The sequence below is a fragment of the Jaculus jaculus genome, chromosome 9 (genome assembly GCF_020740685.1).
Source record: "Jaculus jaculus isolate mJacJac1 chromosome 9, mJacJac1.mat.Y.cur, whole genome shotgun sequence".
NCBI classification, from domain to species: domain Eukaryota; kingdom Metazoa; phylum Chordata; class Mammalia; order Rodentia; family Dipodidae; genus Jaculus; species Jaculus jaculus.
This window is the reverse complement of record NC_059110.1, coordinates 120,301,199-120,556,218: the sequence shown is the minus strand read 5'-3', so window position 1 is coordinate 120,556,218 and position 255,020 is coordinate 120,301,199. Positions and strand designations below refer to the sequence as shown.

At 50.3% G+C, this 255,020-nt stretch overlaps 4 protein-coding genes across 7 annotated transcripts; all 4 read right to left on the bottom strand.

Moving 5' to 3' along the window:
• Positions 1 to 42,819: 42,819 nt before the first annotated feature.
• On the bottom strand, positions 42,820 to 140,302 carry Cyth1 (cytohesin 1). Of its 3 annotated transcripts, none has more exons than XM_004655239.2 (13): positions 140,193 to 140,302; positions 69,641 to 69,723; positions 66,167 to 66,231; positions 61,210 to 61,276; positions 60,852 to 60,970; positions 60,560 to 60,640; positions 59,432 to 59,544; positions 58,957 to 59,105; positions 58,437 to 58,548; positions 53,382 to 53,458; positions 47,480 to 47,551; positions 46,819 to 46,973; positions 42,820 to 44,710 (listed from the first exon to the last, which is right to left on the bottom strand). In XM_004655239.2, the coding sequence occupies exons 1-13, from the start codon at positions 140,212 to 140,214 to the stop codon at positions 44,632 to 44,634; spliced, it is 1,194 nt and encodes a 397-aa protein (XP_004655296.2). In that variant the 5' UTR covers positions 140,215 to 140,302; the 3' UTR covers positions 42,820 to 44,631. The 3 variants fall into 3 exon arrangements, with proteins under 3 accessions (XP_004655296.2, XP_045014517.1, XP_045014518.1); XM_045158582.1 differs by lacking the exon at positions 140,193 to 140,302 and adding an exon at positions 89,787 to 89,868 and having other exon boundaries at positions 53,382 to 53,460; positions 58,436 to 58,548; XM_045158583.1 differs by lacking the exon at positions 140,193 to 140,302 and adding an exon at positions 80,406 to 80,793 and having other exon boundaries at positions 53,382 to 53,460; positions 58,436 to 58,548.
• Positions 140,303 to 153,303: 13,001 nt separating this feature from the next.
• Positions 153,304 to 191,677, bottom strand: Usp36 (ubiquitin specific peptidase 36). 2 transcript variants are annotated; one of them, XM_045158553.1, is made up of 21 exons: positions 191,577 to 191,677; positions 188,813 to 189,092; positions 185,548 to 185,809; positions 184,947 to 185,168; positions 178,939 to 179,049; positions 178,394 to 178,496; positions 172,049 to 172,116; positions 171,194 to 171,264; positions 170,385 to 170,467; positions 169,396 to 169,507; positions 167,723 to 167,863; positions 166,603 to 166,703; positions 165,826 to 165,964; positions 163,234 to 163,896; positions 162,454 to 162,584; positions 158,032 to 158,598; positions 157,335 to 157,531; positions 156,494 to 156,595; positions 155,894 to 156,009; positions 155,401 to 155,552; positions 153,304 to 155,060 (listed from the first exon to the last, which is right to left on the bottom strand). In XM_045158553.1, the coding sequence occupies exons 3-20, from the start codon at positions 185,798 to 185,800 to the stop codon at positions 155,421 to 155,423; spliced, it is 3,312 nt and encodes a 1,103-aa protein (XP_045014488.1). In that variant the 5' UTR covers positions 185,801 to 185,809; positions 188,813 to 189,092; positions 191,577 to 191,677; the 3' UTR covers positions 153,304 to 155,060; positions 155,401 to 155,420. The 2 variants fall into 2 exon arrangements, with proteins under 2 accessions (XP_045014488.1, XP_045014489.1); XM_045158554.1 differs by having other exon boundaries at positions 188,926 to 189,092.
• Positions 191,678 to 200,002: 8,325 nt separating this feature from the next.
• Positions 200,003 to 254,770, bottom strand: Timp2 (TIMP metallopeptidase inhibitor 2). The gene is made up of 5 exons (XM_045158772.1): positions 254,641 to 254,770; positions 212,325 to 212,425; positions 210,046 to 210,154; positions 204,534 to 204,658; positions 200,003 to 202,929 (listed from the first exon to the last, which is right to left on the bottom strand). The coding sequence occupies exons 1-5, from the start codon at positions 254,768 to 254,770 to the stop codon at positions 202,732 to 202,734; spliced, it is 663 nt and encodes a 220-aa protein (XP_045014707.1). The 3' UTR covers positions 200,003 to 202,731.
• Positions 229,458 to 235,082, bottom strand: Cep295nl (CEP295 N-terminal like). The gene is made up of 2 exons (XM_012948137.2): positions 235,017 to 235,082; positions 229,458 to 231,170 (listed from the first exon to the last, which is right to left on the bottom strand). The coding sequence occupies exons 1-2, from the start codon at positions 235,080 to 235,082 to the stop codon at positions 229,458 to 229,460; spliced, it is 1,779 nt and encodes a 592-aa protein (XP_012803591.2).
• Positions 254,771 to 255,020: the final 250 nt, after the last annotated feature.

Genomic DNA, 255,020 nt, shown 5'->3' with positions numbered 1-255,020 from the left:
GGTGGACGAATGTGGGATGTTCACATGTACGAGTGTGGGAACATGTATGCCATGGCATGCATATGGAGGTCAGAGGACAATTTTGGGTGCCGCTATCCACCTGGTTGGAGGTGAGGTTTCCTGCTGTGTTTGCCGGGCCAGCTGGCTTGAGAGCTTCTGGGCAATGGCGCCGACTCTGCCCCCCTTATCCCCAGGGGAAGCTGAGACCATAGACGGCCACCACCGCCTCTGGCTTTTGGGTGGGTCTTAGGGGTCGTGGCTCGGGTCCTTGCACTTGTGTAGCAAGCTCTTTGTCCATGGAGCCATCTCCGCAGCCCCTAAGCCTCCTTCTGTGGGAGCTCCCCAGCCTTCCCTGCAGACGCTCCATCCACAGCCCAGAAGAAACAGCAGGCGTGAGAAGCGGCCAGAGCTACTTGCACGAAGCGGTACTGCTGCTTACCGAACTGGGGCAGATGCGCAGAGCGATGGTGTCCTTGTGCCAGGGCCACCAACTGAGCGATCGTTTCCTTTGCTTCCGACTGTCATGGCCACATGGGGTGGGGGCAGGATGAGCTGGAAGGGCTCTGCTTGTGGTCTGGTCCTCCCCCTTTGATAATGGACTAGGAAGGAGTTCTCTGTAAAAGACTGACCCACCATTAGTCAAATAATTAATGCTGAGGAAGCTGCAGCCAGCAGGGGCCAGGCCATCTGGGTCTGCCAGGCTCCCCACGTCTCCTCTCTGTGGACCAGGCCACATGTCCTCATGCTGAGGTCTCAGTGGAATGGTGGGAGCCTCGGCCTTTTGTCCTTCCGTCTTTCCTGATCCTGCATGGTGTGAAAGGAAGGGCCAAGCTGTACGCAGCCAGGCCAGTCCGAGCAGGTTGTTCCTTCATGAACAGGGCAGTGTAACCAGAAAGCTGCTTCTAGCCTCTCCAATGCCCAGGATCATGGTGGGCACTGTGGTCCTGGGTACCTTTCCTCACTTGGGGTCTCTGCATGTGAGCCCCAAAGGTAAGACCTCATCCAGCAGGGATGTGTGTGGAACCTGAGTCTTCCGGCTGATGGACAGTTCATCAATGTGAGGACTTTGAGGGGGCCTGCTCAGGAGGATGGCTGTGTCACATGTGGTGGCCCCAGGCAGCTGTGACAGGCACATCTGTGAAGGGAGTCAGAGAAAACTAGAGGTGGACACAGTTCAAACCCACAGGCAGATTTAAGACAGCTGCGGATGCCTAGCTCAGGTGTGGAGTGAGGGGAAACAGTCAAAGGGTTGGCTGGGGCTGGAGGGCATCTTATTAAATTAATACAACAGGATTCCTAGTAGAGCAAACCCAGAACTTAGACGTGAAGGGGAAGGTGCTTGTGTGTGCATGTGTGTGTGTGGGGGGAGGTGTACCTCACTTTTCTTGTTGCTGTGATCACACACCTAACAAAAAGTAACTTAAGGGGCAGCAGGGCTAATCTTGTCTCACGGCTTGAGGGTTGCAGTCCATCCTGGTTGGGAAGATGTGGCAACAGGAGCGTGATGTCGCATTGTGTCAGGAAGCAGAGGGCAGACGGGAAGTGGGGTCACGTTGTGTCAGGAAGCAGAGGGCAGCGGGGAAGTGGGGCTGCACAGAAAACATTATGAAACCCCAAGGCCTGCCCGCAGTGAACCACTTGCTCTAGCTCCTCCTAAAGATTGCACAGCGTCCCCAAGCAGCACGAACCAGCTGAAGTGCAAGGGTCCAAACACATGAGCCTGGTGGGGGTGGGAAGGAACATGCTCCGCCCATGCCCCCTGTGGTGGTTTGATTCAGGTGTCCCCCATAAACTTAGGTGTTCTGAATGCTAGCTCCCCAGCTGATGGAGATTTGGGAATTAATGCCTCCTGGAGGGAGTGTATTGTTGGGGGCGGGCTTAAGGGCTTTATAGCCAGTTTCCCCATGCCAGTGTTTGGCACACCCTCCTGTTGCTGTGGTCCATCTTATATTGGCCAGGGGGTGATGTCCACCCTCTGCTCATGCCATCGTTTTCCCCTGCCATCGTGGAGCTTCCCCTCGAGCCTGTAAGCCAAATAAACCTCTTTTTCCCAGAAGCTGCTCTTGGTTGGGTGATTTCTACCAGCAATGCGAACCGGACTGCAACACCCCCGTTTTCTCCTGCCGTTATGGAGCTCCCCCTCTAGTCTGTAAGCCAAACTAAACCTTTTTTTTGCCCCACAAGCTGCTCTTGGTTGAGTGATTTCTGACAGCAATGCGAACGAACCTGACTTCAATACTAATAAATTAGGAATGCAGGCAGAATTGACCCAAACACAAATGCAACGCAGCCTACCGGTGGAGACATGCCCAAGGACTCTCAGAATTCAGAGCAACTATCACCCTGCCTTTGTGGCCAGGCTCCTGCATGGTGCTCTTAAGGAGGACTGACCTTGTGTGTGGACTGCGGTCCTCCAAGGACAAGTCCTGCTGGGCCTTGCGGTCTCCAGTGCTGGCTACGTGGCCTGGGCTGCTGCAGCTGGAAGGAGACGCTGGCTCCTGCTGCCCTCTTTCACGCCAGCTGCCCATCACACTGCTCTCTCAAGCACACTTAATATCCCTGATGGTCTCTTTTGTGTGTAGAGTATGTGGTGTGCGTGTGTATGTGTGTACAGACGTGTGCACCCCATGGGCACATGTGTGAAGTCCAGAGGAGAACGTCTGGTGGCCTTCTGTTACTACTCATCCTTCAGATTTCCTTGGAACGGGGCTTCTTCCTCAAGCCAGAGCTGCTGTCCGCCAGCAAGCCTCAGCTATTCTCCCGTTCCCATGCTCCACGGACTGGGGTTACAGACCTGTGTGGCCATGCCCAGCTCTTCACGTGGATTCTGGGGAGCTGAACTCAGAGATCCTGGCCTGAGAGGCCCTCTCATGCTTAAGTGTGCCGCGTCCCAGCCCAGGACCTTCCTCCTGCCCCTCCCTCCACTCCCCCCTCCCCTGCTATGCAGCTGATCCCTGGCGCTGCTTCCACACTGAAGTTCTCTCTTGAGGACAAGGAAGAGTGTGAGACCCATGGCCTCTGGCTGCGAGGACCTCTCAGCTTTGCAAAAGTAAACACGCCTTGAATGTAAAGAGACGGAAGTGGGTTTAAGTAAGGTCCGGAAATGAGACACCTGCCTGTCTCCAAACCTACATCAAGGATGACCATTCCCTCAGGTCACTGATAGGTGACACTTTGCAGAGCCCCAGGTGCCTCCAGGATGGGGAGGAGAAGACTACCAATGCAGGCAGAATCTACACACCCTGGCCTTAGGGTGCCTGTGTAGGGAGGGTACCCCAACCCTTAGGCTGTTCTCCCCAGCCCCTCAGGGATGGCGCACAGATTCGGGAACTCATGGCCCAAGGCCTGACTCTGTTCGGCTCAGCCTGCTTCCTCAAGTCAGCCTGGAAACACGGAGCTCTGACCCCAGTAGTCCCAGCTGTGGCAGTTTTCTTTGCTGGTGCTGGAGTAGACTGACTGGGAGCTGTCGCGGTTTGAACCTGAACTGCAACTTGTATTCTGGAGGAATGGGAAACTTGTCCCTTTGTGGTGGTTTGAATCAGATGCCCCCTATAAATTCATGTGTTTTGAATGCTTGGTCCCCAGCATATCCTAGGGTCTAGCTCTAAGATGTGGGACTGGATTTGGAATTCCAGCCTAACGATAAGCAAATTTTGGAGGTGGAGACTTGATGGAGGAAGTGTGTTTCTGGAGACAGGTTTAGGGGTGTTATAGCTAGCTCCCACTTGTTAGATTTTGGCTCACTCTCCAGCTGCTATTGTCCACCTGATGTTGGCAAGGAGTTGATGTCCAGCCTCTTCTCTACCATCCCTCCCCTGCCATCATGCAGCTGTCCTATGGTGGTTTGAATGGATGTCCCCTAATTGATTCGGGAGTTTATTAAAGCTTGTAATTCAGGTCACCAGCTGCCTGGCTGGAGGAGGTGTCACTGTGGGAAGATCCTAGGGTCCAACTCTAAGGTGTGGCTGTGAATTTGTAATTCCAGTCTAGAGATATGCAAAGTTCTGGGGCTCCGCCTGGGGTTCCAAGAGTGTGCTTGCGTGTGGTGGTGATGGTGGTTGTATTTCTTCTGCATGGACCTGTGAGAGGGGGTCCAGCTGCTGCCATTATGGAACTTCCATTCTTTCTGTAAACTTCAATAAATCCCTTCCTTCCATAACTATGTCTGGTCTGGATGTGAAGCTATCTACAATAGAATTTGTGCTGACGAGTGGAGTAGAGTTACTGAGATGAATCTGACCATGTGGATATTGGTCTTTTGCAACTTGTATTCTGGAGGAATGGGAAACTTGGTGCTTGCAACTGAATATGCTTTCTAGAGTGGTAAGCCAAGTATTATTGACTATTCTAATGAGAGTTTGAAAATGCTAAGTCAGAGAGAATTGTACTTGGAGGCTTGGCTTATGAACTTTCTAGGGGAAGGAAAGACAGAAGAAAACTTTGTTGGAACTGGGCTACTGGCAAAAGGGCTGCATTCTACTGCCCGTGCCCAGAGAGTTTGATCAAGGTTACATTTGTAATGGACTGATGTGCTTGGTTAAAGATATGGGACTGAAAAAAATTAAGATTTAAAGTTGGAAAAACTCAAACAAGTTTAAAATTTACTGGGACAGAGACTAGTTCTAGGTTACTAAAGCCGCTTTTGTCAAACACATTAGCAATCTTAAGGAAGATGGCCTGACTGCTTTATATTAAAACAATGAATAGGATGCCTGAAAGAAGACTGAATTATAAGGAGCTCACTGAAAGGAAGGAACTTGCTCTTCAAGTCACCGATTAATTTTGTCCCTGAATGAAGGATGTGGCTGTGTCCTGCACACCTGGTACTGATTTCAGAAGCATGAAAAATGCATGGAATGTGTCATGAAGTATACACGGTTCCAGGACCACTGCACATAGGCGGGGCATGATGATCCTGATAGGCCAGTGGAGCCATTGGAAGATGGACCATGGTTTGCATGGAGACACAATGGTGTTTTGGATATACCAGGACTGTGCAAGTGCTACCATGTAGCATCATTGGCCCAGGATGGAAGTTGTCCCTGGCTATTCAGCCCAGCTGGAGGGACAGGATTGGAAAATCTGGAGACTGTCAGTCACTGATTAAATCAGACTTGAACTGCAGAACTTTGATGTTTGCTTCATGGTTGCTGAGTTTACAGTGTTCCAGTCTCTCCTTGCTATGCCTTATAGCAGCTGGCAATGTTTACTCTGGGCCTTTATATGTTGACAGTATATAACTTGTTTTGATTTTACAGGACTCACAGCTAAGAGACAGTCTTAAGTCTCAGATGAGACTTAGGACTTTGAAACCATCTTGAGTTGGTAAAGACTGTGAGGACCTTTGAATTTGACAATACACAACGTGAGATGGTTATGAAGCTATTGAGGATCAGAAGTGGAATGTGGTAGTTTGAACGGATGTCCCCCGGTTGGTTCAGGAGTTTATTAAAAGCTTGTAATTTAGGGCTGGAGAGATGGCTTAGTGGTTAAGGCACTTGCTTACAAAGCCAAAGGACCCGGTTCAATTCCCCAGGACCCATGTAAGCCAGATGCACAAGATGGAGCATGCATCTGGAATTTTGTTTGCGGTGGCTGGAGACCCTGGTGCACCCATTCTCTCTCTCTCTACCCCCCTTTCCTCGCCTCTTTTTCTCAAATAAATAATAAATAAATAAAATAATTAAAAAAATTTTAAAGCGTGTAGTTTAGATCTCCAGCTGCTTGGCCGGAGGAGGCGTCACTGTGGGTGGATCCTAGGGTTCAACTCTAAGGTGGGTGGATTTAGGATTCCAGTCTAGAGATATGAAAAGGAGCTGTGCCTGGGGTTCCTGGAATGTGCTTGCCTATGGTGCTGGTGGTGGCTGCTTTTCTGTCTGCGTGCACCTGTGGGAGGGGGCCAGCTTCTTCTGCCATTGTGGTACTTCCCCTCTATCCGTAAGCTTCAACGAATCCCTTCCTCCCACAACTGTGCCTGGTTTAGAAGTTCATCCCAGTCCTGTGAAGCAGTCTATGAGACTTCCCCTTGAGGCTATGAGACAGAATAAAGGTCTTTCCTCCCATCAGCTGCTTTTGATCAGGGCCCTTGTCCCAGCGGAGAGAAGGTGGCTGCAACACCTCCACAGGCTCATTGTTTGCACACTTGTTCTCCAGCCGGTGGTGGTATTTGGGGAGAAGGTGTGTGGGGGCGGGCATGGGTGGCTTATGTGTGCAGTAACACACGTGTGGCAGTCGGAGGATAACTTGGGGTACATGTGCTCACCTTCCACCGTGTTTGAGGCTGGGTCTCTGGCTCACTGAAAGCGTCAAGCTGACTGGTCTGCAAGCGTCCAGGAGCGCCTCCTGTTTCTGACTCCCTTTTTGCTAACAGTGTGCTGGTATTACAGATGTACCTGCTGCATCTGGCTTTAAGTGGGCTCTGGGGATCTGAGCTCAGGTGCTCATTCCTTATCCACTAAGCCCTTTCCCCAGCCCCTGGTTGCACTAGTTTGAAAGCTGTGGAAGCTTTAGGAGCTGGGGCTTGGCTGGCAGAAACAGGTCACTGGGGGTGGCCTCTGAAGAGTATAGCCTGAACACTGCTCACTTCCTGGCCTGCTTCCATGTGAACTGTGGCTACCACATGGTCCCCCGGCAGTCCCCATGGTGGGCTGAAGTCCTCAGAAGTCATGAGTCAAAATAATGTCCATCAACCACCTCTCTATCTGGGACTGAGGTGGTCCCAGGACTTGGGATTCTCAGTACTGAGGCCAGGGATGCCCACAACACAAAGGGACCAGTTGCTTGTCTCGTGTAAAGTCCTGGGGGATGAGGGAGGGAGGAAGGACAGAGTCAGTCTGGAGTCAGCCCCGAGGTTTGCAAAGGGAAAGAGCAAGTTCCCATGCAAGTGTGAAAATCCAAGTTTGGACCTCCAGCCAGGTGTGACAATCCTGGGGAGGTGATGACTGGAGCACGCTGGGCCTGGCTGCTTGTGGGCTCTGGCTCAGGGAGAGACTCTGTCTTAAAAAAACAAAGCAAAAAAAAAAAAAAAATTGGAGGGTCTAGAGAAATGACTTAGTGGTCAAGGTGTTTGCCTGAAAAGCTAAAGGATCTGGGTTCGATTCTCCAGGACCCACGTAAGCCAGATGCACAAGGTAGCGCATGCATCTGGAGTTCATTTGCAGTGGCTGGAGGCTCTGGTACACCCATTCTCTCTCTTTCTTTCTCTCTCTGACTCTTTCTCTCTACCAAATAAATAAATAAATAAATATATTAAGACAAATTGGAGAGTAACTGAGGAAGACATCTGTTACTGACCTCTGACCTCCACACATACATGTACACACATGTGCACATACACATATGAACACATACACACACACACATAAGAGGTAGGTTACATCCAACCATGTGAGAGATCATGTTATGCATGCGTCTCCCCACATGGAGCCAGCAGAATGGAGGGGAGAGGTGGGAGTCTCTGCAGAGCAGAGGAAGGGCAGCAGGAATGGGAGAAGCTTCTCTATGGATGACACACTGGATTCTGATTGAGACCTCAGGGCTTGTTTTTTTTTTAATTAATTTTTATTTATTTATTTGAGAGTGACAGAGAGAGAAAGAGTCAGATAAAGAGAGCAAATGGGCACGCCAGAGCCTCCAGCCACTGTAAATGAACTCCAGATGCATGCGCCCCCTTGTGCATCTGGCTAACATGGGTCCTGGAGAATCAAGCCTCAAACCAGGGTTCTTAAGCTTCACAGGTAAGTGCTTAACCGCTAAGCTATCTCTCCAGCCCTCTTTTGTTTTATTGAGGTAGGGTCTCACTCTGGTCCAGGCTGACCTGGATTTCACTATGTAGTCTCAGGGTGGCCTCAAACTCACACTGATCATCCTACCTCTGCCTCCCAAGTGCTGGGACTACAGACAGGAGCTACCATGCTCGGCTGGCTCTTAGGGCTTTTGAGTAGGGAAGAAAGAGACTCCGCCCTGGCGTACCGCTGAGGCAGAAGGGCCCTAGAGAGGAGGCGCAGGCGCACTGAAGTGGGTCACAAGTACATGGGGGGCAGGGGGCTCCTAGCCAGAGTCTTCTTCACAACCAGCCTCCTCTAGCAGGCAAGTCAGAAGGGGTCCACCTGGGCTTGCAAGACAGACAACACCTCGGGGGTTTTCACTCACCACAGCTTCTTCAACACTTGCTCTCAGGCGGCCAGCTTCGTGTGAGGTCCTGGGCTGGCGGCTGCTGGGACTTGTTTCCAGAACTCTGAGCCTAAGTGTGTTTATGAAAAGCATGACCATGTCAGGCGGATGGAGATCGGGAGAGCCCCCCTCAAAGCCATGGTGCTTCCCCCCGCCCCCACGAGGGCCCCTCTGCCCCATGGGCTAGTTCTGATGGTGGGTTTTTTCCTGGAGGAAAACTCTGGGGCAGGAGTACCTTTTCATCTTCAGGGAAAGCTGAGCCTGAGGGTCCAGAGGCATGTGGACCCCCAACCCCACCCCAGCAACATGCACTACCTCTCAGTGGGACTCCAAATGAAGAACAGGGCAGGTACTGCTTGCCCGGTCCTTCCTAGGACAAAGGGGTCTAGGACCCATGGACTGGGTGGGCTGAGGTCTAAGGTCAGGGAAGATTCAGGGTCGGTATCACCAGGGCAAAGGCTGGGCAGGTTTGCCTGAGCATGGTTCTTGGAACAAGCAGTATTGGCGCAGAGCTAGGTGCAGTGACACATGTCTGTAATCCCAGCACTGGGGAGGATGAGGAAGGAGGATCCTGAGTGAAATGCTAACCTGGGCTACTAAGCGTGAACTAAATAGGAAGACTGTCTCAAAAATAAAATAATTTAGGGCTGGAGAAATGGTTGGGCAGTTAAGGCACTTGCTGGCAAAGCCAAAAAACCCAGGTTTGATTCCTTAGTACCCACATAGAGCCAAATGTACAAAGTAGTACATGCATCTGAAGTTCGTTTATAGTGGCTGGGAGCCCTGGCATGCCTATTCTCTCTCTTTCTCTTCTCTCTCTGCTTGCAAATACATAAGTAAAACTACTTAAGCTGGGTGTGGTGGCGCACGCCTTTAATCCCAACACTCGGGAGGCAGAGGTAGGAGAATCACTGTGAGTTCGAGGCCACCCTGAGACTACAGAGTGAATTCCAGGACAGCCTGAGCTAGAGTGAGACCCTACCTCAAAAAAAAAAAAAAAAAACTAATTAAAAGCAATATAAATAAAATAATTAAAAATTGGCTACAAATTAATTATTAATGAACAAAATGGAACTAGAACTCACAATGGAAAGTAACTTACCTTAACACTGCAGGAGGAAGTGTTGGGGGCGGTGGGGACTTCCTGAGCTCAAAGGTGATGCCAGCTAAGAATGTGGGATCCCTGGGGTTCCCATAAAGGCAAGGATGGATGAGGACAGTGCACTGGGGTGCTTGGGTCTTGTTCGTGAAGGCCTGGAAAATTCAGCCCACAGTGGGCACAAGGCTTGGCTATGAAGCAAACCCCTTAGCTCGAGTATCTGAGCCCTGGCCTAATCTGGGGGACAGTCCTGGTTTCTGCTTGTAGTGTGGCACAGGAGACCCATCTGAAGGCAGTGGGCAGAGCCGTGGCTGAGGTGGTGAGTGGGCCCTCTTCCTCTCCATTCTCTAGCTGTGGGAGGTGCAGGTGGCTGTGCAGGGGCTCCCAGGGACAGACACGAGTGGTTTGTCTCATTTATGACCACCTGAAAAATGACCACCATACAGCCCTCTGTCCCCACCTTGGCACCTGCCCTGTCAGAGCACAGCGCCCTGGAACTGCTGGGAGCTGCCAAGAACCAGGTCCTGGAGAGAGCTGAGTCTTAGCAGGAGACACTGAGCATCCAAATAGACTAGGCCAGGCCTTCTTTTTTTAAAAATTTTTGTATTTTTCATTTTTTGGTTTTTTTGAGAGAGAGAATTGATGCACCAGGGCCTCAGCCACTGCAATAGAATGCCAGATGCCTGCGCCACCTAATGGGCACGTGTGACCTTGCACTTGCCTCACCTTTGTGCATCTGACTTACGTTGGATCTGGAGAGTAGAACATGGGTCCTTAGGCTTCGTAGGCAAGCACCTTGACCATTAAGCCATCTCTCCAGCCCTTCATTTTTTTAAAAATATTTATTTATTTATGAGAGAGTGAGGCAGATAGAGAGAGAGAATGGGTGTGCCAGGACCTCTAGCCACTACAAACAAACTCCAAACGCTTGCATCACCTGTGCATCTGACTTTACGTAGGTCCTGGGGAATCAAATCTGGGCCCGTACGCTTTTCAGGCAAGGACCTTAGCCACCAAGCCATCTCTCAGGCCTTCTATGTTGTCATCCTAGTCTCTGTAGTATGGGTGGCCGAGTCATACAATAGCCTCATGCACTCTCCTGGAATGTTTGTACTGAGCGCTCTAAGAGCCACTAATTGAACCACAGCCTTAGACTGTCCTGCCACTCTGTGTAGCCACCGGAACACATGCCTTCTCTCTCACAGACGAACACCCTTCCTGGGCTAAAGCCAAGCCCACACTATTGCTGCTAAACAGTTGCTAATTGCAACAAGATTAATGACTCCTCGGTTCGTAGCACTGTGCCAAGTTTATAGGACTCAGGGGCCCAGTTAACCTGAGAGCCTTCTTTCTCCCTAGCTAAGCATCATGGGAGCTGTCTTGTATGTCATCATTCATCTCTGCCTCTTGTCCTCCCTCCTCCTCTCTGCTTTCTTCTGTGTGGGCATCATTCTCACCCTGGAGACCTTTTTGTTCATCGATAAGGAAGTCTTGCTATGCCAGGTGGGGTGGTGGTGGTGGTGGTGGTGGTGGCACACACCTCTATTTCCAACACTCAGGAGGCAGAGGTAGGAGGATTGCTGTGAGTTTGAGGCCAGCCTGAGACTACAGAGTGAATTCCAGGTCAGCCTGGGCTAGAGTGAGACCCAACCTCAAAAAAAAACAAACAAAAAAAAAACCCTGCCCAAAAGAAAGTCTTGATATAATGAAAACATTAGTGGGTATGTGTGTTCCCATGGCAGAGGGATGTGGGGGAACCCGCTCCCTCAGGCCCTCGACAAGGGACTACCTCCCATCGGCTCGGCCATCACACCAGCAGCTACGATTTACCATGTGAATACCGGAGAACACCTTCAGCCACAGAAATCAGACAGCAGTGGAAGTGTCTGCTCCACGGGAAGGCCTGATGGCAGGGAGGGTCTCCTTGACATGCAAAGCCACCGTCACCTACCCAGCATGGGAACAGGATAGAAGGAGCAAGTGTGGTCATCCCCCCAAACCCAAGAGACACCCAGGGCCACCATTTGTGTCCTGGGATGGAAGGTGCTCGGGCAACCCCAGCCCTTTTCATTGGCTCCAGACCTTGATTCTGAATGGCTCGGGTGGCTGATGGAAACAGTGCCTCCAGTGATGGCACGGTGGGAAGTCAGGTTGTAGGACATGGACTTGGTGGTCGCTTGGTTCCTGAGCGATCGGGACTTTGATGTTCTCCATCCAGTGTGCAACCCAGGGTCACTGGGTTCTTTGGCTTTGTGTCGCTCACAGAAGGTGCCCACCATGGTCTCTTGCATGATGCTCACCATGCTATCTCACACTTCTAAGGCTGAGCTTTGTCTCCCATACCCTCCCATGAATCTGGTACCCGGCTGGAGCCTTTCCTTTGTAACCATTGCTAATCTTCCTTTCAGGGAGGTGTCTGGACCCACTCCAGGTCTTAGAGCAAGTGGCCAAGTGCCATCTAGAGGCTGGCTTCTCTGGTCCAAACCAATTCTCCAAGTGCCTTGCTGCAACACCAATGGTGGATGGCACCCTCAAACTGTGAGCTAGGACCGGAGAGATGGCTTAGTGGTTAAGGCATTTGCTTGCAAAGCCAAAGGACCCCAAGTCGATTCCCCAGGACCCACGTAAGCCAGATGCACAAGGTAGCACATACGTCTGGAGTTTATTTGCAGTGACCGGAGGCCCTTCTCCCTCCCTCCCTCCCTCCCTCCCTCCCTCCCCCCTCTCTCTTTCTCTCAAATAAATAAATTAATAATTTTTTAAAAAAACTAAAAAAATAGTTGTCTTTAAAAAACTGTGAGCTAAAGCAAGCTGTTCTTTGTTTAAGTTGCTTCTGTCTAGTTCTTGTCACAGCTGTGAGAAATAATCTGAGCACATCAGCTCCACACATGCCCACAGGGGATGCTGGAGCAGCTGGGAGCTGGCAAGGTGGCCACCTGGAGAGAGAGCCAATCTTCCATGGCTTGCTGGGAGGGCAGGGATGTTTGGATGGCCCTGATGCCCCAGCCTCCACAGAGGTGTGAGTTTGACAGACTCAGCAGTGAAGTTACAGTCACATGGACACAAGGACATGGTACAAGAATCCCGGATTGAAGGCTCACCCAGCCACCAGGAGAAGCAGACAGGGAGATGACTGCAGGGCAATCAGGCCCCCTGCGGCAGGAAGGTGTTTATTCCCCAGGCCACAGCGATTGTGGGGCTTTCTGTGAGGAGCGCTACAAATACTCACATGATCCTCATGTCAGCTTTACGAGATGCGTGCACATCGCTATTTGATGGACAGAAGACCAAGGCCCACGACAGCAGTCAGCAGCCATTCCTAGATATTCCAGGTACCAGGGCTGTGGGCATAGTTCAGTGGGGAGAGAGTGTGCATCTAGCACGCGTGATTAGGCTCCACCCAGGCGCAGTGGTGTGTGGTGGTGGGAAGTGGAGCTCAGAGGATCGGAAGTTCAAGGAAGGGTTGGAGAGATGGCTTAGTGGTTAAGGCACTTGTCTGCAAAGCCAAAGGACCCAGGCTCAATTCCCCAGGACCCACATAAGCCAGATGCACAAGGGGGTGCATGTGACTGGAGTTCGTTTGCAATGGCTAAAGGCGCTGGCACACCTATTCTCTCTCTAAAATAAATAAATAAAATATTTAAAAAGTGGTTCAAGGTCATCCTCAACTACAGGACAGCCTAGGATGAATGAAATCCTGTCTCCAAAACAAAATCCATTTCTCTTCTTTCTGGGTATGCAGTAAAGATCCCATTCCTGCACTCTCTCTCTCTGTTGTGTGGTCCTGTGACTTGGGCAGATGACATGTGACAGGGTAGCCTGCCATGTTTCCATCCCCTGCCGTGACGGGTGCCACAAATAAGCTGGGTCCCTGCTCACAATCAGTGAGATGGTTTTACGTTTTTACTGGAGCCCAGTTCAGAATATCCCAACTATGTGCTCACTAAGGTGCCACACCGCGCTGAAATGGGCTCCACTCCAGGACCGTGTTTGGCCCAGTCCTGACTGTCACAGCTCAGCGTCCTCTAGCAGTTACCCTGTGCACATCTGCACAGCTGTGTGAGGTCAGCCTGCGAGGCTCCCGGGTAGCTGGGGGCTGGGAGGAGGAAGAAGTCGAAGTCGTGATGAGAAGCAAGCATGGGAAACAAAAATCAGACTGAAAGCTAACATAAACACTAGAAGGCAGAGCACCAAGGGTGAGGGGAGACAGCTGGAGGGGACCCTCTAGAGCACTGGGTGGGCTGTGCACAGAGGGCAGAGGAAGACGGCAGGAAAGGGTTCAGGTGGGCGGCCGATGGTGTGAGCCTCTTTGGGGACTGGAAGTGGGTGTGATGCTGCGGAGGGTACTGAGAGAGCCAGGCTCGGGCAGAGCTCCCACGTCTCCATTGAGGGGAAGCAGTAGATGGGGCAAAGGGGAGAGCAAGAACAGGCCTGGATAGCACCATCAAGAATATGCACACTGGGCTGAAGAGCTGGCTTAGTGGTTAAGGTACTGGCCTGTGAAGCCTAAGCGCCCAGGTTCAATTCCCCAGGACCGACGTAAGGCAGATGCACAAGGTGGCATGCATCTGGAGCTCCTTTTCAGTGGCTAGAGGCCCTGGCCTACCTCTCTCTCTCTCTGTCTCTCCCCCTCTTAAATAAATAAAGTGGTTTCTTTGTTGTTGTTTGTTTCTTTTTTAATATGTTCACCAAAGGCTCTAAACCTTATCATGTCTGAGGAGCAGAAGCAATGTGCACTCCAAGAAGGGACAGGAAGCTGACAATTAAGATAAGATGCCTCAGCAGTGTGGCTTTGCTGTTCCTGCCACCAGGAGATGAGCGTCTTGGGTCCCAGCCCTCGAATGTGGCCCATCCAGGTGACTTGCTCTGAACACAGAATGCAGAGGAAGTGACAAAAGAGACATCTAAGCCTAGGTCCCGTCCTCGAGTTTCCCTCCCCTCTCCTCTCTGAGAACGCAGTTCTCCTCAGCCGAGCCTTCTGTTGTGCGCTAAGGGTTAGAAAGGATGATGTGCTATTTTGTTTACCTGATAAGACTGCGTACTGTGGACCTGGAGATGCCACCTAATTCCATCCAAGGAAACCGTGGACAAGAAGGCTGAACACAGGATACGTGCACAAAAATGAATGGGCTTAGCTTGGTGCGGGGGCACACGCCTGCAATCCCAGCCCTTGGGAGGTAGAGGCGGGAGGATCAGGAGTTCAAGATCGTCATCAGCTACATAACAAGACTGAGCCAGCCTGGGCTACATGAGACCTTGCTTCAAAAACAAAACAAAAACAGAAAACAACCAATGGCCTTCTCCATATGATCAAAAACCCTGTTAGAGGGCTGGAGGGATGGCTTAGCAGATAAGGAGTTTGCCTGCAAAGCCAAAAGATGCAGCTTCGATTCCCCAGGACCCACGTAAGCCAGATGCACAAGGGGGCGCATATATCTGGAGCTCGTTTCTAGTGGCTGAAGGCCCTGGCACGCCCATTTCCTCTCTCTCTCTCTCAAATAAATAAAATAAGTTTTTTCTTTTTTAAAAAAAAAACCCTTTTACAGACTTCCAGTTAAGATGGTGGCGTAGGAACAACGTCAAAGCAGCTTAGGGGAGAAAAAGCCAAAAAAAAAAAAAAAAGATCCTGTTACAAATGGGGAAGAAGAAATAATCCCAGTGTAACTAGCCATGAAAACAGTGTGGCGGGGAAGTAAGTCACGTTGCTCACGGGCGCTGCGTTGTGCAGCTCCACAGAAGCCTGGTTCCATCTTCTCCTGCTGTCCCAGACACAGCTATGCTTCTGCGCTGGACCACAGCTGTGCGGAGCGGGAGATGGGCCTGGTGATTCGCATCTGAGCTGTGTGAGCAGGGCCCGGCTCATCCGGGCTCTGTGGAGACCAGCATTCCCCCCGCCGTCAGAGAAAGAGAAAGAGTGATGTGTGTTGGACACGTTCTACGTGGCTTTCCGGACTCTGATGCTTGGATTCAGCCCCATGGTTAGTAAGAGTTCACATGCAAGTTCTTCTCCAGTGAGTGACGAGAAGAGACTTCCCCGATGGTGTACCAATCCTTGTGTCACAAGAGCAAAGACGTCTTTGAACTTTGTAACATGTGACAAGCATATTTCACAATTTTGTCATATATTCTTTTTTTAAAAAATTATTTTTATTTATTTATTTGAGATACTTGAGAGACAGAGAAAGAAAGAGGCAGAGAAAGAAAGAGGCAGAAAGAGAAAGAGAATGGGTGTGCCAGGGCCTCTAGCCACTGCAAACAAACTCCACACACATGTGCCACCTTGTACATCTGGCTTTATATGAGTCCTGATCAGGGAATCAAACCTAGGTCCTTTGGCTTTGCAGGCAAGTGCCTTAACTGCTAAGCCATTTCTCCAGCCCACCATACATCTTGATATCTTGCCTGATGTTCTGTTTGTTTGTTTTTTATTTTTATTTATTTATTTGAGAGCAACAGGGAGAGAAAGAGGCAGAGAGAGAGAGAGAGAGAGAGAATAGGCACACCAGGGCCTCGAGCCACTGCAAATGAACTCCAGAAACATGCGCCACCTTATGCATCTGGCTAACATGGGTCCTGGGGAATTGAGCCTTGAACTGGGGTCCTTAGGCTTCACAGGCAATCGCTTAACTGCTAAGCCATCTCTCCAGTCCTTGCCTGATGTTCTTATGCAAACTTTTCCTGTGAGTTAAGACGCTGTATAAACTTATGGTTTGTGCATCTGGTGGTCTAGTCGCCTCTGGAAGATTTTGTTTCTCTAAATCATGAGTTGAGCACTTTCTTCCTGGAGTCCAGAGTCAGAGTTGTGTGAGAAACACACAGGGTGACTATTACTGGACACCAAAGGCTGGGCACTTCATTCATATTATTAAATGTTTTACTGACAGCTTCCACCAACCTGCAATAACCCTCCTTTGTCCTCTCTACTGACCCTCTTCTTCTTCCCAACTAGTTCCTCTTCTATATTTTTTTTGTTTATTTTTTATTTATTTATTTGAGAGTGACAGACAGAGAGAAAGACAGATAGAGGGAGAGAGAGAGAATGGGTGCGCCAGGGCTTCCAACCACTGCAAACGAACTCCAGACGCGTGCGCCCCCTTGTGCATCTGGCTAACGTGGGACCTGGGGAACCGAGCCTCAAACTGGGGTCCTTAGGCTTCACAGGCAACCACTTAACCGCTAAGCCATCTCTCCAGCCCTCCTCTTCTATTTTGATGCCACCACTTTCTCTCTTTTTTGCTTTTTGAGGTAGGGTCCCACTCTAGCCCAGGCTGACCTGGAATTCACTATGTAGTTTCAGGGTGGCCTCGAACTCACAGTGAGCCTCCTACCTCTGCTTGCCAAGTGCTGGGATTAAAGGCATGTGTCACCACACCCTGCCATTCTCAATCTCTCTCTCTCTCTCTGTCTTCATCTTAGGCAGGTCTTGTGTAGTTAATGACAACCACTGTGAGGTCATGAGTGCAGCAGGGCATTTTGTGCCTGGAAGAGAGCATTGTAAGCATGCCTCCCATCATTTGGCTCTTACAGTCTTTCTATCATCTTTTCTGCAATGCTCCCTGTGCTTTGGACAGCATGTCTCAGTTGGACTTGGACAGATATGTCTCAGCCTGAACACGCCGTGGTCGCTTCACCTCAGCTCTTTGATGAGTTTTGAGTCTGCCCAGAAGTCATTAACATCTGAAAAGAGAAGCTTCTCTAACCAAAAGTGAAAATAGCATTAATGTGTGGATATAAATATTTAGAGGGCTGCTTGGTGGACACAACATATCCATTTAGCCCAACAACAGTAGTAGCTTTCCCCCAGAGCTTCTGACCTCCCCAGTCATAAGCTTTTGACTAGGTTTTCAGCACCAGATATGAATTCTCTCCTGTGGAGCGGGCCTCAAATCCCATCAGAAAACAGATGGTTACCCCATAACAGGCACCCCACTATTGCACTAGTTGGCACATTGGGCCTGGCTGGCCAGACATAGAGCTTACAGGGTCCACTGCTGGTTAGGACCATTGATGACTTTTCCCCCGCAGCAGGCTGCATAGCACTTGAGAGAACTATGACATTTAGTCAACAGGGAGCGACCTGCAGCCCAGGCATGTGGGACTCTTCACCAACAGGGTCCTACCAGCTAGTTCTCATGGGAAACCCAGAGCCTTGGCAATAGCCTGTGACGTTTGGGGCACATACGGGGCCTTCCTGACCAATAACTCGCTGAAGAGTGGGCACTTCATAAATAAGACTGAAAATCCAGGCAGCATGGCACCACTCTGGCGAGGGCCCTCCCCACAGTGTCACGCCATGGTGGATGGCAGAATGGCGGGGTGCACAGGCGAGAGCAATCACATGGGGAGACAGGAAGCCAGAGTAGGGAGGAGCCTGCCTGACTGTTTTCTCTGGTGAGCTTTGGCTCATGAGTCCCTGAGAACTACCTTAATTTCTTCTGAGGGCAGCACCCCAGTGACCCAATCCATCTCCCATTGGGCTTCATCTCTTGAAGGGTCCACCAACTCAATAATATCACACCAGGGGCCAAGCTTCCAACACGACCCTTGGGGGACTCACCCTTATTTCTTCCTTTGGTAGCACTCTTTAAGATGCAGCGATTAGATCTGAGGGAGGCAGTCCACCAAATAAGACCTATGGGTTGGGAGAAGCATGGTTCGAAGTCTCTTCAACAAGGTGGACCACATACACCTTCAAACCACAGTATACCAGGCTTCCAAGGACTGTTGGACAAGGGTCTGATGTAGTTACCTTTGTGTTGCTGGGACAAAACACCCCACCAAAAGCAGCTGATGGAGGAAAGGGTTTCTTTCAGCTGACAGTCTCAAGGGGACATTTCAGCATGGCAGGGAAAGGATGGACGTCACTTCTTGCCACAGCAGTTGGCAGGAAGCAGCAAGAAAGTAAGCTGAGCTCTGGCAAGGGGGGAAGCTGAGCTATAACCCTTAAGCTCACCCCCAACAACTCCTCCAGCAAGGCTCCACCCCCTAAATTGCTACCGGCTGGGAACCAAGCGTTGATAACACATGAGTCAGTGGGGGGGGGGGGGCATCTGACTCAAACTGCCACACAAGCTGAGTTCTCACTGATGCCAAGAAACTTGAAATGCTGTCAATTCTGCCACCACCTTGAGGGCTCAGATGGGTGGACCAGAGCGAGGAAGGAGTGGGTGTGAACCGAGCCAGGGCTGGACTGTACCAGAAGACATGAGCCTACGTCTGTGGGTCTACACTGCAGTAGTGGGTTTTCTAAGATCACCACCAGGTGCTTGCCTCCTCTGCACCGTGAAGCTCCAAAGTGACACTCCTTTGCTAACATAGCCAGGGACGGCGGTGGGCAGCCACACAGGGCTTGTGCAGGCAGCACTGGCAGGTCAAGGCATCCCTCCCAGCTTGAGGACATGACAAACACCAGTGAGCAATGTCTGGACCCAGCAGGAATGAAGACAGTACGTCAGCCTGGAAGTGTGCCAGAAAAGACCATGAGGCTCAGCTCTGCTGCCCAGAAACTGGGCCTGTTGCTCTTCTCTGGTTTTGGTTGTTTATATTTCTTTCGATTTGCTAGTGTGAAGCCTGCCTAGGAAGATCTGGGGGATAAGAAACTGCTGTCCTGCAAGCCCGTTGAGGAGCTACAGGTGTCAAACTGGCTGTGACTGGGGAAATTAACTTCTTCCCACAGCACTGCTTCCCTTCATGGGCTGTGTGACTGAACATCCCAGGGACTGCCCAAGTCCCAGAAGTCCATCACCAAGGTCCTGGCTCCTCGTGGGTCGTTGCTGCTGCCGACTGTGGCCGGACCAAGGTCTGAAATGAGGACCGGGCCCAAGCCCACCATTTCAGTGGTGGCTCTGGGCCTGAGCCTGCAGAGACCCACCAGTCACCTGACTCTGCCTGGTTCTGAGATGCTAGGAGGTGACACTTGACACCTCTGCCCTGGTCTGACCACCCCTCCACGCTGTGGATGCTGACTTCATATTGTCACCAGGTGCTAGCAGAGCTACCAGGGCCAGGCCACCTCCCCCTGAGTGGTACATTTGATCCACCTTCTCTAACCAACAAGGAAGTTGGGTCCTGCCCACAGACGTCCTGACTGAATGGGTGATGCCAGGAGCCAGGGTTGTAAAAGCTCCTCCAAGGAGTCTAATGTCCAGCCAGGCTTGGATGACTTAGCTTAAGACCTCACCTCACAATGGCCATCAGGAGCCCACCTTCACCCCTGCCACTTTCTTATTCTTGGAGAAAATGACCCTCCCAAATAGCCCTCGGCTGGAACCGCGGAGAAAGATAGGGAGGAGACCCCCATCTTGCACCTCCATCTGCCCCCACGGAGGTGGAGAGCGGAGCGGCCCACGCAGACTCCGCGGGAAGGGGAGAGCCACCGAACTCCCCTCCCCCTCGTAGCTCCCACGTCCCACCGTGAGGGCCACCCTGGGCACGAGATTCCCGAGGAGCCCCCACCTCGCACCGCAGAGGGGAGAGGGAAGGAGATGAGAGGAGGGCCGGAGAGATGTTGAGCACGCTTCCCGCACAAGCATGAGGACCTGAGGGGACCCCGAAAACTCCAGTCTCGCAGAGGGGCGCACAGAACAGGGAATTAGCCAGGCTCGTGAAAAGCAACAAGCTCTGGGGTCTGTAAGAGACTCTGGCTCAAACAACAGCAGATGGAAGAGACTCTCTAAGCTCTGCTCTGGTCACTGCGGGCAAGCACACCCCACAACCCTTCGCTTCACAGGCAAGCGCACGAGGCGCTTCAAGGGTGCACATCTGTGCTTACGCCACACAAGGCCCACCGTGTAACGTACACAAAAGAGGAGGGAAGCAGAGCTTGCCCTCCACGGACTGCCTGCCCACCGCTTTGGAAGCTCAGGTCCTGAGGCCACAGGTCGGCCCATTTCCATGCAGAAAAACAATTGAGTAAAAGGAAGCACATTGTACCCCAAAAGATCCCGGTCGGGAACTCAGACGCCCTGCCACCGTGCTGTTCTTCCCATGTTCCCCAGCAGATCATCAAGTGAGGCAAAAGACAGCGGAGCCCACTGCGTTTGGAGGACTGTGATCAATTAATTGCCTGGAGATAGTGTTCTCAGGGGCTCCCTGTGTAAGAAAGGGCACTTGAAGGTGACATGCATACCTCTCGTGAGTCTCCATTTAAAAAAATGTATTTATTTGCAAGAGACGGGGGTGGGGGTTGGGGGGAGAAACTATAGGTGCACCGGGGCCTCGAGCAGCTGTGGGTGAACTCCAGACACAAGTGCCGCACCGTGCTTCTGGCTTTACATGGGTACTGGGGAATCGAATGCCAGTTGGTAGGATTTGCCAGCAAGTGTCTTTAAAGTTAGCTATCTCCCTAGCCCCATTGTGAGCCCCGTTAGGAATGTGCTCTTGTGGGACAAGCAGCCACGTCTCAGCTGCCCCATGCTGGCCCTGACCACTTGCAGACACCAACTGTTCAAATCTCCTTCAAACGCGGCCCACTCCTAACTGCAGCCGGTGCCGTACCTCGTTTCCCTTCCTGACCCTCACTTGTTTTCTGTCCCTAAATGCTTTCTTACCATGAGCGGGCCAGGGCTCTCTGAACCTGTGTCTCTGAGCCTGTCCTGTTTTGAGGGCAGCGCTATAATGGGTTTGCAAGGAAAAGCCGTGTTAAGTCCCACAGAGCTAGATTTGTTATTGTTGCCTTTTTTGTTTGCTTGTTTGTTTTTGTTTTTTTTTTTGAGGTAGGGTCTCACTCTAGCCCAGGCTGACCTGGAATTCACTATGGAGTCTCAGGGTGGCCTTGAACTCAAGGTGATCCTCCTATCTCTGCTTCCCGAGTGCTGGGATTAAAGGCGTGCGCCACCATGCCTGGCTATTGTTGCCTTTTGGTAAAGTCACCACCTCAACTGTCTGCCAGTCAGTCTGTCTGAGTTCCAAGTTCGGCCCTGGGCTCGGAAAACAGTGTCCCTTGTCCCACACCTGAGCTGGGGGGCAGGAAAGCCTTGGGTGGCTCAGTGAGTGCTCAGGGTAGGCAGGGGCTCCCTCTGCAGGTTCCTGTGGGCAGAGAGGCCACAGAAGGTACCCTCCAGGCCATAGTGGGCTGCTGGGTCTCTTGACCTGGAACATGAGGGGGCAGTGAAGAGCCACGTCCCCAGAGGACCTCCACGCTGGTAAGCTAGGGGACGATGGTGCTCTGAATCCTCCACAGCGCCCTGCCTGGCTGCCGCAGGAGTGTCGGCCACCAGAACAGTCACTAGGGGCTGGATACAAAACTGCCATCCCATCCCTCAACCACAGGTGTGAACCCCACACACACCCAGGTGATGTCCACTGTCCATGTCCCCAGCAACTTGACTGTGTGACAGGCACACGCAGGGAGGGACAGACCCCTACATTTTCCTCCCGTGTAGGGACCCTAGGCTGACACTTGAACAGGCTCCAGAGCATACCTGAGAGGAACGAAGGGTTAAGTAGTTGGTGTTTGAGAGAGAAAAAAAAATGCCTGATGGAACTATTTACAGGTTAAATTAAGTTAAATTTAGTTTTCTTGTTGCCTAGCAGGAGAGAGGCGCTGTCAAAGGAACATCTGAGCAATTGTAAAAATAAACTTCACGTTAGCACACGGCTGACTGAGGGCGGTGATTCACACCGCTCCGCAGCGGGGCTGGGAGACGAACGTGCGCTGGCCTGAGCCGGGGAGCGTCATGGCGACTTACGCCAGGACCAGGGTTAAGAAAGGAGCCAATTAACACACACATCTGTAGATACACTGTTTGCAGGGGAAACAAATTCTGAGTTGTGGCTCAGAAAAAAAAAGCCTGCTGAATCTATGTTGTAAGCATTATTTAACACAGTACAAAGCTGAAAAGACAACAAAAATAACTTCATACTTCCTCATCTCCTCATTGCAACAAATCCTTAACTGGGAAAACCCTACTCCCCTCTCCTCCTTCCTCCTCCACTTCTCACTTATTGTCACCCAGTAATATTCAGAGAGCACTTGGTTTTACAGATCTGAATAGAGACATGTTTTCGGATAATCATTAGCCCACATACCCTGTAACTTATACTCAAGGGATGGAGTTGTAAAGTGCTTTTATAATACAATATTATTGTTAAAAGCAAGGAGTTACTTTTGTTTTATTTTGACACATTATGTCCTGAAATAATATAAATTCAATATGGAAAAAAAAAAAACAGAGAGAGAGAGAAAGAAAAGAGCAAAACTGAAAACCAGGCGTGGTGGTGCACACTGTAATCCCAGCACTCGGGAGGCAGAGGTGGGAGGATCGCTGTGAGTTCAAGGCCACCCTGAGACTACATAGTGAATTCCAGGTCCTGACTGGCCAGCGGGGGGATGGGAGATTTATTCCACATATGAAAGTCAAAGACAGAATGGCTGTTTGAACAGATCTGGACTGTGGGGATGGCTCACTGGATCAAGCACCCACAAACAGCTGGTGGGCACAGCAGCGCTCCTGTGAGCGGTGCTTGGGAGATAGACGCAGGCGATCCTAGGAGCAAGCTGGCTGGCTAGATTAGCCCAACTGGTGAGCTCTGGGCTCAACAGAGAGACTCTGTCTCAGTAAATGAAGTTGAGAGTGATGGAGGAAGGCACCAGATACTAGCCTCTGGCCTCCACACATGTGCACCCACGTGCGCACACACCCCGAGTACACAAAATACACGTGCAAAGAGAAACAAAAGGAGATGGCCGAGCCAGGTGTGGTGGCACCTTGCTGTCATCTCAGCTCTCTGGGAGTGGAGGCTGGAAGATCCTGACTTGGAAAACAGCCTGGGCTCTACGCAGTGAGACCTGGCTCAAAGGAATCAAAAACCAATCAAGGGCTGAAGAGATAGCTTGGCGGTTAAACGCTTGCCTGTGAAGCCTAAGGACCCCGGTTCGAGGCTCGGTTCCCCAGGTCCCACGTTAGCCAGATGCACAAGGGGGCGCACGCGTCTGGAGTTTGTTTGCAGAGCTGGAAGCCCTGGCGCGCCCATTCTCTCTCTCCCTCTATCTGTCTTTCTCTCTGTGTCTGTCGCTCTCAAATAAATAAATAAATAAATTAAAAAAAAAAAAAACAATCAAGAAAAGAAGCAAATGTCTGTAAGAAAACTCACGCAATGAGAGAAGCCACGAGGGCAACTTGGGAATGAGAGTGTAGCTGTAATCAGAAATTGGAAGTTAAACCGGGAGTGGGGGCGCACACCTTTAATCCCAGCACTCGGGAGGCAGAGGTAGGAGGATCGCCATCAGCCTCGGCTAGAGTGAGACCCTACCTCAAAAAACAAAAAACAAAAAAAGAAAGAGGAAGTTAAGAGTGCTTGCTGCTTGAGTATGAGAACCTGGGGGGCCTGAGGACACAAGAGCTCGACACGCCCACTTACACGTCTGTGACCACAGCTTGTGGGAGTGGAGCAGAGACGAGAGAATTGCTGGCGCTCGCCGGCTGGACCAACAACAGCCCTGGGAGATCGAAGGAGAGAGCCTGACTCAGGGAAACACGTGGGAAAGTGATCGCAACGGGTATGCCCGAAGTCATCCTCTGGCCTCCACACACACGTGGATACACACATGTATGCACACATGTGCAAACACCACACGTATACGCACATACACACACACCACACATACATACACACACACCACAAACATACACACATGGACAATGCATTTACCACACACACGCACAGAAAAAAAAACATAGGACTAGAGAGATTCAGTGGTTATTATTATTATTATTCACATGTTCAGTGGTTAAAGGCCCTTACTTGCGAAGTCTGGTAGCTTGGGTACAAGTCCCTAGTATCCATGTAAATGCAAATGTACGACGTGATGCATGCATCTGGAATTTATTTGCAGTGGCACACCCATTCTCTCTCTCTCTCTCTTTCTCTCTCTCTCCCTGCCTCTTTCTGTCTATCTTGACTAAATAAAAACATGAAAAAGAAAAAAACTCAAAGCAAATAGGATTTGAAGAAGTGTGGGAGATCTGCATGTGCCACTTAATGCACTAACTGGAAATTCTAGAAAAATGTCTCCAAAATGTACTTTCCTGTCACCTACTCCAGAGCCTGTTAGGTGTTCTGGAAAGGTGGATTTCCATCTCCTCTCGGGCCCAGCACCCTTTACAAAATCCCCCTGGGGCTCCACGCTCCCTGAAGTAGAGGTCAACTACTCATCTCCAGGAAGTACATGACTAAGAAAACAGACCATGGCCATGCCCAGGAGGAGGCAAGGATGTGACAGCTAGCCGTCCCATGGAAAATGAGATTCCAAGAAATTATGCCCAGTTCAATTGTGTTTCCTCCTTCCCGCATTCCTGGGTGGAAGAAATAACAGCCAGCCAGGGGGCGACCTTATTTGGAAACAGGGTCAGCTCTGAGGTAATTGGTTTAGATGAGGTCATGCTGGAACTGGATGGTGTTTTTACAGAAAAGGGAGGTACGGTGACGCACAGGAGAGGGCCACGTGAATGCACAGCGGTCAGGCGAGGCTTCTGCAAGCTCAGGAATAGTAGTTCCGAAGCCAGAACAGGCCTGGTGTGGCCCCCAAAGATGCCTCACCCTCTGACTTTGGACCCCAAAAACTGTGAGATGAGACACTTCGGTTGTGTAAGGAGAGGGGTGGGGGGGACTTGGAGCAAATTCCAGGGCAATGGACATTCAAGATCCCAGACTCGCCTAGGCTATGGCAGGATTCACCCATTCAAAGGGCAAGGGTGTCTCAGTGGAAGACAGCCCTCTGTGGAATTTGCCCTCTGAGCACGTTCAACATGGGAAGCCATAGGGTCATTTCAGTAGTTACTCAAAGGCATTTGATGAAATTGAATGTTCTCAATAACATATCTCTTAGCAAACCAGGAAGACCATGATATTTACCAAACATCATAAACTGCGTGCATTGAGACCACAGGCCCAAGACACTGTCATTAAATGTTCTCTGGTCAAGATACATCATCGCTGTTGGCAGATGACGTGATCAGTCAGCAGTGATGTAAAGGCATTGTGCTCACGTGAGTACAGTTGTCCCTTAAGACCTATGGATGACTGGTTGCAGAGCCCCAAAGGTACTCGTCTAGGGCGGCTTGGATTCCTTACTTGAAACAAAGTGGTCTCTGTGTGACCTGCGCATGCCCCGCCAGGCTGGCATCTCTACAACCCTTGTGGTATCTGACATGATGTAAACGCTAGGCAAACATTTCACTCTTGCTTTTGAAATAGCGTCCATCTGGTGGTTAGTTAAACCCAAGTATAAAAAGAGCCAGTGTCACTGTGGCTAGAGATATGAAAGGACCAGGGGGGAATGAGCCCAGTGCCACTCGAAGTCCTTGGATTCATGGGAAACCAGGTGGCATGTGAGGCTGCAGTAACAAGGTTCCACCTTGGAAGCAGAGACTGAGTCCTCACTGAATTCCAGTGCTTGAGCTTGACCTTGAACCTTCCAGACTATTTGTACTGTTTTCAAACCATCTAGCCCATGGTATTTTTAAAAAATATTTGGGGGAGCTAGTGGTTAAAGGCACTTTCCCACAAAGCCAAAGGACCCAGATTCGATTCCCTCATATCCATGTAAAGCCAGATGCACAAGGTGGCGCGTGTGTTTGGAGTTTGCAGTGGCTGGAGGCCATGGCAAGCCCAATCTCTCTCTCTCTCTCTCATAAATGAATAAAGAAATAAATATTTGAAAAAAAGACTTAATTTTTTTTGAGGTAGGGTCTCGCTCTAGCTCAGCTGACCTAGAACTCATCATGTAGTCTCAGGCTGGCCTCAAACTCACAATGATTCTCCTACCTCTGCCTCCCCAGTGCTGGGATTAAAGGAGTATGCCACCACGCCCAACTAAAAGAAATTTTTAAAAAAATTTATTTGAGAGAGAATATGGGCCCACCAAAGCTGCAAATGAACTCCAGATGCATGCTCCACTTTGTGTGTCTGGCTTTACATGAGTACTGGGGAATCAAACTGGGCTGGCAGGCTTTGCAAGCAGACATGCTTAACCTCTGAGCTATCTCCCTAGCCCAGCCCCTCACTGCCCCATGCCATTTTTGTTACAGCAGCAGGGATGGGTTAAGGCACATGCATTTCAGAAAACTATATTCCTAAGAGATAATGAACCACAGTAGAGGTCCTATCCTGTGAGCTCTCCAAACGGGCCAGTATCTGAAAGCTGGAAGCAAAGCGCCCCTGGGCAAGGCCACGCTCTCAACAGAGAGGCCTCTCTCCCTCACAGTGGTGGGCAAGGCTTTGGAAACCCGATCCCAGGCTCAGATCTGCTGCTAGCTTGTGGGTTTGACCATAGGTACCCGGTTTACTTGTGAGACAGCTTGCCTCTTCAACCCCCCCAAAGTTTGCAGAAGACCCACTGTATCTGTGTACACACAGGAGTGTTTTATTTAAGTCTTGAACTGTGGCGTCCTCACTGGATGTCTCCAACGACTGGAGACCACCTCACAGGGAGGCGAGAGAGCTTGCTGCTGGCGAGTCCTGTTGGCTGTGGCATGATTTCTCCCAACACTGTCCTGGCCTGTTTCCCAAAGTGCAGCTAAGAAGGAAGCCAAGGGGAGCAAGTCTGAGGCAATCTGGAGAGCGACAGTGACCCTACCCACAGATGAATCCCAGGGAAAGATCATTGGGAAGGGAAGACAAGGGCTGGGATGTGGCTAGCATGCACAGGCTGTGGCTCCATCCCCAGCACACACACACACATACACACACACACACACACACACAGAGAGAGAGAGAGAGAGAGAGAGAGAGAGAAGTCTCAATGAAAAGAAGGGACAAACAAGACTTGGTGACACATGCCTGTCATTCCTGCACTTGGGAGGCAGAGGCAGAAGAACTGTGAGTCCAAGGCTAGCCTGCACCACACAGCAAGACCCTCTCCAAAAACAAAGAAGCAACCAGAACATTTCCACAGGATCCTGCTGCTGCACTGCTCACTAAATTGAGATGTAAGGAGGAAAAACAAAAGCTACTGTAGCAGGAAACCACATGAGTCATTATTTTAGAATAATTTGCTGTTGAAGCAAGGCATCTGAGCCACAAAGTGATCCCACTGACGTGTGCATAAATTCACCTGGTGAAACAAACATTGACGTCAGCGTGCATGGCCCAGCCCAGCTGTTGCCAAACGGCGAGTTTTCGTAGCAGAACCCCCTGGTGCATCACCCTTTGATACCATCTGTGCTCTGGTCTCTGTTAGAAAGGTCTGTTCTGGGGTCACACCAAGGCAAGGCCTCCCCAGTGTGCAAGCAGATTAGGACCCCCACATCAGGGCGGCTGGGAACTCTTCTGGGTTCCAGTGGTATATGCATGACAAGCTCTTCCTAAACCATCTCTTCACCGGCCAAAATCAGGAGAGGATTTCTAAGTGACTTACACAGGGTCCATTTTTAGATTCCGGGGTTCTAACTTCGTGGCCAATTTCATTCTTGTGTGTCACTGTGAAAACAATCTCAGGGAAGCCGGGTGTGGTGGCACACGCCTTTAATCCCAGCACTCGGGAGGCAGAGGTAGGAGGATTGCTGTGAATTCGAGGCCACCCACCCTGAGACTACATAGTGAATTCCAGGTCAGCCTGGGCTAGAGTGAGACCCTACCTCAAAAAACAAAAAAAAAAAAAACAATCTCAGGGAAGAGCTTCTGCGCAGCTGATCTCAAAGCAAAGTTATGGACTGGTGAGATTGCTTCTTGGGGAAAGGTGCTGGCTTGCAAAGCCTGGTGGCCTGGCTCTACTTCCCCTAATGAAAAGCCGGATGCACAGAGTGGCGCATGTGTCTGGAGTTCGTTTGCAGTGACAAGAGGTCCTGGTGTGCCGATTCTCTCTCTGTCTCTCTTTACAAATAAATAAAATATTAATTTAAAAAGTCTTAGCCAGGCATGGTAGCACACACCTTTACTCCCAGTACTCAGGAGGCAGGCATAGGAGGATCACTGTGAGATCGATGCCACAATGAGACTACATAGTGAATTCCAGGGCAGCCTGGGCCAGAGTGAGACCCTACCTCAAAAACAAAAACAAAAACAAAAACAAAAAAAAATCATTCTTGCCAGACCAGACATGTTGGTGCATGCCTTTATTCCCAGCACTCGGAAGGCAGAGAGGTAGGAAAATCACCATGAGTTTGAGGCCAGCCTGAGACTACAGTTAATTCCAGGCCAGCCTGGGCTAGAGTGAGTGAGACTACCTCAAAAAATAAAATAAAATAAAATAAAATAAAATAAAATAAAATAAAATAAAATAAAATAAAATAAAATAAAATAAAATAAAAAGTTGTTCTTCAGTTGGAACACAAATGGTCACATTGATGACCATCATTTCTCAGAGTCACACTAGCCATGCATTATGTCTCTTCAGAACAGAGGTCGCTTGTACAATGTCCTCCCCCTCATGGATCTGGACTAACTCATGAGCACCCAAAGTTGTTGAGGCACTGCTCCCCACTAACGAGCCAACAGCAAGAACCCAAAGCAGTGCCCGCTGTGCAGCGCAAATGTGGGTGTTGGCGGGGCCGTTTGCCCAGCTAGGGGACGAGAGGGTGACCTTGCACTCTTTCCCGACTTTCACTGTCTTCCCACAGCTCTTTGGCAGTTTCCGTGGTTAGGATTTGGGATCAAACAATCCTTGACTATCAGGGAAATGGCTTGTTTCTGCATTTCCCAGATTCAGTCCATCCATTGAATCAAGTCCTTCCCCAGCGGGGCCAACTGCACCAACGCATCTTCCTCTAAGCTCCCACTTGGACTAGACTAACACAATCTGTGAAGGAAGAGAGATCACCAAGTCAACACTCACACTGTAGGCTACAAGGCAAATTTCTCCACTGTGCCATGTTAAAGCATAGGAATGATGCAAGCTGGGCATGGTGGCCCGGGCCCGTGATCCCAGCACTTGGGAGGCTGAAGCGGTTAGAGAACTGTGAGTCTGGAGGCAGCCTGGACTACAGATGACAGCTTGTCACAACCGAAACAAACAGAGTAACGCACATCTGGCACAGCCCTGGCCCACGGCGCTGACCGGTACTTACACTAGGTACTGGAGCTGGGTGCACTTGGATCCGTTCGGAATGAAAGACTTCGTGAGGGTGTGGGCTTCCATGACCCAGCATCCCAGCCCGTGCCAGGAGGATGGGCCTATAGATCTATATCTAGGGCCTAACGAGTCAATATCCACCCTGCGCTCACTTGTCATCACAAGTTCTCAGGTAACGTTTGTTCTCCCCATGTCAACTCCTACCCCAAGTAGGCCTGACTTCCAGGCCAGGTCACTCCCCATTCCTGGTGACGAGTGGGTGGCCTCCCCAAGGTCTGTGACAGAGCCCTGTCAACCCCTCCCTTTAATGCCTTACCGTGGGGCATCCACCCAGAGTCCGCCGTTGTTCCCACTTACCACTTGTCCCTTCCACAGGAGGCTTTCTCACAGAATCGATGCTCAGATAGTGTGCTGTGATATGACTATGTCCTTGACAGCTGCTGTCACCTCTTGACACCTGCCTCTGTCACCTATGTTCTGTTCACCCAGATGTGAAAGTCTTGGGCCACCAAGTCCTTACTTCCCCCACGTGTGACTGTGTCTCCTTATCAAGGATCAGGTCACCTCTGTCCCTCAACCCAAGGCACTGTGTTTTAGCATGTGCCTTGCACAGGCTGCTCTTCCGAGCCAGGAAGAGTAGATGTTTCCTCCACCCTCAGGCCGTAGCAGTATAGATTTTCTTCTGGCTTTACAAGCCATAATTCAGATGTTTCTCATCTGATTTCTTCAATTCAGAGTCTTTAAAAATTATTTTTTAGCTGGCACATGACTTTAATCCCAGCACTTGGGAAGCAGAGGTAGGAGGATTGCTTTATTGCTTATTTGAGTGAGACAAAAAGGTGGAAAGAGAGAGAATGGCTATGCCAGGGCTTTCTGCCACTGCAAATGAACTCCGGACACATGTGCCCCTTTGTATGTCTGGCTTTACATGAGAACTGGGGAATCAAGCCCAAGCCATCAGGCTTTGTAAGCAAGCACCTTTAACCTCTGGGTCATCTCTCCAGCCCAAGTCAGATTTTTTTTTTTTTTTTAGGCAAGGTCTCACTCTAGCTCAGGCTGACCTGGAATTCACTATGTAGCTAGCCTCAGGGTGGCCTCTAACTCATGGCAATCCTCCTACCTCTGCCTCCCAAGGGCTGGGATTAAAAGCATGCGCCACCACACCTGGCTAACCAAGTTAGATTCTTAACTAGCAAAAGACCACTCAAAATAGTTCAGAGGCTGGGAAGATGGCTCAGTGTATAAAGTACTTGCTGCTCATTTTGGAGTACCTGAGTTTGGAGTCCCCAAACCCGCGTAAACCTGGGCCCTGCAGTAGGCATCTTCCACCCCAGTACGCCTATGGCAAAACGGGTGGAGGGGACAGGAGAACCCCTAGATGCTTGTGGGCCAGCTAGCCTGGTGAATGCAGCAGTGAACTTAATCTCAACAAGGTGGAAGGTGTATATGCCTGAGGTTATCCTGTGATCTCCGTACGTGCACTATGGCACATGTACACCCACACTCACATACACACGCACCAAAAAATTTTTAAAAAAAAGAATAAAAAACACAGGAGGGCTGGGGGGATGACTCAGTGGTTAAGGTGCTTGCTTGCAAGGACTGATGGCCTGGGTTTGACTCCCCAGAACTCATGTAAAGCCAGATGCACAAGGTGGCACATGCACCTGAAATGTGTTTGCAGTGGCTACAGGCCCTGGCATGCTCATTCTCTCTGCCTCTTTCTCTAAGTAAATAAATAAAACATTTTTAAAAGCTAAGGCTATGTATGGTGGTGCATCCCTACAATAATCCTAGTACTTGGGAAGTACAGGCAGGAGGATTGTGAATTTGAGATCTGCCTGGTCTACATGGTAAGTTCCAGGCCAGCCAAGGCTACATAATGAAATCCTGTCTAAAAACAAAAAAAAAAGATCAAGGCTGGAGAAATGGCTCAGCAGTTAAGGTGCTTGCTGGCAAAGCCTAATGACCTGAGTTTGATTCCCACATAAAGCCAGATGCATAAAGTGGTGCATGCATCTGGAGTTCATTTTCACCAGCTAGAGACCCTAGCACATGTTTTTTTTTCTCTCTCTCTTATAAATAAATAAATAAACATTTTTTAAAAATCAAAAAGCAGGGCTGGAGAGATGGGTTAGTGGGTAAGCACTTGCCTCTGAAGCCTAAGGACCCCAGTTGGAGGCTTAATTCTCTAGGACCCACGTAAGCCAGATGCACAAGAGGGCACATGTGTCTGGAGTTCATTTGCAGTGACTAGAGGCCCTGATGCACCCATTTTCTCTCTGTCTCTTTCTCTGTCTGCCTGTCACTCTCAAATGAATATAAAAAATTTTTTAAAAATCAAAAAGCAAGCACGATCTAAGGTTGGTGTGGGGGGGGGGGTCATGAGGTCACCTATGGCCAGCACAACACAGGGGGCAGCAGACACCCCTCCTGCTATCCACTCCTTGAAAGCAGTACTTTATGTTCAAGTCACTGTGCGTCCTATTGATACAGACATTTTAGGGCATCTTTGAGAGCCTTATGTGAGCTCTGGGGTGGACAGTATCTCAGGAAGTTAGGGTCCCAGACTGTCATGGTCACACAAAACTTGTGCTGAGGCCTCTGGATTCTTGTTTTATAAGTTCAAAGAATTGAAATCCACAGACCAGAGGACAGGTTCAGAACGGGTTTATTATAGCTTAAAGTTTTAGGAGGACGGACTCTAAGAGGACAGCTTCAGGAAACAACTAGTTCAGAGCTCTCGCCCAGAAATGAAGCAAGAGGAAGGAGGTCCCCAGAGAATGAGAAGTCCCCCAGGTTGGGGTCTTTCACGTGAGCCCCCAGGATGGCGGCTGGACTAGTGAGTCCAGTCCAGTCATCAGGTGTCTGGGGTCAGGTTTTCTGGGAAAGGGGCTAATCCCCTCCTCTCTCGGGGAAGGAAGAGATAAGGATGGAGGCACTTATCCACCTCCTCGGGTGACATGTTAAGAGATAAGAAAAAGGAGCCAGCTTCTCCCTCCCAACATTCCTGACCCGGCAGAGTGGAATGGCCTAGATCTTCCCCTCCAGGCCCAAGGACATTTCTGGTGTTTAGCCAAGAGAAAGCCATCTGCTTTGAGTGTCCTGTGACCCTTCAACACTTCAGCACCGCGTAAGAAACACTGAAAACTGCACGCACAGGTGTTCACGGGCATCCTCTGGTCACCCAAGTGACCTGCTGGCAGGTCTCTGTGGTCAGCTTGGAATGTTCAGGAAGAGAAGTCAGGAGCCTCAAGCCCTTCCCCAGTCCAGCTGCCCTGGCTGTGCAGCCTTGTGCGTCCCTCCCTCCCCCACCTCCCAGTCGCTGCCTGGCCCTCAGGCTGCCCCATTTCTGCCAGGGGGCACCTCAGCAGAAGCTTGGGAGAAGAGCCGCCAGCGGCCTGTGGATTCAAGCCTTGGGCGCGGTACTTGGCTTCGGATCTAGCCAACCCCAAGCAACATGAATGAGGAAACTGGGCCAGGAGTGCTCAGAGCAACTGGGTTCAATCTACTGTGAGAAGAGAACGCAGACTCGGGCAGAAACAGAGCGTTTCAGACCTGCCTCCAAATCGTCCAGGAGGCAGAAAAGAGCCACCATTCAGCCCTCGCACCAATTAACTCTCCTCAGACAAATATTTGGAGACACAGCTAGCATGGGAAATTCAAGTCTAAAACTAGAAATGATAAACGAGATGGGAGCGGGGAGGGGAAAGCTGTTAATGGGGAAAGGTAAATGGGAAATCTCCATCCTGTTCCCGAAACGTGCTGCGAGGGAAAACGTGTTGACAACTGGCCGTGGTGGGGTGCGCTTCCTTGTCATCCCAGCGCTCAGAAGGCAGAGGCAGGAGGATTGCAGCTAGCTCCAGAGTAGTCTTGTCTACGTCATGTGTTCTCGGTTAACCGAGGCTATGTAGTAACACACTGCTAGGAAGGGAGGGAGAAAGGGAGAAATACCTTAAAATGAAAGGCCTTAATAGCACTGAGGATAGTCTTGCGAATGGTGTGGTGGGTGAGTGGAGCTGGGCCACAAACATGAAGCACAGTAAGGCTGGCATGGACAGGGCACCCACGGGCAGGAGCTGGGATGTTCCTAAGGGTGGTCAGTGGGCAGCCACAGGGGACAGCGGCTGGGGTGGAGGCACAAGCCAGAGAAATGGGTACCTACCCTGCAGCCACATGGTTCCAGATGGTATGGCTGGACTACTGCCTCCTCACTGGCTGCTGACTTAAACCAAAACACCTGCGTCTGAGAGCACCCCAAGTTTCCTTACCTACAGAACCCCCACACAAGAACACACACGTAGTAGTCTTTGGCCTCCTTAGGGCGCCGTGCAGGGCCAAGGGGCCCTTAAAGATGACAGTGGGACCCTGGCCCCTCCTCTTCCCCTCTTAGCGTCTGGCAGTCAGGTGAGCGGCGCTGGGCTTTACGCTCTGCTATGATGTGCAGCCTCATAAGAGGCCATGGGGCCAAGCAGCCACAGACTGAAATCTCCGAAGCTATGTGCCAAAACAAACCTTTTCTTCATTTTATTTTATTTTGGTTTTTTGAGGTAGGGATTCACTGTGGTCCAGGCTGACCTGGAATTCACTATGGAGTCTCAGGGTGGCCTCGAACTCACAGCGATACTCCTACCTCTGCCTCCCGAGTGCTGGGATTAAAGGCGTGAGCCACTGTGCCCGGCTCCTGTTCACATTTTCTGAGGAAAGACTTTTCTAAAAATATTTTTATTTATTTGAGAAACAAGAGAGACTATGGCATACCAGGACCACTTGCCGTTGCACACGAACTCAAGATGCAGGCACCACTTTGTGTGTCTGGCTTTATGTGGATACTGTGGAATAGAACCCAGCCAGGCAGGCAAACTTTGCAAGCAAAGGCCTTTAACAGCTGAGCCATGTCCCAAGCCGAGTCCATCTTTTTAAAAAAAAAAAAAATTCATTTATTTATTTGAGAGAGAGAGGAAAAGGCAGAGAAAAAGAGAATGGGTGCACCAGGGTCTCCAGCCACTGCAAATGAACCCCAGACGCATATGCCCCCCTGTGCATCTGGCTTATGTGGGTCTGGAGAATCAAACCAAGGTCCTTTGGCTTTGTAGGCAAGTGCCTTTACCACTAAGCCATTTCCCCAACCCGAGTCCAACTTTTTTTGAGACTGTCTCTCACTGCCCTGGGGCTCACCAAGTCTAGACTGGCTGGCCAGTGAGCTATAGGGATCTGCCTCTCTCTGCCTCCTCATGCTAGAATTACAAGTGAAAACCAGTTTTTTTTGTTTGTTTGTTTGATTGTTTGTTTTAACATGAGTTCTGAGCATTGAACTTAGGTCTTCATACTTGTAAGGCAAGCTCTGCTGACTGAGCCTTCTCCATAGCCCCAGCTTGTAGTTTTTCAAGCCACAAAGTTCATAGTAATTTGTACTAGCAGCCACAGGAAACAGGTATACACCGAGGGAGGGAAAGGGGGCTGTTCTGCCATCTCTGCCTGCAGAGGCCAGACCTAGCCTCTGACTCAGAGCTGAGGGATAATTACAAAGCAGCTCAGCAAGCTTAAGGAGATGCTGGCAGTGTCACGTACCAGAACCCAGCCCGTCTGCCTCCAAGGTGCAGACTAAGCATTCGAGCCCTACAGGATGTGGATAGAGGCCCCAGGAGGGTCACACAGTACCGGGTACCAATGTCTGCAAGTCACACTTAGCTATCGATTTGCAGTTTGTGCTCAGCTCCCTGGGAAGTGGACATATTAAAAAAAATTCTTATTTTATTTTTACTGATTATTATTGAAAAGGAGGGAAAGACAATGGACATGTCAGGGATCTAGCCACTGCAAACCAATTCCAGACAAATGTGCCGCCATGTGCAGCTGGCTTACATAGGTTCTGGGGAACTAAACCTGGGTCCTTAGGCTTCGCAGGCAAGCGTCTTGACTACTAAGCCATCTCTCCGGCCCTGGAAGTGAACTTTAAGCAAGGGACTCTTCCCTTTCAGGAAATACTCCTTAGCCTTCAGGAAGGACCATCTGACTCCCCTGGGGCACCACGTGGACTTCCTATGACAACTCCTCGCATCTGGGTAGATTGTGTGTACATACTGGGTGTCGGAAAGTAATGTTCTAAGGGGCTGGGGTGTTTGCCTGCACCTTGGGGGACAGACGGACGGGCTGGTATGGTATGTGACACAGCCATCACTGACCGGTTCCTCCCGTGTGTGGAGGAGAGGACTTAGTGGAATCCCCGCTCTTCCTGCGGGGTGTGGTAGAGTGCACCACGTGCACATGCACCCCTGAATGAGTAGATATGAGACGGGCGTGCAGTTTAGAAACCAGGGGAACAAGTGTCACTGGAGACTAAAGAGGTTTTGTTTTGTTTTGCTTTTTAATATGGAAGCAAATGACATGAGACTGAGCCAAGTGTGGGGGTACTGAGTACATTGTTTAGGGTCTCCCTTGGTAACAGGACTGAGATGGAGGAGGAGTGCTACAAGACTTCCAGCAGCTAACTGCAAGGCAGGTGCCTCGCGGGGGCAGTGGCTCAGCTTCCTACCAGTGCCTGAGGAAGACTGATGTCACCACGGGGACTCTGGAGAGTCACCGCGATGGAGGAGGCTCGGGAGAGGCGCTGGTGTGTTACTACAGCTGTCTCTCTCCCAACCTCTCTCTGCTGCCCAGCCAACTTAGGCTGGGAATTTCTTGAGGGGGACAAGTAGACTGTGACTCCTTAAGCAATGGCCACTAGACGGTTCCCTGTGAGCTCCTGGGGCCGGGGGCCATCTTTCACCTGTGCAACCACGGGACCAGCGGGCACATGGTGGGATGGTGTCTGGTGACAAAATGAATAAGCGCCCTTGGACTGGGAGCGAATCCCAGGCTGAGGAAAGGGTAGAGGTCTGAAATCCTTGAACTGCTACGGTCCCGTGACTGAGGCATGGGAGGCGATGAAATGAGGCAACTACGAGGAAATCGAGCTGGAGAGGTGCGGTATGGCCCCCTTGAGGAGCCTGGGGGGGCTGCTCCATTGTGAGGGAGCACTGTGAGATGTCTCAAGGAGGTGGCTGGTGGGATACAAGCACATCATCTGCTTTGAGTCCTGGGGTCGCTGCAGACAGTGGCAGGATCCAAAGCATTGCAAAGTAGTCACGTGCCCTTTACCTCCCTGACTCTCTGCCTGTGGACAAGGTGTTCTCGCGGCCCTGCTCCACAAGGCTTTGGATATGGTTCTGGGTCAGACCTTCATCCTCTGGCCTCTCACCATCCATCCATTTCATGAACACTGATCAGCCATTATCTACTGGCCACTGGCTAATCAGAGGGATTCAGTGTGAGGGACAAAGTTCTGTTCCCTCTGGCTTTTCTGGGCAGGAGGGCAGGTGACACAGCCATGAACAGGTCTTGACACAAACATGCAGTCTCACGCACCGCCAGCCCTTGCTGGAACCATGCCCTGGCCCTCTGCCTCTTAGGGTTCGTTGACCTCCTTCCCCGCCTCAGGCCCTGCCTCAGTTTCTTGGGCCGCTCTTTAATTCCCTAACATAGTAGGTTTGGGGAATACAGTGCTACAGCACAGTCCAGTTTCCTATTTTCTTTTTTAAATATTTTATTTTTATTTATTTATTTGATGGAGAAAGAGGGAGGAAGAGAGAGAGAATGAGCACGCCAGGGCCTGTTTCTTACTTTCAAAGGGCTTGGAGAACGGATCCTAGGTTCTTGGCCTCCCGAGATTTGAGAATACACCGTGGCCTGCATCTGTCTGCAAGCCACCACTGCCACTGTTGTCACGGGGTCACGGCAGCAGCAATGAGAGCTGAGGAGACGACGGGAGGGGGGAGATCTTAGGTCCCACAGTCCTAATGCTCTCCCAGGTACATCAGCCCACAGCCCCCAAGGAAACGGCTCCTTCTTCAAGCGACAGGGCTCTGAGACAGAGCCGCTCCCAGCGTAGCCTCTGGGGGCTCAGCGTGCCCACGGGTGCTCTGGAGGACACGGTGCTGTGCCCGTGTCCTGCGTGGCTCTCAGAAGGACTCCCTGAAGGCCCAGGACCATGGAGTGTTACCTGGCCCTGAAAGGGAATATATTGCTAAAACACGTCACTGTGTTGAGCAACATGGCCACAGAAGGCCATGCACCCTGTTGCACAATTCCCTTCATACAAGTCATACCACATTATCTGTTATCTCAAGGTATTTTCAGAAAAGCCCCTCCAGTTGCTTCACAGGCATGGCTGGCACCCCACTTCCAAGAAGAGAGGGCTTGCACAGAGCCTCCTATTTGACCCAGAAGCAGGGCAATCGAGCACACGGCCCAGGAACTGCTGCCTGCCTGCGCGAGGCCTTGACCCAGCCACTGAGCTGCCAGCAGCTGAGTCCACAAGCAGTAACAGATCGCCCACCTTGAAGAGCTTCCAGAAGGAAAGCCTTTAGCCTGGCCTGAGGCAGAGCCCGGCCTGAAGCTGACCTGCAGTCTGCCCGGGCCCCTCCTCTCTGTTAACTGTGATCCATTTATCTGTACACGTGTGTGCATGCACAAGCACGTGCACACACCAGTGTCTTTTGCTGCTGAGAATGCCAGATACTTATACCACTTGAATCTGGCTTTACATGCATGAGCAGGGAATTGAACCCTCGCTGGCAGGCTTTGCAAGGAAGCACCTTTAACCACTGAGCCATCTCCCTAGTCCCCGCTCCCTCAGCTCTTGAGCTCTTCCGGTTTTTACCCATAACCCTCGCTCACAGGCCCTTAGATGAGAAACACTCCCACAGATGCCACCTGGGCAGACACTGCTGCGGAGTTATTCCCCATATTCCATGACACTCAGCCAGCAGCAGCACCTGCAATTAGGAGCATGGTGTGAGGACCAGCCATGGAGAAACAGGGAACAGCAGGAGGGAGGTCTCTGAGCCAGACCAGGAGGTAGAGATGAGATGGGGGCTAAGAAGGCTGAGGGGGGGGGTGCTCAGAAGCTCAAAGAGGTGAGCTGGAGAGGGTGCTGTGGATGGACAGGAAGGGTGGTGTGGCCCAAAACACAAAAGGTGTGCTGGGACTGGAGAGATGGCTCAGTGGTTGAGGCTCTTGCCTACAAACTAATGACACAGGTGCAATTCCCCAGGACCCATGTAAAGCCAGATGTGCAAAGTGGCACATGCATCGGAAGTTCGTCTGCAGTGGCCGGAGGGCACGGTACACCCATTCTCTCTGCCTCTGTCCTATCTCTGCTTGGAAAGAAAGAAAAAAGAAGGAAAGAAAGTAATTGCCAAGGATGCCAGTGTCACAGGGTGTAGGAAATACCACGCCCTCTGCACTCATTCCGGAGTTGGGAAGGCCACAGGAGAGCAAGCGGGATGCGCAGTGAAGCCGGATGTCTCACAAGTGCATGAGGGACACCTACTCACATACAGCACATGCTGGTTTTGGGGGGACAGTTGGAAAAACATACTTGCTCTAATAAAGGGACTCACCTGAAGTTCCCCTTGGGAATGGTGAGAAGCCCCCTACACCACCTGGCAGGAAAAGCAAAAGCAAAATGCAGTCCACCCACTGAACAAAACGCAATCCACCAACTGAGCAAAATGCAGTCCACCAACCCTGGCAACAGGCAGACCCGAGGGAGCTTGGCCACCTGGCATGCCCTGCAAGTCTGGACAAAGGGAACAGACTCCCTTTGATGTCAACACTTGGATTTGAACCTGACCACACACAGGCCCATCTTCAGCCTCATTCTAGCCTCTACCCTCCCCCCCCCCCAACCCAGAGTAACTGTCCTGGCAAGAGGGAAGATATTCTAAAGATTGATCCGTGCGCCCCTCCCGTCCGCTATCAAGTTACTGAAACAAAGCACCCCGGAAGTGGAATTTCCCCAGGAGTCTCATGCTGGGGGCCGGGAAAGGCCAAAACCTGGTACTAGCCAAAGGAAGAACTTGTCTCCCAGGAAGAGATTCACCCGGTTCTAACAACTTACTGCAGCACTTTACAAGAGTCCAGACGATGGGCTGGAGCACAGGCCGGCCAGCCCTGCTCAGCTCTCCATGCACACCTCTTGCCCTCCCTTTAAACCTGAACCTCATGTCAGGACCACAAAGGTGGACTGGTGAGGGGAGGGTCACCCGATCTCTTTTTTATTTATTCCTCTTCCAAAGTGCCCATACTTCACACCTCTCTGCTCTTCGCTAGGCTTATTCAGGATGGGAAGCTGGCCCTAGCTTGTTTGGGCTGTGGAGGTCCACGCTCAGACCCTAACAGCTCCAGTGACTCAGCTGGGGACACTGACAGATTGGCATGTGAGGAGCTGAAGGTTAAGTAAAGACCCTGGATGTAGGAGCTCAGTAAACTGTAACAGTACCCCGCCTTGGATCACAAAGAAATGAGGATGTGCTGCATAATAGCCACCGATGTTACATTGGTCACAAGAGCAGCAAGAACTGGAGTCACCATGGAAAATGACAGCTGAATACGTACAGAGAGCTGACCGGAGAGGAGGTATGTAAACTCCATAAAATGTCACAGCGAGGTGTGCAGAGGCCTGGATTAGAGGAGATAATGCAGGTCCTCGCCGAAACTGTTCTGGTCCATGCTGTTTCCCGTCTGTCAGGACATGTCCCAACCCGGTGCACGGCACCTGCAGTGTGTGACTACCTCGGCCTGAGGTCTTTATGCTGCCTTCCCTGCAGAGAGTCCCCCGGCAGTGGCTTGTTTGCTGAGAACAGAGCTAACTAGTCTGCTGGCTGTCCACAGCTGGCCCCAAATATCTGGAAAACCTAAGGGAAGGGATTAACCATAAATGGCTCATGGCTTCAAGGTTTGGGTCCGCACTCTTGGGCTCTGTCGGCTCCAGGACCGTGTGGGGCGGAGCATCACGCTGGTGGAAGCATGTGGCGGGCAGTGTTCCACTGTGGAGGGCAGGAAGCAGAGAAAGAGGGGTCTGGGCCAAGACACAGGGCCCAAGGACGTGCCCCCAGTGTCCCACTTCCTCCAGCTAGACCTCACTTCCCAGAGTCCCTAGAACCCCCTGGAATGGTGCCATCGGCTAGAGATGAAGCCTCCTGACACATGCATTCTTTTGAGGAAAACTTCATATTTAGCCCATAATACCAGGGCAAAGCAAGCAGGGGTAAAACCCACTCCTCACTCACAGCCAAGGCCTTAAATGCCTTGAGACCCCCATCTCTTCACCCCAAGTATTAGATGCTCACCCACATCTATTCCCTTTGAAGACAAAAGTTTGTCTGGAAGGAGTCAAATGCACAATTTGTCTTTGCTTCTGAGCAACCGGCTGTAAGTTCAGGATGCCATGCCCTGCTCCTGAGCAGCTCACGGAACTCGGGAAACACGTTAGCCATTTTGTCATTAGGATGTTGCACATGACACAGATGAGGTGTGAGGCATTAGGGAGGGGTGCATGGGCCCCGTCTCTGCTCTGGAAGCTCGGCTCCAACCCTGTCGTCAGGGTCGTGATCTTCACTGCATAGTTAATGCGAGTAACTGTGGGGAGACCCAGCAGGGCCTGCCTGTCCGGGTTCTGGGCTACTACGGCGTTTCTCCCACCAGTGTGGTGCAGAGCCCTCTGGAGGGAGGAGAGTCTTAGATTTCCCATCAGACAAGGCAGGGAAGAATTTACAAGCCAGGAACAATGATGAAAAGCCAAAACTAGGGCTAGAGACGTGGCTCACTGGTTAAAGGCACTCGCTTGCAAAGTCTGATGACCTGGGTTCAATCCCCTATTACCCACATAAAGCCAGATGCACAAAGTGGTACATATGTTCGGAATTGGTGTGTGTGTGGGCCACCCCTCCACCTGGCACCAGAAGGGATCCAGGTGAAAGTGGGCAGGGGAAGAGACTGAGTCCACGTTCCTTTGCATGTTCAGAAGTCACATCTAACAATCTCTGACTGTGCCAAAATCATGTTCATTCTTTTGCCCTAGACACTCAGCCAGGACCGTTGAAAAGACAGTTCTTTCCTCCACCAAACTTAGCATCATCTAAAACCAATTGCACCCAAGTCTTTCTGCATTCTAACAATGTCCCATTGGTTTGTCATGCCTGTTACTCTTTGCCACCACTGAGTCTTAAAACTGTAGGCTGGAGAGATGACTTAGCGGCTAAGGCACTTGCCTACAAAGCCTAAGGACCCAGGTTCGACTCCCCAGTACCCACGTAAAGCCAGATGAACAAAATAGCACATGCATCTGGTGTTCATTTGCAGTGGCTGGAGGACCTGACATGCCCATTTTTTCTCTCTTTCCCTCTAATAAAAGACGTATTCCTTCATATAGATAGATAGATAGATAATTATTCCTTTCTAGTACTTTTTTTTTTTCTTCTCCTTCCCTTGTCACTGAATTTCTCCTTCTTTCTAACTAGTCCTTTCTCTATTTTGATATCTTTTTTTTTGGCCCCCTTTCAATGCGGGTTAGACCTAAGTAACTAGATTCTTACCAATGAAATATATGATTGTCTCTTCTGGGCATGATATGTCATTGAATTTATGACTGTATTCATCTTTGTGGCCACTGTCCATTCACGGTTGCTTGGGACCTATTGTTGAAATAAGACCTACTTTGGGGGTTTAAGCACAAACCCCAAGCCCAAGATTATGTCTGCTTTACTTAAAGAATTGAAATAAAATAAGACTGAGAAAAATAAAAAAAAAAAAAAGACGTATTCCTACATACCCTATTCTTTCTGGTGCTACTGTAAATGGAATTGCTGTCTTCATTTCTTTCTCAGGCTGCTCACCAATAACCCATTGAAACCAGCTGAGGTTTTACATGGTAATCTTACATTCTGAATCTGTTTATTGTGTCTAAGAGTGGTTTTGTGGATGTCTTGGGTCTTCTTCCACCTCTCCCACTGGATGGCTCGTTTCCTGTTCTGCCTGCTTGACTGAAGAGGACCTGCGACAGACACATGGTCAGTGGACACTTTCACATGGTCCAGAGCTTGGGGTGGGAGGAGGTCTCTAGAAGAAGACTGGACATTTCTGTAGTGTGAGGGAACAATGCCAGAGATGGAGACCATGTGCAGACATGGATCCTTGACAGCGAGGGATGAGGGAGCAAGAGGGGGGCACCTCACGCAGACAACAAAGGACGCAGGGAAGCCTGGTCTGAGCAGGAAAGCAGCTGTTCTGCCCAGTGAACGTGGTCTCTTCTCAAGGTGGAGGTTACCTAGGGAATGATGGGAGCAGAGGCCCAAGAAAGAGGGGCCTGGTCCTGCTCTGCCATGCCACTGGGTGGCTCCTGCTAGGAGTTCTGCCTCTCAGCCATCTCCACGTTTGTTCCCTCCCTCCCTATGCAGGTACATCTGAGACTGAAATGCCACCGCCCACGGGTGCTATGTTGGGCCTTTCAGATGCTGCTTCCCCCAACGGGAGGGCAAAACTTAAGGCAACTGTCTTGCTATGCTGCGCCCGTAGAAGACGGACCCTCCCCTTTCTAATTCAAGTCAGGACCACACTGAGGACAGGGCTGGCCCTCACTCCCACGGGAGCACACAGGCAGCAGCGGGCAGGCCTGCAGAGGGGCGGCAGCCGCGGCCACACACACAACAAAGGCAACGGGGCGGATTTGGAGTTTATTTGCTGCAGCTCCTGGATGCTAGTTTACAAGGCAAAAACAAACAGAAATAATTGGAATAATAATTATAATTTTTTTAAAAACCCTGTCGACAACTTTCAACCATTTCTTTATATTTTGACAAATCTTTTTTTTAAACAAATACAAAATAATCTAAAAGGAGAAAAACTATACATGGATTATTTACACCTCTGATAAACAGACTAATACTGACCCAGGTGCCCGTCTGTGCAGGAAACATCTGTAAGAACCAGTATGGGGTGGTCTTCTGTAGGCTCCAGTGCCAGCCTGACCACACAGACCCAGGCAAGCGCTGCCTGGCTCTGCCAGGAAGCTCGTTTCCAGCGTGGACCTGCTCTGTCACCAGTACTTCACAAGCTCCAGCACAAAGTGCCTGAGGCCACCGTGGGAGGCTCCGCGCCTCTCAAAGCTATTTCCAGAGATGCCCATCACCTTCTGGGATCAGAGGGGTCCAGATAACCCAGCCCAAAGGGGACCCATGGCTCCTCCACCTGCCTGGAGGCAGTGTTCTGCCACTAAGGCCCTGGCCACATGGAGGGGGCGTGCCAAGACGTCACCTGCCACCTGCTCTGCCTGGACTGGCATGCTGGCCCTGGCGGAAGAGCAGGAGCTGCCTTGAGAGTCCCTGAGAGAACGGCAGGAGAGGGCTGCTTCGCGGCTCCCTTCACAGCGCGAGTCAGGAGCCAGGGCCGACTCACACAGGTCGGTGGCATGCCATGTCACAGGGGCGGGAGGTGGAGGCCACCTCACCCTAGCTGACTCACTGCACCCTGCTGAGCAAGACCCCTGCTCCCTGGAGGCCACCACAGAGTGCACCAGAATAGTCCAGCCAGGTCTGCTTTTGAGACAGAAAAGGCTGAAGCCCCAGGGGGGTCAGATAAAGCTACCCCTTCCTCTAGAACGAGGAGTGGGCTCTAGGGGAGGGAAAGAAAAACCAGATATGAACAGTTAGGTCATCCTGGGACCCGTTGGGATGGCCTCCTCACAGTTTTGGTTATTAGGTATTTAGCTCAAGGAAAATGCTGACTTTCTACTTTAAAGCCCCGTGGGCCCATGTTCTGCACGCCAGGTAGAGAGGTATCCAGTCAGTTCAAGCCTCGCCTGGTCCTGCAGCCATGGAGGCTGAGTGGGAGCTGCCCGCACTGCCCACCCACTGCCTGCCCTAGAGGGCTCCCTGCATCTGCTACACCCTGCCCACTGCCCAGCTTGCTCCTCTTGCCCACACAGGCCATGGGCAGCAGCTCATAGGGCACCAGCAGCCCCAGAGCCTCTCCAAGGGAAGCATCCCACATAGGGCAGGGCAGGGCAGGGCAGGGAGCAGTGCTATGTTCACTTCTTAAAAAACAAAAATAAATCTTTATATACGTGGCTTCTTTTCCTTTCCACCTTTCTCCTCCGTGTGTTGTAACACATCCTCACAGCGATCTATGGAGCAGGACGACAAGCCCTGGCTGGGAAACACTGTGAGGTAAGCAGCCGACTCCTCATGGTGCCACAGCCTTGCCAAGCCAAGGAGTGTGGCTGCGTGGCTGCTTTGCTGTGAGGAGCTCCGTCGCAAGGGGGGCTCGAGAGCCCCAGGTGGCAGGTGGCATCCCCATCCCCAGCCATCACTGCACACCCTTCTCCCCAAGAAAACTGCGACAGCTGAAGCTAGTCTCTAGGAAGGAGCCTGGTCTGGTGGAAGGGCTCTCCGTTCGCTCCGCTCCATGGCACCCCTGGTGGAGGTGGGAGAAGGGCTGCAGCTTCCAGCGGGATGTGCCGGGCGCACCCTCAGTGTCTCTTTGTGGAGGAGACCTTCTTTTTCCGTGCTGCGAGCATCTCATAGAAGGGGTCCCTGCTGATGGCTGCTCTGGAGCACGGGAAGGAGAGAAAACAGAGCTGTGAGGGATGGGATCAGAGACGCAGACCTGGGCTGACCCAGAAGCCCTGTACTGCCCACTGTCAAAGGCCAAGGCAGTGTACGCATAGTGGCTTACGGTGACATTCTAAGAGACACACAGGGGCATGTGACAAGATAACATAGGAGGGTTTGGGATTGTTTCAAACTAATCATCACTCGCCATTTGGGAAGTGAATCATCAGATGGTCTCATAGCTGTAGCCCAATTCTGAAGAGAAAACCCCAGAGCAGGCTTCAGTTGCCTAACATCCGACTGTCCTTTGTAGCCATGAGTACCACATAACCAACACAGCACACAGCACCCACACATGGTGTTCAACAGGCTGGCATGGACTGTGCGGAGACATCCAGGTGCCCGTGTACACAGCAGCTCCATGATGCTGGGTGCCGCTGCTGGGCTCTGCTGAACCAACACTGCAGCGGCTGCGCGTAGAGCCACTTTGAGCCTACACAGGCCATCAGGAAGCCCTAGGGATGATGGACACCGGGAGAAAGCCATGTCCTGCTTGGCTTTCTACAAAACCTTAACAAAACGAAGCAGCCACACCCAACTTCTCCTCTTCATGCACTGCATCTCTGCCGGGTCCACAGGGAGAAGCATTAAGGCTCACGTGGCGCTCCTCACCATGCTGTTGCAAGAGCAGCGTCCTCAGCTGAAGACCAGCAAGCCACTGTGTGGTTTTGGCCTTGCTGTGCCTCTGTTCTCAGCTGTGGGGTGGGAGCACTGTCTCTGGGTCAATCTGCCAGATGTGCAGTGGCAGAGGTGCAGCTGCAGGTGCCTAGGGGTCCACGCATCCTGGGAGGCTGAGCCCACTTGGCTGACAGAGGTGCTCAGCAGCCCCACAGGAGGCCTTGGGACCGCGGACCCGAGTGGGATTCTAAAGAGCACTTCATTTCTCTGACGACACAAGCACAAATGTATATGAACCAACATATACGAAAGTGGTCAAGACATTTTTGGAAGAAGAGTGAGGGGAAGGAGACTGTCCAGTCACACTCTAGTGGTGGAGCAGTGCTGTCTGTGGTCACTCAGAAGAACACCAGTCAGCACGGCCAACCAGAGGCTGCCCAGGCACGTGGCGCACACAAGGGGAGTGCAAGAAAGTGGGGGTCAGGTCTCTTGGCACAGAGTGCTGTGATGACAGACTATTGTCTAAGAGACCAAGGCTACAAGGCTAATGTTAAACCACACCCAACAAACAAAACACTCCTCAAAACTTACTGAGTTAAATATATATGAAAAGGGCACAGGACATGCAGGTGGCATCTACTTCCTGATCTTCCCCAGCCACAGGGCCAGTGTCCAGAGGACCCTGACTGAATATACTGGGTGTGTTGCCATGCTCAGCACACAGCTGCTCTGGCCACAAAGGCTACCCTTAGGGAAGGTATCTAGTCCAGGAGCCATGGCATTTCAGTCCCCCTCAGAGAAGAGCACGGACTCTGTGTGACCTGATCCAGGCACCCTGCCTCTAGTTCCTGTCTCTGTGTGGCAGGACGGTCAGCAGCTTCCTAACGGTCAGCCTCTAGGAATGAACTGTCAGCTCCTCCTCCTCATCACACTTGCCATCTCTAGCCATTCACTTAATATCCAGGGGAGGGAAGTGAGGTGCTCACAGCAGCCTTCCTGGACAGGAGGAGCCCATTTCCAGACACATGCCACATCTCTGTCCTTGTAACAGGCCTCGCACTACGGGACCTGCGTTGGCAACGTGACCCTGACAAGGCCTCCACACCCACTCTCTGGTGCGTCACTCCTGTGGTCACCTTCTGCAACTCCAATGTGCCCTAGTCTTCTTACCTATGACTGACTCTTGGGACGAGTGAGTTATAAAGCATGGGGACTGTCCCCTCCGAGTGACGCCAGAAGAGGTGGGCAGAGGGCACTGTCCCTGCTCTGGGTCGGCAAGTGCAGACTGGCCCATTACACTGTGACAGGCAAGAACCCAAAGGCCCTACTGGAAGCAGGCTGGGGACTTGCTGAAGACCCTTCCAGCAGCTGAAGGACCGGACGGGCGGGGCAGGCGCCTGTCTGCAGGGAGCCTCCGGTGCTCTTACTTGATACACTTGATCCACTCCTCCTTCTCCTCAGGTGTGGGGGCCGAGATCCGGTACACCGTGTGGTTCCCTTCCACCACGCGCCCGTCGGCCTCTGTCTTACAGGCCTTGATCACTTGGTCTTTATTGTCAGGAATATATAGCTCAAAGCAGTTCTGAGACAAAAATAAGAAAGTGTTGCATAGATTTTAGGAAGCTGCTGACCGAGGAAAATATTTCCCATAAGACTCTATTCTAACCTCCCAAAACTGCAGGTGGGATAAATGTTCCCCAGGGAAAAGCGAGGCTCGGGATGGAAGGCTGCAGGATGTCACCTGTCTGTTGTCAGCTCCACTTCTGACAGGCAGGAGCAGGCGCAGGGCTGAGGGCTGTGCTAAGACCACCCAGTGCTATGGTCCCAAGACCACCACAGTAGCAGCCTGGCCGTGGGTGCCCAGTGCTGACCCATCAGGAGGGCTCATTTCTAGAGCTCGTGTGTGGCTAGTAGGCAGCACTGAAGCAGATGGACAGACTGTAGGAGGTTACTGGTCTCATCTTTGGGTTGAACACTAAGGATAAATCCAACACTAGGCTGACCAGAAGGCATGCTCGGGTTTCCATGCTTGTGAAAGCATGGGTGTACCCACCCCTCAGGGCCAAGAACCTCAACAGGAGCTCTCACCGGCTTTTTAGAGTCCTCCACCTCCCGGATGCTCAGGTTCTCCAGAGGGATGATCCCTCGGGGCTCCTTGTCCTGGAACAGGCGCAGCAGCAGGACATCACACTCAGCAGGGACATGTCCCCATTCATTCCTCCCTCAAAGCCCATCCTGACTCTCCTCCCTCTTGTGGGCACAGAGCTCCCAAGTATGCTTCAGGCCCACCCTGGGTTCTGCTACAGGACCGGGATCAGGAGTGACTGGTAAGCACTGTGACCCAAAGCCCTTTGCAGGTAAAGGGCCAACAGGTGCCATCCAAGTGTGCCTGGCAATGACCTGCAGGCCTCAGGCAGGAATGCCTCAATCCTGTCCTCCAGAAGGATTTTCTTTCTCGTCACTTCCTGTTCTGGCTCTCCTCCTTGCCTTCCCAGCCTGGATTTTTTTTTTTTTTTTTTTGCCAGCAATTCCTAGGAGCCTTTCCTAGCTTCAGCCCAGACACCCTGCCCCATGTCTGACACACGGACCACCAGCTATGTTTGAAACTACATCCTGCCCACCCCAGACTAGAATCTGAGACAGGATGACAGCCTTTCCTACTGCTCCACCTGTATCTACAGAGGGGCCTGAGCTCAGGTCCAGAACAGAGCTCCAAATCCACCTCCATGCCAACCAGGCCTCATGGGCACTGGCAAGCCAAGGCCCTTATCCCTACGGTCCCTAAGCTCTGCTGCAGCCCATCACGGGCTTCATGCTGGGTCAGAGCACACATGCACAGAGCGTCAGGGGCCAGCCAGGTCTGGAGCTCCAAGTTCTGTCAAAGCACAGCAGTCCTCCAGTCACCTCCCATCCCCTGGCAGCAGCTGTGACGACTCAAGCTGATCAGTTTGCTGCTATTTACTCTGAATCGCACATCCAGGACATTATGCTTGGGCGGCTGCTCCAAGGCTCCAGCCTTCCAGGCTAGGTAGAGAAGAGGACAGAGGTCCACTTGCCTGTTCCCAGAGCCTTTCAGGGCTTCTGCCAGCACCACTGTGCTCCTGTGCTGTGTGTTTTACTTTTTTCCAGAAAAGCTTCTGTCCTGGGACTCAAAAATTCACCTTCCATCAACTTTTCACCAAAATCAACTACATATACTCCACCTTGTCAAAATCCTTTTTCTCAGACTCATTCATACTCAGTGTTTTTCAAATTCCAACTACTTGGCAAAGTCCCTCTTCCAGCCACTGGAACCTGTCCGCTCTGGTCCAGTGGCCAGAGCTCACAACTCTCCACTCGGTCTGTCCTTTAGCCATCCCATGGGTTTCTCAGTCGTAGTGAGCATCTTCTGTTTTGGCAGAACACATCCTCCACCAGCATCTTTGGAGGGTGCATGGAACAGGGCAGCACTGTCGAGATGGTACTTGGTGGGGCAGTAATAGTTTGGCTGGGCAGAAACAAGCCCTCCAGGACTCTGAAGCCTGGCGTCCTCACCGTCAAGGGACAGTGTGGCTCTGTCCAAGTTAGTCTGGTGGCTGTGCTTGTCTCTTTGTTCTGATGTACCACACCAAGGCTCAGTGAAGACGCACACTTGGTGTGGACCTAGTTTCAGCAGGGCATTTGGTAAGCCTTTACAACACATGTTTTCATTTGGAGGAACTTTAAACTTTATTTTGGTTGGGTATGGTGGTGTACACCTTTAGTCCCAGCACTTGGGAGGCTGAGGTAGGAGTATTTCTGTGAGTTCAAGGCCAGCCTGGGCTAGAGTGAGACCCTGCTAATATAAAAACAAAGAGAGAGAGAGAGAGAGAAACCAAAAGCCTAATGTTTATTTTGTCAAGGATTAAGGACTGCTTTCTACTAATGCCAACGTGTGGTCTGTCTGATTTTTCTTAAGAGAAATTACCATGATCTTTGTAGAAATAAAATTTACCTATTATAAGGAGCTTAAAACTGTTGAAAATTTAAAAACATTCTAAATCCAATCACTGCAACAGGTAACATGATTGAATGTATGTGAAGAAAGGGAGAGAAAGAAACAGGTTTTGTGAAAATAGGCTATTTCACATGGTATTTTCATAAAAAGATAGCCTACTTTAATTATACAGAGTTTCATAAGGGAAAATACTGAGGCAGAAACTTCAAAGTAAAACTTTCTATGACAAATGAGAGATCTTAAAATCACCTCATTTAGGATAGACAGCAGTTAAAGGTGCTTGTTTGCAAAGCCTGCTGGCCTGGATTCAGTTTCTTAGTACCCACAAAAAGCCAGGTGCACAAAGTGGCACATGTATCTGGAGATCGCTTGCAGTGGCAAGAGGCCCTGGCATGCCCATAACTCTCTCCTTTTCTTTCTCTCTACCTGCTTGAAAATAATTTTTTTAAGATCATGGCATTAAAATAAAAGACAGACTGATTGAGAGGGGGAGGGGATATGATGGAGAGTGGAGTTTCAAAGGGGAAAATGGGAGAGGAACAATACCATGGGATAGTGTTTACAATCATGGAAGTTTTTAATTAAAAAATATTTAAAATTTTTTAATAAAATATTTTTTTAAATAACCTCATTCAAATTTAAAAATAGCCTATGGGCCTGGGCATGGTGGCACATGCCTTTACTCCCAGCACTTGCGAGACAGTGGTAAAAGGATGGCTGTGAGTCTGAGGCCAGCCTGGGCTAGAAAACCAAGCAAACAAAAAGCCTATGAAAAACCTTAAGAGTCTTGGTTATTCCTCTTTGGAAAGCACTGTGTTCCATGTCCTTTATCCCTTGTTTTGAAAGACAAGAATGTACTCCACATTCTTCATACCTTTCTTCCTACTGATTGATTTGTTGACTTCACTTCTACAGTGCTTAGCTAACCATCAGTCTAACCTGCGGGCCCAATCCCCAGTGGCTGAGCGTCAGCACTGCAGGGACCTGAGCCCACCCATATTTCAGCAGACTTCAATATCACATCCTCATTCCGGGTACATTTCCGTGTCAGTTTTCTACTCCAAATACTTCAGTGGGCTCCACATCCAAGCACACTTTAGTACTAGCAGCTTCATGTGTGCATGTCCCTTCTCTTTCAGCATGCGCATGATCTCCACACTTGGGCATGTGAAATACGTTCCAGCCTCAGCTCGTGGTGCAGCTCCACTGGGCTGTGATCGGCAGGCCTTAGTTCAGGTTCTCCATTTCCATGTGGCTGGATCGTTCTGCACCTGGTGCACTCTGGCGTCAGCTCTACACGCTAATGCCCTTGGCCTGCGGAGCTGGTCTCAGTTCCACATGTGAGTGAGTGAGTTCAGCGCTCACTGCTAGTCTCTTCTCCTTCCTGAGACCTTTCTGTTGGTCACTGTATTTGGGGCTTTTACTGCTGAGAAAGCTGCTTCAAGAGTCCAGAGTGCGCACCTCACGTTTTCTTCATGTGACACTGCCACTAGCTGGGCCTCACTTCACAAAGGCCCTGGGTCACCTGCCCTTCAGAACTGTGCAGAGCTTGATCCACTAACCTCAGAGCAAGGGCTGCCAAGATGGTGTGCTTTTCTAGCTAGAGGCCAAGGGCTTTGCTGCACTTCTCCACAGGGTCCTGAGCCCTCGGGTGCTCTTCTGAGTCTCAGACATATGTGTGTTTTTGTTTCTCCTCTCATCAAACCTTTGATTGACACACCAATCATGCTGGGATGGTCTCCTGCTCTCGGCCTTCCCTCCAGGACAGTAAGTGCCTCTTCACATACTGTGTCCCATGGGCTTGCCAAAGAAAGAGCCAGAACTCTACAACTGTTCAGCAACGTCAGGAACGTGCCGCTCTGGCGGTCTTTCGGGCTGGCGTTCTGTGCCGCCCTTCCTCCCACGACTGCGGTTGCCTTCAAATACTCTGGACTTTCTCCTCCAAGTCTCTCTCATTCTGTCTTCCTGCTTCCTCACTCACGCTGGCCTGGGGAGGAAGGCCAGGTGCTTTACAATCTAGCACTTTCTATGGAGAAACTGAGATACTCCCTGAATTCTCTGTCCTCTGGGACAATGGTGTCCAAGGAGGGCACAGCTGTTCCACCTATCAGCTCCTAGTAGGCCCTCGGCAAGCAGTTTCCTGAATACATCCTGTGCCTTGGCCTCCAACATGGGAGTGAGTCCTGTCCATCCACTTCCCCACGAATCACCCATTTCTACCCTGGTAGATAGTCCTAGGTCGTGATCAAAGGCAGAGCAACAGCTCTGACTGGGTTGCCCTAAGGTGCGGGCACAGACTGGGCCTAGGCTGTGGCAGGGACTCTGCTCCTCTGGCTGCTGCTTTCTTCTCTCGGCCAGAGTAAGGACAGCGGAGCCTTTCCTGGTCTGGATGCTATTTCCTCCCACTTATTTCACAAGGGTCCTGCTCGCTCGCTCGTTCTCGCTTGTTGCCAGGAGTTCTGTGTGGAAGTTTCGGCCCACCACGCTGACTCTGGTGAACTCTCTCCTGTTTGGCTCTCCTCGCTGCTGCAGCAGACCCGTTCAGCTGAGTGGCGGGGATGACACCACAGCAGCATGGTGGGCCAAAGCTCCTCGCCTCCTCTACACAGGTCAGTCCAGGGCCAAGAGCACATCACCCAGATACCCACACACTCCATGTCCACCCAGAGACCCTGAGAACAGCTTCAAGGATAAAGGCAGAATAAGGGCTGGAAGGGTGAATGAAGCAGAAAATAATTTACCAAGGCTCTTGTTCACAATGTGCCTTGGGGTGAGATGGGAAGCATCTCTTTATTATTTTATACACCTGAAGTATCACTCTAGTATTGGAAAAGATTTTACATACAGAATAGAAGAGCCAGCTGCAGAATTTCAGTAGCATGTGTATGGCCGCCACAGCCCTTGTGCCTAGTCAGAGCACCCTGGGAACAGGTTACTGACAATAGTCCATAGCGCAGTGCCAGCCTGAGCAATTGCGAATCCACCTGAAACCATTTTGTATCTCACTCCCTATGGGAGGGTCTCATTCATATGACATCCAGTGACACACAGAGCACCAAATGTATAGAGACCCACTTCCCAAAACACAAAAGCATGGGCTGCATCCTAACTGAGGCCAGGTTATCTGGGGCGGGTGCCAAGTGCCACTCTGCAGCCCAGGCTGATGCTTGTGGTGTCCTCCTGTTTTAGTTATTACAGAAGAGACTTCAGCCCTTCAACTCTCAATGGGATCCGTGACTTTTACTTAGTGAAGACCTGACAAAAGCCACTGTCCATTCTGCTGCCTTGAACCACTTCTAGACCCAAATCCAGCATGAGGCCATCACCACTGCGCTCACACAGGAGTGCGTATCACTTGTGCGGCTTAACTGTCACTGCCGGGGTCTGAGTGCCACTGCGTGCTGTCCTCACTCTGAAAGTTCTACTGCGTAATTTCCATTCCTACAGGCTCTATTAAGCCTTCTGCCACTAAATAACAACCAACAGATCTCTACGGCTCAAGGAAATTTCAACTTCTTAAGCCTTCAAATAATCTCAAATGACCCTTTGCCACTTCATCTCACCTCCCTTTCCTCCGCCACGGAGCTTCCCACTGGTGTTTCTTCTGAGTCAAGCCCTACAGCATTTCTGCACCCCAGGAAAGCTAATCCTCCAAATCACAACTGTCTTGTGTTTTCACTACGGCCACAAACTTTCTTGTCAGCTGACAAGGTGTATTCTTTCTGGCCCATCCACAGACCTGCTCCTAACACATGTCCTGTTCTCACGCCTCTGCTCGGGGCCTTGTGGCTCCCATCCCACCCGCAGCTGATGCAACCAGTGCTGGCTCTGGGCCACCCCTTCCTGCCAGGCACTGCACTTCCCGCTGAGGCTGGCCTTAGCCCTTCCCTGCCCCGCGAGGAGGTGGACGAACAAATGTAGTTGTCTCCAAGGACCCCTGCGGCTGAGTTTGGTGAGAGCGGTCCCAGAGCAGAGGACTGGCCCACCCCGCCTGGAGGACAAGCAGATGCTCACCGTGGTGTATTCAAAGTAGTAAAGGCAGTTGTCTGTCAGAATGAACCAACGTCTCTTCCAAGTCTTCACCCTGCCACCTGCAGAGCAAAACAGAAATGCACTTTGACATCTGAGACACAGCCAGGCAAGCGCAGGCCGCACCACACACAAAGCTCTCTTCCTGGTGAGGTGGCAGAGGGGGCGGGGCAGGGTGTCAGGAGAACATGTAGACCATGGCAAAATTTACATCAGTGACAAGACACAGCCAAGACAGAAGCATCTTCCACAGAGTGAAAGGCTATGGTACGAGCAGAGCAAGCGCGTCCAGGTGGCATCTTGAGATGAAGTGAGAGAGCAAGATGGGAGTGGGACGAGGTGAAAACCCGGGGTGATGATGCGAAATGCAAGTGTGCCTTGGGCTAGAGGAGCCAGGCAAGGCCTGCATGGAGAGATGGGCAAAGAAAGGAGGTGTGGCCCCTCCCTAGGCTACACAGGCAGCACCTCAGCAGTTCCATGGAAGTGACAGGAGGGAGCAAACAAAGTGAGGCACTGAGCCCTTCACAGCCAAACTGTTTCCCTGGACACAGATCAAATTCTCGCAGCTTGCCCTCTACCCTCGGCTCACAGTGAATTTTTACACCAGCTTTAGCCCTCGGGTTACTGCCCTGGAAACAAACCGTCGCCAGAACCAGCAGGATTCCTGTATGGAGAGGCTGGCTCAGACCCTGACTACAGACTCAAGTGACATTTCTGAACCAGAGTAACTGAGAGGTGGACGTAACAGTGAGAAGTGAACACTGGCCATGGGGGCCGGCTGGGACGGCCTCCCTCAGTCTCTCTTCATGCCTTTAAGATTTTGTAAAGATGTCACTCTGAGTGATGTTCTTAACTGTGCCTGCTTTGAAGGAAGCTGTATCCTTTCCCATCGTGGCTAAGGGCCCCTCTTTTCCACACTTACCTCAGTCAAGGGAAGACTGTCTTGACATGAATCATCTAAAGGGACCCTGGGTCTGCCCATGATGAGGCATGCATGCACTCCACACACACCGAACACTGATCCAAGCTTTTTGCTTGGACCCAGCCTACACAAAGCATGGCTTCCTCAGACTCCACAAAGGGCAGACCTGGTGAGAGCCCACCATGCCTATTCTCTTGCCCTCTGTGCCAACAGGCAGAGTACAGGGTAGCACTGATTCCAACTGCCAGCACCTGCCTCAGGCTCATGCCGAGCCCTGGGCGGGGTGTGCGCACCGTGGAGGGGAGGGCAGCGTCGGGACCTGGGCTTTCTGGGCTGTGCGGACTCTGCAGCGCCTGCCTAAGCTCTGGAGAGTCAAGCAGCTATCTTTAACTGCGTGATGCTACCTGACTTAGGCCTGGGTTCCCAGAGGTAGTGTGCTACCCGCTGCCCACCCTGGGCAGTACCCAGCAGTGAGGTCTCTCCCTCACAGTGATCTGGTAAGATTCATGGAAACACCCAAGGTCAAGTGGCATGAGTGAGAAAAACCCTGAGTGGATAATGTGACATGCATATGGACAGGAAAGGCTGGGCAGAATTCAAATGAGAAGGAAGACAGGAATATTTCAGAATGGGAACCAATTTGTTACTCAAAGAGAACCCCTCCTCCCCACTTCCAAGCCTAAGAGCACCCCGATGCTCAGTGGACAAGTTCCCACACAGGGCTCAGCACTCAAGGATGGTCAACCCATGCTGACTTCCCATGCACTCTGTCACAGGACACTAGCCCAGGTGACATGGGGATTTAGGAGATGACAGAAAACGTGGGTCAGACACCAAAAGAAACAAGATGGCAGGAATTCAAGGAGGAAAAAGCGAAGCTGGAGGAAGCTCTGGGCCTGATTGCAAAAGCTTGGTTATGTCCCCTGGACAGTCCGCCACATCACAGAGTCCTCTACCACGAAGCACTGCTGTGGGTCCACGGGGAACGCTTCCACGTGGAAAGAGAAACAGACATGGAGCAAGCAGACAGATCGATGTGCGCTAGGACAGTCCCTGTGGAACTCACAGGACCCCCTCTTCAAGGCTCCTTGGGCCCTCCCTGACCCCCTCAAGGAAGGCCAGATGCTGTCTTCCTGCCAGTCAGACAGCCCGCCTGACCCCCCAGCATGCACAAAGTTACACTGGGGGAGGCTCATTCTTTTCAGAGCAACTCTACTGAAATCATGCTCAGGCACAGATCTGAAGAGTTCTTTGGCAGCCCCAAGTCAACACCTATAGAATTAAGGAGCCAATTTGGGTTTTAAGGAGAGTAAAAACCCAAAGAAAAATTAACAAAAGAGCCTACCATAAGGCCCTTCACTGACATAGGAAACTGAATCAAAAGACTGTTCGTAGGGCTTCCTGGTTTGTTTGGTTTTCTTAAATTTTCACTTGGTATCATTTTGGGTTGGGAAAATAACACTTTGCTTTTTTGTGCAAAGGTAAAAATTCTAAGTGTCATCTAATTTAGTCTTTTCCTAACTTGTCAAGCAGGGTGTCAGAAACTCATGGCTTTGGGAAATCAAGATTCTCTTTTTCTTCTTCCTTTGACCAGGTTGTTACACAGGTGTCAACTGGCTCCAACACCAGCATCCTCTTGGCCAACAATTCCCAGAGCAAGCTGTATCTCCTCAGCCTCTACAAGCACACCGAGTGTGCGCTCTTGCATTCCTATGTGCAGCCAAGTTATTCTGCATCTTAGACCTGGCTGGCTGGTGCACTGCACTCTCCTCCACCACAGGAACACAGGAAAATTGCTCCAAGCCCTGATCCTGGCCAGTTCCCTAGGGACTGTACAGTAAGTTAGAAGCAGCATTAACACTACTACCAGCAATTAAAAACAAAATAACCAAGGATAACAAAGTAAGAGAACGCTGCAGCAATGACAGTGGCCTGGGCAGAGTGAGCAAGCTGGGTGCAGGGTTACATACCTCCTGGAGTTTGGGGCAAGGAAAAGGAGAGCCAAAATCATGGAAACATACAAATGAGGGAGAAAAGAAAATTAAAACAAAGAAATTAAACCCCATTCCTTAATCTTAAGTGCAACGCATCAGTCACATTTACACCTGCCTGAGGAGGGAGGTCAGCCTGAATGCTGAGGGGGAGGCAGTCACCCGTGGCTGTACGGGCACTTGTCTTGTCTGATCAGCCACGTCCATCGGGGAGCCTGGCCCAATGCTGCCACAAATTCCATGTTTGTAAGGCAATGAATGCTGTCAGCCCATCCACAACCCAACACTTCGGGGAAATGAAATGCCTTCTTTAAGATGGCTGTCACGTTTTAGTGCAGTGAAAGAGCACACGTGTACACCCATGAATATACATGTATTTACGTGTGCACACAAGAATACACCTGCATATGGCTATATGCACACAGGAACATATACACATGACTACGGGTAGCAGGAAGCCCTGCCCCATGCATGTGCACACACACACTCAAGAGTGATTTTAAGTGTGCTACAATGATAATACCAGGCTAAGAGTCTAGACGGGTTTGGTGGAGGCTTAGAAAAAGTAATACAATGACCCCAAAATCAGTGATTCCCATACTGGTTAATTTTTTCTCGGGGATGAGGTCTCACTGTACTACCCAAGCTGGCCTCAGGCTCCTGGGCTCCAGGGATCCCATGGCCTCAGCCTCCCGAACATTAGGGACTACAGGAATGCATCACGGCACTTGACTTAAATTTCTTCAACGTTTGATTTTTTTTTTTAATATAGATGCCTCATAAATTTGCATGTCATCCTGGTACAAGAACCAAGATAATCTTTGTTCTAATTTTAGGACCTGGTTGTCAAAGCGAACACTTAGCATTAGCATCTAAACAAATTTCCTTGTACGGGAAGTAAATCTAAAACATCTAAACCTGGACAGTTAAATTTTCCAGTACATATCCTTTTATTTCCATCTGCTTGACAATGAGAGTGCAGAATATAAGGTTGCTAGGGAGTTAAAATTTTTCAGAGCCTTAACTTCAATAATTTCCCTGGCTTCAAGATTTATTCAAGGACTATGTCAGGCTCCAATCTTCAAGTGGTGTTTTAAGGGGAATTCATGAATTAAGTCATTGTGAATAAGCACACAGACTTGGGCTTTTCAAAGGAAATGTGCATCCTGTGCCATTGGGCCTAGGCAGTAAGGAAAGATGCTGGCTCAGCTTTCTCAGATGTTGATAGTAAAGGTCAAGAGAGTAATGACCACTAGTCACCAGGGCAGTAGCTAAAACGGGAGAGGAGGGTCCAGTGAACAGAAAGAACGTGTCCTGCTGAGGAGGGATTTAGCTTATCAAGGGCCAAGGCAGAAGAAAACTGGAAAGTGCTCTCTAGTTAAAAAAAAAAAAAATTGGACATCTCATCTCATGACCAGACAGTGCAGAGATCTGTATGTTGAAACAATAAAACAATCACACGTGGACATGACCGTGCATGAGAACCTAGAGAACTTGTTTTCTGTTTGGTCCCTCTGTCACCTTCCTGGCAAGGCAGGGCCATAAATCTCAGCGACAGAGACTGCTCTGCAGAGGGAAGAAGGATGCACCTTGCACTGCTCTGAATGACAGGCTCGCTACTGTGGCTGGTTCAAACTGGAAGGGGTGAGTGAGAGTGCGGCGGATCGCGCTGCAGCCAAGGGCTCTAGGTTTGCCATGCAACTGCCTGTGGGAGCCAGATGCAAAGGGAGGTGATGATGCACTGGGTAGGGCAGGAGTGCCAGGGACAAATCCGGGGGATGGGAAGGAGAAAGATGGACATGGTTGGTCACCCTCCCAAGGGTACGGGACAGAGATGGGAAATGGACCAAGTCACTGGGAACTGCCTGAAGGAACCTGGCCATCAATTCCACAGTGGCCATGCAGGGCCCAGGCACACGTGGGCAGTGTCATAAGGTCAACATCTGTCCCCAAGAGTTTTTGTGTCCTATGGGGGCATGGGTGGGCAAGCCACTTCCTTTCTAAAGGTGGACCTGTGTTAGAACAGAACCCTGGGCAGAGTCTCTGCAGGGCGCCTGTTTCTACCAGAGCTGGAAGCAGGAGCCCCCACCTGCCCACCCACACAGCGCGGCACAGGGGGTGACTTACCGAGTTTCAGCAGCCAGCCTTCTCGGTCTGGGTTGAAGAAAGTGTGAGTGAGGTCGTTCCCGTCATCTTCGGGGATTTTAAAGGGTTCATTTTTTATGCTCTCGTACAGATTCTGAGATAAAAGATGACACTGCATGTCTCTGATTCTAGAACTACCTTTTCTTCCTCCCTTTCCCCCACTGACTCCATAGGCATCACTGCAGATCTATACTAACACGCCTTTGGGACTCTGAGACTACAGGAAGAGCATGACCACTTCTGCCCTCTGGCAGTTCACAGGGACAAAATTAATGTCTAATGGACAACTAAGGAAGGAAAAGAGCAGCTTTGTTTCTAGTCAAACCTCCAGTTTTAACAGCCACTTTCTCTTTCTGAGTCATAGCTGGCCTCACTGCCAGTTTCCTCATGCTATTCACATAGCTACATGAACTAAGAGCGGCCCCCCCTCAGTAAGTGGGGCGCTCTCCCTCCTGTGCTGAGTTCACTTTCTCGGCTGATGAGCTTCTCTGGCTCTGCTCACCCGGAGCAGCTCCTCGGGCAGGTCTCCCCCATCATTGATGCCACGATTCATGGCAATGAATCTCTCCACAGTGGGTTTGTCTTTGACATTGGGGTTGTGCAGGCTGGTGTTCAACATTATGATGGCAAAGGAGAGGACGTAGCAGGTATCTAGAGAGGAGAGAAAAGCAGAGGGTCTTGGGACTAGAACTCAGGTCCTCACGCCTACAAAGTAAGCACTTCACCCATTTGGCTATCTCCCCAGCTCTTAAGAAACATAATTTTGAATAGCTATCAATTTCATAATTCTGAGGCACCTCAATCTATATTCCTATATTTTTTTCCCTCAGCAATGTTGAGGATGGAACCTTCAAGCTCTAATCTATAATAAAATCTTTTGAACCTTAAAAAACTGTTCTTAGCATGAAGTTGTGCCCTCTAGTTTTAGAAATTACCCAGTGCCAAGACAAAGTCCTACTGGGAGCCTCCTCACTCACCCGTGGACTGGAACACCCCACTATTGCACTGACAGTACCGCTGGGCAAAAGCCTCCATCATCCGGTCGATCTTCTGGGCCTCTCCAGGGAGCCGGAAGCTCCACAGGAACTGCCTGCGTGAAGACAAGGTGGGAGGGGGGTACTGTCGCCTCTGAGCTGCTGTGTGCTGCGGGGGACTTTCACTGTCAGAGGTGAGTAAGGGGAGCCGGTTGCGGGGGGGCTCAGTCTGTTTTTATGGGAACTTAAATAGTATCCATCACTGCGGCCTTAGCTGAAGGTGAGATGCTGAGAATAACTGAGAAATTAAGACTTTCCTATTCCAAAGAACAGCTTTTCTCTTCAGAGTACCTCACTAGACTGAAATGCAGACAATGCTCATCTGAAACAAGTGCTAAGGCTATGTGGCAGCTCAGAGCGTTGACAACTGTAGCCGGTAAGTCACAGGCAGGCACGGTCACGGGCTTAATTCTGTCTGCCTTGTTTCATCTACTGAAATCACAGACACAAGTCGATCGGATGATTTAGACCACAGCCATGGAAATGCAGAGAGAGTGTGTCTCTAAAGACACAAAATAATGGTTGGTAAAAAATTCAAAGTTGATTTTTTTCTTTCTAAAATAAAATGAAACATATAAGTAGCCATTTTGAGGCAAAAAAAAAACAAAGAATTTTCTATACTGAGGACAGGTTTCCACATTTAAGGACTCTGCAGTGTCCCGAGTCTCCTGAGGGAGCATGTCACAGACTCTGCTTTCAAGGTGGGTCACTCTGCCACCCGACTGTCCAGTCCTTCCGGTCACAGATCAGTGCACAGCTTCCTTTCAAAACATATCAAGCTGGGTGTGGTGGCGTACACCTTTAATCCCAGCACTCAGGAGGCAGAGGTAGGAGGATCGCTATGAGTTCGAGGCTACCCTGAGACTACATAGTGAATTACAAGTCAGCCTGAGCCAGAGTGAGACCCTACCTCAAAAAACAAACAAAAATAAATAAATAAATAAAATGAGAATGAAAATGAAAACACAAGATATTCACAATCGGCCCTGAAGACACTTCAGTCAAATGGCACATGGGACAGATGGTCGCAGCCTGCCTCACTCTCCACAGAACTTGGTGGAAAATACGTACCTCAAGGCCTGGACGAGGTTCAGGTCAGTGAACTCATGCAACTCCACAAATGCATGAAGGACCTGGATGTTAAACTCGTCCCTGTCAGGAACAGACAAGAGGCAAGGAGACGTGTAAGTCAGTCCTCCGCTGATCCAGAGCCCAAAACATCCCCCAAACAAAGTCCTAAGTCAGACAAGCCTCCTGGCAAACAAGGTAGGTTACCAGTGTAGTCATGGTAGCCTTAGGACCACAATCTTCCCAAGAGCTTGGGCACATGGGAGCTTCTGCCCACCTTCTCCAAAGGCCTTACCTCTCCCCCAGGTAGTCACCGATAGCTGTTTTGTTGAGCCCTTCCCCTTTGTACAAGAACTGGGCAATATCTTCACAAGTGTTCTTCAGTAGGTCATTCTCTATTAAGAACTGGATCCCCTGGGGAAAGACCACAGAGAAGCAATGACGCTGGCCTGAACAACTGCAATGGGGAACGTGGGCTGAGGAGCAATGCGATGACCACCCACCACTGCACAGGGTCATGGCCTCACAGCCAGGACTAACCGTGGTGCTTGTCCTAGACAATGGCAGCTTGTAAAAAGCACCCTGGGTTCCACCTGAACTCCAAACAGGCCATCTGAAAGACCGTGGTCTCCTGTTGGCTCCTCTTTACTTACCTTTTTAGGGTCCATGTTAAATTTCTTCCTGCCCATGGCTACCTGTTTGTTCCTCTGCATGTTTTTCCTGAAAGACAAAACACAGCCATTAGCGCTCTGGGAGCGGGCAAGTTCTGGGAGGCGGATGCGGTCCCTGTGGGCAGCACTGACAGATGGGGATTTGAGAGACTGGTCTAGGGAAGCAACAGGTGTGATGTGGCACCTCCAACAGAGGCCCGCAGAAACCCTGACCCCGGCTCTGTGCTCACTTGCTCCTTATATATGAGCTCCATGGTGTTTTTTGTTTGTTTTGTTTTAAGGTAGGGTCTCATGATAGCCCAGGATGGTCTGACCTGGAATTCACTATGTAGTTTCAGGCTGGCCTCGAACTCAAAAGTGATCCTTCTACCTCTGCCTCCCCAGTGCTGAGATTAAAGGCATGCACCACTATGCCCAATGGGTTTTTGATATGATTTTTGTTGAAGTTATTATGAAAGCATCACTGGTGTAGTATAGAAAACACCCATTTTAAGTACATATGTGGTCTTTAGTAAGTTTATTACATTTTGCAACCAACACCATAATTCAGATCTAGAACATTTCCAGCCCCCTCCCAACACAGATCCTTACACCCAATTCTAGTTAACCCACATTCCTAACTCTACCCCAGGCAACTGTTTCCACAGACCTGCCTTTCCGGACATTTCACATGAACAGAATCACACACTGTCTGAACTTTGCACCTGGCTTCTTTCACTCAGCACAATGCCTCGAAGTTCATCAGTACAACATTCCTTTCTGCAGCTGACAGCGTCCCACGACGTGTGTACCTCACGAGGCCTGCTGAGCCACGCACCAGACGACGGACGCTGAGACTGCGGCCTGAGGTCGCTGTGGGCATGGCTGCTATCGGTCTGTGTGCACGTCTTTGTGGGGACACGTTTCTTTCTTTTGGGTGGACACCTAGGGCTGGATGCTGTGGGTTAAGTGTTAACTTTTATATGTAAATTTTTAAGAAGCTTCCCAAGTAACAGCAGTTTTCTTGACTGCATATCAGACTGCAAGATGCAGATTTACAGACTGCGCATGTCAAGTGTGGCCCACCCACCCGTGCGGTGGCAGCACCTTAGCTACGCACATTTGCACACTCCACCGGGTCCTGTCAGAGCAGCTATGGTGCACTACATCCGTGCAGAGCGGAGCCTGTGCTTCTGTGTGGTTTTTGTGAACAGAGGTGCAGGCCCTGGCCACTGCTTCACTGGGAAGTTTCAGGGGCAGAGAGGAAGATCAGAAGAGAAGCCCGAGGAGTCTGTACTGCATTCATTCTTCTTCTGTCTTCTTTGACACAGGGTCTCTTGCCACTGCATATGCACTGAAGACTGGCTGCAGCCTCCACCAAGCCCAGACAAGAGCCCAGCCGTCAACGCGTTGCCCCAGATCTCTGTAGGTACAGTGGTGGCAGGACACTCACGGGAAGTGCAGTGAGTCAGCTCCCATCCCTACCTATCCTGCACCGTGCCTACTGGACGATCACTGCAGGTGGCTGTCATGCCTTCGGCCCCCCATGAGTCGCTCCCATCCCTACCCGCCGGCACAAAGACCTGAACTCCAGCTTGGGATCTTAGCGGCAACTCTCCAAGCGGCGTCCCCACGTTCACTGCAGGCTCTAGTACTACTACTGTGTTACCTTGGCTAACTGCCTGTAACCCTCAGGCAAGTTTCAAGCTTGATAAGATGTATGTGGTTTATACCTGATCAAAGAGTGTTTAGGGTCCTCTCTACAAAAGGTTGGTATCAGGACTTTAATTGAAAATATGACAACCTAGCTATGAAAAGCCAGAACCCGTGTGTACTCTCTGCCTGCGTAACAAACCCCATCCTACAGATGCTCAGGGACCTATGGGAGAGCTCTTCTTTCTAAAGTTAATACTGGAAAACCAGTTTAAAACTCCAGATTTTAAACCATAAATAACTGAATTATTGCTACTTGGACCACAGTGCCAGATACAGCTGATAAGAGGTCTTAAGTTCATTAGCTGATGTTTTTGGTGCCTAATCACTGACTTCCCTGGAGTCTTCAGTTCCCTGATGCTCTGTGAGAACCCAGAGAATTAATCAAGAAAATGACACCCTGAATTCTGAATATGTGTGCAGACACCAAAATACAGAAGGAAAAAACCCACATAATACTAATCATGGTTATCTGGATTAGTGATTATGGGAAATTTGTTTTCCCCATACTTTTCTATAGTTAACCAATTTTCTGCATAAACATAAACTCCTTTTATGCTTTAAATTCAGGGATAATTCACATTCAGCACTGTGGTGGTCCGAATCAGCTATCTCTCATAAATCCATGTGCTTTGAATGCTTGGGTCCCCAGCTGGTGGCAATTTGGGAGGTGGAGCCTTGCTGAAGGAGGTGTGTTGTTGCGGGTGGGCTTAGGGGTGTTATAGCAGCTCCCCCTTGCCAGAGCTCAGCTCACTTTCTTGTTGCTATATTCCATCTTCTGTGGCAGAGATGATGTCCAGCCTCTCTGCTCATGCCATGCTTTCCCCTGCCGTCAGGGAGCTCCCCCTTGAGACCGGAAGCCACATTACAATTTCCTCCCACCAGCTGCTTCGGGTGGGATGCTTTGTCCCAGCAACAGGAAGGTAACTGCAGCCAGCACAAGGCACTTGTGCTGCATGCACCGTTCAGTTTTAACAGCTGTTCAATCACTCCCCATGAAACCCACGGCCACTTCTGGTCACTTGTGTTGCACGCACAGGAGCTACTGTCATGGTTTCTGCCATTGCAGGGAGCTTAGTTTCTCCGTCTCAGAGCTTCATGACTTCTTGACAGGAGTGTTCAGGCTGGCGGCCGTGTGCCCAGCCCGCGCTGCCAGGAGCAGCAGCTTCTCTCCGAGGGGCAGCAGTCTAAGGCCCCAGTCTGGCTCTGTACTCGCCTGTTGGTAGGCTCTGGTTATTTCTAGCTTGGCAAAGTTGAGTAAGAATTATAGCCTGGCGCAAGTCTTCCTGTGGACATGATTCCATTTCTCAAGTAAGTTCCTGGGAGTTGAACTGCTTCTTTACCTGTGGCTGTCCCAGGGGAGAAGCAACTCTACAGCAGTCTCACCCTGCACCCACCCTCTCCTCTTCGTGAGTGCAGCACAGCACAGCTCCTCTTACACAGTACCTGTTCAGGACTCTGGCCTGTCACTCACTGGGCTGCCTCTGTGCTCCTGAGCCACGTATGTTCTCCCTCTGGACACAGGTCTCCAATCAAGTGTGCGTGCTGCAACATTCTTTCCTACCCTGTGATTCACCTAGTCCTTTCTTTCAACACGTATCTTTTTACTGTGGTGGTTGTAATGGGGATGTTGACTCTAGACAAGTGCTCTATCACTGAATTAAGACCCCAGCCCAACAGTTACCTTAAAAAGTATAAGGGCTGGGGAGATGACTCAGGGGTTAAAGGTACTTGCTTGTGAGCCTGCCAGGCCAAGTTCCATTCCCCAGCACTATGGAAAGAAGATGCAAAGTGACACAAGCATCTGTAATCACAATGAGCCAACAGCAAGGAGGATGAGCCAGGAGAATCTGGCCAGACAGGACACACAGTGGCAAAAGCAAAGGAGACCCCGGTCTCAAAAAGGAGGTGGAAGGAGAGGACAAACACCCCAATGGTGTCCTTTGCTCTCCACACATGCCATGTCACAGACCAACACACACACAAATTTTTAAAAATCAGGATGGAGGGCTAGAGAGACAGCTAGGTGGTTAAGGCACTTGCCTGCGAAGCCTAAGGACCCATGTTCAACTGTCCAGATCCCACATAAGCCAGATACACAAAGGTGAGATAAGCACAAGGTCACACATGCCCACTAGGTGGCACATGCATCTGGAGTTTGAATGCAGTGGCTGAGGCCCTAATGTACCAATTCTCTCTCTCAAATGAAAAAAAATTTTTTAAATTTAAAACTCAGAATGGAGAGGTGGCTCAGCAGTTAATGATGCTTGCATGCAAAGCCTGATGGCCCAGGTTCAATTTCTGAGGATCCACATAAAGCCAGATGCTTAAAGTGGCACATGTGTCAGAGTTCACTTGCAGTGGCAAGAGACCCTAACACACCCATTCTCTCTCCCCCTTTCTGCTTACAAATAAATAAATAATTTTTAAAAGATCTATAAGAGCAGAAGTTTAACATTTTGAAGAGGTCTAATTTATCAATTTCTTTTCATCTACAACTTTTTAAAAATAGAAAGTAAGAAAACTGTAACCCCAAGCAATAGCCCGAGGCTGAAAGTAATGAGCTGGATGTGCTCTGTGGAACATAACTATCCACTCGAGTTTAAAATCACAAATCACATGGCCTTATGAAGCCAGACAGGGAGGCTTCGACTTAAGAAAAATAGAGACTGGAGGGAACTTAAATGTAGCCCTTATTGCATTAAGCAGTTAGAAATGGTCTGGAAACCCCATTCAAAACCAAACTCTCAAAGTCATTAACATGTCATTAAAAGGAAAAAAAAAAAAAGAACAAATAGTCTTTGTCATTTTACACTGTACTTTCATTTCTACATTATTCTCCCTTAAGTACTGAGGAGGTGCAGATAAACTTGATATCATGCCTGTATGTTACCGGGCCTACCTGCCTTTGAAACTGTATTAGCAGCATTCATTAAACTTTTCCTTTGTACAAAGGACAAAGAGAAACCTTAAAACACAAATGCAGTGGACACCAGAAGGGAAGACACAGTAATTCACAGAACGATATGAGACCACTTTAAGGCATTCTGGAACCTTTGGATTTTCTAGGTCAGTTTTACACATGTAACAAGCTACTGTGTTCAGGAGACAGGAGGAGAGGGCCTGTATGCTGGACTAAGAGGGCAGAAAGCCTGGTTCCTCCTTCCATGTGCCAGGCCAGTGGTGGGGGTGGGGTGCACGGAGGCGCTACGACCTCAAGGCCTACCCAGCATCAGGGTGAGCTCACCTTTCCTCTGTGGATCCCAGGCTTTCAATTTCATTAGCAACTTCTGCTATCTCGTCCTTCAGCCTCTGCAAACAGAAGTGGAGTTAAGGCACAGCCCAAAGTGATACACTTCCCTGTCCCACCCCAACACACAAAACAGGGTAAAATGGAACAAGTAAGGCATGCAAAGAAATCCAAAACGGTGAAGTTGGAGGTCTTTCCTCAACAAATCCGAATGGGCTCCTACCACAGAGTAAACATTTTAGGTCTATGGGATGGGAAAGGCAGCTTCTTGCTGCACATTACCTAGGCTAAGAAGGAAGCACACAGACTATGTAAGCAATGTATACAGGGCCAGGAGAGGCCTGAGTTTGATTCCCCTGATCCATGTAAACATTTGGATTCTGCCATGCATGCCTGCAACCCAAGTCCTGTAAGGGAGCAGAGAGCAGAAATTCTCCAGGGCTCTCAGGAAAAATGCATTAAGACTCTGGCACTTGCTTGCAAAGCCTTTTGGCCTAGTTTTGATTCCCCCATAACCATGTAAAGCCAAATGCACAAAGTGGCAAATGCATGTGGTGTTTGTTTGCAGTGGCAAGAGGCCCTGGTGCATCCATTCTCATTTTCTCTCTCTCTGCTTGCAAGTAAACTTGGCTGTTCTTCTCTCCTGATGCCTGACCCTCCCTGCTCTGTTGGGCCTTCCCCCATGCCAGTTTAGCTGCGCTGGAATGGAGGAGAAGACCCTTACACTGGGATCTCTTCTACCCACACGGGCTCTCTAACCACTGGGATCTCTTCTACCCACATGGGCTCTCTCACCCGTCTACATGGCAGATGCTGTCTATACTTCCTTCTCGCTATTTCTCTCTCTCTTTTTAGTTTTTCGAGGTAGGGTCTCACTAGTCCAGGCTGCCAGCTGGTCTCAAACTCATTATGATCCTCCTACCTCTGCCTCCTGAGTGCTGGGACTAAAGGCATGTGCCACCATGCCCAGCTTCTTTCCTTCTCTTAATTCTCTTAATCTAATAAAGTCTCTCTAACCCTTACCCTCTGACCTGTGGATTTCAATTCTTTGAATTCATAAAATAAGAATCCAAGGACACCCCAAATTTATTGGGAAGATATGGTAGAATAACTTTCATGGTAGAAGGACTGTGAGGGGAAGTCCTGTTCGTATCAATGGAAGACAGGAAACAAAGACATACTGAAACCTGGGATGGCAGTGAAAACCAGGGAGAACCAAGATCCATCAGTATGACAAGAAAAGATAGCTGGCTGCCTAGCATGAGTCTTGTCACCACCTGCATCTCTGCCATGGCCCAGGGGACCTCACAGAAGAGATTTAAACATGGGTGCTGCTCTCATTGCTGTCCTGACAACCAGCTCAAGAATGATGGCCACAGACAGTAAAGATACTCAAAACTCATCAAAGCAGAGATCCAGGAGCTGAAGAGAGTGCTCAGTGGCTAAAGTACTTGCTTGCAAAGCCTAATGGCCCAGGTTCAATTCCCTGGCCCCCATGTAAAGCCAGATGCACAGGGTGGCATATGTGTCTGGTGTTTGTTTGCAGTGGCTAGAGGCCTTGGCCCCATTCTCCCTATTTCTCTCTCTCTCTCTCTCTCAAATAAAATTTAAAACAATATTTTTAAAGCAGAAATCCAGAGGCTGCAGCGTTTGAAACTGAAGTCGACTGACAGCACAGCTGCCAGGGCTCAGAGAAGACTGAGAGAGAGAGAAGGAGAGGCTGCAGGAGGCACAGAGTAGGAAGGAGTATTCTGAGGCATTGCCCCTTTCACACAGACTAACTGCATGAATAGCCCACGATGAAAACCATGGGTTTTCAAACCCCATTGAGGAGGGCACACAGTGGAATGGGGATGGGGAAGAAGGAACATGAGGATGATAGCATGAGAAGAAGAAAGAGACCAACACACGAGTTGTCCAGACAGTAAACTTCCTTATTAATAAAATATATTTTAAAAAAGAGCCAGGCATGGTGCTGCACACCTTTAATCCCAGCACTTAGGAGGCAGAGAGGACGACTGTTCTGGGTTAGAGGCCAGCCTAAGACTACATAGTGAGTTCCAGGTCACCCTGGGCTGGAATGAGACCATAACTCAAAAATATTAGGGTTGGCAAGATGGCTTATAGCAGTTAAGGCACTTGCCTACAAAACCAAAGGACCCAGGTTCAATTCTGCAAGAACCGCATAAGCCAGATGCACAGGGTGGCACATGTATCTGGAGTTGGTGTGCAGTGGCTAGAGGCACTGATGTGCCTATTCTCACTCTCTCTCTCAAATAAATAAATAAATAAAAATAATTTAAAAAATTAAAATAAATAAAAATGTTTTAAGGGCTGGAGAGATGGCTCAGTGGCTAAGGTACTTGCCTGCAAAGCCTAATGTCGCAGGTTTGATTCCCCAGTGCCCACACAGAGCTCAAAGCACAAAGTGGCGCATGCATCTGGAGCTCTTTGCAGTTGCTGAAGGCCCTGGTATGCCCATTCACTCTGTCTCTCTTCTATCTCTTTCTCTTGCAAATAAATATATAAAATTAAAAAAGAAAAAAAGAGGGCTGGAGAGATGGCTTAGCGGTTAAGCACTTGCCTGTGAAGCCTAAGGATCCCGGTTCGAGGCTCGGTTCCCCAGGTCCCACGTTAGCCAGATGCACAAGGGGGCGCACGCGTCTGGAGTTCGTTTGCAGAGGCTGGAAGCCCTGGCGCGCCCATTCTCTCTCTCCCTCTACCTGTCTTTCTCTCTGTGTCTGTCGCTCTCAAATAAATAAATAAATAATTTTTAAAAAATCTTAAAAAAAAAAGAAAAGAAAAAAGAAAGAGACCCTGCCTCAAGGAAATTCCCAAATGAGTGACAGGAGGACACCTGACACTCCTCTGGCCTCCATGTACCTGTGAGTGTACCTGCACATAACACACACGCATGCACGCGCACACACACACACCCTACACAGGAAATAATAAAAGTAAAAGCACATTAGTGAGAGATGGCCACCTTGACCCAGTCTCACAACAAATCTGGAGCTCCCGTACCCAAGTCTGACAGAAGTTCATGGGTACACGGGCACCCACATGCCTGGCAGCTGGGAGGAGAGAGGCTCCACTGGGTTTACACTGCCGCCTGATGGTTGCCAAAAGAATGTCCAACCCAATCGCTGTCCATGCACGCCAGCCTCAAACCCCTGCCCAGCACTGGAAGGAAGGGAGTGTCCCGTGCACAGGGCTGGGTGAGAGCCACTCTGCTTGCCCAGATATCATCAGGGAAACAGGAACCTGGGCAAACTGTTCGAAATCTCAGGCCTCTCCCTCATGTGGCCCGGCAAAATGCCAGGCTCTTTCTCAGCCCTGACATGTCATGAGGGGTTTAGAACACAGCAGTCACTACCTCGGGACCGAAGCAGCACGGCTCAGGGCCCTGCGTGCACTAATGTCACGTGCTGCCTTGGTTTCTCTGTGGTCACCTTCCCAGCTGCCTCCTACCTGAATGTCAGCCAGCAGCTCCTGCTTCCTCCGCCGAATGTTTTCTAGTTCTTGACGTTCCTCTGCAGTAAGGTCGCTGGGAACTGCAAACAGGAGAGAAATGTCACCAAGAAAGCTTTCATCCCACCAAAAATAATGAAAACTCCAAAAATACACAGGGAGAACAAGACCAAGAAAGAAGCCAGAAGCAACTTCAGAGGAGAATGCCCACTAGGAACCCTCTGGCTCCAGTTCTCAGCAGGGTCACAGAGAGAGGCAAGGGCTTCAGCGCCCAGACAAGCCAAGGGCAGCCCGCAGGGAAGGAGACCCTGGCATGGAGAAGCTGGCTGCTGGGGAGGAAGCAGTGGAGGTCAGCTGTCTGCCTGGCCATTCTCACCCCTGCGAGCTGCGGGCCCAGGCCTCAGCTCCTTGACGGCGAAACTCCCGGAAGCTGAGAGCTATCTACGGCAAGCACGAGAGGAGGGACGTGGAGAGGGACGGCGCTGCAGAGTGATAGGAATGGTCTCATATCATTTTGGAGAACAGCACAGCCAGAAGTCTATGCATACAGAGAAGGAGATCCGGCAGACAAGGCCTGACAGACAGCAGCACTTAACTCTTCGGGACAGGACAGCCCTCCTGCTTCATCCCCTTTACGCGGTTTGAATAGTGTTCTATAATGTGCTCCCACCACCCAGACATAGGTAATTCCCAGAGCACAGTTCTCACAGAAAAGCACTTCCACAGTCCTCCAGTGACTATCAACTCATCCAGACAGAACTGTGTGGGGACAGACATCCTCCAGACAGCCCCTCTGTGGGAACCAGGTGACGGCATGGAAGGGCATGCAGTGGAGCCGGGCAGACCCCCTCCTGTCTACCACTTGTGGATCAGGTCACTGTAGACAAGTGACTTGCCCTATTTGAGCTACACTCTGACATACTATCACCCACCTCAAGCGGCCGCTTTCAGAGGAGTGTTCCCTAATCCACAGAGACACATTCCAAGAACCCACTACACCCCCCGGATATCTGATGCTCTCTGTGATTTTAGATATCCAGTAGCCAAATTAATGTTTCTTTTTCTTTTCTCACATTTTTACAGAAGGGCCACAGATTTTAGAAAAGGATGAGGTAGAATGACACAAAATTCATCATGCTACTCAATGACATGCAATTTTTTTTTTCTAGACAGGATCTCACACCGGCCCAGGCTGACCTGGAACTTACTCTAGCCCCAGGCTGACCTCAAACTCATGGCAATCCTCCTACCTCAGCCTCCTGAGTGCTGGGATTAAAGGCATAGGCCTGGCCAATTGGAATTTTAAGTTAAGCCTTGTTTACTACTTGACTTTCCATCTCATATTTGGGTTTGCAGGAGACTGAGATCAATGACTATAACCAAAGTGCCCCAGGCTGGAGAGATGGCTTAGAGGTTAAGCGCTTGCCTGTGAAGCCTAAGGACCACGGTTCGAGGCTCGATTCCCCAGGACCCACATTAGCCAGATGCACAAGGGGGCGCACGTGTCTGGCATTCGTTTGCAGTGGCTGGAAGCCCTGACCGCCCATATCCCCCCCCCCCACTGTTGCTCTCAAATAAATAATTTTTTTTTTAAACTGCCTTGACCCTGGCTGGTGTTCTGTTTAGCGGGCACTCCAAAGTGTGGCTTTTGTTCCTGCACAGCAAGGCGCAGGGCACCAATCTGCAGAAGTGGCATGTTCTCTGTCCTTCAGGTACGGGACAGTGACACCGCACACTTCAGATGTGACTGCAGCTGAGATACAGACCTTCTACAGAAACAGAGTGAAGCGGCTCTTTGCTAACATGTGCAGTGACAACACACTAGGGAGAGCAACTTGACAGATGAGATTCTGAATGGACCCCACAGAGACCATTAAGAAATAAGCTGTTTGTGACCACTTCCCGGCTCTGCCAGACAGGAAGAGCTGGAATGACGCCTCTGCTCTGAGGGCTAGAAGACAAATACTCATTCTGACATAGCACAGTTTTAAGATTTGTAGACAATTTTAAATATCTGCTGGGTGTGGTGGCGCACACCTTTGAATCCCAGCACTCAGAAGGCAGAGGTAGGAGGACTGCTGAGTTCGAGGGCAGCCTGGGACTACAGAGTAAATACCTGGTCAGCCTGGGTTACAGTGAGACCCTACCTCGAGGAATGGGGAGGTGAACAGCTGGGCACAGTGGCGCATACCTTAATCCCAGTACTAGGGAGGCCAAAGTAGGCCAGTCTGGGCTATAGCCTGAGCTGCAGTAAGACCCTGCCTCAAAAAAAATTTTAAAACTAAAATAAAATATCCATTCCATGGGAATATCAATAATTGGGCTTTGCTTAGAAACGTATAGAGCTGGTTAATAGATCATCAATGAGTCTCCATTTGAGCAGAGGCAAGACTGAATTCAAGATCTGCATGAGAAGCTGGTGAAAAGCAGCCACAACACAGAAACCTGCCTATCTCCAAGCTGCTGTGGGCCCTGGAAAGCTGGCTTTAGCACTGTGACTGAGACACTCTCCAGAATCTACACACCGAGCTGTTCAGGGTTACTGCTTCTTACGACAATGATTTTTCTAGAAGGTTGCAATCCATCGTCAGTACTATGCCCTCCAAATCTGCTTCAGGGGCTGGGGAAATGGCCCAGTGGTTAAAGGCATTTACTTGCAAACCTAACAGCCTGAGTTCAGTTCTCCAATATCCCTGTAAAGCCAGACACACAACATGGATCATCCGTCTGGAGTTCATTTGCAATGGCAGGAGGCGCTGGCACATCCAAACTCACACTTGCTCCTTTCTCTCTCCCCCTTTCTCTGTGTGTGTGTCTCTTACTGTCTCTCTCACAAATAAATAAATAAATAAATATCAAAAAGTGCTTCATATCCTCTGACTTTCAGGATTCTACTTTTAAAATTTGAAAAGAAGAAATCCACAAACCCACTCTCTCACAGGGCGCTAGGGGAGTACAGCAGAAGAGAACAGGAAGCAGGCTAATACACCTTCCAGAACATGGGCGGCCTGTGCGCAAGCACACCGTGCTTCTGGTACCCAGCCCATGGCTGTACAGACTGAGGAAATGGAATGAAGTTCATCCCCAAACAACCCAGAGCAACACTGGTGAGGGAGCTACCAGCAGGGAGCTGAACCAGAGGAGAGGTGGAGTCTTACTGACAGCTAAGAATGTGACCAACATGGGACAAAGGAGCCTCCTGCTGCTCACCCCAACCATGAGACAGTCCTCCACGGCAAGCCCACCTGTCCCTGCAGCATCACTCTTACACCTACAGCCCAAGTGAGAAGGAAAAAGGTCAGAAGCAGAAAAGCTCATCATGTACCACACATTGCTATAGCAAAAGAAAACTGAAAGAACAGGAAACTATAAAATCAGACAGTTCCAGAAAAAACACATTCTTTTTTTTTAAATTTATTTATTTATTTATTTGAGAGCGACAGACACAGAGAGAAAGACAGATAGAGGGAGAGAGAGAGAATGGGCGCGCGCCAGGGCCTCCAGCCTCTGCAAACGAACTCCAGACGCGTGCGCCCCCTTGTGCATCTGGCTAACGTGGGACCTGGGGAACCGAGCCTCGAACCGGGGTCCTTAGGCTTCACAGGCAAGCGCTTAACTGCCAAGCCATCTCTCCAGCCCAAAAAACACATTCTTGAAAAATAAACATTTGTTTTTGCCTCTCAATCCTCCCTCAGTAAAAAAGTGAAGAAAGGACTGAAGGACAAAACTGAAACATGCTTGAAGAAGAGTAAGAAGAGAAGACCAAAAATACAAGCAACAAATCAACTCATTCAGTCTAGTTTAAAAAAAAAAAAAAAAGGTCAAGATTACAAAGCATTACCTATTTCACAACAAAAAAATTGCAAGTTCAAGACCTTTATGGGACAGAGGAGACAGTCCACCAGCTCATGAAGAATGACTCTCGTCAGTTCAGAAAGTTGACCCTGTGTAATAAGAGGCTTCAAACCCATAAGAGAAAATGATTTGGCCCTTGAGCTTTCAGCAAAATAGGAGAAAAAGTCAAGTCGTGCCAGACACGGAAGAGCAGAAGCTCACCTCCAGCACACCCTCCCAGAGAAGTGACATCAGGGTGACATCGGACATGGAAGAGCAGAAGCTCACCTCCAGCACACCCTCCCGGAGAAGTGACATCAGGGTGATATCGGACATGGAAGAGCAGAAGCTCACCTCCAGCACACCCTCCCAGAGAAGTGGCAGGTGCAACAGATGCAGTGCAAGGGATGAGGATCATCTTGGGAGCTGGAGGAGACCAAACAGCTCACGTGGGGCAGACAGGTCAGCAGGAAGCCAAGGACTGGGTGGAGGTTATCACCAGGAACAAAACAGATCTAAAACAAAAATGCCAGCAGGAGCTGGACATGGCTCACACTTGAAATCCTGACACTTTTGGGGCTGAGGCAAGAGCAATCTGAGTTTCAGGCCAGCCTGTGCTACTTAGCAAGAACCAGTGTTCAGAGAGAAGGGGAGAGACACACAAAGAAAGACAGAGACAGGGCTACTGGGAAATATTTATAAGGTGATAAGGTGTCATTCAATCCTCTCAACAAAATGAAAAGTACTTGTTAACATAAAAAATCAAAACTAGGGCTGGAGAGATGGCTTAGCAGTTAAGGCACTTGCCTGCAAAGCCAAAGGACTCAGGTTCCATTCCCCAGGACCCACGTAAGCCAGATGCACAAGGTGGCACAAGCATGTGGAGTTCGTTTGCAGCGGCTATATGCCCTGGCATGCCCGTTCTCTCTCTCCCCCCTTCTCTATCCCTCTCTCTGCCCGCCCCTTCTCAAATAAATAAATAAAATTTTAAAAAATCAAAACCAAAGGGAATCCTGGAAGAACGACGCAGGGGTGGGGGGACTTCTCAGTGCTAGGCGCTAGGTGCTAGGAGGTGCTAGGAACAGCTCCACAGTGACAACACTACATTCTTGTCACCGTGCTGCTTGCTGGTTGTCAGCTTTCAGAATTAGCCTGTTGGCAAGGCATGAAAAGCTCATCCAGGTCAAAGAATAAAGACATCTGTTATCAAGGGTGACAATGTTACTATGAAGGAAGAAGCAGATGTCTGACTGGATGGGGTCACCTGAGAGACAGGAAGGATTTCCCACAGGAGGCTTCCAGAAAGTTCAGTAAAGACCAGGGAGGAGAAGTCCACACTCCATGAGTCCATCGTGGACACCCATATGCTTCTGAGTTTTAAAAGTAAAATAAAAAGTAAACATTGTGACAAACCAACCATTCAAAGGAAGAAAATGATGTACACTGTACCCTTTGCCCATCACAGGACACCAGGAGGTGATCTTTGACTCTGACATAACAATTGGCCACAGAACTCAGCAACAACTACCAGATCTAACTAACCACCCCCACAAAAGTTTCTTAGATGTCGGTGCCCTGGAGAGCAGGTCTGGGAATAGAACAAAGAGGCTAAAATAAATATGCACGTGAGAGCGATTTGAAAGTAAAAGACAGAAAAACTAACCTATGGCTACTAAAAAGTCAGCCTCTGTGTCCTTGCAGTCAGGCACAAAAGCTTCTAACCAATTTGCAAACAGAACTAAACAGGACAAACACCAAGACATTTGTTCTCCTTTTCCTTGACCCAGTCTCCTGACTGACCAGTGGTCTCTAAGACTCTTCGTCCTCTAATACTCTATACCTGAACCTCGGTGCTGCTTCTGTTTTGGCTCAACAAATCCTCTGAAACAATGCAGGGCTGGAGAGATGGTTCAGCAGTTTTAAAGCATTTGCCTGAAAATGCCCAACAACTGGGTTCCATTCCCCAGAACCTACATAAAGCCAGACGCACAAAGTGGCACATGCATCTGGAGTTTGTTTTCAGTGGCTACAGGTCATCCTGCTGTGCCCACTCTCTCTCTCTGTCTCTCTTCTGTCTCTCTCTCCCTCTGCTTGCAAATAAGTAAGTTAAAAAAATATTTCTTTAAAAAGAATGTTTTAACACAACCCAGCAAGCTACATCTCATTTTCTTCTCATAGAATTTTGCTCCGAAACAAGGGGACATTTTAACACAGCATTCCCTCTGATGACCTTACCACTGCAACTCCAGATCTTCACCTCACTCTTCATGCCATGAGAAAAAGACACCCTAAAGACAAAATGCTTGGATTCATTTAACACATGAAAATTCAACACTACTGCTGGGTGCTGGGGTGTGGGGGTTCCTAATCTGGGCTGGTGCCTCAGAGAGGCTATGAACAGCTGAATGATGTATGCGGGCAGGACATCAAATGATAGCAGGGAAGACCTCTACGGACCACTAGGGTTAAACTGCACAAAAGCTCTTGCTTGGGCGGGCAGATGGCAGAATGACAAACAACTCCTCCCTCCCCCACTGCCACGTGCTGCAGCCACACTTCTTTGCCAGGGAGGCGGCTAAACGCTTTTTCTAAAAGAATGGCCACTGGGGAGGGCATCAGGTTGTCGTCGCCACCAGCCTGAGTACAATGGAGACAGATCAGAAGGGGAGCTGTCTGGACACACCACCACCCACCCCCTGCCCATGCCAGGGCCAGGAACCCATGCCTAAGGTTAATCTGTGAGGTATCTGGCTGGCAGGCAGGGGGACAGGCCAGCACTGGCTTTCCAAGGTTCCAATTTAATGAAGGGGATTAAAGTGACCATACAACAAGGGGCCATTGTGCCGGCTGTGAATAGAAAAGCCACACAAGAGGAGCTTTCATTTATTTATTTATTTCAATGTTGCTTTGCAGATTTTACCAGTAGGCAGAAACCCAGAACTGGAAAGCGCTCCAGCCAGAGCACACAAAGGAGGCGGTCTTAAAGGGACGGCACCTTCTTTCCAGACCAAGGGGCTGTTGGAAAGCCCTGCGGCCGGCTCTGCTTTGTCCCACAGCTGCCCGCGGGATACCATGAGGTCCTATTATGGGCACAGCTTCTATGACAGCAGGCTCCTCTGAGGACACACTGCAGCCATTGCTCAAATGCATGGCACTAACCCAGATCCTGGTGACGCTTGCCACATCAGAGGGTCTCAGGCATGTCTTGGGCCTGAGACTTTGCTCTTTTCACTCTGTGAAGTCATCCTGCTGCCACCAGACCCTATGCCTGGCTTGAAAGTACACCCTCTGCCCTGTCCCCCTTCATGACTGAACCGCACCTGCACAGCTCCCGCTGCACACGGTGAAAGGGCTCGCTCCTGTGTCACGCAGCCCCGTGGGAGCCTGCGGCTCTCCTGACTAAGTGAGCCCCACACCAAGGCCTTCTCCCACCCGTGAACACACAAAGCACAGCTGCCCAGGCCAGGAGCTCTCCAACTAGGCCTCCCTTTCCTGTGCTTTCCTCAGCACTGAATGTGTGTATTCCCACTGTGGCCCTCCCTGCCTCTGCCTCCCAGAGGCCAAGCATGTGGGGAAATAAAGCCTGAGCTCCCTGTGCCCTCCACAGAACTGGCACCCACGCTGACAGGGCAGCAGCCAGTCACAGGCAGGCTTTCACATTCAAGAGCACATATCCAGGAAGCTGCCTATGAAAGGAAGGTGGGAGGCTTCCAACCTTCCGTGAGGCACCATCCCAAGGTCCATGGGGTAAAGAAGCGTGAATGATGAAGCACCATTTGTAGTGCCAGGCACCAGCCCACTAATCAACTTGTCCTCCAGGGCAGACCTGGCCAGTGAAACTTCAACAACATGACCAGGGCCTGTTCACTTCCAGGTGCCTAAACCACTTCTTCTCCTAAGAAGTTCCACTAACTTATAATGTGAAAGTCTTCAAAGTTCTAGGAAGAACACAAGGCTACACTCACCAGCAGTCCCTACTCACCCACTGTGTGACCCTGGGTGAGCTACCTCACTTACGTGGGCCCGCAGCAAACAGTAGGCCGAAAGGGTACTTCCTGAGGGGACACTCCCAAGTAGACGATAGCTTTTACGTGGCCTTTACATAATAGGGGAACACCCACAGTTCTGAGCTCCATAATTTGTAGGGAGCCAGGAATTGTAGGGTGGTGGGACAGCGCTACCAGACCCCTGGAACTGCAGCAAAGGCTAATGCAAAAAAAAAAGGCACAGACATAAAGACATGACCAGTTCTTACAGCTCAATCAATGCACACTGGCCTGGGAGTCTGGTTTTCCTCACTGAGAACCATAGCTGTCAACTTCCCCCAAACTCTCCCATCACAAATGTATGGGGTGCATATAACAGGGCTAAGGATGCATGGAGAATTCTAAGCATCTCTCAGGTAAAGGCAGTAGAGGGATGAAACAAAAAGCTTGACGAAGCTGGGCTGGTGGTGCATGCCTTTAACCCCAGAGATGGGAGACAGAGGTAGGAGAATCTCTGTGAATCTGAGGCCAGCCTGAGACTACAGAGTGAGTTCCAGGTCAGCCTGAGCTAGAGTGAGGCCCTACCTCGAGGGGAAAAGAAAAAAGCCTGATGATTCAAGGTTAGGCAGAAAGCCGTCAGTATACAGTCTTCGGAACAGTTACCAGGATCAGAGGACAGAGGAAAGTAGACACAGAAATGGGTGTGACCAGAGTCAGAGAATCAGGGACACACTCTCTGGCAGTAATGTGCTGACCAGTCCCCACCACACCTTTACAGAAAGTCTGTTAACTTTGGAAAACCAATTATGATTCCTTGCTACTGAGTCAAAACCTTTGTAATCCTTCCTTAAATGTAAGACCACATCATCAGGGCTTAAAAAGGAAGGGAATTCTGACACACGCTACAGCCCAGACTAAACCCTGAATAAACTCTCTGGAACAACCAGTCACAACAGGACAAGCACTGTGGGTTCCACCATCCCTAAGTTCCCAGTCACACTCAGTCACAGAGGGGAAGCCGGGGGGGGGGGGGGGGGGGGGGCCTGAGGGTAGGGTAAGGAGCTGACAGAGGGGACAGAGTGGCAGTACAGGGTTGAGCAGTTCTGGAGACAGTTACACGATGACACACCCATGCTCAACATCACCATACACCTAAAATGGTTAACATGGTAACTTACATAGTTTTGTCATAATTAAATGCAAACAAACATTTAATGGTAATATCCAAACTTTTTCAATTTGGTGTATGATCCCTTTGCAAAGATTTGATCCTTGTAAAGAACACTTTGTCTCACCACTCTCTGGAACCCTGGAGAGTTTTAAAGAAGTCCACATACAAAACAAGGACCAAAACCACTTAAATGCGCATGCAGCCAGCACAGGTGACATTCATGTGGAGAGGCAAACTGCCAGCAGAGACACTGACACCTTCTAGGGGACAATCTTCCCAGGCAAAAGCCACCCAGTCCTCCACCTGGAAGTGCCCGTCAGACTGCACTGCCCCAGTCGCATTTTTGGGACGACTCTGTCTTGCTCTCGGTCTTAGGGGTAGCTTGTCTAACGACTCCCCGTGCTGATGGGCTCAAGGGTCACTGTCCAGGAACAGGAGGGGGAGGGAGGAGTTCAGACACCAGGCAGGACTTCACTAACTTCTCTATGACCTTGGGCAAAACATGACCTCTCTCCTCCCTAGTTTCCTTTCATGTAGACATGGAATGGGATGTCTTGTTAATGAAAGAGCTTATACTTAAAAAGCTCCAAAAATCTGTCCTATTGGAGTAAGGTATTTTAACTATTGGATACAAAAGGGAATCAACACATTTATGTAATAAATCCTAGAACCCAGGACCAGGCTTGTAAGCTTTGATTTAACCAGTCAACCACAAGGAAATGAGGTCAAATTTCAAAGTAGTAACAGGAACTAAATCATCAAGTTTTATCCTAAAAATGTGGTTTATATAAACATAATTATTGTCTGTTTTCACCAATATCTGAAGCTAGAGCTCCCCATGTGGGGGGCCTTAACCATCCCTAGCACCTTACAGGAACAACGTCACACACAGCTAGGATTTGTAACCTCTCTTCAGCCTGCCTCCACAGCACTTCTGTCCTCAGGGATCCCAGGGACTGAGCACAGTATGGGGCAGTTTACTAGGCCTACTGAGCCCTCTAGAGACAGCCCTCTGTCCTTAGCTTGGGGTAGTCTGGGACTTCCCTATTCCACCAGAAATCCAGGTCATCTTGCTCACCGCTGCTGAGATGAGGGCAGGGGACACTGTCTCCTGCAGGAAGCACAGTCACTCCGGTGCCTGCCAGCTGCAGTCACTGTCACACTGCACAGCTGAGCCACCACACCCCTTCTGTGTCCTAAACAGAGTCAGGGCAGGGGTTTAAGAAGCCTCTAAAACCTATTTGTATGCTGGCCCTTTGTACAGCCCTGAATTTTTCTCCACACTCAAAACAATCTCCTCCTTCTAAGAGCTGGGTAAAGACCCCAGGATTTAAATCAGACACCACCGCTCCTCCTCCCATGTGCACTGCTGGGCCCAGCAAGGCCCAAAGCCCGAGTAAACACGAGCCCCTCAGTGGTAAGAGGCAGGGCTAGCAGGCGATCCTGGCCCTGAATTTGTCCTTTGGCTTTCTGCCACCGGATTTCTAACCTCACCAAAGCCAGACCATGGGAATGGTTACTGGCTTACTCTCAAGTCTCAAACCAAGAGGCAACTGCCTGGATGCCCATCTGAAGATGCCCGGGAAAGCCCTGGCAGGACAGCAGGGGATGGGGGCCCAAGGAGAGACATGCAGTCAAGTCTGCAGGCAGCACGCCAGCTCATTCTGCCGGCTGCGGGGTGCAGGCTGCGGGGTGCGGGGTGGGAGAAGGCCGCAGCAACGCAGAACAGGGGAGCCGCAGACCTGCTCCGTCCGCCATCCACCCGGCCTCTTACCGGTGGCGAATCCCCTCTCCTGCGGCCCGTGTCCTGGCAAGCCCTGGCAGCGACATCAAAGCCTCAGCGGGTGGCAGCTCTCAGCATCAGAGGCCATGGCGGCTCTGCGCCGCGATCCCACAGGCCCAGGCTTCCCGGAGCTCCCCCAGCTCTGGGTACAGGGAGAGCTGGACCAAGGACAGCATGTGTGTGCCAACACACAAGGGCAGGGGAGGAGGCGTCCAGAGGAGACAAAAGCAAGCCGAGCGGCCAAACAGCGGGGCGGGAGTGAGCGGAGCCTGGTGGGGAAGGCTGGCGCAGCCGGGGACGGTGCGTGGAGCTGCAGCTGACACTTCGGTGAGCCTGTGCGCTCCACTCGGCTTCTTGCAGGCTCATTTCCATGAATGCAATCATGCTGCCCCTCCTACTACCCTCTCCCCGCCGGCCTCCTGGGGGAGGGGAGGCACTGCTAGCATCTGCTCATAGGCTGAGCTGCTTTCTGCTCCCGGCAGAAGCAAAGCGTGATGGCTGCTCTCCTGGGGAGAAGTTAGCCCTTACTCAAGATGCCTCTCAAACGCGGGCTGGATAGAGCAGCTGACATCCATCACCTGCTTAGCACACCCCCGGTCCTAGTTCCAGCCCTGGACCAGGACAGCCAGCAGAGTAGCACCAAGTGGCCTGCGCCCACACCTTCATTCTCGAGGGTCTGGAGGCACCGACCCACCCCCGCCGTGGAGGACCCACGCCCTCGGACCCCACGTGGGCCACTGCAGCCTCTGCACTGAGAGGATGCTGCTATGCTGACACGGCTTCCTTCACCACAGGGTGTGCTCTGTGCTTAAGCACCCAGGTTAGCAGAGCTAGACAGGCCGGTCCGGGGAATGACAACATAAGATGGCTGGTGACAAGAAACATGGCTACGGCCCGTGGCTAGCAGAAGCTCTCAGACTTTATGGAATGCAAGAGTCACCAAGGAAAAACATCGAACATGTCAACTGAATCCCAGGTCCCAAGTCATGAATCCCACAGGCCCAGTCCCGTGCTGAAGGGAATACAAGGCGATGGACTACAGACATGGCACTGCCCGGCAGACTGCGAGGGAGGGCAGGAGGTCCTCAAACAAGTGTGGAACAAACAAGGAGAAACTTCACCCCCATGGCTGCACCAGGTGAGGTCTTCAGGCTGAGCCCAGCGCCACGTGGACCCACAGCTCCCTGAGGTGGGGGCTTCATCCTGTGTACTACCGTGCCCAGGACCTCTACCCACTAGATGCCACCAAGAACCACCATCACAGGGGTGACTACCAGGGACAGCCCTGCCCAATCTGTAACAATCTGGGTACAGGGAGACCCCCTTATGGCTCCTCTTCCTGCAGTCTCCTGCCACTAGGAAACCACTAACAGCGGCACTCTCCCTCTCAGGCCCGCCCCCGGGATGGTCTTGGGGTTCAGCCCGGCTGGAGAATGTGGACGGCCAAGCTCATCACCTGGCAGCATCACCAAATCTGACCCGAGACTCTGCTTTGCATTCCAACCAAGCAGCAGCCATGTTATGAACACTTCTGTCAAAATGTAAGTGTGACTGAAAAGAATCATATTGACTCCCAAAAACAAACTCTAAAATCACTTGGAACCAGGCGTGGTGGCTCATGCCTTTAATCCTAGCAGGGAGGCAGAGGTGGGAGGATTGCCGTGAGTTCAAGGGCACCCTGAGACTACATAGTGAATTCCAGGTCAGCCCAGGCTGGAGTGAGTCCCTATCTCAAAAAATAAATAAATAAAACTCACTTGGGAAATTTTTGGCTTACAGTGCAAAAGCCTGTAATTTTTCAATGAAAAAAAAAAATGGGCTGAGAGTCTCACCTAGCCACAAGGAGACTCCAGTCTCCTTGCCTCTGCTTCTACCTTTTGACATTCCCAGGCACCTGCTGTGCTCTGCCAAATCATCTCAGTCCAGGCTTCCTCATTCCTTCTTGCCTGGAGGCACCTCACCACAGTGGGTAGAGCCCATCTTCTAAGGGCAGCCCTTCCTGATCACTCAAGGCCATAGTCCTTGCCCAGCCTGCACGCATCAGTCATCACCTGCAGGCCATCTCAGCTCAATGGTCTTCTTGGGTTTGCCCGCACCATACAAGTGACAGAACGGCTATGCACCACCCTGACCCCAGAGCTCTTGTATGCGTGAAATTAAGCTCCCGCCTTTCAGTGCTACCTTACACTGTGAATATTTCGATAACTCTTTACATAGTCCCTTTTGTTAGTGCAACATCACTGAATTTTATGTAAATACACGTACTCCAGGGGCTAAAGGTCATCCTGCCCTGTCCTTCCCGGGCACCACTCGGCCATCGTGAGCAAGGCTCGCCACGGCTCTGCCTCTCACACAGCCACTTCCTCTCGGCACACAGAGCGAGGAACCATTGCGCAGTTAGCTCACAGCATGTGAACCCAGGGGAGGCGTGAGCTTGAACCCATGCCACAGGCAGCTGATAGCAAATGCCAGTTCTAGGACAGCCAGAGTGACACAGGGAGCCAGCAGATAAGCTGGGGAGGCTGCAAACAAAGGCCCTCCTCATGCCTAAGGAAAGATGCCCAGATTACAGCAGAGCTGAGTGTACGAAATCACAGTGATCAGAGGAAAAAGTGCTCACAGAGTGGGAATCCAACCACGACAGTGGAACGGGGGGGGGGGGCATGTGGGAGGGGACACGTGCGTGCATATGGAGGCCAGAGGGTAACCTTGGATGCTATTCCTCAGTAATACTGTCCACTGTCTCCTTCCTTCCTTTCTTCTTTCTTTCTTAATTTGAGAAAGACAGAGGCAGAGAGAGAGCTGCCCACCGTTTTTTGAGACAAAGTCTCCCATTGGCTGAAGCTCAACCACGCAGGTGGGCCTACGAGCTCCAGAAACCTGCCTCTCTCCACCAGGCTCAGTATGTGATGAGCTCAGGCCCTCCTACCTACAAGGGGAGCGCTTCAGAGAATGAACCATCTCCCCAGCCCCAAAGTAGAGCCTTTGCAAATGAGTTTCTCAGAGTCATAATTCAGCAAGCGTTAACAAACAAACATGCCACACATAAGCCAGGCACCCCATTAGCAGCTGGAAGATGCAAAAGTTCGGTGGTTCGGTGAACTGGGATTTCTCTCTCAAAGAGCTCATCTGCCACTGTTCCTCACAAAGGAACAGATCAAGTAGCATGTAAGTGCCTGCCAAGGTGATGGGCTGGAAGATACAAAAGCATGGCCACCACCCCTAGTCTACCGTGGCACCACACAAGCCACGGCTGGCACTGAGCTCAGGGTTCAACAAGGAGAGTGCATGGGGATGGGAGGGTACAGACAGAAGCGGAAGGGTGGCACAAGTGGGAAAAGTCTGGAAGCCAATCTGGAGTCAGGCTGGGGCCTTTGACTCTTAAACAGACAGCTACTGCTCTGTCACTGAGCTGGGGTTAGAGAGACAGAAACACCACCGGAAGAGCAGGCAGGGCAGAAAGGCGCCTTGCTGGGAAGGGGCCTAGATGCCCTCCAGCGCAGGAGAACACAGGGCACTGGCCTTTGCCCAGCACACTCAAAGCTTCTACAGCACAGCAAAGCGTCTTCCCCTCCATGGGTGCAGCTCTGCTTCCTTCACTGACTCTCCAAATGTGCCCAGTGACTGGCAGCCTCTGCATTCTCTGCCCTGGGTACAGGTCAGTTGGAGCAGAGGTGGTGTTTGGTGAATTGGACATCAAGCACGGATGCCTTCAGTGACTCCTAGTGAGGAAGGCGCACAGTGAGGCCTAACTGGGCAGCCTTTGGCACACAGGTGGGAGCTCGGTGCTACCACACGGTGCTCTCTACACACAAGGTGCCCAGCCGCATGTGCACCGGGAGCCCAGGAACACAGTGAACACAAAGCTTCTAGGTTGGTCCAAGATTCACATGCTCCCTGCTACATTTGAAAATGCCTCGAGGGCTGAAGAGATGGCTTAGTGGTTAAGCGCTTGCCTGTGAAGCCTAAGGACTCCAGTTCGAGGCTTGATTCCCCAGGACCCACGTTAGCCAGATGCACAAGGGGGCGCACGCATCTGGAAATCGTCTGCAGTAGCTGGAAGCCCTGGCACGCCCATTATCTCTCTCTCTCTGCCTCTTTCTCTGTCTGCCACTCTCAAATAAATAAATAAAAATAAACCAAAAAAAAATAAAAGAAAATGCCTCAAGATGCTTTAAACACATATGAGGCCTTTTCAAAGAAGTGACCAACTGGCATCTGCTTTTCCTCCACAGGGGCTTGATGTTCTTGAGAGGGAGTCATCTCGACCCTCATATCAGGCAGCTAAGTCTGCTTCCCATTGCCAGACAGCGACCTTTCCAGATCTGTCCTGGGCCCAGGGACAGTGTCAAGTCTGCAAGGAGCAACTGAGGGCACTGAGTGGGAGCAGCTGCCCGGGTCCTGTGCAAGCCAGACCGCTGGCCTCATTACGGTCACTGCCACTCGGCAGCTGGCCAGGGCTGGAGATCCAGGGAAGAATGTAAAAGGCAGATCACAAGAAGACACAGAAATGGCCAAGAATGAAGAAAAGCTCAGACTTGCTCAACTTTATAAAGTGCAGACTAAAGCACAAACGACCCACAGCTTCAAGTCTGTCAGACGTCAAAGTGCCTGGTGAGGCAACCATTTTCAAGGGCCGTTCCACACCGTCAGCAGTGAGGACTGGCATAACCTTCTGCACTCCCAGCACTTAACACACACAAGCCTAGAGCCAGGTGTGGTGGCGCATGCCTTTAATCCCAGCACTTGGGAGGCAGAGGTAGGAGGATCACCGTAAATTCAAGGCCACCCTGAGACTCCATAGTGAATTCCAGGTCAGGTCAGCCTGGTCTAGAGCAAGACCCTACCTTGAAAAACCACACACACACACACACACACACACACACACACACCAAAAAAAAAAAAAAAAAAGCCTTTTCATCTGGAAAAAAAAAAAACAACCAGTTTTCTTCTTAAATGCTTAACCTAAATTTAAATTTTCAAAATTGTAAGAATTTATCCAATGGATAGATCACACAAGCTGTAAAAGTTAAAAATAGTGTACATCTATAGGGTAGAGCAAAGAACGCTATAGACCCTACTGGTGGGGCAGGACAGTACGAGACACTGAGAACTCCCCCAGGCACCAAGCGTGCTGGGTGGCTGGCTGCTCTGTGGCCCATCCCCACAATCTCTGCCCAGAGCCCTGACTTGGCACAAAGCACAGGGAACGACTCGCCACCACCGACTCGGGAAACTTGCAAGACCTTGCTGGGGCCAAAGGTGAGCTTCCCTGGCTCTCGGTAGTAGAGAAGAACAGAGACAAGGCAGAGCACGACTTCCCTATTCTCCTGAGGAGGCAGGGGCGAGCTGTGGGTCTTCCCACACCAGCCCATCTGCAGGGGAGCAAGACCCGATTTCTCGTCTCCTCCACGCCCCTGGCCCACCATAGAACCCAACCCCTCAAATCAGATGAAACCAAAGGACCTGCACAGACGTGAGGGACCACCCCTCGGCAGTGGCAGTTCAACCCAGGCTCGGTTTTTGGAGTGGCCCACCCTCCCGGAGCCCAGACACCGGCCGGCGTGTTAGAGCCGGAGCACTGCATGGCTCTGGCACTCTGTGCGCACCGGGCTGCTGCCGTGATGTGAAGCCCAGCTCTGCGATGAAGCCGTCTGCCCTCCCAGCGGCTGGGGACCCCGGGAGGTGAGCAGAAGCAGCAGCAATAGTCACTAGGGTCCTTTTATTTTCTCCTGAGGTAGGGTCTCACCCTAAGACAGACTGACCTGGGATTCACTATGTAGTCTCAGGGTGGCCTCAAACTCCCAGTGATCCTCCTACCTCTACCTCTGCCTCCTGAGTGCTGGGATTAATGGTGTGCGCCACCACACCTGGCTCAGGGTCCTTTTTTTTTTAACAAGGAAACCATAGCAGACAGACAGACAGACCCACAACACTGTGTTCAGTGAAGTTGCTTTTGTGTCTCTGGTCTCGGGGGAAAATAGGAAATGGGAATTCCCAGGTATTTCTAGCCCTCCGTTCTGCCGCAGCATACTATAGGTAGGTCTCCTCCACACATTTCAGCAAGTCACTCCTGGGCCACCAGGAGGACTGATGAAGACGAGCACCCAGCTTGCTGGCCACTCCGTCCTCTCTGACTCCACTTGCACCGCAGCTTCCGGCCTCAGCTGAGCATCTGCAAGCCAACAAGGGCTCCTGAGGTCCCAGACCAGTGCTTGCTAAGACGTACAGCACCTGCCTTTTCTTTTCACCCATACGGCATTCTCAGGGTCTAATTCCACCTGCTGCCTCCCATACACCCTCTGTCTAACTGGACTGTGGCTCCTGATCGCCTGCTGCCTGGCCTGCATTTTTATATTCCACAAGGAGAGAGAAAACCAGGAGGTGGCAGAAAGCCCTGGGCCATGGATAAAGGTCAGCTGTTCAGAGGCACAGGATGTGAGCCCTCGCTCCGCCCTCCAGACAGGCAATGGGCATGCTTACTTGTGGCTGTGCTCGACAGGAAGGCCTGTCAAACCTAAACCAGAGCTCTTTCCCTTCAGAACTGTCACAGCAGATGGTGACACGGGTCGCTCGCTCTGATGTGTGTTCTGCACCACGCCAAACATGCTCCTGCTTAGAAATAACAATGGTGCCGCTTCTGATTCGGCAACCTACAAGCTCAATCCACGCGGAAGGGACCAATTTATACAGTAAGCGCCTTCAGTTTCCTGCTAAGACCTCAGACCCAAGCAGCTTGTTCCAAACCAGGCCACACATCTCCAGGGACTGAACAAGAGTACTGAGTGACAGGCTAAGTTAACATCAAGGTGAGCATTTTTTGCCACTTGAAAACTCAGTGTCCTATTCCTATAAATAATAGCTGTTTCATGCCAACATGACATTTTATGGCTTCGGATATTTTCCCATGTCCATTCTTTCACGCTTGGCAACCAAGCTCGAGTATGAACTGTTTACCTCCCAACTGTGAACAAATGAAGCCAGATGCCATGCGCGTAAGCAGTCCGCCTAAGGAGAGCGTCTCACTGTGGCCCAGTTCACACTCCTGGTCCTCAGCCTTGTGTTCTCCTCTGAAACCTCCAGATCCGCCCAGCAAGCATTTGCTTAGCATCTGCCATAGGCACAGCCTGTGCTTGGGGCTGGGACTCAAACAGCTCAAGTCCTGGCCCAGCCAATGTGGACAAGCAAACAAGCTCATGGTGGCAGCAACGCCGCACAGCGACTGTATGTATTAAGGACACGCTGAGATGTTGCAGAGGGGGCCAGCCTCTGAGCCAGGATTTCCAAGTGGAAAAGCAGGGGGAGCGGCAGGTCTCAAGCAAGATGAGGCGGCTAGGGATGCTAATGCCCACTGTGGAGGGCCAAGGGGTTCACCAATGAGTTTGGATTCTACCCCCATGACAAATCAAAGGGAATTAAATATTAAGAAGATAAGTTTAAATAACTACAAGGTGATCTGTAGCAGTTAAGAAAAATAGTGCCTAACTAAGTACACTGGCTAATTCTCACCTAGGCACATACACACAATGCTGGACTGTGTAAGTAGTAGATTTAAAAAAAAAAAAAAAAAAGGAGGCCTGGGCTGGAGAGATGGCTCATGGGTTAAAGGTGCTTGCTTATAAAGTCTGACTACCTGGGTTCAGTTCCCCAGTACCCACATAAAGCTAGACACACAAAGTGGTGCATGTGTCTGGAGTTTGTTTGCAGTGACAAGAGGCCCTGACATGCTCATGTCCCCCCCCCAAACAAATTAATTAGTTAATTAGTTTTAAAGTAGGCTTAGAAAAGAGCATGTCAGTGTAAGGGCTCAGGATCTGAGACAGCAGCAGGAAAGGCTCTGATTTCTCTGAAGAGCATGCCCACACCCCTTCCGCTTGGTTAGGCACTTAGGACAGTGACTCTGAGCGGCGCAGCCCTCCCCCCTTCTTTCCCTTCCCCTCTCCTGGGATCTTAGGGACCAGCCACAGGAAAGTCCACTGTTCCCTGCCTGTTCATGTGTGCCATGCCTTCTGCCTCTCATGGAAGTACCTAAAGCTTCTACATCATCCCTCCTGCCCCAAAGGGACCACAGGAGGGAAACCCCAGGAGGGTCTGGAAACAGACACCGGCGCTGGCTGTGACTCTCTCATCTCAGCACTCCCTGGGATGGTTCAGGCACGCGCAGCAATGGACAGCTGGGGCAGTGGGAGCCAACCACACGACCTCTGACCCATGACGCCACACCTCCTGAGTGAGGGTGAAAGGACCTGACTTCTGGGCTCACCCAAAAGGACCAGGAGAAAGAAACTGTGAAGAAGTGGCATAGTGGCCAGCACTCACTGGCAGCCTCTCCAGACAGGCTCATGATCTTACGATGTCCTCTTCTTCCCTTCTCACAAGGGCCACCTTTGAAGCCCGACACCTTGGCTGGCGCCAACTCCCCTTTCAGAAACAAGCCTCTCAGTGTGCAGCTTGGTTCTGACCCGCCAGTGCCCTCACCACTGCTCCTCAGAAGCCAAAGCGCTGCCACATGCGCTCCATGGGCACTGGCCATGTCCTCTCCTCTCCGCTGAGGAAGGAGACTCAGAACACTGCTAAGTGAACCCGAGGAGAAAAGGCATGAGAGAGCAGCCGCAGTTCTTATAATTTTCATGAAATTCCCTTGAATGCTGTCTTGGCTATTTGAGCCTCACTGCCCGCACCCATCGCTAGTTGGCGCCCAGCACACATTTGCTGTCTTGCCTTAAGGCCCTGGCACAGTGCAGTGGGCAAGCCCACGGCAGCTGCCCAAGATGGCCTCAAGTCTTGTTCCTCACAGCTCCGCTCTTTACAGCATGGGTTGGGGAAGATGAGAAGGGTGACAGTCGCCATGAGGCTTCTGTCTCCACCCAACACAGAAAGGGGAAGGCCAAATTAACCACCTTCTTCCTGGGCCACCCTTCATTAAAGTGGGTACTTGTCGTCACCCCACCCTGCTGCCAACCCGAGAGCCAGCGTCTTCACTTTTTAGTAACTGTTGACCAAGGGCTCCTCAGACACAGGAAGAAAGACAGTCATCAAGCTGAACGCTGTGCGCCACTAACATCCAGCATCCTGTGTAGAGTTCCAGGCAAGGGCTAGGAAGGTCTTGGGTGACAGTCACTGTACTTTCTCTCTCCTCACCCTGCCCCCTCTCTTGCCCCCACGGCCCCCACAGCATCTTACTTAGTACTCTGTAGGGCTTCTAGCGAAAAGCTAAAAAGACAAGACAAACAGTATCTAGGTTGGTCCTGTACTGACCCCCACAACAAGCCCAGGAAAGCCATCCTCACAGTCCACACATGGTCCACAGCAGCCCCCAGCGTTCCCTCCACCCACGGGGCCACCTGGATCCAGCCTGGGACTCAGACTCACCATTGTCTTCGTTAAGGACCATCTTGCTGCCTGGCAGCAGGACAGGAAAGGTTTGTTGGGCTCCAACGCGGAAGGACAGCTGCCACTAACTCTAAGTGGAGCAAAGTTTCCTCTGGGCTGTGGCTGGGTGGGGCCAGGAACACCTGGGGGGTGTGCTGTGTAGCCACTAGGACAGCTCAGGGCTGCTTCCTGGACTGCCAGAGGAAGGGCTGACTGTGCCCTGGCCAATCAGCTTGCAGCGTCCAAGGCCGTCACCACGGCAGCACCCCACCCAGTTCCCGAAGAGGAGCTCAAGCACCTTCCAGGGCGCCTGGCTGGACAGCAGCCCGCACTGTCACACCCGCTCAGCAGGGCACACAGCTCCCCTCGCCTTGGAACAGAACCACTGAAAACCCAGGGTTACCTCACAGCGAAAAGCCAGCATGTTTCCCAAGAGAGTGACTAAGATCACAATCATGTTAGCATGCTAAAAGGTCACAAGCTAAAAGCAGAAGACAGATTTAAGAGGTTAACAAAAAAAACAAGGGCTAGAGAGATCTTAGTGGTTAAGGCATTTGCCTACAAAGCCAAAGGATCTTGGTTTGATTCCCCAGATCCACATAAGAGTTTGTTTACAGTGGATGGAGGACCTGGCACATCCATTCTCTCTCTGCCTCTCTCAATCTCTCTCAAATAAATAAATAAAGTAAAACACACAGACACACACACCAAGATTCCCATCAATCTGATGTCCATTCTGATTTTTGTTTGTTTGTTTTTGTTTTGTTTTTCAAGGTAGGGTCTCACTCTATCCCAGGCTGGCCTGGAATTCACTAGGTAATCTCAGGGTGGCCTCGAACTCATGGCGATCCTCCTACCACTGACTCCCGAGTGCTGGGATTAAAAGCATGTACCACCACACCCAGTTTCATTCTAATTTTTTATTACTAGTTTTAATGGACACATGACAATCATACATGTTTATGTGGTAAGGGATGATAATTCCACATGCAGACTATAACCAAATGAAGGAAACAAATGCATTTCCCTCTCCCTATACAGGTAACATTTCTTATGTCAGGAACCTTCGAACACCCTCTAGCCCTTTATGAATAAATAGACGTTACTGTCAACTACACTACCCGACTGTGTGGTGGGATGCTAAGAATCCTTCCTCCGGCTGCTTGGGTAGAGCGCTTCCAAACTTCCATCCCTTTCCTCCACCCTTTCCCAGCCTCCAGAGACCATTCTTCTAACTGGAGCAGGCTGGGCGGGGTGGCGCACGCCTTTAATTCTAACTTCTGTAGGATAATTTTAACTTCCATGTGTGGCTGAGAACCTAACAGTATTTGCCTGGTTTAGTTCACTGGTTTAGTTCACGCAATTTCATGTATGTTTCCACAAATGACAAAATCATTCCTTCCAATGGCTGAATAATATTCCATGTGTACACATACCCCACTTTCTTTATCTATTTATGGGTCTATGGACACCTGGACTGATGGCATCTCATCACACACTATGAATAGAGCTGCAATAAACGAGGGAGACTGGGATCTCTTCAATATGCTGATTTCATTTCCTTTGGATATGTACCCAGAAGAGGGGCAGCTGGATCATACATACGGTAGGTCTGTTTTCTTAAGGAACCTATAGGCTGTTTCCCCAGTGACTGTACTAGGCCAACAACAGAGCATGAGCTCCTGTCTTGGTAGCCTTGGCAGCATCTTTTTCGTAATACCCGTCCTAAGTGGACAGGTGATATCTCATTGCCTTTCCTTTGCAGTTCCCTGATGACTGACGATGAACATTTTCAAATATTCTTGGCCGCATTTTTGTGGTAGACCTGCCTGGTCTGTACGCAACGGGTTGGGTGTGGAGACAGAGGTCAGTGTCGGTGTCAGCCTCAGTCACTGTCCATCTTATTGAAACGGGTCTCTTGCTCAATCTAGAGCTCGCATACTGGGGTGGCTGCTCTAGCCAGGATGGGATTCACCATTCTCACACCACAGCACAGGGCTAAAGGCACACGCTGCCTTACCTGGCAGTTTCCTGAGTGCTGGGGATCTGAACTCAGGCCCTCATGCTGCGCAGCAGTGCTTTTTCTCACTGAAACACGGCCACTTTTATCACTGAACTGGCTTGCTGTTGCTACTCTTGTGCAGCTGAGACATGGCCTCACTATACAGCCCAGGCTGGCCTTGAACTCAAAACCTCCTGCCTCAGCCTTCAGAACACTGAAATTATAGGCCTGCACACCATGTTCAATTCATCCATGACCATTTGTTTCTTCTTTCAAGAAATGTCTGTTCAGGGCTGGAGAAATGGCTTAGCAGTTAAGGCACCTACCTGCCTACAAAGCCAAAGGACCAAGGCTCACTTCCCCATGACCCCCATAGGCCAGATGCACAAGGTGGCACACGCGTCTGAAGTTTGTTTGCAGTGGCTGAGGCCTATTTAGATCACTTACCCTCGTTTGTAAGAGAACATGTAACCCAGGCTGGCCTTGGACTCTCACGAAATCAGTATGACCCTGAACTTTTGATTTTGCTGCCTCTGCCTCCCAAGTCCTGGGATTTAAAGGAGCAGCACATCCAAACACGTGCTCATCTTTAAGTTAGGTTTCTTGCTGGCAGGGTATTAACCCTGGACAGTTTACACACGCCTCCCCATGGGGAGGACCCGCTCCCGTGTGGGGCACGAAGCAGCTCTGCCGCTTGCGCTGCTTCTCCAAACATCACAAGTGACAACACCTTAGCTGTCGCCTGTGATGTGTTCCCTGCTGCTCTCAAAACTGCAGGTTGTACGTTTAGGTCTTTGACCCATCTTGGGTTGATTTGGTTTTGTTTTGTTTTTGTAGGGGGTTTGAAGTAAGGTCTCCCTCTAGCCCAGGCAGACCTGGAATTCACTATGTAATTCTCAGGATGGCCTCAAACTCACAGCATTCCTCCTACCTCTGCCTCCCTAGTGCTGGGATTAAAAGCATGCGCCACCATGTCTGGTGGCTGGGGTTCATTTAAAAGATAATAATAATAAAGTAGAGAGAGGGAGGAAGGAAAAACGGAGGGAGGGGACACAGAGAGGGAAGGAGAGAAGGAGGGGGGATGCCAGGGCTTCTTGCTGCCATAACCAAACTCCAGATGTATGTGCCGCTTTGTGCATCTGGCTTTACATGGGTACTGGGAAATCAAACCCGAGCCAGCAGGCTTTGCAAGCAAAAGCCTTTAACAGCTTAGCCACCTCTCCAGCCCCTGAATAGGTCTTTGAAAAATACATGTGTGGCTCTTTAAGGAGGAATATCTAAATTCCTGGTCACACAATGCCCCTTGCTCTGGGATGCATGCCAACGTCCTGTCCTCCAGCAGTTTCAGCTACAGAAGCAAACTCCTGAAGCAATCTGGCAAGAAGCCTGAGCCTGTCAGGCTCTGGCCAGGTCCTCACGGTGGAGAAGGAACTCCATGAGTCTACTGCAACGAGTCAACTGAGCTGTCTCCAGACGTGCTCTCACGACGACCACAGGTGCTGACATGCCTCTCAGACAGTGCTTCACACCACCCTCTTCCTTCTTGTGTGTGCGTGCGCGCATGCGTGTGTACATATACACGTTTTTAAAATTTTGTTTGCAGCAGCAACTAACAACCTACCTTTTACTGTATCAAAAACCAGTTGAGGGCTGGGGAGGTGCTTAACAGTTAAGGTGCTTGCCTGCAAAGCCAAAGGACCCAGGTTCAATGCCTTAGGACCCATGTTGTAAGCCAGATGCACAAGGTGGCGCATGTGTCGTTTGCAGTGGCTGGATGCCCTGGAGCAGCCATTCTCTCTCTTCTTCTCTCTGCTTCTTCCTCTCTCTCAAATAAATAAAACCAAAATTAAAAAAAAAAAAATTAAGAGGCTGAAGCGATGGCTTAGCAGTTGAGGAGCTTGCCTGTGAAGGACCCATGTTAAACAGACATACAAAGGTGAGGCAAGTGCAAGGTCACACATGCCCACTAGGTGGTGCAAGCATCTGGAATTCAACATCAGTGGATGAGGACCTGGCACACCAATTCTCTCTCTAAAAAATTAAATTAAATTAAAAGCACTCATTTAAAAAAGTTAAGGGCTAGACAGATGACTTAGCAGTTAAAGCACTTGCCTGCAAAACCCAAGGACTCATGTTCAACTCTCCAGGTCTCACAGACACACAAAGTGACACAAGAATGCAGTCACCACACAAGAGGGCACACATGCCTGGAATTCAACTTCAGTGGCTGGAGGTCCTAGCACTCCAATTCTCTCTCTCATTCTCACCCTCTCACATAAACAAAAGAACCAGGCATGGTGACACACACCTTTAATCCCAGCACTCGGGAGGCAGAGGTAGGAAGATCACCATGAGTATGAGGCCACTCTGAGACTCAGCCCAGGCTAGAGTGAACCCTACCTCAAAAAAACAAAACCAAAAAAACACCAGCCTGGGGTTAGAGAGATGGTTTAGCAGTTAAGGCATTTACCTACAAAGCCAAAGGATCCTGGTTCGATTCTCCAGGACCCACATAAGCCAGATGCATAAGGTGGCACATGCATCTGGAGTTCATCTGCAGTGGCTGGAAGCCCTGGTGTGCCCATTCTCCCTCTCTCTCCTTTTCTTCCTCCCCCTCCCTCTCCCTTTTTCACTCTTTCAAATAAATAAATAAGTAAAATATATTTTTAAAATATATTAAAACATAAAACAAAAAAAAACACCAATCTGATGGGCTTGCCTCAAGAAAAAAAAATTTTTTTAAGTCAAGCTTTGCCCTCTCCAGCCTCTGCCATGATAAATCAAGTGTCACCCCTCCAGCTCCTTTCAAATGCACATTTCTTTTTTTAAATGTTTTATTAACAACTTCCATAATTATAGACAATAAGCCATGATAATTTCCTCCCCTCCCTCACTTTCCTCTTCACAAATCCACTCTCTATCATATCCCCTTCCCCTCTCAATTAGTCTCTAGTTTATTTTTATGTTATCATCTTTTCCTATTATGAGAGTCTTGTGAAGGTAGTACCAAGCATTGTGAGTTCATGGGTATCGAGGCCATTTTGTTTCTGAAAGATTGCATTGTAAGCATTCCTACCCTTCATCTGGCTCTTACATTCTTTCTTCCATCTCTTCCACAATGTACATTGAGTCTAGGAAGATGTGTAAATCCCTATTTCTTTATTACTATTATTAGAGAGAGAGAGGCAGAGAAAGAGAATGGTGCTCCAGGACCTTCAGCCCACTGCGAATGAACTCCAGACGCATGTGCCCCTTGTGCGGTGTGCTTCATTGTGTGTGGGCATCTGGCTACATGGACCTGAAATTTGAACATGAGTTCTTAGGCTTTGCAGGCAAGCACCTTAAGTGCTTAAGTCATCTCTCCAGCTCCACATTTCTTTCTCTTTTTTTCAAATTTATTTATTTGCAAGCATAGAGACAGAGGGAGAGAAAGAAAATGGGTGTGCCAAGGCCTTTTGCCAATGCAAATGAACTTCAGATGCATGTGCCTCTTTGTGTATCTGGATTTGCATGAGTACTGGGGAAGTGGAGCTGGGCCATCCGGCTGTGCCAGCAAGTACCTAGCCCACTCACACCCACGTCGCCATCTTCTGGACTCAGGTCTGATTTCAAGATGATGATTCTGACTTGCAAGGGGACAGGCCACCTCCACTTCCCATCCATCCACTGGCAATTAAAACAGTTCTCTGGCCCAGTGGCATGAGGACTGTCAGGAGCTTCCCAGAGCCTGATCCCTCCCAAAAGGCCCACTTTGAACTTCTGTGCTGACAGCATTACCAGTGATGTGGGCTGTCTTTCCTAAGCTTTTGTGAGCTGCTGCTCGTACCCTATGTTTGTTGTTCTGTTAGTTATCACTGCCCTTTCTGGCTTGTAGGGTGCTCTCACAATGTGCTGCTTGCTTGTAGCCATGGCCGCATCTCCATCAAGTCCATCAGCCCCCCTCCACTTCTGCGGTTTCCCCTGATGAGGGCTCACTGAGCACAGCGGACAGGAGTGCCCATCTCAAGGCACTTTCACCAGTTGGGATGAAGAAGACACAGAAACAAAAAAAGGACAGTGTGCCCCACCCTAGACCTCCTAGACAAGGCCAGGGCAGAGAGAAATCTAAGTGAAGTGAAGTGGAAGATGAGATCAGATGGGCGAGGCAGGCAGGAGCGTTGGAGAGGACCCTGGGCTCTTTTAAAGACTCCAGCTTCCATTTTGGCGTGGGATGTGTGGTGACTACCAGGATTCTGGGCAGAGCAGAGCCCTGACTTCCTATGTGCCGAGACAGGAGCCAGCAGCACACACGACAGCCAGGGCGGACATGGAGTGACCAGAAGTGGGAGGCTGCTACAGGAGAGGGAGACTTAAGCAGCAGAAGAGGCAGAATCTTCTATGCGCTTCAAAGGCAGTGAGGCCTCTCTGGTGAATGGCATGACAGGCCTGGGTGACTCCAGCCTTTCTGGCCTGGGCAGGCAGAAATATGCAGCTGCCAACATCTGAGCAGAAGGCTGCCCACTAGAGCCCACCACTTCTGCCCCACAGCCCACCCAGCACCCCCACCAACAGTCCTTGCATCTTAAGACCTCGCAGCCTTGTCCTGCAGCCCCTGGTTCTTGGGACTGCTCATCCTTTGCCTTCCCCACTGCTCACTGCTTCAGTCTTGGAATACTTCCCAGTTCACGTTCTCACAGAGGGAGTCACAGCAGCTCAAACTGGGGCTGGGAAACGGCCCAGCAGTTAGGAGCACTTACTACTCAAACCCGAGGGCGTCTCGGGCAGGACACCTCCTGACTCCCCAGGACCGACATAAAAAGCTGGGACTGTCCGCTCATGTCTGTAACCCCAGTCTGCTCGGGGTGCAGAGCAGTGACTGGAGAACTGCTGGGGCTTGCTGACTGACTTGGGCTCAGCATGACACAGTGGCCCTCAGGAGAGTCGTGTGTCCCTTCGATAATCCTTGGGCAGTGCAAGCCATGCAGCCTTCCTTAAACTGGAGTGTAGCAGAGCACATCTGCCCATACCACACTGTCCTCTGCTCGGTTTTCGTTTTCCCAAAGCTAACCCAGCATACAACACTCACTAAAGAAAGAAACGGTGAAGAAGCAGGTCTCAGACTCCTCAAAGTAGACACTAAACTGCTGCCTGACTCACCCATGAGAAAAGTGACTGCATAATTGATCATCCATACTGAACAGGGCATGTGTCACCCAGCTATAATCCCAGTGCTCAGGAGGATAAGGCAGGAAGATCATGAATTCAAAACCATCCTTGGCCACATAGCAAAAGACCATCTACCTCAAAATTTCAAAAAATCAGAAAGAGAGCTGGAGGGGTGACTTAATATTTGCCTGCAAAGCCAAAGGACCCAGGTTCGATTCCCCAGGACCCACATTAGCCAGATGCACAAGGGGACACAGTGCCTGGAGTTCATTTGCAGTGGCTGGAGGCCCTGGTGTACCCATTCTCTCCCCCCCCCCCCCCGGTCACTGTCTCTTTCTCTCCCTCTTTCTCTGTCAAATAAATAAATAAATAAATAATAAAATATTTTTTTAAATCAGAAACAAAAAAACATGGATCTAGCAGCATGGGTCTGTAATCCTGTAAATTAGAAGGTTAAAGCACAAATTCAAGGCCAGGCTAGGTAAGTTAGTATGACCCTGACTCTAAGTTAGTAATAAGTAAGTAAGTAAACACACACATACATGCATACATACATGCACATATACACAGAGACATACATATATACATACATGTTACAAAAATGAGTAGCTGGGGAGGCTGCTCTAGCTCAGAGTGGTAAAGCACTTGTCTTACATAAAAGGCTCTAGGTTTTATCACCAGTATTCCAAAAAAAATTTATCCTTCATGTTGGGACATTTTCAAAATTCAAAGTGGGCACTATTAATGGGGCCAGCCAGCATGAGCTACCCACAGCAACTGGGGCACTGAATCACCATACCCACAGACACAGCCACAGCATCACACCAACAGAGAGTCAGAGAAAGATGACTGAGTGTTTATCTGAATGAGCACCATTAGGACATTTCCAAGGACATTACAAAGTAAGTAGAAAATAATGGCAGATTACAAACCCAGGCCAATTATCGAGCCTCAGAGCAGGGTTGTGGCAAATGACGTGGGGACACACGGGTACTGGCCAGCCCTGCAGCGAGCATTACACCAGCAAAGGGGACAGAACACAAGAGTGTGCACACTGACATCATGAGGCACAGAGTTCCAACACACACGTGTGCATTTTGGAAAAAACTTTTGCTGTGCGTATCTAAAGTACACAACACGAAGGAGACACATGCAAGCAATAAAGCAAACCAGCACATCTGTCATCTCAGCTGCCCCTTCTTAACGTCTTTGGTTGTTGTCAAGGGAGGGTCTCCCTCTAGTCCAGGTTAACCAGGCACTTCCTCTGTAGTCCCAGGCTAACCGCAAACTCTTCCTACTGCCTCCTGAGTGCTGGGGTTAAAGCTGTGTGCCACCACACCCGGCTGTCACTTACCCTTCCTGTTCCTATGGCAAGAGCAGCTAAGATGCACTTACCCACAGAAAACACAAACGACACAGCAGCCAGCTGCTGCCCCATGCTGAACTGTGTCCTACATGTTCACGGACGAGTTTGGACTCAAGTCATTCATGGTCTCCGTCAGTAAGTCCCTTAACCAGGTCTAACCCTTCACCCATCCCATAAGGTGAGAAGACATGCACACAGAATGCTGAGAGGTGACAATGGAAGAGAATGCCATGAGTAGTCACATGTCACGCTCCCGTTATCAGTCATGGTCTCAGAGACAGAAACACTACCTACATGGAGGGTTCACATTCGCTGTTAACGTGACCGGATTCGGAATGCCTGGGGCACACGCCCGCACCTCTAGGTGTGTCTGTGAGGGTGTTCCCAGAGGGGCTGAACTGAGGAGGTTAGACCCCTCCTGAACGGGTGCTGTCCCAGCATTCACCGTCCACTGCATGACTGGGTGCGACGTGAGCAGCCACCTCAAGTCCCCGCTGCCCTGCCTGCCCTGTCATAATGGACTGCACATGCAAACGACAGGGCACAATAAACTCTTCCTTCTTGAATTTGCTTTTGTCAGGTAAAAATTTGTTCACAGGCCGGAGAGGTAGCTTAGTGGTTAAGGCATTTGCCTGCGAAGCCTAAGAACTCCTGTTCAAATCTCAAGGTTCCACGTAGCCAGACGCACAGTGACGCAAGCACACAATGTCGCCCACGCACACAAGGGGGCGCACGTGTCTGGAGTTCATTCACAGCAGGCTGAAGGTCCTGGCATGCCTATTTTCTCTTTCTCTCTTTCTCTCTCTCTCTCAAAAAAAAGAATTTGTCACAGCAATGAGAAAAGTAACTAATACACATACTCAAAGAGGGAATCTACGGAGAGTCAAGAAAGCATTAATTCAAAGGTGAACATGGGGCTAGAGAGATGGTTCAGCAGTTAAAGCATTTGCTTGCAAATCCTGACAGCCTAGGTTCAATTCCCCAGTACCCACATAAAGCCAAATCCACAAAGTGGCACATGTGCCTGTAGTTTGTTTGCAGTGGCAAGAGGTCCTCTCTCTCTCTTTCTCTCCCCCCCCATTGCAAATAAATAAATAAAAATATTTAAAGGTGGGGCTAGAAAGATGGCTCAGAGGTCAAAGGTGCTTGTTTGAAAAGCCTGCCAGCCTGGGTTAAATTCCCCAGTTCCAACACAAAGCCAGATATATAAAGTGATGCATGAGGCTGGAGTTAGTTTGCAGAGGCCCTGGCTTACCCATCCTCATTCTCATCCATTCACATTCCCTCCCCCCCCCCCACAACAAATAAATAACTTAATAAAAATGCTTTAAAAAATATTTAAAGAAAGCTGGGAGTGGTGGCACACACCTTTAATCCCAGCACTCGGGAGGCTGAGGTAGGAGGATCGCCATGAGTTCAAGGCCACCCTGAGACTACATAGTGAATTCCAGGTCAGCCCAAGCTAGATAGTGAGACCCTACCTCGAACACACACACACACACACACACACACACACACACACACACACAAGGTAAAGATGGAAGCTAGGTATGGTGGTGCACATCTGTAATCCCAGTACTTGGGAAACAGAGGCAGGAAAATTACCACAAGTTTAAGGCCATATGGGAAGTCCCAGGCCAGACAGGGCTACACAGTGAGACCCTGCCTTCAAAACCACAACCAGCTCCAGAGAGGGCTCAGTGGCCGTGAGTACTTGCTGTGTGTGCATAGAGGCCTAAAGAAGCCTGAGACCACTGGGGTTCAATCCTAGGACCCATGGGGGTTCTCCACAGGGCGGGCCAAGACATAGCTTTATGAGGCAAAATTTTCAGCACTTTTATCACCAAGAGAAAAACTCAGAGCTGGGTGTGGTGGTGCGTGTCTTTGCAGCTAAGATAAGAGGATCTAGCTACAGTTGACTGGGCTTCTGCGTGAGAATGAAAATTCTTAGTAGCAGAGGCCAGTAAGTTTAAAAGGAGACATAAAGGGTAGAGAAAGGAAGAGGGAAGGATATTTAATAGGTTGATATTGTATATATGTAATTACAATGATTGTAATGGGGAGGTAATATGATGGAGAATGGAATTTCAAATGGGAAAGTGTGGGGGTGGGGAGGGAGGGAATTACCATGGGATATATTTTATAATCATGGAAAATGTTAATAAAAATTAAAAAAAAAAGATAAGAGGATCACTGTGAGTTCAAGGCCAGCCTAGGCTACAAAAGGAGTTCCATGTCAGCCTGGGCTAGAGTGGCATGCTGACTCAAAAAACACAAAGGAAACAAACAAAAAGTTAAAGCTGGGACTGGAGAGATGGCTTAGTGGTTAAGGCACTTGCCTGTGAAGCCTAAGGACCCAGGTTCGATTCTCCAGTACCCACATAAGCCAGATGCACAGGGTGGCACATGTATCTGGAGTTTGTTTGCAGTGGCTAGAGGCCCTGGTGTGCCCTTTCTCTGTCTCTCCCTACCTTTCTCAAATAAATAAATAGTAAAATATTTTAAAAGTCAAAGCCAATGAGATGTCAAAACAAACACAAAGCAGGTTGGGAAAATGGCTTAGTGGGCAGATAAACCATTCAAAAGCCACAAGCTGGGTACAGCAGCAAGTATGGTAAACCTGTTCTGGCAAGACGGGAGGCAGAGACGTCCAGTATCTTACAGGACAGTAAGCCGGACATCTGCAACAGTATAAGACAAGGTGGAACATGGCCCAGCTCCCCAAGCATCCTCTGACCTCCACAGACAAACACAGTGACTAAAAAACAAGCAAAACCCACAAACCTAACCCATGCCTTTTGTCTTATGTGATGTTTTTACCAATCCTTCCCTCCCCTCCTTCTTACTCCCCCCTCCCTTTCACACCAGGCTCTTGCAAGTCCAGGCTGGCCTTAAAGTTGCAATCTAGGCTTCCCAAGTACCTGGGATGACAGGTGTGTGTCACCATGGCCAGTTATTTAATTTTTTTTAAATAAGAAAGGCCACTAACATTTACAAGAAAAAGAAACTCCACTATCAGTGCCATGAAGTGCCACAACACGGAACACCAACAGTTCGTGTGTCCCTCTCTGAAATGAGGATGGGCAGTGCTATGAAGATGCACAGGATGGACCCCAGTCCTCCGATGTGTACTTGTGCAGGGCATTGGCTCACAACCCATAGCTAAAGTGGCATGGCTTTCTGGGGGCAGGGGAATCATGTCCCACAGGACCATCTTGGCAAACTCGCCACCAATGGACCACGGTCCAAAGACAGCAGGATCCTCGGGAGAATATGAACTTGACAAGCTCCTGACACTGAAGAAAAGAGGAGCCCCTTCCTCCACCAGCAGAGAAGAAAAGAGGATCACCTTCCTCAATCAGCAGAGAAGAAGTGGGGTGAGCCACGGGCAAGAAAGAGAGCAAGCATCGTCGGAAACAGGCACAAACTACACCCCAAAGTCGCTAGTATGGTAGCTTTAAAATCAAGTGAAAAAACAGGTTAAAAGAGAACTACAGATGGTGAAGATGAGTGTAGGAGGAGAAGCGGTCTGTGCTGCCCTCTGCTGGCTGAATGGAGATGGTTTGCAGGTTGATAGTGACTGGGCCAGCAGAGGTTGATTTTACTAAGATATTTTTGAGTGTATTCAAGAAGAGACAATCTGTGTCTAGCACGAACTGGGGACAGCCGCCAGTCCTTACTTTCTGAAAGGACTTCATTAATGTTAACGCTAGTTTCTCCCTCATCCAATTCCCCTAAGCTGGTCTCTGGAAGCGGGCGGTAGCCAGGGGAACGCACACAGCGCACCCACACGTATGCCCCACTTGCCACAAAGCAGCGTCCACGTTAAGTGAGCAGTCAACACTCGGTGTCTGAGAGAGCTTCCTGCACATGCAGCAGGCGCGGAGACGGCCGCAGAGCAAGTCTCCAGGTTCCAGGTGGAAGAGCTGGTGTGACCGCAGGCACCTGTGTACAGCCCCAGTCCTGTAGGGGAGCGGGGAGCTGAAAATCAGCAGAGCCCCATAAGCTCCAGAGATCAGTCAAAGTAAAGAGACTCTCGCTCAAAAATAAGGGTGATGGGGCAACAGAGCAGGGCACCCAATGTTCCCCTCTGGCCACCGCAGACAAGCAGTCCCTGCCGCAGGCGAGTGCATGAGGCACCACGTGGCACACACATGTGCACACACCACACACAAGCAAGCAAGCGCGGGAGGAGTGTTCAGGTGAAGCAAGCCCAGGAGCCACCCTGCTGGAGGCCCTGCTGTGCACCCCTGAGAGCAGAGACACTTCCATGGGACCCCGTTCCTGCCACAGATGTCACGTAAACGATTTGTTTTTTCTTTCTTATCTTTTCGGTTTTCTTTTCTTTTTCTTTTACTTTTTTTTTTTTTAAGCATAGTCTCACTCTAGCCAGGATGACTTGGAACTCCCAGCAATCCTGTCATAGCCTCCTGAGTTCTGGGATTGAAGTATAAGCCACCACCCAGCAAATAACAGCTGGTGTGTGCTTGCTTTAACTCTGAAATTGCCCAAAGGACAGCTCTCTATCAAAGCTTCACGAACCACAAACGTGAACCAACAAGAAAAGATGCCTAAAGGAAACTCTTGTTTTTTTTTTTTTTTTTTTTATCAAAGTTAGAAGCTTATTATAAATAAAGCACAGATATTAATCCTGAATTGTTTTTAAAAACACAATGGAGATTTTAACACCCCCCCCGCCGAAGAAAAATTACTTCATTGACAATCAAGATCATTCCACACTCGACCTTCATCTTGTGTTGAAGTTCTGTAAGAACTTGTCCAGTGACTACGCTGTCAGGGTGACAGGGCATGGGAGCGCTACGACACAGAAGTAGAAATCCCCTTCCCTGCCAGCTCCTGAGCCCTCTCCTCCACCTGCACTCCGACACATATCCAGACCACTGTCTCTCAATCCAGCAGGTACCCACATGGCTGTATGAGACAAAGACTGAGCAACATGGGCTTCCTCTTCAGTTCTCGGGTGCGTGCGTGCGTGCATGTACGTGTTCATATGTGTGAATGCAGGTGCCTTAGCTAGGCTGGCTGGCCAGAGAGCTTCTGGGGACTCCCCAGTCCCTGCCTTCTATCTCCCACAGGAGCTCTGGGGTTAGACACTTGCTACTGTGACCACACCTGTCACACAGGTTCTGGGGATCTGAAGCAAGCACTTTTACCCACTGAGCCATCTCCTCAGCCCATGACTAAACAATCTTTCTATGGGCTGTCAATTCATGTGTCAGAGCTCTGAGTCCACCTTGGCTGTCCCTGTGAATGTATTCCACAGGCAAGTTTGTGCCAATTCATGTGTCGTCAGAGATGTTCCTGCATCAGAGCTCAATGCACCGGGCTGTCCCTGTGGATGCAGCCCACAGGCAAGTATGGTGGCTTGTTTCAAGTGGCCCCATAAACTCAGGTGTTCTGAATACTAGGTTCCCAGCTGATAGAGATTTGGGAATTAATGCCTCCTGGAGGCAGTGTATTGTTGGGGGCGGGCTTATGGTGTTATAGCCAGCTCCCCCTTGCTAGTGTTTGGCATACTCTCCTGTTGCTATTGTCCACCTGATTTTGGGTAGGGGGTGATGCCCACCCTCTGCTCTTGCCATCATTTTCCCTGCCATTATGGAGCTTTCCCCTTGAGTCTGTAAGCCAAAATAAACCCTTTTTCCCAAAAAGCTGCTCTTTGTAGGGTGACTTCTGCCAGCAATGCGAACCTGACTGCAACGGCAAGTTTGTGCCTCTCTTTGGTTTCCTCGTGGTGAACTTTTCGCTGTGTCCAACATCACCACTCCAGGCCAGATTGCAGCGAACGCCCTCCTCCACCCACCCTGCTGCGCTCAGGGAAGGGATCTGAAGCGCAGGCTCAGCGAGCTGCACGCCAACCAGAAGGGACATTTGGACGTTATTTTAGCTTTCTACACTGAATAACTTCGGAATGACAGAAGAGACCGGGGAGCTTCCATGTACCCACGGCCCAGCCTCCCCAAGGGCAACATCTTACACAAGCACAGCACAGCTGCTGAAACCAGCTAGTCAATCCTGTCCACCACCAACTACAAACCCACTGAGCCTACACAAACCTCACTGCTCTTCTCACACAGGCCCTGTTGGTCAAGCCCCAGCCCCCTCGCCACTGTCTTAATTTGCTTTAGTTTCTATGTGTGTGCATGCGCCTGTGTGTGGCTGTATGTGTGTGATGGCCAGAGGGACAACTTTGGGTATCATTCCTAAGGAACACCACTACCTTCTTTCTTCCTTTTTTTTTTTTTTTTTTTGGTGGAGGGGGTTTCAAGGTAGGGACTCACTCTAGCCCAGGCTGACCTGGAATTCACTATGCAGTCTGAGGGTGCCCTCAAACTCACAACAATCCCATCTCTGCTTCCAGAGTGCTGGGACTAAACGCCCCACTTTTATCTTCTTTTTGAAAATGTCTCATTGGCTTGAAAGTCACTAAGCATGTTAGCCTAGCTGGCCAGTAAGCTTCAAGGACCCACTTGTCTCCACCTCCCCAGTGCTGGAACTGTAAGTGTACCCTGCCATATTTTGCATTTTATATGAGTTCTGGGGAAAGACCTCAGGTCCTCATGCTTACAAAGCGAGAACTTTATCAACTGACCCCTGCTTCTTGAGACAGGGTCCCATATGTCCCAGGAGGCCTTGAACTCGCTAGAGTCCACGATGTCCTTGAACTCTTGATTCTCCTGCCTCTGCCTCTGGAGTGCTGGAATTATAGGTGTGCACCAGCACACCTGGCTCCCCTTGCATTTACTCTGCATATCCTTGGTCCCTTCCACCCACCACAACTCCTCAGCCCTGTCTCATGGACTGGACATGTGCACAGCCCTAACTGGTTATTTTACAGCGTGCTCCTCAACTGAGACTTTTCAGGTTTTCTTTGGGTTACACTGAGGTCATTTAACTTGGGCAAGAACAACACCAAAGAGGAGGCTGGTGGAGTTAGGGGGTGTGATGTCCATAAGCCTTTTTCTCAGAACTTTAGGCTTCCTCACTGTTCTGCACAACCAGTCTCTTCAGACAGCGCCAGTGAGGCACAAATCCTGCTCCTCATTCCGGTGTCAGTGGTGTCCTCAGCCCTTCGCCCGTCCCCATCACCGCTAGTCACTGCTCTTTGAACACCACGGGCTCTTCCAGGCAGGTGGTTCTGCGTTTCTCCTGTTGGGCTCCGGCATCAGCCATCTTGCCAAGGATTCTCAAACCCTTCAAATGGAGGAACTCGCAAACCAAGCTCTGGGTATCGAGTACACCACGTGAAGAGCTTTGACTGTGACAGGCACTACAACCACCTTCAAGAAGGCATGCCAAACGACAACCACACCCCAAGATCTGCCGAAACGACCTGAAATGTCACCAGGACCAACACAAGTCCAGGAGTCAACTATTTGGGTTTGGGTCCTGGCTCCACCACATAATAGCTTTGCTAGCTCTTTGTACACAAGTTACTTGCTCTCTGAGTATCTTAGAGTTCTCTTATAAGTGAAATAAAAGTATCTCCCACTTCAGAACCAGGTACGCTGGGCATGTCTGTGATCCCAGCTGAGGCCAGCCTGGGCTACATAAAAATATTCTATCTCAAAAAAGAAAGAAAAATTCCCCATTTCATAGTCACTGTGCAAGTACTTAAAACAGTCCATACATCAGAGTAACACTTAACACATGTTAACTAAGACTACAGTGACGTCAGTTGGGACTATCCAGTCCAGTACGGTCCGCTCAAAATATAATGTTAGCCAAATACACAATTTAAAGTTTTGAGGCTGGGTCTGGTGGTACAAGCCTATACCCAGCTGCTCAGAAGGCTGAGGTAGGAGAAATACAAGTTCAAGGTCAGCCTGGTGTGCTGGGGACGTAACTCAATGGTATATGTGCCTAGTTTGTATGAGGCTCTGGTTCCAATCCCTAGTAAGAAAAAAGACTGAGTAACTGCATTAAGTAACTAAAGGGGATAGGTTAAAATTAACTGTCATACTATTTTGTGCTTAGCTGAAACATCAATTCAACAGTAACATATACGAATTAAGAAGTTACTTTTGCTTTCTGTCTGTGCGTTACAATGACCATATGTCTCAGGTACTTCTTAATGGAGGGCCCCCAGGGCAGGTGGGGCCAGCCTACTGCAGTGATCCAGGAGCACACTCTCTTGACATGTCATACATGTGCATGTGGAAAATGTATTCAAACAACTGAGAACTGAGCGTCAACTTGTAATTGAGAAACAGGAGGAATTTGCTAGCTTCATGAACAAGATCCACAAGCACGTCACAGAAAATACCACTTCTGTGGGGCACTGGCACAAGCATTTCCTTTCAGATCGGGAACATCAAGGCTGCCCACTACCTGTAGTTCAACTCCTGAGAGAATCAAGCTCTCATGTCCCAGTCAACTCCATGGGGCAGGAAGACAAGTGGAAGGATTGGACAAGGGAGGGAGGAGGATGAAATAATGCGGTTGCTTTAACCATACAAGGGAAAGTAACATTTGGGTAAAGTGCTAGAACCACCTTCACTGGAACACAGCTGCTAGCATCCATCAGCACATGGAGCAACTAAAGGACTGAGGAGGGAATTTATCAGCAATGATTTTTACAGAAAAACCCTCTCAGATGTTATTGAAAGACCTTAAAGAAATGGAGACTGCTCACACATACAAGGGCTTGGCACTGCAAACCAAAAGCCCAGCAGGTGCCACTCCATGGTTTCAGGATTATGTAGCACCACACAAACCAACAAAACACCTCTCCATAGATACAAACTCTTGACACTTGAGTAGGGAATATAGATCAGTGGCAAAAGTATCAATTTTCTCACGCAGGCTTCTGGGGAGCAGTCTTCCCAGGAACACCAGAATGTTTACAGCAGCATTCAAAACTGCACGAAACTAGAAAGTGTTTAAATGTCCATCAAGAGTGCAACACACAGGCTGGAGAGATGGCTTAACAGTTAAGCGCTTGCCTGTGAAGCCTGAGGACCCGGTTTGAGGCTTGATTCCCCAGGACCCACGTTAGCCAGATGTACAAGGGGGCGCACGCATCTGGAGTTCGTTGGCAGTGGCTGGAGGCCCGGGCATGCCCTTTCTTTCCCTCCCTCCCTTCCTCCCCCTCCTCCCTCTCCCTCTCTCTCTCTCTCTCTCTCTCTCTCTCTCTCTCTCTCTCTCTCTACACACATACACACAAACACACACACACACACATATATATGCCTCTTTCTCTCTCTGTCACTCTCAAATAAATAAATAAAAATAAATTTTAAAAAAAGTGCAACACATGTACCTAAGTAGTGGCTTGTTCAGAGAAAGAACCCCATGTTGGCAAAAATGAACGCAGTGTGTAGCTGCCCCATGGATATAGTCGACAGAAAGCCTGAGTCAGGAAGACATTTACACTCAACCCGGCGGCTGTGCAGAGACTCTGTAGGACACTGTCTCATGGGGAACAGCACAGACCTCGCACATGCCCTTTCCTATGAAACTTAGACAAGTACCAAGAACTCCTGGCACACCCAAAACAGGAAAGACAAGGGGCCTTTAGGTGACCCCACCGAGAAGTGTAACATGGGTGGTCTAGAACACCACAGAAGGGAAATCAAAGCAGAGGCCCGCAGAAGAGCCAGGCCTGAGAAGGAAAATGATGGGATCATCCAGGCAAAGAAAAGCCAAAAATTAAAAAAAAAGAAAAAACAGCAAAATACACACTTTCACTAAAAAGTGAGGTGTATAGGAAATTGAAACGGCAGTGGAGAAGTAGGAGAGATCCAGAGCATCCAGAGCCCACACAGGCTAGCAGAAGCGGCTCTGGCAGGTCCACAGCGGTGGCAGCGCATCAGAAAGCTGCCAGGCTCGGCTTGAGCAGCAGGAAAAGCCAGGTGAGGGGATTTTCCACTCACACTGGAGCTCTCTGCAAACTCAAGAAACGTGAAGAGGGAGCAGCAGTGAACAACGGAGGAGAAGATCACAAGGTAGAAGAACACGTGGAACAGCGAGAGAACTAGAGCAGCATCGGCTCCCTCCCCTCTCCCGCCACCAGTGCCCAGCTCCAGAGAACAGAGCAGTGGACCTGGGACCTGGCCATGCCAACTTGAACTGACAGCGGGACCCAAGCAGGAGCAGAATAACTGAGACCAAAATCATCCCAAAAGGTAACTGGGATTACACCAGGTCAGTACCCACCTAATAAACCTGGTATATGGACCTGAACCAGAAGTGCTAATTACACCTTCCGTATCAGGTTAAATTATATGTTAAATCTGATGGAAGGTCAGATTTGACATTCTTAAATAAGCTGTATTTTGGGCTTGTTATTTGTTGCTTCTTGATTTATAGTGACTTTGTTTCCTCTTCTGTTGTACATTACGGAAGGGTCTCACCTGGTCAGAAGCGGACTTGGAACCCTCTACAGACCAGAAATCTTAACCTCCCTGTTGTCAGGATTAAGGGAGTGGGTGAGGCAGCACACAGCCTAAGGGACAGACAGAGGATCTGGTTGTCATAACACCTACTCTTGAATTAAAAAAAAAATAAATAAAACGGCTGGGCATGGTGGCACACGCCTTCAATCCCAGCACTCAGAAGGCAAGTTCGAGGCCACCCGGAACTACATGGTGAATTCCAGGTCAGCCTGAGCTAGAGTGAGACCCTACCTCAAACCCCCCCAAATTTTTTTAATTAAAAAATAAACAGTACTTCAAAGAAAACCAAAAGAAATGACAAGTTGAGGCAATCAGTAGGTCCAGAAAAAAAACTACATAAAAGAAAAACAGCACCACTGTAGACCACTTTCTTAATTTTTTCAGAAGAGGCTGAAACGAATAGTCAGTCCCATTATATGAAAATTTAACAGTATTTTGAAAATGACTTTAATCTGAAAGGGGTATTAACATGTTGAATCTCAAGGCTGAATTTTTTAAATTGAAATGATGGGGAGGTAATATGATGGAGAATGGAATTTCAAAGGGGAAAGTGGGGGGGGAGGAATTACCATGGGATTTTTTATAATCATGGAAAATGTTAATAAAAATTAAAAAATTTAAAAAAAATTGAAATGCACTTTACAAGCCAATCTTCATAAAATTCATTCATTCATAAAAGTCACTCCTTTTTCTTACTTCTTTTGTTTGTTTTGAGACACGGCTCTCTGGTCCAAGCTGGCCTCAAACTGGCCTGAGGATGACCCTGAATATATTTTGAAAGTATGTAATTCAGTGGTTTTCAGTATACTCACAAAGCTATATAACCAGCACAACAATCTGATTCTAGAGCACCTCAGCCCTCTGAAGATCCCACACCCATTCCTGTCACTTCCCCAGCCCCGGGATCCACTCACTGGCCTGTCTGGATGTGTTACGCACGTGCTTCTTTCACTCGTCGCAGCCGTCAAGGCTTGGCCGCTCTGTGGCATTTCCATCCGCTTTGACGAGCGCGCTCTTCGTCGGGGCAGCCGCACTGTCTACGGCCTGCTTGTCGGCCACTGTCAGCAGTGCTGCTACGAGCGTTCACATGCACCTCTATGTGGCCACGATCTTTAACCCACACACATGTTCCACTTTGACCAAAATAGATTACTTTTATTTATTTAATTTTTTTTTTTTTATTTGAGAGCGACAGACACAGAGAGAAAGACAGATAGAGGGAGAGAGAGAGAATGGGCGCGCCAGGGTTTCCAGCCTCTGCAAACGAACTGCAGACGCGTGTGCCCCCCTGTGCATCTGGCTAACGTGGGACCTGGGGAACCGAGCCTCGAACCGGGGTCCTTAGGCTTCACAGGCAAGCGCTTAACCACTAAGCCATCTCTCCAGCCCATATTTAATTTTTTTAAATTTTTTTGAGGCAGGGTCTACACTTTTAACTACTTTCTCCTTTTCTGACTCCTGCTTGTTCTTCAAAGTTCAGCTCCAGAGCCTTCTCTCTGCACTGTCTCTGTCACCCAGGGTAACCACACACAGGAAGCAGAGTGCTGGTCCACGTTTCCAAGCTGCTCCTCTAAGTGTTCTGATTTTATGAGCCGTGTGCCCCATTCTCAACAGTGGAAAAGAGCACCGAGCCACTGGGTGGTCCTGAGGGGCCACTCGGCAGGCAGGTTAGTGTGGGGTTACTGGTCGTCCCACTGGGTGAGGAATGAATGGTTTCCTCGGTGCTGAGTCAAGGGAAAAATCTGAGCTGGAGAGATGGCTCAGTGGTTAAAGGAGCTTGCTTGCAAAGCCTACTGACCCAGGTTCCATTCCCCAGTACCCACGTAAAGCCTGATGCACAGTGTCACAGGCACCTGGAGTTCATGTTCAGAAACAAAAGGCCCTGGCATGCTCACGCTCATGCGCATGCTCTCTCTCTCCCTCTCTCCTCTTTCATAAACAAAAAAATTATTTTTTAAAAAATGGAAAATATTCCAACAACAATGAAGACTGGGTAGTTGTACTGACATTCATGGCTAGACTACCAGGAACTTCTAACTGGGCTAAAGCAATACGCCCCAGCCATTATTTAATAAGTACAGTTTATATTTCCCAAATGACCTTTCTGGTACTTTTACTAGTTGGGAGATTACCAGACAGCCCTATGCACTTCTAAACCAAATTCAATTAGCAGTTTTAAGAAAACGAATCTAACTTTAAAAGAAAGCTGAGCATCGCAGCGTGAAGTTCAGAGCTCATGTACAGCTCAAGGCGAGTGGGGGAGGGCTCTCTGCTGTCTTTCTGATGAGAGAGCAGCGCGTGCCCCCTTCCGGTTTCCTTGCTCTCCTTAGCCTTACTAATTTCACAGCCCCTTCTTTGTAAAACCACAAGACCAAAGTTACAAAATGGGTGCACTCCACCCATCCTCTTACTCAGCTGACAAGCAGCCTGACCAGGGGCGCTGCCCCACCCCCTTGACAAAGGAGCCTGCCGCCCTCAGCAGAGCACTCGCCAGTCCACCAAGGTTGGCTGAGGCAACACCACCTTGACATTGGTCACTGACATTAAACAGACTTATGAGATACCCTTGTTTACTCTAACCTTTGCTTTGGAAGGTGGGTGGGGAGGTCAGGAATTCAAAAAGAAAAACAAGCAAACAAAACAAAACAAAACCCCTCTAAATCTATTCTTTGTTTTTCCTAAGGTAGGGTCTTGCTCTAGCCCAGGCTGACCTGGAATTCACTATGTATTCTCAGGGTGGCCTCAAACTCATAGGGATCCTCCTACCTTTGCCTCCTGAGTGCTGGGATTAAAGGCGTGCGCCACCATGCCTGGCTTTCTTTAATTTTTTAAAAAGTATTTTTTTTATTTATTTAATTTATTTGACAGAGAAAGAGGGAGAGAGAAAGAGAGAGAATGGGCATGCCAGGGGCTCCAGCCACTGCAAACGAATTCTATGCATCCCCTTGTGCATCTGGCTAACGTGCCGTGCGTCTTGGGGAATCAAACCTGGGTCCTTTGGCTTTGTAGGCATATTCCTTAACTGCTAAGCCATCCCTCCAACCCTCCTTAATTTTTTTAATGGCCTTTATTCACAAATTTTCCCAAGCTTTTCCTCAGGCCATTGCTTAAATGCTTGTTTTACAAAAACAAGGAGGAAAAAAAAAAAAAAACAATAACAACGAGAACAACAAAAACATCTTCAGGTTCCAAAAACATCCCACCAGAGTTAGAAGTGAGTTGCAAAAGGGACCCTTAGACCTCTAGAGAAGCGCTCCCACAACAGTGCCACAAAACAGTTCTGACTGTCCCGCTGTTTGTCTGCGAGGGGCTCTAGCCAACGGCTGGAGGAGAGAGGTGCTGCCTTCCAGGCACCCAGATAAAGACAGCATGAGATACGATGCCCTGAGTGACGCCACCAGGACAAGCCACAGTCACGTCCAGGTAAGGCAGCTGCAACCTACACGGAATACAGAGGAAAGCGCTTACTTCACATGTATTGACAATGCTGTGGCTGAACCACTCGGTAGCCATGAGTAGAGGGGACGGAACGGTGGGTCACCTAAGAGACAGACGTGCTCTTTCCTACGGAGACACAAAGGCACAGCACCACCTTGGCTGTGGCTGTTCTGTGTCCTGTATGAAAATCCCAGAGAGTCACGCGAAGACCCCAACAAGCACAGGCTGTTTCTACTTCCTCCTCGTTCATCTGCTGCACGCTGTGCTGCCAGGGAGGAACCAAGCATCCGTCTGGGCTATGCTTCTGAATCAACGTAACGTCAAGCTATTGTAAGGATGGAAAGTGATGTGAAGAAGTCGCCCTTACAGAGGGGGGAGGGAAGCAAAAGAGGTGGTAGGCAGGATTATGCTCAGGGTGCATGGTCTATATGTATGGACGAATAATTAATACTAAAGTCACCCTGCACTGAAGCTGACTCGCTGAGTCACCAAACGCAGATGCTGGTCAGCAGGTGATGTCCAGCCTCTGCTCATGCCACATGCTCCCCTGCCATCATGGAGCTTCCTCTCAAGTGTGTGAGCCAAAACAAGCCTTTTCCTCCCCCAAGCTGCTCTTGGTCGGGTGCTCTCTGCAGCCATGCAAAGGTAAAACCACAACACCGACCCTCTTTCTTTTTCTTTGTAAATTGGGGAGTGGTCTCACTCTGTAATCCAGGCTGCTCTCAAACTCTAGACCCTCCTGCCTCAGCCGCTCAAGTGCTGGGACTAGAGTTGTATGCTACTACCCTGTGCTTCCCAAAATCATAAAGTATGTGTTTGGAATGGGCAACCCTGGAGCCACCACCAACATGAGGGTGGGGCAGACACCAAAAGTGTCACAGGGCTCGTGAACTGACCTCGGAAAATCCAGCAGATCACCGTCATAATTACGCAGTAAAGAGGACCAGGATCCCACAGTACACAATAAAGTGCTGAAGGGACTCAACAGACACTTAGCCACACTGCAACTATGAAAGGACCGGTTTCCGCAAATTTTAAATTAAGTGCAATTACTCAAGTATAATTATTGTCATCCAATTCATCTGGGGACACAATTCACTAATCCTTTGGAATAACTTGTAATTAAAAACCTAGTTCCAGGGGTTGGAGGGATGGCTTAGCGGTTAAGACATTTGCCTACAAAGCCAAAGGACCTAGGTTCTATTCCCTAGTACCCACATTAGCCAGATGCACAAGGGGGCACACGTGTCTGGAGTTCGTTTACAATGGCTGGAGGCCCTGATGCGCCCATTCTCTCCCTCCCTCCCTCTCTCTGTAAAATAGATAAATAAATAAAATAAAAACCTAGTTCCAGGCTGGAGAGATGGCTTAGCAATTAAGATGTTTGTCTCCAAAGCCTAAGGACCCACGTAAGCTAGGTTCCATGTAAGCCAGATGCACAAGGTGGTGCATACGTCTGGAGTTCATTTATAGTGGCCAGAGGCCCTGGTGTGCCCATTCTCACTCACTCTCTATCTCCCCCTCTCTGTCTTAAATAAATAAGTAAATAAATAAATGAATATTAAAATGTCTTTTAAAAAAATGTAGTTCCATCCGGGCATGGTGGCTCACGCCTTCAATCCCAGCACTCGAGAGGCAGAGGTAGGCAGACTGCTGTGAGTTCAAGGCCACCCTGAGACTCCATAGTGAATTCCAGGGCTAGAGTGAGACCCTACCTCAAAAAAAAAAATGTAGTTCCAGGGCTGGAGTGGTGGCAAAGCCAAGGACCACCAAGTTCGATTCCCCAGGATCCATGTAAGCCAGATGTACAAGGTAGCACATGAGTCTGGAGTTCAAGGCCACATTGAGACTACGTAGTGAATTCCAGACAAGCCTGGGCTAGAGTGAAACCCTGCCTCAAAAAACCAAATAAATAAATAAAATAAAACTTAGCTCCAAAGAAGAATATCCTCTCTCAGCTTGGTAAGTCACATGCTAAAACAGGCTAAGAAGTTATTCTCAAATAAGTTAGAAATAATCCCTTTCAGGGCTGGAGAGATGGCTTAATGGTTAAGGCACTTGCCAGCAAAGCCAAAAGACCCAAGTTCAATTCCCCAGTACCCACATAAAGCCAAATGCATAAGGTGGTACATGCATCTGGAGTTTGTTTACAGTGACCAGAGGTCCTGGCACACCCACTCACATTCCCTCCCCCCCCACCAAATAAATAAATAAAATAGTTTTTAAAGAAATAATCCTATTAAAGGGCTATTATACCTGTGTAGCAAAGTACTTCCCTAGCAAGCACAAGGCCCTGGGTTCCATCCACAATACTTCAAAACACACATAACCTTTGTAAAGATTAGCCTCTCTGAGTGCAGACAGTGTAAGCAGTCTGTAGACTGCCAAGGCTGGCTGTTGACAGGAGATCCTGTCCTCCCTGGATACAACTGAAGGATCAAAGTGACTGTACAGGCTATACTGAGTTGTGTCATAAATGTCATTAGCAGCCAGGTGTGGTGGCACACACCTCTAATCTCAGCACTTGAGAGGCAGAGGTAGGAGGATCACTGTGACGTCATGGACACCCTAAGACTAGAGTGAATTCCAGATTAGCTTGAACTAAAGCAAGACCTCTCACCTCAAAAAAAAATAAAAGAAAAAGAAGTGTCATGGGCACATGAAGGCCAGCCATGCCATAGCAAGGCCTCATACATGCTGGGCAGGTACTCCCACACTGACTGCGCCCCACCCCTGAGCTTCTTTTCACTGGCTGTCTCTGAACAAGCAATGCCTTCTCCACACAAACATAAAATAATTAATTGTGTGGATTTATTTTTGAAAGTCTTCATCATTTTATGGGACTTAGTTTTATTTAAAAAAAAAATGGGGCTGGAGAGATGGCTTAGCGGTTAAGCGCTTGCCTGTGAAGCCTAAGGACCCCAGTTCGAGGCTCGCTTCCCCAGGTCCCACGTTAGCCAGATGCACAAGGGGGCGCACGCGTCTGGAGTTCATTTGCAGAGGCTGGAAGCCCTGGCGTGCCCATTCTCTCTCTATCTGCCTCTTTCTCTCTCTCTGTCACTCTCAAATAAATAAATAAATAAAAATGAACCAAAAAATATTAAAAAAAAAATGAACCAGGGGTAGTGGTGTACGCCTTTAATCCCAGCACTCAGGAGGCAGAGGTAGGAGGATCGCCATGAGTTCGAGGCCACCCTGAGACTACATAGTGAATTCCAGGTCAGCCTGGGCTAGAGTGAGGCCCTACCTCAACGTCCTCACCCCCCCCCAAAAAAATGCCTTGCAAATGAAACGGGGATACAGGAATGCTGAAATATGAGGAAAAGTTCAACATTAAGTCTATGCTCAACAAACCCAGTGAAATGAAATGATCACTGACAAGGTGGAAGGGCAGATGGAATGTCACCAGAACCTTAACTGAGCCTCATCCGATGTCAACAGGGAGAAATCAGCAGTGTCACCATGCCCCTAACCATTAACAGACCCTCACCTGACACTAAGAGATACAGCAGGCAGGGAGAACTTGGCTTGCTTTCTTGGTCCAAGGTCAGGATTGCCAGGCACGGTGGCACACGCCTTTCATCCCCACACTCGGGAGGCAGAGGTAGGAGGATCACCGTGAGTTCAAGGCCACCCTGAGAGTACATAGTGAATTCCAGGACAGCCTGGGCTAGAGGGATACCCTACCTCAAAATAAAAAAGGTTAGTGTTCTCTTTTCCATCGAGAATGTACTACCCCTGAGGGCTGTGCCCAGAACTAAATGTCAAAGCCCATGGAGTACATAGCTCATCATAAGTGTTAAAGACTATCTATAGCCAGGCATGATGGTTCATGCCTTTAATGGCAGCCCTCTGGAGGCTGAGGTTGGAGAATCATCATACATTCCAAACTGAGGCCCTCATGCTTATGTGGCAAGCACTTATCCACTAAGCCATCTCCCTAACCCTATACATGAATCTTAATGGGAGAAACACACTGTGTTTTTGTGTTCCAAAAACAAGCAAAAGCAGCCAGGTATGGCGGTGCACACCTTTAACCCCAGCACTTGGGAGGCACAGGTAGGAGGATCGCTGTGAGTTCAAGGCCACCCTGAGACTACATAATGAATTCCAGATCAGGCTGGGCTAAAGTAAGACCCAACCTTGAAAAAACCGGAAAAAAAAAAAGAAAGAAAGAAAGAAAGAGCAAGAGCAAGTGGTAGCCAGCAGGGCATGGTGGTGTGTGCCTTTAGTGCCAGCCCTTGGGAGGCTGAGTTATAAGTTCAGGGCCAGCCTAGGACTACTCAGTGTGTTCCAGGTCATCCAGGGTTAGGGTGAGACCCTACCACAACAAAACAAAACAAAAAAAAAAGGGAAAGCTATAAAACATGTCACACTCCACAATTCCAAGAAGATCTAAAATAGTGACCATTGAGGGATGTGCACATCAAATGTTAATGGAGATGGGCTGTGGAGGCAACACCCTTCCCTCTACTTTTGCTTATGTTTGAGATTTCCCATGGCAATAATTTCCCAAAGTTTGTCCAAGTGCTAAAGCAAGGCGCAGTTATTCAGTTATTGCTAACCCTAGCCCAGCCTGCAGTGACATCAGGAGAGACTAAGTGCGGCTCTGACGACCCTGGGCAAGGGGTTCTGCTTCACTCTACCACAGCTCTTGTGTGCCAGGCAGTGAGATCACAGGGCCAAGCCCCTCCTCTGCCCAAGTGGAAAGAGTGGAGGGGGCCTGGTACCCTTTCCTTTGCTGTACAAACCTGGGCTCTGGGCTGGCACGGCTGGCACAGGTTCAGGGGCTGCCTAACCCCAGCAGTGGCACACAGGGAGAACTTCTCTTCAAAGAAACACCACAGAAAACCGCACAGACACTCAGAAAGCTAAAGTCGACGGGTAAACTTGCTAATTATAATAAGGGAGTAAAAAAACACAACACACAGCTGAGTTTGGTCGTTTTCTGCTACTTTGATCTGCTGAATCTCAAGAACCTCTCAAGGCTTCAGGCCCTCTATGGGGAATTCTGAACGGCCCAGAGAAAAACCACATAAACCAGACTAGCTGCCGGCGCAGCTGTCCCTTCCAAAACAACAAGCCTCCTGCCATGACCTCCTACAAACTACGTGAAAAATGAACAGAGCTGCTCTGGCTGGCCGACCCAAGCCAGTGCTGACCTGTGCTCCAATCTGTGTTGCCTGCTGTGACCTTGAAGAAAGCATCCTGAAGTTCCCAAGGATGGGTGGTCTACCCCTCCAAAAAAAAGTTTGTGCTTGCAAGTGTGCGTGTGACAGGTGTGCGGCGTGCTGTGCACGTGCCCCTCTGCGACGGATGTCCCACGCTCACCCGTGCTGGGGGTGCTAGCATCGAAGGCAGAGCGGAACTTCGGGCAAAATGCTCCGACACTCTTACACCGGGTCTTGTGTGAGCCTGGATTCTCCTTTTACTAAGTCCAGAGACTCCAGGGTCTCTGTTCCCTTGGGACTGCGGCTACAGGCGCTCATAGCCACACCCAGCTATTGTATTTGGGATCTGGTAATTTGAAGTCTGATAGTCTCAGGACCCCTCAGGCCCTCATGCTTGTGCAGGAAACTCACTTACCCGCTGAATCATCTCTTCACCTCATCTCTCCAAAATTTCAAGCCTTAAATGTAGCTCTGGCTAGAGAGATGCTCAGCCATTAAAGGCACTTGCTTGCAAGGTCTACGGGCCTGGGTTTGACGCACTAGTACCCACTGAAAGCCAGCTGCACAAAGTCACATATGCATCTGAAGTTCATCTGTAGTGGCTCCAAATCCTGGCTCACCCATACACGCACACGCGCACATGCACACACACAGACACACACGCACACACACACACACACGCCTTCTCAAATAAACAAAAACATTTAAAGAAAATACGTAGCTCTTAACTGGGTATAGTGGCACATGCCTTTAATCCCAGCACTCAGGAGGCTGAGGCAGTAGAGTCAGAATGAGCCTGAGGCCAACCCAAGGTGACAGAGTTCCAGGTGTGTCAGGGTTAGAGTGAGAACCTACCTCGAAAACATCAACAACAAATGTAGCTCTACACGTGTATGCGTACATACATGAACACACATGTGTATGTATTCATTCCTGAATTGCCACCTGGAGGACCCTAGCTCATTAGACAGGGCTAGACTAAAGGCACATAAACTACTTTATTTATTTATTTATTTATTTATTTATTTATTTATTTATTTATGAGGGGAGAGAACTGGTGCACCAGAACCTCTAGCCACTGCATTCAAACTCCAGACGTATGTGCCACCTTGTGTGCATGTGTCATTTAGTGAGCATACGTCATCTTGTGTGCCTGTGGCACCTTGTGTGTCTGGCTTACATGGGCTCTGGGGAGTTGAACTTGAGTCCTTAGGCTTCGCAGGCAAGCGCCTTAACTGCTGAGCCCTCTCTCTAGCCCAGATAAACTGCTTTTTAAATAAATAATCTAGGGAACTGCCATCCTAATCCAAGATTACCATATCACAAATTTAAGTTAAACACTGTCACAGTAACTGCCTAGGACAGCTGGCCACCCCAACAGCAAAGACCCCCCCCAAACAGAAAATGCTCAGCCATGTCACATGTTTAGACACAAACAAGCCAATGACACTGCAGCTGTGTCTCCTTTCCCAAGAGCTAGGTTCTTACAGACCAACAAAGAAGCCAACTGAATTTCATTAGTTGAAAACGCTGCTTCTTAAAGCAAAGAAACCCTACTGCTGCCGCTGGGTGTGGGGGCACACACATTCTAATACTTGGGAGACAGAGGAAGAAGGATCAAAAGTTCAAGGTTGGCCTGAGCTACACAGTAGCACCCTGTCTCAAAAAGAAAAACAGGGGCCCAGGAGATGGCTCAGCAATTGAAAGTGCTAGCTTGCAAAACCTGCTGGCCCAGGTTTAATTCCCCAGCCCACCACATAAAGCCAGATAGGCATTCATTTACACACACACACACACACACATATACACACACAGTAATTAAAACTCTTACACCACAGAACTGAAGATATTTAACCAGAAGTCAAGTCTTCATAGAGGAAGCATCAATCCCACCTTTGCTAATATATAGATATTAAAGCCTGACAGCATCACTTCTTTTTTATTGTTGCTGTTTTTGTTTTTGTTTTTGTTTTTCAAGGTAGGGTCTCTCTAGTTCAAGCTGACCTGGAATTCACTATGTAGTCTCAGGGTGGCCTTGAACTCACCACAATTCTCCTACCTTTGCCTCCCGAGTGCTGGCATTAAAGGCATGTGCTACCATGCCTGGCTTTAGTTGTTTTGTTGTTGTTGTTGTTTATTTTTTGTTTTTTTTTTTTTGAGGTAGGGTTTCACTCTAGGTAAGGCTCACATGGAATTCACCATGTAGCCTCAAGGTGGCTTCAAACTCATGGTGGTCCTCCTACCTCTGCCTCGCGAGTGCAGGCATTAAAGGCGTGCGCCACCACGCCGGGCTGAGAGCATCACTTCTTGAAATCACAGTGTAACCCTCCATGCAGCTACCATCTTCAAAGAGGCTCTAATACTTATCTTTGCACCTCCAGACTTACTTGTTAGTGGTAAGGGAGGGCAGCCCCATCCCTCCTTGCCCTGCCACTCCCTCCCTTAGCCCAGCTTCTTCTTCTTTTTTTTTTTTTTTCAAGCTCAGGAGCTCACGATCCTCCTGCTCCGCCTACGCTACACAGTGCTGCAAGCGTAGGAGCATGGCCCCACACCCAGCCAGTCTCGTTTTGGTGTCAGTGCTTGATATGGATACTTGCAAAGACAACAGAAATTTTTCTGCACAGATACAAATCTGAGTTGACAAGATACATTTCTTTTTTCAACACAAGGGCAGTTTTATGAGCAACCTGCTCTTCACCCCACATCATATGGTCAGCCCTTGTGTTGGTACAGGCAGCTCTTATCTATCCACGGTAGGCTCAGCTAAGCTAAGCATTCTGCAGCATGAGTTTCAGAGAACACAGTGAGCAGCTTCCTGACCAGAAAGCACTCATGCGCTCCAAATCCTCTCCTGCCATGAACTGCAGCCTGTGGCCTGCTCACCTGCCTCGGCACATGTGTGCAGTTCCCATTCTTTGAGTCCAATGCTCTGAAGATTTTGTTTTCTCCAAGAAACAGGTCTCTACGGGCAATAAATGCTCCCAGGACAGTTCCTTCTTTTTTCTCTGATCTAGGCTGAAACGGAGTGATGCGTGTCCTATTTTGGTGCAGAAATCAAGTGACCTTGAGGATGTGGTAACACAGGGAACTCAAATCACTCTAACTTTTTAAAGCTGATCAAAACCCTTTCAAAATCATGAGAAACTGCCATGGCACATTTGTGCCCACTGTCACGCACGCACGTGCGCGCGCACGCACACACACACACACACACACACACACAATTGTTTTAAAAATAAGCCAAATGGAGCCGGGTGTGATGTCACATGTCTTTAATCCCAGCACTCAGGAGGCAGAGGTAGGAGGACTGCCATGAGTTCGAGGCCACCCTGAGACTACACAGTGAATTCCAGGTCAGCCTAAGCTAGAGTGAGACTCTACCTCAAAGCACCAAAAAAAAAAGAAAAAAGAAAACAGCCAATTACCATGGAATTATTTTTATAATCATGGAAAATGCTAATAAAAATTTAAAAAATAATAATAATAAGTAAAAGGAAAAAGAAAAAAAAAAGAAAACAGCCAAACGAAGCTGGATGTGGTGGTACACTCAGGAGGCAGAGGTAGGAGGATCACCATGAATTCAAGGCCACCCTGACACTATAGAGTGAATTCCAGGTCAGCCTGGGCTACAGCGAAACCCTACCTCAAAAAAAAATTAATATGGGGAGGTAATATGATGGAGAATTGAATTTCAAAGGGGAAAATGTGGGGGTGGGGAGGGAGGGAATTACCATGGCATATTTTTTTATAATCATGGAAAATGTTAATAAAAATTAAAAAATAAATAAATAAACAAAAAAATTAATTAATAAATAAGCCAAATGGCCTGATATCCATGACCTCACAGTGCCTGGTACCTATACAACACCGGTATAATAAGAGGAAAAGATGATTGTTGGGCTCTGAAAGGCCCAGGCGTGAGGTCTAGTGGAACTTCCCAAGTCTAGCTAAAGTTCAGCGACCTTCTCTCTGGCAGCTAGGACTCAGCAAGACGCCTAATGGCTTCTGGCCTGCTACCTCCGCGGCAATTGTAATTACCATTTCAATAGTTAAAGTTTACTATTGGCCCTTACCTCTTCCCCCATCCTAAAATCTTTGTCCCCAACATGATGTAGGCAACTGCTCAGAGTAATAAAGCGAGTTGTTTCTGCGAGTTCCTGCATTGAAAAGACTCCCGACTCAGTGTGGTTTTTCTCTGGTGGCCAGGAGAGGTTTCTGAGTCGTCTAACGTTCATCATCCCCTCAACCCCCAGGGAGGAACCAGCAGGCCTGGTCCTTCCTGCCACTACCTGACTGCGAAGGAGCCCGGCAGATGATGACATCAAAATAAAAGAGAGACTGTTTGAGAGGGAGAGGCGATATAATGGAGAGTACAGTTGTGAAGGGGAAAGTGGTGGTGGGGGGGGGAATTATAATGTTTATTGTCTATAATTATGGAAGTTGTCAATACTAAAAAAACTTTTTAAATATCATGAGAAAGTAATCATGTGCTTTTCTCTGTTAACTGATTGTTGAGGCTATATTGCACAAATTTTACATGTATATATATTTAATATTTTGGGGTTTTTTGTTTGGTTGGTTTTTTTGTTTGTTTTGGTTTTGGTTTTGGTTGTTTTTTTGTTTTTGTTTTTGGTTTTGGTTTTTCGAGGTAGGGTCTCACTCTAGCCCAGGCTGACCTGGAATTTACTATGGAGTCTCAGGGTGGCCTCGAACTCACAGCGATCCTCCTACCTCCGCCTAAAGGCATTAAAGGCATGCGCCACCACGCCCGGCTTGATATTTTGTTTTTATTTATTTATTTGAGACAGACAGACACAGAGAGAGAGAGAGAAAAAATAAGTTGTAGCAGGGCCTCCAGCCACTGCAAATGAACTCCAGATGCATGCACCACCTTGTGCATCTGGCTTACATGAGTCCTAAGGAATTGAACTGGGGTCCTTTGGCTTTGCAGGCAGGCACCTTAACAGTTAAGCCATCTCTCCAGTCCTACATACTTTTTTAGTGCAAGTTTAAATTCATCCTATCAAGATACAACACACATACTAATTTATGGATTTAAGAACATGGGAGATTAAAACAATGGCAAAAAAGGGGAAGAATAGTATTTACACAGAAGCTTCATTCTGTGTCCCTTAAGTCTACTCAGGGTAGAATTAAAGCAACAGAACTTTTAGCATGATCCTGTGGAAGACTCTAACAGCATCTCTTCCCCTTCCTCCACAATATGGTGCTATCACATGACGTTGGAAATGGACAGATATCTGGGGAAACAATCACCAAATCACCCTCCTGATAATTCCTTCTAGAATAATACACTCTCTTCCCCTGGCAAGCCCATCGTGCAGCCCTGTTTCCGTTACCTGAAACAGAAACAATTAGTCTTGACTCTCAAAGAGAGTACAAAAACATCCCCAGGATCTGGGCAGCAACAACTTAGCCGGCTGACCCAGTCAGCTGAGGACCAGCACAGCCACTGAGCCGAGAACACCGGGTGCAAAGGGCAACTAGTTTCATGTGGTACTGGGGAATGGTGCCTTAACTAACTGCTAAACCATCTCTCCAGCCACTGCTCTTCAGTTGTTGTTTTGGTTTGGTTTTTTTGTTTGTTTGTTTGTTTTGTTTCTCAAGGTAGGGTCTCACTCTAGCCCAGGCAGACATGAAATTCACTATAGAGTCTCAAATTGGCCTCAAACTCACAGGGATCCTCCCAATTCTGCCTCCAGGTGCTGGGATCAAAGGCATGTCACCAGGCCCAGCCTCTTCAGGTTTAAAAAAAATAATAATAAAATAAAATAAAATAAATCACATATCCACACACCAAACCACTACAAATTTTTGGTGCTTTTTTGTTGTTGTTTGGGGTTTTTTTTTTTTTCAGATAGGGTCACACTCTAAGCCCAGGCTGACCTGGAATTCACTATGTAGTCTCAGGGTGGCCTCAAACTCATGGCAATCCTCCTACCTCTGCCTCCCTAGTGCTGGGATTAAAGGCGTGCACCATTTGGGAGGCAGAGGTAGGACGGTCACCATATATATATATATATATATATATATATATATATATATATATATACACACACACACACACACACACACACACACACATACATATATATATGTATGTATGTATTTATATATACATATATATGTATGTATTTATATTTATTTAATTAATTATTTATTTGAGAAAGAGAGTGAGTATGGGGCTCACCAGGGCATCTTGCCACTGCAAATCAACTCCAGATACATGAGCCACTGTGTGAATCTGGCCTTACGTGGGTACTGGGGAATCCAACTCAGACCATCAGGATTTGCAAGCAAGTGCCTTTAACTGCTGAGGCATTTCTTCAGACCTGGTTTTGTTTTGTTTGGCTTGATTTTCTTATGTATTGGGTGGGGGAGGGAGGGAGGAAGGACGAGAGAATGGGAGTGCCAGAACCTTCAGCCTGCTACAAACCAACTCCAGTCGCTTGCACCCCCTTGTGTGCATGTGTGACATTGTGTGCTTGTGTCACTGCATCGGGCTGCATGGGACCTGGAGATACAATCATGAGTTCTTAGGCTTTGCAGGCAAGCGCCTTAACCCTAAGCCCTTGTTTGTATTTTTATAAATTGATTTTTCTTTTCATTTTTTTAAATTTTATTGTATTTATTTGAGAGACAGGGAGGGATAAAGAGCAGAAGAGGCAGACAGAGAGAAAGAACAGGTGCACCAGGGCCTCCAGCCACTGAAGACAAACTCCAGATGCATGCACTGCCTTGTGCATCTGGCTTATGTGAGTACTGGGGAATCATATCTGGATCCTTTTAAGCTTCGTAGACAAGTGCCTTAACCACTAAGCCATCTCTCCAGCCCCCAAATACTGGCTCTTCTTAAATAATGTATTAATATATTCATCTCTCCAATGCAAGGGAATCAGATTTTTCAAGCATGTGTTTCTTTTTTGAAGATTTGAACTGAAATTTAATGTCCTAAAGTGTCTCCTCATCCAGAAGCCACAGGATTTTATTAGAAAAATTTCAGTGCCAGAGGCTGGATACCTTCTATGGTGGTTTGATTCAGGTGTCCCCCATAAACTTATGTTATCTGAATGCTAGCTGATGGAGATTTGGGGATTAACGCCTCCTGGAGAGAGTGTATTGTTGGGGCGGGCTTATGGGTGTTATAGCCAGTTTCCCCATGCCAGTGTTTGGCACACTCTCCTGTTGCTGTTGTCCACCTCATGTTGGCCAGGGGGTGATGTCCACCCTCTGCTCATTGTTTCCCCTGCCATCATGGAGCTTCCCCCTTGAGCCTGTAAGCCAAAATAAACCTCTTTTTTTTCCCACAAGCTGCTTTTGGTTGGGTGATTTCTACCAGCAATGCAAACCTGATTGCAACACCTTCCAACGAGTTGTTGGCCAGGGTGGCTCCTGATGCCCCCAAAATATTCATTACAGGCCACTGCCAAGGCTCTCGATTGCCCATCACTACTAGATGGGAACATCCTATTGCTGAAAACTTCACATGCTTGGGCTGCTGAGAACACAAGCTAAAGCTGAGCTAGAAACCTTCTCCCTGTTGACTAGCTGTCAGAAAGCAGGAAAGAGCTGTGTTGCATGCAGCTCTATGGGAAAGAGAAGCCATCAATGGTGTTAAATAGCAGTAGACCCTACAAGTCTTAAGACTGGCTAGCTAGACCAAATGTGCCAACTGGTGCAAAGGTGGAACCTCTATTACAAGTGAAACCAATTTCTCTAACTGGACTTGAAGGCCTAAACCATGGGAGGGAATACATGCCAGGTACTGAAACCCCAGTAAAAACCTATGACAGGGGAGGTTATGAGCCCTAGGGGAGTAACGCCTGCTGTTGTCCAGCTAAATGCCTATTTTAAAACCACCAAATTGCCCTCTAAGCACTTTTTAAAATGCTTATACCGATATATTATGCTACTCTCACTTTTGGTTACAGAAGCTTCTCTTTTCAAATGGCAATGACTACAAGGTTGACTCAGAAGGCACCATGGTTCTGAGAAGAAGTGACAGAGGAGTGCCCAGCACTGAGACATCTCTATCACACCCTCTATGGCTCAGGGTCCATTGTGGAAGAGGTGGCAGAAAGAATTAAGAGTCAAAGGAAGTATGGAAGTTGTCAATTAAAAAAAATAATAACATTTTTTTAAAAGATTTTAAAGAAAGAGTCTGGGATGACTCCAAAGGCACCATGATGCTGGAAAAAAGTGACAGGAGTGCTCAGCACTGAAATATCTCTATCACACCTTCCAAGGCTCAGGGTCTATTGCAGAAGAGGTGGTGGAAAGAATGTAAGAGCCAAAGGAAGGGTAGGACTCTTACAACGTGCTCCTCCAGACACAAAATGATCTGGATACCCATGACCTCACAGTGCCTGATACTACCTACACAAGACCATAATAGGAGGAAAAGATCATGACATCAAAATAAAAGAAAGACTGATTGAAAGGGGGAGGGGATATGATGGAGAGTGGAGTTTCAAAGGGGAAAGTGGGGGGAGGGAGGGCATTACCATGGGATATTGTTTATAATCATGCAAGTTGTTAATAAAAAAAATAAAAAAGAGTCAAAGGAAGGACAGGACTGCCTACAATGAAGTCTTCCAGACACAAGATGGATATCCATGATCTTACCGTGCCTGACACTACCTACACAAGACAATCGTAATAAGAGGAAAAGATAGCGCTGGAGAGATGGCTTAGCGGTTAAGCGCTTGCCTGTGAAGCCTAAGGACCCCGGTTCGAGGCTCGGTTCCCCAGGTCCCACGTTAGCCAGATGCACAAGGGGGCGCACGCGTCTGGAGTTCGTTTGCAGAGGCTGGAAGCCCTGGCGCGCCCAATCTCTCTCTCTCCCTCTATCTGTCTTTCTCTCTGTGTCTGTCACTCTCAAATAAATAAATAAATATTTAAAAAAAAAAGAGGAAAAGATAATGATATCAATATAGAAAAGAGACTAACTTGAAAGGAGATGGATTTGAGAGGGAGATATGAGAGAGGAAAAATAGGAGTGACGGTGGAAATTACTGTGGTTTATTGTCTATACTTATGGAAGCCGTCATTAAAAAGTTTAAAAGCTCAAATGTTTCCCCATTCTCCCAACAAGCTAACAGTACGGAACTTAATGGTTGTCCCCACAGCCTGATACAGCAGGAACCAGGCCTTTAAACAGACTCCAGGCCGACAGAAGGGTGGAGTGAGACAACGTGCACAAGCTAAGAGGGCACCAGAGCTGCCGTGAACAACCCTGGTGACTTGAGCTCACATATCAAGAACAGACGGGGACACAGAGTTCATGATCCAGTCAACAAACACTGGCGCTCTAACACGCCAGGCCGGTAAGCAGGTGGACTGGGTTTCATAACTGAGTGTGTTAACAGGGTCACAGGCTGCAGGGCCTCCCTGAGGCATCCCAGATGCAGAGGAACCTTCCTGGTGCCCCATGGGACACCTCCATGAAGTGCTGGAATTAGACCAGATATGGCCTGAAAGGTTAATGGGATATTATAATCTTATAAAACAATCTTCCAACCTGGCATGGTGGCACATGCCTTTAATCCCAGCACTCGGGAGGCAGAGGTAGGAGGATCGCTGTGAGTTCGAGGCCACCTGAGTGAATTCCAGGTCAGCCTGGGCTACAGTGAGATCCTACCTCAGAAAAAAAAAAAAAAAAAAAAAAAAAAAGATATGAGGTATATAACAGTAAAGTGTATGCAAATGAGATGGGCGTAGGACAACCCGAAGAGAGGAGCTAGCAGTTGGAGAAGTCCAGGGGAAGAGCTGGCCTTGAGGGTGAGAAAGGGAGGTCCTGGTGATGTCAGAGGCAAGAGGAAAGGGGGAGCCACAAAGAGCAGAAAGGGGACAAGGGCTGTGTCACTTTGTAGGCACAATCTTCACCTTTCCATCTCGGCTCCTGTACATGGGCATAGCATTTGTTTCCACTACCCAGAGTAACAGTACAGAATAACGGGGAACTTAGGCCAAGGGCTCAGTACTGAACGCTGCGCACAGCGGCTGGCAGTTAACTACCTGCCGGTGGTCACCTGGCTCTGGAACGCCCTGGCCCCCTGTGATCGCAGCAGTGAGTTGGGGTGCGAGCCGCGCACCTCCTGTAGAGCAGGACGAAGGCAGGTACCTTCTACTCCACCAGCCCTGAACCTGCCACACGCCCCAGTTTTCAGCTCCCCAGCTGCTCTGTCTTAGGAGCTTCTTGAAAGCAGGGCTGTAATCCCAACACAAAGAAGACAGCGGGGATAGAAAGTCTGACTAGGACAAATGGATGGGTAGACAGATGGAAAGCAATTTAGATGACAAAGAGAAAGAAAATCCCACGTTTCCAACCCTGATTATCTGGAGTAGTAAATGAATGGTGACCCCCCCAAAAAATGGGGCTGGAAGATGGCTTAGTGCTGAAGGTTCTTGCCTGTGAGGCCTAAGGACCCAGGTTCAATTCCCCAGTACCCACATAAGCCAGATGTACAAGGTGGCACATGTGTCTGGAGTTTGTTTGCAGTGGCTGGAGGCCCATTCTCTCTCTCTTTCCCTCCCTCCTTCCCTCCCTCTTTCTCTGTCAAATAAATAAATAAAAATAAAATTTTTAAAACTTATGCTTTAGGGAATTAAACACAAGAGAAAGCAACTTAAACTGTGCAGGTTCCTAAACACAAGAGAAAGCAACTTAAACTGCAGGGTTCCTAAACATGTGTTACCAGCAGCTGCTGCCCAGGAGCCAACGCAGAGGAGAGGAAATGTGAGCCCTCAGCCACCCCGCAGGGTCATGGGCACAGCACAGAGCACCACCGAGACTGGAATGCCTTCAGTCCCAGCATCCTGGAGGCTGAGGTGGGAGAACTACAGGGAGCTTCAGACCAGCCTGAGGCAGAGAGACCTACTGGGGGAGAGGACAGAAAACAGTACTGGGTACTGGGCTGGGGGGATGACTCAGCTGTTAAAAGGGCTTGCCGTGCAAGCATGAGGACTGAAATTAAACTCCTCAGAACCCAGATGAAAGCTGGACACAGAGGAACATGCCTGTAACCCCAGTGCTCTGGGAGGCAGACAGGAGAATCCCCTGGTCTTGCTGACCAGCTCCAGGTTTAGCAAGAGATCCTGTCTCAAAAAATAAAGTAGAGGGCTGGAGAGATGGCTTAGTGGTTAAGCACTTGCCTGTTGAGCCTAAGGACCCCAGTTCGAGGCTCAGTTCCCCGGGACTCACGTTAGCCAGATGTACAAGTGGCGCATGTGTCTGGAAGTCCTTTGCAATGGCTAGAGGCCCTGGCATGCCCATTCTCTATCTATCTATCTGCCTCTTTCTCTGTCTGTCTGTCACTCTCAAATAAATAAGTAAAATAAAAAATAACGTAGAAAATAATAAAAATAAATAAATAAAGTGGGATGTGAATGAGAATGAGGAAGATACTCAGTGTGAACTTCTGTCCACACACACATACACACACACACACACACACACGCAATTACACATATCTGAGCATGCATTTACACATACTATATAACCAAACATGCACACCAGAAAAAATGTCTGTTTGAGCTGGGGATGCAGCTTAGTTGGCAGAGCAGCTGCCTGGCATGCACAATGTCCCGGGTTCAATTCCCAACACTGCATAAGCTTGGCATGGTGCCGCATACATGTAATCTTAGCCCTTGGAAGACGGAGGCAAGAGGATTGTAAATTCAGGCCATTTTCAACTACATAGGACATTTGAGGCCAGCCTGGGCCACAAATTAAACACACACAAAAAGCTCTCCAGAGCGCAGCTCCTCTGGCTGCTGAGGGTGCTCCTCCTGTGAGCACTCTCTGCGCCCTTCCCTGGGTGCTCCTCCTGTGAGCACTCTCTGCTCCCTCCCCTGGGTGCTCTTCCTGTGAGCACTCTCTGCTCCCTTCCCTGGGTGCTCCTCCTGTGAGCACTCTCCGCTCCCTCCCCTGCTGTGAGCACTCTCCGCTCCCTCCCCTGGGTGCTCCTCCTGTGAGCACTCTCCGCGCCCTCCCCTGGGTGCTCCTCCTGTGAGCACTCTCCACGCCCTCCCCTGGGTGCTCCTCCTGTGAGCACTCTCCGCTCCCTCCCCTGCTGTGAGCACTCTCTGCGCCCTCCCCTGGGTGCTCCTCCTGTGAGCACTCTCCGCTCCCTCCCCTGGGTGCTCCTCCTGTGAGCACTCTCCGCGCCTCCCCTGGGTGCTCCTCCTGTGAGCACTCTCCGCGCCCTCCCCTGGGTGCTCCTCCTGTGAGCACTCTCCGCGCCCTCCCCTGGGTGCTCCTCCTGTGAGCACTCTCCGCGCCCTCCCCTGGGTGCTCCTCCTGTGAGCACTCTCCGCACCCTCCCCTGGGTGCTCCTCCTGTGAGCACTCTCCGCGCCCTCCCCTGGGTGCCCACGCTCTGTACCTACAGTCTTGTTACTTGCACAACTACACGCCCGCTCTCCTTCAGCCTCCTTCTCACTCTTCGGCCTCTTTAGTGAGGCTGTGTCCAAGATAACACTCTTGGTCCTCTTCTCAGTCAGCTTGTGGCCCCTTCTACTCCCGGGGATCCCCCACTCAAATACTGATAATATCCTGTTTTGCAGGTCCAACTCTGAATGGGTTTAAGTGCATTTTCTATAAAGTGCTGAAAAACTCTTGCCAGATTTCTACCACTGAACTCCTCAGTTCAAATCTAGGTGCTCTTCAAGCAGTCAATCCAGATTGAGAAACCTGGTCCTTGATATCACTTCAATGCCTGTCCTCCCAAGCATGGTAAGCAAATCCTATCAACTTCCTGTCTATCACTGCATTTATTCTCTCCTCCCACTCCCACTGCCCCACTTGGGGCCCTGACCATGTTCCACACAGAAGGTTCTGTCTGAACCAGACTAAACAAATCAGAGCATCTTCCTGAAGTACAGAGCAGCTGTCATGAAAAGTGACTAAAGCTCCCCAAGGAAGTTGGGCCTTGCCTGTGCCCAGAAACCTTCCCAATTCAGCCAGAAGCCCTCACTGGCTCTGCCCCCTTCTCACCTGCTCGGGCTTCCTCCCTCCACCCCTTTTTTCAGGCACTCAGGACCTTCTGTTACCTCACTCCTCCAGACCGTGTTCTTTCTCTGCCTGTAAAGGTTTGCTTGCCACATCCCTACTTAAGCACTTCCTGATCTTTCAAAATCGGCTCAGGTGGCTGTAACCTCATGAACGCTCCTCTGCCTGATCCAGGTCCATCCCATGCCAGTAACAACACCATTCTTCATTTGCTTAAGGGTTTCTCACACACAGGCATGCCTGCCACATCCTCTCTGCCATACTCCTTCACAGCTCGCCTTCATGCCTGCTTCTTTTTGTTTTTCCTTTTTTTTTTGGTTTTTGAGGTAGGGTCTCACTCTAGCTCAGGCTGACCTGGTATTCACTATGCAGTCTCAGGTTGGCCTTGAACTCATAGAGATCCTCCTACTTCTGCCTCCCAAGTGCTGGGATGAAAGGCGTGCGCCACCACACCCAGCTTGAAGAAAGGGGTTTTTTTGTTTTGTTTTGTTTTGTTTTGCTGTTGTTGTTTTAATTCATTTATTTATTTGAGATTGACAGACAGAGAAAGAGGCAGATAGAGGGACAGAATGGGCACGCCAGGGCCTCCAGCCACTGCAAATGAACTCCAGATGCATGCACCCCCTTTGTGCATCTGGCTAATGTGGGTCCTGGGGAATAGAGCCTCGAACCGGGTCCTTAGGCTTCACAGGCAAGCGCTTAACCACTAAGCCATCTCTCCAGCCCCAGGAAAGGTTTCTTAGTAGCCATTCCTCCCATTCATCATTCATATCCAACACTAATGGCAATACAGACGTAACAATGCCAGCTAAACAGAAGCCTTCTTGAAGACCCCTCCACGCCAAGAAAAAAGCTGGGGTGCACATTCTCTAGGCAGGAAGGCATAATCCCAAGCCAAGCTTGCTACAGATCTCAGTGACCACACAGATCACACTACCCGGGAAGCAGGAAGACACGACATCAGCCTCTCCTGAAGGATGATCAAAATCCCCTTCTGCCCTGGTCTCCTGGACTGTAGCCAGTGCAAAGGGAAAAGCTAAACACCATCACCAACAGTCTGGGACGATGTGGGATTTGCTTCTTGAAGGTTTCTAAATGCTCTCGCACCTCCTCCAGGCCTCTATTATTGCAACTGAAACTAAGCAACAATAATTAGAGGCAGCCACGATGTGGCGGGGAGCTGGAGCACCAACAGGTTCAGGCAAGAGCCTTCCTTTGGAAGCCCACTGTGCAGACCTCTCATCTAAGAATGTGGGTGTGGCTGGGTGGCCAGCAAGGGCGGACCCACTGAGGAAAAGACCCTGCCAGTGAGACTCAAGCTCAAGGCTGGCCACAGTTGCCCCACCCCCAGGTGATGGCTACTGAACCCAGAAGGCAAGCTCCTGGCTCTTACTGTAGAATAAATCAACACCCTTCCTGGTCATGGATGCATGAAACAGATAAGAAAAAAAGCCCATAGGGCAAGGACTTCCTTTAAGGTAGAGCACAGTTGGACAGTAGGAGAATATGGTCCCCTAGCTCCCATAGAGAGAGTGCTGATCACTGTGACCCAGGGCCGTATCATTTGTTGAGCTCACAGTTTCTCCTCTAGAAAATAAAATGGCAAACTTGTCAGAGGACAACATCAGGTAGAAAAAGCTTTAATTCTAGGAGGAACAATTAAGGAAAGATAAATAACTACCCACCCTGGCGAAAATCAGATTCAAGCTCCTATCAAGCTTACAATTTCAGAGTAAGAAAAACATGTAAGTCACTTGCTTTGACAGAAGCCACTAAAAAGGGGAAAGCAAGTGAAGAACCAACACCCATGCTCTTCATTGCTAAGTGGTCAGCTCCTCACACACGAACGTGCAAAAATCCATGTTCAATCTAACTAGTTAATAATCAATAGCTTTAATGAGGCACCATTTGATAACCACCAAATTAGCTTTTAAAAAGCTTTTAAAAGCTATTCATCCCTGGTGGCACACGTGCCCTGATGCACAGGCTAGGAACAGGGCACATTGGTACAGCCCTTTTGAAAAGCAAACTAGCACCAGGCATCAAGAATTCTAAAACGTTTACACTCTGCCATGTTAACATCACCCCCAGGAATCTATCTTAAAGAGCAGAAAATGTATAATTAGGGGAAGCTTGTGTTCCTGATTTGCTGGGAGTCTCACGTCACATAATCGTGTTCTTTCTCAATAAAGCCAGGGCATTAAGTGTGTAACTAAATTTGGAAATAGTGGAAGTCCTCCACACCATGGAACAACAAAGAAAACTGGCTCTGCAGAGAGTCAAGCACGTACAAAAGAATGGCGGTCTCTGTTCACCATGGAGCACTCAAGCCAAAACTCACACTCACAGAGCACGAGCTGCCCAGAGGAAGTCCGGGGCCATCTCTGGTTCCTTCTTGGGAGCTGAGCTGCCCCGGGCTGGGCCCGGGTCCTAGGGCAACAGCACCCTGCACACCACCGCCCACACCCTGCCTATCTGCAGAGAGGAAGGTAAGCTGGGGGACCCCTCCCCCCCAGCCTGATTTCCTAAGGGCTTCTCCTTCCTGGTGGAACAGGATAGAGCCAGAAGCCAGTGAGAAGCCAACACTCCAGCAGAAGCCACTGTTCCAGACCTAAGAACACCGGGGAGCTGTCACTGTTGGCGGCTCGGCCATGGCCCTGAGCAGAAGCACCCCACCGGCACCCCCAGGGGCATCTCCGGGCGTCAGCCCCCACCACCACCACTCTGTATCACAGCCAGTCCCAAGAGAGTAGCAAAAGCATACAGCAGCTCCTGAGTCAGTGACCTGGGAGCCTCTCCCTTGGGTAAGCGACCTAAGGGCACACCCAGTGACTGACATACACACTGCCTCCAGCGGGGTCCCACAGGTCAGCCAAATGGCCAACCCCTGAACGCAAGCCCTGGGCGAGGAAATCGGGTTACAAGCCTCAAGATCAGAGCCACCAAGAGGCAACAAAAGCACAAAGTCATGGGGTCTTTTCTTGGGCAGGGTACCCTGTAAAGGTGAAAACACCTCTTCTTCATGCACCTTGGAGCAGTGGGGAAGGGACAGTGAGGAGCAGCAGGACCCTCAAAGGGAAAACAAACACGTGGGAGCCGTGGCCCGAAGACTCTGACTGCTCCTCTCACTGCTGCCCAGGAGGAGGCTCAGGATTCATCGGAGCGCCGAGAAGGCTCGCTCAGAGCTCAGTGATAAACGAGCCAACTTGACCTCACTTCAAGGCTCAGGGAACACTGTGGAAGAGGAGGCAAAAGAATGTAAGGTGGTGACAAGGACCGTGAGACACTGTCCTGCAGCATGAGGGAACTGGTACAGGCCATCAGCTATCCACACTGGCACAATGCTGAACCCATCAACATGTGACGTGGTGATGAAGGAAGGTAAAGGAAGGAGGGAGCCAGGCGTGGTGGCGCACGCCTTTAATCCCAGCACTTGGGAGGCAGAGGTAGGAGGATCGCTGTGAGTTCAAGGCCACCCTGAGACTACAGAGTGAATTCCAGGCCAGCCTGGACTAGAGTGAGACCTTACCTCAACAAACAAACAAACAAACAAAAAAATGAAAGAAAAACAAAGCCAATTATTTCAGTATTTACACAGAGACTAAGAAAACCACCAGCTATGATATATGAGAACACTCTTTCTTATAATGTCAAACTTAGAAAATCCCCAGTCTTGTGTGTGTGTGTGTGTGTGTGTGTGTGTGTGTGCGTGTGTGCGTGTGTGTGTGTGTGTGTGTGTGTGTGTGTGTAGGCCAGAAGACAACCATGGGTGTCATTTCTCAGATACTATCTCCTTTTCTTTGTTTTTTTCCATGGTGGGGTCTCACTCTAGTCCAAACTAATGCGGAATTCAGTATGTAGTCTCAGGCTGGCCTTGAACTCACAGTGATTTTCCTACAAAGTGTTAGGTAAAGGTGTGCACCACCACACCTGGCCTCTACCTTTTTGTAAAAAAAAAATTTATTTTTGTTTATTTATTTGAGAGAGAAAGGGAGTAAGAAAGAGATATAGAGATAATAGGTGCATCAGGGCTTCCAGCTGCTACAAACAAACCCCATATACATGCCCTACCTTGTACATCTGACTTACATGGGTTCTAGGGACTTGAACCTGGGTCCTTTGGGTTTGCTGGTAAAAGCCTTAACCGCTAAGCCATCTCTCCAGCCCCTATCTTTTTTGAAACAAGGTTTTCTCACTGGCTTGGAACTCAACAATTAGACTTGACTGGCTGGCCAGCAAGCCCTAGGGATCCCTACGTCCCTGCCTTGCCAGTGCTGAGATTACACAACCCACACCTGCCTTTTTATTTTTTTCTTTACATGGGTCCTGGTGCTTGAGTTCAGGTTCTCCTATTTGCAAGGAAATCCCAATTGTGCCATCCCCCAGCCCATCTACTTCCCTACGTTTCCCCCAAAGATCAACTGGCTTATACTTTTTAAATATTTTTAAATTTTGTTGGGTTTTTCGAGGTAGGGTCTTGTTCTAGCCCAGGCTGACCTGGAATTCACTATGTCGTCTCAGGCTGGCCTCAAACTCACGGCGATCCTCCGACTTCTGCCTCACAATTGCTGGGATTAAAGGTATGTGCCACCATGCCCGGCTGAAATTTTCTTTGTTAAATCTCCTCACCCATCCACATAGGTCTCCATGGCTCATTCTGTAGCATGATCAGTTCCCCCTTTAATCTGGATAGAAACTATGTTATGGATAAACATAACACAAGAATGTGCCATTGGAGCCAGACTGTGCCGACTGCATAAGTTTTCCACCAAAACCAGACCCCGTTCTCTTTCTGGTCGATTCCCTGAAGCACCTACTCAAGCCACGCGCACAGGAAGTCAGGTTACAACTGCTGAGAGGCCTTACTGCTGCCACCAGGCCACCACTTGCAACCTCACAGCTGCCCTGCACACCCACGCTGTGCCCATGGCACAGGCACTGTGCCCGTGCTAACCACAGGTCAGGAACAGCTCTGTCCAGAGCAGGGCACTTTTCCAAGGCTCCCCGGTGGTTTATGAGCCACACCTAAGGAGGCACAGAAACCAGGCAGACACAGCAGTCTCCAGTCATCAGGGACAGATGGACAGAGCCGCAGATGGAAGGCAATTCAGAAGGCCTCAGGTGCTAGCTGTCTGTTTATTGCTTCTCCTCACCCTGGATGAGCAGCTCTTGGCACTTCCTCGGAAGCCAAAGCCAGAGACAGCAGGTTCATTTCTGTGCAGCTGACTCTCAGGAATCCTGACGTGTTTTATGCAAATCAACTGTTCTCCGGAATGCCTAACCCCACTGCCTCCCTCTACTGAGAAACTGAAACCCAGTTCTTACCAGCCCCTGCTGGAGTACTGATATGCTAACTTCAAATTAGCTGTACACTTTGCCTGCCTCAGATTTGGGAGCTTGATATGAAGATTACATCAAAGGTGGATGGAAAATTAGGGCATTTCATAAACTGCATACCTAAGGACATCTGACAGACTTCTTTGTTAAGAGATAACCTTCCTTTTCATGTAAAAGCTTACCTAAACATTATATGAAATTAATTACCTACTGACAGCCTGCCTAACAAAACTAACTTTCTGAAAGGAGCAAAACCAAGCTATGTAACACGTGTTCACTGTGACAAAAGAGATTGCTAGGCCTCTCAGTCTAAAATGACCGGGCGTGGTAGCGCACACCTTTAATCCCAGCACTCGGGAGGCAGAGGTAGGAGGATTGGCATGAATTTGAGGCCATCCTGAGATTGCATAGTAAATTCCAGGTCAGCCTGGGCCAGAGCGGGACCCTACCTTGAAAAACCAAAAAAATAAAATAAGATAAAATGCAAATTAGAGACATGATCCTTACAAAAACAAACTAAAAAGAGACTGAACAAGATGTGATGGTGCATGCCTATAATCCCAGCACTTGGGACACTGAGGCATAGGTATCAGGAGTTCAAAGTCATTCTCAGCTACAATGAGTTTCAAGCAGGCCTAGGTTATATCCAGTATGTGTGTCATAAAGAAAATGCTGATCACACACACACACACACACACACACACACACACTCATACGCGCATGCATAAGCTACATGTATTGTCTAGTGGGCCTCCGTGATGCCAGCAAAGAGTCAGAGTCTTTCTAGAGCTAGGAGAGGCACACAAGCTCACACAGGCTTAATAACCAAATGAACCCAGTCTAGTAAATACCAGTGAGCGTCTGCAGCCAAGACAGGCCTTATTTGCTTTTGAAAATCCCTTTAATTGAATGGTGAACCTCTAACATTAATGCCCTTTCTTCAGCAAACTATAAATGACTTGTGTTCTAAGGCTTTTTTAAAGAATTTTTTTTTTAATTTTATTTATTTATTTATTTGAGAGCGACAGACACAGAGAGAAAGACAGATAGAGGGAGAGTTAAAGAATATTTTTAAGGCTGGAGAAATGGCTTAGCAGTTAAGGTGCTTGCCTGCAAAGCCTAAGGACCCATGTTCTACTCTCCAGATCCTACATATGCCAGACGCACAAGGCAACTCAAGCACACAAGGTCACACATGCACACAAGGTGACACACATCTGGAGTTCGACCACAGTGGCTGGAGGCCCTGGCGTGCCAATTCTTGCTCTCATAAAAAAAAAAAAAAAATACAAAAAAATTTTTTTAATGCCAGGCATGGTAGTGCATTCCTTTAATCCCAGCATTTGTAAGGTAGAGACCATTTGAGGCCACCCTGAGAGAGAGACAGAAAGAGAATGTAAATGGGCATGCCAGGGCCTCTAGCCACTGCAGAATTCCAGATGGGTGGACCACTTTATGTATCTGGCTGACATGGGTAGTGGGGCATCGAACTTGGGTCATTAGGCTTTGCAGGCAAGAGCCTTAACCACTGAGCCATCTCTCTAGCCCTCTAAAGGCTTTTGAATATCAAAATGGTAGTTCTGAAATCAAATGCACTTCTCTGAAAGACAGTACTTCAATGTGTCCAAGGTTAACTCACCCAGCTGTTACAACTTACAAGCAGGGATAAGGGCAAATGCTAAGAAAATGCAATGTTAGAAAGTGAAAATTTTAAAGCCACATGAAAAAGTTTCTTGTTATTAAAAAAAAAAAAAAGTACTAACCTCAGAAGTTTATATGGAAGCAAACAATGGAGGTTCTGAGAATGGCCTCACACTTTATCAATCTGTACACACGTTTCCTTTCCACATGTGGAAACTGGTCCAGATAGGTCCCCAGCAAAAGCTCTGAGGGGACCTGCCAGTTTTGGAGACGAAAACAAACCAAACTGGCAAACTTAGCTGGGTACAGTAGCAACACACCTGTGGTTCCAGCGACTCAAGAGGCTGAGGAAGGAGAAGCCCCCGAGTTTGACGCTGATCTGAGCATAATACCCCAACTCAAAAAGGAGCCTGGGGAGGTGGTCAGTGGGTAAAGCACTCACCTGTGAAGCCTAAGGACCCGGGTTCTCTACACCAAGGGACACGTAAGGCAGGTTCACAAAGTGGTACATGTGTCTGGAGTCCATTTTCAGTGGCTAGAGGTCCTGGTGCACCCATTTTCTTTCTCTCTCTCATAACTTTTATATATATATATATATATATATATATATATATATATATATATATATATATAATTTATGTGAGAGAGAGAGTGAAATTCCCAGGGCACTGAGGGCATGGCGGCGCACACCTTTAATCCCAGCACTCAGGAGGCAGAAACAGGAGAATCCCTGTAAATTCAAGGCCAGCCTAGGATTACAGAGTGAGTTCCAGGACAACCTGGGATACAGTAAGACTCTACCTTGAAAAAAAAATAAATAAAAATTAGAAAGAAATAAAGGGCCAGACGTGGTGGCACATGCCTTTAATCCCAGCACTCCGGAGGCCAGCCGAGGTAGGAGGAGCCACTGTGAGTTCCCTACTTCGGAAAAAGAAAGGGGAGCAAGGCAGTGCAGGAGAGGAGGAAGGAAGGTGAGGGAGGGAGAGATGGAGAGAAGCTAGTCTTATTCTTCATATGATCATTTTACACCATTTAGTGCTGGGGAAAGGACCTTATATTTCTTCTCTCTGGTTCCTCTCAAATGAAAGATGCAAAGTTATACAAAGGAGACAATGAATTTCCTTTTCCTCACCATGTGATCGGCTGAGCAACAGCTTGCAAAAATGCCCATGTCCCTATCCCAAGAAGCTGTAAATAAGTGCTACCTTGTGAGAGAAAAGGGAGACCGAGGTTGTGGGTGACTACAATCCATATACTGAATTATCCGGGTGAGTGTGACACACTCACAAGAGTCCTGATAAGAGGGAGGTGTGTGGGCAGACCTGAGAGATGAAACCTACTTGGAGATGGAAAGAGCTTGTGGGCCAAGGGAAACAGTGTCCTCTAGAGCTGGAAAAGGCGAGGAAGCAAAACTTTTTCCTGGAGTCTTCTGGGAGAAATACTGTCCAGATGAAACCTTGGTGTTAAAACCCAGTGCGACCTAATTTGGACTGCCGACCTGGGTTGTAAATTTAGGTTGCTTTGAGCCCTTAGCGATAACCGGTTAAAACAGCAACAGGGGACTAACACACGCTGCTCCCATTTGCCCCTTCCAAATAGAAATTCGAATTCTGCGTGGTAGCAGAGCAATCACTACACTCAAGGCGACCAGACCAACAGCTTCCTGCCTCACCAGGGGAGGGCAAGAGGCCTGGGAGCCCCGGGCAGTCAGGGAACGCAAACAGCAGCGGTGAATGAGGTGGTTCCTCAGCAGAGGGCAGCAGCATAGGCATCCGCGGGGGTTGAACAATCTCTTGGGGACAGCCAGAAGTGACGCTTTTCAATCACGGGAGGAAAGCACACCCTGCGTTTACCCGGAAGGTACCAGGTGCACCCGAGATCAGGCACACATCCCTAGCATTCCTGTGAGTGTTTTCGGTCAAGTTGCAAGTCGGAAACCCTCCTTTGTCCCAGCAGTCCGGCAGGGACTTAACTTGTAAATAAGCGCAAAGTGTAACCGCAGGCATGTTACCCCAGGGCCAAGCGTGGCCCCCACGGCGCGAAGGCCGCGACGGCTGCCTGCGGCACGTTAGTGTGAACGAGCCTGGGCTGGGCTCCACGGAGCCTCACTCGGGGCGTTTCAAGTTCTGCACGGTACCGCGCTAGCAAAGCACAAAAGTTCGCCACTCGTTCTGGGTGCCCGGCTTCGCGGAACTCTTCGTGGAAACAGTGTCTGTAGGTAAATCACCCTCCTCCCGACAGCCTCGTGCACCCTGCGGTCTCAGACCGTTCCAAGGACTCCAGGGCCCTGGCTGGCAGCCAGAGGCAAGGTTAGCCAGGAGGACCTGTCTGTCTACCCGGGCAGCCCGCCCGCGTCCCGATCCGGGGTCCACCTGCAGAGACGGGGGGGGGGGGGGAGGCGCGAACTCGGTCCCCTTGGCAACTTCCCAAAGGCCGAAAGGGGGCAGGTTCACCCCCAAAACGCTGTCCTTCGGGAACCCGGCCCACCCCGTACCCGAGGCCCCGGCGATGGTGGGCAGCTCGGGCCGCGTCAGCTCCTGTCATTTCGGAACAAAGCCCCGGACCGGCCGGGCACACAACTTCCAAGCCCGAGGACAGCCGGCCGGAGACTACCGGGGCGGAGGAAGGGGGCTGCGCGGGCCAGGCCGCGGGGTTCCGGTGCGCACAGGGCGAGGGACGGGGCGTCCACCTCCGCCCCGACACACCCGGATCACGCGACCCCGACCCGGCGGCCCCGAGCTCCGCGCCCCGCTCCACCGTCCCGGAGACACCCTGGCCGCAGGGAGGCAGGGCCGGGGCGACGGCGGAAGCGTGTGAAGAAGGGGGCCATCGGCAGGCCGCTCGGGCCTCACTGACCGTAGCTGTCGTCGTCCTCCATGGTGCCTGCGACGGGCTCCGGGCCCTCCCGCTCGCCACACGTCTCCCAGCCCAGCTCGCGCGCCACCCGGCCCGCCGCCTGCCTTCGGGCCCGGCTCCGGAGCCCCGGAGCCCCGCCCCCTGCGCCGCGCCCGCACGGCCCGGCACGCGCCTGCGCACGCGCCGCCCGCCCGAAGACACGCCCCCGGCATAATGACACGCCCACAGCGAGCGTGGGAACGCCTCTCCCGCCCCCCCCACCGGCCCACGTCTACGCATGCGCGCCCACGCTCGGCCCCGCCCACAGCTGCTGCCAAGACTACGCCTTGGATTCTAAGGCCCGCCCCGCACGCCTCTGCTGGGCGGAGCTGAGGGCTTCGGGTTTCGGGTTTCGCAAAGGAAAGCGTAGGCCAAGGTTAGTTGTGGGTGCCCCTGAAGGGCAGGTGGTCCGAGATGACGTTTACCTCGAAAGTGAGGCCCGACCCCAGCTTGCCAAGGAGGCCGAAGTTATCTTAATTCATTTTATTCCTACGGTCTGAACTGCCCTGTAACAAACGCAGTGACTGAGTTCAGGGCTCGCGCTTCCTTTCATCTGTCCAGGGCTCATTTTCAAAGGAAGGCATCTCAACGCCCAGCTTCAGGATCCAGTAAAACTGATGCGTCTCTTCAATTCACAAGCGTCCTGGCTGCATCTTTCATTTGCTTATGTACCGGATGGACCAGTTTAAGTTGCCCTTTGTGGAGTGTTGGCCAGGGCCTCAACATGCGGAGCCTTCAGTACCAGCTCCCCAAGAGGTCTCCGCAGAATTTAATCAGATGTGCCGACAAATGGCCTGGAAAGCCCTTCAGAGAACACCCTGCGCCATGAATTCATAGTCACCTGAGGCAGGGCAGCCGCTCACTGGTAGAGAACTTGTCTAGCATGTAAGAAACCCTGAGTGCCATGCCAGGGACAGTGAAACGGAAAGGGAAGGGCTCACTAGATGGTAGACCATATCTAGGACATCCTCCACTATCCCCTGAAAACCCCTCCGACCCAATTAAGGTCCTATGTGAACTTTAATTCTTTTTAAAATATATATATTTATTTATTTGAGAGCAGAGGGAAAGAGAGAATGGGCATGGCAGGGCCTCCAGCCACTGTAAATGAACTCCAGATGCCTGTGCCCCCTTGTGCATCTGGCTTACGTGGGTCCTGGAGAGTCGGGATCCTCTGGCTTTGCACGCAAATGCCTTAAACGCTAAGCCATCTCTCCAGCCCCGACCTTTTTAGGCCGGGTACAATGCCTCCCATCTGTTGTACCCCTCTAGTCCAGCTTTCCTGGAGACTGAGGGACGAGGATCCATCTCTGGGGCCCAAGAGCTTAAATCAAGCCTGGGCAATGTAGTGAAACTCCATCTCAAAAGAACCTGATCAGGCATGGTGGCCCACACCTCTAAAGCCACGTAAAGTGGTTTATGCATCTGGAGTTTTTGTGGCAGGGAGACACAGGGAAACTTGAGGGCCTTCTCTCTTTGTGACAGGGAAAAATCCCAGTGCAGGAGGGCAGCCCCCAAACTGGCCTCTCTCCTCCTCCAGTGACTCACAGCTTCCTCTTTCCTCCAAAGGGCTGCCTGGAGGATTCCATGGGGATCTTTGAGCTTCTTAGGGGTCGCACAGGCCGCCAAAGGTGGAAGTGGGAGCTTCGGAACTTTCCTGGCCAACTCCCACACAAGCCCGTTATCACTTCTGCAGCAGCCTTCCTTCCTGTGTAGTCTGCACTCACTCAGGCTCTCTGCAGTTTGGGCATCCCCTATCGTGCCCACGTAGGCAGACACCCAGGACATTATCCACGTGTGTTCTGCAATGCACATGCACATGTTTTTTCCTAGAAGGATCACACACACAAAGAGAAGCATAAATAAACTGGGAGAAGAACAAATAGACTCATTTTTGTTCTTTGTTTTTTTTTAATTTATTTATTTATTAGAGAGAGAGGGAGAGAGAGAGAGAGAGAGAGAGACAGAGGTAAAGAGAATGGGCACTCTAGGAACTTCAGCCATGCAAATGAACTCCAGAAGCATGCGCTACCCTTGTGCTTACATGGCTCCTGGGGAATCAAACCTGGGTCCTTTGGTTTTGCAGACTAGCACCTTAACTGCTATGCCATTCCTCCAACCCTAGACTCATTTTTTTCACTGTCTCTGTGTTGTCTGGTTATTATTAGTTGGTTTTTCAAGGTAAGGTCTCTAGCTCAAGCTGACCTGGAATTCACAATGTCTGGTTATTTTAAATCTGGCAAATAGTTTACCTTTTATTAAAAAAAAAAATAAAATGTTACTCCATTGCATTAGCTCTGGATTTGGTGCTTGCCATAAAAATAACAAGAGTTGGGCTGGAGAGATGGCTTAGCGGTTAAGCGCTTGCCTGTGAAGCCTAAGGACCCCTGTTCGAGGCTCGGTTCCCCAGGTCCCACATTAGCCAGATGCACAAGGGGGTGCACGCGTCTGGAGTTCGTTTGCAGTGGCTGGAAGCCCTGGCGCACCCATTCTCTCTCTCTCCCTCTATCTGTCTTTCTGTCTGTCGCTCTCAAATAAATAAATAAAAAATGAACAAAAAAATAATAACAAGAGTTGCCAGGAGTGGTGGCACACACCTTTAATCCCAGCACTCGGGAGGCAGAGGTAGGAGGATTGCTGTGAGTTTGAGGCCGCCCTGAGACTACATAATGAATTCCAGGTCAGCTTGGGCTAGATTGAGACCCTACCTTGGAAAATAACAACAGTTGCAGTTGGAAGGGGCCTGTGAGATTATGTATACACATGAGGGTGGCCCAGGACCTGGGATCCTGATGTGCATACCACACAACACCGTACCCCACCCATGTGGAGCTCAGCCTAAGATTCTTATCAGTGTCCCCAAAGGTCCTAGGCCCTCTCTGGGAGACATATCTCCATGAGGATGACTTCTGCCACCAGCCTGTTTCATTGCTGGTTGGTGACAGTCAGCTCCCTGGGGCAAGCTAACCAGCTAGATGACTTGCTGAGTTGGTGAGTTCCAGGCACTGACAGCCCTTGTCCCAGGAGGATGTGGAGGGGTTCCTGAGGATGGCAACCAAGGCCGTCCTCCGGCCTGCACAATGTGTGAGCACACACACATAAATACACACATGCACACCACACACAAATATACTCACCCCAAAAAGGACTAAGTGACTAGAAGATAGCTTTTACTCCATACCTTTTTTGTTTCTTCAAAAATCACTACAGCCCAGGTTGTCCTCAAATTGGTAGCAATCCTCCTGCCTCATCCTCTCCCAGATGCTGGAATTACAGGCATGTGCCACCATACCCAGCTCCACATTAGCTTTTAATTAGTTCTGTGACCAGGACAAACGGCCAAGCTGGACCTGTTCCTCACCTGCCTGCACCGTGCTGGCCTCCACTCATGCCTGGCCTGTGGAGGGAGCAGTCTGCCACCCTCCTGCTTGAATCTGTCCTGCACCATGATTTCTGCTAGATGAGCCTCCCAGCCTCCCAGCCTGAGGGACCTTGGTTTCAGTTTCCCATGAGGAATGCAACCCTGGCCTACCCTTTCCAGGTTGTTCTTTCACAAACAAAATCCCAAATCCTAGCCGGGCGTGGTAGTGCATGCCTTTAATTCCAGCACTTTGGGAGGCAGAGAGGTAGGAGGATTGCCATGAGCTTGAGGCCACCCTGAAACTACATAGTAAATAGTGAATTCCAGAGCAGCCTGACAATAAGCCATGATAATTCCCTCCCCTCCCCCCACTTTCCCCTTCACACCTCCACTCTCTATCATATCCCCTCCCTCTCTCCGTTAGTCTCTCTTTTCATTTTGATGTCATTCTTTTTCTCCTATTATGAGAGTCTTGTGAAGGTATTGCTAAGCACTGTGAGGTCATGGATATCAAGGCCAATTTCTGTCTGAACAGTTGCATTGTAAGGAGTGGTACCCTTCCTTTGGCTCTTGCATTCTTTCTGCCTCCTCTTCTGCAATGGACCCTGAGCCTTGGAGGGTGCAATAGAGATGTTTCAGTGCTGAGAACTCCTCTGTCACTTCTTCTCAGCACTGTGTTGCCTTCTGGGTCATCTCAGTAGTCACTGCCGTCTGAAAAGAGAAGGTTCTTTAACCAGAAGCAGGAGTAGCATTAATATATGAATATGAATATCAAGTGTAGTGCGAGTCATGACCTCCTCTGCCATAGGCTTTTGAATAGGTTTTCAGTACCAAGCATATATTCCCTCCCATAGAGGGGGCCTCGCCTCCAGTTCAATTAGAGAGCAGCTGGTTTCTCCCAAGGCAGACATGCCACCTGTTCTGTCATTTGGCCTGTCTGGCCAAACTTGAGGGCTTCCAGTGTCTGCTGTTTTCACCACTGATGACTTCTGTCTGTCATAGGGCTGCATGCAATGCAGCTTTTTCCAGCTTTCAATTGTCTGGTCTATAGGGAGGAGGTTTTCAGCTCAGCACCAGATTAAGTTCTTAGTAAAATTTTGAGACCATTTTTTAAATAGTTTTTATTTATTTATTTATTTACTTGCAAGCAGAGAAAGGTAGAGAGAAGAGACAGAGAGAATTGGCATGCCAGGGCCCCTAGTCACTGCAAATGAACTCCAGACACAGACCACTTTGTTCATCTGGTTTACGTGAGTACTGGGAAATTGAGTCCAGGTCATCAGGCTTTTCAGACAAATGCCTTAAGTGCTGAGCCATCCCTCCAGCCCTTGAGATGATCTCTCTGTGTAACTCAACCTGACCTTGAGCTTCTGGTCCTCCTGCCTCTGCCCTGAGGACTGGCATTAGTCTCTGCCACCACGCTTAAGTGCTTGCTCTGTTTGGAGAGAGTCTAGGGCAGTCCTACTTCCTCAGGCACATCTTCTCTGCACCTCTTTCCAACAACTCTGGGATATTAGATGGGTGATGTTACTCTTCCACTAAAAGGTTGATTCTATTGGTTTCATGAGTTTAATCTTCACTGGTGTCACCAGATAATCCAGTTATTCAGGGGACGTTACAGCAGGAATCACATTGTGGCTCCATTGTATCTTTAGGATGAGCATGTGCTTGAGTGGCCTGATTGTATTCTGTTCTTGTTAATTTTTTTTTTCAAGGTACAGTCTCACTCTAACCCAGGCTGACCTAGAATTCACTCTGTAGTCTCAGGGTGGCCTCGAACTCACGGTGTTGCTCCGACCTCTGCCTCCCAAGTGCTGGGATTAAAAGTGTGCGCCACCACGCCTGGCGAGGAGGTATTTCAAAGGCACTATGTTCGGGGCTGGAGAGATGGCTCAGTGGTTAAAGGTGTTTACTTGCAAATCCTTGTATTTAACATCACTGTTCACTATTTGTCTCAGGGTGGCCTCCAACTCATGGCAATCCACCTACTTCTGCCTCCCAAATGCTGGGATTACAGGCATGTGCCACCATGCCTGGCCCATTCTGGCTTTCTCGGTTTGCGCTCCTCAGGCCTCTCACTGTAGTTTGCTGTCCATGGTGGCTGGCCTGCCTGACAACTTTTATTATTATTATTGTTGTTGTTGTTGTTTATTTTGAGAGAGTGACAGAAAGAGGCAGAGAGAGAAAGAATGGGTGCACCAGGGCCTTCAGCAGCTGAGGCTGGGGAGAGAGGCCAGCCCTGTCCACAGCTGCTCTTCACAAGTCTGAAGATAGTCCCATTATTATTATGTTGGGGGGAGGGTTCGAGGTAGGAGTCTTGCTCTGGCCCAGGCTGACCTGGAATTCACTATGTCATCTCAGGATGGACCTGAACTCACAGCGATTCTCCTACCTCTGCCTCCCGAGTGCTGGGATTAAAGGTGTGCACCACCATGCCTAGCTTCCCATTCTTATTTTTTAAATATTTTTTTTGGTTTTTCGAGGTAGGGTCTCACTCTGGCTCAGGCTGACCTGGAATTCACTATGTAGTCTCAGGGTGTTTTTTGGTTTTTTTTTTTAATTTATTTATTTATTTGAGAGTGACAGACATAGAGAGAAAGACAGATAGAGGGAGAGAGAGAATGGGCGCGCCAGGGCTTCCAGCCTCTGCAAATGAACTCCAGACGCATGCGCCCCCTTGTGCATCTGGCTAACGTGGGACCTGGGGAACCAAGCCTCGAACTGGGGTCCTTAGGCTTCACAGGCAAGCGCTTAACCGCTAAGCCATCTCTCCAGCCCTTTTTTTTTTTTTTTTTTTTTTTGAAACAGGGTCTCACTCTATAGCCTAGGCTGATCAAGCTGGCCTGGAACATGCAGTGATCCCCCTGCCTCACCCTCACAAGTGCTAGGATTGCAGGTCTGAGTCATGAAGCTTGGCTGCTTGTCCTACTTTGTTATGGTAGCCTAAGAATCTCATAGCTTTCCAGTTGTTTACCTTATGCCTGTACTACCTAGTGTAACTCAGCATTCATGATGAAAGTTTAGAGGATGTTTACCACATTAGAATCCATGCTAAGAGCTGGGTGTGGTGGCGCACGCCTTTAATCCCAGCATGTAGAAGGCAGAGGTAGGAGGATCACTGAGTTAGAGGCCACCCTGAGACAGCAGTGTGAGACCCTGCCTTGAAACAAACAAGCAAAACACTGTACGGATCTATTCTAAGAGATTTTACCATTACCTTTCAATCCTTCTTAACTTTGCTAGGTATCCTAGTGCCCATTTCCTTTTTGTTTTTTGTTGTTTTGTTTTTTCAAGTTAGGGTCTTGTTCTAGCCCAGGCTGACTTGGAATTCACTCTGTAGTTTCAGGGTGGCCTCAAACTCATGGCGATCCTCCTACCTCTGCCTTCCAAGTGCTGGGATTAAAGGTGTGTCACAACATGCCCAGCTCCTGGTGCCCTTTTCTAAAATGAATAGTTCTCTCTCTGTTGTGATTTGAATGTACGGTGTCCTCCATAGGCTCATGTTTGAAGCCTTGGTTCTCAGCTGGTGGTGCTGTCTGGGAAGGCTGTACAACCCTCAGTAGATAAGGCCTTGCTGGAGGAAGTGGGTCACTGGTGGGCGGGGGGGGGGGGGGTTTGAGGTCCTCCAGCCAGGCTCCACGTCCAGGCTGCCTGCCCTCTGCTTCCTGACCATGCTGCAGTGAGCAGCTCTGACCACCCCCCTGCCTTCCCCGCTCTGAAGCTCCCCTCCAAACTGGAAGCTCCATTCAACCCTTCTCCTTCCAGGCGTTGCTTCTGGTTGGGTATTTATTCATTCACAGCAACAAGAAGTAACTGATGTTTTCCTCGTGTTTCCACCCTCCCATTGTCAGGAGCTAGGCAGCAGGGAGCATATGTGGAGGATATATGAGAAGAGGAACCCTACCCCCCCTCATACGTATTACAAGACTGGATAGAGAAAAAAGGGCCAAGGATAAAATAGGGAGTGATTCACGCCACAGCATAGAAACCCTGGAAGCCGGCACACGGAGAGCAAACCCTGTGACTGGTGTGATCAATTGCTAACCACACTCCCTCTGCCCAGGCAGGTACAGAGAGGGACAGCGAGGGCTGAGAAATGGTTCAGAACACTTGCATCATGGAAAAAAGAAGGGGCACTGGGCCTAACCACACCATGAGTCTTTCGTGTGAACTTCCTGAGGCCAAGGTGAGCTCAGCCGGGACCGGGCTTTCCCAGAAGCTAGCCTCTGACCCCTCCCACCCAGGTGGAGTGTGTGGCCAAGCCTCTTGTCCCGGACTGGAAGCTCAGCCTGAGCCCTTGTGGCCGGCACCTGCCACTTCCGCAGCCTGGACTTAGGGGAGGGGGGCGTGCTAAGGAAGCAGGGCGCTTTATGCATGAAAAGGCTGTAGAGGCTCAGATGGGACATTGTGTTGCTTTGAAAACCCCCAGATTTTATTTTGCTAAGGCTTGCAGTTTCTTCCATGTCTGAACGGCACTTAAACTGTGTTTGTAATGGGACTTGATTATATCCAGCTGTCACTGTTCCCGTGCCACCCAGAAGGCAGCTGGCTATGTGCCACGCTGGGTCATTCGCATCAAACAGAATCCATGCTCTGTTTCCTGTTTGACTTCACCACAGTGTGTTCACGTATGAAATGACCAAGGGACAGGCTGAGCTCAGAGAAGGCACAGGAGAGGCAAACGGAGGGGGATTTCTGGGCTTACGGGCTGGCTGCTTCCTGAGCTGAGTTTAAAATCACAGTCCCAGCCGCACTTCCTGCACCAGCTTTTCCGGTTCACTGGTTCACCCCTTCGGCTACTGTGACTGGGTGGCTGGCAAGTGGGCGCCTTGGCTGAAGACTCCTCCCCCAGTCCCCGCCAACAGGAACTCTGATGACTGTGGCCACTTCTGACAGAAAACAGCACAATAATACACTTGGTGGTGGGGGGAGGGTATGAAAGTTGTTTCTAAGACTGTAAGAGCAAAAATCCACATAAGGTAAATTTTCTTTTCCTTTTTTTGGTTTTTCTCACTCTAGCTCAGGCTGACCTGGAACTCACTATGTAGTCTCAGGCTGGCCTCGAACTCACGGCAGTCCTCCTACTTCTGCTGGGATTAAAGGCACGCACCACCATGCCCGGGTCTGTGTGTGTGTCTTGTTGCTCACCTTTGTATTTCCTTGCGCTGGGTCTCTCCCTCAACCCACAGCTGCTGCCCATCAACAAGCCCCAGTGACTTCCAACCTGGGGTTGTGAACACATCCAGGTTTTTTTTTTTTTTGAGAGAGGATCTCACTCTAGCCCAGGCCAACCTGGAATTCACTGTGTAGTCTCAGGGTGGCCTAGAACTCACAGCAATCCTCCTACCTCTGTGTGTGCTGGTGTTAAAGGTGTGTGCTGCCACACCCCGCCCAGCTAAAAAGTATTTTTATTTATTTGAGCAAGAGAGAGAGAGAGAATGAATATACAGATGTACCAGGGCCTCTTGCCACTGCAAACAAAGTCCAGATGCATGCACCACTGTGTGCATCTGGCTTTATGAGGGTACTGGATAATCCAAGCCAGGCCATCAGCCTTTGCAAGTAAGTGCTTTCAACCACTGAGCCATCTCTTGAGCCCCACATCCAAATTATTATTATTGTATTTTTTTGAGGTAGGATCTCACTCTGGCCCAGGCTGACCTGGAATTCACTATGTAATCTCAGGGTGGCCTCGAGCTCATGGTGATCTTCCTACCTCTGCCTCCCCAGTGCTGGGATTAAAGGCGTGTGCCACCACACCTGGCTCACATTCAATTTTTTTTTTTAACCTGGATTCTGAAAGACTCAAAATCAATGCTCCCTGATTTGAGAGGCACTCATGGTTAAGCTGAAAGTGCACTTCAAAAAACATTTTTATTTATTTATAAGCATAGAGAAAGAAAAAGAGGGAGAGAGGGAGGGAGAGAATGGGCTCAACGGCCACCAGCCATTGCAAATGGAGTTCAGCTGCATGCGCCACCCGCTGAACCATCTCTCCAGCCCAAAAGTGCACTTTTTAAAAAGTTTATTTATTGATTTTTTGAGTCTGGGTCTTGCTCTAGTCTAGGCTGACCTGGACTCCACTATGTAGTCTTAGAGTGGTCTTAAATGCTCCACAATCCTCCTAACTCTACCTCCTGAGTGTTGGGATTAAAGGCATGCGCCACCTCGCCCAGCTAAAATATTTCTTAAATTATTTTTATTTTTTATTTATATTTATTTGACATAGAGAGAGAGAATGGGTGTGGAGGGCCTCCAGCCACTGCAAACAAACTCCAGATGCATGCACCCCCTTGTGCATCTGGCTAATGTGGGTCCTGGGGAATTGAGCCTGGGTCCTTTGGCTTTGCAGGTAAATGCCTTAATGGCTAAGCCATCCCTCCAAGCCTCTAAAAATATTTTTATTTATTTATTAGAGAGAGAGAAATAGTGAGCAAGTGAGAGAGAGAGAGAGAGAGAGAGAGAGAGAGAGAGAGAGAGGGAGAATGGACCTGTCAGGGCTTCCAGCCACTGCAAACATAGTCCAGACTCATGAACCATCTTGTGCATCTGGCTTACATGGGTCTTGGGGAATTGAACCTAGGTCCTTAGGCTTCACAGGCAAGTACCTTAACTGTTAAGTCATTTTTCCAGCCCTTAAAAACTTTTTTTTATTGGGCACATTCTCCTGTTTCTGTTGTCCACTGTATGTAGGTCAGGGGGTGATGTCCACCCTCTGCTCATGCCATCATTTTCCCCTGCCATCATGGAGCTTCCCCCCAAGCCTGTAAGCCAAAATAAACCCCCCCACACAAGTTGCTTTTGGTTGGGTGAATACTACCAGCAATGCGAACCTGCCTACAACAGTGAAGTGGTCCCGAGGAGTGGTGTCATTTGCTGCTAGACACCGGACTGTGTGGCATTGGCCCCTTTAGAGCTGATTTTCAAGAAAAATGTGGGAGGATTTGAAACCTTGGCCTAAGAGACACCTTACAGTGCTATAAGTACAGCTTGATGGACTATTCTGGTCAAACTCAGACCTGAATGCAGTAAGAACTATGGACTGTGAGGTTTGGCTTATGTGGGTGAAAGAGAGCTTAACTTGAACCGGGCTGGAGAAGTTTGTGTGAGAAGCTTGCTGTTGTCCTGAGAAGTCATGCAGGGTTGCTTTGCATAGAAACAGACTTGTGTGAGCAGAGGGATATGGCAGAGAAAAAAAAAAAAATCTTTGGGTGAACGACTGCCTGTTCAGTTGCAATTGAGTGATTACAACCTTTGAAATTGGGCCAGCTGACCTGCACTGGGGCAACAGAAAGAATGTAGACTCTCTTGAAGGGGGCTGAGTGCTCAAGGAGTGTCCTGTCCTTCAAAGTCTGCTTTATCCCCCCCCCCCAAGCCCCCGGATTAACAAATTGGCACCCTACCTGGTATTGTGGAGTATAAGAAATGCGGGAAATAGTCATTGAGTTTTCAACATGGTCTTGTGTTTTGGAAATGGCCATAGGCAGTGTGAAGCAGGTTTGCTGGATGCCTGCATGGAGACCCCAGGGAGCCATGAGGATAAACCGTGGATTGCAGTGGAGATGTCTTAACTACGAATTGGCTGCAAAGGAAAGCTGCCAGACCAGATGAAGTTTTCCAGGACTGTGAGTAGCCTAGCTGGAGGGATGGAGTTGAAATGCCAGAGACTTGTTGCTGGTTAGAATTATCAGACTTGGAGATTTGTCACTGGCTAGAGTTATTGGACTTAAAGTTACAGAGTTTGATGTTTGCCCTGGTTGTTTTAAATCTTGTATTAGTTGAGTATTTCTTTGCTATGTTCCTCACAAAAAAAGTCAACACGCCTGCCCGCGACTGTAAGAAACCACTTCAGTACCTGCACCCTGCCTACAAGATGGCAGTGCGCAACCATGTTTCTCATATACTTCATGGGTACCCAAACTGAAGGAGAGAAGCAGTGGAAGCAAGCATGCAATCAAGACCTGGTGTGAGAATGACAGCCCAGACTCACGATGTCACCAGTGCCTTCCATTTTCGAGAAAAGCACAGATGACATAATCAGGCCAAACTTGCGACGGTGATTCATGGAAGCCCATAGGTCTGGACTTCTGACCTTCCCTTCTTTCTCCATCCATTCATAATTGAAAACCTTACTCCCACTTAACCTCAGTCCTCACAAAGCTGCAGGAGCTAGTCCCAAGAACGCTTCGTACCTAAACACTGTCACAGATCACTCTGCCCGTAAGGAGCAAGCTCTGAGGGTCCCTCATCTCAGGCACCTGTCAGGTGTACCTCTTGTGCACCTCAAGTCACACCCCCAAATCACAAGGGCCTCTGGGGCTGGCACGGATGAGTACGGGGATGTATGAGCTGCCCGTCATCTGACTGGCAGGAGTTCAGCCTTTCAAGATGGATGTGAGGCTATGTGCAGGTAGGAGCAGAGGGGGCGGAGCTCCTGGACGGCACAGCAGGCCTGAGGCTGACTGGAGGGGACAGCTGTCAGAAGCACAGTCCAGCACTGCATTCAGGCTGGCCCCAAGCCTGATGGGCAGGATGTTCATAAAGTGCCAACTGGGATGAACTCCACCCCCTCCACCCAGTGCTCATTGGCTGACATGAATGGCGGACCAAGGGACAATGGTGGAAGAAGCTGGAGGTAAACACCCATCATAGGGGAATGATTCCTGCAGACTCTGACAGCTAATGATGCTAGTAAAATGTAGTGGATTGGGCTGGAGAGATGACTCAGCAGTTAAAGCCCTCGCGGGCAGAGCCTAAAGGCCCAGGTTCAATTCCCCAGGAACCACGTAAAGCCAGATGCAAAATGGTGCACGCATCTGGAGTTCATTTGCAGTGGCGGGAGGCTCTGGTGCGCCCATTCTGTCTCTCTACTATGTTTCTCTCTGCTTGCAAATAAAGAAGTAAAATAGTAAAAGAAGAAAAGACATGGAAGAGAGCAAAGAAAAGAAGGGACCAAGGCCCATCCCTGGGTGAGATTCACGCTGGGGCCCAGCTACGAGGGGAGTGCTTCAGCAGTCTGTAGTGCAGGTGGCAGAGGTTGGAGAACGATGTCCTTGCTTTTACCCACGTGACCCCTGCCCACACCCCACCGCAGCCACTGGCCTTATTGGGGCAACAGCCTGGGAAATTCCTCTCCTCACCATGCCGCCAACCTGTAGCTGGGGGAAAGTACCTGGACTCTGGGCCACAAAAAGATCAGAAGGGACTCTTGTCATTAACAGTATGATCACACCCCGTTCTGCATGTGAGGGACAACCTTGGAAGATCCACATCTGAGTCCTCGGCCTTCTTACCACCTGTGAGGAAATGTCACAGGTGAGCATAACCTCCTTCTCTGCAGAAACCCAGACACCGTCCAGAACAATAGCAAGCTACCCTGGCAGAACGGCACTGATTCTGAGATTTGTTGATACAGGATTCATTGAAAACCACTCAAAAAGTTCCTACTGAGCCATTTTAGAAGATTCTTTATTCTCAAATTCAAATAAATATAGTTATTGAGTATATTTAAATACATCTCTTTAAAAGGGGTCTCACTAGGTTGCCCAAGCTGGCCCTGAACTCCTGGACTCATGCACCCCTCCTCCAGGTGTGGCTGGCCACCTCAAAGTGTACCACAGACAACCACTCCCTTGCCTGGGGAAGCAGTCTGGGAGCTTGCTGGGACGCACCTTTTAAGTCAAAGCCAACGAAACAGACAGACACAGAACGAACGCATGATGAGGCATTGTTTTATTGCACCAGGAGCTTAGCAACAGCTGGGGTTCCCCAGCCCTGGATGAGGCAGTAGCGAGTGTGGGGACCCTAGTACACATAGGAACAGGCAGGTGAGAGAGGACAGGAACACTGGGGGAGGTGGGCTCTCTGCACGGAGGCTTGGATCGTCTCCACTGCCAAGGGCAGAGTTACAGTGGATTTCAACGGACCCAATGATAGCTAGTAGCCAAGCTTCAGTTATTTACACATGTACAAGTCACCCAGAACCTGGGTGATGTGCTGGGCCTTACTCTGCCCTGTTTGATGGTTTCTGAGGAAGGACAGGACTTGGGAAATGCTATCAGAGGTCAGCCAGGGCTCAGGACTGCCCAAAAGACAGCAGATGCATACTCCCCAAGGGAAAGTTTTACAGTGTTTAACCCGGCGAGGAAAGGAAGAGACCAATCTGGAGCAGAGAAGGGAGAGGAAGGCGATTCTGTGCTAGCAGACAATGAAAATTCCCAACTACAGAGCAGCATAGGAAGGAGTGAGACTCGGAGAGCAGTTCACACAGGAGTGCATGTCACCACCCCAGGCGGAAGAGGAAACCCCACACGAAGACCGCTGCCCCCTTCCCACGATGACCAGCCGCTCTGCCGACGCCAGCTCGCACGCGCACCCCGGTGACCCGGAGAAAGCTGCTCTTCTTCCACGGCATCCAACAGGGTCCTGTGCATGGCAGCAGGTTAGAAAACGACGTAATGAGGGCCAGTGGGCAGAGCCGAAGAGGCCGGCTGGGACCGCCCTTGGCCTCGGGAAGATGAGAAGACGCAGCCAGTGAGGGCGAGGCCAGAGCCTCCCACGAGGGTGCGCCTCTCCCTAGATTCCCACCTCCACCGAGGAGTCTAGAGTAGTATAGTCTGATCTACAGGCACAGCTCGAGCAAGATAAAAAAGGACTCTTCTCAAATCATACAATCATTTAGATTCCAAAGCACTCACAAAACTGAGCAAATAAAGCCAGTATTTGCATATCAGGGAAACATACTGCTACTGGAAGCCACAGGTCTGTCAAAAATAAATGCTTTATGTTAAGTAGTAAAATAATGGGAAATTCACCTCCAAAGACCACCACCTCAAGAGAATCCCATAGGACAAGCTCCGACAGTCCGCAGAGCAGAGCAGAGGCACCAGCGCACATCGCAAAGGCTCCCAGCCCCACCCCAAGTAGCTTCAGCTTCCCAGACAGCCCAGAGCTCTTTGGAGAGGATGCCCTGGAGGGGCAGCACTGCGGTCCAATGGGGCTCTTCCTCTCTGCAGCTGGCAGTAAGGCATACATAGGCCCACCAAGGAGACAGTGGGACAAGACATTGCCAGCTGAAGAGAGCAAGGCTGCATGTGTGCCATCCTGAGTTCAGGGCACTAGGAGACGCTGGCCCCATCCTGCTTCAGACCAGATGTAGACCCCAGTGTCCACAGGGCCTTTCCACATGTCCCGTGGTTGCTGCAGTTCTGCCTGACACCACAGGCCAGGGCTTCTCTTATGAGGCTCATGAACGCCACCAGAGGTCCTGAGCTGCAGAAGCCCCAAGGCTTCCACATTGGTTTGGTTGGTGGGCAGTGGTGCCAGGAGCTGCCTGCATGGCAAGCTCTGGTGAGCAGCTTGGACTAACGGGACAGCAGAGTCTGCACAAGGCTCTCAGATCCAGATGGACAGTTCCCAGGACATGATGTGACAATGCTGGGAGCTATGGCACAGGTACACTGGTCCTCCTGGGGAAAAGAAAAATGTTTACAATCTCACCGCATCCTTGGGTGGGTCCCTGACAAGAGCTGGCATATGGCACCTTGAGAGAGCTGGAAGATGCCAGACAGGTATACCACAGACTACACAAACACAAGTCACACCCACACTCCATGGACACAACACACATATTCATACAATACACCACACACTGACACATGTACACACGATGGACAGCTACTAAGAGATGCATACACAGCAGACACACCAGACTAGCACAATACAGACCAACACCCCTCCCCCCGCCACACACACTGGATACACGTACTAGACACACACACAGCAGACAGACACACTTCCCAAACTGACCTATGTCAGGAGCAGTGAACTCAGCGGCGATAGCTGAGACTAGCGACCTTAGCAGGATGAGTCACAGACCAAAAGTTCCGTCTACTCTGAAGCTTCTGGAAGGCATTGAAGTTTCTCCTCTTCTCCTTCTTGAACTTTTTAATCTTCTTTTCCTACATCAAGAGTCACAGCTTTCGTTTCCAGAGAGGACACCCCTGTGCTCCTCACTGCCTAAGCACATGCATCGCAGGTGCATTCATGCCGTGCACAGCACCATCTGCGGGGACCCCTGCCCCAGTCACCCCTACTCCACTGAAGGAGCAGAGGCAACAGAGACCCATGCCCGCTTAGCCCATGAAAAGCCTCCCAGCCAGGAGGGGCCCAGGAGCCTGGCACCTGCCTTGCCTCTACCACTCTGTACCGAGGCTGCACTGGAATCTGCTCTCCAAGCTCAAGCTGAGCCACGGCGGCCAACATGCCACGTCAAGCCCGCAGCCTCGGCCACACACCATACCTTCCCTCGATCAAACTCTTCATCCCAGTCGTCAATCACAGTCTGGGCTTGAGCCAGTTTGCTGTCTCTGATGGCATCCTGGCTGACTGCTGACGGCTCGCCATCCCAGGTCAAAACTGTACAACACACACAGTGTCAGCTGGGCCGTGGACTCCCAGCCATCCTGAGAACTTAATCAAGACTCACCGCCTAGTCCCATCTATTCCCGATTACTCACGGTCTCTGCATGCTGCCTTTGGAGGAAGCAGACATGCAAAGAGGGAGGGGGAGAACGAGTGACCCCACGAGTGCAGCCAAGTGTGAAAGGAGTCACTGCTCTCTAAGCCCACAGCACCTCCCTTCAGAGAAGATGGCTCTCACTCTGACTTCAAGTCTGACTTGTAAACCCTACAACCAGTGGGTCTTGTGCACCCTGCCCCCAACCTTCCCTGGATCTGCCCACATGCCCAGCAGGGAGGGAGAGGCCACAAGTGCATTCAACAAATGCTGGGGCTCCTCTCTGTGGTCTCTCCATGCTGCCTCATAACACTTGGGGAACCCCTCTTTCTACCTCCCAAATGAGCCAGGCCCTGGGAAGGTCAAGCCCTGATCCACAACTACCTTTTCTCCCATAAGCCTTATCAGAAGAGTACTGGAGCAACTCCTGGACCACACTGGATTCTCGTTCTTGGTTCCAGGGCACAAGAGGAGCTTGACCCAGCCCTGTAATCAAGAGTAGCACAGAAACGAGTGTGTGTGTTTAGAAGGCAACAATCCCATCGTGCCCCTTCCTCACAACAATACTGCGCAACTTGTTAGCAGCAAACGCTAACTTCCTGATGAGGCTATTTGTCCCAGTCAATGCCTAAGGAGATTACAGAAACAAAACATGGATGCAGTGCCCAGTCTCGGTCTGATGGAGAAACACCAGCTCTGAATGGTAATCTACCTTGCCAGCCAGAAAGGGGCACAGCAGTTTGGACCTTCAAGTGTGCCAAAGGCTCATGGTCTGGTGCCCTGACCCCCAGGTGTTGCTGGGAGGTGTTCGGGCCCTCCTCACAGGGGATGGGAGGACTGTAGCCATGCCCCTCTTCTTCCTGGCTCTAAGGTGAGCAGCTTTGCTCTACCATGTGCCCTAGCTTGATGTGCTGCCTTACCACAGGCCCAAAGTCATAAGCATGGCAACCTCAAGCCCTTCTTCCTTTCTCATAGCCCAGGATTCACCGTGTAGGACAGGCTAGCCTCAAGAATCAGTCCTTCTGCCTCAGCACCCCAAGCATTACAGGCATGTGCCACCACTGCAACTGACTATCTTAGGTATTCTGTTACAGTGCTGGATCACACCCAGCCACACCTCTTCTCTTTATAAGCTGACTATCGTAAGTACTTGTTACAGCGATGGCACAGCCTGCAATAAGGGACAGTGAAGGCCAATTCCAAGGTCACCATCAGGAGTCCTCACCTAGCCAATCTCCAGGAAGCTGGCCGTTGATGTTCAACTCAGGGATGATGGCAACGCCAGGCCCAGGGCTCCTCTGGCCTTGTGGGTACTCCTTTTCTTCTTCCTTCTCCTGTGAGTAGTGTTTCCTTTTTCTCCTTTTCTTTTTCCTTGGAGACTCTGCCCTGGGCTCGGGCTCGCAGTCTGCTGGGGAGCGGCTTCTAGGAGTCACAGAGGGGGCAGTCAGCTCTCCAGCACACTACAGGCACAGTGGTGCTCACTGGTGGCACCCCGGCCTTTCCATCAGCCTGGCCTAACTGTAGAATGTTCCAACTCAACATGATTGAGGGCTGCTTGTGGTGACGTCATTCCACACTGGGCTTACCGACGAGAAGAGGTTAGGGTGTGAGAGGCCACATGCTCAACACAATGCTAGAGACAAAGTGCCCTCATAATTTACCCGTGACAAGTCCCACACATGGTATGTTCACCTTGCTGCTACAAGCCACCTCCTCCAGCCTGGCCTGGCATCAGATCGTCTGGTTGTGGCTGCCCTCCCCCTCCCCACGTGTAATGATATCCACCAACACAGCAGGACACCTTCTACCCCATGGTGCACTGAGAAGTCCACATCAGCGTGGCACTTAGAGCTGGCACGGCCAGGGAGGCACCGATTTCTGTCTTGAGGGAGGGCCACAGCATGACTCAGCCCTGCCCTTACCTGTGCTCAGGTGGGTCCTGGGAAAGGGTGGCTTCTCCATTCAGTCTCTGTAGGCCCTTCCTCCTCCTCTTCTTCCGGCTGCTCACATGAGGGCTGCACAGAATGTGATCCACTGCATGGCCATTTACCTGTGGCCGAGTGTCCCCTTCCTCCTTCCTGCTCCTGGGACTCCAAGGAAGGTCTTGTGCCTGGCACAGCTGCAGGGTGGGCTTGGCCACATCCTCGGGACACTTCTTTTTCTTCCTCTTCCTCTTCCTTCGAGGCACTGTAGCTGCTTCCTGGAGGCACTGTGGGAGGTGTGTGTCTACATCCAGCCTCGGGGGCTCTCCCGGAAAGGTCTTTCTCCTCTTCTTAGAGGGGCTCTGTGCGGCCTCACTGGCCTCTGGTGGCTGGTGTAAAACGAACTTGATGTCCCCGTTGACCTGAGGCAGGGAAGTCCAGGCAGAGGAGCGTCTCTGTGGCTCTGATGTCCCTGGGGGCTGGGGACTACTACTGGACAGTGATGTGGAACAGGGGCTGACGGAAGGCTTCAGAAGGGTAGATGATCGGGGAGCAGGTGGCACAGCCCTATAGGAAGCATGTGGCAGAGAAGGTCATTCTACAAGACCCATGTGGGCACTTGCCCTACCTAACCTCATCCTATCCCATCCCCATCACCTAAGAAGTTTAAATGTGCCCTCCATAAACCTTAGGCACACATCAATTACATGTTCTTTACAGGCAACTAACAATAAAATTCAGTCTACTTAAGTTCAAAGTTAGTAAGAACTGTCTGTTTCTTGCCACCAAGCAATTCAATGGTTTTTTTCCCCCATTCTTCCTTTTTATACTACTGAGAACTGAACCTACACACTAGCAAGCACCGTATGCTGGATCACACCCAGCACAATGCATTGTTACCAGCTCTGATAGTTTTAGCCAGGTGTGACGGTGCACACAGGTAATCTGGCACTTGGAAGAGGAAGCAGGATAAGGTGTTCAAGGCTGGCCTCAGGTACATAGTGAGTTCAAGGCCAACCTCGGCTACATAAGCCTCTTGTTTCAAAAAACAAAACAAAATAAAAAATTTCACAAAACATTGGCGTAGGAAAGATGGCTCAATGGTTAAAAGTACTTCCAAGCCTGAGGAGCCTAAGGAGGCTGAGAGACCTCTCAAGTTCGATCCATAGGACCCACGTATACAGCTGGGCAAGACCACGTGACCACAACCGTCCGTAACCCCAGTCTTGTAGGGGAGCAGCCACCTAAGACTCAACAAGGCTCAGAAAACGGCAAGCTCTGGGATCGGTAAGAAACTCCAACTCAAACAAGAAGGGGCAGAATAGTGTTGGAGCAGGGTAACTAACAACCACCCCGCCCCAGCTGGCAGAGGCAGGTACATTCTGCTATAGGTGAGCACAGGGCACCATATGGGCACATACAACACAATGCCACACACAGTCAGAAAACTAAAACAAAACTTGAGTGCTTGCTTGGCATATACAAAACTCTGGCATTCTCTCTGTGTGGCGACAAATCACATGACTGTAATCTTGGCATAACGGTAGTAGAGGCAGGAGGATCAAGAGTTCAGCTGGATGTGGTGGTGCACGCCTTTAATTCCTGCACTCGGGAGGCAGAGGTAGGAGGATCGCTGTGAGTTCGAGGCCACCCTGAGATTACATAGTGAATTCCAGGTCAGCCTCGGCTACAGTGAGACCCTACCTCAAAAAAACAAAACAAACCAACCAACCAAAAAAAAAAAAAAAAAAAACCAAGAGTTCAAGGTTACCATGGGCTATGCAGTATGTTTGAGGTCTGGGCTACAAGAAAACCTGTCTTAGGAGGAAGAAGATGATTTAGCAATAAAGGCATTTGCCTGCAAAGCCAAAGGACCCTGGCTCGACTCCCCAGTACCCACATAAGCCAGATGCACAAGGAGGTGCATGCATTGTTTGCAGTGGCTGGAGTCCCTGGAGCACCCATTCTCTCTCTCTTTCAAATAAATAAGTAAAACATTTTATATATATGAAGAAACCCTGTTTCAAAAAGAAAAAAGAGAGAAGCTGGAGAGATGGCTTAGCGGTTAAGGTGCTTGCCTACAGAGCCAAAGGACCTAGGTTTGATTCCCCAGGACCCATGTAAGCCAGATACACAAGGTGGTGCATGCATCTGCAGTTTGTTTGCAGCGACTGAAGGCCTTGGTGTGCCCATTCTTCCTATATGCCTCCTCCTCTTTCTCAAATAAATAAATAAAAGAAACAAAAAACCCCTGTATCTTAAAAAAAAAAAAAAGAAAAAGAAGAGCCGGAGGGATGGTTCAGTGGTTAAGGCACTTGTCTGCACAGCCAAATGACGTGGGTTTGTGTCTCTAGTACCCACAAGGTAGTGCATGCATCTTGAATTCCTTGGCAGTGGCAAGAGGCCCTGGAGTACCCATTCTCTCTGTTGGTCTCTCTCTCCCTCTCTCTGCTTACAAATAAATATATAAAAATATATTTTAAAAGGGGTGGGGGGGGTGCGGCATGGTGGTGCACACCTTTAATCCCAGTACTCAGGAGGCTGAGGTAAGAGGATCACTGTTACTTTGAAACCAACCAGGGCTATATTGGGAGTTCCAGGTTAGCCTGGGCTAGAGTGAGGACCTGCCTCAAAACAAAACAAGAAACACTCCCCTCCAAAATAAAAGCAACACAAACTCTAATGCTTTTAAACATGCAAACCAAAGGTGTTATGAGGGGTCATTAAGTAATAAATGACCAGGAAAAAAGCTCTATCCAGATTTATCTTTCAGCTTTCTTGAGTCATGGGACCTTCCAAGAAAGCCAAGTGCAGTGTGGACCACGCACTGTCCATAGTGATGGTCCTCTGAATTTGGGGCTAGCAGGGGAACAGAGAGAAAAGGACACACCCTAAGGGGCTAGGTAAGGGACCAAAAGCCTCCCCGTGTGTGCACAGCTGTGACCTGCCTCTCGCCCAGGACAGGCGACACCCTTGCTCAGCCAGGCTTCTTGTCCGTACAGGACAACACTGCTGGCCTCAAAAGTGAACAGTGAAGTCAACAGGACTGTCACTGTAGTCACCAAACCAGAGCACACTCACTGCCTAGGCACGGGCATTGGTGTCACGGCTCTCTAGGTGCTTCCGAGGTTTAGAAAATGGCTACAGGAGCTGAGGGTTTAGCTCAGTGGCAGATCAGGCCCAGGTTCAGTCTTCATCCCCAGGAAAGGAGAAAACTAGATTAAAACAAGACAACAAAAACAGGCAGCCAGGTGTGGTGGTGCACGCCTTTAATCCCAGCACTTGGGAGGCAGAGGTAGGAGGATCGCTGTGAGTTCGAGGACAGCCTGAGACTACGTAGTGAATTCCAGGTAGGCCTGGGCTAGAGTGATACTTATCACAGAAAAAGGGGGGGGGGCAGAGAGATGGCTTAGTGGCTAAGACACTTGCCTGTGAAGTCTAAGGACCAGGTTCAACTCTCCAGATCCCACATTAGCCTGACACACAAAGGTAAGGCATGCGCACGATCGCACATGCCACTAGGTGGTGCAAGCACCTGGAATTCGACTGTAATGGCTGAGGCCCTGGTTCGCCAATTCTCTTTCTCAAAAAAAATCCCAAACAATAAAATAATAAAAAAAAAGAACCAATAGCAACCCTAGCCTCACTCCTTAAATGCTTCAATCCCTGCAGACCCAACATTTCAGGACATGACACACTGTTATGCTGGGGACAGGCAGCAGCGGAGTAGGTGTCATGAAGTGGTCCGTGCAGTGAGAAGGGAAGGGAGGTGCTGGGAGCATGGCAATGCCCCTGAGCTCTCCTCAGCTCTTCCTTGCCAAGCTGCCAAGGCTGTTGTGTCCTTTCAGCCACCAGACACCATTTATCAGAAACCTCCTCCACTTTCTGCTGCTCTCGCTGTGTGTCATGGGACCTCATGGGGTGGAAGAACCAGCCTCTGGGGAGGAGCTCAGAGAACAGTTCTGGTGGTGCTCACAGAGCAGAGACTTCCTGCTCTGGAGGCCAGTCCCCAAAGCCCTGCCGCATGCTCTGTAGGACGAGCCATGGCACTGCTGGCGGGAGACCATGCAACCACCACTGGCATGACCCTGGCACAAAATATGGCCCTCTGGCAGTTTTCTCAGGTCTCTGAGCTTATACAAAGCTCTTCCCCCCTGTGGAGGTTGCCCTGGGTCTGGCAAGAGGTTACAGGCCAGTACAGTACGTCCAGATCACACTGGATCACGCGCCTGTGGTAGGCAAGTGGAGACGACAGGATGGGGGACTAAAAAACCGCCTCTGAACAAGTTCTTTTACTAGAGTGGATGGGATGAGAAGACAAGAGGGGCTGGCTTCCTCAGAGCCCCAAAGCTCTTCACCAGCCAAGTACACGTGACCAAAGGAGGGAAGGAGTTGGCAGCCAGGGGCCGGGGCCGAGCTCACCTGGTTTTACTGACAGGCTGGGGAGAGGCGACGACGGAGTGAGTGGCTTTCATGGGGTAGGTGAGGTCGGAGAGTGATGAGGGGGGAGGTGAACGGAGGTCATTGCCGGTCGCCCTCCGCAGGGTGTTGGCCTGCAGTTATTGACATAAATAAAAACTTGGTGGTCTAAAAAAGGTTTCCGTGAGTGAAGAGGGAAAATAAGATTAAAAAAAAAAAAACAACAACAAAACACAAATAAATGAAAATAAAAATAAAGCAAAAGCCCAGAAAGAAGGATGAGGGGAAGAAGAAACAAAGGGGAGGGGAGGGAGGGATGGTAGAAGAAGAACCAGAAGAGTGTTGTTGGTTAGAAACAAAAAGGAAAAAGGAAGGAATTTCAACAAGTTTCTCAACACAATCTCCTCCACATTGCCGCCCCCAGGAGCTCCGAGCAGGAGAACCCACAGGCCAGGCCTGGGATGAACCCCCAGAACCCAGGCCTCCTCTCCTTCTTCCTGCCTCATCTACACAGGTTGTGTTAGGAGACTCCACCTTCAGGCAGCTGGGAGCTGCTCAGCCCAGACTCTATGACCCATGTGAGATACTCAGGAATAGGGGTTCCCTCAAAACTCCACTGACTTCACCCCAGCAGCCCTTTTGTAACTTGCAAATTGCTGGTAACACCAAAAGACTCTCTGCTCCTCTGAAAAAAGTAGCTAGAGTCCTGCGTGACTTCCCATACCCCACCACCCTCAGACCTCCTCAGCCCCAAGGCACTCTGGTGAGGAGCCCCGGATGTACCTTCTTGGCCGACAGGGCCAGTTTTTTAGCTGGTGGGGGAGACATGAGGCTTGTGGGCTCGGCAGTGGTGCTGCCCAGGGCGGGAGACTTCGGCTTTGCCACCTTAGAATCTGCTCCGCTCTGCAGTGCTTTGGAATGACCAGTGGTGGCGGGACAGTTTGTTCCCTGAGAACCACAGAAGCGGGTAGTGCCGTCCTCTGGGGCCTTGGCTGCATTGCTGCTGGCAGAATGTTCGGGGCTAGAGCTGCTGGAAGCATCTTTCTCGAGGTCCGTGCCATTGTCTTCCCCCTTGGGCCTGTGCCCGTTGACAGCGGCCTTGGCCAAGAGCTTTGGTGAGGTAGAGAGGACAGCGTCCCTGCTCTCCCAGGAGCCAGGCCGCGGGACCCCAAGAGCACTGGTCCCGGAGGAGCCCTGAGAAGTATGAGGGGCCGGGGGATGGGGCTGCAGGGGAACTGGCTTCTTCACTTTCTTCCCAGACTCATCCAGGAGGGCTGGCACGTGTGTGGGTGTTGGAGTGAGCCTGGGAGAGGGGGACCCCACGGGCGCCTTTGTAGGCACATATCCATTCTGCGACTTCAGGCCCAGCATGGAGCCAGTCCTGGACACAGGCACACCGACTTCTTCTGGCACCTGTGGCTTCCTCATGGGCATGGAGTCTTGTCGCTAGAGAGCAAGGCAGAAAGCAATGAGCCGGGGGACCCTGCCAGGCCAAAGCAGGTACGGCTTTTGAGAGCAGTCTGCACAGACACCCGGTAAAGACACAGCCAATTCTCTGGACAGCGTAGCTTCAAGGCGTGTGTACACATGGGCATGCATGCTTATAGCTACCTTCACTATGAAAGCACTACTGGAACCTACACGGTCATTTAAAGTGAAATGAAGCCAGCTGTGGTGGCTCATGTCCAAGTTCAAGGCCAGACTGGGCTACTTAGTGAGATCCTGTTTGTGACTTAAGGCACTCCCAGTATATTTGGAAAGTTGTCTTTGTAATTAAAATTTGTAGTAAATGAGAAGCCTTGCCTTTGTGGGTGTGTCTGCCGTGGGGCTCTGGGCACCCATGTCTGCCTCAGACGTCCAAGGGCACTCCTGCAGTAAGGCTTCCTGACGGCCAACTCTGCAGTCACACTACGTGTGTTAATTGCTACATCAATCCCAACGCTTTCACCTTCTGTTTTCTTGAAGGTTGGAAGGGAAATACGAGTTTATGTAAATGACTACAACCCTGCAGACTGGCCAGGCTGATGCCTGTGTGGGCTGCAGCTCGAGTGGGAAAGAAGGAGCTCAGAAAGTCATAAAAATGCTCTGCTGCCGGGCGTGGTGGCGTATGCCTTTAATCCCAGTACTCAGGAGGCAGAGGTAGGAGGATCACTGTGAGTTCAAGGCCACCCTGAATTTCAGGTCAGCCGGGGCTAGAGTGAGACCCTACCTCAAAAAATATAAATAAATAAATAAATAAATAAATAAATAAATGCTCAGCTGGGGAATGGAGATGGCTCAGCAGGCAGGTATGCTTCTTGCGCAAGTTTCAGGGCCTGAAGGGGCCTTGAAACTACCTGAGTTCAAATCTCCAGGGCCCACATAAAACAGCTGGGCGTAGCCACATTTGTCTGTAACCCCAGTCCCACAGGGGAGCAGAGACCAGGGAATGGATAAAGCCTCACAAGCTCTATAAACAGTACAGAGAAACTCCAGCTCAAAAACAAGACCAGGGCTGGGGAGATGGTTCAATGGTTAAAGGTACTTGCTTGGAAACCCTGATGACTTAGGTTTAATTCCCCAGTACCCATGTAAAGCCAGATGTACAAAATGGCACATGCATCTGGAGTTCATTTTCCGTGGCAGTAGGCTCTGGCACACCCATTCTCTCTCTCTCTTTGCATATACATAAGCATATAAAATATTAAAAAACAAAAACAAGAACAGGTGGAACAGAGACAAAGCAGAACACCCGAAATTCTGTTTCACCACAGGGAACCTGGCGTAGGCAGGCAGCTGGGGCACAAGGGCAGCTACACTCGCAGCCCCAGGCACACATGAGCAAAAAGTAAAATAATCAGCTGGCCTATAGTGAGAAAGCAGCTTGTTACCCTGCCAGTAAAATAAGTCAACTCAGCAGACAATCTCAAATGCCCACAAAGACAACTCAGGCATTTCCCAACTGTCTCCACGGTATGTACAGAACATGCACCTGTGTGTGCGTACAGGATCTGCATTTGTCCTAAACACTTAAGTACACCGTGGATGTCACGTCCTTTTGTCTTCAGGAACATCCATGCCTATCTCCAAAGACTCTTACAGAAGCACAAGAACCAACATTGGCAAACTGTTCCCACTCTGTTGGGCACAGAGGTGCTTCCCCAGGTGCCCGGTGTACAAGGCCTGCTGGCAAGCCTGTCTAGCACGGGTGTGCTGGCAGAAGCTGGGCCACAGAGTACCCATGCTCTCAGTTCCATCTTGATCTTCCCAACGGGAACTGAGGACCAACGTAGGAAACATACAGTGACAGCCTGAAAGCCCCTCCCACTGTGGCCGGACAAGGTTCCTGTCAGAGGTTCCCAGTGCACATGCCACCCTTTTATGCTTATCCAGTACCTTTGCAATTAGTGGGGAGGAAGTGACCCCATTGCCCACGGTCTTCTTGCTGTGATCTGGAATGACACAGGGGCGGCTGGGATGGGTGGAGACCGTCCTGGAGATGGGACCCTCAGGACTTTTCTTTGAACCCGGAATTCTGTCAGAGGAAGGAAAGGAGTCAGGGAATTCTCCCACTGAGAGCAGAACGGCAGGAAGCGTCAGAATAGCTTCAAGTGTAGACTTCACTTCTCTCAGGAGAGAGGCCAAGGGGCACTAGTGTTCTAAAGAGACTTCTCCGAACTCTTGCCCTACCCTTCAGCCAAGAGGCTGGGGCAGAGACTGGGACATGTGGGCATGTGAGAGAGCATAGAGCTTAGCATAGTCAGAGCCTTCTGGAACAGTCCTTGAGATAGCACTTAAGTAAGAGCTGTAAGCCAATCCCAGCAGGGCAGCACAAAGCAGCAAACCCACCTCACGGGCCACATCCTCCAGCCTCTAGGCCAATGGCTAGACCCAGGAAGCAGCCACCCAGAGGCCCTAGTGCTTCCCTACCCCAGGGAAGAACTGCTTCTCTAAAGGAAGGTACCAAGGCCACCTGCAACGTCTAACTGATCCAACAGTTAACCACCCCCTGCATTCATCCACCTACTAGGCAGGGCTGGCTGATAGGGTCCTTCCCAGGGGGCATGCTCGCGTGCTCGTTGTACATGCATGGGGGACACTATCTGTGCCAGTGTTGCCCTCGAGGATTCCCAGTAGCATGCACGTTCCTCTGGGGGAAGCGGAGGTACTCACCGCAGGTAGAAGAGGACGTAGGCCTGCTGGTTCAGAACAACCTTGACATTGCTGGAATGGACCAGGGAATCGTTCATCTGGTACCACTGTCCATTGCTGGCCTGCGCAGTCCAGGGGTTACAGGAATAACAACCAACAGACAGTCCACAATCAGTCCAGGGGTTACAGGAACAATGGTAGACAGACAGTCCACAATCAGTCCAGGGGTTACAGGGACAACAGACAGACAGTCCACAATCAGTCCGGGGTTATAGGAACAACGATCGACAGACAATCCACAATCAGTCTAGGGTTACAGGAACAACAAAAAGTCCACGCCCAGCTCCTTATTCTTGTTGAGACAGGGCCTTACTATATAACCCAGGCAATCCTCCTGCCTCAGGCCTCCCTAGCACTGGGATTACATGGGCACAAGTCTCCACACCCACCAGTGAACTGGCTTATTTGCAAGTCTTTTTTTTTTTTAATGGTTTTTCAAGGTAGGGTTTCACTCTAGCTCAGGCTGACCTGGAAATCACTGTTTTCTCAGGGTGGCCTCGAACTCACAGCAATTCTCCTACCTCTGCCTCCTGAGCGCTGGGATTAAAGGTGTGCGCCATCACACCCGGCTACTATTTGCAAGTCTTTGAGGTCTATGTACATGTGTGTTCTTGGACAGCAAGCACTTTGCCTACTAAGACATCTTATCAGTCTCTGGACTATTCTTTCTTTTCTTTAAAAAAAAAAATTATTATTACTTGAGAGAAAGGGAGAGGGAGAGGGAGAGGGAAGGAGGGAAGAAGGGAGGGAGGGAGAATGGGCACACCAGGGCCTCCAGCCACTGCAAACAAACTCCAGATGCATGTGCCACCTTGTGCATCTGGCTTATGTAGGGTGGGCACTGGGGAATCAAACCCAGGTCCTCAGGTTTTGTAGGCAAGTGCATCAACTGCTAAGCCATCTCTCCAGCCCCCCTCCCCAGAACTTTTCTTTTAAAGACATCTTTTCTCCCTGTTCATAGAAGCAACATTAAGGGCCTGAACATACATACAAATCATCACCACTTTCCATAAAAACATGTACAACTGTGACATTTAAGCTTTATGGGCACAAGCCCGCAGCCAGAATGGCCAGTGCTCACCTTCACATAGCAGTAGTAGTGCCCAGCGTGGCAGCTGTAGCCGGAGTGCACCAAGACAGCATAAAGCCCATACATGACAGGGTCCCCATTGCTCTGGGACATATAGGGACGGATATTCAGGAATTCAGGATAGCCGACATCCTGTTTGAAAAAGGAAAGACAAAGAGCACTCACTCAGGAAAGCAAGGATCAATCTATCCTTGACAGCCATAACCAGAGTCCACAAAATGGCCACTTTGACTATGCGCCCCAAGATGGCTTCTAGCTCATTAAGCAGCCCAGGATGGCATCAAAAACTTGCTGTGGCCCAGGGTGGCTTCCATTTTGCCATGTCGCCCAGACCAGCCTAGAACTCACAAGGGCCCCATCTCTACCTCTCAAGTGCTAAGATGATGGGTGTACACTACCACGCCTCATTTTACTGGTTTAAAAATCATCTGGGCAACTGGGTATGTGGCAGCCCTGGGGCAGGAGCCTTCTCCTTCCCTCACTCACTCAAGTGTTCAATGACAGACAAGCGTGCAAGGGGGGAGTTTTCCCAGCCCAACTGGGGAAGTGTGTTTTACTGTCCACAGAACAATTTACTCTTGTCTGTGATGTGCATGACAGCTGTACAATGAGAGCAGCTCATCCTCCCTGCCACGCTATAGGAACACTGGAGAAGGGGTTGGAGTGCTGGGGTTTAGGACTTCAGAAAAAAGGTACAGACACCAATTCAACCAACTACCACGGTAAATTAGATTTTTTTTCCCCCCCGAGGTAGGGTTTCACTCTAGTCCAGGCTGACCTGGAATTTACTATGTATTCTCAGGGTGGCCCTGAAATCATGGCGATCTACCTACCTCTGCCTCCCGAGTGCTGAGGTTAAAAGCGTGCACCATGCCTGGCTAGTAATTTAGATTCTTATCAGACTGCATGAGAGCAAAGGTCATGCAAATGTTATTTCTTATGACAATTTTCCTTTTTTCCCCCTGAGGTAGTCTCACTCTAGGCTGACCTGGAATTCACTATGACAATTTTTTGTAGGGAAAATGTTTTTAAAAAATTATCTTTTAAGCCAGGCGTGGTGCCGCACACCTGTAATCCCAGCACTCGGGAGGCAGAGGTATGAGTAGCACCGTGAGTTCGAGGCCACCCTGAGACTCCATAGTGAATTCCAGGTCAGCCTGGGCTAGAGGGAGACACTACCTTGAAGAAAACAAACAAAAAAATTTCTCTTCTTAAAGATTCAAAATGCAAAACGGTTCCATAAAGGCTCTGAGAAGACATAGAATTACCACCACTTAGGCAAGTGCTTTGCCCCAAGCTATGAAACAGGATCTAGCAAAACCCCCTAAACTTTCATCAAACACAGACATGTTCTAATAAGAGCCATTGGGTAAACAGTAGGCTTTAGACCCCAGCCTACCCCACCCTCTGCGCCACACATCACCCAGTGTTGCCAAACCTCTTCTACGGAAGCCCTAGCTTTCCACGAGAACAACACCCCAAGAACAGGCAGAGGCTGGCAGGAAACCAGGGAGGTAAGTGCTTCTCAAATGGCACTGCAAGTAAGAGCAGTTAGCAGGCTTGAAGAAAGACAGGCGCCAGGCCCTGGCCCTGTGGAGAGCAGCCGACTCAGTGGGGTGAAAGCCGAGGGCCCCGTGCAGGCCAGGTATGGGGTGAGCACCCACCTTGGTGATCTTGCCCCCGCTAAAGTTGGCAAAGCGCTTGAGAGACAGAGTTAGGACGTTGGATGTTCTGTGGATGGTGAAGCGCTTGCTGGCTGGAACCTTCTTCTTGCATCTAGAAAGACAGTGAGTGGAAAAGCTATTATTTTATGATGTGGAGAGGAATAACTCTAATGGGGTCTTGTACATCGTAACCCCAAGCCCAAGAACGCTCCTGCAGGGAACACAGAGCAGAGATAACTGTAAAGCAAGACGACTTCCCTGTTCGGAGACCAAGAATAGCTGAGCAAGTGTGGCTTTGGGTGAACACACGACAGAGCACACTGAGCAGACTGATGTGGTAGCAGGCAAGCAGGAAGTCAACTCAAGCGAAGCCAGGCAGCAAGGAGACCAATAGGCAGGATGCAGTTGCCCAGCTGAGGGAGGCCAGCGTAAGGAGGGGCGCAGAACTAAAGTGTTTTGGCACAGGAGAAAGTTGAAGAGGCTAAATAAAATATTCTCCAGTGGCCTGTTTACAAATGGCCTCCATAGGAAGATATAGGGACAAGGAAGTGTGTGGGCAGAAACAGAAAAATGCTTCGACTTGCTTAGTTAAAAGCAGACATGGCAGATCAAGATTCAGGTAAGAGGTGTAGGACTCGTATGTGTGTGTGTGTGTGTGTGGTGTGGTTATGATTATGGTGGGGGTGGGAATGGTGGTGGGAGTGATGGGGACGGTGCTGGTGTTGGGGGTGAAGGTGATGGTGGGGGGATGAGAATGGCTGTGGTGGTGGTAGGGTTCTCTGCCAGTCCCTTCAGTGTCCTGGGAAATAAAGGTAACAACAGAGCCCACTTCACAGGCTACCACGTGGAACCTCTGCAGCAGGCCTGACTCAGGACCCTCAGGAAATGTGAGCAGTGTCACCTCTGAGGGAAGAGCGCTATGTGTTGCATCAGGTGTCTTACTGCTTTCTGGGGGCTCAATCTTTTGCATGGAGCCATGTGACACTTACTTAGCACACATATAGGCATTCTCTCCACTCAGGACATCTGGCTTCACAAAAAGTTCCAGAGCACGCACAATATTTGCAGCTTGCTGAGGAGAACAAAAATGGAATTGAATGAATGGCAGAAGAAAAAGCCTGACTTGAGAAACACCAGACTTAGTCTCGTTGGGCTGAGGCAGCAAATGACAAAACCTGACTTGCATAAAATTCAGCCCACTAGCTGCCAACCTCTGAGATGCAGCATCTCGACCCCAGAAGAGCAGGGCAGGCAGTGCCTTCTCTAGCAGTGACAGCCACATGAGGCTTGCTACAGGAACTGGGCACTTTCACCATGACTGTAACTGATGTGCTCAGATGACAGTGCCTGTGTGGACAAGGACCGCCACCTGACAGTGAGTGGGATAGAGTGGCCGCTTGGTGGGCTGTGCTCAGCACGTCAGACTCTCCCCCAGCCCTGTAAGATAGCACTGCTGCGGTTTGTGCGTCATGACACAAAACTCAGATTCCCTTCACAGGAGAACATCTGGACAGACACCGGTTTCCACATAGGCACCTCCAGCTCAGTGCTGATGAGCACTTCTTATCAGCCTCAGCTCAGACACATTTTTTTTTTTTTTTTTGGTTTTTCCCTGGAATTCACTGTGGAGTCTCAGGGTGGCCTCAAACTCAAACAGTGATCCTCCTTCCTCTGCCTCCCAGAGCTGGGATTAAAGACGTGCACCACCACGCCCGGTTTCAGACACATTTCTTGATCACTGCCCACCCTCTGGCCTCCTTCCAGGGTGCACACAGGAATACCAATTCCCCAAGCGTACCCGGATCTCCAGTGCTATGTCCAAGTAGGGGTCATAGGTGTCGGAGACACTCTTGCACACTGAGCATTTCACTGCAACAAAACAGAGGCTATGGTCAGTTGTGGCCATAAGGGAACCACTGAGGTTCCCAGCACCTAGAACTGGAGGTCTAGCACATTCAACCCAGCTCTGGCTAAGGAAGGCTATTGAAGGGTTCATAGCCTTCTCTGAAAACCAAAGGGAATGAAAGAGTTAATAACTATCCCTAAAGCTTGTGCGCAATAAAGAAGGCAAAGAGGCATCTGTCCTCATTAAGGTTGGCATCCTTCCCTGATTGATGTTCTCCCCTTAGCCTAGTTGGCCTTGAAGGACCAGGGATCATCTTGAGTGTCCTCCCTTAGGCATTCCTGGCTGAAGAAGCCTGTTCTGATCAAGGACACAAACTGCTACAATTTTCTTATCAACTGCACCTGGCACACTCTGTTTCTTTGGATCCTCCTTTTAAGTCTGAACCCCAGCGTGGCTCAGTGCTTCAGCCTTCATCCCATGGGAAGGTTGCTGTCCCTCGCTGTTTCTCTAAACAAATGGTCTGTCTATAGAGATCGAGTCTGGTGCTCTCTTCTGCTTTTCTCTTACATTTTCCTTGAAGTTATCTCATCAGCCAGAGAGGCAATTCTGGGACATGCCCAGGCCATCCAGGAAAGCCCTCTGCACAGGGAGAACGCAGGCAGCACTCCAAGACCTGCACAGCAGGCAGGAGGCCAAAGCTGGGACCTCCGACCTCCACCACATGCCAGCCCTACACAAGAATGCTGAGATTTCCTGGTCACTGTTCAGCGCTCCATTAGGCAGGGTGAAGAAGGTGTCTCCACTTACCTCGGGATCTGAGATAGCCTCCAAAGATCTGATGCACCAGGGTGGTGGCCTGCGTCTGTCGATCCAACCTAAAAGGAGGCCACAGCCATCAAGAAGATGACGGGACACAGCAAAGCGGTATTTGCAGACAGCTCCCTGTCCAGTCACTGGTTCAGAGTGACACCCTCCCTCCAGCCGCACACCTTCACCTATACCTGTGTGGGCAGGGGAGAGGGTCGGGGGTTCCGGAGTCTCCATCTACTCAAGCAACCTTCATAACCACACCACCCACCACAGACTGTCCCTGCATCCGCACCGTCTCAGCCTTTTCTCCACTCTCAATAGAGGGACCCAGGTTCGATTCCCCAGCTGCTTGCTGATGGGTCCCCTCTCCCCCAGGCACTGCCCTTGGCCCAGTGCTGCATGGCACTGCCTCCTGAGTGGGGCTGATTTCACACTGCGAAGCATTACCATCCTCTAAAGAGCAAGGTGCCAGCACCAACGTTACTGACCGTTAACACTTCCCAGACTCTGGGAGCTCCAACCTATACAGGGACCAAATTCTTTACAAAGCGAAGAAATGAAAAATCAAGTGATACCACCCACTCATCAAAGAAGGGACACTAACTCTGCAAACAAGCAAGGACACAGTCTCAGAGCAAGACGACACCCTAGGGCACCCCATCCACGTTGGGGGATGCTGCCCAGGCCCAAATGGCCAAGTGGTCAGAAACCAGGGAGAGCCAGGGCGCCCCAGAGCCCATCCTAGAGCACCATGGGCAGAGGCGGACTGTGTTACGAAGCCCAGTTCCAGCGGTCCTCGCATTCCCCAGCCTGTAACAGGTACACGTGAGGGTGGAGAGGGGTGCCTGATCACCTGGTGTCAGCACAGGAACTATGGAGTGTAGGGACAGTCCATAAAGGCATACATTCTTGGGGAAGATAAAGAAGGACAAAAGGAGAACATTTAGGGTCCTCAAAAACAAAAACCAAAAAAACCCACAACTGTCACCCTTCTGCCACCTCAGCAAAAGCCATGCACACAGGCTGAGGGGATGGCTCAGCTAAGTGTCTGCTTGCAAGCAGGAAAACCCAAGGTTAGAGCCTCAGCACCCATGTAAAGCAAGGTGTGGTAATGTGCGCGTGATCCCAGCTCTGGGGAGGCAGAGTGACAGAATTCCTACAGCTCACCGGCCAGCCAGTCTAGCCTTACTTGATAAACTCCAGCACATGAATGACAGTCGCAAAAAGGGTGGATGAGCCAGATATGGTGGCACAGGCCTTTAATCCTAGCACTTTGGAGGTAGAGATAGGAGGATCGCTGTGAGTTCAAGGCCAGCCTGGGCTACAGTGAAACCCTACGGGGGTGGTGTGGGGATGGATGGGTTAGGCTAGGTGGTACATGCCATTAATCCCAACATGTAGAAAGCTGAGAAAGGAGGATTGCTGCCAGGGCTAGAGTGAAACTTTGTCTCAAAAACAAATAAACAACAAAAAAGGATGGCTATATTACCTGACAAGTAATGGCTGAGGTTGACTTCTATCTAAAAAAAAAATTAGGTGGAGGGCTGAGAGATGGCTTAGTGGTTAAGGTGCTTGCCTGCAAAGCCTAAAGTACCTGGTTCAAGGCTCGATTCTCCAGGACCCACGTAAGCCAGATGCACAAGGGGGCGCACACACCTGGAGTTACTTTGTAGTAGCTGGAGGCCTTGGCGCCCCCTATTCTCTCTTTCTCAAGTAAATAAATAGAAATAAAATATTTTTTAAAAAAATTAGGTGGAAAACAATAAATTAAGGAATAATCATTGACCTATGGCCCCCATGCACATGTGGGTCCACAAACATGAATCTGCGTGCACGTGCGCGCACACACGCATGTGAAATTATACAGGGGCCAAATTCTTTGCAAAGTGAAGAAATGAAAAATCAAGTGATACCACGCACTCATCAAAGAAGGGACACTAACTCTGCAAACGAGCAAGGACATGGTCTCGGAGCATGACCACACCTGAGGGCACCCACCCAAACTCTAGTGCTAACTGCAATGTAGAATAAACAAGACAAACTCCCTTCTACATTAAGGCTGCCCAAAGGAGAGAACAGATCCAAATAAAATCCATCCCAAACCAGGCACAGTGGCACATGCCTTTAATCTCAGCACATGGAGGCAGAGGTAGGAGGATCCCTGTGAGTTCAAGGCCACCCAATTCCAGCCTGGGCTACGAAAAGACTCTGCCTTGAAAGAAAACAACCCCCCCCAAAAAATACATATATATATAATTAAATCCAAGTTAAGGCATGGACTGGAGAGATGATGGCTCACTGGGTTCAAAGTGCTTGCTCAGCAAGTATGCCGACCTGAGTTCAAATCCCCAGCACCCATGTAAAATGTTAGGTGTGGTGAGGCACACCTGTAATCTCAGTGCCAGGGGGCAGAGACCGGAGGATCTCTAGGGCTTGCTGTTTAGCTAGTCTGGCCACATGGATGAGCTCTCAGTTCAGTGTAAGATCCGTCTCAAAGAAAAGGGAGGAGAGGAAATGAACTAAACACCTGATACTTATCTTTGGCCTTTACATGCACGCATGCAGGAGCACATACATACTCATCCACACACACATCATCATCATCAACTCAGGGCTACACAGCAGAAAAAGAACCAGGGGCTGTGAACATGGTAAAGACTGGCCAAGAAAAACAGACTGAGGATGTTAAAATAATGGGACATCCTGAAAAAATAAAGGAATAACATATCCAGCTACAACACAGGAGACCTCTCACAGTGGACTTTGAAACAAACAGAATACCGCTGGTGTGATAGTGTGTCCCACAGAAATGTGACTTTCCCTGGCAATTTCACAAAGGAAAGATACTGTTGAGACTGGCCACACGCACTACTTTAAGCTTGTGTTTTTACTCTTATGTGTGCATTTTTGTGAGCATGTTTGCATTTACATGTGTTTATATATGTCTGCATGTATGTATGTATGTATGCATGCATGTTTGCACATGCACATGTAAAACTATAAAGCTTTAAAGGTTAAAAAAATCTGAAAGGTGGTAAAGACTATCCAAGACGGCAGCTGGGAGAGGGCTCCTGAGGGACAGGACATCACTGAGCCTGGATGAACAGAGGCAAGGACTGAGGAGAACTGTGACAAGAATGCATACTAGGGTGGTCTCCAGAATAAACAAATAACCATCACAGATATTCAAAGAATCGTGAAACTGCAGTAGTGAGAGTTGAGACTACGCCTCAGTCACGATAAGCTGAGGGCTAAAGGGCTGTAGCATGGCCTCCCCAGCATGTCTCCAGCGGGGCCTGGGAGGGATGCAGTCCTGAAACCTCAGCGCGAGAGACACAGCAGGCAAGGCAAGACTTGAGCCACCACAGCTGAAATGCAGACATCCTCTGACACGGAGGTGACAATTCTCAACGAAGACAGGGAGATGGCTGCCTGCCTGCACCCACTCGTTCACAGCAGTGCCACAGGAAGAAGGCCACCATGCCACAGACCTGGCCTGTCCCCCTTGGGACAAATCATGCTCGGAGATGAGCTTGTAGATGACCCCCCCGCAACAGGACAGACCTTACGGACAGGAGAGCACACATGCTCACGGATGCAAGGAAGGCCTGCAACCCTGCTAGGTAAGTAAAAGCACAACGGTGTTCTGCAGGGGGCTGGGTACAGTGGTGATGGAGTGTTTGCCCACCGTGTGCAAAGCCCTGAGGGATTTCTACAGAAATACCAAACCTAAGCTCTGGTCACAGCGCAAATAGCGTGAGGTCACCGCCCACAACGAAGCCCAGTGAGGCCTGGCCAGCACATCAAGCAGAAGGATGCAGCTTTATGAAGAGGTCCCTGGTGTGATCTGATTTTCTCCTCACCCACTGTTTTTCACCGCAGACAGGGAGCTGCTGCTCACCTGTCATGGACTGACTGTGTCTGGTGAGCAGCCATGTCCCCTGGGCCAGTGTCTAGACCTGTGCAGCTCGTCTGACACCTGGTCCCTCCCCTTTCTACCTGCCTTGGACCACAGGCCGCGGATTCTCCCTTCCCACCGCCCTGCTCCCTTCTGCTGGTGCGCTACAGCAGGCAGGCCTGGGGCTGGGGCTCAGTGCCAGGTCCTACCCTAAGCTCTTCTGAGACTGTGTCCTCTGCCAGGGCTGTGCTGCCACACATCCCTGCACCACCTCGGCACTGGGCTGTGACGTCCTTCCTGCAGGCTTTTACCCTTTAATTCCTTCCAGCCTTGGTCACAAGGGTCATGTCTTGGAGGAGGCAAGGCGACCCCTTCCTGGAGAGTCCCCCCTGTACCCACGCTACCCAGCAGTCAACACCAGTTGGTGCACTTGTCTCCGCCATCAGTGTAAGCGCTGCAGATTCAGATATCAATCCACGGTGTCTGGCATGTGGAAGGAGTCAGCAAAAAACCAGCCCACCCGTTAGTCCAGCCAGTTTACTGCTAGAAGGCACAGACTGTTGTCGGGGAGGGGCCCAAGCCCCTCAGAGGAACAGAAGAGTATATGACCAAACCTCTGCCTAAAAAGCCTGTGACACTTACTTGTAAAAATTTAAGCTTTCTCAGGCTGGGGAAATGGCTCAGCACTTAAGGACACTTGCTTATAAAGCCTGCTGGCCCAGGTTCAAATCCCTAATACCCACATAAAGGCACAAGCACAAAGTGGTACATCATCTGTAGCTGTTTGCAGCATCCATTCTCTTCCTCTGTACTTGTGTACATAAATAACTAAATAAAAATACCCTTTAAAAATGTAAGCTTAAAAGGCTGGGCGTGGTGGCACATTCCTTCAATCCCAGCACTAGGGAGGCAGAGGTAGCACTGCAGTGAGTTTGACGCCACCCTGAGACTACATAGTTAACTCCAGGTCAATCTGGGCCACAGTGAGATCCTACCTTGAACAGGAACCCCCCCCCCCGCAAAAAAAAAGCAAGCTTTATTTTTCTTTTTGCTCACTCTTTTCTTCCTTCTTTCCTTCTTCTTCTTCTTTTTTTTTTAAAGGTAGGGTAAATGTAGTCTCAGGGTGGCCTTGAACTCATAGTGATCCTCCTACCTCTGCCTCCTGAGTGCTGGGATTAAGGGTGTATGCCACCACACCCAACTTTTTAAAAATTTTTATTTATTTGCAATTAGAGACAGAGAGAGAGAGACAGAAGGATAGAGAATGGGTGTGCCAGGGCCTCTAGCTACTGCAAACAACCTCGAGATACATGTTCCTGTTGTGCATCTAGCTTACATGGGTCCTGGCCTCAAACTTTTAATCCTCCTGCCTCAGCTTCCCAGGTGCTGACATGGGTGTTGCTTTGCTCAGTACTACTATTATCTAACTTTGAGGTATTTACTTATTTATTGAGGCAGGGTCTCACTAGCCCAGGCTGGTCTTAAATTCACAGTGATCCTCCTACCTAGAACCTAGGTCCTTTGGCTTTGCAGGCAAATGCCTTAACCGCTAAGCCACTTCTCCAGCCCATTTTTTCTTTATCTTTTCTTTCATTTAGTTTTGGTTATTCCATGTAGGGTCTCATTCTAGCCCAGGCTGACCTGGAATTTACTATGTAGTCTCAGGGTGGCCTTGAACTCATGGTGATCCTCCTACCTTTGCTTCCTGAGTACTGGGATTAAAGGCGTGCACCACTATGTCCAGAGATGACACAAAAGCAATTCTCTGGGACACTGCACACTGTGTATAACCAACTGTGATGTGAATATAATCTACATTTTCAAATAATAAGAAATAGGGTGTAATGGCCCATGCCTTAGATCCCAGCATTTGAGAGGCTAGGTAGGAGGATCACTGTGAATTTAAGACCAGCCTGGGCTAGTGAGACCCTGCCTCAATAAATAAGTAAATACCTCAAAGTTAGATAATAGTAGTACTGAGCAAAGCAACACCCATGTCAGCACCTGGGAAGCTGAGGCAGGAGGATTAAAAGTTTGAGGCAAGGGGCAAAAAGCCCTGGCATGTCTATTCTGTCTTTAGGTCTTTTTTATATAGACACTAAGTTCTATCAGCTCCACTCTCTACTTCAGAGTAAGGAAATAATCTGGAAGGCTGGGAAGAGCTCACGCAGTAGCCAAGCTTTCTGTAGAGACGTGCTGAAGTCCTTCTCAAGACTGGGCTGCCGCAGCAGAGCCGCCGCCACGCTGCATGGCTAGCACTGCATCAGGGGACCGCCCACTCGGGGCAATCCCTACATGGGCTGCAGCAGGCAGGGAGGCGCTGGGTCCAACACCACCACCCTCGGGGAAGGTGAGGGGCCAGCTGCCGCCGCAGGAATACCCACTGCTCCCAACACACATAAGAGGTATCCACAGCCTTCCTAGCAGGGGGGTGGGGCACGTACTTGGCATAGCCATTCAAGCAGGCCCTCTGCATGGCGTCTATGATGTACCGGAGAAATTCATGTGCGTCCTCTTGGTTGCCGAAGCGGAAGTGCCGGGCAATCTCTGAGGGAGGAAGAAAAGGACAGGGAAGATGCCTGCCTGCCTTTTGACTGACACCACATTGCTCTGTGGTCAACTGCTCAGTTAGGATTTCAAAGCGCTACACCTCACACAGTGTCAAACAACCACTATGGAGAAATGGCCTAGTGGTTAAGGACTAACTTGTGTGCCAAAGAAGTGGAAGACAGAATTTCCACAGCACAAGGCAACTGGCTCCTGAGGCCCTGAAAGTGCCCAGCATACGCCCCACTCATCGGCCCCTCCCAACTCTCACACTCACCTGTCAGCTCCATCCAAAGCTCCCCATTCGTCCAGCCAGGGCCTACACCCACCGCAGCAGGTCTCTGCACCACTGAGGTGGGACCTTTCCCACCGAGGATTCCAAATACTCACTCAGGCTCCCTCCCCTCCCCTCCCCCACCATGCAGCCGCAATCCATCCTTACTTTTCAGGTCTCTGATGAAGGAGATGGGCTTGATGGCATTGCCGCTGTTGGCAAAGGCCTGGACGATGTGGTTCTGCATGACGCACAGCACGCAGAAGCTTCCTTGGTGACCTGCGAAGGGAAGGAACAACATGAAGACAAACACAGAGGCGGCGATACCACCCACCGTCCGGGACAGGATGCCTGGGCCACAGAGACCCCAGGCTCAGGAATCACTGGAGAGATGCTTTTCTCTGCTGGAAGGTGTCTGGGGGCCATGACTCTCCTGAGGCTGTCACTAGTCAGCCCACACCACTAGTGGGTTAGTGTCGCAGGCCCATGCAAGGCCCTTTTCAGGCTCCCTTGGTACTGCTTGCTCACACAAAGAATGCTCCATTTCCAACAGGAATTTCATGAACACATCTCTGATTTCAAAGTTACCTCACGTGGTTGGTAGGCCACAGTAGGGCCTCCTTAAGAAGCCTTAGCTCACTCCTCAACCTCTGCCCCACTGCATGACTGCTTCACAGCTGTCTGTCACGGTCAAATGTTTACTCCAAATAGCAAACATTTTGGCTCTGTAGGCAATGCAGCCAGACACAAGTAAGGAATTCTACCACGAGGCAAAAGCAGCTCTGACTGTGCAAGACAGGCCTGGACACACATCACACAACTTATTCACCACACAAGCCGCTCCCAGACCGCATGCCCACCTATGTATGAATAGACTGGTTTCTTGTTAGGCATTAAAGATGGGTATAGTCTAACCTTCACAACTGTGACACACACTCTATAAACACACACACACACACACACACACACACACACACACACACACACACATTGGTTTTTCAAGGTAGGGTCTTGCTCTAGCCCAGGCTGAACTTGAATTCATTATGTAGTCTTCTCAGGCTGGCCTTGAACTCATCGCAATCATTTTATCTCTGCCTCCCAAGTGCCGGGATTAAAGGCATGCATCACCTCACCCAGCTGTGACCCATTTGCAACAAATACGTATAAAGACTATCAAGCCTGCTCCGCCCGGCTTTCAGTGTCTCGTTAGTAAACCCCGTGCAGTACCTAGTCCTCAGTCCCTCAGCCCCGCTCTCCACGTTCCTTTAGTTAGTGCTCGTCCCGTGCGGGCCTTTGTCACAAGCACCGTTTAGCTGCGTGTTTACCAGCTCGCCGCGTACGACGTGCACCAAGCAGCGGGGTGTCCGAAACACTGATGATGGGACTGCCAAAACCCCACGCTGCTGGGGCCGCCCCAGTCCCTCCAGCCCTGCAGCTCAAGTCTCCTGTGAGCGAATGGCCTCATCCACCTCCACCTCTGCCCCTAACACGCTCCACCCTTCCGCCTCTTCTGCTCTCGGTGCCACGACGATACAGATCTGTGCTTTGTGTGCATGGCTGAGCTTCTCTAAGGGATCGTCTGGCAGATAATTTCTGGATCAAAAGGCCTTCACGAGTCTACAAGACAGTATCTGTGCTCAATGCTTTATCTTCCGAGTCAATCCATCTCAATGCACAAAACCCAAACAATTATTTCCCTTCAATACTTCCCTTTAGTCAGCTACTTAAACCCATTTCCAATCAGTACTGCAACAGCCTGCAGCCAGTTCACAATACACACACTGAAAGGCTGCCACAAGGAACACAGTCTTCTTGGAGGGATTTAAGAGAACTAGTCACATGTTTGTCTGCATAAAGGGGAAATTTGAAGCTTCTCATTATAGGCTCTTTTGACTTTTGGCAGGTGGGGGGCGGAAACTGGGATTTGGACCTAAGGCCTTGTGCATGCTAGCAAGTATTCTCCAGCTGAGCTACATTCCCAGCCCTATTTCTTTTACCTTTGAAATGAGGAGACAGGGTCTCTCTACCCACACTGGCCTTGAAGTCACTCTGTAGTCCATGCTGGCCTTAAACCATCCATTTCCTGCTTTAGCCTCCAGAGCAGCTGGAGTTACAGGGCAGCTCTGATGGCTTGTCTAACCATATCCACTTACTGTATTTCTATGTTGTTTTTTAAAGTGTGTGTGTGTGTGTGTGTGTGTGTGTGTGTGTGTGCGTAGGCACGCATGCACCATGGCAATGGGTGATGGTGTGAGACAATCTCAGGAAGCTCGCTTGGGACAGGGTCTCCCTTGTCACTATGTTGTTGCACCACTGTATGTGCCAGTCTAGCTGCCCAGAAGCTTCCAGATTCTCTTGGCTCTGCTTCCTCTGACACAGGCACACTGGGATCCCAGATGTCTGTGCCACTTTGCACCCAGTTCTGTGTGGATGCTGGGGAGATGGTGTCAGGCCAGCAGACGTGCAGGCAAGCGCCTTTAACCACTTAGCCATCTCCCAAGGTGCATATCTAGATTTTAAAAATAATAATAATTAGGTGGCTCAAAAGTTAGGCAAAAATTATTTATTACTTAAATTAAAACAAAGTTTATCGAATTCCAGGTTTTACTTTAAAAAACTTGAGGTGAGGGCTGGAGAGATGGCTTAGCGGTTAAGCGCTTGCCTGTGAAGCCTAAGGACCCGGGTTCGAGGCTCGGTTCCCCAGGTCCCACGTTAGCCAGATGCACAAGGGGGCGCACGCGTCTGGAGTTCGTTTGCAGAGGCTGGAAGCCCTGGCGCGCCCATTCTCTCTCTCTCTCCCCCTCTATCTGTCTTTCTCTCTGTGTCTGTCGCTCTCAAATAAATAAATAAAAAATTAAAAAAAAAAAAACTTGAGGTAAGGGTGGTAGTATAAGCCTGTAATCCCAGTGCTTGGGAGGCTAAGGAAGGAAGATATCCATGAGTTCTAGTCTAGTCTACAGATAGCTCTTGCCTCAAAAAACAAAACAGAGAAGAAGAAGAAAAAAAAGAGGAAGCCGAGAAAAGAAAAAGAAAGAGGAGACTGAGGCTACGGCGTGTTAACCCCTCACAGGGAAAATGGTGACTCCTTTGCGGTGGGGCACTGCGCACAGTTGAGGAGCAGTGGGAAGAACAGGGACCACCCCAGACCCCGACCACAGCTGCTTTACGTGGCCCTGCCACCAACACACTGCAGCTGACCTATGCCTGGCAACCAGGGCCCAAAGACCTAGTTTTAACTAAATCAAGGTTCATGGAGTTGGCAAATGCCTCAACAAGATTCCCACACAGACACCAGGAGAGGAGGACGCTATAGACAATCACAGTGGACAAGAGCAGGGCAAAGCCACTCACGGGGCTTGGGACAGTAGGGTCATACTGTCAAGACCATGGGATGAAGATAACAATCTGGCCTGGCATGGTGACGCATGCCTTTCATCCCAGCACTCGGGAGGCAGAGGTAGGAGGATTGCGCTGAGACTACAGAGTGAATTCCAAGTCAGCCTGGGCTACAGTGGAACCCTACCTTGAGGGGAAAAAAAAGGCAATCTGACAAGTCATAGAAAGAACACTTCAACATCACCAATGTAAGTCCTGGAAACAGGGATTCTAATTGCCAATGTGATCTATTTCTCCTTACAATGAATACCAGGTTGCAATATGCTCACCTTGGTGCCAAGAGCAGCAGTGCACACAGCTCCACTGTCCCACCGCATTCACTGGGCTCACCTCCACGTCAAGAGGTGAGCTGCGACCTCACGGTGATCCTCCCACCTCTGCCTCCCCCGTGCTGGGATTAAGGCGTGCGCCACCACGCCTAGCTTAAGCTTTTTTTTTTTTAAACACAACACATTCTTTTTACATCTGCTTGCTTAGTGTAGAGAAACTCAAGCAGCTTTTGTGTGCTGGAGTCACATCTAGCCACGATGCCAAGCCTCCCCTGCTGAACTTGATTTGTCTACAGATTTACATGGGCTCCTGGGCAGAAACACTGATTCCAAGGCTGGGGCAGATGCTTCTCTCCTCTGCCCAAGAACACAATCTCGAACAGAAACAACACTTCACTGTGCCTTCAAGGCACAGGCTGCTGTGACCCTGTATCTAGAATGGGCCTGGATGCTTTCAGTGGGCTCTCGGAGACTGCCTTACCCCTCTGCCACTGCTCTGCTAAGAGTTCTTGCTTTTTCGTGACATCTTGCTAGGGGATCTATTTTCGGACGAGCTTTCTCTTCCACTCCACTGATGGGAACAGTAATCGAGCACAGGTAGGAAAGTCAGCAGTCATTTCAATTGATAAGAACAGATGCTGAACTTGATCTTAGCCAAGGCCAAGGAGCAATGGGTGATCATGTGACACAGCACTGTCTGTGCTGAGCACTGCAGAGCCCTTGACAGAATGCATCTGAATCTGCACAATACCTCTGGCCACAAGACAGCACCATCCTGCAACGCAGACAGGAGGCAGAAGGCAGTCACATGACACTTGAAGCACAGCTGCTCAGCAGAACTGGGACACCAACTGGCCCTGCAGGGCATAAGTAGCTTGCTGTGCTCACAGCACATCTGCAGCAAGGCTCTGACAGCGAACGTCTGATCTCGGGGCTGAATGCAAGCTGCTCTGAAGGTCTGAGAACTGTCCCATGGATCTGCCGGCATTTCACCTTGTGCCCAGTGGTAATTTTTCTTTCTCATGTTGCCCTGGCTTTTGCTGTCCCACTTCAAGAGCCTCACAACAAAACTGGGGAACATTCTCTTTCTACTTACAAGAAGAATTTATAGTTCTGCTACATTTCACAAGTTTTCATCCCATAAAAAATATCCCAGCCTGAGGGTGTTCCTCCTGGAATAATAGTTTTTGTTTTTCAAAGAAGGATTTCACTCTACCCCAGGCTGACCTAGAACTCACTATGTAGTCTCAAGGTGTTCTTGAACTCACGGTGATCCTCCTCATACCTCTGCCTCCCAAGTGCTGGGATTCAAGGCATGTACCACCACGCCTGGCTGGAATAATTTTATCACTGCCTTTCTGTTTAAGATTCTTTATTCCTATTCTGGTGTGGTAGTGCACACCTTTACTTCCAGCTCTCAGGAGGCTGAGGTAGCAGGACCATCAGCATTTAAGGACAGCCTGGAACTGTACAGTGAGTTCCAGGTTAGCCTGGGCTAGAGTGAGAACTTGCCTTGAAACAAGCAAACAAACAAGATTCTTCCTTCCTTTATATTTTCATATGTACGTGTGTGTGTGTGTTTTAAATTTTTGAGGTAGGGTTTTACTCTGGTCCAGGCCAACCTAGAATTCACTATGTAGTCTCAGGGTGGTCTTGCACTCACAGTGATCCTCCGACCTCTTTCTCCCAAGCGCTGAGATTAAAGGCGTGTGTCACCATGCCTGGCTTTTCTTCTGTTTTGTGTGTGTGTGTGTGTGTGTGCTTTTTATGTATGGACACAGGTGCCACAGCATGCACGAGGGACTGCAGGCTGCCTCGGGGTGCTGGTCCCTGCCTTCTACCTTGTTCAAGACAAGGTCCCTTGTGTTTGCAGTCATCAGGTTTGTGCAGAAAATGATTTTGACCATGGAGCCATTTCCCCAGCTACCTAGTTTCTTTAGCTTTTTTCCCCTCTATCTCAAGGTAGGGTCTCATTCTAGTCCAGGCCGACCTCGAACTCACAGCGATCCTACCTCAGCCTCCCGAGTGCTGGGATTAAAGGAATGCATCACCACGCCCGGCTGGGACATGTTTTATAATATACATAAAACATATAATTTCACTATAGATACTGAATATACATGCTGTGGAAGGATCTTTCTGTTGTTGTTTTTCTCACTGTATCTCAGGCTGACCTGGAACTCACCCTGTGGTCTCAGGCTGGCCTTGAACTGGGATTAAAGGTGTGCACTACCATGCCCAACTTAAAGGCATCTTTTGAAAGCCCTTATTTCTGTCTAGGAAAGCATTTCCAGAAAGCCATGGGGAATGTGACTCTGCCTGAGTGATACCTATGCAGCCAGTCCTAAACAGACAAAATTACACCTGGGCTTTGACAACAGGCTATATGTCATCAACTTCACTGGAAATGTGATCCAGACAGAGCGGCTGATCCCCAAGCACAGGGTTATCTGTTAGGAGACCACGCGGTTCAGCAGACACACGCAAGCCCCGACTCTAAGCCCCACTCACAGCTCCGTGCATGCTCCTTGGACAGCAGGTAGTTGGCCAGAGGCGGCGTGTAGGTCAAGCACTGAATGGTGGAGTTCAAGAAGCAGGTGTTGCCCAGGTTGTGCAGTCCCGCACCTACGCGGAAAACACGCTCCCACCTCAGAGACAGTCGCTCCGTGGGGAAGAGCACTTTCTGTGGGGCCGGGACTCCATCACCTCCACTTCCAGATGTGTGCTCAGGACCTGAGAGAAAGGGATAAGGGAACAGAAAGAGGTCTGGGTCATTACCACAGACCTTCCAGATTGCTCAGTCTAGAGCTCAAGGCTCCTAGGGATAAGCAGAAGAAGCAGAACCTAGCTCTGCACCACTCAGGGCCCCCATGAGCCTACCCCACTTCTCTATCCCCAAGTCCTGCCGTGACTCTATTAAATGTAGGGTAGGAGTCACAATCCAAGGACCCCTCCACAGTACAGACGTTCTTCTATCAATTCTTCTTCGTGACATCTACAACTAAAGCCCGCTGAGCAGTGCAGCCCACAGTTGCCTGGCCCCTCTGCTGTTACTCCCGGTCCATGTACTTGGTCACCACTGCACCAGGTCCTCTGCTTGCCGGGCACGTACCTGGTTTCCCGGCCAGCAGCTCATCTCCACTCTTGTGCCGAGCGGCCCCCTCAGCCCGGGGGTTCAGCAGCACATACTTGCTCTTCAGGGACTCCAGCTGGTAGGAGAAGCTTTTGCTGGCTGGCTCAAAGTCAATCCTCTGCAGAAGGACCTTCTTGGCAGAGGCAGCCAGCAGTTTTCCCAGGTCCCCATCCTCGGCCGAGTCCCTGCGGCCAGGCTTCAGGGCTTCCTTCAGCTTATCAACTATCGGCATGGTGCATCCCTGGGAGGGGGACCACAGATTAATAAATGACTAAGTCTGGGAACAAGAGCATCACTATGGTAGCAGCTACTAGAACAGCTTTCCTGGTCCACCGGGGATGACTGCAGGGGCATCTGGAACTACTTCCTCTAAACACCTCCAGAAGAAGTCCAGCAGTGGCTCAAAAACAGAATGGCTCATTCTCCCACTGGTAGTGAGCACACACAAGTGTACCACAATAAAGGAATCTACAGGCAAGGCAAAGGCCAGTCTGTCTGCAGACCTGTGCTCTTCCACACAAAGCCATGGGCCACATGTGGCCAATGAGCATATAGAACACGCTTGGTTAGCCACGTTATGCCTCGAGGATAAAGTATACCAAATTTAGCTTAAGAATATAAAGCAGCCGGGCGTGGTAGCACACGCCTTGAATCCCAGCACTGAGAGCTAGAAGTAGGAGGATTGTTGTGAGTTCGAGGTCACCTTGAGACCACACAGTGAGTTCCAGGTCAGCCTGAACTAGAGTTGAGAACCTATGTTGAAAAACCAAAACAAACAAAAGAATATAGAGAGTGGGGGGAGGATTACCATGGTTTATTCTCTATAATTATGGAAGTTGTCAAAAAATATTAAGAAGGGCTGGAGAGAGCCAGGTGTGGTAGCACACACCTTTAATCCCAAGACTTGGAGGCAGAGGTAGGAGGATTGTGGTAAATTCAAGGCCACCCTGAGAATACATAGCGAATTCCAGGTCAGCCTGGGCTAGAGTGAGACCCTATCTTGAAAAGCCAAAAGGGTGGAGGGATGGCCTAGCAGCTAAGATGCATGCCTGCAAAGCCTAAGGATCCAGGTTCGATTCCCCGGTACCCATGTAAGCCAGACACAAAGAGTAGTGCAAGTGTCTGCAGTTAATTTTCAGTGCCTGGAGGTCCCTGGAACACTCATTTTTTTTCTCTCTCTGCCTCTTTTTCTCTCTCAAATACATCTTAAAGAAAGAAACAAGAAAATGATACTTTAAAAGAAAAAGGGAATTTAAAACAGCCATGCATGGTGATGCATGCCTCTAATCCCAGCACAGGGGAGGCAGAGGTCGTTGGAGGCTCACCTGAATCTATACCATGAATGGGTCAGCCTAGGCTAGAGTGAGACCCTACCTCAAAAACCAAAGAGGAAAAAAAATGTCTATGTTGGCCAGGGAGGTGGGAGATGGCTCAATGAAGAAAGGTGCTTACACGAAAAGCCCACTGGCCCATGTTCTGTTCCCCAGTACCCACATAACACCAGATGCACAAGTGCTGCATACACCTGGAGTTCACAAGCAGAGGCAAGAGAACCTGATGTGCCCATATGCTCCTTTCTGCTTTCAAATAAGCAAATAAATAAAAATTTTAAAGCTATACAAAATACCCCAACATTTCAAATGGTAATATGTAGAAACAATATCACTACATACACTGGCTTAAAATAATTATGAAAACTAATTACTTTCACCTGCCTTTTATCTTCCTCATGTGGCTGCTGTAAATTTACGTTATGTTCTTGTTCTTTTTGTTTTTCCAGGTAGGGTCTCGCTCTAGCTCAGGCTGACCTGGAATTCACTATGTAGTCTCAGGCTGGCTTCAAATTCACAGCGATCTTCCTACCCCTGCCCCCAGAGTGCTGGGATTATAGGTGTGTGACACCACACCTGGCAAAAAAATAAATTTATCTTTTTGTTATTGTTTTTCGAGGTAGGGTTTCACTCTAGCTCAGGCTGACCTGGAATTCACTATGTAATCTCAGGGTGGCCTTGAACTCACAGCAATCCTCCTACCTATGACTCCTAAGGGCTGGGATTAAACCACCACGCCTGGCTATTATTTTTGTTGTTGCTGTTGAGAATGTGTGAGCATGAATGTACCAGGACCTCTAGCCACTGCAAACTAACTCCAGAAACATGCATCATTTTGGGCATCTGGTTTTATATGGGCACTGGGGAATTGAACTCAGGCTGATGGGCTTTGCAAGCAAGTGCATTTAAACACTGAGCCATCTCCCCAACCCAGGACGTTTTTCTAGTCATGACTCATAGTCTAAGCGGTGGCTAGGAGGGATGAGCTGCAGAAGGATGGTAGGTGCAGGGACAGCAGTCCAAGGTGATAGAGGGTCTCTTCAGTCACCCTTCCTATGCAGCTGTCCCAGGAGGGACTGTTCTGTAGGAAGCTGTGTGACTAATCCCAGCAGCCACCTGCCCTACTATTTTGGTCTCGATTTTATAATCCAATGGGGTGTGCAAAGTTAACATGCCTGTCCCTGGAGCTGGGGCTAAAGGTGATAGAACACGGAGGTCTGGCACTCTGAAGCCTGCATCCCTGCTGTCCATTTTCCTTTCTTTTCTTTTCTTACCTGGAATTTACTATGGAGTCTCAGGGTGGCCTTGAACTTACAGTGATTTTCCTACCTCTGCCTCCCAAGTGCTGGGATTAACAGTGTGTGCCACTACGCCTGGCTTTATTTTATTTTATTTTTTGAGGTAGGGTCTTGCTCTAGACCAGCCAGACCTGGAATTCACTATGTAGTCTCAGGGTGGCCTTAAACTCACAGTAATTCTCCTACCTCTGCCTCTCAAGTGGTAGGATTAAAGGCATGTACCACCACGCCCAGCCTAAAATATGGATTTTTAAAAATGTTTTATTTTTATAAAAATATGTTCCTGAAACTGTTCCTTCACGTCAGACAAATGATGTCCCCTAAAACTCTCTAGTGGAGGCAAAGACTTCCTCCACACATCTTAAGTCACTCAAACCTGTCACTGTGGATTTACCAACTCATATATGGGTAAAATGTACTTTGCTATAGTAGTTTCCATAAAGAACTGAAGTGCAAGACATGTAGTATTTTTCAAAAGGTAATCCTGGTTCTCTGATGTTAGGATCACAAAGCACTTTGGAACAGGGACCAAGGCTCTCATTCACAGAACAGTCACTGGTAGGTCTGGATGGGAACCAGGAAGAAGGAAGGGACAGGGACACCTCCAGGACTGACCTGGGATGTGTGAGCCTGGCTGCTCTTTCCCCTACAGCAGCAAGCAATCAGGTTCTCAAGGGAGGGACGAAGCTGACCCAGCAGACACTCCCTGGACTCAGGCTGGAACTCAAACACTCCTGGACTTTGGCCTGTTCAGTCACCAACACCGCCAAGGGTAGTATCCAGAACAGGTGTCAGCACCCGTGGGCTTAACAGTGAGCACGTCACTCAAGGCCAATTCTTCTCGTCATCTCTTCAATCTCCTCTCCATGGAATTCTGTGTGGGAACTGTGACGGTCTACCAGGAAAAAGAAATCATTAAGGTTAAAGGAAAGCTGGGTGTAGTGGTGCACGCCTTTAATCCCAGCACTCCAGAGGCAGAGGTAGGAGGATCACCGTTGAGTTCGAGGCCACCCAAGACTACATAGTGAATTCCAAGTCAGCCTGAGCTACAGCGGGACCCTACCCTGCAAAAATCAAACAAACAAAAAATTAAAAAAAAAAAAAAAAAAAAAAGGAAGACAGACATGATGGTGCAGGCCTATAATCACAGCCCCTGGGGAGCCGAGACAGGAGGATCAAGATTTTAAGGCCAACCTCGGCTACTTAGTGAGACTTTGGTCTGGCTGGGATGAACCGCAGTAGGCAGAATGCTTCCCTGGCATGCACGAACCCCTGCGCTCAATACCCGGCACCTGGGCTTGGTAGTACAGGGCCTGTAACCTCAGCACTTGGAGGTGGGGGCAGGAGAATCAGAAGTTCAAGGTTACCTTTAGCTACACAGAGCAAGTTTAAGTTCAGCCTAGATGACATGAGACCCTGTCACAAACAAACATACACAAACCTCTCTGGTGCTGAGTTCCAAATGAGTCCAGAAGTGAACTGTGCTAACTAGCCACGGATAACTTAATTTATACAACATGAACACACTGTCTTCTGCTCTGTATCTTGACCCTGACAGTACTTACACCTGTCAATCAACTCATCTAAATCTGACTTCCAAAGAATAAGAGGCTATAAGAATAAGAGATAATCATGCAAAACTTGAATTTCATGACCCAGTAAGATTTTTTTTCTTTCTTTGGTTTTTTGAGGTAGAGTCTTGCTCTAGCCCAGGCTGACCTGGAATTCACTAAGGAGTCTCAGGGTGGCCTTGAACTCACAGCAATCCTCCTATCTCTGCCTCCCGAGTGCTGGGATTAAAGGTGTGCACCACCACGCCCAGCTATTTTTTTTTTTTGAGGAATAAATGTTGTCAAATTTTCACTTTTCTAACTATAGACCTTTCCTTAAACTGTGATTACATAAAGTCAAGGTACTTCTAAAATATTCAAATACATACCAACGCAAAGGACTATATAGTGTGCCCAAAGGGCCCACTGCTGTCTTCAATCACTGACCCATCTTGATCTACTTCCCTGCACCCCCAGGCTCCCTTACAGTGTCTCAAACCTCTCATTCATCTACTTACAACCCTCAAAAATAAATAAATAGCACAATGGAATGCTCTCTAAATAAAAGGCAGTCTACAAAGCAATGACATGTAGGTCTTCTGAAAAAAATGCAATGTCGTTTTCTTAAATCACTCCTGAGAACTTTGTCCTGGACCAACAACGGTCCACCCCACCCACACATATTCCTGGGGTTTTTTTGCCTATGGATACGGATAAGGGATTGAAACCAATTTCATTGGAGGTAACTTACACTTAACCCACCCCCATGCAGTCAGAGATAATTTTTGAAGCTATGGCAGAAAAGTCTCTATTTTACCAATTGTGCCTGCAACGGTCAGCAGTGTGAAGTAGGAACTGGAGGAAATGCTCTAGTAATCAATTCCCAGTAAACCCTGGAATGGACATATTGCGTATACGTGACTCAGAGATGCTAGACCAATCTTAGGTCTATGAAAACCTGAGCCATCAATATACATGTCTAATGCTCCTGTACTCAAGTCCAGCATCCTTAAAACAGACCTTTAAACACATTTTCTCTCCCTCTTTCCTTCGTTTCCCAAACTAAACTACACTCAAGACTCACAGGGTCAACCACGTGCTAGTGGTGGTGGGGTGGAGGCAGAGAAGGGACTGGGGCCTCCTCAGGTCATCTTAGAAGTGGACCCCAGGCTCCTCAGAGCAGAACATCCTGAGCAGAGCCGACAAAGGATCGCACAGTTCTTCTCGGCGTCCACTGCTAAGCTGGCTGTGGATGCTGGGGTATCTTCCCCAGCCCCATGGGCTGTCTTTAGAGCAATCATACAGACGCCACACACCCCGGCAAAAGCAAAGGGCATTTCAGAACCCGCAGGGGCTGTGAACGCTCTGCTTGGCTTCCTCGGACGGTGACCATGCGGAAGGTGACCGTCCCTCCGTCTTAGTGAAAGAGGACGTCGCTGCCCGGGAAGGGACATTTCCACTGCGGAGCGAGGACGCTGCGCAAGAGACGCTTGCGTGGGTAAGGAGAGCTCAAGGCGGGCGCAGGCCGAGCCTCTGCCCTGACCCGAGTAGCTCTCCACCTCCTGGGCTCAGCGGCCACTTCGGGGACACCTGCTGGGACAGCGCATCCCCGAGGTCGCTCAGGCCCCTGAGACCCCAGGTGGCTTTCCGGTGGCGTCCCCAGACCCTCCCCGGCGCCCCTCGCGGACCGTGCGTCCGCCGCTCTCGTCCTCCCCGGCCCTCGCCGGGGTGCGCCCCAGGTCCCCCGCTGACGCACTCCCACTTTCCCCGAGCGTCCATCCTCCTCCCCTAAAGACCGCCGGGGTGGCCGGCACCGAACCTCGGCTTACCCGGCCTCGGGGCTGCCCGCGGAAGGCCGGCGCAGAGCTGGCGTTTGCTCCCGGCCCGGGCAGCACGCGCAGCATCCGGGCCTCTGGAGCCTCACACACGTGTCACCGCGACGTTTAAAGGGGCCGCACACTTGGGCCGCCCTGGAGCCAACATCTAGAGGGCCCTATAGCTTTAAGAGGCGGGGCTTATTTCTGCCCGCTCCCCCTAGACCCGCCCACCGCCGCTGCACGCGCTGCGCTCGTCACCCGAATGTCCTGCGGCCCCGCCAACCTACGAGATGACGCAAGGCGCTGAATATGAAAGCTCCGCCCCCTGGGCCGCGGCTTGGTGCAGTTCCCGCAGAGCACGTGAAACGCGTCACTTCCGGCCGCGAACCCGCTCCCTGCGTCTGCGGCGTCTGCGGGACTCCCTGCGCGCGCCAGGCCCCGGCGCCTGCCGAGCCCGGCGTGTGGGCCTCAGGCAAAGACAGCACCCAGCCACCCTCGGAAAGCCACAAGTGAAAAGGGGCACAAGCCGGGCATGGTGGCGCGCGCCTTTAATCCTGGCACTCGGGAGGCAGAGATAGGAGGATCGCTCTGAGTTCGAGACCACATAGTGAATTCCAGGTCAGCCTGGGCTAGAACGAGATCCTACCTCGGAACCCCCCCCAAAAAAAAAATAAAAGAAAAAGAGCGGCACAAGCCTTTGACCATCTTCACTGGCGAGGGACCCCGGTGCGCCCATACACCGCACACGAATAGGAAATTTTTAATAAAAAGGGAAAGGTCGGGAGAAATGGCATAGCGGTTAAGGGCTTGCTTGTGAAGCCTAAGGAGACCTGTTCAAAGTTCGATTCCCCAGTACCTGCGTAAGCCAGACGCACAAGGTGGCGCATGCATCTAGAGTTCGCTTTTAGTGGCTGGAGGCCCATTCTGTCTGTTTGTCTCTCTCTCTGTGTGCCTCTTTCTCTGTCTGTCGCTCACAAATAAATAAATAAAGACTGCAGTAGCTGGGTGTGGTGGCCACACCTTTAATCCCAGCACTCGGGAGGCAGAGGGTAGAAGCACCACTGTGAGTTCAAGGCCACGCTGAAAATTCCAGGATAGCCTGAGCCAAAGTGAGACTCTACCTCGAAAAGCAAAACAAAACAAAAACAAACAAACAAAAAAACCCCACAACGACAGCACAGAACACTTGTGACGCAGGCAAGCACCTTAACCACTGAGCCATCCTTCCAGCCTAGGATGAAAGTTTTACACCAGTATGGGGCTCAGGGAAATCTTCCAAAGCCTGGATCCTGAATCTTTTTGTTGTTTATTTATTTATTTGAGAGCAAGAAAGAGAGAGAGAATGGGAGCGCCAGGGCCTCCAGCCACTGCAAAACAAACTCCAGACTCATGCGCCCCTGGTGCATCTGGCTAACGTGGGTCCTGGAGAATCGAGCCTCGAACCCGGGTCCTTAGGCCTCACAGGCAAGCACTTAACCGCTAAGCCATCTCTCCAGCCCTGGATCCTGATTCTTGCTGGTTCAGAGCTTATATACCTCACTATTCTTACTGTTAAGTCAGAGTCTAGAGCCCTGGCCTGGTGCCAGACACCTTGACTGTGTGATAAGTTTTACAGAAAACAGAAAAAAATAATTAACAGACAGTTGTCTGCAGCTGTGCTATTGGAGATAAAAAGATGATTTTTCAGTACAGGTCAGAAGCTGTAATACAAATCATGGTCTTGATACAATTAAACGGACCACAGCGTCAGGATAAAAGTCTTCACAGTGCAGCATAACAGCACAAAAGTCTCTACAGTACAGGACATCACTGGGCCAGGGACTTCTGACTTAAATCTCCTTACCCCAGTTTTCATCTCATCAAAACCAGTTGCTTTTGCAGTATTTCTAAAAAGTGCCATGATTTAGCCAGGAGGATGGCTCACGCCTGTAATCCAAGTACATGGAAAGCTGAGGCAGAAGAATATCAGCGAGTTTAAGGCCATCCTGGGCTACAGAGTAAGACTCAAATGACAGGGCCAGAGAGATACTTACTGTGTAAGCATGAGGGCCTGACACCACTGAACTTGATCCCAGGACCCACATAAACAGCTGGATGTTGCCACATGGGTCTATAACTGTATTCTTTCTTCCTATGGAAGAAATTGCCATCACATGTGTGTGTGTGTGTGTGTATACACTTATACATACAGACACACACACACACATATATATGTATATATGTATTTGAGAGAGAGAATGGTCATGTCAGAGCCTTTAGCCACTGCAAATGAACTCCAGATACATGCTTACATGGGTACTGGGGAATCAAACCTAGGTCATCAGGCTTTGCAGGCAAGCACCTTAACTACTGAGCAATCTCTCCAGCCCTGGTTGGCGGAGTTTTCTAAGCAAGCAAACAAGAACCAAACCCTTTGAATCTCAAGTAAAATTGTCTATAAGACAATCCGTGGCTAGTCTGGCGTGGTGGCACACACCTTTAATCCCAGCACTTGGGAGGCAGAGGTAGGAGGATCACCATGACTTTGCAGCCTCCCTAAGAGTTCAGAGTGAATTCCAGGTCCGCTGAGACCCTACCTCGAAAAAGAAAAAAGAAAAGAAAATAGGAAACCCATGGCTCTCTGGTTAGCTAGACTACCCGAATTGGTGACCTCTGGGTACAGTGAATGTTGTATTAATTTTTCCTGGGCAGATGTGAACAAAAATTTGTCCACCTCCTCAGATGGAGAAATGCTTCTTGTCTGCGGCCATGCTACCCCAAACACACCCGACCTTGGCTGATCTCAGAAGCTGAGCAGGGTTGGTCGGGCCTGGTTAGAACTTGGATGGGACAAATGACTCCCTTCATTCCTAGTTTAGTGAACTAGTGAGTTCATTAGGGTGACTTATAGGAGCGAGGTCCATCCCTGCACACTGAGGGGACTTCAGGCAGCACAGCTGATAGGAGCCCCCTAAGCAGATCTTTATAAAACCTTGGGAAGGGTCTTGTGATCTTGTATGTTTCAGGAACTTTCTGAGTCTCAAATTAGTTTTTTCTTTTAAATTTTTTAAATTTTTTATTTCTTTATTTGAGAGCAAGAGAGGGGGAAAATAGAGAGGCAGAGAGAGAGAGAGGAGAGGGAGAATATGGATGTGTCAGGGCCTCTAGCCACTGCAAATGAACTCCAGACTCATGTGCCACCTTGTGCATCTGGCTTTCGTGGGTACTGGGGAATTGGACCTGGGTTCTTAGGCAAGCACCTTAGCTGCTAAGCCATCACTCCAGCCCGAATGAACCTGTTTTGTTAGGGAATTCCTAAGAAGCCTCCCTCCAGGAGGAAATGTTTCAATTTGGAAGAAATTACCAGTATAAAATGCTTCAGTTGGGAGGAAGTTACTATGCAACCCTGAGAAACCCCATTTCAAATAGGGAGAGAGCTATAGAGGTTCCTAGCTTCCACAGTTTTGTGCTCACACCCATGCACACTTGCAAACACAATGTGTATGTGTGCACACGTGTGCACGAGCACACACACACACACACACACACACACACATGCACACAGCCCTCTAGATAGATTTATTTTGCCCTCTAACCACTCTGTTTCCAGTCTGGAGTTGGTTCTGTTTTCACAGGCATGTCAGGGACAACTCTCACTGTTCCAGACCGAATGCAGTAACTACCTGCTCTTGCCATCTGTGGTGGTTCGAATCAGATGCCCCCCATAAACTCGTGTTCTGAATGCTTGATTCTCAGCTGATGTCAGTCTGTGATATAGAGCCTTGCTGGGGGAAGTCTGTTGGTGGGGGTGGGCTTAGGGGTGTTATTGCCAGCTCTCCTTTGCGGGGTTGGGCTTGCTACTGTTTTCCACCTGCTGTGGCAGAGGTGCTATCTAGCCTCTCCTCATGCCACGCTTTCTCCTGCAATCATGGAGCTTCTCCTGGAGACTGTAAACCAAACTAAAAAGCAAAAAGCAAAAACAAAACCTTTCTGGCTGGAAAGACGGCTTAGCGATTAAGGCACTTGCCTGTGAAGCCTAAGGATCCATGTTTGACTCTCCAGATCCCGCATAAGCCAGACACATAAAGGTGAGGCAAGTGCAAGGTTGCACATGCCCACTAGGTGGCATAAGCATCTGGAGTTCGATTGCAGTGGCTGAGGCCCTGGTGTGCCAATTCTCTCTCTCTCTAAAAATAAAAAATAAATTAAAAAAAAAGAAAACCCTTTTCTCCCATCAGATGCTTTTGGTTGGGTGCTTTGTCCCAACAACTAGAAGGAAACTACACCATCATCTCATGCCCGACACATGAGTCCCTGGGTGATAAACTGTTTGGCCATGTGTGTTTCCTGCTGGGGACCTGGCAGCTATAATGAAAATGAAGAGACATAGGTTTTTACCTAATTATCCTGTTTCTCTGACTACCTCTGATTTCATCAGGGTTCATTTTCTCATCTGTGGTGGTGGTGGAGGGGGAGACTGTAGCAATCTCTCTCTCTTTCTCTCTCTCTCTCTGAGGTAGGGTCTTGCTGTAGCCCTGGCTGACCTGGAATTCACTATGTAGTCCCAGGCTGGGCTTGAACTCACAGTGATCCTCCTACCTCTGCCTTCCGAGTGCTGGGATTAAAGACATGTGCCACCACGCCCGGCCTTGATAACCATCTCTTGTATTCTACTATCAAGGTGAGTTTCCCAGGCTCCTTGTGAACAGGTCTTCAGGTGTGTGGAGCTGTTGTCAAGACTGGAGGGTGGAAGAAGGGGCAGGACATTCTCTCCATCCTTGTCTCTTTTGGAATATGGCGGAGGCTGGAGCCTGTGGGGACTCCTCTTTGCACTCCCATAATACACTGCATTCTTTGTCCCTGCGCCACCATGCCTGGTGGGGGGTTTATTTTCTTAATGTAATTTCTAGGTACCTTGCCTTATAACTGAATTTCTGATTTGTTTTTATTTATTTATCTGAGACAGAGAGAAAGAGAATGGGAGCACCAGGGCCTCCAGCCCCTGCAAACGAACTCCAGACGTGTGGGAACTCCAGACGTCCTGGGGAATCGAGCCTCGAACTGGGGTCCTTAGGGTTCACAGGCCAGCGCTTAACCGCTAAGCCATCTCTCCAGCCCTTATAACTGAATCTGTATAGTAGGAAGTTTCTGAGGTGCGGCCCCTGCTTGGCAGCAGAAAGATTGTCCCTGCACATCTACAGATGGTGACAGGTTCTGCTGTGGCTACTTGTTAGGTCACTCACTGTTCCTTGTTGGTGCTTCTTAGGTCCTGTGCACCCCCTCAGAGCTCCATTCCAGCCCCCGGTGTTTCAGAAGGGGTTTTCCAGCCCAGAGCCCCCTCCCAAACAGCCTCATGGCATGCTACACAGAGAGCCGTGTTGCCCTATCTGTGGTGAGCCTCCAGGCTCAGGAACTGCGACCTGTACCATCCCCACCCACGTGCAAGGGTCCAGAGCTCAGGGGCAGGGGGAGGGGGGATCTGCTCATTACTATGTTCAAGGCAAAAAAAAAAAAAAAAAAGCCTGAGCTGCTGGGCCTGGCTATTTGAGGCAAACAGATGTCCTCATGCCACTGCCACTCGTCAGTACCTAAAGACCTCACCCAGCAGCCTTCTCACAGCCGGTCTGTTTTATTGCTAGTCTCCAAAGGAATGGATGAAAGCAGGTCCTCCACGTGTTTCTCTGGCATTTTGCTGTCTGGAGGACAGTGCGCAAGGCCGGCTTGACCGGCAGGGGGCGCCATGCACAAGTAGCCAAGAAGATCTTGGCATCCGGAGATGCTGTGGGGTGCTTCCGCTCCGTCAGGGCTCGCTAGTTTGTAGTTTTCTATTTTGTTTTGTTTTAGTAATCTGTGTTTGCTTATTAACCCTTCCCCACCAGTCATCTGTGGGCTTCCTCCCCTCTTTGGGATAACTCAGCCCACAGGATTTATCCAGACTCCAAAGAGCTCCTCCAGGTTACCAACTTTTTGGAGAGGAAGCCCCAGGCTTCTAAGCCATGGTTGTGTGTGTGTGTGTGTGTGTGTGTGTGTGTGTGTGTGTGTGTGTGTGTGTGTGTGTGTGCGCGCGCGCGCCTGTCTGTTCCTAGGGGCTGCCCTCCGCCGCAGGCCATCTTGCCCAGCTTCTGTTAGGCTAGCTAGGTCCTTTTGAATGGTACTGGGCAGGACCCACTTTCTCCACAAGGAGGTTGGTCCAAGAGGCTTCCCCAACTCAGACCACACATGCACACCCACTGTCAGGTATACACGCTTCACACATCTACACTGCATTCCATGTACTCATTTACTCACCCCCAAACCATACACAGTCTACACATGCGCACATCACACTCACACCCCTTACATGTTCATAAGCCTCTCACTCGCACATGCCCAACAGCCCTTCTCATATCATATCACTCGGATGCCCACTTTTGTTTTTTGTTTTTTGTTTTTTTTTTTCAAGGTAGGGTTTCGCTCTAGCCCAGGCTACCTGGAATTCACTTTGTAGTCCCAGGCTGGCCTAGAGCTCACAGCAATCGCCCTACCTCTGCCTCCCGAGGGCTGGGATTAAAGGCTTGGGTTTCTTTTCTTTTTTTTTTTTTTTTACATTTTTTTGTTTATTTCTATTTATTTATTTGAGAGTGACAGACAGAGAGAAAAAGGCAGATATATATATTTAGAGAGAGAGAATGGGCGCCTCAGGGCCTCCAGCCACTGCAAAGAACTCCAGATACATGCGTCCCCTTGTGCATCTGGCTAACGTGGGTCCTGGGGAATAGAGCCTTGAACCAGGATCCTTAGGCTTCACAGGCAAGTGCTTAACCACTAAGCCAAATCTCCAGCCCTCTTTTTTCTTTTTTTTTCAAGGTAGGGGTTTCACTCTAGTCCAGGCTGACCTGGAATTCACTATGTAGTCTTAGGGGGGCCTCAAACTCACAGCATTCCTCCTACCTCTGCCTCCCGAGTGCTTGGATTAAAGGCGTGTGCCACCACGCTCGGCCCCCATGCAGCACTTTTACCGCTGGCCTTCTCCCCTGCTCCTCACTTTATTCATGAGGCAGACCAGGCCGCCCTCACACGACTGTGCTGCATCGCCCTTCCGAGTGCTGCAGTTCTAGCTGTGATCCAGCCTGAATGTGGCAGTTTATGGGGGGCAGGGTCTCATTCTAGCTCAGGCTCACCTGGAACTGACTCTGTAGCCCAGGCTGGCCTCAAAGTCATTGTGATCCTCAGCCTCTCAGTGCTGAGATTATAAATGTGAGCCACCATGACCAGCATGACCAGCTTCTTATTTTGAGACAGGGTGTCACTGGCCTTGAGCCCTCAGTAATCTCTTACCTCAGCCTTCTGCATTCTGGGATTAAAGGCATGTGCCACCACACCCAGCTAGGTTGCATATTAAAAAAAATATTTTTTTTATTTATTTGAGAGAAAGAGGCAGAGAGAGAGACAGAGAGGGAGGGAGAGAATGGGTGCGCCAGGACCTCCAACCACTGCAGATGAACTCCAGATGCATGTGCCCCCTTGTGCATCTTCCTTATGTAAGTCCTGGAATGTTGAACCGGGATCCTTTGGCTTTGCAGGGAAATGCCTTAACCACTAAGCCAACTCTGCAGCCTGTGGTTGCACATTTTTATTGGAATATTTTTTAATGTTTTGTTTTTATTTATTTGAGAGGGAGAAAGAGGAAGAGAGAGAATGGGCACACCAGGGCATCCAGCCACTGCAAATGAACTTCAGTCACATGTGCCACCTTGTACAGCTGGCTTACATGGGTCCTGGGGAATCAAACCTGGGTCCATTAGCTTTGCAGGCAAGTGCCTTAACTGCTAGGCTATCTCCCCAGCTCTTATTGTGATATTTTTATTGAAAAGGAATGTTCCTCCCAGTTGTTACAGAATGAAAATTATCTTGTTTTGAGATTTTTCCTTCCACATGCGTTTGGGCGGGTGTCTGGGGAGGGAGTGGGGATGATGAGGAAGGTAGGTCACTCCTGGAGCTGCCATGTCTCTCACTACATTTTAAATGTTGGCAATAGTCTGCAATATGTTAAGAGGCATGTGCTGAATGAGTGACAGGGACCCTGGTGTGTCCTGCTGAATTTTCACCCATTTATGTTGAACATGGTCATGCACACCTACGATTCTAGCACTTTGGAAGCTGAGGCAGGAGGATCATGACTTAAATCAGCCTGCTACTGGGGAGACTCTGGATCGAAACAAAAATAGAAAAAAGGAAACCATTTCACTCAGTATGCTCTGGTCATGGCCACAGCCCACATTCTCCTCACAGCACCCTGACCTGTTTCCCCAGTCCTGACAGAAAGGAAGGGAGGAGGGAGGAAAGGAAGGGGGAAGGAAGGGAGGGAGGGGAAAGAGAAGGAAGGAAGGGAAGGAGGGAAGTAAGGAGTGAGAAAGCAGGGAAGGAAGGAAAGAGAAGCAGCACATCTGAACGCTGGAAACAGCCACCAGGAGCCAGACTTCTCTTTGATAATATGGTTTATTGTCCATTGACAGAGCGATCACTCAAAAAACAAAAATGATACAAAGCATCGGAGACATGCGCAGTTCACTTGTTGACTTTCAACAGCTCTCGCGTGTTCCCAGCACGAGGTGGGGGGGGGGTTTCAGACTTCATATGCCAGCATGAACACATCGCTCCCCCCAACAACAGAAAGAGTCCAAACAAAAACAAACAAGATCAACAAAGCTTTAAATTATGGCAGCGAGCTCACAGATATTTCTTAATACTTATCAAGCAAAGGTTTGGAACAACTACAATGTAAACTTCATTTTAAATATTTTGAGTTGCTTGCATGATGACGATAGGAGAAAAGAGCAGTGCATAGAAATATAACATAAATTAATGCCAAGTGGAGATCTTTCTTAAACTAATTTATATATGTATATGCATATATATATATATATATATATATATATATATATATATATATATATGGCAAGTAATTTGCTGTGAAGGTTTCTAAGTGGCTGTCACTCAAATGTCACCTGGAACTTCATTGTGATATGCTTTTTGCTTTTTTTTTTCTTCCTCTGCTCAACATGATTAAAAAGCCAACATGTATAGATCAAATATAAGGCCATCTAGAGCCAATCTTCTCAGGGATACTGTCCTCTGTGATAATTTGAACCAGAGCAAAGAGGATGAGAGGCTAGAAAAGTCAAGATACTCAGAGAATGGAAGGAAGGATCTTTAGAGGGGTTCCCTGGTCCCAGGCCAATGACCAGGCCATGCCTAGCACTCTGGGTCAAATGCTTCCTCAATGCACAACTTTCTTCTTCTTTTGTTTTAAAAGTGCAAGTCTAACACCTACCAAAGGTATTAAAAAAAAAAAAAAAGCACAGGAATGTTTACAGCGGAAGTCAAAAACCAAAAACCTTTCCTAAACCAGTAGAGACAGGAGCAATGTTACATATGATACCACCATAGGAGAAGCGAACGGGCAGGGTTGCTATGGTGACTGGTGGGTCTGGTGCGTATACTGGCATCACATGGGCTGGTCCGTGACAGCGTCCTAGCAAGTCCACATCACTGTACAGCATGAGGCGCCCTGGGCGGGGCAAGGCTGACTCCTGGATTCTTTCCCAGTCTGTTCTAGAGAGGGACGTCATCAAGTTCAGAGCTGACCAGGTCCCAGGGGGACCAGGAGTCTTAACAGTTGCTTTGGGGTCACTTTCAGATAGGACAGGCTTACAGAAAGGGGGTCTTTGGAAGCAGTTTTCAAATGGATCACCCACAAGCTGTTAGAATTGTTTCACTGTGTGTGTGTGTGTGTGTGTGTGTGTGTGTGTGTGTGTGTGCTCGTGCGTGCACATTTGTAATGTACATGCGTGTCCTTGGGACAGCTCTTTAAGAAAAAGAGATCATCTGCCTGTCTTAACCCCCATCATCTTAGCATGATAAAACTGCTTTTGGAAACCACAGAGATTCTGTTCTCTCTTGTTCCTTGCGAAGGGTGGGCAGTCTTTGTGACTATAAGAAACAGAAGTAACGCTTAGCACACCTGCACCTCAGCTTCCCGTATTATCTGAGAATTCATCTTTAGGGAAATGTGATGTCTCTTAAAACAGGCCACAGTGTCCCGGGGGACCCGGAAAGAAGGGAGAGCACCCTGCAAGCTGCCTGCCTCTCAGGAGTCTTCCTTCCCCAGGTGGGACTTGATGTGTTTAGCTACTGACACGTACAGAGATCCACGGGAGTCATCACTGTCTGTCTCATAAGGAGATTTCACTGCAGGAGCACTGCAAGACCAGCGTTTTACATCTTCGCTTGTGCAAACAGGAAAGGCGGCCAGCCCCCTTGAGACTGCACACACTGCACACAGAAAGCGGAGCTGTGTGGTTCAAGCCAGGCACCTGATGCCAGTCAGAAAGGGGGCAAGGTCAGCTTGAGCAGCTCAGGACTAAACTAGGAGGCCAGCTGGGCGCCCATCCTTTCAGATTCCTGCCCCCATCAGGGGACCTCACAGATCCCCACTAGGGGCTGAGGAAAGGGTGGGGAAGATGATTTGGCTGGAACTGAAACGTGGCTCAGCAAGGACTCCACATGCCCATGTGCCCATCGGAGGCTTTGCTGGAACTCTGCAGACTCAGGGGGTTGAGTGGGGCTCCTCCACACATGAGCCACTGGTCCTAGGGCTTCTCTTGGACAAGAAGGTGCTGGGAGCCCGTAGCAGACCCAAGGGAGATGGGGGCACTTACAATGGCCAGGGACTGCTTCCCTAGGACAGAAGGGCACTGCTGCAGAGAACGAGGGACATGCCCCTCTCAGGAGGAAAGGACTCGGTAGGCCGGCTACACAGTCTTGCAACAACCTTCAAGTGTTTCTGCAAAATGCACATTTCCAGGCTTTGCCCTGACAGGGCCAGGACCCCTACGTGCTGCCTGTGGTGTCTATGACAGTGCCAAGGAAATCTGCGTCCCACCCTTGTCTGTACCCAAGGATCAAAGACTGAGACACATGGTGCCCACACTGGCAGAGGGAGGAGGATAGCAGGGACCCTGTCCCGCCTGTCCGTCCAGACCCACTACCATGTATAGGGAGAATGGGGGTGGGGGCAGAATCACACAAATGTGGACCCACTTGGGTGATTGTTTTATTCATGCTGTTTCCAGGAAGGGATGTCAGAACTGGACCAGTCTAAACCCTGGGAGGCTTTCAGTCAGCCACAGGGGCCCCGCTGGCCTGCTTAAGGGTCCTCAATGTCAAGAAACTCCTGCTTGGGGGGCGCCGCCCCGCGGTACCACGCACAGGAGCCATCACTTCTCTTGATACAGGCGAAAAACTTGGCCTGGTGCCCGTTGATGTTCTTCTCTGTGACCCAGTCCATCCAGAGGCACTCGTCCGGGGAGGAGACGTAGCACGGGATCATGGGGCAGCGCGTGATCTGAGGGGGCACATGCAGTAGACTTAGTCTGAGCCAGAGCTAACAAGGCACTTCTGAGACCCAGCTGGGTGTCTATCCAAAAACTCCCAGCACTTGAGAGGCAGAGGAAGGAGGGCTGCCATGAGTTCAAGGCCAGTCTGGAGCTACAGAGTGAGTTTCAGGCCAGCCTGGCCTAGAGTGAGACCTTACCTTGAAAAAAACAAAAGCAAAAAAAAAATAAAATAAAAAAAAATAAAAAATCCAAACAAAACCCAACAGCTCATGTTTTCCATATTATAGCTGGCAGCCTACCTAAGAGGGTTGGGTTTTGGGGGAAGTCTATGTGCCCACTGGCTTCTGTGCCCGCCCACCATATGCAGTTTTGGTGTGGCAGGTGTAGCTCTACTTTGGGCCATCTGGTCTACTTTCTCTGACAGTTAGATGGCTGCAGCCTAGCCTGCCTTCCCAGAGGTACGAGGAGAACCACAACAAGGGTCTTCCGTCGGAGACAGATTGGAGCCAAGTAGCCAGGCCCATACCTTGCTCTCAAGCACCTGCATGAATAAAGTGGACACTAGCGTTTGGGCAAAAACTTCTGAAGCTACAGGAAGGTGCTTACCTTTGTGGTCATGGAGAGACAAAGAAAGGAACTTTTTTTTTTTTTTTTTTTTTTTTAAATACAGGGTTTTACTCTGTAGCCCAAGCTGGCCTTCAACTCACAGTCATCCTCCTGCCTCAGCCTCCCAAGTTCTGGGATTACAAGCATATGTCAGCATGTCTGGCTATAGCTCGCTTCTGATGCCCTGCTTGGCACAGAGAAGAAGTGCTCAGCATGTGTTGGGCTCATTGCTCAAGCTTGAATTCACCCAGCAGGAAGAAGAGCCCACAGACACTTTCACCCAGTGCAGACCCACGGGGCAGGGCACAGCTGGGAAGCTGCAGGTTCCAGACTCACTGCTGGTTACCCAGAAGGATGCTGGGTACCCAGCAATGTGCCCTACATTTCAGGGTGCAGAGAGGAGCAGGTGGCTGAAGGGATATCATGGTGTATTGGAGGCCACAGATGCCGGCCTGGGTACAGTGAGGGCAGATGTTCTCTTTGGCCACATCTAAGTGTGAGTGTCTGTATAATTGCTTAGCGCAGTCTCTGGGTACATTCTGAGAGTGGCAAGCACTCCAAGGGTTTCTCAGCACAAAGACTCCACATTTATGGAGACGCGTGCATGGAACTTTCTGGAATGCTGTGAAGAGTGTATACCCTCATGAGGCATACAATGTTCACATTTACATAAGGGTAGAAAAATACAGGACTGTGTTCTTCTCACCAAATTTCTTTCCCTAGAGGGAGGTTTTTCTTCTTAGAAACTGCCAGTCATGTGACTAGATTTGTATACTTGGCCCCAAATTGATTTTATTTTCCCAAATATCCCCTTAAGTCACTAGAGATGTAACTCCAGGCTCTGTCACCAGCCAGAAAGCCTCACTCCCTTATCTTCCCGAGTCAAATGTGACATTAGGACTCAGAGGCCCGAATGGCCTGAGAAGCCCGAGACGCAAGCTTAGCCCTCCACCTGGAGATATCCGAGACGGCACAGCAGGGGCGGGTGAGGCGCGGATGCACTTACCTTGCACTCACAGCCCATCTGGTACCTGTGGTTCAGACTCTTCTTCTGGGTGGTGCTCAGCGTGTCCCAGGGTACAATGAAGTCACAGAGGGTGATATGCATCTTGCCGTTCCCCTCAGCCTTTCCTGTGGGAGGCAGAGTCACCAGTCTCAGGGTTAGGGTAAATCTCTTCCTTCTGCCTGCAACTTAGGGGTGATGCCATGGTGGGGGCACGCTGAGCTTTAAAATGATTCACACCTGTGATCTCCACACTAGGGATGTGGAGGCAGGAGGATCAAGAGTTTGAGGCCAACCTCAGTTATGTGAGACCCTGTATTAAAAAAAAAAAAAGCCGGGTGTGGTGGCGCATGGCTTTAATCCCAGCACTCGGGAGGCAGAGGTAGGAGGATCGCTGTGAGTTCGAGGCCACCCTGAGACTCCATAGTGAATTCCAGGTCAGCCTGGGCTAGAGTGAGACCCTACCTCAAAAAAATTCAAAAAATCGAGGGAATTACCATGGGATATATTTTATAATCATGGAAAATGTTAATAAAAATTTTAAAAAAAATTCAAAAAATAAAAAAAAAAGCAAAAGCAAAAACAAAAAGGGCTGGGGAGGTGGCTTTGTGGTTAAGGTGCTTGCCTGTGAAGGAAGTCTAAGGACCCAGGTTTGATTCCCCAGAACCCATATAAGCCAAATGCACATGGGGTGAATATGTCTGGAGTTTGTTTGCAGGAGCTAGATCCCCTGGTTTGCCCATTCTCTCTCTAATAAATAAATAAAAATAAAATATTTTTAGAAAGACAAAAAGCCCAAACAAACGATACTTTATGTAGAGATTTTAGCACAAAACTAAAGCACATCCATTTTTCTCTCTGCAGCTTTTCCTCTTGAGAGCCCCTTATGCACACACATTCAGACATAAATGATACATGCAGATTGTTTCTGGTTTCATTCTGCACCAAACATTACTTATTCACAGGAAAGTTTTCCCACTGCATGGGGAACTTGAAACTGCATTATTCTCTATAATGAGCAAGTAAAAACTTGGAGCTTCAGACCACCACAGATCTGCTCCAAATTCCCACCACAGCCACTGCAGAGTGCCTCAGGCTCCTGACTCAGCTGCCGCCCTCCCTTTGCTGAAGTCATGGTGGTGATGGTCTTGACATCAGCCACTCAGGAGAAAGGGAACGAGTGCACACACTCCAGTGAGCGAGCAGCAGGCAGCTGCTGTGGAGGTCATCTAAACACTTGTCCCTCCTGGAACAATGGCACCTTGTCAGGACACATGCCCAGAGATGAACGCTGAGTCCCTGAGCCTCTGGCTAAAGGAGGCTTTTTGTTGTTGTTGTTGTTGACAGAAAGAGGGAGGTAGAGAGAGAATGAATGAGAGAATGGGCATGCCAGGGCCTCCAGCCACTGCAAACAAACTCCAAACACATGCGTCATCTTGTGCATCTGGCTAACGTGGGTCCTGGGGAATCAAACCTGGGTCCTTCGGCTTTGCAGGCAAATGCCTTAACTGCTAAGCCATCCCTTCAGTCCAGGGCTGTTTTTTTTTTTTTAATCTGTGTATATCAACTATGCAAAATAATGGGATTTGTTGTGATATTTTCTTCTTTTTAAATATCTACTTATTTTATTTATTTATTTATTCATTTTTCGAGGTAGTGTCTTGCTGTAACCCAGACTGTCTTGGAATTCACTATGCAGTCTCAGGGTGGCCTATCACTTATGATAATCCTCCTACCTCTGCCTCTCGAGTGCTGGGATTAAAGGGGTACACCCCCATGCCCAGCTCCTACTTATTTATTTGGGAGAGAAGAGAGAGAGAGAAGGGAAGAAAGAAAAAAAGAGAGAATGGATCCTTCAGGGCCTCTAGCCACTGCAAACAAACTGCAGATGCATGCACCACCTTGTGCATCTGGCTTTACTTAGGTACTGGGGAATTGAACCCAGATTGTTAGGCTTTGCAGGCAAGTGCCTTAACCACTGAGAAATCTCTCCAGCCCCCCCCCTTTAAAAGTATTTTTATTTATTTGCAAGCAGAGAGGGAGATAAAAGAGAGACCAAGAGAATGTGCAAGCCAGGGCTTCCAGCTGCTGCAAACGAACTCCAGATGCATGTACCACTTTGTGCACCTGGCTTTACATGGATACTGGGGATTAAACCAAGGTTGTCAAGCTCTGCAGGCAAGTGCCTTAACTGCTGAGCCATTTCTCCAGCCCCGTTGTGATATTTTCACACTGGACTTTGAGCATATTTATCCCCTTCAATTACCACTCCTTACCCTTTCTTTGTCAGCTCCCTGCCTCTTCCCTAATAGACCAAGGGGGTCTTCTGGTCACATTCTAAGATGTTACACTACTCATTCATGACATCCAAAGTTCACGCTCACTCAGTAACTAGGGCCAGTAAGTGTCACCAACCTGCATGACCCTAGCTGCTCTGCCACAGAGAATCTGCTAACGAAGCCCTCCCGCCACCTGGCCCCTACACTGACATCACAAGTAAATGAGACTATGATTGAGGGACCCAGAAAATACTGATGGGCTGGTCTGCAAGTGGAGTGACTCCCATGAGGATCGGCGCATGGCCATCCTTGTGCAATCACCCTGGGTTTGGATCTTATGCCTGTATTGATGTGGTAGCTGCTCCTCTTAACCGTGGCAGCCCAGTTTGCCCTTCCAGCTGTTTAGATCTGTGTGATACTCCAGGTGAGGGTCAATATCAAGAGGCAGTTGACGACTATAAAATTTATTCTGAGCCCTATATCTTAAGAAGGTGAGAGAAACAGGACATTTAAGTTTTAAATGGTGGCTCATGATTTTAATCCCAGCACTTGTGAGGCAGGGGCAGTCGGATCACTGTGAGTTTGAGGCCAGCCTGGGGCTACAGAGTGAGTTCCAGGTCAGGCTGGGTGAGAGCGAAACCCTGCTTCAAAAACAAAAAAACCCACTTGACATTTCCTGCCTGCTTGTGGGCATTTTGTGCGGGTTCAGAGTAGGTTCAGAAGGCAAAAGCCCCATTCTCGTAACGGGGTTCTTCTCACGGTTTCCACCTGTTGTGCTCACAGAGGAGGTAAGCTGACTCCGGTCATGGGGTCCTCCAAAGGCCACAGCCCTTGCCGGCCGAGCTGTTCCTTGGGCCTGATTGCTGGCCAGCCCCTAGCTGAAGGGCCCGTCCTGACTCCAGAGAGCCAGACGTGGGTTTTCCCCTCAGCCTGGAGTCACATGACCGGGCCCGTGGAAGAGAGTCGTACCAGAGTGTCTTTGGGTGACAAGGTGAGTCAGCCACAGACTGCCCCAGCGGCTTTACCCTGCTCCTGTCCCAGGAGAGAAGGACGAGGCCTGTGCCCTCAGGGACAGGTCAAGCGGTCTACGGCTGGCACAGTCCTTATTTAGTTGGCTCAAAGAATGGTCCTCAAGGGGAGAGATCAAAAGGAACACAGAGGAAGGCACCTGGGGCTGTCCTAAGCACACTCCCTTCTCCTCATCTTCCAAGGATGGCTCTCTGCCGAGGTCCTTTCACAAATCAGGGCGGCCATGCCTTAAGCACACCCTTCTCACTTATTCTGCCACGTCACTAACCTGCCCTTCTTAGACCTAATGCCCAACCCATCGGCTTTTCATTCAGGGCTATGCAACACGCACAGGTGCCACCGCCTCTCACTCACAAAATGATTCTGGAGCCGGGACTCACGTGGCAGAGAAGGAGGACCTGAGGGCTTAAACACAATTTTTTTTTTTGTATGATGTGGTGTGGTGTGTATATCTAGTGTAAGAATATGTGTATGCAAATGCTCATGCCTTGCCTTGTGCACACATGTGAAGGCCAGAGGAGAACACACCGGGTGTCCTCTGTCACTCATTCATGCTGCTTCCTTGAAGTCTGCTGTTATTTATTTATTTATAGTTTTGGTTTTCCAGGTAGGGTCTTACTCTAAACCCAGGCTGACCTGAAAGTCACACTTGATCTTAGCCAAAAGGCTGAGAAGTGATGACCATGATTTCACTATGTAGTCTCAGGCTGACCTCAAACTCACAGTGATCCTCCTACCTCTGCCTCCTGGGATTAAAGGTGTGTGCCACCATACCCTGCCTGCTGTTTTTCTGTTCGTTTCTCTGCCCTTTCAGACGGGCTGACCAGGCAGCCTTAGTGATTCTCTGTCTTCACCCACCACAGCATTGGGATTATAGATGTGTATGGCCACACCCAGCTTTTTTTTTAGTTTAATTTTTACTTATTTGAGAGAAAGAGAAAGATATATATATATGAACATATACACATACATACACATATATATGTTATATATAGAGGGGGGAGCGCATGCATGTGAGTGAGAGAAGGGGTGCACCAGGGCTTTCAGCCACTGTAAATGAATTCCAGATGTATGTGCCACTTTATACATCTGGCTTATGTGGGTCCTGGGGAATCTAACCTGAGTCCTTTGGCTTCACAGGCAAGTGCCTTAACCACTAAGCCATCTTTCCAGCCCACACTCAGCTTTTTAAATACTTTTCTGATTTATTTTTTATCTATTTATTAGAGAGAGAGAGAGAATAGGCACACCAGGGCCTCTAGCCACTGCCGACTCCAGATGCATGCGCCACCATGTGCATCTGGCTTACGTGGGACCTGGAGAATTGAACCTGGGTCCTTAGGCTTCACAGGCAGGTCCTTTTTTTTTTTTTTTTTTTTTTTTTGAGGTAGGGTCTTGCTGTAGCCCAAGCTGACCTGGAATTAGTCTCAGGTTGGCCTTAAACTCACAGCAATCCTCCCATCTCAGCTTCCTGAGTACTGGGATTAAAGGTGTGCACCACCATGTTCAGTCACTGGTTTTTAAAAAATATTTTATTTATTTGATAGTGACAGAGAGAGAGAGAGAGGGAGAAGAGAAGAGAAGAGAAGAGAAGAGAAGAGAAGAGAGAGAGGAGACAGAGAGAATGGGCGTATCAAGGCCTCCAGCCACTGCAAACGAACTCCGGATGCATGCGCCACCTTGTGCATCTGGCTAACATGGGTACTGGGGAATTGAGCCTTGAACCGGGGTCCTTAGGTTTCACAGGCAAGCACTTAACTGCTAAGCCATGTCTCCTGCTCCCCAGTATTTTTTATATGGGTGCTAGGAATCAAACTCAGCTGGTCTCAGGCCCTCGTGCTTGCTCCAAGCACTCTTACCTGCTAAGTCATTTCCCCAGCTGGTTCCCAGTGAAGGGAACTCCTCCTTGCATTCCAAGGATGGACAGTGACCTGCTGCAGAGACCACCTAGACAGACCGCCTCAGCATAGGCGAGGACAGATGGGTAGTCTGGAAGTGGGCTCTGGCCCACAGCAAGGCCACTTCATGGTGCCTGTAGGCTTGTGGCCTTGGTAAGAGCTCTGGGGGTTGTGCAGTTTGACACAGTCGCCCCTAGAGGGCAGCATTGAGCGCTTGCTCTTTGGAGACCAGGACAGAAGGGAACAGCAGCCTTGGAAGTCCTTGCCTTGCCAGGGCAGTACTTTCTCTGGAAGACTCCTCCCACACACCTGCAATGAGATATTCCTTCTTTCCTCCAACATCCAGCGACACTCCGCACACTGCCGAGGAGGGGGCGGTGTAGATAAACTCTATGTCCTTGTCAGGTCCTTTGAACATCTGCAAAGTCACAGGAAGGCAGGTGTTAGCAGAGACAGGCTTCCCAACCTGAACACTCAGGGGCGGCCCAGCTGCACAGAGGTGAGATGCACGTGCCACACAGCTTCACGGGCCACCAGCCTTTTCACAGAGGGGGTCATCTGCTTGGTGCAACCAACTGCAGCAGTAGGGTACAATGCTGACAACTGGAGGGGTCTCTCTCAGGTAACACTTCTGTACACATCCTCCCCCCCAAACTTATTTCAGAATTTCTGTATAAATTCTAGAAGTTCTTGCTCACCATGGGGGCCATGCCTTTGTCTATTTCCAGGAACTGGCTTGTTTTGTTTGTTGTGTGTGATTTTTTCCCCCTTTATTTAGTTTTTTTTTTTTTTCTCTTTTCTTTTTCTCTGCTCTCCCTTCTGCAGCCCTCTTTACCCTCCTCTGCCCAGGGCTTTTAGCCCTATAAGCTTACACACCCCAGCCTTATATCCGGGGATTTGTTTTTCTTTTTGAGACTAAGTCTCATTATATTGCCCAGGCTGGTCTTGAACTCTCCATTCTCCAGCCCCAGCTGGGATGTTGGGATCACTACTTATCTCCAGGATTTTGTTGTTGTTGTTATTGTTTCGAGGTAGGGTCTCGCTGTAGCCTAGGCTGATCTAGAATCCACTATGTAGTCTTAAATTGGCCTCAAATTTATAGCAACCCTCCTACCTTGGCTTTCCCTAGTGCTGCAATTAAAGAATGTGCCTATCTCTAGGAATGTGTCCAGCTATCTCTAGAAAGTTTGATGAAGCCTTGGCTACCTGATGGGGACAAGAGGAAGGGGCGCTCATGGACCTGGGAGATGACCTAAGGGACATGGGATATTTGGCTTCTCAATATCTGACATTCATCTCTTCAGAAGTGTCCCTGCTGCCCAGCCAAGGAAGGTGTTTCCCAACACACTGGAGGGTGCTTCCCACTGTTCTCTCTTTTTTTCCTGCCCTTTCTCTACCATTCTTCTTTTTCTCTTCCCCTTCCTTCTCTCCTCCCTTTCTTTCTTCCTTCCTCTTGGAAAGTTCTACTTAGCAAACCCAGGTGAAATGAGACCATTCCTGATGTCAGAACAAACCAGCTGGGTGAGGGGGCTCCACTGCAACCCAGCTGGGTGAGGGAGCTTCACTGCAAACCAGCTGGGTGAGGGAGCTCCACTGCAAGCCAGCTGGGTGAGGGGAGTGCCTCACAAACCTGTGGAAAGAAAGGCCAGGAGAATGACAACCTTGACAGGTGCACTGAATGACATCATTTGCCAAGGGATCAGAGAGGTACTTGTTGAACGTGACATTGTGATGAGCTCACGAGAGGTCTCTTTCTTCCCCACTTCCTAGTGAGACTTTAGCAATGAGAGACTAGGTGACACATGTGACAGGAAATTTCCTCTGGCCTTCTGATAACTTTATTTCTTTAGGTTTTATATATATATATGTATGTATGTATGTATATATATTTGGTAACCTAGTATGGACAGGTTACAAAGCTGTCTCCATCCAGAGCCAGTTTTCCTCTCTCACATAGCGCATCAATGTCACCCACAATAGCAGAGGCCTTTCATCCCATTGCTGAGTCCTGTCAAATATGGGTTTCTTTCCATCCGTACCCTGGACACAAACAAGGCTCTAAAACCAGACAACCCCCAATCCTAGCTCTATAGCCCCTCTGACCCATGACCCTGGCCATATGGTATATTCCCTCTGTAAGTGGCCCACCACAGTCAGAAGTCTGCATACTGAACTTGACCCTCTCCATCTCTCTTCCTCTCTGCCTACAGCTCACCAGACAAGACTGGGCTGCACCTGCAGAATGCACCTGTCACGTGGGCTCCCAGAGGTAAAGACCATGTCTTTTCAGCTGCTGAACCCCAGACAGGCTCCGAGTCTACCCCATGATGCCAACGGTGTCCTTGGTAACTTGTAAGAAGGCTGTACTGCCAAATTGTCACCAGCAAAATCAAGGTATCATGTTTCCAGAGTCACTGAAATGGCTGGGAATGTAGGATTTCTGCCCAACTTTTCAGGCACTTACAGGTTAAGAAGAACCAGGCCTGTCTGCGAGCTGACCATGCCACTTTCTGGCCTACAGGTGGCTGGGAGGAGTGCCACCCGATGCCCTGTGCTCCCTCTATGGTGCAGCCCGGCAGGGAGATTACCTTGATCTGCTTGATCTCATACTGAATCCTCTTGATGGGGTTGCCGTAGATATCGTTCCCGGAGTCCACCTCCTTCTCGCTGACTGCTTTGGCCCTGATCACTGCAAAACACAGAGGCGCAGAGGTGAGGAGAGCCCGCAGGATTATCCAGGCTCTGGCCAAGGTGGGAATGGGATGTGTGGGTTCATGCCCCATCTGCTGTAACCTGAGGGGCAGAAGGACACCGGCTGGGTCAGAGCCAGGAAAGCCTGGCTTGCCATGCTGGAGTTCATAGCAAGACTCCTTGGTTTGGCTACCAGCGCTCAAGCCATGAGCCCGGGGTCTCTCACCAGACAGCTCTGCAGCCCCCAGGGCATGGCTGCAGGTCTGTTTCTTCCACATGGGTGCTCAAGGCCTTTCTCACTGTCTCGTATGCCTACTTTCTGATGGCTGGGGAAAGAGTTACCAACAGCCTAGCCTGTGCTCCTGCACGTAGGGGTATGGGCCTTCCCATTGCCTCAGCCTCAGCCTTCTGTCAAAAAGACTACATGGGCTTTAATCCCAGCACTCGGGAGGCGTAGGTAGGAGGATCGCAGAGTTTGAGACCACCCTGAGACGACACAGTGAATTCCAGTTCAGCCTGAGCTAGAGTGAAACCCTACCTCAAAACCCCCAGCCCCCCAAAAAGGCTATGCGGTTTTTTGTCCCAGATGCACCGAAGGCGAGGAAGGAAGCCCCTGCTCCTCCCAAAGTGAAAGCAACGGCTCTGACAGCCGCACATCCATCACCCACCTTCCGGCCACCCTCAACACTGCGCCCCCGAGGCAGCCTTGATTCCCTGGGGAGAGCGCCCCCGGGAGGACAAGCTTGGCCACTGGGCCACCATCAAGTTCCGCTGTCCACCGAGTCGGCCATGGAGACAGAAGAGGACACACACGGGTGTTCACTGTGCTGGTCACGGCCAACAAGGGCCGGACCAGACCGGCTGGGGAGAAACTAAACTCTGCGACACGAGCTGGCCAAAGTCACTACCCCAGCCAGGCCTGACGGAGAGAGGGCGCACGCTCGCTGGCTCCCCATCATAGGCTGTGGATGTTGCCAACAACACTGGGGTCTAAAATTGGGATCCAGCTGGTTAATTCTAAATGCACTTTTTTTTTTTTTTTGCACTATACCAAAAAGAATAAAAAAGTTATATGGGGCTGGAGAGATGGTGTAGTAGTTAAGGCGCAGGCCTGTGAAGCCTAAGGACCCAGGTTCTATTCTCCAGGTCCCACGTAAGCCAGATGCACATGGTACAGCACGTGTCTGGAGTTCATGTGCAGTGGCTAGAGGCCCTGGTGCGCCCATTTTCTCTCTATCCCTAATAAATAAATAAATAAAAATAAATCCTTTAAAAAGGTTATATGGCTGGGAGCACATCAGTAGTTCTCTACCTTGATGAAGCCTAGCTTACTTAGATTTGGCGGTCTTACATCTCAAAAGCCTATTTCTTTGGGCACTGGCAGGCAGCTCAGAGATAAGAGTGTCTGCCCAGCTTTCAAGAGGTTCTGAGTTCCATCACCAGCATTGAAAAAAATAGTTTCCCTGCTAACTGTCCTACAGGGCATTCCTTTTATATTTTTTGGTTTTTTGAGGTAGGGTCTCACTCTGGTCCAGGCTGACCTGGAATTCACTATGTCGTCTCAGGGTGGCCTCGAACTCTCTGCGATCCTCCTACCTCTGCCTCCTGAGTGCTCGGATTAAAGGCGTGCGCCACCACACTGGGCCTACAGGGTCATTCTTTATAGTAAATCTATACATGAGAGTCAGAGGCGGGGTCGTATTATGCAGGGCACAGAATGGGTTAGGAAGGGGCTCAGGCAGGAAGAAGAGAACCTCAGACCACAGCAAGAAGACAGAGTTGAGGGAGAAGTTGGGCCAGGAAGGTTCCAGAATGTTCTGGAGCCAGGGGTCATGCCTCTTCTTTTCTTCACTTCAAGGTTATTAACTGGGGCAAGGTCTGTTTAAATGGCTTTAAAAGTTTTGCCCTGCAAAAGGCAGAGGGGCAGGGGTGACTGGATGCGTGTTCTGTAACTATGCACACAGAAGAGGAGCAGATGGGGCCTGGCCCAGAAGCCTCTCCCTCCCTCACCCCAGTGGTCAGCTCAAGTCTCTTGGAGACTCCTGGCCAGGGCTGTTTCCCACAGAGCAGGGAGGTCCAGGCACGTGGGAGCCCCATCTGCTCTCTCAGACCCCAGAAATGTGCTCTAGATCTCCCCGCCAGGCCCTGGAGTCCCACACCACAGCGAGGCCCCACCCAGGCCCAGGCCCAGGCCCCATTCGACTTTCTCCTTCTCTGTAGCTGAGTCACAGCTGGCCTGGCCACAGGTTCCTGCTTCCCAGCCCAAGGCAGGCCTCACTCTGAGGAGCCACATCTGCTAAAGGCTGCCTGGCAGGCCACCACAGAACAGAGGGCTCAGCTTTATTCCCCAGCCCCCTTCATAACCATTTCCTGTGAAGTGCCTTTGCCTAAAATATGAACCTCTTTGCAAGTCAGCAGCAACCTGGGCAGTTACTGCCCAACAACCTCCATCCCAGTTCTCCCCGCCCCCTCGCTAGTCTCTGGCTTTAGCACACCCAAGAACACCCGCACCTCTGAAGTCCCTTCTGCCCAGAACTTCAGCCCCTCCCACCCCCATTCCCGGCTTGGGGATCTTCTATTCATCCTTCAGGAGTCCACTGACAGCTCCCCTGTCCTCCGGCAGCACGCGGGGCGTCCCCATCTCCCACACTTTCTGCTTCACACACCAGCGCACCTGTCTGCTCGGGGACCTGAGAGGTGCCACCAGGTACAGGCCATGTGCGGAATAAAAGCTGGGGCTCAGTAATATCTGCCAGAAGGAACTGGGTGGGGATCCAGACAGCCTCCTGCTGGGGTGAGGCAAATCCTCTATTCCTCTTGTTTAAAAAAAAAATATTTTATAGCTGGAAGGATGGCTTAGCGGTTAAAGCATTTGTCTGCAAGACCAAGGACGCAGGTTCAATTCCCCAGGATCCATGTGAGCCAGATGCACAAGGGGGCACATGCATCTGGAGTTTGTTTGCAGCGGCTGGAGACCTGCCACACCCATTCTCTCTTGTGTGCTCTGTCAAATAAACAAATTAGAAAATATTTTTAAAATATTTTATTTGCAAGTAGATAGAGATGGAGAGAAGACAGAGAGAATGGGCATGTCAGGGTCTCCAGCAGGTGCAAACAAACTCCAGACACACGTGCCACTTTGTGCATGTGGTTTTACGTGGGTACCCAGGTCATTAGGCTTTGCAGGCAAGTGCCTTAACCACTGAGCAATTTCTCCAGTCCTTTAAAAAATTTTATTATTTATTTGACAGAAAAGAGAGAGCAAGAGAGAATGGGCATGCCAGGGCTTCCAGCCACTGCAAACAAATGCCAGACATGTGCACCCTCTTGTGCATCTGACTAACGTGGGTCCTGGGGAATCAAACCTAGGTCCTTTGGCTTTGCAGGCAAGTGCCTTAACCACTAAGCCATCTCTTCAGTCCCCCTCTCAAATAACATTTTTGAAAAAGGGCTGGAGGGATGGCTTAGAGGTTAAGGCATTTGCCTGCAAAGCCAAAGGACCTCGCATGTGCCCGGAGTTCACTTGCAGTGGCTAGAATCCCTGATGTGCCCATTCTTTCTTTCTCTCTCTCACTCTGTCTCTTTCCATCTCTCAAATAAATAAATAAAAATAAAATATACCTTAACAAACTTATTTGAGAGACACACAGAGAAAGTATGGGTACAGCAGGTCCTCTTCCCGCTACAAATGAGCTCCAGATGCATACGTCACTTTGTGTGTCTGGTTTTACCTGGTGTAGTGGTCTGATTCAGGTGTCCCCCATAAATTTAGGTGTTCTGCATGCTAGGTTCCCAGATGATGGAGATTTGGGAACTAATGCTCCTGGAGGGAGTGTACTGTTGGGAGCGGGCTTATGGATATTACAGCTACTTTCCCCTTGCCAGTGGTTGGCACACTCTCCTGTTGCTGTTGTCCACCCTCTGCTCATGCCATCCTTTCACGCTGCCATCATGGAGCTTCCCCCTCGAGTCTATTAGCCAAAATATTGCTTCCCCTTCCCCCCCACAAGCTGCTCTTGGTCAGGTGTTTCCTGGCAGCAATGAGAACCTGACTGCAACATATCGGTACTGGAGAATCGAACTCGGGCCATCAGGCTTTGGAAGTAAGTGCCTTTAACCACTGAGCCATCTCTCCAGCCCTTCCTCTGTCCCTCTAACACCTGCATAACCTATGCAATGTGTTCAGAAGATATTTGTGCAAATGGAGGGGGCAGGTTAACACAGTTGTACATATTGCTATCTGCTCAGAAACAAACTAGCAAAGTACAGAGGGAGCAATGAGTCCCAAAGGAGCACTCTCTCTCTGTCTACCCCCCCTGGGGGACTTTCTGGCCCTACCTCTCGGGTCCACGACACTGCTCAATGCCAGCGCATGAATGTGCTCAATAAACAACACTAACGGTTGGAAAGTGAACCCAATGACCCTAAAACAACCAGGAGGTCACGTTGTCCCTATGCACAGAGATCTCAGCATCACTGCCTGACAAAAGTTCCCATGAGACCCCCCCATGTGGGTCTCCATCTGTATGTGAAAGGGGTGTTAGGGGACCAAGACCCGATTACTCGTTGGCAGCTGTGAGCTGCAGGTTCCTTGATCGCATATCTAACCGTGAAAGTTTTGCCCTGCGAATGACAGGGGTGCCTGGTGACTAGAGTGTCCTGTCACTGTGCACGTGAACCACAGGTGGTGAGGACTGGAGAGGCTCTGGGTGGAGCACGCGCTGGGGACTAGCGCACGTGGACGTCAGCGCCAGCCCTGCGTGGCGGCGAGAACAGGCTCCATGGGACGGAGCCCTGGAAACTGGAGTCCTGCTGCTCGGGGGCACGGGCCCTGGTCCCACAAGTTGCTCAGTGGGCTTCGGGGCCTGGATGGGAGCTCACTGCACCCTCACTGTGCTTTGGAGCCAGAGATTATATTTTCCTTTCTGAAACTGTTAAAGTTTTTTTTTTTTTTTTTTTCCAGGTAGGGTCTCACTCTAGCCCAGGCTGACCTGGAATCCACTCTGGAGTCTCAGGGTGGCCTCAAACTCATGGCGATCCTCCTACCTCTGCCTCCTGAGTGCTGGGATTAAAAGTGTGTGCCACCACGCCCGGCTTTATTTTCTGTTTGTTGTTTATTTTTTGTTTTGAGGCAGGGTTTCACTCTAGCTAAGGTTCACATGGAATTCACCATGTAATCTCAAGGTGGTCTCAAACTCATGGCGGTCCTCCTACCTCTGCCTCCCAAGTGCTGGGATTTAAAGGTGTGTGCCGCCATGCCCTGTAAGAGATGGTTTTATTATGGGTTCAGGGTAGACTTTTGGGGGTCAGGCTAGAAAGTTAGCTGAGGGAGGCTACAGATACCCTCGTAGGGGAGGGGGAGGGGCAAGGGTGGCAAGCCCTCTACTGTCAGCCTGGCTGAGGGAGGCCACAGACGTACTCGTGGGGAACAGGGAGGGGGAGGGCCAGGTGGCAAGCCCTCCACTGTCAGCTGGGTGGCTTGTCAGGCCATGGGGACTCGGCTGGCAGATTCTTCCAGATCTCTTAGAACTCTGGGGGCAAGTCCATTCTTCACTCTGCAAAGCCAGAGATGATGTGATGGACAGAAAAGGAAGATCGAGAGAGGCAAAGAGGGCTTAGCAGTTAAGGAGCTTGCCTGCGAAGCCTAAGAAACCAGGTTCGGTCCCCCAGGACCCATGTAAGCCAGATGCACAAGGTGGCGCATGCATCTGGAGTTCATTTGCAGTGGCTGGAGGCCCCAGTGTGCCCATTCTCTCTCTCATTTTAAATAAACAAAGGCAAAGAAAAACTGGTCCTGTGAAACCTTCAAAGCATCCCTCAGACAGAAGGCAGCTTTGGAAGCGTGCGCCGTTCCCCGGAGAAGGACTCACCTGTCTGATCTATTGCCCAGCAGGAACAGTGGGAGGAGATGGGGCATGGGGTGGTCTTGGCAGTAACCTTGGGCTTGGCAGAGCAGCAGGCAGACAGGGCAACAGGGACTCAGACTACATTGCAGTGGAGAACAGGGAAGGAGGTGACGAGCTCTCTGGAATCACACCCCACATGCATGACAGTGACTTTTGAGGCAACTGCCAGGAAAGGAGACCAGGTCACAGGAGAGACAGTGCTCCTGAGTCCCAGGCTATCTGAAGGACATGGGGAAGCACAGAGATGTGAAGAATCGCGGCAGATCTAGACAGCAGCAAGCCATGGGCACACAGTGATTGGCCAGCTATTGTGTACTGAGCTGGGCTCTGGCTCGAGGATGGGGCCAGCCAGGTCCTGTCCATGCGCCATGGGTGGCTGCTCTGCCCTACTACCCACCCAGGAGTCTGGACACAGCAAACAGGAGGAGATGCTTCATAAAGATTCCCGTTTCAGGGCTGGAGAGTTGGTTTAGCAGTTAAGGCACTTGCCTGCAAAGCCAAAGGACCCAGGTTCGATTCCCCAGGACCCACGTAAGCCAGATGCACAAGGTGCTGCATGTGTCTGGAGTTCCTTTGCAGTGGTTGGAGGCCCTGGCGTGCCCATTCCCTCTCTCTCTCTCAAGTGAATAAATAAAATTTAAAAAATTCCTCTTTTAGGGCTGGAGAGATGGCTTAGCGGTTAAGCACTTGCCTGTGAAGCCTAAGGACCCCGGTTCGAGGCTCAGTTCCCCAGGTCCCACATTAGCCAGATGCACAAGGGGGCGCACGCGTCTGGAGTTTGTTTGCAGAGGCTGGAAGTCCTGGCACGCCCATTCTCTCTCTCTCCCTCTATCTGTCTTTCTCTCTGTCTGTCGCTCTCGAATAAATAAATAAATAATTTTTTAAAAATCTTCAAAAAAAAATTCTTTTAACTGCTTGTTGCCCCAGCCATGGATCCCCACCACTCCCTCCCAGCAGCTCAGATTTAACCGGTTCCCCTCTCCCTCTGCTATTAACACATCTGCGTTTGGGATGGAGGGCGATCCCCTGGCCGATGAGTTCCACGCCAGATGCCTGCTACTGGAATGCACAAGCATTGACTTAATTCAAAGCACACGCAACCGCAGAGGCCCTGCCCCCACCCCTGGAGCTGAGGACACCACATGATGTCACTTCTCCATCATGCAGCCTGCAAAAACAACCCCAGTGCACCCAGCCAGAAGGGGATGGACAAGGACCGGCTGGGTGGGAAGTGAAGGTTGTGGAGTATGAGCCAAAGAGGGCAAGGCTGTGTTCAGATTCTGAGAATCATCCGCCCAGGGACACGGGTGGAGGCTGGACGGTCCTGAAGCTGTTCTGTAAGAGAACTTGCTGGAAATCTGGAGGCCATGGCTGAGGACGGTTGAAAGATGTAACATGCTCCACAGATGCCAATCCTAGCAGGCGGGGCCCTGAGCTCACAGAAGAGTCACGTCTCTGCCTCTTGGGGTGGTCCCTCCTGTTTGTTCCCTGGACCACCAACCTACTGACTGGCAGTACTGACATGGTCACATGACCCTCCAACAAGGTTTGCTTCTTACTGTGTCCATGTGAGCACCGTGGACATTCCTGAGAGCCTAAAAATATGCTGTGCCCATGATTCCAAGATGAGGGAGACCCTGGAGGGGTACCCTTTCTCCTTACTGAACCCTTTTAGGATCTTGCTGTGGGCCTGGCTGCTATCCACATGTGATGGCATAGCTCCCAGCCCTGCCGAGGCAAGCTGTGGCTGTGGTAAAGTGACCCTCAAAACTCCACCTGCCTAAGGCTCAGGGATATCCAGCACAGTGCCGCCAGCATCTTGCACGTGCATCGACCGTGGGGGTGCCTTGGATCAGATGTCCCCACAAACCTGTGTGTTCCGAATGCTCAGTGCCCGGGAGATGGAACCTTGCTGAAGGGTGTGTGCTTCTGGGGGCAGGATTTGGGGTGTTTTAGTCCAGCTCCCCTGTGCCAGAGTTTGTCTCACTCTCTCGCCGTTTCCACCTGCTGTGGCAGAGGTGACGTCCAGCCTCTGCTCATGCCATACGTTCCCTGAAGCTTCCCTTCAGACTGTGGCCAAAAGAAACCCTTTCCCGCCCCATCAGCTGCTTTTGGTCTGATGCTTTGTCCCAGCAACAAGAAGGTGACAGCAACAGAGTGAGACTGGGAGAATTTGCTGAGGGTCACTAGAGGGCAGGGTCCGCCCAGCCAGCTGGCCCTACTATGCAGAGTGGGCCCTAGAGGAACCGTGGCAGGGTGTGGTGGAGTGGCTCCTCCCACTCAGAGCTGGGATCCGGGATGAGGAGGTCTACATACTTGCCAAGACCTAGAGCACGGGTGGTGGGGGTGGCGCTCTGACCTCTGACGTTGGGTTGGAATGGCTATGCCATGCTGTCCAGGGCCCAGCCCTGAAGAACGATGCCTCATGCCTTAGAAACAAAATCAGTAACTGCAGGCCCAGTTGCCAGCGTCTTCCCAGGGTCAGCTGCTTCTGTTTGTTGCTGGGCAGAATTACATGCCAGCCAATAAGCTCAGAATAATTAGAGAGGCAATGTTCTCTGCCAGATCAAAGCCAACCTGGCGGAGATCTGATGGACTTTACAGGTACGTGTGGCACTGCTACTATAATGGAGGGGTGCGGGGGGGGGGAGCTCTACACCTTTGTCTAAGCTCCTCAGAGAAGGGGTGCCACACACCTTGCCATTTTACACCCTCGAGCCAATTGGCAAAGTCCTGGCACCATCCATAAGTAGATCCTGTGGCTGCCAATTGGGATCTGTCTCTTGTCTCCACAGGGTGCACATCACAGCAACAGTGGCTGTTAGACCCGGTGGAGGGTGCCTGCCTCTGGGTCAGTTTGTCTCTGCCCCATTTCCCCAATTCTAGCATGCCACCTCAGCTGGGGACAGAGGTCCAGCCACACGGCTCACGGCTTGGCCGGGGGATAGTGTCAAATGCTTAGATAGTTCAGGGCACCGCTCTTGAAGCCCTCAGAGGAGCTGTGGGGGGCCATAGGAAAGACCACTTGGATAGACTTAGCTGTTGGGAAGGCATCTGCTTCCATCAGCAAGCTGGGCTGACCTTGGGTGTGGAGGGGTGGAGATGGCTGCATGCACTGCCAGCAGCAATGGACAGTGACCACACAGGGACGCTGTGTTCACGAGTGTGAAGAGGCCACGTCTCCCCCTGTACAACTGCAGCATGTGGATGCAAGTGTGGTTGAGCAGCCAGGTGTCATTCAAAGGAATGCAATGTTTCAATACAGGTTTGGCACCCACAAGTCCTTGAGTGCGTCCAGCTCCACCTGCTGCCTCTGGCCTCACTGTCCCCACTTTGCCTCCAAACCCCAACTGGGGCTCCTCTTCCTCATTCTCAGGCCTGTTGGGTCAGTGGAACAGACCTCCTACAAATCCAATCCTTTTAGGGAAATGGGAGAAAAAGGGGACTGACAGTAATTAAAAAAAAAAAAAAAGTCCTATAGCAGTGGAAGGAACCCAGAGCTGCCTGAGACCAGACCTTCTCTCAGAACCCCTCGAACCGGATCCACCCTTCACAGCCAGCAAGAGGGCTTTTAGGGGGGCCTGAAAAACTCAGCAGGACCTCTAAACAGTGTCCTAGCCATGGGCCAGGGCTTAGCCAGTCCAGGTTGAACTGTCCATCACGACTCAGGCCGGGACAAGAGGTGGCCAGGAATGAGAACTGCTCCGCGCAGATGGGTGGGGCCGAGGGCGAGGCGCAGCAAGAAGTGAGGTGCAAGGCACTGACCAGTCCTTGGCCACTATCCCCTCTGGACTGGTCCCTGGGGAAGGTGCCAGGCCCACCTAGCAGCAAGCTCCATGCCCACCGCTCAGATGGTAGCACATTCAGAGACAGCACAGGGGGGCGGCTGTCCTTTGGGTGCCGGTCTCCATGGAGACCTGCTTTCCCATCTTCATTTCCTGCCCATTGCTTTGGCTCCTCTGGGGGAGAGTGAAGGAATGACGCCCACCAGAGCGAGCTGCAGCCCTGTAGCACTCTTGGCCCAGCAATTCCCCCCCCCACCCGCCTCCTGCAGCCCCAGGACCCTGGCCCTGCCCTGCCCTGGCCCTGGCGAGACCCAGCCCACACCCTGCCACCCTGGCTCCCGCCCTCCCTTCTCCCTGCGGGCCTGCGGGGTCTCATGCCAGCGCCTAGGGCTTGGCCCTTCCCATTCACGTGCTGCTGAATCATTTGAAAAAAATGTGTCCCCACTCCTGGGAGGGCTTGTTGAGGACAGTGTGGCTTTGTGGAGGAAGCTGCAGCTCGGCACTTTCTCGGCCAACAGCCACCGGGAGCCAAGCTCGGCCTGCAAACCCCTGGGCTGGGCTGCAGACGGCACGGCGGAGGCAGAGGGAGGAGAAACCATGCGGGCCTCTGCCAGCCTTCGCTGCCCAGCACTGAGAACGGGGCTGGGTCACGTCACGGAAGCAGAGACAGCGGACCAGAATCCTCTCCATGCTGCTGTGGATGGGTGGTGGGACCACCGGTGGTCACCAGTCCTCACTGGCTGGCTCGTCTGTCATCCAGGGACAGATTTGCAGTGGCCAGACCTTCGGACCATTGTTTCAGGCTATCAGCATTAACAGTCCCTGGCTCATGAATGGGACCCTAAGACATGTGGCCCCAAGGGCTCCACCAACTCCAGACATCTAGAGGAAGACACAGGGGCTTGGGCTCCTATTCCCCATCCCCATCCCCATCCCCGTCAGCCCTCCCAGAGCCGTGGAGCTTGGAGGCAATCAGGCTGGGGCTCTGTCTCTGGTCACTGGCTCACTGCTGGTGGAACTCTATCTGGTCTCAGAGGTCTGGACCTAACTGCTTGCACTTTCTGCTGATTGGAGGGACAGCTACAGGTCAGAGATGGTCCCCGCCCCACCAACAACTTCATAACCCCTTTTTCCCATCCTATTACACAATGGGGCCCTAAATGCTAGTCTGTGTGTGCTGGCTGAATGTGGGCTGGACGGACAAGGAGAGGTACGAGGACTAAAGGCTGACTCCACAGATTACCCCAGTGGGTCCTGGCCAAGACTGACTGGACCAGCCGGTGTGGGAGGGCCCTATGAGCCAGGGAACCACCTGCCTGCATGTCTTGCCCTGGCTTCTGTGGGATCCCGTGGGTATGCCCCGGCCCTGTGGACAGTCACACTACCGTTCCTCTGCAAGCCTCTTAGGCAGACCTGTCCACCACTAGGTCAGTTCCAAGCATCTCTGCAGTTTGGGGAGGAGGATGCGTGAAGTGGGGATGGAAGGGTGTGGCCACGTGACCAGGGTGCCGTGGCAAGTAGAGAGGACAGTGGGACAGTGACGCTGTTCCCCAAATGCGGGCTCAGAAGCTCCATGTCGGGAAGATGGCTCAGTTGGTAAAGCACTTGCTGCACAAGCACGAGGGTCTGAGTTCGAATCCCCAGCACCTAGGTTAAGTTCTGGGCATGGTGGAAAAACCCCAGCGCTGGGGAGTTGGAAACGAGAGGATCCCTGGGACTTAGTTGCTAGCTAGCCTGGCTGAATCAGCAAGTTTCAGGTTTGGTGAGAGATCCTGTCTCAAAAAATAAGATAAAGAGCAATAGAGAAAGACATCCAATGTTGACCTCTGGCCTCCACATACACATGCACACGTGTGCCCACATGCATATGGGCATGCATATGTTATATTATACATACACACACTCTAAAAAAAAAAAAAAAGAGCACACACTCTTAAAAAAAAAAAAAAAAGAGGGCAAAACAAAAAAAAAGCCGGGTGTGGCGGCACACGCCTTTAATACCAGCACTCAGGAGGCAGAGGTAGGAGGATCACTGTGAATTTCAGGCTACCCTGAGACTTCATATTTAATTCCAGGTCAGCCTGGATCAGAGTGAAACCTTACCTCGAAAGACCAAAAAAAAAAAAGAAAGAAAGAAAAAAAGAGGGCTGGAGAGATGGCTTAGCAGTTAAGGTGCTTGCCTGCGAAAACTAACAACCCATGTTCAACTCTCCAGATCCCACGTAAGCCAGATGCACAAGGTGGCACAAGTGTGCAAGGTCACATATGTGCACAAGGTGGCACACGCATCTGGAGTTCAATTACAGTGGCTGTAGGCCCTGGCACACCAATTCATTTTCTCTCTCTCTCTTGCATTAAAAAAAAAAAAAAAAAAAAAAAAGGCCTGCCAGGCATGGTGGTGCACACCTTTAATCCCAGCACTTGGGAGGCAGAGGCGGGAGGATCACTGTGAGTTCGAGGCCACCCTGAGACTCCATAGTGAATTCCAGGTCAGCCTGAGCTAGAGCAAAACCCTATCTCAAAAAAACAAAAAAATCAAAGGAAAAACAAACAAACAAAAACAAAAGGCCGGCCCACTGGGCTTGTCTAAAAAAAAAGTAAAAGCATCACAAAGTCAGTGGAAAGTTCTAGACCACAAGTTCAAGAGAAGGAAGATAGGTGGATCTCCATGCGTGTGGGGGCAGGATGCAGGCTGGACCCCAGAGTGCTGCCAGCGCAGCCGCCTGGGGGACCCAGTGCTTCAGAGAGGCTTTGCATTGTCGGGGAGCCATCAGTGGGGCCTAGAGGTGACCCCGCTCTGTGCAATTGTGTCTAGAACAGAGGCTGGTACAATGGCTGGAACCTGGGCACGAGGGGAGGAGGAGAGTCACAGCTTTGGAAGGGCTATGAGTTCACCCGTGAGCTGTCACCAGCCACTATCCAGTGGTCCAGCCTGTGCTCGTCCTGGTGGAGGCGGCTAGGTGCAAGCAGCGGGCAGGCAGATGCTCCCTGCTGCCCTGGAGCTCTCTGCCTTACCACCCAGCTGTCTAAACAGGTTCAAACCAGTGATAATGGCCGCAGAGACGCTCAGGCCTCTGAGGAGGAGATGGGAAGACAGCCATGATGTCCCCACAGGGAGTCACTGGATGGCCACCTTCAGGTGTGGGGGAATGAGAAGTCCTGAGATTCTGACTTCCTCCCACACTACCAGCCTGGGCCAACGCTAGCCCATCCTCCTGCCATCTCCAAGACAGGTAGGTGGGAGAGAGCGGGCTCCCGGTATTGCCAGGGGACAGTGTAGGTGTGACTGTCCAGGCAAAGATGAGTCACCCTCCGCCATGTCTCTCAGTCCATCCTTACACCTACTTTTAGCTCCAGTGGGGACAAGCAGCAGCCATTCCTCACCCAGAACGCATGCCACAAATGCTACCTTTGCAAATGGAAACAAAAATAACCCGTTCCTAGGCAGACACGTCTGCTTGGCGGGCTGCGGCTCCCGGTTAAGCCAGGAGGCTCAGTTATGCAATGTTAAGTCCCATCAGAGCCATGATGTTGAAGTTGGGGTGCCACAGCACCCACTCTGCCTTCTGGACAGAGGTGACGCTAGAGGGTAGTCTATGACATGTAATGCTGAGCACTACTGAAAACGAGGCATGGAGTGGGGCAGACAGGAGTATGATAATTAAAATACAAAAAGCAGGGGTTAGGATGGAATGATGGTTCAGCAGCTAAAGGTGTTTGCTTGTAAAATCTACTATTCTGGGTTCAATGCCCCAGTACCCACATAAAGCCCGATGCACAAAGTGGCGCATACGTATGGTATTTGTTTGCAATAGCAGGAGGCCCTGGTGACCCCAGCCCCCCATTCTCTCTCCTCCGCAAATAATTTTTTTTGGGGGATGGACGGGTGGTTTGAGGTAGGTTCTCACTGTAGCCCAGGCTGGCCAGGAATTCACTATGTAGTCTCAGGGTGGCCTCAAACTCACAGTGACCCTCCTACATCTAACTCCCAAGTGCTGGGATTAAAGGTGTGTGCCACCACGCCTGGCATAATTTTTCTAAGCAAGCAAGGACTGGAGAGACGGCTCAGTGAGCAAGAGTCCTTCCTACACAACATGAGGGCCCGAGGAGGCCTGAGACAAGTCGATTCCCCAGCATCCATGTGAACAGCTGGGCATGGACACACACAGTTACCTCAGTCCTGTGGGGAGCAGAGGCCAGAGACTCACTGGGGCTCCTCAAAACGGTGAGCTCTAGAATCAGTTAAGAGGTTGTGTCAAGGAAGAACATGTGGAAGATCCATGCGGGGGCATACCTAATGTTCTCTGGCCCCCAGGCGTGTACGTGCATGGCATCTACACATCCCCCCTGCCACACATACTATGCGCATGCAAAAAGAGAAGCAGCTGGGCGTGGTGGCGCACGCCTTTAATCCCAGCACTCGGGAGGCAGAGGTAGGAGGAGGATTGCCGTGAGTTCAAGGCCACCCTGAGATTCCATAGTGAATTCCAGGTCAGCCTGGGCTAGAGTGAGACCTTACCTCGAAAAACCAAAAAAAAAAAAAAAAGAGAGAGAAGCAAACCCCAAACTCTGTGGGATGATATTTTTGGCCATCAAGTGATGGCTGAGTCTCGGGTTCTCTTGGAGGCTGGCTCAGGGTGCTCAGAGCCACATGACACGGGACCAGCGTGTTGCTGTGGGACTCATCCTTTGCCAACCATCCTTATGCCGTTTGCCTATTACCCGGACCTTCCACCGGCCAAGTGTTCCATGGCCCTTGTGTGCTGTTAGCCACGTATCTCCTGGGATGGAGTCTTGGACAGTATTGTGGAAGGGTTGGTGGCAGGGTCAGGGAAGGGTTGGGGACAGGGTCGGACATCCAGTATTTGTATTAGTAAATGAAAAATATCAGGGCTAGGGCTGGAGAGATGGTTTAGCAGTTAAGTGCTTGCCTGTGAAGCCTGAGGACCCCGGTTTGAGGTTTGGTTCCCCAGGACCCACGTTAGCCAGATGCACAAGGGGGCGCACGCATCTGGAGTTCATTTGCAGTGGCTGGAGGCCCTGGCGTGCCCATTCACTTTCTCTATCTGTCTCTTTTTCTCTGTGTGTCTGTCGCTCTTAAATAAATAAATAAACCAAAAATTAAAAAAAAACAGAAATTAAAAAAATATCAGGGCAGGTTAACCTCTTTCGTGGAAATATAGTGTAGACAATAAGGAAAAAAGGGGTGAATAAAGTCTTGCCACACCTATACCCCAGCTGTAGGGCTCACTAACAGCTTCCAAAAAAGCACTTTAACCACTGAGTCATCTCCCCAGCCTTAAAAAAGCACTTTAAACAAAAGGTGGTGCCAGGGCTGGAGAGATGGCTTAGCGTTTAAGGTGCTTGCCTGCAGAAGCCTAAGGACCCATGTTCAGCTCCTCAAATCCCATGTAAGCCAGATGTACAAGGTCGCACATGTACACAAGGTGCTACATGTGTCTGGAGTTCAACTGCAGGGGTTGTAGGCTCTGGCATGCCAATTCTCTTTCTTTTGCCTTAAAAAAAAATGGCCAGTCTATTGGGCTTGCCTCAAAAAAAAAATTTTTTTTTAAATTTTTTTATAAAAAGGTGATGCCAAGCCTGAGGTCAAACTGCTAAAGCACTTTTTGGCATCCCACCTTTGGGTCCAAGTCATTAGGGTCCAGTTCTCTTCTCAGCAATGGGCACAGAAGGAGCTGTGTTTCTGGAAGGAAACAGAGATACCACACCATAGCAAGCAAGTTAGTGGGAGCTCTGCACATGTGGGGATGTGTTGGGAAGTATACTGACACAAAAAAGGGAAAGACTGATAACTTTTTAAAATAACACTCAGCACCCCCCCCCCCGGGAAAACTATCCACCATAATGCTTAACATATCCACGATAGAGAAGAGGGCAGAGTCCCCAGATCAGCAGGTGCAGGTCTGAGGAGGAGGTGGGGATTCAGAACAGGAAATTAGGGAGCACTTAAGGAGCCTGCCTGCAAAGCCTAACAACCCCAGTTTGACTCTCCAATGCCCATGTAAAGCCAGATGCACAGTGGTATATGCATCTGGAGCTCATTTACAGCAGCTGGAGGCCCTGGGGTGCCCAGTCTCTCTCCTTCTCTCTGTCTCTCTCTGCTTGAAAAAAAAAAAAATTTTTTTAAGAGAAAATTCTCACATGGGCAGAACACCTGGTTTTAGCACATTTTCCAGATCTTGGGTCCAAGTGGTGGACTCAGAGGTGTTCATTAGATTGCATACACAGTACAGATAAATACGGCCACTCAGGGGTCAATATTACCGGCGTGTCATGGACCAAAGATGGTTGATCCAAGTCAAGGCCTCTGAGAAACATGGAAGGAAAGAAGGGATGGAAGGAGGGAGGGGGAGCAGGGCAGGAGGCTCAGAAATTATACTAATCCCCAAGGTGAATGAACAAACTTTGGTCCAATGGCCATACCCAGCCACCGCTTATTCTTATCAATCAAGACTTGGATCCTGGCCAACCCTCAACTCATTTCCACACATTCCTGCCAGGGGTTGAACCTAGGACCTCATGCGTGTTAGGCAAGCACTCTGTCGGCTAGAGTTACACCCCCAGCCCTTCCATGGCAGCGTCCTGAGCAGGAGGGGTGCTGAGCAATGGCCAAAGGTTGTATGGCTGGAAAAGCTATTTATTAGGCTCTTCGCAGGAAAAGTTTGCTGTCCTCTGTCACAGTCCCTAGGTCTGCAACTGGCAAAAGGGACAATCTACCCAGTGTGGGTGTCTGTGCCTATGTGGCTGCTGGGTCTAGCTGAGCACCCAGGTCCCATCATCAGTACCAGCCCCAGAAGGAAGCACTGGGGTTATCTGCTCCACCGTATGAAGGCTAAAAGAAATGTTTTAAGGGGTGCACTGTTAATGTTAGCATTGCTATTTTAAAGGCTAAGAGAGGTTTTAGAGCCATTTCTCTTGTCAAAACGTCTCAGACAGTGGCTAAACAAAAAATGATAAATCTTTTGAAACTGTGCCAGCCTGACCTCGAATGCTCCTGAAAGTCCAGTGTTTATTCAAGTCAACCATCTCAAGATATGATTTTACCTGGCGTTTTCATGCATACCCACAGCACATAAAGACAGACGCCCCTCCGGGAGACTGTCTGTACTATGCAGACTGGACCCCACTCCCTGGACCCTCCACAGGGGTTCTACTTTTGTTTGTGCAGAAAGGAGCATGCATGGGATGTTGGATGACATGATTTCAGAGAGACCTTAAAGATTTCTATAGAGATGGCGCATACACACTTAAGAGACACAAGTCTGGTATAGGGAAAAGCGTCCATCAGGGATGTATTTCTCGTGGGTGGAACTCGCCTTTAAAATGAGTTCTGAAACTCTTGCAAGCGTTTCCTGGCTTTTTCCAGAAACTGCTTGTGTAAGTTGTTTTTTTCTAAAATCTGCTGCTGAAGGTCACGGATCATCTGATTCTGCTTGTCCTCCTCTTGGAGGAGGTCGCTGTCCAGGAGGGAGGTGGTTCTGAGCTCGGAACTCCGATCCAGGCTCTGCGTGCCCGTGGGGTAGGACTTCAGAAGCGCCAGCCGCATCTTCCTGCGTGCCTTGCGCTCTTCCTCCAGCTCGGCCTTGTAGTGGATTTCCAGGCTCATGTCTGGGTGTTCCGTCAGCCCCAACAGAGCCTTTTGCCTTCTCTGCTCCAGCTCAGTCTTCTGCTTCAGCCTCGAAGCCACCCAGTCTGATAGGTCCACCTGTTTCTGCAGGTGGGGCTCAAGGGTTTCCTCCGCCAGCGAGGTCACTTTGGGGGGCTCACATCCTGTCTCGGGGTTCAGCGACAGCAAGTCCTCTTCGTTGCTGGGAATGTCCATTTCGGCTATGGGCGTCAGGCATTCCCTCTTCAAGGTGCACTTGGACATCTGTTGGTATCTGGGGTACTCAGTCTCACTTAGCAACTGCTTCAAATTGTTCTCGGACCATTTTTTGGAGACCTCTGCTTCCAGGGACCTCCCGGTCTCCTCGGCAGGTGCTGTGTCTGTCTCTCCTACGTTCTCCTCCCTCAGCGGGTCACTGCCCTGTCCTTGCAGCTCTGACACACTCTGCTGCTCATCAGGGGTTTGGTCCACCTTGAGCCTCTGTTCCAGATGCAAGCTGAGGTGTTTCTTCAGCTTTCTGTTGGTATTGAACAGCTCTTCGAAGGCAGACTCGATCTCCCTTTGCAACTGATTCTTGTCCCCAGGTTTGCGTAGAGACCCCGGGGATGCAGACCCCTGTTTGTAGGGGGAGTCGGGGGGCCACAGCTCTTCTTGGTTACTTACTTTGCCCTGTGAACTCTGGCTGCTGGAGCTGTGGTTCGGGTCTTGAAGCAAATGCGAGGTTCCCTTCCCTACCTGTCTCCTCCCCTCCCGGGCTGCTTCCTTCTGTGCTTCCTCCTTGTACTTAGTTTCTCCTGAGCCAGCTAAGAGTGGGTTCAGCTTTGCCAGGTCTGTCCCTCTGCCCATTCGAGGGCCCACAGGTTGGTAGCCGCCACCAGTCTTGCTCAGAGGCGCCCGCTTCCCTCTGACCTTCTCAGAGGGGTTCGAGCCCCGGGCTTTGGAGGCTCGTCGCTCTGAGCCTGCCGCTTTCTTCCGAGACTTGGGGTGCCAGGCTTGTTGCCTGGATGGCTCTTCTCTGTGGGCCCTCTCTTCTCTCATAGCTATTCTTTGTCTCTCCTTAGTCCTCAGGGATCTTGCTGTTCCTCGGTGGACGGGCTCCTCCAAGTCAAGGTCATTTCCCACGGCCCGCCGCCCTGCCGCCTCGTCCAGCAGACGGGCCAGGTAGAGGCGCTCCAGGTCTCTGACTTGCTGCAGCCGGGCCTCCTGCAACTCTGCTTTCAATTCCTCTGTCAGGTGCTCCAGCTGCCGAGTTTTCCACTGCTTCAGAGTGACGTCGCCCTTGTCCCTAACTTGCAGCAACGTGGGCTTCGGCCTCAAAGCTAAGGCTTCCTCACCTGAGGCGGCGCTCAGCTCAGCAGCTTTCTCCATGCCTCGCTGGAGCCCAGGGAGGTTTGTGACGCAGCTTTCAGCGGCTGGGAAAGGCGGCTATAGCCAGAAGCACGGGTTGCAGGGCCGGGGACCCGGGAGGCCACTGAGACAAGAATGGTTTCACAGCAAACCCCCAAATCTAGCAGGAGGTCACACGTGGTTTTCGGGAGCAGCTGGAGGTAAGTGTGCAAGGCCCTGGAGACAAGGGCACATGAGAATCTCAGGGCAGGGATACATTCAAAGTGTGCCCTCCAGGCCTCCCTCAGACCTCTGCCCACAAGAGCCCATTCCCTGACTCCTGGACACGGTGCTATGTGCCTCTGATAAGAGCCTGTGGGGAAACTGTATTTCACAGGGCGAGGCTGTGCTTCCCAGGGGACATCTGGCAGTGCCTGACAATTTTTGTCATTATAACTGGGAGGAGGAGGTGCTACCCACCTGTGGCTGGGGACAGGTCACAGATATTGCTAAATATCCCACAGTCCACACGGTGACCCTGATAACCAAGAATGATCTGGCATGAAATGCTAACAGGGCTGACACTGAGGATCCCCAGCCCAGGAAGCATGGTTAGGACTGAGGTGGGTCAGGTGCAAGGAGGAAGCCTGGCCTCGGAGGAGAGACCTGTTTGTGCGTGAGTACAGGCATGAGCCAGGGAGGGAGGAATCTGTAGGACGGGGTGTATGGGCAGGGGCTAGTGTGGATGGGCGCATTTCCTCTGTACGCATGTTCATGTGAGCAGTGGTGTGCACTGAGGTGCGTGTGGTGCTCAGATCAAACAGAGAGAAGACATGGGTGTGACATTTCTCATCATGGTGCCTAGCTCTCTCTTGTAAGATTGTCAGAAGACCCTGCAGGTCCCTGTGGCATCAGGAAGGCCTATGCTTTTGTCTGGCCTTCCCTGAGGTTGAGGTGGAAGTGTGCTCCCCCAGAGGGGGCCAGACCCGTGTTTCTTATCACTTGGAGCTGATGGAGGCGGCAGCTGCTTCCTGGACACTGTGTCCATGTGGACAGTTCTCCACTGCCCTGCCCTGCCCTTTCTTTCAATTCCTGTGTCACTAAGCTAAGCAGCCTGAGCCAAATGCAGTCACAACAATCAGAAAGTGACACTGCCTCAGACCCACACTGTAGCTAACACTCTGGCACAGGCCTCCCCTCTCTGAGCATTGGATATCTACTGAAGTTCCTTGTGGAGACAGGATTTTACTATCAGCCCAGATCAGCCTTGAACTTGCAGTCTTTCTGCCTCAGCCTCCCAACTGTTGGGGCTACAGACACACATCATCATACCCAATATAGATAAAAAATTTTTTGATAGAAACCCTGAGAGGTAAGGAGCTGTCATCACCCATGGTTCAAAGACGGGAAGTGAGGCATGGTGGGAACACTTGAGCCAGGTCAGACGGCAAGAGGAAGACAGTGGGGTCTCTGACCAGTCATGGCTGGGTCATACTATCACTGGCATGGACCTATATGTTCTAGTGAGAGGTCCTTGGTAAATCAGACCTGGAAATTTAAATCACATACTAATAACAGTGGCTAATACTATATTCCAGCAGCCTGCCAATCACCATGATGGGAAAGAAGAAAGAATGGGAGAAATTCAGAGCATTCAACACGGGGGTTGTTGAGACTTTCATTAAAGATGACAGTAATTCAGTGTGGGGGGTGAATAGAATTTTGGCCTTTGTTCTTTGATTTTTTTTTTTCAACAAGTGGTTCCACGACAGTTGGTTATCTACTTGCCAAAAGAGAGAGAGAGAGAGAGAGAGAGAGAGAAGGAAGAGGAGGAGGAGAAGAATAATTTAGACCCTCTCCTTACATCATATACAAAAATTAACTCACAAAGGATCATAAGCCTTAATGACTTGGGCAAAGAGTTCTTAGACGAAACACTAAGGACCCAAGCAATGAGAGAAGAAACTGACGAACCAGTGTCATCGAAGTTAAGACCTGTGTCCTTCAACAGTCACCATAAATGAAATGAAAACCAGTGTAAGTGATAAACCATGCTTGAAGATTGTCTATCCAAGAAGAGACCCCAATCCAGACTATTTAAACAAGTGTATGCATGACGACAAACCATCCTGCTGACAAACGGACAAAAGAACCAAAAAGATAACTTGCCAAACAAGGCAGATGTGTGGCTGAGATGGCACGTAGAAAGATGGCCAAGAGCAACATCCACCAGGGAAAGGCTGAGGGAAGCTGCAGCCAGCTTCGGCCTCATGCCCACGAGGTTGGCTCTGATTAAAGTGTGTGGAGACAGCAGAGCTCAAAAACCCTGACTGTGAGTGTGGGTGAGATCAGGTGCTTTGGAAAGGCCTGGCAGTTTCTTTAATAGCAAACACAGACTTCTTATGACCCGGCAGTCCACCCCGACATTTGTGGCCAGGAAAAATGGAATCATGAGAGCAAAAGAAGAGTAAACTCCTGGCTGGGAGCGGGTAGGTCGCTGCACTAAGTGCAGTACAAACATGAGTGCCTAAGCCTGGGTCTTCCAGCACCCATGTGAATTCTGGACACAGGGGTGCAGCCGCGCCATCCCAGTATTTAGGAGGCAGAGGCAGGAGGATCCCCTGAATGAACTGACTGGCTAATTTATGAACTCTGGGTTCAGAGAAAAGATTCAGTCTCCATAAATAAGGTGGAGACTAATCAAGGTAGACATCCGACATGAATCTCCGGCCTCCACAAGCTTGCTCATCCACAATACGTGTGTGCCCACACGCATTCACACATCCCTCATACATGCACATGCAAAAAAAAAAAAAAAAAGTGAAAGGAGAAAGAAATAGGCCCTCAGAGCAGCTGAATAACATTCTCAGCTCCCACAGGAGCTGGGTTTGAATCTGGGATCTCATATACCAAAACCTGAGCTTTTCCTACCACTAGGAATGGCCCTGGGTCACCAGCTCAGGCTTTGATCCCTACCCTTGGGCAGAGGTCTTTGGGATAAAGTTTGGCAAGTTATAGCCAGCTCCATCGTTCAGGACTTCATATCCCCGTGACAACCACCAGCTGTGTGCTAGTGTCTGTCACAGCCTTGGCACCTGTCTGCTCTCCCCTGTGCCCCACAGCCCAATGCCAGCTTGTGGCCAGAGGACAGGGTCCCACTTGGACTTAGGCGAATGCTGGCGTGGAAGGTCACTGGGCCGGGCCAAGCCCAAGATGTCTGGAGAGAAGCACTTGCTCAGTGGCTCGGAGCCCCACGGCATCATCCCTTTCCCTGAGGTCTGGCCTGCTCTTCCTCCAGGTGCCTGGGGCTGCAAGGTGCCCTTGGACAGGACACCTGCCGAAGACAACAGGCACACTTCTGACTGGGGTCTCATGCGGTGTCCTTGTCACTCTGCTGGGCAGAACATTCTGGACTAGGCAGGACCCCCATAACCCTTTATCCTACTCAATATCCTCTTGCCACTCAGGTCCTTGTGAGGCGCTTCTGCCCCCTCATGTTGTCCCTGGCCCCTCAGAGCATGCCAGCTCCTTCACGGACACCACGGCCCCCTTCCCGACAGAAACCACCCTGGGGCAGTAAACAGAAAGGCACCGGGAGGCCAGGCTGGCCTCGAGACAGCCCCAGAGCCTCGCCCCCAAGCACTACAGACATGGGGCCCATTCGCTCTAGCTTTCTGCAGCTCTGACCCCGACATGTGGGGCTCGCTAGCCTGTGGCAGCCACACCCAAACAGCTGCTCTGACCGCTTCAGAGTATCTGCACTCACCCCAAACCCCAAGAACAAGGGAGCCCCACGTGAAGGAGCCCTCTGCTCCTGTCACCTCAAAGGAGACCCCGCTGCCTCTGAGCAGCAGGCAGGGAGTGTCCATTGCTAATCCTAGTGAAAGCGGGGACCACGAGGGACAACCTCATTCCATATGCAGAGCCCAGAACAGATGCTCATACCAGACGGGCCTGGGTCTCAGTAGCAGGATGCTGGGCCCTGCAGATGACCCGTGTAGATACTGCCATGTTCGTACAAGAGAGCCACGATGCTACCTACTTGACAAGGCACCATGCAAACAATGTCTATGCCCAGGAGCTCCAGCCTGCCCACTCTGGTTACTGTGGGGAAGACTGCACAGCTAAGCAGTGGCAGTCAGGCCTCCACTTGCTGGTCCCCTCCCAACCCAGTTACCATGGTGGCCCGCTTCACAAGTAGATACCAAATAGTTAGCTCCTCAGAAGACACATCCCAACCGAGACACAGGTCAATAGCAGCAAGCACTACTACCTCCAGGGACATTGGCGTGACCCGGATGTCTTTCTCAGCCCTTAGCCATGACCCGGCCTCTGTAAGGTGCCATCTCCACTTGGGCTTCCACTGGCCTCACACACTCACCTCAGCTTGAACCCAGAACTGCATGATCTGAGGGTGATCCACGCAGAGCTGCACGCTAGGTCCATCCAGCACTGACCCCTCCCAGCACTGATAACCAGGAAGCCAGGCTGACCACAGGCTTGTGTGGCTTCCTGACACTCACACTACCCGCTCACCCCCATCTCAAGATTACCCCATCTTCAGCTCCAACTGTGGGGAAGTCGAGATCAAGAGAGGTTATGTTACTTGCCTAAAGCTCTGAGCTCATGCATTATGCAGCAAGGCCTCAAATCCCAGCAGGCAGAGCCCTGCTCCTGCCTCCCTGCAGGACAGGGAGGACAGAGCTGGAAGCTCCTTCCATAGCACAAGTGGGCTCTGACCTGGGCTGTCTGACTTGGACTTCTGGTGAATGCCTCAGTGCTTTCTGAGTTAGGGTTATCTGGAACACTGCACTGCCTCTAAGTTCATCGACTGAACTACCCTTCCTCTTTGGCTCACATTTTGTCAGCATTCACCCCAAGTTGCAGACTAGCCAGGTAGTGTTAAGCCAGGTCTCCCTCAGAAGGTGCACATGGGGCTTGATGGGACTGGTCTGTAGACCTGTGGAGGCCATTGTATCTCTGTCCTCCTCCCTCAACTTGACCTGGGATCCCAGGTATCCTGGGCCAGATCCCTGTCCCACCCCATAACTGTGCCCCTCCCCAAAACCTTCCCCACCCTGTAGGCAGCCTCTTCTCACGGACCTAGCCTACAATACCCTGCTCGCCCGCCCTTTGCCTTCACCTACAAGTCCCAGATGCTGTCCTAGCCACCTGCAGCACACACAACTGAGTCTCTAGTAAAGCACAGGATGCAAGACCCCACCCCAGTGGGATTTTTACCCTAGCATGCAGGACAGGGACAGGGGTGTGCTCTGTCTACCAACCAGGGACATCAGGTTACAGGCTGGTGAGCTTTTAGGCAGCCTGCCATCAGATTCCCTGTCTTATCTGTCCAGGAGCACTGTGTACGAGGCTCCACCACTAATGCCTACCTCTACCCTTATAAGTTCTGTATGGGGTGGACATGCCACTCCTTGGTCTTCCACCCCATACCCCCAGCCCTGTCCTGCCCCCATGCCTGGGACATCCCGACACAACAGCTCTTCCCCTCTCTCCAATAGCCTACAGACTCAGGACAGCCAGCAGCATTTCTTTGAAACATACAAAGACAGAATAAACTAGTTGGTTGGAGGGAAGAATTACAGGAAATTCCAACATCTTTCTTCCAACATCATACATAAAGTCAGACATTCTTCTGTCTTATGAGCATGCCTCAAATATGGTTTGACCTTTAAAAAGCAACCTTCTGGGCTGGAGAGATGGCTCAGTGGTTAAGGCGCATGCCTGCAAAGCCTAAGGACCCATATTCGACTCCCCAGATCCCATGTAAGCCAGATGCATACAGTGATGCATACGCAAGGTCATGCATACACCCAAGGTGGCACACTTGTCTGGAGTTCAACGGCAGTGGCTGGAGGTCCTGGCATGCCAATTCATTCGCATTCTCTCTCTCTCATAACAAAAGCAACCTTCTGAGCCAGGTGTGGTGGCGTGCACCTTTAATCCCACAGCTCAGGAGGCTGAGGTAGGAGGATTGATGTATGAGAGAAAGTGGGCTACAGAAAAAGTTTCAGGTCAACCTGAACTAGAAAAAGACCCTTCCTTGAAAAAGACAAAAGCGACCCTCAAGGTTGCCTTTGGGATGACAATGAACCTCTCAAGGGCTTTTAAGGAGCATAGAATAGGGTTTCCCTAAACTAAGTGGCCCCAGAATGTAACTTGGGCTTAGTAAGTTAATTTCCTGCAGCTTCCTGCATCCTCCCTGTTGGCCATAACCTGCACCTTTCTGACAATAATCTGTCTCCCTAAACCACTGTGGCCAGGTGCCCACAGGAATAAGTTTGGCAACTGTCTGACATATGTGTATAAGCAGGGCAGAGTGAGCCTGTGGCCTGTGTCAGGAAACTGAGCTTTCAAATCTCAGCTGGCTGGTTCTAATATACAACACTCATGTTGGTCTGTTGAGAAAGGATCTTACTTTGTAGCCCAGGCTGGCCTGAAACTTGCGATCCTCCGGCCTCAGCCTCCCCAGTGTAATAACCCACCAACATTCAGCTCAGAAGGTTTTCAACAGCGCCCATATCTGGCCAAGCCTGGTAGGCCAAAATGTAACAGGAACACATCTAAATCTTACCAAATCCAACAATGAGCACATAGCACAATGGCGGGCCACCAAAGTGCTACCTGTGGCTATGAGCCATGGCCAGGAAGAGCCCCGTGGGCTATCAGGAGCCTCTCAGGAGCATCAGTGGTCTCCACCTGCACTCACAGAAGCATGCAGCCCGGTGCTAGCCAGAGTTCACCCGAAGAGTCCCAGACCAGAGAGAAGCAGGTGGCGTGGGGAGGCCCGCCCGCCCGCCTCCTCCGAGGGCAGATGCCGCACCTTCAGATGAGATGTCCTGTGGGATGTCACTCTAAGGATGGCACCTCGCTCACAGGGAGGCTCAGCCTTGGAGATGGAAAGGCAACAGCCAACGCCAGGTGCTGTGAGCTGACTGGCAGAAGTCGTCTGTGACTGACAAGGTAAGTAGTGCCTGTGCTCTGGAAATGGGCAGTGTGACAATGTCACAGATAATCATCTCGAAAGCCCAGTGAAAGTACTGAGGTAATTAGGAATAAACTGGATGAGAAATGTGTAAGACCTAAGTAAGGAAACCTTGAGAGAAGAACAAGGGAGAAACTGCTGAAGACTTTCTTCCCAGAAGGTTCTGGAAAAGGAGAAAGAGGTCAGGAAGGGAGGAGGCGTTGCACACACAGAACTCAGGGGTCAGTGGCAAGATATCTGTCCTAAGGAACTAGGCGCGAGTGGGGGTGGGTGAGGCAAAGACCCCTGCAGAGCCGGATGGACTCCAGGCCAGCTATGTGCCCCCAGGGCAAGGGGCTTTGTGCCACCGCCTCAGTCTCCTCCCCTGTGAAGCAGGGTGATGACAGCCATGCCCTTCACCTTGAGGACCACCCAGATGCTCGGCCAGCCATGCGGGGAGGATGGTACTTACTGTGTGCGTCTCCAGATGACTGAGCGAGACCACCAAGGACACATTACAGGGAAGGCTGAGGTTTGGCCAGGTGAAGGACGCGCTTTCTACAGGGCTGTCTTGAAATCATTGGGTAGGTAGTGGGACGCCCATCACTGGAGGCATCCAAGCCAAGCCCAGGTAAAACCAGATGTTAGAAATGCTTTTAACCCCATTTCTCTCCATTCAGCCTCTAATCTATAGTCTGTGACACCCAGTGTTTTCCAGAGCCTGGTCTCTGCCACATCCTTGCTCAACTGAGTCACACACGGGTGGCTCTTAACACCACTGAGCGGGGGTTTAGACCGGCAGAGACAGAATCCCCCCCTCACCACCCACCCGCGTGAGGTCAGAGTAGAATGAGGGTTCTGGACAAGCCCCACAGGAGTTATTTCCCAGGAATCCTGGGGGTGGGGCTATGAATCTGTACACTTTACCATCTCCCCAGTGTCTCTCTGGGACTGGGTGGGTGCTAGACAGTCTAGGTGGCTGGGCAGCCGGTGTGGAGTACTGGGGGTAGGCGACCCATCAGCCTCCAAAGACAGGCCCTGTGGCAGGCTGCTCTCCAACCCTAGGGTCAGGACACCTCATTAAACATGTGGACATGCTCACCATCTACTTATCTGACCCCTCCAGGTTGGTCCCCAAAGCAGCAACTGCTCTTACTGTATCATGACCTCTCTCCATCCCCAGAATAACCCTATTCTCCCCCACTTTCACCCTCCACTTCTTTCCTCCTGTCTTTATCAAACTGTCTACAGAGGGCTCTGTGAGGCTGGGACTCTCACATCAGCCTCCAGACATAGAGCCAGGACAGGTGTCCCCCTCACCCCCCAAAACTGGGCCCAGACAGGACCCACCCTCACAACAGAGAAGGGGCAGACACCAGAATCCTGCCCTGAGGTGGGCCCTATGGAGTCTCAGGGATCACAGACCCAGGTTAGCTGGAATCACTTGCTCCCCACCTTGGCCAGCAGCCCAGTTTCTGCCCCAGCTGGTTGACTATGGCAGGCCATTGCCATGGGAACAGCAGAGCTGTTGTGCTGTGATGTCACGGCAGGGATGAGGTCAGGGACAGCTAGAGAGGTGAGAGACCAATTCTGGAGATTCAGCTCACATGGCCAGGGCCCTGAGCAGGGGCTTTTGAAGGTGACTGTTTAGGATGATGTCCACTATGGAGGTCACACACTATGGAAACCTTCGTGGTCACAGCCACTGCGTGGACAATGTCCTCCCACCCCAGCACGGCAGCACCATGATCTCCTCAGGGTGGTCCTCTCACCCCACCTGTCAGCATGCTTGCCAGGCATGGTGGCGCACGCCTTTAATTCCAGCACTTGGAAGGCAGAGGTAGGACTGCCATGAGTTCAAGGCCACCCTGAGACTACATAGTGAATTCCAGGTCAGCCTGGGCTACAGTGAGAGCCTACCTCAAAAAAAATGGGGGGGGGGGCAGAGAGATGGCTTAGCAGTTAAAGTGCTGGCCTGGGAAGCCTAAGGACCCAGGCTCGATTCCCCAGGACCCATGTAAGCCAGATGCACACGGGGGGCTTGCATCTGGAGTTCATTTGCACTGGCTGGAGGCCCTGGTGTGCCCATTCTCTCTGTCTCTCTCTGCCTCTTTCTTTCTTTCTCTCTCTCTCTCAAAAAAAAAATTAAGAACAGAAGGCTCACTTACAGGTTGGGACCTGACAATACTTCCTGCCCCTTCTGCTACATGGTGAGCAACTGGGCCGACTCAGGCACAAGGGAACGTCTCCACTCTCCAACAGCTCTGGGAATGTGACTGGAACCAGAGAATGAAAGAATCCATCCTGGCCTCTTGGTCCACCCATGAATCCACCTAGAGCAAGGACTCACTGGACCTTGTGTCTAGCTAGGGCTGGGGAATTCTCCATTCCTGATTTCAGAGAACCTTTTTAGTTTGAGGAAGATGGCTTTGCTCATAGCAACTGACTCTCGGGGTCTCCTCTGGTGAGGAAAGTGACTAACAGGGATGGGTTGAGGTGCGGGACTCTCAGAGGACATAGTTTCAGGACAGTGGAGCCTGGAGCTAAGGTGATTGTCTTGGCTAAATGGGTCTCAGAAGAGGTCCCTGGCCCCTGCCCCAGGACAGCATGTGAGTTATTCCCATGGGACAGCACTCCATTTTAGCTCTCTCTGTTTTTCTGGTCTGTCTTCTCAACCCCTTATGATGGTTCACTTATGGCCTACCTAGCTGGTTATCAGGCCTGTGGACATGGCTGGGAGAAGGTTCTAGACTAGGTTAGCATATGAATCTGACTGTCTGGTCTAGATCTATCCTCCCAATAAGGACAGCCATTGTCCACATTATTGAGGGTTCGAAAGAGGGGAGCATTCTCTCTTTGCTTGAGCTTGGACATTCATGTGCTGTCCCTGGGCATCAGGGCTCCTGGTCCTTGGTCCTTTGCACACCAGAACTCGCTCCTTCCATCCACCTATGCTCCAGTCCTTGGACGCAGACTGACTCACACCGCCTGCTGGCCAGTTCTCCAGCTTGCAGACAGCAGCGTGGGGGTTCTCAGCCTCCACAGCTGTGTGAACAGATTCCCATAGTAAATTCCATCTTCTTTGTCTCTCTGTTGACTGCTTCCGTACCCTCACGAGCATAGCCCTGAATAAGTTTTCCAATCCCCATCCTCATCCGCTGGTTCCATACTAACCTTTTTAGCAAGGGAAAAGTTCTAGGATGGAGGGTTCTAGAACATAGTAACCCTGTGGTGTCATTTTTACCATGACCAGAACTATCTACCACCTCCAGCTTCCACTACCACCCTCTTGAAGTCTGTTCTAGAATGAAGGCATTCCTGCTATGCCCAGCCTTCCTGACACCACCTTGGTCATTCCTAGAATGCATTAATCTAAACTGCCAAGCTAGGCACAGAGGCGTACCCTATAATCCAGCACTCAGAAGGTGGACACATGATGATCAGGCGGTCAATCAAGTGAGTTCACGAACAGCCAAGGGTTACATGAGACCCTAGTTCAAAAAAATAAAACAAAGAACCCCCCCCATAAAAAACATTTCCTTTGTTAAATGATATCTACTGCATGGGCCACTTTGGCAAAGCCAACCTGCCTGGAGGGTGTGGGTTGATGGCTGCCTGTGATTAGATCCACACTGTAGCAAATGCTAACAGAAAAAAAAAAACACAGTACATGTGTGATTCAAGCTCATTATAGGAAAGTGAGAAGATATACTCTTGTGAAGGATTTCCTTGGGCACCCACACTTTACATTTCAACTTAAAACATCCACACTGGGGGCTGGAGAGATGGCTCAACGGGATGACAGCACTTCCTGTGCAAGCATGAGCCACTAAAGAGGGCCTGAGACTACCCGGGTTTGATTCCCTAGTACCTGTCAGTAGCCGAGCATGGCCACCCACATCTGTACCCGCCGTCCTGTGGGGAGTGGAGACGGGAGCCCTGCCGGGCTCAGGAATCGGTGTCAAGGAAACAAGTAGATGAGTGACAGAGGAGGGATACCCGACAGTCTCCTCTGGTCTCCACAAGCATGCGCGTCTCTATATACACATGTGCGTGTGAACACACGCACACACGCACGCGTGCACATGTACATACGCACACAGTGGGAGTGTGCTCACCGGTCGACAGAGTGCTTCCCTGTCATGCAAGAGGCCCCGAGCCCAGCCCAGTACCAGGAACAGATAATGTCAACTCTACTTGTCACCTGCAGAGCATCTGATCCTGTGCTGTGACCAACCTTAGATGCTATCTGCGTAGGTACTTTTAGCATGTTCCAAAGACAGGCGAGATGGGGCTGAGTATCCTTGTGGCCAAATCTTTACAGATGTCTTTCATTATTTCTCTCTGAAAAACTCCCAGATACAGGCTTATTTTTATAGCTCTTGATTGATTCTGCCAGCACGCCCACCACAGCTTCAGACTGCTCAGGTTGAGACACAACATCTTTGCCGTCAGGCCTCCACAAGGACACACCAGGCTGCTGGCCCACCACATGGCACACTGGCATCCAAAGCTGGAAGCCAGGTCGTTTCCACAGCTTCCAGCCAGGATCAACTCCTTGGATTCCTGGCACTGCCAGTCTGCTGGTGACCTTGCATTCCTGGCACTGCTACTCTGCTGGCGACCTTGGGCAAGTCACAGACTTCCCTCCACTCCCTAGCTTAAGCAGACAGAAGCCAGGTACACCTCGCATTGCTACGCACAGAGCATGAAGAAAGGAGGTGCCTGCTCCGGTCCCACTGTAGGCCTTTTGTCCCAGCAGCTCCAGGACAGAAGCCACAGGTGCCCAGGCACATGATTCAGGGTGTAGGACGTCGAGAAGCAGGCAGGTGGGGTCGGCGCCTCTGGGTCTCTGGATCCCCTTGGGTGTCTTACGCCTACCTTCTAGAACTAGCATTTTACACTTCAACCTTCTTCACCACGACATGGTATTCCGTAAGGCAGATCAGCCTGCTGCTGAAAAGGAAACCACGGTTCAGAGAAGCCCGGAGTGGGCACTCAGCCTGCCCCATGTGGCTCAAAGGCCACCTTTCCTCCAGACACCTGTCCTTTTGTCCGTTTTCTCTAGTGTGTTTCCTCAGCTGAGAACCAGCTGGTCTGTGTCCTCACCTGGGCCTCTATGATAATAAGAGGCACGAGCAAACCCTGCTTCAGTCCCAACCGGCTGTCACATCTCTGGGAGGTGGCCCAACTCTGACAGGATGCCAGGAAGCCAGAGTCACACCCCCTCCCCCCCACCGCCTGAAAGCACAGATCAGAAAGAAACAAAGTCTCAACCCAAGCCATATGCGAACTATGAAGACCTACTGGGTGTGTGTGTGTCCCTGTGGGACATCATGTAAACAGAACCGAGCTTTTGCCACAAAGACATCCTGCCCCTCCCCAAACACACACATGGGCTCTGGAACCCAGACAGGTGTGGGAGAGCTCAGCGCAGTTTCAGAGCTTGGGAAACCACTCCACGGTTTTTCTCCTTGCTCCAGTCTTCCTGCCTGTTTCTGGGAAGTACAGAGCAGGTAGCTGCGAGACTTCTACGGCCTCACGTTTACCCAGCAGCCCACACTGTGCTGCAGAGGTCAGCATCAGAGAGAATTCTCTGTCAAGGACTGTCAGTGACTTCAACAGTACCAATGACACCCATTCAACCACTCTGTGGTAGCGCAGCACAACCATAGGAATGCATTTCTAGTGGGCACGGCTGAGTCCTAATAAAACTTTATTTACAACAAAAGGTCATCCACCCAGTGGTAGGTAGAGTTTGCCAACCTTGGAGAGAGACCCTGAAGGTTTCAGGAGGCCAGATGCCTTGTGTGAGCCAAGTTGTGATTGGGGCACACTCTGCTGCACCATGTCCCAAGCACACAATGAGGGACCGGTGTCTCTGGGAAAAGGCATGACCAGAGTCCACCATGGAAGCCTCAGGTAGGCCCACCTGGGCTCTAGACAAAGGCTATACTGGACTTTTGCAGTCCACTGAAAAACACTGAGGCGCACACCTTTACGACATGAAAATCACGTCCCAATAATTCAGCTAAAATGCAGAGTCCAAGTTCCAGGCAGAAAAAGATAATTGTCTCAAGGAGCAATAAAGCCACCAGGGTATAACTTATGCCTCTGAGACCCAAGGAAAGTCATGCAGCCAGGACAGGGTGAGGTGGCTCCTTCCTGAGTCAGTCGTTCACCATCTATCCTACAACATCTTCCCTCTGTGTGTTCCCATCCCAAGTGTGGACTGGGGGAGTGTGGGGCTGGAACCCAGGGCTTCAGGCATGTTAAGCACACACCCTTTCGCCGAGTTACAGCCCTGCCCCACTAGTGCCTTATTTTTATTTTTTTTTATTTTGGAGGTAGGGTCTCGCTTTAGCCTAGGCTGACCTAGAACTCACAGCAATCCTCCTATCTCAGTCTCCCATGTGCTGGAATTAAAGGCATACACCACCACGCCTGGCACAAATGCCTTTAGAAGAGTTATATGACTGGTATATGTCAATCACAGAAAATTTAGGAAAATAAGCTAAATATAAATAAGCAAAAAAAAAAAATCATAACCCACCCTTGAAGGCTAGGGGAGATGGCTCAGCAGTTAATGGTGCTTGTTTGTAAAGCCTGCCGGTCCAGGTTTGATTTCCCCAGTGCCCACATAAAGCTAGACACACAAGCGGTACATGTGCCTGGAGTTAGTTTGCAGCAACAAGAGACTGTGGCTCACACTCTTTCTTTCAAATAAAATAAATAAGTATATAAGATTTTAAAAAAATCACTTCATCTTACAGCCTAGAAGTTTGAAGGCCATCCTTACAGAGGATTTTTCATATATGCACTATTTTGTCTCTTTTGGGGAGGGCACACTCACACGTGGCATGAGGAAGTCAGAGGACAGCTTCTGATCAGCTCTCACCTTCCACTTTGAGGTGGGGTCTCTTGTTCACTGCTGCGCATGTCAAACCAGCTGCCCCTGGGCTTCTGGGGACTCTCTCGGCCTCCCCTCTCACAGCAGAAAGGCTGGAGTTACAAGCGCCCAGCATCATACCCAGCTTTCCCAACCAGCAATTTATCCACTGAGCCATTTCCCAACCCTTCTTCCAACCATCTCCCAACATATGAGTATGCATGTATATGTGTCTATGCTGCTGAAGTAATAAAAGTACATGAAGAGAAGCCAGGGGAAGTCCAGGCATGGTGGCACAGGCCTTTAATCCCAGCACTTGGGAGGCAGTGGTAGGAGGATCACTGTGAGTTTGAGGCCAGCCTGGGACTACAGAGTGAGCCTCAGGTAAACATATACTAGAGTGAGACTTTACCTTGAAAAAACAAAGAAAGAAAGAAAGCTAGGGATGGGATGAAGAGCTGGCTCAGTGGCTAAGTGGCTACAAAGCCAAAGGATCCAGGTTTGATTCCTCAGGACCCACATAAGCCAGATGCACATGGTGGAGCATGCATCTGGAGTTTGTTTGAAGCAGCTGGAGGCCCCGGCCCAAGCATTTTTTTTTCTCTCTCTCAAATAAAAATAAAAGTATATTTTTTAAAAGTCAGGGAATTGTCATTAGTGGCTTCTTCCAGGACAAAGAGGGAGGCTGGCTGCTCCTTGATGATGGGTCCTGACCTTCAGTTGTCCTCAACCTGGGTGTCTGCTCAACGCTCATCAAACATATCTCTGAGCACGGGTGCTTTAGTATTTTTAAAATATATTTTCTTTCTTTCTTCCTTTGAGAGAGAGAAAGAGAGACAGAGACAGAGACAGACAGACAATGGTTGTGCCAGGGCCTCCAGCCACTGCAAACAAACTCCAGATTCATGTGTCACCTTATGCACCTGGCTTATGCAGGTCCTGGAGAGTTGAACCAGGATCCTTTGGCTTTGCAGGCAAGCGTCCTAACCGCTAAGCCATCTCTCCAGCCCTATATGCCTGCTTGCTACTCACTAAACATATCCCTGAGCATGTGTGTTTTGGTATTTTTTTAAAATATATTTTATTTATTTCTTTGAGAAAGAGAAAGAAGGGGGGGGGAGGGAGAGAGAAGAGAGAGAAAGAATAGGTGTGCCAGGGCTTCCAGCCACTGCAAAGATGTATGTGACACCTTATGTATTTGGCTTACGTGGGTCCTGGAGAGTCGAACTGGGACCCTTTGGCTTTGCAGGCAAGCACCTTAACTGCTGATCCATCTCTCCAGCCCTGGATGTCTACTTGATGCTCATTAAACATAGCCTTGAGCATGTGTGTTTTAGTATTTTTGTATTTGTGGGGAGGGGCAGAGAGAATAGGTACATCAGGGCCTCTAGCCAATGCAAAAGAACTCCAGACACATTTCACCATTTTGTGCACCCAGCCTCACATGGGAACTGGGGAACTGAATCTGGGTCAATTAGTCTTTGCAGACAAGTGCTTCAACCATCAAGCCATCTCTCCAGCCCCAAGTAGGTGTGTTTTAAACCCACACACTACAGCGGACAACTGTCAAGAGGTGGGGGCAGCAGTGGTACCTGGGCTTGTCGAAATGACAGACTTGTTTCTGGGTCACAGATATGAATCTCGACATACAGAAAAGTCATAAGCCACTCACTGTAAGATTTAATTTATTTAGCTCTCTACCAACAAATAAGAGGGCAACCCTTGTGAACGAGGCTTCTGCTCATGGCTTTCTACCTCCTTCATGGAAATGCCATCTATCATCTGTGGAGCCCCAGCCTGATCCCCTGGGCACCATTCCTTCCATGCCAGTATGGGCACAAATTAGCACCATCTTGGCTTAGTGGTGAAGGTGCTTACCTGTGAAACCTAAGGACCCAGATTCGACTCCCCATGTAAGCCAGATACTGATGTGCCTGTTCTCTCTCTCTAGTTCTCTCTCTCTCTCTCCCCCTCTCTCTCTGTATCTTCCTCTTTTTCCCTCTCTCACTCTCAAATAAGTAAATAAATTTAAAAAAAAAATTAGCCCCATCCTGTAAATATTTCACTTGTTTAAAAATTCTCTTTCTACTTAGCTGTTTACTACCTACAATCCCAAAGCATGTTCCTTCATCAGCCTGGGATTCGATCTGCTGGTATATAAAATGGGGGTGATGATGAAAACGGATTGAATGAGCAGAGGGAAAGGGGGGTGCGATTCCTCCAGCACTTGCCACCAGCTGCCACTGCGGCTGCTGTTCCTCCTGCTGTCACCATCATCTTTCCTTCACAGTTAGCCTGGTTTCCCTCCCAGCACCCTGGCAGCTATCTGCCTTCCCCACTGGAGGCACCAGGAAGACACCAGGTCTCGCGCTGCTCCTAGCTATGCGGTAACCGCATCCCAACGTTGACTGGGGGTTAGCAAGGCCTCAGGGACAAGTCCAGCTCCGCGTCAGGCACAGCAAGAGCCAGTGGCCCGTGAGCCTGCAGCGCAGTTCCACTCGTAAGCGGATGTCATCTGAATTTTCTTCTTCACCCACAACCCCCATAGGGATGGAGTTACTGTGTCCATTTCAAAGATAGGCACCCCAAAGGCAGAGAGAGGCTCCTGCCCCAGGTCTCTGTGACAGACCAGCCTGGGGCATGACAGGCTTCTGATCCCACCTTGCTGTCAATGCCCATGCCTGTCCCTGCTGGCTCCCCCTCCCATCCACGTTCCATTTCCTGTTTTTCCCCACAACCCCGCTCCTCCAACATTTTCGGCTGTGTGCTAAAGCACCGGCTGGGCCCTCCTCACTCAGGCCCAGCAACTCGCAAGACCTCGACCTGCATCACCAGCTGGCCAGGGTTGGGCACACATGCCTGCCCACATATAAGTGTCCCATACTGTTCCTACCCTGAGTCCTCCCTGGTTCAAGGACTGGCACTGCTAACTGGGTCACCAGATATCTCCACAGGGTTCCTGCCTTGTTCCCCTCCCACGGGCACCCCGCAGCTTATCTCCTCCAGTACTCCTCCACGGAGGCCACACAGCCTGCCCAAGTCCCACAGAGCCTTGACCTGCAGGATTTGCTCACCTGATAGGATCCCCCCAAAGGCCTGCCCAGGGTTCTACTGTGATCCTGCCACACAGCGACTGTCCAGTCAGAAGTGAGGCCTGGCGATGTCTGATGTGTAGGGTGCCCCACTCTGCCCTCCTTCTCTGAAGACAAACGCTGGGGCTGACGTTTTTATTTCCCAGAGCCCCGGCCACAGCGCCATGTGTACAGTCAGCACGCAGCCATTCCCTGTCCCCTTCCAGAAGAGCCACACAGGAAGCAGGTGTCCACACCGCACAGCAACACCAGGCCCTTGTGGCGCTGGGGTCTGTGTCCTCCCAACCAAGGCGTGTCGTCCAGCTCTGATCAGGGTCTGAGGGGAATGCCCATGCAAACATGTAGGAGACAACCCGCAGAACCTTCTAGATCTTCGGGAGGACGCACAGCCAACTAGCAGCATCTTCCCCCCTGTATTAACTGCAGACCTGTCTTGGTCCCTCTTCGTGTGTAGATATAGCAAGAACAACATACAGTCTGTCCCCAGAGGCTCCAGATCAGAGCAAATATGCGCAGGAAACAGAAGACTTAGAACCCATTAAAAGGCTCCTTTTAAAATGGCAGTGACAGGCTGGAGGGATGGCTCGGTAGCAGTTAAGGTACTTCCCTGCAAAGCCAAAGGACCCAGGTTCGATTCCCCAGGACCCACACAAGCCAGATGCAAAAGGTGGCTCATGCATCTGGAATTCGTTTGCAGTGGCTGGAGGCCTTGGAGTGCCTATTCTCTCCTTCTCTCTTCAATAAATAAATAAAAACATTTTAAAATGGCAGTGACTAACCTTTGGGGTTCATAAACCCCTTTTTATGATCTGGTAACAGCCATGTCCCCTAACACACAGACACACCACCAGATTTCCAATCCCAAGTTCATCAATGGACCCCCCTTCCGGCTCATTACTGCATAGATGTCAGTATACGCAGCTGTGATCCCTCTCTGTAAAGGCTACGCCTCAGCGAGCATCCAATGGGGACTCCAAAGCTTTCCTGATGGTCCTCACTGGACACGCCTGCCTGGAAGCAGCACGTGTGTGTGTGTGTGTGTGTGTGTGTGTGTGTGTGTGTGTGTACGAGTGTGCACTGTCTCCCTCCACTCCTGCCCCTGCAACCAATGACACCAGGCCAAGACACCAGGGCGTGGGCTGCAGGGATTCCAACTCAGGCTCTCAGGGGCCAGGCCTGGGGAGTTCTGGGACACAGCACCAGGCTATTCTGAGATGTTGAGTCTCCTGGCCAATCCCTCAGACTGAAAGTTCACCTCCTGCCCTCATCCCTCACCCCCTTTCCACCTGGCACCTGCTGGCTTTCCCCAATACCCACGGCATTCACAGCCTGCGTTGTTCTTAGACCCAGCAACAAGCCAAAGCATTCTCGCTCAGTAGGTCTTTGTGAAAGGTCACAGGAGAGTGTAACTCTCAAGGCATATACTACGTGTAACATTTTCTGTTGCCAAACTTGCCTTGGGACAGCACCTCGGAGGCCACTGCTCAATCTCCTGGACAGTCTCAAAAACTTCCAACTCCCCGAACATAGGTCTTGAGGCTCCACTAAATCCAGGCATCTGCCTTTCCCCAAAGGCCCTGCTGCTTCTGGCCACCACTCCCTAGCTTGTCCTCAGAGACCACTTGCTGTGGGACGTTGGGATGGAGTGCAGACACCCTGGGCCTTCTCCTTCTGCACCCTCTGCCCAGACCAGACCCTCTGCTGATACCCACCCTGCCACCGCCAAGGACGCACTTAGCCATGCCCGGGGCTTGTCATGCTTCCTAAGCTCCATTTCTCAGTCCTGACCTTCCCTCTGGAGAAAGAGCATCCTTGTCACGGGACTGCTTGGTCCCTCACTCTTGCATGCAAGCATGTGCATGCGTGTGTGTGACACACACACACATACACACACACGGGTGGAAGGAGTGTCCAAGGCAAACAGCTGAGTCAAGATCCACAGTGGAGTCAGGTGTGGTGGCACGGGCCTTTAAACCCAGCACCTGGGAGGTAGAGGTAGGAGTTTGAGGCCAGCCTGAGACTACAGAGTGAATTGCAGGTCAGTCTGGGCCAGAGTGAGACCCGACCTCGAAACACAACAACAAAAAGATCCAATGGGGGAGAAAAGTTCATAGCACTCTTCATTCCTCCTACCTTTGCCAGACTGCCTGCCCCTTATTTTGCTTTCTGTCTTCTTTTGTGCTTGGTATTTCTCCCACTGTTTCTTTTCTTCCACCCTTCCAGCTCTCTGGATCCCTGGAACACATCTCTCAGGTGTGTTCCAACCTTTGAGGTCCACCTGCAGCTTTGGGCATGGTATCGGCAGTCCCCCACCAGGACCAGGGTGGCTGCATGTCTGCTCCCCATGTGCTCAGGCGTTACCAGTGGATCTGGACTCACCACTGAGACCCACCTGGCTGTCCAGCTGAGTGTGTGTGTGGGGAGGCAGGAAGTAGCCCATCTAAAGTGGCCACTCCTCCAGCTGAGACACATTCGGGAGGCCTGAGCCAAGCCGAGCCGAGCTCACAGGCAGGGATAGCTCACGTCTAGCACCAGCCATACCTCCCGTCCTACACTGGGAGCTGCCAGTGACCCAGGTTCCAGTCCCTCCCCTCAATGAAGATATCCATCTGGAGACACTGCCCAAAACGGAGCCAAGGCACCCCAGTCCCATCCCCCTCAGCCCCAGGCCATCACCCCCTTCCCAACCATCATTACAACGTGTCTCTTTGCAACCTGCAAATGCATTTCAAGTTGCTAAACACTTGCTTTAATTTTGGCTATTTGGGAAGGTTATCATTTAAGTTACTTATTGTGGTTGGATTCAGGTGTCCCCCATAAACTCAGGTGTTCTAAATGCTAGGTTCCCAGCTGATGGAGATTTGGGAATTAATGACACATGGAGGGGGTGTATTGTTGGGGGCGGGCTTATGGGTGTTATAGCCAGTGATCCCTTGCCAGTGTTTGGCACACTCTCCTGTTGCTATTGTCCACCGTATATTGGCCATGGAGCTTCCCATCAAGCCTGTAAGCCAAAATAAACCTCTTTTTCCCAGAAGCTGCTCTTGGTTGGGTGATTTCTACCAGCAATGTGAACCTGACTGCCGCACTTATTCACCCAAACTGCCCTGAATCTGACTAGAGCGTTCACTGGTATTGGACGGCAGGAGGTCTTTGCTCACTTGCTCGCCCTGACTGTCCATCTTTAAACCATTTCCACTGTGCCCTGCCCCAGTGTTTGACAAAGACAGTGACTCTCCACGGCTCCCTTACATCCCCTGGGGCAGAGCTAACCACTCTGGAATGGAAACAGACCAGCCCAATCTGAGAACAAGGATGTACAAACATGCGTGTGCACCTGCTTGCTAACCATTCCTTCAGAGCGCCGCCCATCTATTACTCAGCACACAAGGCCTGGCGGTGCTTTGTTTTTTTACTTGAGCAAAGACAGAACCTTTAGTGACAGTTTGCTGCATATTTTCTGGGGGGGGGGAGGCTCCTACCTGCCTGGCTCCCATCACTGTGTACATGGGGCCCACCGGGCTGTGTAAAAGACAGGACCCCTTTAGCCTGTTCTCCCTGGGTCCTAGCAGCTGTCCCTTTGGGCCTTAACCATGGGTCTCTGTCTACCAGTGACAGGAGACCCATAGGAGGTTTGCAGAAAAGGTTTCTGGAGAGGGAGCTGGCGGTAGGAGCAAGGTGGCTTTGGGCATGGCACCTGGGGCCAGAAAGCTTCAGATTTATTTGATTTCAGAAAGCAGGCGAAGTGGCCAGGCTCTGCCAAGTAGTGCAGCTGGCTCCGCGATGCCAGGCTTCACGCATGGTACTGCGCGAGTGGCGAGCCAGATTCCCACTGCTGTGCGGGCCTGCTGTTGGTAGGGAAGGATCCTGTTAGGTGAGAGGTCCAGCAGCACCTGTGCGCAGTGCCTGGCCAGAGTCACAAACGCTTCCTGTTTGTCCTGACCGTCCTGGGAAGGACGGGGACCTCGACCTTCCAGGAGTGAGTGGGTCAGGCCTTCTCACCCTTCCCATCCTGAATGTCGCAATGCCAAAGCAAATTCTCTTTGCCAACCAGGGTTCCAACCCTGCATTACAAGAGGGACCCTCTCAGAAATCCTTAAGTGGGCAGAGAGGAATCTGCCTGCTTCTCACACCAACTGCCCAGTATTTAGACACTGAGCCAGTTAGCAAGACGGTGTCCAGCCGGTAGCCACAGAAAGAGCCAACCGTCATGACCCCCCAGCGTATACCCTTTCTGGCTGCATATTAATCTCCTGAGGGGCTTTGAAAAACTATAGAAGCCTAGGGCTGGCCAGATCGTCTGTATCTGCAAAGAAACGCAGACACGAGCAATGGACAACTCTGTTCCCAGAAGAGGAAGGCGGCTCTGCAGAGCGAGTCACCAGTCTGTGCCACTTCAAGGAGAATAGAACCCTAGGGATCAGGCCATCGCTACCACGGTGGGTTCACGGCAGGGACTTACCCGGGGATGTGTGCCCTTTTTTAGCCCCATTGGTCAATCACAGGAGGGATGACGAGGGACCAAAACAGGGCTATCTGGCTGTCCTGGGCTCAACAGTGCCCCCCCCCCCCCCCAAATTCACAAGCCTGAACCTGTGAATACCACTCTACTTGGAAACAGGGTCTTGGCTGATGTAATCAAGTCAAAATGAGATCATACTGGATGACGGCAGACCCTAAATCCAACGGCTGGTGTCTTTATGAGAAGAGGGAGTTGGCATGGGTGCCCACATATGCACACAGCCATGTGAAAGACGACACAGGAAGAAGTGGGAGGGGTGCGTCTCTACCCCAAGAACATCCCGCAGTGCCAGCAACCTCAGAAGGTGGGAGAAAGGCTTGGGACAAACCCGCTCTCAGATCCTTGCGAAGGACCCAGCCCTGCTGACATCTGGATTTCAGATTTCTGGGCTCCTGACTGTGAGACCTTAGGTTCTGTTGTTTTAAGCGACCCGGTTGTGGTCATGTGTTACAGAAGCCACAGGACACAGATGTGGAGGGGTTTGTGGTACCACTGTAGCACGGGATTGGGCTTCTGCCCTGGGATGGGTAAAAAGTTTTGGTTTCATGGTGATACAGTGTTTTTGATACAATCCTTGGGACATCAGTGTCCAGAAATCTAGGCAGAGGAGAGTTCTACAGGAACTGCTGAGCTGCTAGCCTTGATCCAAACCAGACCGGAGCAGCTCCGAGCTCAGGACTGCCTCAGCTTATAACTGGGCAAGGACAAAAGTGGCTGCGTAGGCATTCCGCCTCACAGCTGGGATGTCCCAGGCCAGCTCCTTCCCACTCAACCCCTGTGAACCAAGTCCCCAAGTCCTGCACACTGCTTTCCTCCTAGGACCCCCACACTTGTTGGCCACAAGTGGGTCCTCTCCACAAAGGGCTTGTACTCCCATAGGATAACCCCTAGGACATCCGCCCATGGCTTCCCCACTGCAAAGCACGCCTGTTAACCCCCAAATTTTGCTGAATACCAAAGGCAAAGGACAAAAGACCTCATTTCCTCCAAATCACAGTGTACGAAACTACAACACCCCACCCTTCACCCAGGTGGCCTGAGCCACGTGGCCCCACAGATAGCAGCAGCTGAAACCCCTCCAAAGAGCTACCAGGGAAGAGGTTCTGGGAAGTGGTACAGGGGAGGGCATGGCTGACAGCCAGAGGAACCCTGCCTTCATCATGGGTTCAGAGTGGGTGGGAGAGGGAGGTCCCTGGGCACATTTGGCCCCAAACACTGCTGCAAAAATCATAGTGGAGGGTGGAGCACAGGGCAGAGGGCCACCTGCTGGGCGCTTGAACTTGCCCAGCACTAGGCATGGGAGGCCACCTTGGGCTCCCTTCTTAGTGGACTCTCCCATTACTGTGGCTCTCCCCTGACCACAGTAACTGTGCCCTCCTATCTGGCTAGCCAGTGTCCACCAAGGAGTCCGCAGGGTAACATTTTGTTGGGCAGTTTAAGCAGTCACACCATCTCCCTTCCCCAGCCCCCTCCAACCAAACCTATGTTTTGTAGACATTAGGTGATGGGGGGAAGTCACCAGCAGCTTATATTCAGGGCCCTGGTCCCTGCCAGGCTCTGTTTGAGGGATCTTCTGCCAGGCTGGGCACCCTACCAGCCTTTCTTCCGAATCATTTTGAGCCCCTGGGACCTGGGTAGGGGACTTCCATCCGGCGTTGCCTTAATGCGTGAGCCACTAAATGACTTCCCCAGCCCGCCCCCACCTCACCTGTGGAAGTTTCTTCCCGGGGTCCCCGGCCCTCTAGTCACCCCTCCCCGGCGTGTCCCCAACTCCCTGCCCCCCTGCGCTGGCATCCCGGGGAGGCCTCCTGCCAACACCCAAGCGTGCCCTGGCTTCCCTTTTCTGGGGCCAGAGCTGCTGTGGCGGAATCTCGGTGGAATTCTGAGGTCGCCAAAGCATCTGGGCACGGACAGGGAGAGAAAGGGAGAGCCGGGAGGGCGGAGGGAGAAAGTGCGCTCGGGGAGTCCACTTGCAGGATGGCCAGGGGAGCCCCGGGTCCCCGAGCCAGCTGCGCGCGCGGAGAGGCGGGGAGGGGGTGGCGGGCATGGGGGGGCCGGGGGAGACGGGCCGCGCCGCTTACCTACGTCTGCATTGCAAAATGCCTGTTGCGGGTGCACCGGGGAGCAGCTGCAGGCGTCGGCCGGGCGCGGCAGCGTCGCCAGCAGCAGGAGGCCGAGCGCGAGCCGCAGGCTGCGGGCCGCGGCGCCCATGGCGCGCGAGGGGCTCGGCGGGGCCGGGCGGCCTCGGCCGGCGGCGGGATGCGGTGGCGCGGGGCGGGCACGCCCCTCCTCCTCCTCCTCACCTGCGCCGCTCCCCCGCGCAAACTTTCTCTCCTCTTTGTCTCGGGTGGGCGGCGTGGGCAGGGCAGGGCAGGGCGCGGGGCACGCGGAGCAGGGAGAGGGTGCGGGGCGGCGGGCGAGAGGGCGCAGGCCGGCCCGGCTCCTCCACTGCCTTCTAAGG

What these genes read in the sequence shown, in the direction of transcription:
- Cep295nl (XM_012948137.2), bottom strand. Translation starts at nt 235,082, where the DNA reads ATGGCAGTATCTACACGGGTCATCTGCAGGGCCCAGCATCCTGCTACT. An exon ending in CTGAGACCCAGGCCCGTCTG is followed by an intron (nt 231,171 to 235,016) that starts GTATGAGCATCT and finishes TTCTGGCTATAG; the next exon opens with CCGCCTTTCCCAGCCGCTGA.
- Usp36 (XM_045158553.1), bottom strand. Translation starts at nt 185,800, where the DNA reads ATGCCGATAGTTGATAAGCTGAAGGAAGCCCTGAAGCCTGGCCGCAGG. An exon ending in ACTACTACTGCTATGTGAAG is followed by an intron (nt 166,704 to 167,722) that starts GTGAGCACTGGC and finishes TGGACTGCGCAG; the next exon opens with GCCAGCAATGGACAGTGGTA. An exon ending in TACGTCCTCTTCTACCTGCG is followed by an intron (nt 165,965 to 166,602) that starts GTGAGTACCTCC and finishes TTCCTCTGACAG; the next exon opens with AATTCCGGGTTCAAAGAAAA.
- Cyth1 (XM_045158582.1), bottom strand. Translation starts at nt 89,808, where the DNA reads ATGGTCCTTAACGAAGACAATG. An exon ending in TGCCCGAGGAGCTGCTCCGG is followed by an intron (nt 58,549 to 58,956) that starts GTGAGCAGAGCC and finishes CTTTTATCTCAG; the next exon opens with AATCTGTACGAGAGCATAAA. An exon ending in ACTACTTTGAATACACCACG is followed by an intron (nt 47,552 to 53,381) that starts GTGAGCATCTGC and finishes CGCCTGTTCCAG; the next exon opens with GACAAGGAGCCCCGAGGGAT.
- Timp2 (XM_045158772.1), bottom strand. Translation starts at nt 254,770, where the DNA reads ATGGGCGCCGCGGCCCGCAGCCTGCGGCTCGCGCTCGGCCTCCTGCTG. An exon ending in GAAGGAATATCTCATTGCAG is followed by an intron (nt 204,659 to 210,045) that starts GTGTGTGGGAGG and finishes TGCCTCCCACAG; the next exon opens with GAAAGGCTGAGGGGAACGGC. An exon ending in AGATGGGCTGTGAGTGCAAG is followed by an intron (nt 202,930 to 204,533) that starts GTAAGTGCATCC and finishes GTGCCCCCTCAG; the next exon opens with ATCACGCGCTGCCCCATGAT.